The following is a 225,770-nucleotide window of genomic DNA, read 5'->3' on the forward strand; positions in this document are numbered from 1 at the left end:
TGACGATATTACGCTGGAGGTCTACGGCGAATCGATCGAAGAGGTGGAGTTGACTGCAGCCCACTCGATCGCAATTGTGGAGGAGTGGATGAGTTCCAGGAAGTTAGAACTGGCTCACCACAAGACTGAGGTGGTTGTTGTTAACAACCGAAAGTCGGAGCAGCAAGCGGTGATAAGGGCAGGCAACTGCACGGTCACCTCTGAACGCTCCATCAAACTCTTGGGGGTAATGCTCGACAATAAGCTCACCTTTGGTAGCCACGTCAATTACGCCTGCAAGCGTGCCTCCACAGCTATAGTGGCATTGTCCCGGATGATGTCCAATAGCTCTGCCTCGCCCGAGTGTCCGGTGTGCGTAGGTTTAGAGGAAACGGCGGAACACGTGTTGTTCGTGTGCCCGCGTTTTCGCACAATGCGTGACCACATGCTTGCCACATGTGGTCTGGACACTACCCCGGACAACCTAGTCTGGAGGATGTGTAAATATGAAGTTGGCTGGAACGCCGTTTTATCGGCTATCGTCCAAATCGTCTCGGAGCTACACAGAAGGTGGCGCGTGGACTCGAGGAATGGCTAGTTCAGGCGCAAATAAGAGGTGGTCCAAGGGTTCGGAGTCGGCTTCATGGATCATACCGGTGCCCTGTGGTCGAACTCGATCCTTCTATCGAACAAGTGGCCGCGCGAAGAACAACATGGTATCGTCGCTTTCGCGGCGTCGGTCAACCGGGCGGGTTCCGAGCCCGAGGACGGAAAGGGGTCCTCGTCAAGGCTGGGGCAGGCGTAGGCACCGCGTCGGCAAGTCCCTCTGTGTGCTGACGAATAGGCCCTATCGCAGAAAGGTCAATTTGGGGTGCACGCGGCATCATCATTCTTGATACCAGTCGTGCAGAGGGAAGCAGGCGCGAAGTCGACCCTGCCCACCTTCCGAAGACATAGGGCGTGGTAAGGCCACCTGGAAAGCCGGCAATGCGCTGGCACGATACCATGGTGTTCTTCAAAAAAAAGCGAATCACGAAGTTCGATGCTGCAAGGACACGCAGCTAACCTCGAGGGTGCGTTATGCACTGGCCCCCCTTTGAAGCATTACTTTCTGGTTGTACCGAAGGGACGATGGGCTTGGCGGCAATGGAAACGGTTTAGCGGGTCGGGGATGCCTCGTTGCAGGTGACCTAACCCTGCACTTCCTGGTCAACCCAGGATGTCTGTTGAGCAGATTTCCCCTCCATTGCTTAGGAAGAAAAAAAACACACACACACAGGGAGCATGGTGAGGTGAACTTTTACCTCACACAGTTCCTGTCCGGACACGGTTGTTTCCGCCAATATTTGCACCGGTGTGGCCATGCGTCATTGCCATTCTGCCCGGCGTGTATCAACGTAGAGGAGACTCCAGAGCAAGTGATATTCGACTGCCCGAGGTTTGCGGAGGCACGTAGAAGAATGCCTGCCATAAGGGCGGACAACATCGCAGAGCAAATGTGTCGCGATGAAGGTACGTGGCATGCGGTAACCAGAGTCGTGACACAAATAATGTCAGAGCTGCAGCGTCGATGGAGAAGGGACCAGCAAGTAAGCGTCGGTTTGGAGGAAAATCCAGCACAGTGAGCAGTGTTTGGTATAGAGTCGTCGGGGCGCCAGCGAACCGGAAGTCTTCTGCCAACCGGTCATGCCCTGTGGTCGAACTCGATCCTTTTATCGAACAAGTGGTCGCGCGAAGAACAACATGGTATAGTCGCTTTCGCGGCGTCGATCAACCGGGCGGGTTCTGAGCCCGAGGACGGAAATGGGTCTTCGTCAAGGCTGGGGTAGGCGTATGCACTGCGTCGGCAAGTCCCTCTGTGTGTTGGCGAACAGACCCTATCGCAGAGAGTTCCACCCAGGAACGGCTTGGATAGTGACGTGGTGATCACTGTATTAAGACAGGCAAAATATCAGCGATTTCAACCCGCTAATGTGCTGTTCGGCAAGCGTAAACAGTTCTATTGAATCGTGGCATATTTGCAGAGATTGTTGTTGGTACATATTTGTAGAAATCAAGAAGAACAACTGCCTACCGAATTTGCAAAGAATTAATTTTCAAAGACACTGAATGGTACAACGGCAAAAATAAAACTCGGATTTTCTTTCGATAAAATTAAATAAATAACAATTTTGCTGCATTGAGATTAAGATTCGTAATATATCGTGAAATAAATTTATTGGTGTTTACTCGCTAGTTATTGGTTTCCTCTATTACCTCCGTTCACCCTTCCTCACATTCCGACGCAGTTGAAACCTAACCTCCTCGTTCTCACCTGGCAAACAATTTGTTGAGTCCTATTAATGATTAATCAAAATTGAAAACTATTTGCTATTTCATAATCGTTTCTACACACTATTTTACACGCGCCCTCGATTCTCCAGTATTTTCGCTTTGAAGGCAAACTGCTTCCCTCTCCAAATATGGTGGCAATAAGTGTCAGCTACCCGAGCAAAGCTTGAGAGCAAAACGATAACTCGTTTTGATGTTGTGAAATCGCCGAATATGATTACTTAATTTGATATCTTTTTGGTCGTTTTAACGGTTAAAATAACAAAATGTATAGCAGAAAAATCTTACTGTGACATCAAATCGAAAACTATTCCTGCTATCGATGAGAGCAAATCGAAAACTAAATTTGATATTGGTTCCGATAACAAAATAAGTACACAGTTTGATGTCAGATCATACAATTTAGAAATCTACAGCAAAATGAGATCAAAATATGTAATCAATCATGATGATTCATATTTGAAAACAAATTATGATTTCAATTTGATGTCGAATTCAAAATGTGTTTTCTTTGTGCTCTCGTTATGTTTTCAGACTTTGCTCGGGTAATTCGTACCGTATCCTGTCCAGTGTTTCCAAGAATCGGCATTTCTAAACTTGAGCAAACTAAACAAACTTATAATTATGAAATAATATACTTAAACGTTGTGGAGGAAAAAAAACAAAACAGAGCTCCATTTGAGACAGCCCAGTTTGAACGCGGTTTAATCGTTTCGAACAAATATATTTGATTATATTATATGCGCATAACGGTTATATTAGTTTACAATTTGATTTCATCTCCTAGTAAGTGAAACGACAAAAGGTTCAATCTGATTGGAGATTTGTTCCGACTATTACAGTTAAGTTAAACGTAAGCACTAAGCATATAGAGATATCGATAACAATTATAAGTATCACAAAGCAGAGAAATGGTTTCCAGATAGACTTTCAGAAATAGTTGAGTAGTGGTTGAATAGTAATTTGTTTCACTCTTATCTAACGTTATTGAGACTTAGATGCTATCTTATCGATTGTTTAAATAACACATTATGTTTATTATTTCCTGCTCACAGCGACAACAAACGCAGTCTTGTGTTTCAAACACGCACAATAGTTCACACAATCACACACTGTAACAGACAACTCACCAGTCGGATGCACAACACACACATTAATACGTTCTCATTTCATCTTAGGGATAATATTCCCGTTTACAGCGAATCCCGGTGCCATACCCAGGTATGTTTGGTGTGAGCAAATCGGTGCGATAGCCATTGCGACTCCAGCAGGTTGAAACGATCCTCGCTCAGGTAGAGCGGTTTGCCACGCCTGTAAATAGAAGATACGAGAAAAGAATGTATCATAAATTCGTCGTAAGAATTACTTAGTGACCAAGGCGCTGTACGGACGGGCTTTATCTCTTTCTCACTGCAGCCAAATTAGAAAACAACATGTCAAAATTGGCATTTACTGGCCCTGTTTTTTTATAACTATTATGCGGAGCTAAATAGAAAGATATTTGTTTGTGCAGTGTCCTCTAGCAAATCTTCAATGACTGCATTTAGCTCTGAGCATTTATCCAGAGTCAATTATACACTGGATTCTGTTTTTACACGATTTACATTTTCTCAATTTTCCGCTCATCCTAAATGTTATACGTATATCAATTATAGTGTGATTTTTCTTTGATTTATTCTGGATTTTTTGAAACATGTTGCGAAGAGTTTGGTGGCAAACTGAAGTCACACGATCAAAAATACGAGCGAAAAAAAATTGTGTAAAAACAAAATCCTGTGTATATATTTTTTTAAATTTTATTTTATTTTATCGTTGTCAGTTATACTATTACATGTTTTTCTCACTTATTTTTTACTTTTACCGAGACACGGATTACCTTACAACAGTAACATTACTCATGTCGCGCTTGGTACATTTATAGCAAAACAAATTTAGAAAGACCGGGAGAAGGAAAAAAAAATACTAGAAAAACCTTCGAACTTAGTTAGGAGATGGGAGATGTAGAAGGGTCACAGCTTAATAACAGGTATCACAGATTTATATGGCGGCCAATTCACATAGTAAGCGATTTGATGACAAAAGGCAACTTGTGCGAAATTTTAGAACCAGTATTTGGAACCACTACTTGTTCAATCTTGGCGAGACGATGCATGAATTCAGTGGGGTGATAATAGTCTAAATTAAGCCTCATCTTGAGTAGCCGATTCTGGTTAATTTGAATTTTCTTATAATGGGTACGGACACAGTCGTACCATGCACGAAAACCGTACGTGACCGTCGGCCGAAAAACGGTTTTGTACAACAGTAACTTGATGTTGGAGTCTAGGCGTGAGCGACGGTTTACGAGGGGATAGAGTAGCTTCATGAGCTTATCACATTTGGTAATACAGGTTGAAACGTGATTGCCAAAATTAAGCTTCCTACATTAGGTGACCATGGTATATCCTGCTGACAACATTTCACTTGTGTTTGAGGCATCTTTCTTGGACTTCTTCTACGGGTGAAGAAGATAGCCTGGGATTTTCGTGGGTTCACTTTCACTTTCCATCTTTTGTGGTACTTTTCGATACTTTCTTGGGCTTGTTGGAGTTTTCTTTCGACAACTTCAGCATTGCGATGTGAAGTGAGGAATCCGGTGTCGTCCGCGAAGGAATAGTAGTGGACACCATCTATTTTGGTGAGATCAGCGGAAAAGATGTTGTACAGGGTTGGGCTCAGTACAGAACCCTGAGGAACTCCGAAAGGGACTGGCATACGATCAGACGTACATCCATCCACCATAACTTGAAATGTACGATTTTCGGATTTGGAAGTAAATCGGATTCAGCTAAATCAAATTTCAATGACTGACCACGTTACAGGATCTTGGCAGTGCCAAATACCTGGATTATTGAAAATGAGCCCAACTTCCTGTCACCCATGTCAAGTTACTATAGCTGAAGGATGCACTCATACTCGCGGAGACTGTCAGGTAAGTAAATAGAAGCCTATTACTCAATTCAACCGCACTTAGTCAAACCGTAGGATATTTGTCTGATCCAACCGAATCAAGTGCCTTTTACCAGCCACACCAACCCACTCGAAGGTTGGATTTATTACTCTCGTAGGATCCTTCCGGTCAAGTTAAGTCAACACGCTAAACATAAGGCCAATTGTATAATGGAAGCTTATCAGGCTAACATTATTCAATCTATGTAAAGCTTCTGCACTTAGTTAAACCGCAGGATATCTGTCTGATCCAACCGAATCAAGTGCCTCTCACCAGACACACCAACCCACTCGAAGGTTGGATTTATTACTCTCGTAGGATCCTTCCGGTCAAGTTAAGTCAACACGCTAAACATAAGGCCAATTGTATAATGGAAGCTTATCAGGCTAACACTATTCAATCTATGTAAAGCTTCTGCACTTGGTTAAACCGCAGGATATCTGTCTGATCCAACCGAATCAAGTGCCTCTTACCAGACACACCAACCCACTCGAAGGTTGGATTTATTACTTCCGTAGAATCAATAGCTCGTTCCAATAAGGCCGCCATTTTGAAAACATTCAAATTGCACCTAAAAATCGCCATTTGTAAACAATACGCTTTCAATGCAACCATTTTTTTTTAGATTTCCAAATATTGGTTTCTCTTTCATTAGTAATGCGCATTTAAAATAAATTATTATATATAATTATATAATTATTATATATAAACCAGATATTACTGCGCTACCGACGTATTGTCATTTAATACAAATGTAAGTGGAAAGGAATTTTTTCATTATTATTTCTTAGTAGCTTGTTCCAATAAGGCCGCCATTTTAAAAACATTCAAATTGCACATAAAATCGCCATTTGTAAACAATACGCTTTCAATGCAACAATTTTTCTAGATTTCCAAATATTAGTTTCTCTTTCGTTAGTAATGCACATTTAAAATAAATTATATAAACCAGATTTTACTGCGCTACTGACGTATTCCCGAATAAAAAATACAGTAGAATAACAGTACAATTTATTGTAACACTACTATTAATAACATTGAATTGGCGATAGATTATATTGTAAATGAAACCATAGAAATACATTTGAATGCATTGTTATGAACCATTTATTCAAATGTAAATGAAGTTTTCGCAATAGAATGTACGGGTTGTTAAGTATCGTAACTATACAAAATCTGAGATTTTTCCATACATTTTTTTCGTCACACAATAGAGTGTATGGTTAATATATTGTTGAAATATCCGAACAAATCTGTTCAAAATACAATGGATTGTATTGTATTTGTATAGTAAAACAATACGATTTTTAATTTCTCAGTTGTGACAGCTTTACTGTTCAACAATGCAATTTAAAGGGAAAAAATGCATATTTGGCGCTATGAGGCAAATATTGTTAAATAGTTTATATGCAATGTAATGAAACATTTCAAAAGTTATCAATGTATGAATCTTATGTACGAAAACGTTTCAAAAACAATTGCAAGTATTGTTACATTAGAGAAATATGTTGATGTATTGTATCCTCAGTGTTGACACAATCTGTGCAACCATCAAGAAACAATGTATCCTATTGTATACCGTACATGGTTTGGTAATTCAATTGTTTACACTATTGAACCAATAGTACATTTTATCCGGGTTGTCACTTTATTCAAATTTAAGTCAAAAGGAAAAAATTTCATTATTTTTCTGGCATTTCCACATCTGATTAATCAAATAGCACCCTTTTTTTTTTATTAATATTGGAAAAGCGATAATAATAAACTTACTTGGCCGCGGGAGCGTTTTTCGAATCCTTGACTGAGCCATTGTCGGCGGAAGCCATCTTTACTTTTTTCTTTCACTGCCACTCACGACCGTTCGTCACAACTTTCTTCTATAAACTGACTCATGTCGGTTCCACGCCAAGCGGCGCGGCACAATTTTTTTGAATGTATCTTTTGCTCCGTTATTCGAATGTCATTTTCGAACTTCCGCTTTATAATTTCCGTTGAAAGATTTCAAGCTTATAATGAACAGTGTTGGCAGTAATAATAACTTCATTCAATATCGAATCAATTAACCGCTGTTCATTATATCTGTGCAGTGTTTTAATACTATTTATTGCCTAAACAAATAATTCTAAAATTATACGTTACGTTATCTTAATGATATCTACAGTCCCGAATAATTTTCACAATGTAGCTAGGCAAGTTTCCTTGCACCATTTTGTGAAGAACAGCATCATGCCAAACCGAATCGTATGCTTTTTCGAGAAGCACTAACCCTGAGGAATTTCCTAGCTCGAAATTTCGCCTTACCTCCTTGACCAAGCGGACGATCTGATGACTGGTAGAAAGACCTTTACGAAAGATAAACTGTTCATGGGGTATGATACAAGTTGTTTCTAGGTGACGTTCTATGCGATCCAGTATGATACGCTCAAAGATTTTGCAGATCGTTGGGAGCAGACTGATTGGTCTATAGTTCTCCGGCCTCGTCGCATCCTTGTTCCCTTTTGGTATAGCACTAACGCATGTTTCCAACTGCATGGAAAGTATGATAGTTTGAGGCAGGCAGAAAAGATTTTGGCAAGAAAAATTAAGCCTTTCTTTGGGAGCTGTTTTAATAAACAGTTTCTTATCAAGTCATGCCCAGGGGCTTTTTTGATATTTAAGTTCCGGATTATTTTGCCGACTTCTTTTGGTTTGATTAACCAGAAATGTTTGGCATCTAGTGGAAGCTGGTCAATAGTATCGACGGATCTCTTAACTGCTTCGATGATTTCCCTGTCATTCTCCAATTGGTTGTTGTGGGACTGTGCAAAGCTGGCAGCAAGTAGCTTGGCTTTTTCACTCGATGTAGCAAAAAGTATATCTCCATTGTATAGGGGTAGACTATACTTGCATTTTTGTCTCAATGCTTTTGGTTATGCGCCAAATTGAATGGTCTCTACGATCCATTGTCTGCAAAACTTTGGAAAAGTTTCTATATTTAGTTTGAGCGCACTGTTATTATTATTTATTCAGACTAAGGCCGAAGTGGCCTGTGCGGTATATAAGAGTCTTCTCCATCCAGCTCGGTCCATGGCTACACGTCGCCAACCACGCAGTCTACGGAGGGTCCGCAAGTCATCTTCCACCTGATCGATCCACCTTGCCCGCTGCGCACCTCGCCTTCTTGTACCCGTCGGATCGTTGTCGAGAACCATTTTCACCGGGTTATTGTCCGACATTCTGGCTACGTGCCCGGCCCACCGCAGTCGTCCGATTTTCGCGGTGTGAACGATGGATGGTTCTCCCAACAGCTGATGCAACTCGTGGTTCATTCGCCTCCTCCACGTACCGTCCGCCATCTGCACCCCACCATAGATGGTACGCAGCACTTTCCTTTCAAAAACTCCAAGTGCGCGTTAGTCCTCACGAGCATCGTCCAGGTCTCATGTCCGTAGAGGACTACCGGTATAAGAAGCGTTTTGTAGATCGTCAGTTTAGTACGGCGGCGAACTCCATTCGATCGGAGCGTCTTGCGGAGTCCAAAGTATGTACGATTTCCAGCCACTATACGTCTCCGAATTTCTCTGCTGGTATTATGGCAGTCACCAGTGAGCCCAAGTACACAAATTCTTCTACCACCTCGATTTCGTCACCACCGATGCCAACTCGCGGTGGGTGGCTCACATTATCTTCTCTTGAACCTCTTCCTATCATGAACTTCGTCTTCGACGTGTTGATGACAAGTCCGAATCGCTTGGCTTCCCTCTTCAGTCTGATGTTGGCTTCCTCTATCTTCTCAAAGTTACGTGCCATTATATCTATGTCGTCGGCGAAGCCAAATAGCTGGACGGACTTATTGAAAATTGTACCACTCGTGTTAATCCCTGCTCTTCGTATTACCCCTTCCAAAGCGATGTTGAATAGCAGACACGAAAGACCATCACCTTGCCGTAACCCTCTGCGGGTTTCGAAGGAACTCGAGAATGCCCCTGAAACTCGAACTACGCACATCACCCGATCCATCGTCGCTTTGATCAACCGTGTCAGTTTATCCGGAAATCCGTGTTCGTGCATTAGCTGCCATAGCTGGTCCCGATCGATTGTATCATATGCGGCTTTGAAGTCGATGAATAAATTATGTGTGGGCACGTTGTATTCGCGGCATTTCTGCAGTACTTGCCGAGTGGCGAACACCTGGTCCGTGGTGGAGATAACGAACGCCCATAATAACGGTACTGCCCACGAACTCCCTTGCAATTGGTGCTAGTCGACGGCATAAAATTTGGGATAGTACCTTGTAGGCGGCGTTCAGCAGTGTAATTGCGCGGTAGTTGCTACAATCCAGCTTATCGCCCTTTTTGTAGATGGGACACACGACACCTTCCATCCACTCCTGCGGCAAAACTTCCTCCTCCCAAATCTTGGTAATGACCCAGTGGAGCGCTCTAGCCAGTGCCTCACCATTGTGTTTAAATAGCTCGCCTGGTCCTGGTAGTTGGTCAACCCCAGGGGCTTTGTTGTTCTTCAGCCGGTCAATCTCCTCCTGGATTTCCTGGAGATCCGGAGCCGGTAGAATTATGTCCTGCGCGCGTTCCCCCAGGTCCATCACTATACCGCCATCTTCGTCTGCCACATCGCCATTCAGGTGCTCTTCGTAGTGCTGCCGCCACCTTTGGATCACCTCTCGCTCGTTCGTAAGAAGGTTCCCGTTTATGTCCTTACACATATCAGGCTGTGGCACGTGGCCCTTACGTGAACGGTTCAACTTCTCATAGAACTTTCGTGTGTTATTAGCGCGGTACAGTTGCTCCGTCTCTTCACGGTCTCGATCTTCCTGCTGACGCTTTTTCCTCCGGAAAATCGAGTTTTGTCTGTTCCGCGCCTGTTTATATCGTGCCTCGTTTGCCCTCGTGCGGTGTTGCAGCAATCTCGCCCATGCTGCATTCTTCTCTTCTACTAACTGCTCACATTCGCCGTCATACCAGTCGTTTCTCTGATCCGGGGGCACCGTGCTAAGTGCAGCGATTGCGGTGCTACCAATGGCGGATCGAATATCTCTCCAGCCATCTTCAAGAGACGCTGTGCCTAGCTGCTCTTCCGTTGGGAGTGCCACTTCCAGCTGCTGCGCGTATTTTTGGGGTAGTCTACCCTCTTGTAGCCGCCCAATATTAAGCCGCGGCGTCCGACTTCGACGCGTGTTGTACACCGTCGAGAGTTTTGAGCGCAGGCATACTGCAACGAGGTAGTGGTCGGATTCAATATTCGCACTGCGGTAAGTGCGGACGTTCGTGATGTCGGAGAAGAATTTACCGTCGATTAGAACGTGGTCGATTTGGTTTTCCGTTTCTTGGTTAGGTGATCTCCATGTGGCCTTGTGGATATTTTTGCGGGGAAAGAAGGTGCTTCGGACTACCATTTCGCGGGAGGCTGCGAAGTTTATGCATCGTTGGCCGTTGTCATTCGATACGGTGTGCAGACTATCCGGTCCGATGACCGGTCTATACATTTTCTCCCTTCCTACCTGCGCGTTCATGTCACCGATGACGATTTTGACGTCCCGCCGTGGGCATCCATCGTATGTCTGCTCCAGCTGTGCGTAGAACGCTTCTTTCTCGTCGTCGGGTCTCCCTTCGTGTGGACAGTGCACGTTGATGATGCTATAGTTGAAGAAACGGCCTTTAATCCTCAGCTTGCACATCCTTGCGTTGATTGGCTGCCACCCAATCACGCGTTGGCGCATCTTACCCAGCACTATGAAGCCGGTTCCCAGCTCGTTGGTGGTGCCACAGCTTTGGTAGAAGGTAGCCGCTCGATGCCCGCTTTTCCACACTTTCTGTCCTGTCCAGCAAATCTCCTGCAGCGCCACGACGTCGAAGTTGCGGGGATGTAATTCATCGTAGATCATCCTGTCGCAACCTGCGAAACCTAGCGACTTGCAGTTCCATGTTCCAAGCTTCCAATCGTGATCCTTTATTCGTCGCCTAGGTCTTTGCCGATTATATCGAGTCGCATTATCTCTTATATTGTTCGTAATTATTGGTTTTCCAGGCGGCTTATTGGGCCTGCGCAAACCTCCTGTCTCGCCGGAGGGCCATCGTGTCAGGGCTGTTTAGCGTCCCACCCAACACCAGGACTTAAGCTTGTGCGCTTTGAGCGGCACACGGTCGCTTTGGCGGAGCCTACTTGCGGATACATGCAGGTTTTATAGAGGTTTAACAGGGCCCACTGTCAAACCCCACCACATCCTAGGCAGGCGCCACAACTCGCAGATGGCCTGGGGAGGGATCGTCAAGCCCTTGGACATAGTCCCTGCTGCCCTGTTGTTGTATACGATTATTTTGATATAGAAACTGTTCCTCTTTCACTACTGGATCCCGCGTCCTCATCCATTGATGACGACGTCTATTCCGCAGCTGAATTAGAAACTTCGAATCTTCAGAAATACGAGGAACATCGTACGGTCGAGGAGTAATTGCCGGGATGGCTACCGTTTCCGCTTCATGTAGTATATCTTTGAGATGGTCGATTCCAGCTCTGTCTTGGAGGTTCGTTATTACCCGTCTGTTAAGCTGATTTTGTCATTGACCAACCTCCGGGATCCAACCCAGTTGACTCGTTTATAATTTCGAATACTATTAGCAGCTTGCACAGGAATTCACGATGGCATTACCTCGAAAGTAACAGGAAGGTGATCTGAAGACAACTCATTTAGCGATGTGGGTTTCGACATGTTGATCAAGTTGTTCGACAGCACCTGCCGTCGGACGCATAAATGTCACATGTTACAAAACGAGAAAAATGAGAAAAACGCATTTGAAGTTTCAAAATGTATTCATGCTATTATCGCTAAATTTCGCTTTTTTATTCACTTTAACGCAATAAACTATAGAAGAATATTCATATTCGTTGGGCCGGACTCAAACATTGCCAAAAACAACTATTTTTTCACGTTTTTTCAATCAAAACCCGAATGTGACACTTATGCCGCGAAATTCACTGACCAGGCGAAAAATGTACGCATATTTGTCACATCGTGAACTGAGATATAGTTGTTGTTAATTTGTTTTTACATTTGGCGAGCGACGATTGTATTTCTTTGGTGTTATTTTTCGCTGCCAGTAGAAGTGGAACCGGAAATAGAATATTTAAACCAATACGGACAATCCAGTGGCGCGGAATCGGAAGAGGACTTCCTCGGGTTCGATTTAAAAAATGACACAGTTGATTGTTGTTCCAGAGGTTGACCAACCAATTCTTAGCGGCAGTGGCGTAGTTTCCTTGTCAGGGACAAGGACATGCGTAGCATCTTCAACGTCCAAAGGAATTACAACTGTCTTATCGAAATGATGGTGACAAAGTGCTACCAGGTGAAGTAGTTTTTTCTGAGGATTTTCAAAAAGTAAGTTCTCAATTATTTCAAAGTTATGAACTTATTTTCTAGGTCATACGGCTTCCACGGTGGGTGGTGCTTCAAGAGCATTATTTTCTCGTAAAGACTGCTGGTCTTCAATGAGAGCTTTGCGCCTGTTGGCACCTACATACGAGCATTCCCATTGTCTGCGTGCATTTGGTCCGAGTCAGTTAATGGTCGCACAGCCAAAAAAATCCTTAGCTGTTTTTTCAAAGTTATTATAAAGTACGCTGACCTGAAGACAATTATCTTTTCATTGGATAATTGTTGTTCGCAAAATAAGAACTGGAATTTATTCCATCATATTACCCTACTGATAAACAGTAATGAAATTCAGGTCGAGTGCATACTGTTGGAGAACTTTGATTCGGGACATACGTTAATGGCCAATGACTCTTCCCATGTGGCGTTTGATTCCAAAATGCGCCATGAACGTGTCGTCAGTTATGAAAACTTCAAGTCTGTGGTTGGCAATGCAAAGAACAATATTGACGTACTTGATATGAAAGCAACTGACTTCTTCAAAGCTCACCGTTTAGCAGTATACGATAAACCACTGAAGCCACGCCCGTACGTGGACTCCATGCGAAAAGTGGTGTTTGAAAAAGGCCGTCATGAACTTGGATAAGCAAACATCATCAACAGTAAACACCTTAAATACTGCAAGTTGTTTTTCAAGAAGCAATTTAAGTTGGTTGTAAAGGATTCGTCCTCTTTTGATACAAATGTACGTTGGAAAAATGCTCCTCAAGGAATTGAAGAAGAAAAGAAAACTTTTCTAATGAACTAATGGTCTAATGGTTCAACTTGTTGTTACCGAAGAGGAAACATCGCTTTTCAGTGATCTTCCGACGAAGCAAACGAAGCTTCTGATTAATATTTATACTTGTTTCATACTTAGAATACATTTTATCGCCATGTGACATGTTACAATAATTATGAGTTTTACAAAAAAATGGGTTTGCTATGGTTCCTCATCACTTTTTTACGGGCCTTGAATATTTTAATTATGTCACAGTTTCATATCGTCTTCTCCCAAGAGGTCGTTCACGATATACTAGAAGAAGTTTTATACAATATAATACCTTCCCTCTTTTTCCATGAACAACCGTCCATAAAAATTCTGAAAGTAGGGAAAGACCTTGTACACTTACCAACCACCCTTCTAAACTATACACGTGGATTGTAAATGACCCTTAAAGCATGGTACATTTTTTGGACGGCCCTCAGGACACATCACGCAGTGCTAAGTGTCTTTTTGTGTGATAGTTGTATCTCTTTTTTTAGTGTGACAAATATGCGTCCATTTATCCCGGTGTGACAAGTATGCGTCCATTTGTTCGAATGTGACAAACTGACTTAAGATTTTTTTCGAGTTTTCTAGAATAAGCCCTCTGTTTTGACAAAATATTTCTAAAATACGTATCAAATTATGACGATAGACATCAAAACCTCAAAAATGTTAGAATGTAACATGTGACATTTATGCGTCCAACGGCAGACAAGGTCTAGTATAGATGGTTTTCCACGCCCAGTTGAGAAAAATGTAGGAGAATCAGGGTACATAGTTGATGAGGATGCCTGGACGTGGTGCTTCTTCACCTAATAAAGCACCTGCTTTATCGTTTTTTGAACAGTTCCAGTGCCGATGTCTAGCGTTGAAGTCTCCAACTAGATTCGATCTCCTAGAAAGATTCGGTACGATCAAATAATGAACGGATGTCACGACGGAAGAGTGACCAATCAGCGCACCGACGATCTCTAGGAAAATACGCAGCAATAATGTATTTGACCATTTGACGTAGTGATATAAACTCCAATTGATTCGATTACATTGGTAACAATATTGAGCTGGACAAATTGCAAACCCTTACGTACGGCGATAAGAACTCCTCCACCTCTTTCGGTTTGGTCGTTGTGACAGCGATCTAGGCGAACGCATTGGAAGTCAGGGTGAAGGAATGATGAACTCGGACGGAGCCAGGTTTCAGTGACGACTGCTACGTCAATATTGTGCCGTTCGACAAAATCGAAAAACTCCGTTTGTTTGCTGTGAATGGATCGCCCATTCCAATTCACTAAGCGCAGAGTGGAACTGTTACACATTATAGATGTACTTAATAATAAGCTCGGATAAAGCTAGAAATTGTTCTCCTTTTGTTTTGCATCCTTCCAGACGCTGGAATAGCTCATTGGCCAGACCCATGAATGCAGGTAGACTGAATAAATTGGAACTTTTCTCCGTATCAGCTGCATGCGTGCTCGCTCCTTGAAGGACTTGGGAGTAGGAGAACCTGTTTGCAGCGTTTGTCTGGCTATGTATGCCACTATTTGTAGCTAGTGGCTTCGTGTTCCCTTTTTTGGACGAAGAACGAAATCCGGTCATCGTTGATTTTTTGCCCGAACGTTGACGGCTGGATTCGAGTTCGTGTAGATATTTTCTTGCGGGCAGGACAGTCACGAAAATTGGCCGTATGGTTTCCACTGCAATTGGCACATCGGAGCTCCGATCGCAAAGACCGTTTCTCCGTACTGCTGAGATCCTTGAGTGCAGCTTACCCGAATGTCACTGCCCTGAATGTCACTACCTCGAACGCCAGTACCCCGAAAGGTCACTACCCCGAATACCCCACTACCCTGAAAGGCCATTACCCCGATTATTTTTTGTGGTTTAAAATTCAGTTTAGGGGTTGTACACATATTACGTAAGCATTTTTTTCTGAGTTTTTCAATCGCCCCTCCCCCATGTAAGATTTTTTTCATACAAATGATTTTTTATTTATACGGAACGTAAGATATTGACCAACCCCCCTCCCTCCATAACTACTTACGTAATATGTGTACGGCCCCTTATTTGTAGTTCATTTACAATTAAAAGTTATTTACAGTTTTAAAAATTAACGTCCAAATGGAAGACTAACGAGTTTACATCTATATATAGCATCGTTACTTAAATTAACAAAGTTGATGTAATTTGTTAACATTCGTAGAATCTCCACTCGTTTACGTTTGTTCATCCCTGCCAGCGTAGGTATCGCCAACTCTTCGTAAGAGAATCTTCTCCATCCATTCATAAGCCCTGCTATTCTCTGCTGTAGGACCGTCCAAGCTGGGCCGATACGAGGACAAGAGCAAAATTTGCGCTGGAGCGTTTCTTGTAAATAGTTCCCGCAATGGTTGCAGTTGTCGTCTGCTACTCTCTGCATTGTATAAAGCAGCTTCCGATGCTCGGCCTTTCCATTCACAACGGTGTATTGAAGACAGCTGTTTGTATTCAATGTTTTGCCAAACGCGGGGCCAGTCGATCGTCGGACTATTTTGTTCCACTTTAGGCCGTTCTGTTTGCTGCACAAAATGCTGGTGGATTTGATTGGCGGAGGGGTTTTGTTGGATTTGGGATAAGTAGGGTAGAGAACCACTTGGGCAGCACCCCCTATTCCCGTCCGGAACCTTCATTACTCGGTCGCATTACAACCGAATTAATTGTTTTTTTTTTGTGCATGTTTTGTTGTACAAAATCTAGTCGATATCTAGTAATGTACAAAAAATCAAGCCATATGGTTGGAACGTGGTCGAGTTAGTAACGTTGCGGACGGGAATAGGGGGTGTTCCCCAAATGGTCCCGCTCCCTATGATAGGCTTGTTTTGATGTCGGGATGATCTATTGAAATTGCAGGGCGAGGATTAACGTGGAGAAGAAGCGATCTATAGCAGGGAAGGGAGTCGATCTCTTTCAGATGTCTGTTCAAAGCCAGACTGCGACTTTTGAGGGTCGGGATGTGCAGATTTAAACACCCGTGTTCCTTTTTCCGAGCCAATTACATCATCGGCAAGCGGGCGACAATACCTCTCCACAGGAACGTACCCATCGTCGACGTTATCTTCGCTGTATGTAGATTCGGCGAGGTAGCGCCGATGAGAGGTACCATAATTTTGCTGTGCCTGAAGTGTTCAACATAATCACCTTCTGGTGTAAGGTCAGAGTGCGAAAAGCGTGAAGCCACATTTGTTGGGAGAACTTCCCCACCATTGCATTCCAATTCAAGGTCGTCATCAATCGTATCGAGTTCGCGAAGGTGATACCTAGAATTTTGACGACATGTGTTTGCAGCCACAGAATATCGATGATATTACCTTCGCAATAGCCAACATTAATCGACATCGTTTTGCGCCGGCTGCTGCACATACACGGTTAAATATTTCACGGATCATTCCTATCCGTGCTTCTGTTGTGACGATGACGCTGATGTCGTCCGCATATGCCACAAGCAAATCATCCCCAAACGCTTGCTCTAGTCTGCATGGAGATACAGTACAAAGAGATGCATCGACAACGGGTCCCCTTGTCGCACCGACCGAGCGATCTCGAACAGCGATATAGGGCGGTATGCTCGGGCCGTGTTATCACCTCCCTTATTCTTCACCAGCATCATAATACCCTCCGCGAAGACATTGGGGAGATTGCCGGCGAGTGCTTCATTCAGCAGCAGGTTTAATTCGCGGCGAATTACTTCGAACATGCGGAGATAAAGTTCTCTTGGGATCCCGTCGACACCGGGGGATCGTTTGGGTGCGCTTGCGCTGATAGCAGAGAAGATCTCTGCTGTTGTTATCTCCTCCATGCACGCTTCGTTCGACGGATCGTCCTAAGGGATAACGCACTTGCATGCAAAATCGTTCCCATCGCCGTTTTCTGCTGCTTCTTCTGCATAGAGGCTCGAGAAGAAATTAAACAGCTTTATTTCTATCGCCTGAGGATCGGCGATAAATTCGTCCTCTCCCGTCTTACTTACTTACTTATGGATCCTGTACACCTCCGGTGGTGCAATGGGCCGACTTGAAAGATCTCCATCCTGAGCGATGCCCAGCTATCGCTTTAACCTGTTGCCAGGTTACATTTCGATCGACTTCTTTTATTTCTTTATTGAGGCTTCGCCGCCAAGAGCCTCTGGGTCTGCTTCCGCTGCGATGTCTCGCTGGGTTCCAGTCTAGTGTACAAATTTTGTTTCCGCCCCTACGTAGAGTGTGGCCGATCCAGCCCCACTTCCGATCCCGAATTTCTGTTGTTATCGGCCTCTGGTGACAACGACGATGGAGCTCGTTGTTTGAGATCCAGTTGTGAGGCCACCAGGCCCGAATTATATACCGCAGGCATCTGTTAATGAACACCTGCAGCCGTTGAGTGTTCTCCACTGATACACACCATGTTTCGCTAGCGTATAACAGCACAGATTTCACGTTAGAGTTGAAAATTCGTATTTTGGTGCGTTCACTTATCTGCCTGTTTTTCCAGATATTTCTTAAACTCGCAAAGGCAGCCCTTGCTTTCTTTGCTTTCTTGATCCGTGCGCCTATGTCGATCTTGGTACCGCCGTCTGACGCCATTTGGCTACCAAGATATTGGAAGCTTTCAACATTCTCCACTGGTTGCCCGGCTACTGTGAAACTGGAAGGAGTCACCGTGTTTACATCCAACGATTTGGTTTTGTTGACGTTGATGACTAAACCTGCCGAGGAGGAGCGATCGGCAAGGTCGTTGAGCTTACTCTGCATATCAGAGCGCCGTTGCGCGAGTAGTGCAATGTCATCCGCCAATTCGAAGTAGTTTAGGTGTTCCATGGTTATAGGCTGCCATAACAGCCCGCGGTTTGGTTCACGTTCAATCGTACCTTCCAGAATCTCATCGATTACGATGAGGAGCAGTAACAGTGATAGAATACATCCTTGCCTCACACCAGCTACGACCTGGATAGGGTCGGACAGGACTCTATTGTGCAGCACTCTACGAAAAGGCCTCGTACTGTGCTTCGATGAGGCCGATGATTTTCTCAGGGACCCCTTTGCGTCTCAGGGCGCCCCACATATTCTCGTGATTGAGACGGTCGAAAGCTTTTCGTAGTCATTGAATACCAAGTAAAGGGACTCTTGGAATTCGTTGACCTGCTCCAAAATGATGCGGAGCGTGACAATATGGTCTACACAGGATCTTCCGGCACGGAATCCGGCTTGCTGCCGCCGGAGAGTCGCATCGATCTTCTCCTGAATCCGGGCTAGGATAATTTTGCACAGAACTTTGAGAACGGTACACAGCAACATAATGCCTCGCCAGTTATCGCATACAGTCAGGTCACCCTTTTTGGGCACCTTCACTAAGATACCTTGCATCCAGTCGATCGGGAAAGTTGGCTCTCCCGTCTGCAGCTGTGAAATTACGGTTTGGAAGATTGACATTGGTTTGCCGGCCAGATGCGTCTCGTTGATGCGCATAAACATGTGCAAGAAATTACGCAGTAGTGCCAACATTTCTTCTTTCAGCCGATTAATGGCGGTTATCAATTGTGGCTGCTGGTAGTAGCCCTTGTACGTTTGCCGTAATTGCGCATAGAGATGCTGGTGCAGAGAAAAAACAGATCGAGATTTCCACTTAAATAACGATTTGATTTTAGGCTTAGCGTACGACAGCCACCAATCCATACGGTTCCCATAGTTTCTGCGTTGTCGAGTCCAGTATTGCCACCTTTATTGGAACTCGGTGGAACGTTTTCCATCGGTAAGGAGATGCGGTCGAAGGGCCTAGAAACCGCGCCCCGGCTAATATCCCAGTGGAGGGAGACATATTCTGACCGTAAGCGCTTTATGGTCTGTGAAGGCGGACTGCAGTTTGTCGCATAGTCCCCGGCTTTTGTAAATACGGTCGCGTCGAGACCGCGCGTTTCGATTGATGTACGTAAAGCCGGCATCGCGTGGGCACAGCATCTCCCACGCATCGTTGCAGCTGCTGTACGGAGGTTTTAAGGGATGGACTAGTATACGGGCTGGACGAATCGCACGCACGCAGCACACAATTGAAATCGTGGTGGTGGCGGTGGTGTGTGGCGGAAATAGTACGCCAGCGAGCCATTGAAAAATTCTCGCCGCTCGCTGCGCAGAGCCGGAGGGAGCGTAAACGTTGCAGATGGTCGTGTCGTGTATTCTGAGCGCGATCAGTCGGCTGTTCAGACTCTTCTCAACCTGAGTGACCTGGATGAGCTCCTTCACCGCAACAGCTGTGCCTCTTCTCGTGTGGTTCACATTCGCGAAAACGACAAAGCCAGGCAAGAAAAGCTGTTCGTTTTCGACTTCCTGCAGGCACACGATATCAAGACATTGGCTGCTAATAACATTTCGGAGCACGTTCAGCTTCGTGGGGTTGGTGATGGTTCCTATGATTATTGATGCGAGGTTATAGGACGTGAGAGCCATTTAAGGTTATTAGTTCTCGTCCTGCTTATCGTTACCGTCGTCGTATCGTTGCTTCTTGCCGGGCGGGCGATCTCGACTTCGACTACTCCTCGTAGATGTTGACGAGTCATCCGTCTCGTTGCCGGTTGTTCGGATTTGCGATCGAATTGCTCTAATAGGTTTTCTAAAAACATCCACCAAGGCCACTTCGGCGCTCTGTGGGTTCTTCCGCATCGACGACGATGAGCTGCGCTTTTGTGGTGCTTGCAACAACGGGCTGGGGCACACCGTTCGCGCGGTGCTCGCAGCTACCTGGCTTGCTGGTTGGTTGATTAAGCCAAACGGTTCGTTCTAACTCAATGGTGGTGGAGCGACGAAGCGTTGTTCGACCGGTTTGACGATCGGAGGTTTCGCACCGTTCGTCGTCTTCATCGGTTGTCGTGGCCCAGTTTGCTTCGTCACGTTCGCGTAACTCGTTTGAACCAGCAGTTTCTTATTCTGCACACAAGATATGCTAGTATGGGACTGCTCTTTGCAGCGTTTGCAAGAGGCAACCTGGCTCTTGTAGTGGATGTGTGCTTGCTGTCCATCGATCGTGACCCACGAGTCAATGTTTCGCTGAATCAGCATACGAGCCGGCCATATACCGAGCGGGATGCCAGCGAACTCGAAACTATCACCCCACGTTAATTCCCGCAACGAAATCACTTCCCCGAACGCACTGAGAAATTCCACAATCTTCTCTTAGGAAACGTTTTCCGGCAGATTGTGCACTTTCACTCTTCCATTTTCCATCTCCCTAGTTATACGGAGCTTGTGCTTCTTCCCCGCAATATCCACCTCATGCTGTTCGTAGTTTTCGTCCACGATTTTTTGTGCGAGCGTCAGGTCTTTCACCTTGACGGACGCACATTGTTCACCGCGGTGGCACTGAAGTCTCACTACATCGTCTTTCTGCTAGTCCTAGACAAAAGCCATGCACCTTCTCGAAAGACGGCTTCACTGGAAAGCGCGAATAGTCTATTCGGAAAGTGTTTTCTCGCCTCATCGCGAAACACTAAGTCTCGATGCCCACGTAGCGTCATTTCAACGCAGAGTACACGTGGCGTCAAAAAGACGCAGGTGTGCAACGGGAAAAAGCGGTAACGCAGCGTCACCACGCCAATGCACACCAGCGTTATTTTAACGCTGCGTGCACGTGGCGTTGAAAAACCGCTACGTGGGCATCGGCCCTAAAGCGCGCGACGCGGCACGGACAGATGAAAGATAAACCGCCGGATTGAATCGCTTGACTTTTGGAGACCGTAATCAAAAACACGTTTGCTTGTCTCAGAAGTTGAGCGGAAACTGTCATATAAATATATTACGCCCTAATTTGAGTTATTATTTTTGCAATTATTTTAATATTTGAGCCGGGAGTCCGAGCGCTCAAAATGCAAAAGAGTGAATGTCAGAGAGTTCTACAGTCTGGTACTCAGCCTAGGGAGCCAAATCCTCTTCAGCTTCATTTCCTGGCCTCCGCCCTCCTGCGGTCATAGTCATAGCCACGTTAATGACCTCGGTCAGAGATTCGCCATCCATTTGGATCTCGACTGGCGCTTCCTCTACCTTACCACGCACCGTCTACTCCTGACGAGCCATGGGGCGACCGATTAAGGGCACTTCGTCTGGCAAAAAGATTCACCAGATTGTCGGACGCTTCACTTGATTTTTTGTAGTGATAAGGCTTCATATCCTCTTTTAGAAACGTTTTTACAGATAGGGCATGAAAGGCAACCAATTGTTAAATTGAATAAATTGTACTCACTTCAAATCGCGATCCTCCTCATCGTAATCGTCCAAATAAAGCGACCCCCAAAGACACGCCCGCCGTCCTCGGATAATGATGATGTACGTCGATGTCACCACAAGGAAGATACCGGTTCCTCCTCCACAGCTGATGGAATGCTGCAAAAGAATCCATAATGCCATGATTTCTTTCTACTCAATTCATCGTATCACTTATCAATACTCACCCTCACTGCTTCACAACATTCCTGCTCCTTACAACAGGCCTGCTTCAGACAAACGATCGTGCCGCACAGCAAGCATATCGAACTCTCTTTCGGCACATTCTGGCACTTCAGACATGGTTGCTCGTGGTAATGCTGTAAATGTAAACCCAATTGAAATCTACTCAACGCTTTTTACTCGAACCAAATACTTACCGTAAACAACCGCTCGTACTCCCGCGGAAGCCCCAACAACCGAGGCTGCTTCCACTCGATGTGCTGACTGACGATCAGCGATCGAGTCGACTCGTAAGTGGGCCGAATTTCACGCAACTGATCACACCAAAACTTGGGCAGCGCTAGTTCCGTTCCCGGGAGGAAGCACAGCGCCTTACATGCGTTGAATTTGTCCATATCCATGCTAACGGTGACTAGTTCCAGGTAATATACGAGTCTGCTGAACTCCCACTGCGGACCGGGAATTTCCGGAATCTCGGCGTGATAGATGTGGTGCCGGAGAAGTGCCGCCACCCTGAGAAACGGCAGACATAGGTGCTGCAGGTGCTTTTCCAGAACGGCCAAATCCAACTGTGCACCGGAGGAGGACGTCGAAGCGGTGCCGTTCGGCGTGGAAGGTTTGCTGTCGCATTGGTCCATCATCGAGGCGGAATGGTCCGTCATGAGGACACTGTCCGAGCGGATGTACCGGCAGCGCTCCAGGTTATTGAGCACGAACGCCATGGAGGCGCCGATGCTGCGGACACCCTTTTCACGGACTTGCGGTGCCGAGGAGAACTGCTCCACCAGGTACTCGCACTGGTCGTCCGTTAGGTGGGTGCACAGCTGCAGCACGATCTGGTAGTAGAGCAGGTTGTACATCACTTTGACGATGCAGGTGAAGTAAGCTGGGGGGAAATGAACATGTTGATTAAATGAAAGGCAACAGTCATTCTAACCAACAATAAATTCTTATTGTTAAACGCTGGCGTAGATTGGTTGGCACAAACGGATTTCTGAGGTAAATACTACACTTCAAAGAGAAGACAGACTTTATTTTGTAATGGATTAGGTACACTACAGAAATCCATTACAAAATTGCTGCCTTGAAGACAAGTTAATTCCGCCACTTGATGTGTGAACCATTGACCTACTCACCTTGATCCAGATGCAGCGGCGCCAGCAGGATGAACTTCAGCATCAACGCACACGGATCGTTCAACAGGGCCGGAATCGCTTCATTGTTGCTGTAGCCGGGGGCCGATGTCGCTGCCGTTGAGCTGCCATCCTCGGACTCCGGAGCGGAACCGTGCGAGAAACCTAGAGCTGCACCAACGGCGGTTGCCGTGGCTGAACCTTCCGAAGATCCATCGGCGTCCGTATCCGGTTGTCGGGCCAGTGCCAGCCCACAGAGAATCGCCCACGAATGCCACGCGGGCCAGTCTTCACCCGCTTTTAGCCGCACGGGCGAATCGTCATTGATCATCAGTCGAACGTGAAGGGAAAGTACGTGCAACAGCGGTACGATGCAGTCCCGTTTCGGTTTGTAACGGAGTTCTTTCTGCGTGCACAGGGATCCACCCCGCTGAATAACTTCCGATTCTAAGTTGATGCGAGCAATTGAAATCACAAACGAGAACAGACTATGCAGCGTGACGGGATGCTTCTTGATGTTCCGCTGCGTGCAGCTGGTCATGCTCTCCATGGCTCGGCCCATGGCCTCGTAGAATTTGGTGGTGGTCGGAGGGCGTTTATTTTCCTTAATGAGGTTCATTAAATCGTTGACTAGACTAGCGTACGGTGGCGAAGGTGTTCGGATCAACGGAGTCGGTCGATCCAGGCAAGGGCTCAGTGGAAGCACTGAGTTGGCGAGTTGGCGACAAACCGGACAGAAAAACTCTCCCCGTTCAACGTTGAGGTTCTGCGGTCGCGCCGAAGTATGCAACGATTTCAAATACGAATCCTGGCATGTGAGATGTACATGATGTCCGCACGATTGCACATGCACGCCACCTTCCCATCCAATATTATGCGACAGAAACCAGGACGTCGATCCAAATTTCCATTGAAGCAAATCCACCCGTTTCGTGAACTCATTGGACATTTTAACGTTGCGCTCTAACCTCGTTTTGTCGTCCTCGTTTAATGGCAATGGACAACGGTCATGCTCTTTCCTCCGGTGGCCAACAATACTGCTAGATTCGACCAACACAACCAACCCGATCGGATTCGATTCCGTGCTGGGGCCAGTCGTGTTGCAAATAATACAATCGTACTCTTTCTCCCGTGGCATTTCGATCATTTCCTCCTCATCCTCGTCGTCCCCTTCGAAACAATCCATATTGGATGCCGCCGCCTGCTCCATGAACGCCTTTTGCCGACTGGCAAACTCCTCCATCAACTTCTTCTGCCGTTCTTTCGCCCGCTTACTGCGTTCTTCCCGTTCCTTAGCCTCTCGTGCTTTCTGCTCCGCCTGACGTTCTCTTTGGTTCGGCCACAGTGCATGACGAATTTCGTTGATCTTCCGAGCACAACTCGCATCCAATCGTGCGATCCTCCGCAGCAAATTCCCTATGAAGTACGGACCGTCACCGATGCGCGATTCGGACACTTTGATTTTCTGCGCCTGCTGTTGACTAGATGAGCAGGAGTCGTCGTCCTGATCCATTCGTTCGTCTTCGTCTTCAGATGCATCGTCTTCCAACGAGAAACTATCCAACGCCCCACTGAGTTGCGAGTGGAGTTTTAGGAGCAAGGATAGAATGCTTTCCTCTATCAGTACGGTGTCCGCTTCGTGGTTCGCATCGCGAGGAGCTTCGATATTGCGACGTTTATGCCGCGGCCGACTGCCGGCAATTTGATGGACTAGTTGGGAACTGGCTCCACCGGAATTGGTGGATGTAGCGCTAACGGCGTTGACCACGGTACTTGCATTGGCTGGTGCCGGTAACTGGGGCCTACTAGGAACTGTAACAGGTTGAACACGATTGAAGGGTAACATCAGTCCTGGGTTAGAGGGAACCGATGATGAGAACATAGTTGTATCTGGAGTGGTCGTCCGGTTGGTGTCGTTGACTACTGAAGTTTGAGTGGGGGCAACGGAGAAGTCATGCCGAATCACCAACTCCATACTGCTCTCGTTGTAGATTTCACTCGTAACTCGAGGAACTGCCACCGTGCCAGAATTCATGACAGCATCACTGCTTTCGTTATTATTATTGTGGTATTCGGGCAGGGTTAACGCCTGTCGTAGATTCAGTGGTGGGAGCGGTTGATCGACTATCATCTGAGCCATTTCGTCGTCATCTTCGTCGTCTATTCGCCTGGCAAGGGAACTCCCTCTCACCACAGATAAATCCTGCGGAATCGCGACTTCACTACCACTGTTTAAATGCGTTCCGTATTCGTTATCCACACTACCAACCAACATTGGTAGAGTCTCGCTCTCGGACAGTTCCCATTCCACGTCACTGTCGAACGTGGGCGTCCCTGCACTTTGGTTCTGATAATTCGCTGGCATGACTTGTGGTTCACCCGGTAATAGTGATATCCGTTTGATCGTCATCTTTAAATTATCGGTTAGGCAATTGCTTGGATAGCAATTCAATAATTCAGGAATCGATTCTCTGCCCTCCTCAGAGGCTCGTCGTCCGCTATCAGTCCTCGAAGAAACGCCCCGCTCCAATTCGTTCCCACAATCCTTGTTAGTCTCACTATTACTCACAGCCATCTCCAAAAGAAACACCGCCAGTGCCAACATGTGCTCCGAAACGCTATGCGTATGCACAGCCCGGTAGAAGATCGCTAATACTGTCGCATGCAACACCCGCGAGCTCAGAATACTTCTCGGATCACTGTATACCTTCCCACAGGAGCTCGGCAGTCTGAATGGAGGCCATAAACTCCCACTTTTCGGCATCTTACCCTCGTTCTTCACATACCCACTAAACCGATCCATCGAGTTCTGGAAGTCCCTCCTGTGCACCGCCCGCAGCAACACATGCAACGGATCGTAATACTTTTCCCAAACCTCCGCCACCGGCATGAACAAACCCTGCTCCAAGTTTTCCGAATTTACCGGCGGTGGCCGGTAAACCGAGAGATCCTTCAGAAATCGCTCAAAGTTCCTCGTGTGAGCATTCAAGCTTCGCTCCGGCATCAGTTCCAGCAACTGACTGTGCGTCTTGTCCCCAGTCGCCAGCAGCGCGCTTATTTCGATGATGCATTGCGTCGTTTCGTCGTTTCCCAGGTTCACCCGTGAGGTGATCAACGTCGCCAGGAACGTCAGCAGCCCCTCCAGCATCGAGTCCTGTTCCATTTCCTGCGGCGCGCTGAGCACGCCCATCCCCAGCCACTCGGTCACGCCGAAGATCGATATGCAATCGGTGAGGAACAGGTTGGCCGGAAGCTGCGTGGCGCAGATCTGCAGGAAGAACAGATCCATGTCGACCATCGAGTTGCAGAAGTTCGCCTGCAGGTAGGTCATGGCTTGGCCCTTGATTTGGAGCCCGTTGCGCACCCAGATGCCGGACAGGATTTCGTAGAAGAGACTCTGTGGGGAAGAGAAATTGGATGAATTAATTATGGTGCTACATGCAGTAAGTTTCCTTAATAAAGAATGTTGAATTATGTTGGGATGGTTAATATTAGAAACAGTATCGGCCTTATGAGGTGGTCATAATGCTAATTAATATCTTCTTTTGATCCATATAATTTTTCTCAAAAGTGCGCAAACGTTACCTTTAAGTGGTCTTGTTGTGAAGGGGTTATAAAGCCTATGTAGAGAGTAGGAGGTTGAGGGTTCGACTCCCTCCAAGACACGTGGATTTCTTTTACGCAAATTTCATACCAATTTGTCCATTTCGAAACATGTGCTGTCGCTGTGCATATGCACAGCCAAGATATTTAACAAAAAAAAAACGAACGAGTTGTCCAGGATTCAAATTCTGTTCCTTGGTTTTCCATTTCCATCTGGGCTGCAGTCGCTTATGGGAAGTCAAAGATATCGCTCATGCCGAACAGCGTGCCAGTGAAGAAGAGGAATGTGAAAGGCATTTCCAGACGACTCATCGTAGAGCTGCGTCTAAAGGAGTGTGTCAGCGAGTTGGGAGATTCCAGGCCGTTGGCACTACGAAGATTTCACGCACTGGAGCGAAAGCTTTCGCAGCACCCGGATTTGAAGAAACAATATCAGGAGTTTATGAACGAGTACGAAGTTCTTGGTCACTGTGAAGAAGTTGATGTTAGTAAGGGTCAGGCAAATATCATCACCTGGTATTTACCTCACCATGCCGTCCTGCGGCCATCGAATACCACTACTAAGTGTCGTGTGGTGTTTGATGCATCGGCGAAAGTGTCTGGCTGGTCGCTTAACGATGTGATGAAGATTGGTACCATCATTCAAAGTGATCTGCATTCCATCTCTCTTCGGTTCCGTCTCCCACTTTATGTTATGGCTACTGACGTGGCAAAAATGTACAGGCAAGTCCTCGTCGATCGGCGGCATACGTCGCTATCTCTTGTGTTCTGGAGGAAGAATCCTTCCGATCCGCTGCGTGTCTTAAAGCTGACAACGGTCACTTATGGCACAGCTTCCGCCCGTTTTTGGCAACGCGGGCACTTTTGCAACTGGCTATCGACGAAGGTTCCAAGTATCCTGTGGCTGCAGACATCTTGAAGAAGAGTTTCTACGTGGACAACGCATTGTTCGGGTTTGATGACTTGAATGAAGCAAGCGAGGCTCAGGTGCAGTTAATTGGTCTGCTCAATTGAAGGCTCTAAAGAAATAATAAAATCGTTGGGACTAATGTGGAATCCAATTTTGGACGCATTGCAATTCATCTCCATTCGAACAGTGTGTGAAACCAGTACAACCAAGCGACAAATACTGTCGCTCATATCAAGAATGTTCGACCCCTTGGGTCTTGTGGCGCCGGTTATCGTGATCGGTAAACTTTTACTGAAGAGCATCTGGCAGGAAGAGTTGGAATGGGATGAAGAGCTCAAGGGAGAGCTGAAGAAAAGGTGTGACAAATTCCTAAGCGCGTTGAGTGGTGTTACTATGCTTCGGATTCCTCGTCACGTGGTGGCCACTGGGGCCATTGCATTTGAGTTGCATGGATTTGGTGATGCAACATTAGAAGCTTGTGGTCAAGCTGCAGTACTGAAGTTATTGTGCGCAAAGTCGAAGATCGTTCCGAAGACTGTATTGACCATACCAAGAAAGGAACTTCTAGCAGCCCTTTTGCTGCACCGATTGATGCAGCATTAGCGTTGTGCTTTCGAGACATTTTGTTATGGTCGGACAATCAAGTGGTGCTAGCTTGGCTAGCGAAGAACCCGGAGCATTTGGAAGTGTTTGTTCGGAACCGGGTTAGTGAGATTAACTCTACTGGACATCAATTTAAGTGGAAATATGTAAGTACGCTGGAAAATCCAGCCGATGTAGTGTCGCGCGGCCAATCTGCCGACGCTCTTCAAAGGAACGATCTATGGTGGAATGGTCCGTTGTTTTTGCGCAGTGAAGATTATCAGATGGTGGTCCCGAAACCACTATCCGAGGAAGATGTTCCTGAGTTGCGGCAGACCACTGTATCTTCTACGGTGGTGTCATTGGAGAAACTGCCGATGTTCTACAAGTACGAGTCATTCAGGAAGCTGCAGCGAGTTCTGGCATACGTCTTGCGTTTTTGCCAGAATGCCAAGAAGAAGGTGCATAACAGGAGAATCACTGAGCGATTTCCCACCGTTCTGGAAATGCGCCACTCGTTGGAGGTAATCGTCACCCGAGCAAAGCTTGAGAGCAAAACGATAACTCGTTTTGATGTTGTGAAATCGCCGAATATGATTACTTAATTTGATATCTTTTTGGTCGTTTTAACGGTTAAAATAACAAAATGTATAGCAGAAAATTCTTACTGTGACATCAAATCGAAAACTATTCCTGCTATCGATGAGAGCAAATCGAAAACTAAATTTGATATTGGTTCCGATAACAAAATAAGTACACAGTTTGATGTCAGATCATACAATTTAGAAATCTACAGCAAAATGAGATCAAAATATGTAATCAATCATGATGATTCATATTTGAAAACAAATTATGATTTCAATTTGATGTCGAATTCAAAATGTGTTTTCTATATGCTCTCATTATGTTTTCAGACTTTGCTCGGGTTCCCGAGCAAAGCTTGAGAGCAAAACGATAACTCGTTTTGATGTTGTGAAATCGCCGAATATGATTACTTAATTTGATATCTTTTTGGTCGTTTTAACGGTTAAAATAACAAAATGTATAGCAGAAAAATCTTACTGTGACATCAAATCGAAAACTATTCCTGCTATCGATGAGAGCAAATCGAAAACTAAATTTGATATTGGTTCCGATAACAAAATAAGTACACAGTTTGATGTCAGATCATACAATTTAGAAATCTACAGCAAAATGAGATCAAAATATGTAATCAATCATGATGATTCATATTTGAAAACAAATTATGATTTCAATTTGATGTCGAATTCAAAATGTGTTTTCTTTGTGCTCTCGTTATGTTTTCAGACTTTGCTCGGGATTACAGTATTTTGGTAACGAGGTAGCCATCATCAAGTCCGGTGAGTACTGTAAAAGATTCAAAACGTTAAATCCCTTTTTGGACGATGGAATGATTCGTGTCGGTGGATGACTACGACATTCAAGTTTGCCTTATGGTGTAAAGCATCAATGGATCTTACCTAAGAACGATGAAACCGTCCAACGGTTGATTCAAACTGTACATCGAGAGAACCTGCACATAGGACCGTCGGCGCTACTCGCCCAGCTTCGCCGGCAATTTTGGATTCTGGGAGCCCGTTCTGCTGTACGCAAGGTGACACGAAATTGTGTGCGGTGTTTCCGGCTCAACCCTCCGTGTGCCAGTCAATTCATGGGGGATCTTCCAGTCGCAAGGTGCGACCAGGCTTCCTCATTCATAAAGGTTGGAGTTGACATTCTCATTAAACAAAGAGGAAGGAAGATGGCTCCTGTGAAGGGTTACGTGAGTGTTTTTGTTTGTATGGTCACCAAGGGCATTCATTTGGAGGTAGTAGAAGACTTTTCTACAGATGCGTTCATCGCCGCCCTGCAGCGATTCGTCTCTCGTCGTGGTGTCTCGTCGTGGAGCAGATATTTTCCGACAATGGGACAAATTTCATCGGTGCTCGCAACGAGCTTAACGAGCTTTATCGGCTTTTCAAGCAGCAAGCCACCGAACTGAAGATTTTTTGCCAAGATTTTGCCAACCTCGGCAAGATTCAATGGAAGATGATTCCACCGAATTCCCCACACATGGGTGGGATCTGGGAGGCAGCCCGAGCAAAGTCTGAAAACATAACGAGAGCACAAAGAAAACACATTTTGAATTCGACATCAAATTGAAATCATAATTTGTTTTCAAATATGAATCATCATGATTGATTACATATTTTGATCTCATTTTGCTGTAGATTTCTAAATTGTATGATCTGACATCAAACTGTGTACTTATTTTGTTATCGGAACCAATATCAAATTTAGTTTTCGATTTGCTCTCATCGATAGCAGGAATAGTTTTCGATTTGATGTCACAGTAAGATTTTTCTGCTATACATTTTGTTATTTTAACCGTTAAAACGACCAAAAAGATATCAAATTAAGTAATCATATTCGGCGATTTCACAACATCAAAACGAGTTATCGTTTTGCTCTCAAGCTTTGCTCGGGAGGTGTTAAGAGCGTCAAGACCATCCCTAAGAAGAAAATGTCAGTCAAGCCTCCTAACGATGTCCGAGTTTTCGACTCTGCTTTGCCTGATCGAGGCTCAACTCAACTCTCGGCCGTTGTACGCTCCATCTGAAGATCCTTCGGAATTTGAGCCGCTAACTCCGGGGCATTTTTTAATCGATCGTCCTTTGACTGCCATCCCGGAGCCAAGTTATGAAGGAATTCCGGAGAGTCGTCTTTCCAGATGGCAGTATGTCCAGCGCCTGCGTCGAGAATTCTGGAAGCGCTGGTCCGATGAATATCTGCTGGAGTTGCAGGTACGACTCAAGTGGAATAGGAAGAAAGAGAACATTCTACCTGGAACGGTGGTAGTTATTAAAAATGATAATTTACCGCCCCAACAATGGAAGTTGGGTAAAGTCGAGGCAAACTACACTGGATCAGATGGATTGGTCCGTGTGGTGGACGTTCGAACTAAAGCTGGTCTTCTGAAGCGTCCGATCCACAAGCTGGCCCCGCTACCTATACTGGACAACGAGCGCAAAGAACCCGTGGGGGAGGGTGTTCGAGCCATCCGTAACGAATAAAATATTTTGTGAGTGTATCGTTCAACGACAGTCTGCTGCTCTTTGTCTAACAACACGCAGCTGCACGAAGGATGCATCCTTCAACGCAACCACAACGCAGCAGCACGAAATGAGCGCGCAAGGAGCGCACCAAAGAAGAATACGGGCCGATGCCCATGTAGCGGCCCACGTAGCGTTTTTTCAACGCTGCCTGTACGTGGCACGCTATGTTTAAAGGCAACTATTATGCAAAGTGAATGCACCTCGGATGTTAAGCCGTTAGATCATAGTTTTTGACCTCTAGTTTAAGGATCTGTGTCGATTAAAATATTTCATCGGTGAAATTTTGACTTTTTTACTATTTAAGGTAATATTTTTACCCTAAAAACCTTATCTGATTTTTTTAAATTTTTTGAAACAAGTTATATAAAATCCAATCACTACATTTTTTTCCTGATGCTTTAAGAAACATTTTCATATAAAAATATTTTTCATATGATGAAAATAGTAGAAGTTATATTAAAATTACTGCCAGTTTTAAATGAACTTAAGGTTTATTATGAATAGATCTGGAGTCTTCCTTAGCCGTGCGGTAAGATGCACTGCTACACTGCAAGACCATGCTAAAAGTGGCTAGGTTCGATTCCCGGTCTTGTCTAGGAAATTTTCTCGCCTTCCCTGGGCATAAAGTATCATCGTAGCACAAAACATATATGCATCATTGCTTTGAAATGTGGTCCATTTTTGATTTTAGAACACTAGCGAACCTACTGGTGGAAGTCAAGCTTTACTGAACAACGAGTATGAGACAGAATAGCAGCGCATGCTTTGCTGTCGTTTTCTTTCACCTTGGGTATACGGACCTTCCTGTTCCTCGGTTGTTAGTACTGTTGATACACAGTGAGTTGATTTTGAAAACGGTAATTTGTTCTATGTTATCTATCTGTTTTGTGATCGTAGTCTCAAGATATACGAATGCGAAAATGGTAACTTGGGCTAGAAACCTCGAAGTTAATAACCGTGGAAGTGCTAAATGATCACTTAACTCCGAGGCAGCATTTGTCAGTGTGGTTTATGTAATGCCAATAAGAAAAAGTATTATTAAATTTAAGAACATAATATCACTTTTTAACATTTTAAATAAACAAAAAATAAAACCACGAACTAGTTCAAAGTAGTATTTATGTTCTGTATTTCAAACTGTATTTAACCTCAATGGACGTCTGCATTATGTGACCAATTGTATATGCTACCATCGTGGATAACAGTTTACTTGCATTCTGTTCGTGGTTATCTGGCATTTTGTAGTTTGCTAGATAGTATAAAAATTTTGTGAATGACTTCCGTTGTTTGCTCCGTGTACTTTGTAAGGCCTCTCAAGAACATGGAATTTTTAAATATGAATTTTTTCGGAGATTGGTAGCCCGGGTGCTATCCAACTGTCACAAAAAGCTCTTATGGCGTCTGTATAGAAATCCAAAAATGTTACAATAAAACAGCAATCAAATACCTGTGGTAGACTCTCCAATACTTTATAATAACCATTGCATTATTTTCCTTTCAAAACACCCCGTTTAACTAAAAGGCAGTAACGCACAGTGAAACCAAGTTGAGCGTGATGGGTTGAGTTACCCTCTGATGTCCAGACTTTAGATTTGTCTCTGTTTTTTTTTTGTTCCAGGCCACAGGGCCGAAAATTTGGTAGACCAATAACCCCACCAGCCAATGTAGCGCTGGAGTAGGGGTTTTGTCTAAAATTGTGTCATAGGCTCCTCCTTCCAGAAGAAGATTATAAAAACAATTGAAATATAATCGAGCATCTTTCTTGACCTGTCCAGCGTTGAATTCTGTTACTATGGTAATAAGTGGACGGTGCAGGGTTGCTGGTTTTTTAATAGACACGGATGAGATACGCAGTTACACAAGAATTCGCTGTAGAAAAATGAAATATATTTTCGGTGTCAACAGTATTTCTAGTATAACTTCTGCTACTTTCATCATATGAAAAATATTTTTATATGAAAATGTTTCTTAAAGCATCAGGAAAAAAAATTTAGTGGTTGGATTTTATACAACTTGTTTCAAAAAATTTAGAAAAATCAGATAAGGTTTTTAGGGTAAAAATATTACCTTAAATAGTAAAAAAGTCAAAATTTCACCGATGAAATATTTTAATTGACACAGATCCTTAAACTAGAGGTCAAAAACTATGATCTAACGGCTTAACATTCGAGGTGCATTCACTTTGCATAATAGTTGCCTTTAAACATAGCGTGCGTGGCGTTGAAAAAACGCAGGTGTGCATCGGTGCGGCGACGCTGCGTTACCGCTTTTTCCCGATGCACACATGCGTCCTTTTAACGCCGTGTGCACGCAGCGTTGAAAAGACGCTACGTGGACATCGGGCCTACGCGATGGTTTTTTCCACCCGAGAAGGAAGACACCATCACTGTACGCCGTGCCTTCAACTCGTTTAGACGGTTTAGACTTGTTACATATAATAAGCTTGCAGTGAATTCGATAACAAAGATAATGTAATTAGTGTAAATATATTGTTTTAAACTAAGCAAAGGACTTCTTTTATCCGGTATCCGAACTTCGTGGTTGGTTTCCCGGAGAGTTCCGTCGGTCCGCCTATGTCGAGTTTTTTAAATACAGTCCACTCTCGAACAGGGGGGGGCAGTACCAGGCGGGTTTTATGGGCGAACGCTCCACCACGGACCAGGTGTTCGCCATTCGCCAAGTACTGCAGAAATGCCGCGAATACACCGTGCCCACACATCATCTATTCATCGACTTCAAAGCCGCATACCGCCATCGGGGGTGACAATGGGTCTGGGGGGTGAGAATGGGTCATCGTTCTCACCGGCAACCTAAAGGTCGGATAGCAAATTCTTTCAAAAAGGTCTCGTATATTTTAGTCTTCTTGCCCTCAGATACATTCAATCTATTCAACAAGCATTCTAAGTACTTGAAACAGTAACCCATTCTCACCCCCATTTGACCCATTGTCACCCCCGACGACGGTATGATACCAGCTATGGCAGCTAATGCATGAACACGGATTTCCGGATAAACTGACACGGTTGATCAAAGCGACGATGCATCGGGTAATGTGCGTAATTCGAGTTTCAGGGGCATTCTTGAGTACCTTCGGAACGCGCAGAGGGTTACGGCAAGGTGTTTCGTGTCTGCTATTCAATATCGCTTTGTAAGGAGTAATACGAAGGGCAGGGATTAACACGAGTGGTACAATTTTCAATAAGTCCGTCCAGCTATTTGGCTTCGCCGACGACATAGATATTATGGCACGTAACTTTGAGAAGATGGAGGAAGCTTACATCAGACTGAAAAGGGAAGCTAAGCGGATCGGACTAGTCATCAATACGTCGAAGACGAAGTACATGATGGAAAAAGGTTCAATAGAAGACAATGTGAGCCACCCACCTCGAGTTTGCATCGGTGGTGACGAAATCGAGGTGGTAGAAGAATTTGTGTACGAAAATGATACCAGCAGAGAAATTCGGAGACGCATAGTGGCTGGAAATCGTACACCCAAACGCTGGTTGTTAGATTTTCTAACAATTCTGTATAAGAATCTACCAAAACCTGTATAAGAACTGGGCATATGCGAAATTGGTAGATTCTTATACAAAAAATGTAAGCTCACAAACAAATATTGTAAGAAAAGCTATAGCAAAATTGTTAGATTCTTATACAATACTTGTATAAGAATCTAGCAATTTCGCATATGCCCAGTTCTTATACAGGTTTTGGTAGATTCTTATGCAGAATTGTTAGAAAATCTAACATCCGCCGGTTGGGTGTACGTACTTTAGACTCCGTAAGGCGCTCCGATCGAATAGAGTTCGCCGCCGTACCAAACTGACTATCTACAAAACGCTTATAAGACCGGTAGTCCTCTACAGACACGAGACCTGTTTGATGCTCGTGAAGGACCAACGCGCACTTGGAGTTTTCGAAAGAAAAGTGCGTGTGACGAGACTTTCCCCAATGGAAATGAAAATCTCGGTACTGACCCATCGTATGTCTTTACATGAAGAGCTATGCATAGAGTGCCTATAGAATACATGTCTCGTTGTCGGGTCACCCTTCTTGTGGGCTGTTCTCGTTTATGATGTTGTAGTCCAAGAAACGGCCTTTGATACTCAGTGTGCACATTCTTGCGTCAATTGGCTGCCACCCAAACACGTTGGCGCATCTTGCCAAGCTCTATGAAGCACGTTCCTAGCTTGTTGGTGGGCTTTGGTCTAGTGATGGGCAAAACGGTTCATTCCGATGAGTGGCTCTGAACCACGCGTTCACTTAAATGAGCCGACTCATTTAACCCTTTTGTTACCGACAGGGTACCCGGGAACCTTTTTCGTTTTCAAGTGAAATTTTTTAGGGTTCTAAACATCGCAGGAAATTGAAACTCCGTGACATCTTCAAACTCGGCAAAATTAAGGTTTGGGTGGTACGAAAATGAAAATCCAGTAAGGGGGGCTTGGGGAGGGGCTTCTGAATATTTTTACCCCGTTTCGTACCGACAGGGTACCCGGGTACCCACGTTTTGGTATGACCATAACTTCGTCAGTTTTCAACCGATTTGGACGATTCCGTTTGCTATGGATTAAGAAATTCATCCTCTATCCGATCCATGTCACATAGGATCGATCCGGATTACCTGGTTACCGGAGTTCCGGATTTGCTAGACCATGTCTCAAAAATGGAGAAGTTGATCTTATAGAATCCAAATGATGATTTCTTGTACCCTGAGTTACAAGTTTCGCAGAAAATTCGGGATTATGACTTCCCAACGTATTAGGACCACGTGATCATATGGACTCGGAACGGACATCCCGGAATAGGTTCCCGTGGGCCCTAAAGTGGCCGCAAATTCATTCCTGGCAATATGGGTATCAAAATTCTTGAAATTGTTTCGGGAACATGTTATTCATATAGTTGAAACCATAGGATGGATATGAACCGGAACGGTCATTCTGGAACAGGTTCCAGGAGGGCCAGTAGGGGCCAAAAACTCATTTAGAATAAACCCTGGCAATATGGGTATCAAAATTCTTGGAATTGTTCCGGAAACATAATTTCCATGTAGTTGAGACCATAGGATGGATATGAACCGGAACGGTTGTTCTGGAACAGGTTCCCGGGGAGCCCGTAGGGGCCAAACACTCATTTAGAATGAACCCTGGCAATATGGGCATCAAATTTTTTGGAATTGTTCCGCAAACATGTTTTCCATGTACTTGAGAGCATAGATTGGATATGACCCGGAACGGTCGTTCTGAAACAGGCTCTTGGAGGGCCTAAAGTGACCAATAATTCATTTGGTAGAAACCCTAGCAATATGGGTATCAAAATTCTTGGAATTGTTCCGGAAACACGTTCCCATGTAGTTGAGACCATAGGATGGATATCAACAGGAACGGTCATTCTGGAACAAGTTCCCGGAAGGCCAGTAGTGGCCAAAAACTCATTTAATACTCAGTTGACCCTCAGACACCGACTTGATCGGATCGTTGTGATCTTTGCTCTTGTAGCTGACGTGGTTCTTGTGAACATTAATTCCAACTATGGAAAAAGTATCTCCATCAGTGAAACGGATTAAAATATATCCGAAAACGGCAATTGGCCCTTATATAGTGTATGTACGACGAGTGGATTGTCTAATCAATCCGTACGAAATTGCAGATTTTCTGAACTCTACTTATAAATCTGTGAGTGAAACAAAATATCACAACGAAGATAAAATTCAGATTACATTCGATAATCGGAAAGAAGTCAACGATTCCCTGCTATCTGCATCTTTTATACAGTCACCTTTATGCGCCAGCTCATCGTGTAGAAATCGATGGCGTAATTAATAACCAGCACGAGGATCTAGCCGATATTAAACGTGACGATTACGGCATTTACAAAGATAAAAATATACATGTATCGGACGTTGGCTATCTCAACAAGCGATCGACCGATCCCGTTAGAGACCAAGCCTTACCAGTTATTCGAATGACTTTCGCTTCTACTGTTCTACCGGACTACCTACAAGTACGTAATGTATTGCTATCAGTGCGTCTTTTTTACCACAAGCCAATGATGTGTGCTCGGTGCAAGCAATATGGACACACAGCAAAGTATTGTTGTAACAAAATGTGTTGCCTCAAATGTGGAAAGGATCATCCCGATGAAACATGCAGTGTTAAAGCCGCCGAGTGTTTCAAATGTAAAGCGAATCATGAACACCTCGAAGACTGCATGACTCTACAAACTAAACATAAGAAGTTTGAAAAAAAGTTACGGAAAATGCGAAGGATAGAATATGCCAATCTGAAGGAGAAATCGTCGTCTCATCTAGACCATTCACCGGAGCTACAACATAGTGAAACCGTCATCAATAAACCGAAATCAATTAAGCGTTCCGCTGTTAGAAATAAAATCAAGGCGTCTACTTCAAGTTCAACTAAAGTTCAACCAATTTGTTCTTTGTCTCAAATAGTAAAATTGATTTGTGAAAAATGTATTACAAATGATCTTTTTAGGAAAATGATTACAACTTTGAATCCAGCGTTAATTCAAATTTGGAAAAAAGTAATTGTTAAATATCCACCACTGGGATTATTGATAACCGCTGACTAAGATTAAGAATAATAATAATGTTACAAAAATAAAAATTGTAATCTGTGGTATCGGCCCCGTAAAACTTTATAGGTGCCTGGGCCTTAATAAATAAATATTGGTTAAAAAAAAAAATCATTTCGAATAAACCCTGGCAATATGGGTATCAAAATTCTTGGAATTGTTCCTGAAACATGTTATTCATAAAGTTGAAACCATAGGATGGATATCAACCAGAACAGTCATGCTAGAACAAGTTCCCGAAAGGCTTTTAGTGGCCACAAACTCATTTAGAAGACACCCTGACATCAAAATTCTTGAAATATTTTCAGAAACATGTTTTTCCAAGAAGATGGGACTGATGTTGGGTCATCAGGCCGAATGGTTATTGGGTCCAATGAGAGGTGAGGAGCGAATAGTGAGAAGTGAGCAGTGAGAAGTTGAAAGTAAAAAGTGAAAAGTGAAATGAGAGAAATGAGAAGAGAGAAGTGAAAAGTTACAGTGTTGATCCGATTTTGTCACTCCCCGATTTTATCTACCTCCGACTTTATCACATTTTCGACCCGATTTTATCACGTTCCGCTTTTGTCACGTTTTTGACCCATTTTGCATCCACAAAAATTTTGAAAATTTCAGTCGTTCTTTTTATTTTTGTAAATTATAAATTATTTTGTTATTATTCATTACTTATCAGATCATGCTTCCGAAACAATTTCATGAATTTTGATACCCATATTGCCAGGGTTTCTTCAGAATGAGTTTGTGGCCACTTTAGGCCCCACGGGAACCTGTTCCAGGATGACCGGCCCGTTGTCAAACCATCCAATGGTCCAATTACTTATCAGATCATGCTTCCGAAACAATTTCATCAATTTTGATTCCCATATTGCCTGGGTTTCTTCAGAATGAGTTTGTGGCCACTTTAGGCCCCACGGGAACCTGTTCCATGATGACCGGTCCTTTGTCAAACCATCCAATGGTCCAATTACTTATCAGATCATGCTTCCGAAACAATTTCATGAATTGCCTGGGTTTCTTCAAAATGAGTTTGTGGCCACTTTAGGCCCCACGGGAACCTGTTCCAGGACGAGCGGTCCGTTGTCAAATCATCCTATGGTCCAATTACTTATCGGATCATGCTTCCGATACAATTTCATGAATTTTGATACCCACATTGCCAGGGTTTCTTCAAAATGAGTTTGTGGCCACTTTAGGCCCCACGGGAACCTGTTCCAGGATGACCGGCCCGTTGTCAAACCATCCAATGGTCCAATTACTTATCAGATTATATTTCCGAAACAATTTCATCAATTTTGATTCCCGTATTGCCAGGGTTTCTTCAGAATAAGTTTGTGGCCACTTTAGGCCCCACGGGAAGCTGTTCCAGGATGAGCGGTCCTTTGTCAAACCATCCAATGGTTCAATTACTAATCAGATCACGCTTCCGAAACAATTTCATGAATTTTGATACCCATATTGCCAGGGTTTCTTCAGAATGAGTTTGTGGCCACTTTAGGCCCCACGGGAACCTGTTCCAGGATGACCGGTCCGTTGTCAAACCATCCAATGGTCCAATTACTTATCAGATCATGCTTCCGAAACAATTTCATGAATTTTGATACCCATATTGCCAGGGTTTCTTCAGAATAAGTTTGTGGCCACTTTAGGCCCCACGGGAACCTGTTCCAGGATGACCGGTCCGTTGTCAAACCATCCTATGGTCCAATTACTTATCGGATCATGCTTCCGAAACAATTTCATGAATTTTGATACCCATATTGCCAGGGTTTCTTCAGAATAAGTTTGTGGCCACTTTAGGCCCCACGGGAACCTGTTCCAGGATGACCGGTCCGTTGTCAAACCATCCTATGGTCCAATTACTTATCGGATCATGCTTCCGGAACAATTTCATGAATTTTGATACCCATATTGCCAGGGTTTCTTCAGAATGAGTTTGTGGCCACTTTAGGAACCTGTTTCCGGAATAACCGTTCCGGGATTAATTCATAAAATGGTCCTGTAACGTAGTTAAGTTATATTCTTTAAATTTCCAACGAAGTTTATTAGTCATGACGCAAGAAATCTTCATTTGGTTGAATATATATCTTCAATTTATACATACTTTGAGACTTGGCCCAGTAAATCCGGAATTCCGGTAACCAGGTAATTCGAATCGGTTTTATGTAACATGAATCCGTAGCAATCAAAATCGGTGAAAAACTGATAATGTTATGATCATTTTAAGTCCGTAAGTACCCGGGTACCCTGTCGGTAACGTAAGGGTTTTTTTTGTCGGTAACAAAAGGGTTAAACGACTCAGTTCATCAAAAAAAAAAAAAAAAAAAGGAAGTTCCGGTGGTTTGAGCGATACAGCATTAAATTCATCGGAGTTAATTTTTAATTTGAACTTCTAGTAACATAACTCATCATTTGTGGACTTTTTTGCTGTTTTGTTTGATTTCATGCTCCGTGCTCCATTTTAATTTTAACGAATTACAAATTAACGAAGTTCAAATTGAAAAGTGTTCAGATTGGAACGGCAAAATTACTGCAGTAGATATTTCTTTTGAATGAAAAAGCCTAGCCTAGTTTTATATCTGGCGTAATCAACTATATTCAATTCATTAACAAAAACTAATTAAAAGAAATTCAAAATGTCGAGTAGGTGTATTAAAACAACCATGAAATAGCCGTTCATTCTTCGATTTCTTTTTATATCTTTACAAACTTTTTAATGTGAATTATGGCATACATATAATTGAATCATTTGTTTGAGAAACTGTCCATTTTACACAATTTCGAGAAAACAACAAAAAACTGTTTTTGAACAAATTGGCACCGAACCTTTCGATTTCTTCGCCAAAAACTATTGATCTGTAAATAGTTTTTGGCAAAACTCAACACCCTGGTGCAATTCCAGTGCAAAACTGTAAGCAGTACTCCATAATTGCTCTTCAAAGTGCGTGGACATTGGACTGATTCAAATTTTGACTTTTTCGCTCCCCTGTGCTTAAACGATTGCATTTGCTATTTTAACAATCATCCTAAATTTTTAGCTAATTTGGTTGTAATTTGAGTGAGCACGTGCAATATGAAGTTTGTATTAAAATCGATATGAAAACAGTAACTTTTGGGCAAAACGCTCCACAACGCTTCCCAATAAGCTTCAAAAACGTATAAATGCATTGGCTACATAGCAAATTTAGCAAGGAATCAGCTCATCTTACCCGCGAAACGATTTGATGCTTACAAGAAAAGTTATTAAGGAAACACTGAGTCGTGGGAAATTCAATTTAACACATAAAAGAATAACATCAATGTCAATAATGAGCATTTTTGTTTTATACATAACTTTGCTTACAAAAGTCAAATCGCTTCGCAACAACAACTGTCTTTCAGCTTAGAAATTGTTCTATGAAGTCGACGTGTTGCTTATATTCAAATAGTTTATAAGCCACCTCACGGAACGATCTTTTACATCAATGTCGATTTCCATAGTAATTTTCATACAAACTTCAAATGACGTGTGCACAATCAAATTACATCCAAATTAGCTAAAAATTTAGGAGGTTTATTTAAATGGCAAATGCAATCGTTTAAGCATCGGGGTGCAAAAAAGTCAAAATTTGAATCACTCTAGTGGACATATGTAGTTTCTCAAACAAACGAAAAAAAAAATCATACATTCCCGAGCAAAAAATTTTTTTCGTATTTTTTGCTAGAATACGTATTTTTGGAAGAGGGTTCAGAATATATAAAAATCTCATTTTGGCCAAAAATGTTACATATGTAGTTTCTCAAACAAAAGTTTCAATTAGGATAAGGAAAAAAAACATCTCAATAGCACCTATACATGCTTGACTCATTCCAGTTGATGTGTTGTAACTATAACTATTATCGGGTACTAACCAAGTTTACATTACTGATTCTCAACTTTAAACAGATGACAAATCCCTTGGCCATGTCAAGGTAGCCTCACGAAATTACAATAAAGCGCAATACCGAAAGCGAACGCATACCATACTGAAAATCAATAACAAACAAATTTGACACCTCAATTTACTGAAACTTACACCTTTTCTCACATAGTTAGGGTTCAAATGAATTGTGCCGTTATTATTCGCCAAACGCAATCAATTAGACACCAATCATACCGAACATGAATCACACAAATGCCGCTGAGAGCCGTGTGTATCATCCATTTTCATGTTGGATCACCCTACCCGTTTTGATCGTAGTCTCATAATGAACTGGAAAGTTAAAACCCAAGCCACCGTCGAACCGCGTACCCTCGCATAGAGTGAATCATGAAACAAAGCACCCACGGAGAGAGTGAGCAACCGTGCGTCGATGATCTCCCTCCCCCAAGCTTGGCTTCAGGCTTGGAATAATGAAATGGTCAGTCAACAAGAAACACTAAAACCGTAGAGATGTGGTAGTGCCAACTAGCTAGTCGGAACCGTGCGTGACCGTTCATAATTCATGCCCCCGTTGATCGAGTTGTCCAGCGAAGCTTCAGAACATTGCCATTCAAGATTCCTTTCGGTTCGGTTGGATTTATTCGATAGCATCGATTGGCGTAGTTGGATCCAGTGATATTTCGTCAGTAAAGATCTAAGACGTTCAGAAACCGTGCGATCAACGAGAAATCGTAAAAAAATGGACCATAATCATCGGTAGTGCTGCTATCGTAATCAATCGCATCCAGTGTATTAATTCGCACGTGAAGTGAATAGCCCAGTGCTCAATTAAGTTGCGCGAATATAACGGTGGCAAACCGAACGAGCGCGAGTCGACCTTCAGTGAATAACTCTTGGGCGCAAGGAAGTCAGAAAACGTTACCACTCCATCCAAAGGTAAAACAACGAAATTCATAGAAGTAAATGAAGCAAAAACACCGCGGGTTGGATCTGAATCTGACTCATTGTCGGCGGCGGAGAGCAATCTTTCACTCAGCCATGATGAGGGGAAAAGAGCGCGTGCAAATGATCTGGGTTTATTAATTTATGATGTGTCACACAACAAGCCTAGATAGTTTTTCAAGATTGTTAAGTTTCTTGGTACAAGTTTGAGTCAATGCCGAGCGCGATCATTGTGCAAAAGTCGATGCGATGCTGTTTCTTTATCTGCGAATCATCTCAGAGTTGCACAGCTAAAAACTAACGAATGTGGGTTTCTATGAGCTGAAAGCAAAACATTAGTAGAAATGATAGCAAGTTTGTTGCCCGACTGACCCGAGAGCTGATTTCTTTTGAGAATTAGAGATTTGAATGATTTCAAGCAAAAACTCATATCAGTGGAAAGACGTGACACCAGTGATTCCAATTAATTTGTTCATTAACATAAAGCAGTAATAAAATTACTACAAAATGCCTTTTAAATTTATTGGTGATTCGATTCTCGCATTCCTCCGGATTGGCAATCCCACGCTTTTATGCGCAAAACTAATTGTAGGCGCACAAGTATCGAATGATTTTTCATAAAGATTTGTTTCTAGTTTATAGAATGCTCTTATCAATTCTGACACTATACAAGAAATCGAGATTGTTTTTGAATTTCTTCAATCATATACGAAGAAATTCAGTCCCAAAAATTTTCGAGATAACCGATTGAACTTGTTCGAAGCAAAAGGAGTAGATCTCATCTGACTCATCGTTTGTGACGGAGAGCAATCTTCCACTCAAGCATTATCGGTACGAACAAGTGCGAAGAAAGCGTGTGCAAATTATCCGGGTACAATCATCTGGTAAAGCAAACGAAATGGTTAATTATTTATGATATGGCACGTATCGAGCATACATATGTGCTATTGAGAGATTACAATTTCTTGGTACAGGATTGAGTCAGTGAAACTTGATAAAAGTGTGAATAGAAAACAGCACAGTTAATATCCCAGTTTAATCACCCCTGCTTAATTTTGGAGTGATAAAATAGGAAATGTGACAGAATCGGATTTTTTTTATATTCAATTTTTTTTTTAATCAGATTATGCCTTGCAAAGGCAAAATACGTGAACGCAACCGATAATTTCTTGTCGAAAAAGCTTATACCAAATTTTTGACAGGTTTTCAGAAATGATTCATAATAAACTACAGGCGGTGAAAGCTATTTAATGAAAAAAATTGTTTGCAACAGTAAAAAATAAAAATGAGTAGAATTTTCAAATTTTTTGAAGGTGACAAATTGGGTCGAAAACGTGTTATAATCCGGGGTAAATAAAATCGGGTAGTGACAAAATCGTCACAAGTCTCCAGGAAACTTTCCACACGTCTCTGGGAGACTTTCCACAAGTCTCTGGGAGACTTTCCACAAGTCTCTAGGAGACTTTCCACAAATAAATAAAATCGGGGAGTGACAAAATCGTCACAAGTCTCTGGGAGAGTTTCGTCAAGTCTCTGGGAGACTTTCCACAAGTCTCTGGGAGACTTTCCACAAGTCTCTGGGAGACTTTCCAAAAGTCTCTGGGAGACTTTCCAAAAGTCTCTGGGAGACTTTCCAAAAGTCTCTGGGAGACTTTCCAAAAGTCTCTGGGAGACTTTCCAAAAGTCTCTGGGAGACTTTCCAAAAGTCTCTGGGAGACTTTCCAAAAGTCTCTGGGAGACTTTCCAAAAGTCTCTGTGAGACTTTCAAAAGTCTCCGTGAGACTTTCCAAAGTCTCCGTGAGACTTTCCAAAGTCTCCGTGAGACTTTCCAAAGTCTCCGTGAGACTTTCCAAAGTCTCCGTGAGACTTTCCAAAGTCTCCGTGAGACTTTCCAAAGTCTCCGTGAGACTTTCCAAAAGTCTCTGGGAGACTTTCCAAAAGTCTCTGGGAGACTTTCCAAAAGTCTCTGGGAGACTTTCCAAAAGTCTCTGGGAGACTTTCCAAAAGTCTCTGGGAGACTTTCCAAAAGTCTCTGGGAGACTTTCCAAAAGTCTCTGGGAGACTTTCCAAAAGTCTCTGGGAGACTTTCCAAAAGTCTCTGGGAGACTTTCCAAAAGTCTCTGGGAGACTTTTCACAAGTCACTGGGAGACGTTCCGCAAGTATCTGGGAGACTTTCCACAAGTCTCTGGAAGACTTTCCACAAGTCTCTGGAAGACTTTCCACAAGTCTCTGGGAGACTTTCCACAAGTCTCTGGGAGACTTTCCACAAGTCTCTGGGAGACTTTCCACAAGTCTCTGGGAGACTTTCCACAAGTCTCTGGGAGACTTTCCACAAATCTCTGGGAGACTTTCCACAAGTCTCTGGGAGACTTTCCACAAGTCTCTGGGAGACTTTCCACAAGTCTCTGGGAGACTTTCCACAAGTCTCTGGGAGACTTTCCACAAGTCTCTGGGAGACTTTCCACAAGTCTCTGGGAGACTTTCCACAAGTCTCTGGGAGACTTTCCACAAGTCTCTGGGAGACTTTCCACAAGTCTCTGGGAGACTTTCCACAAGTCTCTGGGAGACTTTCCACAAGTCTCTGGGAGACTTTCCACAAGTCTCTGGGAGACTTTCCACAAGTCTCTGGGAGACTTTCCACAAGTCTCTGGGAGACTTTCCACAAGTCTCTGGGAGACTTTCCACAAGTCTCTGGGAGACTTTCCACAAGTCTCTGGGAGACTTTCCACAAGTCTCTGGGAGACTTTCCACAAGTCTCTGGGAGACTTTCCACAAGTCTCTGGGAGACTTTCCACAAGTCTCTGGGAGACTTTCCACAAGTCTCTGGGAGACTTCCCACAAGTCTCTGGGAGACTTTCCACAAGTCTCTGGGAGACTTTCCACAAGTCTCTGGGAGACTTTCCAAAAGTCTCTGGGAGACTTTCCAAAAGTCTCTGGGAGACTTTCCAAAAGTCTCTGGGAGACTTTTCAAAAGATTCTGGGAGACTTTTCAAAAGACTCTGGGAGACTTTCCAAAAGTCCCTGGGAGACTTTCCAAAAATCTCTGGGAGACTTTCCAAAAGTCTCTGGGAGACTTTCCAAAAATTCCTTGGAGACTTTCGGAAAGTCTCTCAGAGCCTTTTGGAAAGCCTCCCAGAGACTTTCGGAAAGTCTTCCAGAGACTTTTGGAAAGTCTCCCAGAGAGTTTTGGAAAGTCTCCCAGAGACGTTTGGAAAGTCTCCCAGAGACTTTCGGAAGGTCTCCGAGAGATTTTCGGAAAATCTTCCAGAGACTTTGGAAAGTCTCCCAGATACTTTGGGAGAGTCTCCCAGAGACTTTTGTAAAGTCTCCCAGAGACTTGTGGAAAGTCTCCCAGAGACTTGTGGAAAGTCTCCCAGAGACTTGTGGAAAGTCTCCCAGAGACTAGTGGAAAGTCTCCCAGAGACTTGTGGAAAGTCTCCCAGAGACTTGTGGAAAGAAGATTTTCCGAAAATCTCTGGGAGACTTTCCGAAAGTCTCTGGGAGACTTTCCAAAAGTCTCTGGGAGACTTTCCAAAAGTCTCTGGGAGACTTTCCAAAAGTCTCTGGGAGACTTTCCAAAAGTTTCTGGGAGACTTTTCAAAAGTCTCTGGGAGACTTTCCAAAAGTTCCTGGAAGGCTTTCCAAAAATCCCTGGGAGACTTTCCAAAAGTCTCTGGGAGACTTTCCAAAAATTCCTTGGAGACTTTCGGAAAGTCTCTCAGAGCCTTTTGGAAAGCCTCCCAGAGACTTTCGGAAAGTCTTCCAGAGACTTTTGGAAAGCCTCTCAGTGAGTTTTGGAAAGTCTCCCAAAGACTTTCGAAAAGTCTCTCAGAGACTTTTGGGAAGTCTCCCAGTGACTTTTGGAAAGTCTCCCAGAGACTTTTGGAAAGTCTCCCAGAGACTTTCGGAAGGTCTCCCAGAGATTTTCGGAAAATCTTCCGGAGACTTTTGAGAATTTTCTTTGGGATACTTTGAGTCTCTGGGAGACTTTCCAAAAGTCTCTGGGAGACTTTCCACAAGTCTCTGGGAGACTTTCCACAAGTCTCTGGGAGACTTTCCAAAAGTCTCTGGGAGACTTTCCAAAAGTCTCTGGGAGACTTTCCAAAAGTCTCTGGGAGACTTTCCAACAGTCTCTGGGAGACTTTCCAACAGTCTCTGGGAGACTTTCCAACAGTCTCTGGGAGACTTTCCAACAGTCTCTGGGAGACTTTCCAACAGTCTCTGGGAGACTTTCCAACAGTCTCTGGGAGACTTTCCAACAGTCTCTGGGAGACTTTCCAACAGTCTCTGGGAGACTTTCCAACAGTCTCTGGGAGACTTTCCAACAGTCTCTGGGAGACTTTCCAACAGTCTCTGGGAGACTTTCCAACAGTCTCTGGGAGACTTTCCAACAGTCTCTGGGAGACTTTCCAACAGTCTCTGGGAGACTTTCCAACAGTCTCTGGGAGACTTTCCAACAGTCTCTGGGAGACTTTCCAACAGTCTCTGGGAGACTTTCCAACAGTCTGTGAGAGACTTTCTAACAGTCTCTGAGAGACTTTCCAACAGTCTCTGGGAGACTTTCCAACAATCTCTGGGAGACTTTCCAACAGTCTCTGGGAGACTTTCCAACTGTCTCTGGGAGACTTTCCAACAGTCTCTGGGAGACTTTCCACAAGTCTCTGGGAGACTTTCCACAAGTCTCTGGGAGACTTTCCACAAGTCTCTGGGAGACTTTCCACAAGTCTCTGGGAGACTTTCCAACAGTCTCTGGGAGACTTTCCAACTGTCTCTGGGAGACTTTCCAACAGTCTCTGGGAGACTTTCCAACAGTCTCTGGGAGACTTTCCAACAGTCTCTGGGAGACTTTCCAACAGTCTCTGGGAGACTTTCCAACAGTCTCTGGGAGACTTTCCTACAGTCTCTGGGAGACTTTCCAACAGTCTCTGGGAGACTTTCCAACAGTCTCTGGGAGACTTTCCAACAGTCTCTGGGAGACTTTCCAACAGTCTTTGGGAAACTTTCCAACAGTCTCTGGGAGACTTTCCAACAGTCTCTGGGAGACTTTCCAACAGTCTCTGGGAGACTTTCCAACAGTCTCTGGGAGACTTTCCAACAGTCTCTGGGAGACTTTCCAACAGTCTCTGGGAGACTTTCCAACAGTCTCTGGGAGACTTTCCAACAGTCTCTGGGAGACTTTCCAACAGTCTCTGGGAGACTTTCACATTAATAAAGCACAAAAAAAAAAATCTGGGAGATTTTCCAACAGTCTCTAGGAGACTTTCCAAAAGTCTCTGGGAGACTTTCCAAAAGTCTTTGGAAGACTTTCCGAAAGTCTTTGGAAGACTTTCCGAAAGTCTTTGGAAGACATTCCAAAAGCTTCTGGGATACTTTCCGCAAATAACTAAATATTCGTGCGAATCACTTCAAGATGCGAATTCTTCGACTACTCATGATACTGTAATGTAATAATCTGCGGCATTAATCTTGAAGGTTCTAATTATGAAAGATATCGCCAGAAACCAATCATAAACCAGACATTCAACATTGGTATCTTAAAAATGCAAGAATCCGAGAGAGGATGAGGCACGATTAGAATTTTATTAGAATAAACATTTTTGAGACAAAAGTCGTCTGCTGGTGCACATCATTAATAAACATTCATATCAGCATAGTGAGCATAGCAGAGAATTTAAAAGGGAAACCTGATTTCTACAACTCATAAACATAACTGCTCTGGTTTGACAAATGTCCCCTGCTGCACCCCGATCAGTGTGCAACGGTCATGCGGTGCAGCGAGTTCGTATTCCAAATCAAAGTTTAAATAATACAAACCGAGAACACGGACAGCCTGCAGACCGGAGAGACGGCCGGCTTGTTAAGTACGTTTCCTGTGCTGCTGCTGACTACGCAGATATCCGAATGCGGGTGAGATTTCTGAAATTACATCCAATCAACTACTTAGACAATGGTGGAAATGACGCCTCCGAAACAAGTGTTTGTTTGCTTGAACGGGACAAACCATCTCTATTATAAGCCAGTCGATAGTTGGAAGCACAAATAGCTTACATACTTTTCGTTCGATTTCTATCTGATCTACAGCATCAATCGGAACTATAAAACAAGAATTATGCAATTTCCCTGCTAATCAATTCCTAGTAATTCAGGAAAAAAAAACAAACATCTCTCTGCATCGTCGATGAGAGATAACAGAAATCATATCGCGAGATACGATTGCCATTGCACTCGACTGAGCCGATGCGTGGGAATAAATGCTTTAATCAGCATTGCATACAACACCGATCACATCGTTATCAATCTTTGTTCCGTTTCAGTTGAATCCACTCCTCCAGCATCGCATTTACCATCACCACTCTAATAGGCTATGTCAGTCCAGTCATCACGATGAAGCTCCTCTCGCCGAAGCAATACTCACCACCTCCCGTCAGAGTCGGGAAAAGGTTAGCACTGGGACTGCTGGTCGGTTCCTGTTTGCTGGCGGTATGCCTTCTACCGCAACCAGTAAGCTCGCAGGTAACCGTTGCGAGCGTCATTTCCGTGCTCCAGCTGAGCAAGGAGGTCATTCACAGTATCATCGAAACGTGGGACCTGGTGGAGGAAGTGGGCGATATCCATCTTCCGTTCAAGCGCAATAAGGACGAGAAGATCCTACAGCGAATGCACGATCTGAGTTTACAGATCCTGCAGGGAGAGCAACGGGTAGGAAAGATATTTGCTTTCATAGAGCGCTGGTTAACGAGATCAATTCTATTTCGTTCTTCAGATTCTATCAACGATGGAGTTCTCGATAGACAGTCTGGTGAAGCAACTGTCGATCAAGTTACAACTGGAGACCCAAATGCGTGACCTGGCCGATCTGATGAATCGGGTAAGCAATCGCGAGAAGTGGATGCGTTCGTACCTGGAGTCGGACGAGACTATCGAAACGCACACGCTGGAGGACTTCGCCAGCAGCACGGTGGCGCAGGATACGAGCAGCGTGTCCAGTTTGTTGTCCCGGATCGACCTGCTGGTGGCAGGATCGACGGATCTCCCGTTTCGACAGCCGGGGGTGCTGGAGATGTTGCTACAAGCTACGCAGGTAAGTGCGCGAAGTGATTTTGTTAGTTCATACGGCAGTGAAGTGGCACAGCGAATCGGTCAATGACACAAACCTGGCGGAACCAGTCTGCTTGGCCAGGTGGTGATCGATGGATTGCGAAACAGTGTGAAAAATTGTGCAACGCGAGAATGTGCTGACAAATTGGGATCATAGCCAAAAAAAACTTGTTATAGAAACACGTTTTTCATAACGCTAACTAATTTCGAAAGCAAAACAAAACTGCATATCCAGAGGGCACAATACAATATTGAACAGAACCTAATGGCGCCGCCAATTAGATAATACAATGAGTGTTGTTGCACAGGCATACTGAATCAGCACTCATCGAATATGTTTATACGATGTTGAATCTTTAGTTGATCTCAATTTTCTATTCTAGTTGGTACATAAATCTTCTATATATAAAAATGAATTTACTCTTCCTTTGAGGCAATATAACTCATGAACGGATGGATCTATTTTATCACTAATTGTTTCGTCTTGCAATGAGCTATGTTCATATGTAGAAAAAGAAAGATATTTTTGATGGTTTAGTTTGAAAACCATGAAAATGTATAAAGTTGGTGAGTTGTGAAGACATTCAAACAATCAAGTCAAAATCGATCTAGAGTGCGGCGCTGCTAACAATCTTGCATATGACATTTGAAAAACAACTGACAGCAACTGACCAACCCGGGTAAGGCAGGGTCTGATCAGCTAGTAGTGCATATGGTCGGGGTTCAGCCAAACCGCACCAAGCGGCTTTTCGACTGACTTGTGATATTTTGTTCGTACAAGGACAACGGAAATAGTTTCATATCATTTTAAGCATACATTTGCAGTAGGATATCCTCAGTTATAGGATATTCGATACAATTTACGATCAATTAATTCTGCTGAACGAAAATTTGAGCAGAAAAAACGGTAATTTTTCCTTGGCGCTTGGTGTGATTTGGTTGAACCCCGACATAATAGTAAAATATTCCGCGAGTATTAAACACTTTTACTAAGATATTGACAAACAATTCTTTGCTTTTAATTCTGATCTTCATCGTACTTTAAATAAATGTTCCCTTTAACTTTGAGCTTAGGTAGTAGGGGAAGATGTCCCAAAATATGAAAAATTGACCTGAAAACTAACTAAATATATGGCTCTCCAAGAGGTTGTCTGAAAATTTCGTTGCTTCGTGAACGAGTATTCATCAAACTTCCTTCAAGACTTTAAAGATTTTTGGAGGCTTCCAAGCCTGAAGGTAGGATTCCGAGCCTCTTGATAGGAGGCCTCCGAGTCTATTCCGATACGCTTAATAGGAGGCTTTCAAGTCTCATGGAAAAAGGCTTTTGAGCTTCCCAAAAGAAAGCTTTTAAGCCTCTTGAAAGAAACATTCCAAGCCTCTTAAAAAGAAACTTCCGGCTTTCCAGTCTCTTGAAAGGAGGCTTCCGAGCCTCTTGAAAGGAGGCTTCCGAGCCTCTTGAAAGGAGGCTTCCGAGCCTCTTGAAAGGAGGCTTCCGAGCCTCTTGAAAGGAGGCTTCCGAGCCTCTTGAAAGGAGGCTTCCAAGGCTCATGAAAGGAGGCTTGCAGAGCCTCTTGAAAGGAGGCTTGCAGGCCTCTTGAAAGGAGGCTTGCAGGCTTCTTGAAAGGAGGCTTCCAGGCCTCTTGAAAGGAGGCTTCCAGCCTCTTGAAAGGAGGCTTCCAGAGCCTCTTGAAAGGAGGCTTCAGGCCTCTTGAAAGGAGGCTTCCGAGCCTCTTGAAAGGAGGCTTCTGAGCCTCTTGAAAGGAGGCTTCGAGCCTCTTAAAAGAAGGCTTCCGAGGCCTCGTGAAATGAGTCTTCCAGTGCCTCTTGGAATGAAGCGTCCGAGGCCTCTTGAAAGGAGGCTTCCGAGCCTCTTGAAATGAGGCTTCTGAGCCTCTCAAAAGAAGGCTTCCTGAGCCTCTTGAAAGGGGGCTTCTGAGCCTCTTGAAAGGGGCTTCCAGAACCTCTTGAAAGGAGGCTTCTGAGCCTCTTGAAAGGAGGCTGCCGAGGCCTCTTGAAAGGAGGCTTCTGAGCCTCTTGAAAGGAGGCTTCTGAGCCTCTTGAAAGGAGGCTTCCAGGCCTCTTGAAAGGAGGCTTCTGAGCCTCTTGAAAGGGGGCTTCCTGAGCCTCTTGAAAGGAGGCTTCCGAGCCTCTTGAAATGAGGCTTCCAGGCCTCTTGAAAGGAGGCTTCCAGGCCTCTTGAAGGGGGCTTCCAGGCCTCTTGAAAGGGGGCTTCCAGAACCTCTTGAAAGGAGGCTTCCAGGCCTCTTGAAAGGAGGCTTCCTGAGCCTCTTGAAAGGGGGCTTCCAGGCCTCTTGAAGGGGGCTTCCAGACCTCTTGAAAGGAGGCTTCCGGGCCTCTTGAAAGGAGGCTGCCGAGCCTCTTGAAAGGAGGCTTCCGGGCCTCTTGAAAGGAGGCTTCCGAGCCTCTTGAAAGGAGGCTTCCAAGCCTCTTGAAAGGAGGCTTCCGAGCCTCTTGAAAGGAGGCTTCCGAGCCTCTTGAAAGGAGGCTGCCGAGCCTCTTGAAAGGAGGCTGCCGAGCCTCTTGAAAGGAGGCTGCCGAGCATCTTGAAAGGAGGCTTCCGAGCCTCTTGAAAGGAGGCTTCCGAGCCTCTTGAAAGGAGGCTTCCGAGCCTCTTGAAAGGAGGCTTCCGAGCCTCTTGAAAGGAGGCTTCCGAGCCTCTTGAAAGGAGGCTTCCGAGCCTCTTGAAAGGAGGCTTCCGGACCTCTTGAAAGGAGGCTTTGAGCCTCTTGAAAGGAGGCTTCTGAGCCTCTTGAAAGGAGGCTTCTGAGCCTCTTGAAAGGAGGCTTCCAGGCCTCTTGAAAGGAGGCTTCCTGAGCCTCTTGAAAGGAGGCTCTGAGCCTCTTGAAAGGAGGCTTGAGGCCTCTTGAAAGGAGGCTTCTGAGCCTCTTGAAAGGAGGCTTCCAGGCCTCTTGAAAGGGGCTCTGAGCCTCTTGAAAGGGGCTCCGAGCCTCTTGAAAGGAGGCTTCCGAGCCTCTTGAAAGGGGGCTTCCGAGCCTCTTGAAAGGGGGCTTCCGAGCCTCTTGAAAGGGGGCTCCCGAGCCTCTTGAAAGGAGGCTTCCGAGCCTCTTGAAAGGAGGCTTCCGAGCCTCTTGAAAGGAGGCTTCCGAGCCTCTTGAAAGGAGGCTTCCGAGCCTCTTGAAAGGGGCTTCCGAGCCTCTTGAAAGGAGGCTTCCGAGCCTCTTGAAAGGAGGCTTCCGAGCCTCTTGAAAGGAGGCTTCCGAGCCTCTTGAAAGGAGGCTTCCGAGCCTCTTGAAAGGAGGCTTCCGAGCCTCTTGAAAGGAGGCTTCCGAGCCTCTTGAAAGGAGGCTGAGCCTCTTGAAAGGAGGCTTCCAGCCTCTTGAAAGGAGGCTGCCGAGCCTCTTGAAAGGAGGCTGCCAGGCATCTTTAAAGGAGGCTTCTGAGCCTCTTGAAAGGAGGCTTCCTGAGCCTCTTGAAAGGAGGCTTCCAGGCCTCTTGAAAGGATGTTTCTGAGCCTCTTGAAAGGAGGCTTCTGAGCCTCTTGAAAGGAGGCTTCTGAGCCTCTTGAAAGGAGGCTGCCGAGCCTCTTGAAAGGAGGCTTGAGCCTCTTGAAAGGAGGCTTCCAGGCCTCTTGAAAGGAGGCTGCCGAGCCTCTTGAAAGGAGGCTGCCGGAGCCTCTTGAAAGGAGGCTGCCGAGCCTCTTGAAAGGAGGCTGCCGAGCATCTTTAAAGGAGGCTTCTGAGCCTCTTGAAAGGGGCTTCAGACCTCTTGAAAGGAGGCTTCCAGCCTCTTGAAAGGAGGCTTCCTGAGCCTCTTGAAAGGAGGCTTCCAGGCCTCTTGAAAGGAGGCTGCTGAGCCTCTTGAAAGGAGGCTTCCGGAGCCTCTTGAAAGGAGGCTGCTGAGCCTCTTGAAAAGAGGCTTCCGAGCCTCTTGAGAGGAGGCTTCCGAGCCTCTTGAGAGAAGGCTTCCGAGCCTCTTGAAAGGAGACTTCCGAGCCTCTTGAAAGGAGGCTTCCGAACCTCTTGAGAGTAGGTTTCCGAGCCTCTTCAAAGGAGGCTTCCTAATCTCTTGAAAGGAGGCTTCTGAACTACTTGAAATGAGGCTTCCGAGCATCTTGAAAGGAGGCTTCCGAGCCTCTTGAGAGAAAGTATCCGAGCCTCTTCAAAGGATGCTTCAGAGCCTCTCGAGAGGAGGCTTCCGAGCCTCTTGAGAGGAGGCTTCCGAGCTTCTTGAGAAGAGGCTTCCGAGCCTCTTAAAAAGAGGCTTCCGAGTCTCTTGAAAAGAGGCTTCCGAGCCTCTTGAGAGGAGGCTTCCGAGCCTCTTGAGAGGAGGCTTCCGAGCCTCTTGAAAGGAGACTTCCGAGCCTCTTGAAAGGGGGCTTCCGAGCCTCTTGAAAGGAGGCTTCCGAGCCTCTTGAAAGGGGGCTTCCGAGCCTCTTGAAAGGAGGCTTCCAAGCCTCTTGAAAAGAGGCTTCCGAGCCTCTTGAAAGAAGGCCTCCCAGCATCTTGAAGGGAGGCCTCCCATCCTTTTGAAATTAGGCCTCCCAGCCTCTTAAAAGGAGCCTTTTGGAAGGAGGCTTACGATATGCTTGGAATGATGCTTCTGAGACACATAGAAAAGGCCTACAGGCTGCTTGCAACGAAGCTACTGAGCTTTTCGTTAAAGTCCTTCATGTCTCTTAAATAGAGGATTCTAAACCATTAAATCACAGATTTTAGTTCAGAAACATATTTTTCATCATATTATTAAACATTTTGACTCAATCAGGTGGACTACATTGAAGGTTTTTTTTTTAATTTCTACATTCGACGTTTTGTCCTTTTGTTCTTTTGTCCCACATCTCTTCATACTGTGCTGGTTGTGGTGGACAGGGCTCGAAAGTTACAAAGTTTTATAAAAAATACGAAACTTTATCAATAAGTTTTTATTGGAATTGACCTTTCCCATCATATTTTTTTATTCGCTCAATCGATTCTTTACTACATTTAAGGTCAACTTTCCAAAAAAAAACATATTCTTGACGCCTCTAAATATTTTTAAAATTTAAAACAAAATATCGGAAAAGTGCTGTTCCTCAAGATTGGCCTAACATCCTTCCGATTTTGAACGAACATTGAGACCGGTTCACACGTGCAGTACTTTTTTGTACCAAATACTAGTTCTGTTAACTAAAAGCGGCTCTAAAAAAGTACGACAAACGCTGCTGGATGCAAACGGGAGAAGTGGGTGGACTCCCCGGTCGGCGATGGGAGGAAAGCCGCAACAACCGGCGATAATCGCATCCTCTACGATATTTCAACATGTCTGATTGGAACAAGGACAAACCTGTGGATGCCAAGGAAAGACGCGACAAGTCAGTCATTTACCGATTCAACTGATCAGTTGAAACGTTGCTCGACCACTTAGAACAATTCAAGTTTTGACGACTTATCCTAATTCGATCCGATCCGGATGATTATTCGAGACCCATACTACCATGCTTTGCATCATCCTCTCGAACCACGTGGTTTTTTTTATACGAAAAACTTTTGGTGATAACAATAGCGGTGTAAAAAATACAAATCATTAAAATTTAATGATTTAATCAATAAACGCAAAGCGCATCTTAGGGCCGATGCCCATGTAGCGTCTTTTCAACTCAGCGTTGAAATGACGTAGGTGTGCATCGAGAAAAACCGGTAACGCAGCGTCAGTCGTAACGCCGATGCATATCTGCGTTATTTTACCATCTTAGCCTTAGATCCTTTTTCCATAAAAAAATAAACGAAAAAACATGTTGCGATTCAGTCTCAATTCCCACAAAAAAAATTGGAAACGAAAAATGGAAAAATATTTTAAAAAAAACGCCGCGGATGGTTTTTGGCATCACGCCGCCGACACTTTTACATCAGCGTATGCAGCTACAATTTTGAAAAATGTTCATGTTTTTACAATAATCCAAGAAAAAAACTTCAAAAGAATTTCTTGTGGATATTTAGGAAAAATCCAGTAATGAAATTTCATGTAAAAACTTTGACATTACTTTATACAATCCTGATAAAGTGCTCGCATTCGGAATGATTTTTGAACAATTCTCTCTGATAAATTTTGCTTGGAAATTTTGCTACAAATTGTTAACGAAAAAAAAAACAAAACATCTCCAGTGTAAATTCCGAAAAATTTTCCCTAAAACTTCGAAAAAAATTCCATGTGAATTCTGTCTGAAAATTCAAAACAGTCCCATGAGAAATACATATAATTTTCGGTGGAAAAAAATGTTCATATTTTCATTTTTTTTTACATTCTAATGAATTTCTTCGACAAGTTCTTTCGAATCTTCACCAGAAATTCTTCTGCATTTCCAAAAGAAGTTTTTCGAACATTTTAAGGAGTACACTTCGACATGTTCAGTCTCAAGTTAGCCTTGCGAGCAAAGGCGTAGGATTGCCCATCTGGAGATGGCGAGTTCGATTCTCGTTCCTGTCTAGGATGTTTTCGGGTGGGAAACATTCTCGACACCCTAGGTATAGTGTATCCATCGTACTTGAAACACAAGATATATAATCGTGCAATGGCTGGCATATAAAAGCTTTCAATTTATAACCGAGGAAATGCTAATAGAATATACTAAGTTGAAAAGCAGACCAACTTCCAGTTGGAATATGGAGCCATAGAAAAAGGAGAAGACTTCTAAATTTTTCAAGAAAAAATCTTCTGAATTTCCGAAAGATATTAAACAGCCAATGCCACATGAAACACTTTGATATTTCCGTTAATTTTTTGTTTTTGTTTTTTTTTTCAAATTTGGAATTTTGAAATGAAATTTTTTCGGAATACTTTTTTACGCTCTTTGTGAATTCTATCACATTTTTTTTTATTTTCCAAGTATTTTTTTATTCGAGGCATTATTTAGAATTTCCACGGAAGAGTCTATGGATTATCTTCAAAAAATTCTTTGGATTTTCATTAAATCTTTAGAATTTTCAAGGTTTATGTTTTTTTAATTTGCACCATAAATTATTCCAAAATTTCATCGGGAATTCATTCTTCTTCGGGAAGTCATTTTGATTTCTTTGTAGGTTCAGCTAAACATTGCTTTAAATCTTTACCATGCAAAGATGCACAGGAAATGGTTTAATAATTTTAAGGAATTTTCACATCAGAAAATCTTTAAAACTTTGATATAATTTTTTAAGGAATTCCTACTGGAAATGCTTCAAAAGTACAACCTTTACAAGTACCTACTACAAAAGTACTGTAAATGTCTAAGAATTTCTTTTGGAAAACGAAAAAAAATTCCATTGGAAATTTTGTAGAATTTCCTTTGAAGATTCATTGAAGTTGCCCAGGACTTTGAAAAAAATCTTTAGAAATTCTGTAAAAAGGTAAGCTGGATTTTTTTCTAATTTATACTGGAAATTCTTCGGAATTTGATGTTTATTGGAAGTTTCATCGTAAATATGCATTTCGGATCCTTCTATGGATTCTTATAGTTCTTCAAAATTTCTATCGAACGTTTTCGGAACTCTTCCATAGAATTTCGGAAAAGAATGTCGTTGAAATTCTAAAGATTTTTTCGTGGAGACTCCGGAGAATTTCTTGTCAATATTCCGAAGGATTTCCCTTGCAACTCCAGAATAATTATTCTTGAAAATTAAGAAGATTTTGGAATTTAAAATTAATCCAAGCAATAAATATAGGCACTAATTTAGGCTTAAGAAGCCTAGTTTTAATGATATTGAATAATTAGGATAATTGATCGAAAAATTTAATAATGCACCTAAATGTTCTAAATGCACAAAATTCTAGTAGTGCGTATGAAATAGGTTATGACATAGAGAAGCTTGCATTTAAAAAATCAACATGAAATTCTATATAAAATGCTTTTTAAATTCATAAAAGGGTCTTAGAACTAAGGAGATTCCTGCGATATGAAAAAAAGTGGCAGTGTTCCAGCAAAAAAAAACACTCCAATTCCTAAAACATTAAAACAAATCACAAAAGAGAGCTAGGCCACCATTTTCTTAAGTAAAATTGTTCATCTAGATATTGGCTTTACAGAAAAAAATATGGGAGCTAAAATTTTACTGACCCTGAAAACTCAGATATCCAAAACCTTGGGAAGATTTCGATTCTAAGAGCATACGAATGAAGTTGAAATGGTTGAATCATTCTGAACACTCAGATAAGATGGGTCGTCCTGAATGTTGAGCCAGTGATTAATATTCAGGAATACGAGATGCTCAAGGTACTCTAAAATGCTCTCAAGTTCAGCCCCAATATACCCAATCCGATGAAATAAGCATATGATCCTAATTTCCATTAACATGAGATCCAAGAAACAAGGTACCCGAAATTATTTTGAGTCAACATCAAGTTGCAAACATTACAACTTCCAGGACGTTTTGTATAACCTAAAAAGTCTGTAGTAGCTTGTATAAATAATAATTGAAGTCATATCAACCCAATGGACCTACTGGGATATTATATAATACATCATTCTTAAGTTGGTTAATTGGATAAATCAAATGATCCAAACTCAAAAATAATAATTGGTCTATAATACAATCATTCCTCTATGAGTCGCTTATAAAAGGACCATTGACTGAAGCATATTCGAGATGTGGAATAGAAATTCCTTGAAAAATTATTCGAAAGAACCATCTGAGGGACCAAGAAATCTTCAAAAATATGACCACGTGGTTTCTGGATTGCCCCTAAGTCAGAAGTAAAAATGTTATACAAAATGGGCCCCAGTATGCTGCCTTGGGGAACACCAGCTCTTACAGGTAATCTATCAGATTTAGAATTCTGATAGTTTACCTGCAGTGAGCGATCTGATAAATAATTTTGGATCAGTTTAATAATGTACAGAGGAAAATTAAAATTCATCAATTTTACAATCAAACCTTCATGCCAAACACTGTCAAATGCTTTCTCTATATCAAGAAGAGCAACTCCAGTCGAATATCCTTCAGATTTGTTGAGCCAAATTAAGTTCGTAACTCTTAATAACTGATGAGTGGTTGAATGCCCATGGCGAAAACCAAATTGCTCATCAGCAAAAATAGAATTGTCATTAATATGAACCATCATTCTATTTAAAATAATCTTTTCAAACAGTTTGCTTATTGAAGAATCACGATAACTAGAAGCCTCAGCTGGATTTTTGTCCGGCTTCAAAATTGGAACAACTTTGGCGTTTTTCCATTTATCTGGGAAGTATGCCAATTGGAAACATTTGTTAAATAAATTAACCAAAAAGGATAAAGAGCTCTCAGGAAGTTTTTTGATAAGTATGTAGAAAATACCATCATCACCCGGGGCTTTCATATTTTTAAATTTTCTAGTAATAGATCTCACTTCATCCAAATTAGTTCCCAACGAAGGGTCAAAAACATTCTCTTGATTGAGAATGTCTTCGAAGCTCCGTGTAACCTGATCCTCAATTGGACTAGTGAGACCTAGACTAAAATTATGACACTCTCGAACTGCTGAGCAAGTTTTTGAGCCTTTTCGCCATTTGTTAATAAAATTTTATTTCCCTCTTTAAGCGCTGGAATTGGCTTTTGAGGTTTTTTTTTAAGATAATTATTCCGTAATTTCCAAAATGGTTTCGAACTGGGATCCAACTTCGAGACATTATTCTCAAAGTTGGTATTTCTCAGAATAGCGAAACGTTTTTTAATTTCATTTTGCAAATCTCGCCAAATAACTTTCAACGCGGGATCGCGAGTTCTTTGGTATTGCCTTCGCCTCACATTTTTAAGACGGATCAGTAGCTGAAGATCGTCGTCAATAATAATGGAGTTGAATTTAATTTCACATTTAGGAATTGCAATGCCTCTGGCTTCGACAATTAAATTTGTCAAAGATACGAGCGCATTATTAATATCACTTTTGGTATCGAGAGGAATATCAACATCAAAATTCCTATCGATATACGTTTTATATAAATCCCAATCAGCTCTATGATAATTAAAAGTAGAGCTGATTGGATCATAAATGGCTTCTTGTGAGATTTCAAACATCACAGGAAGGTGATCAGAGTCAAAGTCAGCATGAGTTACCAATTGGCCACACAGCTGACTTGAATCCATTGAAACTAAATCAATTGTAGAAGGATTTCGACTGGAAGAAAAACAAGTTGGTCCATTGGGATATTGAATAGTATAATAGCAGGGAGCGGGAGCAGAACAATCTTCAAATAAAATTTTACCATTGGAATTGCTTTGAGCATTATTCCATGAACGGTGTTTGGCATTGAAGTCACCAATAACGAAGAATTTTGATTTGTTGCGAGTCAGAATTTGAAGATCAGCTTTCAATAAATTCTTTTGCTGCCCATTGCATTGAAAAGGCAAGTAGGCTGCAATGAAGGAAAATTGTCCAAAATTTGTTTCAACAGAAACTCCCAAGGTTTCAAAAACTTTGGTTTCGAACGAAGAAAATAATTTATGTTTGATACGTCTATTGATGACAATGGCGACCCCACCACAGGCGCTGTCAAGACGATCATTTCTGTAGATAGAATAATTTGAATCTCTTTTAATGGAGAACCCTGGTTTTAAATAAGTTTCTGTTATAATAGCAATATGCACATTATGAACTGTTAGGAAGTTGAATAATTCATCTTCCTTACCCTTAAGAGAGCGGGCATTCCAATTTAGAACTTTCACACAATTATTTGGATCCATTGAAACGGAGTCCGATAACAATTTTTTGTGTGTACTTTACACCAACCTAAACAGTAGAGTGGGGAGCAGTTGTATGGAAAAACGCAAACTTCGTCCGATCAAGTGAGATCAAGGTTTTTCTGAATCGTTTTGGGACCCCAATCAATTGTGCAAAATATGGGCTCGATTGGTTGCGACCTCGCATGCCGCATCGCGTTTTAATTTTACATGGAGATTAGTATGGGAAAACGTACTTTTTAACATTTTTGCTCTTAGCGGCTTCAATTTATCGTCAATGACGGGACTCAATACGTCAGAATATAATCTTAAAGATGCCGAAAGACTTTGCTGAAGAAGGTACGCAGCTGGAAGGCATACAAAAAATGTTATTACGCTTAGAAAATTGATTGTTCAAACCATATGCAAGAAAACAATGTTTCTGTCGACACTACCGGACAACCTGTAATTGTCAGAGGGCAACCCCCATTTTCCTTCTAGTCGGAATTTTTACATCGTGAAATCATTCTGAATATCTCTCATTAGCTCCAAAGTCCTATAAGATCAATAATTTTGAAATAACACACAGTTAAATTATTGCTCAACGTAGTTCGGCAGTGCTGGCAGAATAAATGATTTTTTGCATATGGTTTGAACACTCAATCTTCTAAGCGTTATAACTTTTTTCGTGGACGTTCCAGCAACGTGCCTTCTTCAGCAAAGTTTTTCGGCATCCTTTGGGTTATACTTTAACGTAATGTGCCACTTCGTTTGCGATGAATTGAAACCTCTAGTAGTAGAAATGCAAAAATATGCGTTCTCCCATACTAATTTCCATACAAACTTCAAACGCAATGCGGAAAGCAAGGAAGCAACCAATCGGTCCCAAATTCTGCACAGTTGTTCAGGACCCAGAATGGCTTCAAAAAACCATTGATTTGAAAAAATGACCATGACGCCCCACTCTACTAAACAGCTTCAGGAATGGTATTTGCTTTGAACATTGCATCAATCATGTGATGCAATAGTTCAGTTAAAAACTGAAGAGAAATTTTGTCTACCAGCAGCGATGTTTGCATACATAGGTACATTGGAAAAATTGGAATTTACTGAAGTGCTTGCTACCCGTTGACGAGCGGCAAAATTTGTTTGTGAATTGTGGTGGGTATGAATGGCTCGACCGGTAACTGGTTTCGAAATTTGAGCGTTTGAAAAATTTCTACCCGTCGAATCTGGGATCCGATTGGAATTTCCCGTCATCAATTTTGCACGGGAATTCAAAACTTTTTTGCGTGAAGGGCATTCCCAGAAATTGGATTTATGATTGCCCCCACAATTTGCGCACTTAAATTTATTGGAATCTTCTCTCACAGGACATGCGTCCTTGGCGTGAGAGGTTCCACCACAAATCATGCATTTAGCATCCATGTGGCAATGTTTGGTTCCGTGACCCCACTTTTGGCACTTTCGGCACTGAGTGGGGCTTTGGAAATTTCCTCAGGCCTGCGGAAATGTTCCCATGTAACACGGACATGGGACATAATACAGGCCTTTTCCAAACTTTTCATATTATTTAGTTCACTTTTGAACTAAATAAAATTCTTGAGAAATGCCCCTCTGGGAAGTACCAGAGTGGGATTTCTTTTTCATCTTAATTACTTGGACTGGTGAAAATCCAAGTAATTGAGAAATTTCAATTTTAATCTCATCCAGTGATTTGTCATCACTGGGGAGACCTTTCAAGACGACTTTGAACAATCGCTCAGTTTTGATAAGAAGGTTAAATGACTATTATTCTTCCATTTACTTCCACTATTAACTTTTTTATGTATCAACAAGCAGATACGCATTTCGTTTCCTACTTGGAAACTTCTTCAGTGTTTGTTATCGACGACACTGAAGAAGTTTCCAAGTAGGAAACGAAATGCGTATCTGCTTGTTGATACATAAAAAAGTTAATAGTGGAAGTAAATGGAAGAATAATAGTCTTTTAACCTTGTAGCATTTCTAAGACGCTCTAAAATAATTAATCATTTGATAAGAAAATTATTTTATTATTTATGACAGGCGCTCAGTTTTGTCGTCGTATGTGAAGAATTTATGGCGCTTCTCAGTTAAATACTGAAGAAGACGTTTGCGATCGTCAAAGGATCCCGGCAAAACGCGGCAGTCACCCTTCCTAGCAATCTGCAATGAAACCTTGATCCCCTGAAGGTTACTCAAAATCTCATTCCGAAAGCCAGAAAACTCGGCAACAGATACCACAATTGGCGGAATCCTTTGTTTCTTCGCATGAATCGAATCACCTGGGCTAAAGGTAGATTCGATTTGCTCAATTTCATCATTAACCCTTTTGTTACCGACAGGGTACTCAGGTACCCACGGACTTAAAATGATCATAACATTGTCAGTTTTTCACCGATTTTGACGATTTTGGTTGCTACGGATGCAGGAACGTTCCAGAGAACCGATTCGGATTACCTGGTAACCGGAATTCCGGATTAACTGGGCCAAGTCCCAAAGTTTGTGTAAATTGAAGATATATATTCAACCAAATGAAGATTTCTTGCGTCATGACTAATAAACTTCGTTGGAAATTTAAAGAATATAACTTAACTACGTTACAGGACCATCTTATGAATTAACCCCGGAACGGTTATTTCGGAAACAGGTTCCCGTGGGGCCTTAAGTGGCCACAAACTTATTCTGAAGAAACCCTGGCAATATGGGTATCAAATTTCATGAAATTGTTTCGAAAGCATGATCTGATAAGTAATTGGACTATTGGATGGTTTGACAACGGGCCGGTCATCCTGGAATAGATTCCCGTGGGGCCTAAAGTGGCCACAAACTTATTCTGAAGAAACCCTGGCAATATGGGTATCAAAATTCATGAAATTGTTTCGGAAGCATGATCTGATAAGTAATTGGACCATTGGATGTTTTGACAATGGATGGGTATCAAAATTCATGAAATTGTCTCGGAAGCATGATCTTTTGGGTTATTAGGCCATAAGATGGTTTGACAATGGACCGGTCATTCTCAAACAGGTTTCCGAGGTGACCCTCATTTAGAAGAAACATTGCTATCTTCTTTTTCCGTTATTTCTTGTCAAAAAGACTTAAAAATTCTTGACAGGTACTCAGAAATGATTTATAATGAACCACAGGCGCTGTAAGTATCATTGGTGTTTGCTGAATAATTTACAAAATTAAAAAAACGACTAAAATTTTTAAAATGTTTGTGGTGACAATATGGGTCAACAAAAACGTGACAAAAGCGGTACGTGATAAAGTCAGGTCGAAAATGTGATAAAGTCGGAGGTAGATAAAATCGGGGAGTGACAAAATCGGGTAAACACTGTGTAACTTTTCTCATTCCACTTTTCACTTTTTACTTTCCACTTATCACTGCTCACTTCTCATTCGACCCAATAACCATTCGGCCTAACAGCCATTCAGCCAACATCAGTCCCATTTTCTTGGAAAAACATGTTTCCGAAAATATGCCAAGAATTTTGATGCTAGGGTGTCTTTCAAATGAGATTGTGGCCACTAAAGGCCTTTCGGAAACTTGTTCTAGGATGACTGTTCTGGTAGATATCCATCCTATGGTTTCAAATTTATGGATAACATATTTCCGAAACAATTCCAAGAGTCTTGATACCCATATTGCCAGGATTTATTTTAAATGAGTTTTTGGCCCCTACGAGCCCTCTGGGAACCTGTTCCAGAATGACCGTTCCGGTTCATATCCATCCTATGGTCTCAACTACATGAATAACATGTTTCCGGAAAAAATCCAATAATTTTGATACTTATATTGCTAGGGTTTATTCTAAATGAATTTTTGTCCCCTACGGACCCTCCGGGAACCTGTTCCAGAATGACCGTTCCGGTTCATATCCATCCTATGGTCTCTACTGCATGGAAATTATGTTTCCGGAACAATTCCAAGAATTTTGATACCCATATTGCTAGGGTTTATTCTAAATGAGTTTTTGGCCACTTCGGGCCCTCCGGGAACCTGTTCCAGAATGACCGTTCCGGTTCATATCCATCCTATGGTTTCAACTATATGAATAACATGTTCCCGAAACAATTTCAAGAATTTTGATACCCATATTTCCAGGAATGAATTTGCGGCCACTGTAGGGCCCACGGGAACCTATTCCGGGACGTCAGTTCCGAGTCCATATGATCACGTGGTCCTAATACGTTGGGAAGTCATAATCCTCGAATTTTCTGCGAAACTGGTAACTCAGGATACAAGAAATCATCATTTGGATTCTATGAGATCAACTTCTCTATTTTTGAGACATGGTCTAGCAAATCCGGAACTCCGGTAACCAGGTAATCCAGATCACTCCTATGTGCCATGGATCGGATAGAGGGTGAATTTCTTAATCCATAGCAAACGGAATCGTCCAAATCGGTTGAAAACTGACGGAGTTATGGTCATACCAAAACGTGGGTACCCGGGTACCCTGTCGGTACGTTACGGGGTAAAAATATTCAGAAGCCCCTCCCCAAGCCCCCCCTTACTGGATTTTCATTTTCGTACCACCCAAACCGTAATTTTACCGAGTTTGAAGATGTCACGGAGTTTCAATTTCCTGCGATGTTTAGAACCCTAAAAAAAATTCACTTGAAAACGAAAAAGGTACCCGGGTATTCTGTCGGTAACAAAAGGGTTAATCAAATCGAACTGATTGCTCAGTTCGATAGGAGAAGAAACAATGTCAACATTAGATTTAGAAGGAATATCTGAAGTCTCCAGCTTCCTTCTATTTTTTCCGCGCTTGGGCAGGACGGTCTTGAAACCTTGTTTCTTTGAAGGAAGTGGAGAATTCAGAGACTCCCCCTTCCTCTTGTTTTTATTAATGCTCATTGCTGAGCGTGGAGACGTGACCTTCTAAGAGGTTTTTCCCAGAACGGTGTCCCTGCAGGATTACCACCGCTTGTCGGAATTTTACTTCCGCAAACGGGTCCAACGTAAAACGAAAGCACGGGTCCTGGCAAAGATCGTAACGGGATCAGTGGGTACAAATAGCGCTGATAAGCACTGTTGAAATTAAAATAGCTTCGGGTAGTATTAAAAACTTCCTTCCGCAAAGAGAGGAAGAACCGCACAACACGACAGCACGATGCGGTCTGAATCTTGTCGCTTCTTTTTGCTAACATGCGTGCTCACTGCTGTAAAAAATCACAAAAATAAAAAACAAATCAAATTCCTTTTCATTGCTTTGTTTTCGATGGGAGAGAAATGGGAGCTATGAGATGAAGTGCCGAACCGTTCCCCTAATATCAATCCAAACCGGCTAGCTTACTATTGGTTTTGACACTAACCAGCAAAAACGACGATGAATGTCCACAATATCACATTTAAACCAGCGAAAGTCTCGAGCGAAATGGACAAAATGTTGGCCCATCGTCTCCCAAAACGGCTATCAGGGTGATGTTTTTCCAGCCCATTTGAGACGAGTGATTGTTGATTTTGAACATACGAAAGATAAAGATGGGCTGCATACGACCCTACGACAGATTTTCCAAATCATCTAGGGGAACTGGGGGTAGGACGCCCACGTTAAGGAAAATGCCATTTTTATCAATGAAAACCACCATTTCAGCCAGTTTTCATCAGCGCATACTGAAGAACAGCATATCTGCGACTGACTACCGATAACAGATATCTAATAAGGGACCGACTGTTTACTTCGATGACATTTACTTCCAGGGTGCAGCAGCCGTAAAAAGTGTAGACAACAACCTTCCGTGCACCATGTTTACGGTACTCGCCACTGAGTGGCGATACCGGCGTTTCTATCTGTGTTGTTAAGCCTGCTACTCTATGTTCTGAGATTTTCACAATTTTCACCATGAGCTCATGGAAGAATGGTAGTTGGAAATCGATAAAATGTATGGGAAAATCAAGTATTTTGCAAATTTATGGAAAATGGTGGTGTTTTAGAAGAAAGTAGTGAAAAGGAATGAAGTATGAGGTGAAAAGATTATCTCCTGCACTTAGTTTGCACTGATTAGTAGTCTAATAGTGATGAAATTTCAATTTTACTACCATTGAAAAAACGCCATCTCTTGCATTAATCGTTTTGACTGGTACCTTATTGTCCATTTTATTGCACAGAAATTTGATTTTTAAAAAGCACCCGAAAAAACATGATTTTGAAACCATGCAGGGTGAGATGCGCCAGTGGATGGGTTAAAACGCGCATGTGCTTATCGTACTGATTTTCATTTTAATTGCCTACATTAAGGCAATTAACCGAATGTTTCAGCTGTTTCGGTCATACGAAATGAGCATGGGCGTAATACCCACACCGACCTCAGAAGTTTGAAGGCCCATAAAATCGTTTTAAAACCATTTTTGACGACGATTTCGTGTGGAACATAAAGAACACGAGTAAGCAGCATGGCTCATGGCTCAATTATTAATTTATCAATGTATAACAGCGACAGAAAGACTAAATTCCACCGAGCTAGAATTGCATCAAAACACGCAAAAATCGTTTTTTCGAGTTTTTCATGTATAACTAGAGAAAAATCATGAAATATATGTATCCAATGGCAATAAATTAATGATTTCGTGTGTGTTACTTCTACGTGAAGTTAAACGATTTACAATGATATGGAAATGCTAATATCATCTTCCAAACTTGGACGTACATGTTCATGATAGCATTAGAGGCGAAAGTATAGAATTGATAGTTCCGTTAGGATACGGCAGGCATGAAGAATGAATATTTTTCATTGCTTTATCGTATTGACTATTGAAAATAATCAAAATGGGGATATTTAACCTTATTCAGGGGTGGCGCGTTTTAACCCCTATGGGCGTGCTACCCCTACTTCCCCTACGCTTGGCTTAGTACATAAATAGTATGTTTTAGCAGCCAATTACGTTAAGGAAATTATTTTCAGAGTTGATGTCCAGATGTCGCATCGGGTGTTAATCGATTGGCTGACTGGAGACGATTGAAGCAAAACACCTTCAAAGAATTCTCTCAAACGAGAGATCGACATTTTCATTCATCAACCATGAAACGAGTCTGAATGAATTTCGTTCATTCGCATCGCTAATCCTGTCGGAGTTCAAACAAATAATATTGGTGGTCATTGGTCAGACAGGACAACGAATGATGCCGCAAAAACGACCACGACCGGTGTGACTGAAACGGAGAGTGAAAACACAAAGGCATCGAAAGCGTATGCGAGAGAGCATGAATAATTCATTCAAAGCAAAGTACCCTGGAACCGAGCAGCGTTTATTCCATCATCATCATTTCATTCCGCGAGTGCAACCCGGTCCGGTCAAACGTGTTTTGCTCGCTGTGCTGCGAACCGTGAAAGAACCGTCGTGTGTGCGTGTGCCGCCGTTCTCTCAGCTTCGAATAGTGGTTGAGGAAACTGCCCCGTAGCCTACTTCATTGCATCGCATTTGGCATCGATTTTGCTTGCAGTGCAATTTGTGCGAATTTCAAACAGACCCCCCAGTCATCGGGGGTTACAATCGTGAGATTTGAAACGATTATCTCCGGTGAAACAATAGGACAATACCAGGGAGGTTCGCGAAAGTAATTTACGCCAAAACATCGAGAAAGTGAGTTTCCATCTAGCTTGCAAAGAATCTGCGAATTCGTTGGAAACCCGAATAAAAAAACGATTGGTGCCCAGATTTATGAATCTAGGGTACGGAACATCGTAATTCTGTTTGTTCCACAGGCCATAAATAAATCATCCTATAAATATGTAATCATTCTGTGCTCAATCCAGTCTAATAACGCGAAGTGATAGTGGTCCCCATCAAGGTCACGTAAGAATCGACAACCACAACAAAAACAAAGGAACGTTTCTGTTTCGATTGCGATCGAATCGCAAAGTAGGAGGAGTTGACTGTGTATGTGATGCAAAGAAAATATTCTCGTTGGGGTGTGAGGCGGGGGATCATGACGTCTGTCTGATTGAATGGAATTGTAAACAAAGAGTATGCTGTAACCGTCCTCATCAACGTCGTCGTCGATACAAAGAGGAGGCCCCCGTGCACACAGCATGACCTGCGCGCAAAGTAGCCAGAAACATCTGGTTCTGTGCGTCGGAGGGGTACCAACCGGGGAGAGAGGGTGAAGTGTTTCATTCACCCCTAACAGCCGGTGACAGGGGTTCAAATCAAAGACGCACCTGGTCAATGCCCAGTAGGAAAGTAGGAATGAACGGTCTATCGGACGCTTTGGTCTGTGCGACTACGCAGGGATGTCCAAGTTTGACGGGAGCTACGGTTTCTGCTGATGTCACCAGCCTGAACAATAATAATATCATGTGTGAAAGTGGGCATCAGTCAGTATAGAGGGGCTGCGACATCGCAGTTTTAGCACGTTTGCAAGCTTGTTAAACATTGGGTGACAAACAACGGAGCGGAATGAGAGGCGGATTTAAAAAACGCAGAAGCTTTGCCGGCAAACAGCTAAATAGGAGTGAATTGGCTACTAAGTGGCAGCCCGTGTCAAGAGTCGGCAAGCGGAACTCGGAGCGCTGCTGTTTACACATTGTTATTCCTGACTCGGTACTGTAAAAACGGTGAATCATGGCAAAAAAAGCATCATTCTTTTTTTTCATCAATTTTAATAAATTTATGACATGGATGCCACGAATGTCACGAATACATATTGTACATATCAGGATGGACTGACCTTGATTAAGGTTGATTCGCCAAAGCATTTTATTAACCTTTCATTAAAAATCGAATTACACCTATGTAGCATCGAGCAAAGATTTTTTTAATGACGCCTAGAACTGTTATTGAAATGTTTTGGATAAAACATAAAATTCTCAGAACAGAATCACTAACGAGTAAAAACTTAAAAAAATTACTCACAATTGAATTCGAAAAAGAATAACAATTTCCACCTTATGATACTTCAACAAGATTTAAATTTCATGCACGCAGAAAACGAAACATACCGTGGTTTTGTGACGATATGTTTGATTTAGCAGTAACTTGCTTTCTAATTTTGTGTTCGCCTTCCTTAGCCGTGCGGATTGATGCGCAGCTACAAAGCAAGACCATACTGAAGGTGGCTGGGTTCGATTGCCGGTCCGGTCTAGGAACTTTTCGGGTTGGATATTTTCTGGGCATAAGAGTTTCATCGTGTTAGCCTCATTACTAATGCAATGGGATGTAATGCAAATAAGGCTTCTTTTCCATACCCTGTAGTAGAGTAGCAGAATTTCGCCAAATGAGACACCCGTTAGTAAGCGTCGGAATCACAATATCAGGGGTAATGAGACAGAACGCTCGTTGAAAATGTTTTCCTGTGTGAACTTAAGCTTCCGCAGCAGTATCATGACCATTTTACAGCGGAATAAAGCTTCACAGTACTCTAATTTTCCTGATTTTTTTTACTTTGCAAGTCACTGAGCCGACCAGAAATAGTTTTTTGAGCGAAGTGGGACACTTAAAAGTGTGTCGAAATACTTCATCTCTGGCAAGTTGCAACACCCATTAGAATGCGTCGGACATATGTATTCTTCCGAAACATGATGAGACGTCCATAAAATATGGAAAATGTTTTTCAGTATAGAGATGAGACGTCCACGGAAGTAACGCAAGATTCAGACAAAAAATAAGGAGCTCGTTTCTCAGTCTTAAAATCTATTTGAAGTGGATATTTTTTAGAGTCCTTGGAGTCCCTGAGGATGGTCCAGAAGGGACCATTTACAAAGAACGACACGTTTTTAGGGTGGATAGGGAGTTTCGAGGAGTGAGATGATCCATAAAATATTGTATTATGAAATTGATGCAAAAAAGGGTTACAAAATTTGGCAAAATTCACAGAAAGTGTTCAAAAATCTCCTAGTAACGTTTGGAAAGTCTTCCAGAGACTTGTTGAAAGTCTCCCAGAAACATGTGGAAAACAACATATGGGGAAAGTCTCCTAAAGTCTTGGGAAAAGCTTCCCAGAGACTTGCGGAAAGTCTCTTAAAGTCTTGTGAAAAGTTTCCCAGAGATTTGTGGAAAGTCTTCCAGAGTACTGTGGAAAGTCTCCCAGAGACTTGTGAAAAGTCTCCCAGAGACATGTGAAAAGCCAGAGCATTGTGGAAATTCTCCTAACGTATTGTGAAAAGTCTCCCAGAGACTTGTAGAAAGTCTCCCAGACACTTGTGAAAAGTCTCCCAGAGACTTGTGGGAAGTTCCCTAGAGACTTGTGGGAAGTCTCCCAGAGACTTGCGGAAATTCTAACAGTGACTTGTGGAAAGTCTTCCAGTAACTTGTGGAAAGTCTGCCAGAGACATGTGGAGTCTCCCAGAGACTTTTAGAAAGTATCCAAGAGACTTGTGGAAAGTCTCCCAGAGACTTGTAGAAAGTCTCCCAGAGACTTGTGAAAAGTCTCCCAGAGACTTGTGGAAAGTCTCCCAGAGACTTGTGGAAAGTCTCCCAGAGACTTGTGAAAAGTCTCCCAGAGACTTGTGGAAAGTCTCCCAGAGACTTGTGAAAAGTCTCCCAGAGACTTGTGAAAAGTCTCCCAGAGACTTGTGAAAAGTCTCCCAGAGACTTGTGAAAAGTCTCCCAGAGACTTGTGAAAAGTCTCCCAGAGACTTGTGAAAAGTCTCCAAGAGACTTGTGAAAAGTCTCCCAGAGACTTGTGGAAAGTCTCCCAGAGACTTGTGAAAAGTCTCCCAGAGACTTGTGAAAAGTCTCCCAGAGACTTGTAAAAAGTCTCCCAGAGACTTGTGAAAAGTCTCCCAGAGACTTGTAAAAAGTCTCCCAGAGACTTGTGAAAAGTCTCCCAGAGACTTGTGAAAAGTCTCCCAGAGACTTGTGAAAAGTCTCCCAGAGACTTGTGAAAAGTCTCCCAGAGACTTGTGAAAAGTCTCCCAGAGACTTGTGAAAAGTCTCCCAGAGACTTGTGAACCAGAGACTTGTGAAAAGTCTCCCAGAGACTTGTGAAAAGTCTCCCAGAGACTTTTTTCACACAATTTCTGAAGTCTCCCAGAAACTTGTGAAAAGTCTCCCAGAAACTTGTGTGAAATCTCCCAGAGACTTGTGTGGAATCTCCCATAGACTTGTGAAAAGTCTCCCAAAGGCTTGTGGAAAGGCTCTAGAGACCCTTGGAAAGTCTCCCAGAGACTTGTGGAAAGTCTCCCAGAGACTTGTGGAAAGTCTCCCAGAGACTTGTGGAAAGTCTGTGGAAAGACTTGACTTGTGGAAAGTTTTCCATGGATTTATGAAAAGTCTCTCAGAGACTTGTGGAAAGTCTCTCAGAGACTTGTGGAAAGCCTCCCAGAGACTTGTGGAAAATATCTCAAAGACTTGTGGAAAGTCTCCCAGAGACTTGTGGAAAGTCTCTCAGAGACTTGTGGAAAGTCTCCCAGAGATTTGTGGAAAGTCTCCCAGAGACTTGTGGAAAGTCTCCCAGAGACTTGTGGAAAGTCTCCCAGAGACTTGTGGAAAGTCTCCCAGAGACTTGTGGAAAGTCTCCCAGAGACTTGTGGAAAGTCTCCCAGAGACTTGTGGAAAGCCTCCCAGAGACTTGTGGAAAGTCTCCCAGAGACTTGTGGAAAGTCTCCCAGAGACTTGTGGAAAGTCTCCCAGAGACTTGTGGAAAGTCTCCCAGAGACTTGTGGAAAGTCTCCCAGAGACTTGTGGAAAGTCTCCCAGAAACTTGTGGAAAGTCTCCCAGAGACTTGTGGAAAGTCTCCCAGAGACTTGTGGAAAGTCTCCCAGAGACTTGTGGAAAGTCTCCCAGAGACTTGTGGAAAGTCTCCCAGAGACTTGTGGAAAGTCTCCCAGAGACTTGTGGAAAGTCTCCCAGAAACTTGTGGAAAGTCTCCCAGATACTTGTGGAAAGTCTCCCAGAGACTTGTGGAAAGTCTCCCAGAGACTTGTGGAAAGTCTCCCAGAGACTTGTGGAAAGCCTCCCAGAGACTTGTGGAAAGTCTCCCAGAGACTTGTGGAAAGTCTCCCAGAGACTTGTGGAAAGTCTCCCAGAGACTTGTGGAAAGTCTCCCAGAGACTTGTGGAAAGTCTCCCAGAGACTTGTGGAAAGTCTCCCAGAGACTTGTGGAAAGTCTCCCAGAGACTTGTGGAAAGTCTCCCAGAAACTTGTGGAAAGTCTCCCAGAGACTTGTGGAAAGTCTCCCAGAGACTTGTGGAAAGTCTCCCAGAGACTTGTGAAGTCTCCCAGAGACTTGTGGAAAGTCTCCCAGAGACTTGTGGAAAGTCTCCCAGAGACTTGTGGAAAGTCTCCCAGAGACTTGTGGAAAGTCTCCCAGAGACTTGTGGAAAGTCTCCCAGAGACTTGTGGAAAGTCTCCCAGAGACTTGTGGAAAGTCTCCCAGAGACTTGTGGAAAGTCTCCCAGAGACTTGTGGAAAGTCTCCCAGAGACTTGTGGAAAGTCTCCCAGAGACTTGTGGAAAGTCTCCCAGAGACTTGTGGAAAGTCTCCCAGAGACTTGTGGAAAGTCTCCCAGAGACTTGTGGAAAGTATCCCAGAGACTTGTGGAAAGTCTCCCAGAGACTTGTGGAAAGTCTCCCAGAGACTTGTGGAAAGTCTCCCAGAGACTTGTGGAAAGTCTCCCAGAGACTTGTGGAAAGTCTCCCAGAGACTTGTGAAAAGTCTCCCAGAGACTTCTGGAAAGTCTCCCAGAGACTTCTGGAAAGTCTCCCAGAGACTTCTGGAAAGTCTCCCAGAGACTTCTGGAAAGTCTCCCAGAGACTTCTGGAAAGTCTCCCAGAGACTTCTGGAAAGTCTCCCAGAGACTTCTGGAAAGTCTCCCAGAGACTTCTGGCCCAGAGACTTGTGGAAAGTCTCTGAGAGACTTGTGGAAAGTATCTGAGAGACTTGTGGAAAGTATCTGAGAGACTTGTGGAAAGTATCTGAGAGACTTGTGGAAAGTATCTGAGAGACTTGTGGAAAGTCTCCCAGAGACTTGTGGAAAGTCTCCCAGAGACTTGTGGAAAGTCTCCCAGAGACTTGTGGAAAGTCTCCCAGAGACTTGTGGAAAGTCTCCCAGAGACTTGTGGAAAGTCTCCCAGAGACTTGTGGAAAGTCTCCCAGAGACTTGTGGAAAGTCTCCCAGAGACTTGTGGAAAGTCTCCCAGAGACTTGTGGAAAGTCTCCCAGAGACTTGTGGAAAGTCTCCCAGAGACTTGTGGAAAGTCTCCCAGAGACTTGTGGAAAGTCTCCCAGAGACTTGTGGAAAGTCTCCCAGAGACTTGTGGAAAGTCTCCCAGAGAATTGTGGAAAGTCTCCCAGAGAATTGTGGAAAGTCTCCCAGAGACTTGTGGAAAGTCTCCCAGAGACTTGTGGAAAGTCTCCCAGAGACTTGTGGAAAGTCTCCCAGAGACTTGTGGAAAGTCTCCCAGAGACTTGTGGAAAGTCTCCCAGAGACTTGTGGAAAGTCTCCCAGAGACTTGTGGAAAGTCTCCCAGAGACTTGTGGAAAGTCTCCCAGAGACTTGTGGAAAGTCTCCCAGAGACTTGTGGAAAGTCTCCCAGAGACTTGTGGAAAGTCTCCCAGAGACTTGTGGAAAGTCTCCCAGAGACTTGTGGAAAGTCTCCCAGAGACTTGTGGAAAGTCTCCCAGAGACTTGTGGAAAGTCTCCCAGAGACTTGTGGAAAGTCTCCCAGAGACTTGTGGAAAGTCTCCCAGAGACTTGTGGAAAGTCTCCCAGAGACTTGTGGAAAGTCTCCCAGAGACTTGTGGAAAGTCTCCCAGAGACTTGTGGAAAGTCTCCCAGAGACTTGTGGAAAGTCTCCCAGAGACTTGTGGAAAGTCTCCCAGAGACTTGTGGAAAGTCTCCCAGAGACTTGTGGAAAGTCTCCCAGAGACTTGTGGAAAGTCTCCCAGAGACTTGTGGAAAGTCTCCTAGAGACTTGTGGAAAGTCTCCCAGAGACTTGCGGAAAGTCTCCCAGAGACTTGTGGAAAGTCTCCCAGAGACTTGTGGAAAGTCTCCCAGAGACTTGTGGAAAGACTCCCAGAGACTTGTGGAAAGTCTCCCAGAGACTTGTGGAAAGACTCCCAGAGACTTGTGGAAAGACTCCCAGAGACTTGTGGAAAGTCTCCCAGAGACTTGTGGAAAGTCTCCCAGAGACTTGTGGAAAGTCTCCCAGAGACTTGTGGAAAGTCTCCCAGAGACTTTTGGAAAGTCTCCTAGAGACTTGTGGAGTCTCCTAGAAACTTGTGGAAAGTCTCCCAGAGAGACCTGTGGAAAGTCTCCCAGAGAGACCTGTAGAAAGTCTCCCAGAGAAACTTGTGGAAAGTCTCCCAGAGAGACCTGTGGAAAGTCTCCCAGAGAGACCTGTGGAAAATCTTGCCAGAAACTTGTAAAAAGTCTTCTCATTTTTCATTGATGTTTTTGAATGAATCATTCATAAGTTCAAATCTAATTCAAGTATTTAATAAAACGTAGATATATACGTATTACCTAGAATAAATGTATAATAACGAGAATTCCTTAATCATGGCATTCATCAAGTAACCGCGTTCAAATCCACAAAGAATGAATCTCAACGGTTAATATAAATAGCTTGATCAAATAACCGGCATCGATAAAATTGGCGCATTTTTCAATAGTTTGGATTTTATCACGATCCGTCGTTGTGCAGTTGAGCAAATAATCCGCATTGACTCGGATCGGAACCGTAACGACGAAAAACGACATACACGCCCCTATCGCGGGAGGCAATGTTTATTGTTTGTATACGTCCGCTGAATTCTTGAAATGGTAAATATCTACACATGAAGCAAACATTATTCGACGATTGCCGCGCGATCGAGTTCGTGTTTGACGTATTTCTAGGAAAAAGAACGACATCGATGCAATGTTTGGATTAGTTCATGGTGTCCCGTGTGAAGATGCGTCTCAGGTTTCAAAAAGCTCAGTTCACGATTGAGTGATTGGGAATCAAAGATTCCATTTTTCAATGAATCTAGAGGAATGGAATTCAATTTTCAATCCAGGGAAACGAATGACAAATTGACTCAAAAAGTACCCATTTTGTAGTACACCACTGTTCGGGGCTCTTAATCGAAGTTGACTTCGCGAAAGAAGAAGAATGAAGAATGATTGTCGTTTTTCGATCGTCGTTTTTATTTTCTCAGGCCGCAAATCGCATTCAATTCGAACGTCGAGCGTGTGGAGTTCCCACTCTATGCGGCACAATCATTCTATCTACCTCCATCAACATATGATTCCACTCGAGCTCTCGTTATCGTATATTACATGGAGTTAATACTACGTTCGGACGGCGGAGTGAATAACATGTTGTTCAAATTATCGACAAGAGAAATGCCATCAAGATAACTCAATAATATGTTACAAGCCCATGGTCTGATCACAGTATGAGAGCGCTATCCATGTGTTATTTATTGTTGGCATTATTCAACAGCCTTGCTTCAACAGTCGGTGGGTTTCGTCTTTCGTCACTGCCGGCAACTGCCGTGTCAGTGTGTTGATTTGTGTTTTGACACCATCGTAGTAGGTAGGAGCCAGGCAACCGAGAAGAACGAGCGCGCAGTATCCAGTTGGAATCGATCGTTGTGTGCGGATGGACGCGAAATGAACTAACGAAACGCGATGAAGTGTTTATTGTCAAAAGTGATCGTGGCGGTGATCGCGATCGTCCTGCTGAGCGGGACATCGGACGCCGCCCGGAAGCTAAAGGGATCGACAGATGTCGACACTCTTCGGCATCGGTACCTTGAGATGGAGAAGCGAGCCTGGACGATCGTGAATCAGATCGACAAGGTCGACAACCAGAAGGAGGAAGATCGACGGCTGCAGCGGAACATTATTCTGAAGGAGCTGCTCGACATCTATTCCGGATTTGCGAATAATGATCTCGGGTCGGATAGTACCTATAACGAGGATGATTACTTTATACTGAAGAGGTTCTACGAGTGGCAACTGCTGGAGCAGGATCTGATCAACGTGCACAAGCTGTTCGATGCGATCCGACAATTTATGCGGAACAAGGACCATCGTCCTGGGGATGACGCAGATCTCGAGTTGGCCATCATGGATATCACGGATACGGTGCTGAGCGATCCCCACTTCCCGGTGAACTCAACGCTGGACGAGATCGATCGAATCATGATCCGCCAGGGGATGTACTACAAGGCGCAACTGGTAACGTATAAGATTCGCTGTGTCACTTTATTGCCATTGATTCGTTGAATGTGTGCGTGCCGTTTTTGATAACCGTCTAATTTATGTGCCACTTTCATTCAAAACAGGAAGCCAAATCGACGATCTGCAGTTTTGGATTGTCAGCACAACAGGTTCTCTACCAACTATACAATGCGATCTCGATCACCGAATTGAAGGGATATTCCATGATGCAGTTCTCGTGGATGCTGTTGAAAACGTATGGGAAAGGTAAGCATTTATCTCGGTTTCAATCATAATGCAGTTTTAAGCATGACAGCAACAAATCACAAGCAACGACCGGTACGTAAATTATAGCCCGATGTGAGTAACGATCGCGTACAAACGAGCCCTCACAAAAGCAACACGCTTGACCGTAGCTCGATCTCGATTCGTTGATTCACTGCACTGTTGATGATGTTATTGCTGTCGTCGTCGAAGCTATGTACCGGAACAAAGAACTTTGAATCGATCTCAAAGTCCGATGCGATCGTAGATGAGAAGCGGAGGTAGCGAGCTACAATCGTAAGCGGATTAACGACGGCTAGTGAGAGGAGGTAGAACACAGAAGCACGTGCTTTTGCTGTATTCCATTTTTGAAATTCTTTGCATTTATCGTTGGATGACCTTTCTTCGGTGTCCGATGAATGGAAAGGAATAGAGAGAAAGAGAGCGAGAGTTCATTGAATCCGTCCAACGGTGTTATACAGTGCTAGATAGACGGAAAAGGGAGACACGGAAATCGCTACACCTCTATGGAATGTTGTTTGTTAGTTGCGCGGGGTTCATGACTAGAACAAGTACTTAGAATAACAGATTTCGTCAGAAGATAGCGGGACATTACTGTTGTATGTAGGTTCTACGATAGACATTAAGTATCGTATTTAGAATGTCGAATCTAATCAGTTTCTAGCAGTATAATATTTAAAAAGGTTAGTTGTGCAAAGGTACTTCAAATAACTTCGTTATGACCACAAATATTCCGTTTATAACCCACATATTTATTATAAACATGGTCAACGATTTCCGGTAACTTTCCAAAAGTTCAAGAACTTAAAGCCCCTTTTTAAATGACTTTTAAGCATTAAAGTCCAGAAGCATTTCAAAAACTTTTTACCAGCAAATAGATTTAAAAAAAATCTATTCTTTGTTGTTCACAGGCATTTTGAAAAGCTATCAAACGTTATTCAAATACTTTTATGAAGCTTTTTCTAGAAGAATTCAAATTGTTTTAAAGCATCTTAAATGCAGTTTAAAACATTTTATTTTATTTATTTACATTTTATTATTATTGCGTCAATCAAAGATGTTTTACGATTTGACAGCATTATAAAAGATTCTGAAGCATTTTATTGGTGGTCAGACGCAATTCAAATACTTTTATAAACACAGTCAAATGATTCAAAAAGGAATGCAAAAGTTGTTTCGAAACATTTCAAATGGTCATAAGCATTCGTTATAAAAAAGTGATTTTTTTCGGGAACAATCGCAATGTTTCCTTAAAACAATTAAATAGGATGTTTTTCTGTGGCATTTCGAATCCAAATCTGACTAACAACTTCCTATTTATAAAACATCCGACAGGAAATTTCACCGCGGAGGCCAAACTGATGCGTAACCGCTTCGAGGAGCGCACCAACCGGACGCAGAACCTACTGCAGCGGGTCATGACCCAAGCGGACCGCGAATACTGGCGGTGCGATCCCTCCTACGGCAAGCACAAGGAGGGCGAAACGTACGTCCAGCTGACGCGGCTGCTCCAGGGCTACATCGAGAACGAGGTGGACATGAACACGGAGAACACCTGCAAGGAAAACTGCGCCTACTACAATTGGGGCGTCCGGCAGGAGCAGTGCTACAAGGATCTGTACTGCTCGAAGCAGTCCAAGTGCGCCGGCAAGATGTACAACTGCGAGTACATTGACTCGGATATGTGGATCTGTCCGGCAGCCAGCAGCAGCAACCGGCGGTACGAATACGTCCAGTACGAGAACGGCATGGTGTTCGGTCAGCAGAAGCACTGCACCCGGGGAACCACCAAGGTTGACTCCTGGTGGCGCTGGCTCTTCTGGCACTGCAGCTACTGCTTCTGTGTGTGCGACGACGCTGGATCCAAGTCCGATCGGTACATCAACATGCGGCAATCGGTTTCGGATGTTATGAACAACAAGTAAGCGAGATAATCAAAGCATAACAATTTTAGTTTACCAAAAATGTTTTAAATTTCAGAGTCGTCACTGGTCTGCGCTTTGTTAAGAAAAATCGAATAATATTCCTGATTGTTCAACAAGGAAAGCTGCTTCCCGGAGGACAGATCGAGAACAGCACCTTACAATGGGTTGAACCGGAAGAGTACAACATCCTTTCACCAAATATCAGAACCAAGGTGGACTACAATACGTTGAACTACGATAATCGTGCTATGGACTTGGACGACATTATCCTGAAGCCGTCGTACGTGGTCACGGGAGTCCGCTTCCGTATGTTGGGTACGCACATGAATTTGGAAGTCCGAATGACCGAAATGGATTTCGGAACCGGCAAGCTGGTGGATCCAGACAAGAGCATTTGGATCGGCAGCGATAAGACAGAACACAGTGAAGATAAGAGGTTAGTATTGATTTGACAATAAAAAAAATCTCTCAAGTAAACCCTATTTTCTATCCCATTTTGTAGAACCGAAATGAAGTTGGATAAACCGCACATCCCGATCCTGAGCCCGAGTAAGTCGGTGCCGGATTCGCAGCCGAACCAGTTCATCCGGTTCCGCGAGAGCGACCGCGGCATGGACGCCGCCCAAACTACGGTGCCGTTTTTCGACGCTCAACCCGTGGTCCCGATTAAGCAAACCCCCCTCGGAGGTGTTGGTCTGTTCCACAAGGGACAGTCCAAGTTCGGTGGATTCATGGCCCCGAAGGTGTTTACCTACGACATTGGGCCGCATGTGCAGCATCCGTTGGAGCAGGTGGTCGAAGAGGAAAAACGACGCTCCACGGAACTTTGATCGGGTAGAATTTTAGAATGTGTGTAAAACGATAGACTTCAGGCATACAATGAATCCAGTTTGAGAGGCGAATTAGAATCAAAATTGTCATTCAATTTATCTTTACTTGTAGTGTTACGCTGTAGTAGTAGACATGAGAAGCTGTGCTTATAAATTACTCCCAACATGATTCTATTGATCGATTTCAATGTATATATTTGAAAGAAACGACCACTTACCTGAACCCGCAGAGGGTGCATCATCAACTTCGGGAGTAGCTCTGCCGATGGGAGGATATCGCTCAGCGACATGCCCATCTTTTTCACGCCCTGGCAAATAAATGCCGCCAGGTAGCGATGCAGCGGATAGTGAAAAGATGCCCGGTAGAGCTCCTCCTGCAATGCCAGAGAAATAGTTCAATTACTCAGATGACGGAAACGTAAAACGGGTAGGTCAACACTCACCTTGTTAAACTTGGGATGCTGGTAGAAGTTGACGGCATCGAGCCAGTCCTGCAGGTAGTTGACGCAGAACAGCATTATTTTCTTGGCCAGCGGGGCGTGCGAGGGATCCTTGAGGTGCGAGATAATCGACCACATCGGGTAAGCGCTGGCTTCCAGCTCACAGCTGAAGGCAGCGTAGTAGGAACTTGGTTCGAATTCGACGTGGCTACCGGTTTCGCGGATGTTGACGTTCATGCCTGCGGAAAATGATAAAAAAAGAATAGATTCAGATTTCGGTAGTGCTAGGGTAAATTGCCAAATGTCTAAAATTTTCGCACAAACATTTTCGTTAAACAGCCATAAAGAATGCACGTGCGTTCAACAACAGTCGAGGATTTCAGCCGTTCAAATTCGGCGAATTGCCTAAATAGCCATTTTTAGATACAGAGGCGTAGATTAATATAGGGGAACTTTTCCGTTTTCCATCTCACTGAACATATGTTCATCTCATCGCAAAACAAAGCCGAACCGTTCTCCTAATATTCGAACTACGACAGCCATGGGAAGTAAAGTGGGAGCTTATAGCAGTCGAAAACTTACAAGAGCGTGCATCGTAAGGGGGTGTGTTAGAACAGTTCTTGTCCATGAGACGCACAACAAAAAAAGAGAAGAATCAATACAACATGGAAACAAATAACTTTAACTCAGTGCATAACTTTCGAGAGGAATTCAATACGCATTTCTATCGTGCGAAATGTTGAAATGGAGCACCTAAATGACTTCGAATTGGACTATGACGTTGCACTCCTCGCTCAAAGGCGCTCTGATATGCAGAGTAAGCTCAACGACGTTGCCTCGACGTTGTCGACGCTCCTCTTCGACAGGTTTATTTATCAACGTCAATAAAACCAAATCATTTGACGTAAACACGGCGACCCCTGCCAGTTTCACAGTACCCGAGCAAAGCTTGAGAGCATTTCGATAACTTGTTTTGATGTTGTGAAATCGCCGAATATGATTACCGTCAACTGGGGGGAAGATGATCATTTTTAAGACAAAACATGCAATAACAATGTGTGTTTACATTTTAAATCGAAACAAATATTTTCAAAACATGTACTGCTATACGTTGCAATAATCAACAACTTTAGTTTTCTGAAATGCGTTCGCATTTATTAAAATAAATTAAATTATCACACATTTTTGAGTAATCTGGTTTGGGGTGAAGTTGATCAAGACAGCTGTACTAAAATTATTATGACCTAGTAGTCAAAATACACTAGGTTATTTGTATGAATGTTGAATTTACTACGTAAAGAAGTCAACGAAGTCAATATTTGAAACGAAAATAGCGTCATTTATGACTATTTCTCTCTTTCTTCCACAAAATACATTTTCATGATTATAATCGAAAAACTCGGATTTCTACCTGGCGGTAACATTACATGAACGGAGAATATTGTTGACTACCGTTTCATAAAAAAATTTGGCACTTTTGACTGAAACATCAAATGATCATCTTCACCTCGATGATCATCTTCCCCCCAGTTGACGGTACTTAATTTTATATCTTTTTGGTCGTTTTAACGGTTAAAATAACAAAATGTATAGCAGAAAAATCTTACTGTGACATCAAATCGAAAACTATTCCTGCTATCGATGAGAGCAAATCGAAAACTTATTTTGATATTGGTTTCGATAACAAAATAAGTACTCAGTTTGATGTCAGATCATACAATTTAGATATCTACAGCAAAATGAGATCAAAATATGTAATCAATCATGCTGATTCATATTGGAAAACAAATTATGATTTCAATTTGCTGTCACTATCAAAATATGTTTTCTACATGCTCTCATTATGTTTTCAGACTTTGCTCGGGCTGTGTTCCCTCCCGAGCAAAGTCTGAAAACATAAAGAGAGCATATAGAAAACATATTTTGATATAGATATCAAATTGAAATCATAATTTGTTTTCAAATATGAATCATCATGACTGATTATATATTTTGATCTCATTTTGCTGTTGATTTCTAAATAGTATGATCTGAAATCAAACTGTGTACTTATTTTGTTATCGGAACCAATATCAAAATTAGTTTTCGATTTGCTCTCATCGATAGCAGGAATAGTTTTCGATTTGATGTCACAGTAAGATGTTTCTGCTGTACATTTTGATCTTTTAACCGTTTAAACGACCAAAAGGATATCATCCTGAGTTATCAAAATTAGACGATTTAGCAACAACAAAATTAGTTATCGATTTGCTCTCAAGCTTTGCTCGGGAAGCAATCAGTGGAGATTGTTGAAACTTTCACTAAGAGTTACGTCTGTTTGTCTGTGTTACCAGTAGCAGTAAAATCTGTCTTCAACGTCATCATGAAGTGGCGCTTCTATGGGCGTCGACCTACCGATGCTGTGCAATGTCATCGTTGCCAGCGTTGCCAGCGTTTCGGACATGATATGTGGAATTGTAACCTTCGCCCACTATGCGTCAAGTGGGGCGAAATACATCTTTCAGCTGAATACCAACTTCCAAGGAAAGCGAATGTGGAGCGTATTGACTGCAAACTTTTGAGGCTGCCCAACTCGCAAGAACTATGTTGGAAAATTGACGCAAATGCGAGCCGAGCGCAGAAAGAAACGCTGCCCACCCACCTGAATCACCACCACGTGCCCACTAAGACCGCCCTAATAGTAGTTCGACGACTGCTCCCTCGACGAGTATCCCATCTGCTACGAGGCCAAATCAACAACAGCAATCTATTTTGAATGTAAGAATTTCTGATCCTGGTGAGAAACATGTCTGACCGTCTTGCCAACTGCCAAACAAAGTAGCAACAACTTCTAGCTCTATTCGAGCTTCCAACCAAGTATGTCTACAATGTCTAGAGTGGACTGGAACGGATGCTCCGTTCATGAAAGAAATTTGAATTCTTCGCATTCTTGGAACGCCACAATGTGGATGTAAGAATTGTGACTTGTCTCTCCCAAGGACATTGCGATCCATTACGAAACAGCTTTTGCGTTTCCCAAAACGTGCAGATCGCCCGACAGTTGGCCCCTGGTGCTTTCCCTGGTTCCGAAGGCCTGTGTAACAACAAGAAAAAGATGAATAGATAGACTTGCAGGCCCCCCGCTACCGTGGACAATCGATCGCCAGTGAAAGAATCGAGGTACCTCCGAAACTCGTCTTGAAACACGAACCAAGAAGTCTATTTTGCGCCCGAGCTAATGGTCGTGTCTTCTTGAGCACCAAAGGCACAGAAAACATTACTGTATGTGGAAAGTCGTGTTTTCTTTTCACTAGTGACATTTTAGAAAACTTCCGAAAATTCTTTTTTTTTCTTGTTGGTGCCCATTGAAAAATGACAAATGTGTTCGATTCGTGAAGTAAGATCCTGACAGCGATGGGACCCAAATTTATGCTGCAACCAGCTGCGGCTTTTGGGAAAGTCTCCGGTGCAATACTGGTTTGATCAAGGTAATATTATAGCATCCGAGCACATGAGAAGATTGTTTCTTTTGCCGTCTTTTCTGGAGGATCTTGAATGTCAACGGAAATATCCGGTGAGTTAGTTCCTTTATTCAGTTTGGTATATATTAGGATTTCGGTTGGTGGGATAATGTGAGTATTCAAGTTTGATGGAATAGAAACACTATATATTTCATTACATCGAACACGTTTATCATATTCCTACCAATTGGTTCAACACCCTATGACCGATTTTTTTATGCAAAATCGGATCGCGATTGAGAATTTTTTTTGAATAGCTCATCTCTTCTAATGTTTGCTCATGGAGGATTTTACAACGTTTTATGGCTTTATACAGGCAACATTCAAGAAAGCAAAACCTACCATAGAGAAACATATTTTAGTGATACTGTGCACTTTTTAATAACTAAATTTTATTTTTTGATCAAAATCATTAGCATATCAGGGGAAGGGAATTTAATTTCTCTTTGCTCTTTTTTCGTTTCAGAGAGCGAGCAAAGGCGCTTAAACCTAGGCTATTAGCCAGGGCAAGGCTAATACCTTCGCCCCATCCGAGGAAAATCATCGGCAAGGATAATGGAGTGACATAAATTTCTTAGCAAAGTCACTCCCAACGTATTTCCACAAATTTTCTATCATTTGCTTATGATGATATTCCTAAACTATATTCCCTACCCACCATCCAATTCCTTGACATCTATGAGGGCGTCGGTGAGTCGCTGGCCTCTCGTTAAGTAGATGTCATATCATCATTTCCTTCCCTTTCCTAGTAACGGAGAAGATGGGCGTGGCCGGCAATGATAGCTTTCATGTTTTATCATTTTGGACCCCCAATTGGATTTCCATTGAATCCCAAATGGAAATCCATAAGCAATTGGGGTAAGAAAGGTAAAGAATATACATGACAACTATCAGTATGCAATCTACGAAATACTCCGTTACAACGCAACGCAACGCAACCAAAGGCACAGAAAACATTACTTACCAAACTTGTGCGAGATTACGGGCGCGGCTCTCTGTACATCCCTCCATCCCCGGGTGTTGTAACCGGCATGCTGGGCCGGTTGGTTGCGCGCTCGCGCATACACCGCCTCGGCACCGTGCCACAACATACCGCGAGTGCGCAGGATGTGACCCGAAAGATGGTGAACCTGATGCCTGATCAGGTTGAAATCAGGGAAACCCTGATGGAGGACCGAAGCAGTTAGCCCTTAAAATAGATGGCGCTTAAGTCATTTGCCTGTACATTACTGCTAACGTACCCGACCGGTCGCGCCCTTTGAGACGTCAGCGAGTAGGAGGGCTTGGCGATGTGCGTTGAAGTGCCTGCCGAAAGCCGACATGGAGCCGCCACTACCACAGTTCTTGGTGGTAGTAGCAAATATTCGAATGAGATCTTGGATGACTGAAGTGGAGGAGAGTTTCGTGTCAACAGCAGTTGAATACGAGGTAGCCAATCCTAAGCTCTATGGGAAACCTGATATATATTAAGCATTTAACCAAATACAACACGTCGTTGCTGATGCACCCTACCGAAGATAAATATTGAACGAACGCAAGGGAATCCGGTTACAATTCCGGAGCATGTTGGGTATACGTTCGCATTGGCGTCCCATACCAACGCTTTTGTAATCATGGCAACATGAATCTCTTAAGGTAGCCAAATGCCTCGTCTCTAATTAGTGACGCGCATGAATGCCCTTATCTACTATCTAGCGAAAGCACAGCCAAGGGAACGGGTTTGGAAACACTAGCGGGGAAAGAAGGCCCTTTTGAGCTTGACTCTAGTCCGGCATTGTGGGCTGCGAAATGGTGAGTTGACATCTGGGTAGGAGCGACCAACACAGCTCTGGTCCTCACAAGTTCCATTATCACGCTTCCACGATCTTCCGATGACAATCGACCGCCAGCTAAGGGTTTTGTACTTTGCTGGTAGTGCAGCCTGGGCACTGTTGTCCTTCTGACATCAACTAGAGTGAGGGGGACCATCGTCCCTAACCCCTAGTCCCAAGGCGTTAAGCGACCCGTGCCGAGGGGATGCATGGCCAGGGGGGTGAAATAATGAGCTAGGCCTCTAACGGAGCCTGTGGGGTACCTGGGCACCCTCCACAGTAATTGTCCCTTACCGCGTCATGCTGGGCTCTGGTGTGGTGGACCTCTTTTCCCGAGCAACTCGTGGGACCAAAATGGAAAACCAAGTCAATTCTTCAATTAGTGGTAGTAGTGTAGGCGACAACCCCTTCGAAAGAGGTAGGTTGTTCAGGTCTCCGCCTAGGAGGCCAGAGGCAATAGTCGGCAGCTCAGTGCGCAGCGCCAGCGTTGGTCACTTAACCGTCATCTCGGCTAAAAAAAACGCCGGTAGAGGTTATTGACAGCCCATGGCTTATGGAGGCGATGAACCACAAACGCGATGGGCTTTCGGCCTTCGAGGTGGCGACGGAACAGCTGGACGCCATAATCGACTTTGCGTCATCGAAGCATAATATCAGTAAGGACCTCAAGAGGAGCTTGCAGGGCTGGTAGCGATAAATGCCGTTTAAAATAGTGACTTAGTGACCAACGATGACGAAAAAAGTGACCAAATCAAGACAAAATTTTCAAAACGACTTATCTGCTTTTGTAAACAAAGATTCAAACGACGATTTGACGAATCTGATAGCTCTCCCTCGCAAACCAACACCATCAACAGGTAGCGAAAACATCCAGCTACCCATTGATGGTATTAGTTTGCGTGGGAGAGCTATCATATTCGTCAAATCGTCGTTTGAATCTTTGTTTACAAAAGCAGATAAGTCGTTTTGAAAATTTTGTCTTGAAATAGTGACCTTCAGATGCAGAAAAAGTGACCAAATAGTGACTTTTGTATGAAGTATTAACTAGGTAGTGAGCTGAGTTGCATTTGCATTGTCACTGTGTAACTCGTAGTAGATTGTAAACTAGTGATATCATGTTTTTCTTTTGAAATGCTTATCTAGAATGCTATCAGAAATCAAGAAAAGACAAAAATTACAAAAGCATGAGCATTACTACTGCTGGCCGTGCCCATCTTCACCGTAACTAGGGAGAGGATGGAGCTTAGCAAGAGGCAACCGACTTGGCAACACCCTCATAGTATCACAAAGTTGGATATTTAGGAAGGTATCTATTGGGTTAACTAGAAGCTACCAATATGACCATGGTAAACCTTATTCCGTGAATCACCACTTAATGGTATTTACCCAGGGTTACCCTGGGTTGCGCCACGGCTAAAATGATTAATGATTCAATGTGCATTTGTGTTTTTGTTGATTAAAAATAAAAATAAAATCCAAACTGCTTGATTTATTAAAAACAAAAACAATAGTGTCCAACTAGGAAATTTGCTCCGTCGAATGAAGCCAGTTGCACTCGAATCTGTCAGGCCCTTCTATATGAAACGCGTTTAAGAAATAAAATATTTATGGGCTACACACATACACACTTTTGGAGTGAAATTATAGCCTTTTGGTACAACTTTGTTGTACGAGAAAGGCAAAAAGCAATAAAATGATCTAATTCATTACTAGACAAAGAATTATTTGAATCACAAAGTTTATTAATCTTTATCAGCACAAATTGTTTAAAAAAACGTTAAGAATTCAGACATTTTTTAAATACAATTTTTAATAATTATTAATAAAATTTTAAATAATAACAAATTGAAATGCATACAGTGCCCATTTGTCATTTTTTGAGCTTCTGGTCTCGGTTGCGCGTGAACCGATTTGACTAAATATTTAACCAGAACTCAGATATAACATGAATTTTACCATACCTAAGTTTCGACCGGCGCGAAAGGATTCGCGGACTCGGGCAAGGTCGAATCGACCGAGGGCGAGCCAGCGAAGACGGTGGTCAAGTATTCGCGGGCACGTCGGGGTTGACTGCTGCAACGGAGCAGACACAAAAACGGGGGAGACAGTCTCCAGGGGATGAGCTCACTGGGGGCCGCTCCAAAACGCGGAGGGTTACTACCCCGAATAAGGGTAGTGGAGCTGGGATGCTGAACCCCGGCCAGGTACCTCCAAAACCGGGGGAGGAAGGACCTGGAAAGGTCCGTCCACCCAGGAAAGACGGTGGTATGGGGTTACGGCAGGCTGAGAGCTCTCAGCCGCCCCAGACCAGGGAAAGAGTGGAATGACGCCTCCTGGACCCTGGTCAAGAACAAGAGGAAACCGAAGACGTCAAGGGCCGTAGCGAAGGCGAATGGGGGCGATGCCCTAGTCATCACGGCGGACGAGGCTAAGTACTCGGACGTCTTGAAGGCGATGAGGAGTGACGTCAAGCTCGGTGAACTCGGCGCCGACGTACGTCGAATAAGACGTACCCGGATGGGCGAGATGATCCTCGAGCTGAAGCGGAGCGTCTCGCTAAAGGGCGCCGCCTACAAGAAGTTGGCGGAGGAAGTCCTAGGCGAGACGTTAAAGGTGAGGGCACTCACGACGGAGGTGAATCTAAGGGGTAAAGACCTGGACGAGATCACCGAAGTCGAAGAGCTCGTCACGGCACTGCGACGACAGTGTGACGTGGAGACGCCCACCGCAGCCGTTCGGCTACGGAAAGGTCCGGCAGGGACGCAGGTAGCATTGGTTCGGCTATCTGCAGCGGACGCCTCCAAGGTAGTCAAGTTAGGGAGCGTCAAGGTGGGAAGGTCGGTGTGCCCTGTGGGCATATACGAGCAACCCGAAGTTTGCTTCAAGTGCCTGGAACCGGGGCACAAGCAATAGGACTGCTTGTGCGATACCATGGTGTTCTTCTAAAAAAGCGAGTCACGATGTTCGGTGCTGCAAGGACACGCAGCTAACCTCGAGGGTGCGTTGTGCATTGGCCCCCCTTTAAAGCATTACTTTCTGGTTGTACCGAAGGGACTATGGGCTTGGCGGCAATGGAAACGGTTTTTTTTTTTTTACAAGGGAGAATGCAATTAGTGTGTACTAACCCAGTACACGTGCATTGTAGTTGCCAAACTACCACACGGAAGTGTACTGGAGTGTCGGACTCGACCATACCGGTAATACCGACTAAACTCCCTTGGGCTCCACCATCGTTTCCCACCATCGTTACGGCAGTACTAAGCGTACTCACTCATTATCGCTCACACAGGCACTCGTCCCACGCGAGACTGACTTGGGTGCTCGCACCCCATTCACTCCATTTGAGTCTTACTTGGATGCTCTTCCGGACGCTCCGCTGCCATGCCTCGAGGTGTCAATAGCGGTAACTGCCTGGGCCTACAGATATTGCGCTACGACACTCTGCCTCAGCACGAGCAGATCAATCACACCACTGCCGAAGCAGACCATACGCTACCCTGCCGAAGCAGGGACACTCCCCATGCACCACATGTGCACAACTGTAGGTGTGTGGGTACAACCCACTGCTACCCTGCCGCCGAAGCAGCTTCTCCAAAGACCATTCGCTCCATGTGACCCTTTTCGGGTGCTCACTCTAACACTCCACTGCAATGCCTCGAGGTGTCGATGGGATACCTCGACTCCTGCCTCAGCATGTGCAGTCCATACTCAGACTTCTGCTGCGCTTCGAGGTGACAATAGCGGCAACACGCTATTACACTCCTGCCTCAGCACAACCAGATCACTCACTCCCTGCCGAAGCAGCTCACGCGCTACCCTACCGAAGTAGGTACACTCCACAACTTATTCTAACACTCCACTGCCATGCCTCGAGGTGTCGATAGCGGTATGTGGGGACTAATCAACGATACTACGCTACGACACTCTTACCTTAGCATGTGCAGTCCATACTCAGACTTCTGCTGCGCTTCGAGGTGACCATAGCGGCGGCGACACGCTATGACACTCCTGCCTCAGCACAAACAGATCACTCACTCCCTGCCGAAGCAGCTCACGCACTACCCTACCGAAGTAGGGACACTCCACATGCCAATTGGCACTCCCTCCCTGGGCTTGTGCTTTTGAAGCGGCACACAGTCGCTTTGATAGAGTCCGCTTACGGGCACTTGTGGTTTTTTGGGAGGGATTTTAACAGAGCCCACTGCTAAATCCCACCACGCCCTAGGCAGTTCTCCCTGACTCGCAGACAGCTGGGGAGGGGTCGTCAAGCCCTTGGACATCATGCTGTTCCTGCTGTCCCTGCTGCCCCAGGGCAATGGAAATGGTTTAGCGGGTCGGGGATGTAGTCCTGCCTCCCTCGTATGCTGTTGGAGGTGGTCCCTAACCCCGCACTTCCTGGACAACCCAGGATGTCTGTTGAGCAGATTCCCCCTCCATTGCTTAGGAAGAAAAAAAAATCCGGCATTGTAAGGCGATATAGGTGCAGTATAGGTGGAAGCCGGAGTAACACATTACCTTCACTTGCACCAATGATATTACCACTCTTACTGTTGCCTTACTTACATGATCAGGTGGAACAAGTGCCAAGGTTATGCAACTTCCTGGCATAATGATTCTTGTTCAGCGTTCAGTCATGTCGTCATTCCTGGCCATAATGCAGAAGACCAAGCCTGCGGTCATTGCCTTCTTTAAATGCTTGCATTTGCCCGGGTATTGGCCCTAAAGCGGGTTATTGCGAAGTAGTACTAACTCAAGTTCTATCTGGTAAAAAGAACGTCGCAAGATTTGGATTCTTTGTCAACTTCCCCTCTTTTGAATAAAAGTGACAAGCAGAAGATTTCCTGGCGGTTTATCAGCTCAGAATGCAAGTTTTCATTGTTCAATAAACCGCGAAAAAAAAATCTGCTTGTCACTTTTATTTAAAAGGGGCAGTGGCGTCTGGTCGGCCGTTCAATCTCTTCATTGCACAGGTAGGCAAACTAATGAAGATTATATTTTGATTGAACTTTATTTATGAACTATTTCACACATTTGAAACATGCACCTGGTCTGCACATCTCGCTCGCTGCGCTCCACGTCGTCTCGTACCTGCCGGATCGGAAGCAAACACCATCTTTGCAGGGTTGCTGTCCGGCATTCTTGCAACATGCCCTGCCCATCGTACCCTTCCGGCTTTAGCTACCTTCTGGATACTGGGTTCACCGAATAGTTGGGCGAGCTCATGGTTCATTCTTCGCCGCCACACACCGTTATCTTGAACGCCTCCAAAGATGGTCCTAAGCACCCGTCTCTCGAATACTCCGAGTGCTTGCAAGTCCTCCTCGAGCATTGTCCATATTTCATGTCCGTAGAGGACAACCGGTCTTATAAGCGTCTTGTACATGACACATTTGGTGCGGTGGCGAATCTTATTTGACCGCAGTTTCTTCTGGATCCCTTAGTAGGCCCGACTTCCACAGATGATGCGCCTTCGTATTTCACGACTGACATTGTTAGCAGCCATTAGCAAGGATCCGAGGTAGACGAATTCCTCGACCACCTCGAAGGTATCCCCGTCTATCGTAATACTGCTTCCCAGGCGGGCCTTGTCGCGCTCGGTTCCGCCCATAAGCATGTACTTTGCTTTTGAGGCATTCACCGTTTCAGGCGGGTGTACAGTTCTGCCACCTTTGAAAATGTTCGGCCGACAATGCCCATGTCATCCGCGAAACAAATAAATTGACTAGATCTGTTAAAAATCGTACCCCGGCTGTTACACCCGGCTCTCCGCATGACACCTTCTAGCGCAATGTTGAACAACAGGTACGAAAGTCCATCATTTGATCAGTCTGGTAAACTTCCCAGGGAGGCTATTCTCGTCCATAATTGTCCATAGCTCAACGCGGTCTATACTGTCGTATGCCGCCTTGAAATCAACGAACAGTTGGTGCGTTGGGACCTGGTATTCACGGCATTTTTGAAGGATTTGCCGTACAGTAAAGATGTGCTCCGTTGTTGAGCGGCCGTCAACGAAGCCGGTGTATTAGCTTCCCACGAACTCATTCACTAATGGTGACAGACGACAAAAGTTGATCTGGGATATCACTTTGTAGGCGGCATTAAGGATGGTGATCGCTCACACTCCAGCTTGTCGCCTTTCTTGTAGATGGGGCATATAACCCCTTCCTTCCACTCCTCCGGTAGCTGTTCAGTTTCCCAGATTCTGACTATCAATTTGTGCAGGCAAGTGGCTAGCTTTTTCGAGCCCATCTTAATGAGCTCAGCTCCGATACCATCCTTACCAGCTGATTTATTGGTCTTTACCTGTTGGATGGCATCCTTAACTTCCCTCAAGGTGGGGGCTGGTTGGCTTCCATCGTCCGCTGAACTGACGTAGTCATCTCCTCCGCTGCCTTGACTTTCACTTCCTGTACTCTCAGCGCCATTCAAATGTTCCTCGTAGTGCTGTTTCCACCTTTCGATCACCACACGTTCGTCCTTCAAGATGCTCCCATCTTTATCCCGGCACATTTCGGCTCGCGGCACGAAGCCTTTGCGGGATGCGTTGAGCTTCTGGTAGACATGCGTGTTTATTGAGAACGGCACAGCTGTTCCATCTCATCGCACTCCGCTTCTTCCAGGCGGCGTTTCTTCTCCTGAAAAAAGGCGGGTCTGCTGTCTCCGCTTCCGTCTATAACGTTCCACGTTCTGCCGAATACCTTGCTGCAGCGCGACCGCCAGCGCTGCTTCCTTCTCCTCCAGAATCTGTCTGCACTCTTCGTCGAACCAATCGTTCCGTCGACGTCGTCCCATATACCCAACGTTGTTCTCCGCTGCGTCGTTAATGGCTGCTTTGACTGTATTCCAGCAGTGCTCAAGATGGGGTCCATCAAGCTCACCCTCTTCCGGCAACGCTGCCTCGAGATACTGCGCGTATGCAGTGGCGACATCAGGTTGCTTCAGTCGCTCTAGGTCGTACCGCGGCGGTCGTCGGTACCGAACATTGTTGATGACGCATAGTTTTGGGTGATGATGAATCACCAGATAGTGGTCAGAGTCGATGTTAGCGCCACTATATGTCCTGATGTCGATAATGTCAGAGAAGTGCCGTCCATCAATCAGGACGTGGTCGATTTGTGATTCTGTCTGCAGTGGTGATCTCCAGGTGTACCGATACGGGAGGCTGTGTTGGAAGTAGGTGCTGCGAATGGCCATATTCTTGGAGGCGGCGAAATCAATTAGTCGTAGACCGTTTTCGTTCGTTAATCGGTGAGCGCTGAACTTTCCAATAGTCGGTCTAAACTCCTCCGCTTGGCCAACCAAATCTCCTATGATGATTTTGACGTCGTGGCTTGGTCAGCTGTTGTACTCACGTTCCAGCTGCGCGTAGAATGCGTCCTTATCATCATCAGTGCTTCCGGATTGTGGGCTATGGACGTTGATTATGCTGAAGTTGAAGAACCGGCCTTTGATCCTCAACCTGCACATTCTCTCGTTGATCGGCCACCACCCGATCATGCGCCTTTGCATATCGCCCATCACTATGAAAGCTGTTCCCAGCTCGTGTGTGTTGCTTTGGTAGACGGTATGATTACCTCTATACGTTTGCACCATTGATCTCTTCCAACAAACAGCCTGCAGCGCTACGAATCCACGGTCCTTGAACACATCGGTTAGTATGCGTGTGCTCCCGATGAAGTTGAGATTTGCAGTTCCATGAACCGAGTTTCCAATCGCTAGTCCATTTTCGTCGCAGTGCTTCGCCGATGGTTCCGGTCCGTTCTCTCTTATTGATTGTTCGTTGCATATGTATTTTTCAAGGCTGGCTTGCAGGGCCTGACACCAAACCTCCTAAATTTCCGTAGGACCATTCCTCCTTATTCCCGGTGGACCATGGTGCATCGTTTCACTTAGAGTCCCTCGCTGGCACTCGGACGATGATCAGCCGCCCCTAACAAGGAGAACAGACGCTGTTGTGAGACTCTACTAATCTGGAGAACAACCGCTCAGTAAGATTTGCACTTCCGGAGAGGAGCAAACCCCCCTTTTCCCTGTCAGCCTACGACCATAGTTCCCACCGGGGTTGGTTACCCGATCTTCCCTAAGGTTGATCTTATCCCGGCCAGCATCCCGGGGAGGTAGGGATAAGAGTTGCTGGGTAAGAGGCTAAGGACCGCGAGATGGGGTCTATTTTATTCCTTCAGTTACGCGTACCTGATGGTATGCTTTACCCAGCATTTGCCGTCCCTGAAATTAATTCTATCTTGTTCAATATTCTGGAATACTGTGGCCTAAATATAGCTGAAATGATGCATAACCTGACTTTTTCAATGAAAACTTATTCGTTATCAGAGGGTCGCATGATGCTTTTCCCTTGCTAACGTACAGAAACGAAAAGTTGTTGTCATATTTTTTGTAGGGTACCACTTTGTGCAAGAACGTTGCCTTTGACAACAAAGCGTGCTTGCGACGAGTGGTGCCCCACCTCTTATTGTATAATTGTATTCCCTAACCTCGACCAAACCGCGAGTCTTTCGGTTCCCCAAAACTAACATTAGTGCATAAGAATAATGAAAAACTGTATTCAAAAACATGATTCCGGCTCCGTAATGAGCCTTCCAAATAAACGATAGTTAAAAAAAAGTATGCTAAACGGCCCTTAATTTGACACCGCGTACAAATTATGCCAACCGCCCCTAATGTCAAATGTGCATTATGCCAAACGGGGTACCGCCATATTATCACCTATATTCGACTGAGGAAGCGCAGCTACAAACCACGAGATTCGCAGAGGCACGATCCTATAAAATAGCAGGTGAATCAGTAGCCGTTACCGCGATGAACGAGTCCATCGCATTCATCGACCAGCCACAGCTGACCGACGCCCATCCTTGGCTAATTCGTCCGAAGGAAGTTGCTTAAGTCCTGGCTTAAGTCCAAAAAGTCTCCAGGTCAAGATAACATCCGAAACTGTGTGCTCAAAAAGCTGCCCCAAGAGGCGCACATTTAGCTCGCAAAAACCTTCTCCGCTTGCATCAAACTTGGGTACTTTTCGAACAATTGGGAACATGCTGTGGCTGTTGTAGTTGTGTTGTAGTTGCCATTCATAAATCAAACAAGGATTCCACGAACGCGTCCAACTATAGGCCAGTAAGTCTGTTGCCCACATTCAGCAAACTGCTCGAAACAGCGCTTCTAAAACGTATCGAACAACACCTGGAAAACAACCGCATTATTCTTGACCTGACAGTTCGGCTTTAAATCTTTCCCGTCCACGACTTTTTTCGAAGATTTCAATGGGAAGGAATCAATAGTTTATTAACTGTTTTCAATAGCTTAATTATTTTTACTCCAAACTGATTATATTTGCAGTCTAATGGAATCATAAGGAAGTGCCAAATATTGCTTTTTGTCGTTGGAACAATTCGATGAAGGCTGGAAGGTGCAAAATTTGATGGTTGGCCAAATTGCGTCAGACGGCGGTGCCAAGATGGACATAGGCGCACGGATCAAGAAAGCAAGTTCTGATGATGATGATGATGATGATGGTCCCGCCACATTCCACTACAAAGGTTTGAGCTGGACGAGTTATCGTTAAGATATTTAATTAAGATCAATTTAATCAGATTTACAAAAAAAACGATCCGATTATTTTACAGATATAAATTCCTAAAAAATGTCCATTACTATACAGCAAAAACATAATTGAAAAAAATGAGCCGTTGATTTCAACTTCGAACTTTCGTAAACATCAGTAGAGATACTTACAGTTTAACAAGAATGTAAAACTTGTGATACCTCTCGCACAGATTTCAAAAGTTTCACCATGACACGCGCTTCATAAAGTCATAATACAAGCAGTAGATAATAACTCGTAAGTATCTTTCAGAGTTAAATTTAATGTACGACAACACAGAAGCCAAATCTTGTGTTACCGCTCCGTCGATATCAGAAGTTTCGGCAATAGACGCGAATACAAAACAATCTACCAGAATGCTTACTACTTATCCAATGAATCATTCAATCGGCTCGAAACAAGCAATATTGATTATAAATTTGAAATCATTTATACCTGTATTCCGCGCGCGAGACTCAAACTTTTGTAGACTACACAAAAAAAGGTTCAAACTAACATTACGTCAAAAAATAAAATCCATCATCATCATCGAGGCGAAAGTTATAGTTTATATGTGCCCCAATAAATAGAAAATAAACATTTGGTCATACTAAATCATCCGTCGTAAAAACTTCGTCAAAATATACGTGTATATAAACTAAAAAAAATGATCAGGTAGCTGTTCAAAAAGCAGCTTTGACGTGTGAAATACATTGTCTCTTAAATTGCGTAAGTGTTGTTGCACGTTTTATATGTGTAGGCATCGAATTGAAAACATTTATTCCTTTGAAAAAGTTTTGCAAAGCTCCGTTCAAAAATAGGGTGTTTTTAATTCTCCCGCGTTTCTAGTGTTATAGCTATGAATATCACTTCCTCTTTCAATTCGATCACACAAATATCGAGGCAGCAAACCGTTAACTACTTTAAAAATGAACACCATTGCCAAATATACTATTCTCTGCTTCACGGACAGCCACTGCAGGGCACTTAATAAAAACGTAGAAGAAGTGAATCTATTACATCTTAAAATCAAACGCATTACTTTATTTTGTAAACGCTGTAATCTCGATATTTGCGTTTCATTAGCTAGGAACAAGATAGAAGAGCAAAAGTCCAAATGAGGAGAGATGATCGATTTATACAATTGTATTTTGCTAGCAATAGTTAAGTCGTTTTCAATCGGCAGAGAATTCCATACTTCTTGGCAATTTTCTTGATAACATTGTCAATATGTGTGTCAAATTTGAGCTTGTCATCAATAATCACGCCAAGATATTTAATCTCGCATACGCGATCAATTGTCTCATCATTGATTTTTACAGAGACATCTACATCTATACGGTTTCACGAAATCAACATAAATTTAGTTTTACTTATATTCAATTTTAATTGTTTGTACTTCAACCATCTACTTAAAGAACGCAAATCTTCATTTAAGCGCGAAACGGCTTCATCTAGGTTCTTAGCTGCAATGAATATTACGGTATCATCAGCAAAAAGGTTAACATCACAAAATCGTAAAACTCGTCGCATATCATTTATGTACATAATAAATAGAATGGGCCCTAATACACTCCCCTGTGGCACTCCGAGTGTGTTCTCCACGGGGCTCGACACAAAATCATTAAAAACAGTCCTTTGGGTTCTATCAGACAAATAGCTTTCAAACCATTTATATGCAGAACCCGAAATTCCAAAGCGCTTGATTGTTCTCAACAACAAGGGCCTAGAAATTGTTTCGAAAGCGCGTTTTAGATCCAAAACACAGCAACAATCGTATCTTTACGCTCCATGGTTTCTTTCCACTTCGCCAATACCAAATTCAATGCTGTTTCACAAGAATGGCCTTCTCTGGCCTATCCTGATTGTTCTGGTATCAGCAAGCTTTTATTATTCAAGTAAGTTATCAGCTGGCCTTTAGCAACATATTCTAAAATTTTCTCTACTGTTTGCAACATATTGATGGGACGAAACTCTTCGGCTTTAATCGTCCCAGCAACTTTTGAATAGGAATCACTAATGATTCCTTCCAAACGCGTGGCACGTGCCCCGTTTGCAATGATTAATTAATCAGGTCCAGCAGGTTGTTTCCGATGACATCGAAGCAATCTTGTATCACTTTTGCATTTACGTTATCTACGCCAGCCGTTTTTCCCATAGAAAAGCAAATAATTCTAAGTTCTTCCAACGTTATAGGGCGAAAGCCATAAAAAAGCAATTAACATTAATCGGCTGTTTTATTTCGTCAGGTTCATCAACCAATTCAATTGATTGATTAATTGATGAAACGCTGTTAACAAAATATTCATTAAACTTATCTGCAACTCTTTGTTCTGATTGTTCTAATGTGCCATCAAAAGTTATGGACCGCGGTTTACTTGTACTAGGTTTCAAAAGTGATTTCAAAATTTTCCATAACTCTTTGCTGTTGTTTTGGTGCTGATCAATTCTCCTCTGTATATATTCGCAACGCGTACGCTTTAAAGATTGCGAATATTTGTTCCGCGCAACCTGATACTTATTCCAATGATTTTGATTATTGCTTCTACAAAATTTCTTATACAATTTATCTCTTTTACGTTTGAGACGCAGAAGATCTAAATTGTACCAGCTGTTTGAATTATTTACATGCACACATTTTTGTTCTACTAATTGATTGGTACAGGTTTTCAAAACGTCGGTTAAAACAGCTGATTTATGTTCTAATGTCCCGGAACTAGTTTGAAAATCCACGTTTCTTTCAACAAGATTTGTAATTGCTTGTTTTGAGTATTTCCTCCAGCACTTCAATTTTACTAAATCGCAATCGCTACTACTATTATCATCAACATTGATTACTATTGTTTCATGATCGGTTATTTTCAAGTCAATATGAGTTCTAGTACTAACTGTATCAAAGTTGGAATAAACATGATCAATTAACGTTCTACTGTGTCGGGAAATACGTGTATAATCAAGCACTTTTTGTTTTAAATTTAAGAAATCAGCAAGTCTTTTCAAATGATTCGAATTATGGTCGTCACACCAATTTATATTAAAATCTCCAGCAAGTATATTTAATTTACTATTATCTATAAATATCTCCATCCAGTTTTCTAAAATTTCAATAAATCGCTGGTCACTTGAACTGGGAGAATGATACAAAACACCATAATTGCCCATCGTCATGCCACATACAACTGTAATGCCCAAAAACCAATTCCCATCACAAACTTCGTTCATTTGAAGCTTGTATTGAACCGATTCTTTGACATAAATAGCAACACCGCCAGTGTGTCTCGAATGTGATAAACAAGCAGCTACACTATATCCCGGGATGCTATATTGATCAAATGCTTCTATGTCAACAATATGAGTTTCTGATAAAAATACTAAAAATGGACGTTTATTTTCTACAATCTCACGTAGTGCAATGTAATTAGTAGATAAACCAGCAATATTGAAATATAGAATATCAAAATTGTTTACATTACTTCTGGAACTTGGTTGCTATTCATTGAAATGTAAGCTGCTTTTTTTCGATCATACTATCTTTTATAAACTTTACATTCAGTGCTAAACGCTCCATGGTTAACGTCCAAGTCCATTTTAAAACAAGTTCTGCTTTTGCGAGTTTAAAACATAACTGGAAAAAGAGGCAGAAAAGTGAACGCCCTCCTTAGCCGTGCGGTAAGACGCGCGGCTACAAAGCAAGACCATGCTGAGGGTGGCTGGGTTCGATTCCCGGTGCCGGTCTAGGCAATTTTCGGATTGGAAATTGTCTCGACTTCCCTGGGCATAAAAGTATCATCGTGCTAGCCTCATGATATACGAATGCAAAAGTGGTAACCTGGCTTAGAAACCTCGCAGTTAATAACTGTGGAAGTGCTTAATGAACACTAAGCTGTGAGGCGGCTCTGTCCCAGTGTGGGGATGTGATGCCAATAAGAAGAAGAAGAAGTGAACGCACTAAAATTCGATTTTTTTTTCTTCCTAACGTAAAATCTGTGCTGCTATATGCCAGCGAAACATGGTGTGAGAACACAGCGGAGAACAGCGGAGAACACTCGACACTTGTTCGTCGACGAAGAAAACTGCACTCACCTTGCAACATCGACAGAAACTGGAACCACATATCGATCAGGTTGTCATCCTTGAGGAACACCAGCGCGACCGACTCGTGCGACAGCACATTGTTGAAATCGGACGCCAGCGGCCAGTAGCAGTGATCCTTCATCACCCGCTTGGCACAGTCGATCACGTAGTGAAAATTCCGAGCCGGATCTAAAAATCAACGAAAATTAGTATTTTTTCCAAGCAAGTTCCAAGCCAGGTAACATACCATGCAACGTATTCGGAATCAAAATTTTCGACATCATCTGCTTGAGGCTGATGATCATCACGTGCAGCAAGCTCAGTTCTTCGACCATCTTGAGGGCGAGGCTTTCGTTCGAGAAGAGCTGCACACTCATGTGCACCACCCGATTACTCAGTGTGTCCGGATCGTTGGACATTTCCAGCACGCTCGGTATCCGACAGTAGTGCATCACAAAGGTGCGGGTCAAGTGTTCCTGCGGAAAGGAAACAGTAAATTAGTTCAAATTTGTTCGGGCTTAGGTTTATTACAACTCAAACCTTATAGTCCTGATCGGGAAGCATATTTAGCAGGAAGCAAACAATGTTCTGCGGGAACTCGTACTTAAACGTCCAAAAGATAAATTCTTCGAGGAGGGTTTTGTGAACAATCGTTTGGCCGAGTGCCGGCAGATGTTTGTATTCGTCGGGTGGTTCCGGGGATGGAAATAACCGAACCGCTTCCTCGTACTTTCGTCGTCCGTATTCGAGAAAATTTCCGTACGAGTTTTGGGGAAACGGCGGTTCCACCAGCTTCCTGTACGTCCGTTCGTCTATCAGCGCTTTGGTCATGACCCGTCGCATCAGTTCGCCCATGTTGTTGAACTCCATCAGCATACTACAGTAATCATCACAGTACTTGGCCGTCCGGCTGTAAACCGTCGAGTTGTGGTTTTTGGCATTGTTGTCGCGGAAATGCAGCAGCAGCCGCAGTAGCAATCGTGGCATCATGGCTTCCGCCACCACCATGAGGTCGTCCGGCACGGGTGATTTGTTCTGACAGTTGTTGATCCCATGATCGCTGCAGAACCCTTCCGCCTTCATCACGGAGGTGTCACCGCAGTCGCAGGCTCCGCCGGCCAACGAGAGGAACATGTTGAAATCGTGATCCGTGTGGTTGCCCCGCTTGAAGCAATCCCGACAGATGGACATGCATGGCGAGATGCCACACGTTCGACACCGATAGGCGACGACGTGCGGAATCCAGACCAGACCGCACTTGGCATGGTTGTCGTAATTGCGCACTGCGAATAGAGAAGGAAACAAGAAAAAAAGGGGATTAGACTCTCAAGGATTACAACTAACCGTTCTACGCAAGCCCACAATTACACAATTGTTCGTTCGCTAACAAACAGCAATAACAACAACAAAAAATGCTAACGATCAATTAGAATTCAATTAAAATTCCATTTTCGATTCACGCCCGTAGCGTGTCTGATCTCATGACATCGACGCGGAACGAGTGACATCATTCGCCGCGGATGATTTGACTGGACATGAGCTGTCAGCCTGCGCTTTCAACAGTTTTACGATCCACCTACGACCGAACGAACTCGGCCTGGAAGTTCATGTCCTCCTCAGGTGTTTGGGGAGAAACTTGTTTGTTGATGATGCTACCGGTCCAGCAAGTGATCAGACATACGGCATGCGATAGACAAGCTCTAGCCAGACCCTGACCTGGGTTGGCCGAACGATATCTCAATTATTTACTATTAGCACACAATGACGACAAAGGCGTGAGTAAAATTAGTTTTTCATCATGGGTGGTAAGATGTGAGTCATTCGGTTGAATAAATACAAAACTATTCTTCTATAGATGTATGAATTCTGGAAGACTTCCAAGAAAATTCCTAACTTAGTTCTTAAAAGAAACTGTAGGAAAAACTCCAAGGCGGCTTATTCAAGTTTAGTTACAAATGTCTACCTAAAGTTTACAAATAAAACCTCAAATAAAAAAAATTTCTTCGAAGCATTTTGAAGTTCAGAAAGAATGTAACTGTCAAAAAAAACTTTGGACAACTTTTATTGCAATTCTCAGAGTTCGTTTTGAAAATATGTTTGAAATACAACTGAAAAACTTAAAAAAACTTATCTACAAAAACTTCGTATTGGATAACTCGCCAATGAATTCCAGAAAAAGGCATTGCATTTCCTTTTAAACATCGTTTCCAACGAGCACACGAACAGACTCTATTCAGATTGATACAGACCACTTAAACTCCAACATATGAAAGCCTTCTTGATTTATTTCATTTCCACCTTTTCTAGCCCACGTAGTTATATGTCAATGTTTACTATTTCAAGAAGAATATAAATCACAATTCGAATTCATCATGCTATCAACCGAATCCACAATAAAACTACCTATAATCGCGAATGAACAATCAAAGATGTGATAAGAAAATCATAAATCCAAACGCCAATTGACGGACCGGTTCCATCCAACGAAGGGGCGCCAAATATTGTAAATTATATTGCAAGCTCAAAAATTTTGCACTTGTGTCACGGTTCACCGCCGGTCGGTCGGCCTTTGATGACTCATTTGGGAGCTACTTAAGTAGCAAAGCACGATAACCATCAAATTGCTTGCATTCTCGTCTAGTTAGTCGGCGAAAGGTGTAACTAGGTGGAGAAAAAGATGCCGCCCTGTGCCTGTGAAGTCGTCCCAAGCGGCACCGATACGAACCCGATAAGCTTATTAGCGTAACGCGACGATACGATGGTTGCGGAGAGCTTTGTGGTGATGATGATGATGATGACGGCGCTGGGAATGGGATTACACACATGGCGGCACGTGTCGCCAACCGTTTCAATCGACTTGGATAAGGTCATCGGATCTGCTTGAAGCAGTAGTAGCAGCAGCAGCAGCTTACAAACTAGAGCGGCATTAGAGCTGGAGCAGCATGAAACGTGAGTGCAGTGCTGCTGCAGTAGTGGGTTGTTAAGTCGTTGACGGGCTTGTGCTGTTGAACTTGACGCACGGTTTCACGGACTGTTGGTTCTATCAGTCCGCAGGGAGTAGGCTTCCTGTATTTGGAGCGAAAAGTGTTGAAACTTGTGTCATTTGTTGTAACCGATTGTGGGTGTAGCGACTTTATAATTTAATTAGTCCGCCAGGAGCCAGTAGATGCTTTTTGATTGATTGATTGGAAACTAGTTAGGGCGATGACAGCTCTATCATTAATCATTTCGCTAATCAGAAAATGGTGAATGAATTTAGTTCTGGCTCTGGTTTAGGAATGCTATTTACGCAACACTCATGTTAGCCTTCATGTACACAAGGCTTTTCAATATGTAGGAGTTTTAGACTTTTCATGTGTGTGTAAGTCTTAAGCTTTATGCTTAGTTCTATGTTACTGTAGGATTGCTTTAAAGTAGATTTAAGCATATCAAACTTGCTATGAAAACAAAAACAAACATTAACACGAGATTTTACAATAATCTTACATTGGGGAAAAGCAGGGATTGAATCTAAAAGAGAATGAAAAAGTCTCTCACTTATCATCTTACACTGAGAGAGAAAAGCCAGCTGAATGACTGATCGTTTATTGACCACATCTTCTTCATCATGTGTGTGGAAACCGTGGAAACTCAACAAATCTAGGTGACATTCCATATTTGAAATTGTGACGTCATGATCGTTTGGAGACACGTTTGACAGTTCGTTTGTAGACAGAAGATTTTTCTTCGCTCATCTATATATTTCACTATCTATAGCAGTGACTGGTTCGCGGTGACTTTAGGATGAAGATAAACAAAACGAGTTGCCTTCTCTCTCGATCTTACATATACAATATGTAGCATACCGTGAGATACTTTTTTCGCAAGACCTCGTGATAAATTTCTTTTAAAAGCTCCAAATCACTGGTTCTGATGATGCATTTCTCAACTTGTTCTACAAAGCTGTGCGGTCCTTAATACAAAATGAGTGATAACAAAGCGAAACCATCACTTCTCTGTGGGGGCTACCTAACCGATTCTATTTTTTCGCAGTTGTATACAAGTTTGATAAATTTGTTATCATGGCTTGTTATGACTCGGAACAGTTTTTGCCTTTCTTTTATCGTTGTTTGTTATCTATTCAGAGCGATTTCAACAAACCGGGCCGTTTGACATAATACCGTTCGGACGAATGGAATTTGGCCAAAGTAGGACGAAAGTTGTTTGGCCGAATATTCCATTTGTCCGAATAGGCCATTAGGCCGAGGGTCATAGAGCCGAATATGCCACTTGGGCGAATAGGACATTTGGCCGAATGTGTAATTTGACGTCTCACATCTCACTTCTCACTGTGAAAAGTGAGAAACAAGAAGTTAGAAATTATGAGTAAGAAGAGAGGCGTCTTCCTTCTCACTTTGCTCTTCTCACTTTTTACAGAAAGAAGTGAGAAATAAGAAATGACGGCTGCAAAGTGAGACGTCTCACTAGTCACTCCTCATCTCATACCTCTCATGTCGTTTTCGGTTATTGCTGGGTCGAACCTAGTTCTGCCCCGGATCCGCTCCAACAGCTGTCAAAACGTTCGGTTATTCGTTCAGGTTGGATGGTTGGATCGCGATCCGCACCAGATCCGACTTAAAATGAATGAGGTTCGATTTATCGAGATCCAACCTAGGTTCAGCAATACATTCGAACACAAACTGTCAAACTGGTGTTTAAGTTTACGCTAAAGGAAAATAAAAACGCAAAAGACACGGATGAGACACGTTTCTGTTTCATTTGTTAAATTCATCAATTTTGTTGCCGTCTTTCAAGCAAAAATGGTTTATTTTTATGGTGTACTGTATCCAAGTTTCTCTGATGGTGAATCGGATTCAGATACCGACATATTTTTCGCCATTATAAACAAAATGAGGCCTGAATTTTTTTTTGAAAATGTGATCGATAAATGCAGTGGCGAGAAGGTAGCTGCTATTTATTCACTATTACGTTGTGTATTCAAATGTCAATTTGGGAACAGTTTTTATACAAATTGTGCGTAATTTTCGAGTGGAAGAAGGATTTTTTGTTGTAATTCGTCAAAATAAACGATAGACATATTTTATCCCATTGATATTTATTATGTTGAATCTCCTGTTTAGATTGGTTCTATACTATTCCTCAGAATGTACCATTCTCCAGAATACCGAATATATAGATAAACATGATTTCATTTCCTTGTTTTCTTACAAACATCATTTCAAGATCATAATTAAAATCATTTGTCTTGATGAGTTGGATGTGCAATGGCCATTGTGGTAATTATTAGAAACTATCGTTTGGCTTGTACGGCCATAACAGGTGCAATGCATAGTACACCATCGAGAGCATTAGAAGCAGCTCTTTATAAGCTACCATTGCATCAATACGTGAGAATGGAAGCTGAAAAATGTGCACTAAGATTACGAAGATGTAACGAGTTTTTAGATGGCAATCTTTTAGGACATCTTAGTATACTGAGAGCTTTTCCTATTAATCCAATCGTAGAAAAGAGGCTGAACCTAGATATACCATACAAAGTAGTTCAAACAGACCGCCAAATATGGGAATTAGGGGAACCAAATATTCCACCAGGATCGATTAAGTTCTACACAGATGGATCAAAAATGAATGACAGTACTGGAGCAGGAATCACAGGCCCAGGACTAAACTTATCAATACCAATGGGAAAGTGGACTACTGTTTTCCTTGCAGAAATATATGCAATCTTAGAATGCACATTCGTATGCTTGCAAAGAAAATACAGACATGCCCGGATTTGTATATTTTCAGATAGCCAGGCCGCTCTAAATGCATTAAAATCATTCAAATGCCAATCTAAATTGGTTTGGGAATGCATAAAATTGTTGAAACAACTAGCTATTTCAAACCAAGTGCATCTGTACTGGGTGCCGGGACATTGTGGCATCGAAGGAAATGAAAAAGCGGATTTACTCGCAAGACAAGGTTCAAATGTCCAGTTCATAGGACCCGAACCTTTCTGCGGAGTCTCTACATGTGTTATACAAATGGAGATTAAAAACTGGGAAGATAATACTATACAGTCGAGCTGGATTGCTTCGAAAGCCTTAAGACAGGCTAAACAGTTCATCACTCCAAACAAGAAAATGTCGAATAAATTGTTGAGCCTGAAAAAGTTCTCTGAGAATAATTATTGGTTTGCTTACAGGTCATTGTCCGGCAAGATATCATTTGAAAAAGATAAACAGAAGTCAAACTGATATCTGTCGCTTCTGTGATTGTGAGATTGAGACCTCTCAACATCTGCTGTGTGATTGTTCAGCACTATTCGTGCGAAGAAAGAAGTACTTTGAGAAGGGCATATTAAGTCCTATCGATATCTGGACAGCAAACCCCAATGTGGTAGTGAAGTTTATAGAAACGGTTGTACCAGATTGGGATTCTTCGCATCGACAGACAATGGCGGTAACCCTAAATGGTAACTAGCTATTTTGAGTAGATGCAACACTAAAAAGGGGTATACCACAATAGATCAACGTAATGGTCGCAGTGGTTAAAATCCCAACAAAAAAAAAAAAAATAGTTTCAAATACAATGTGCCTTTTGGTATAATGACCATAAGGTGCCCGCCAGAGTAAACTTCCAGCCGTAGTAAACGCGCCTACGCGAAGTCGCGCGAAAATTGCACACAAAGGAATAACAATCAATAATAAGGAGCTGTCAAATCGTATGGATGCTTCGCTTCGCATTGCATTTCGCATCACTCTGGCCGCACCCTAACCGCGATGTGCGATTCGACGCGACGGACTCACGCAATAGAATAACAATTATTATCAATGAACTGTCAAACAGCACTGTCGCGTCACGTATATTCTGGCTTAGCGTAGCACATGGTCATGTCTATTCTGACTTCACCCCAAAACAGAAAAAAAAATCTTCCTATTTTGAAGCATGCATGACTGATTTAGGCTTATACCGGGTGGCAACTAAAACATTGGAATGACTTCAATACTTTTCCATCACAATAATAATGCTTTCACCGAAATATTACTTTATGTGAATGAATTCTTACAACATGCCGTCGAAACAGGAAGTATTGTGGCGCGCATTGTACACTTTATCAAGTGAACCAAGACCATGGGAAAAGTACACGGTCGAACATTTTAAGCGTGAAAATGTTTCGAAAACTGTCATAGCTTTTTTTGGTCAACTAAGCTCTATTGTATGCAAAGGTAATTGTAAGGCCAAAATCACAAAGCAACTCATAAGCAGGATCAGAAGCAGTGTTTCGAAATTCGATGTGGCAGAGCCTTCCAGCGGTCATGTCATACCAGCAAAACTAAGCTGCGCCGCATGGCGAACCATGGATCATATGCAAATACAGTCCCTTCCCGATTTTGGAAACACGACCGGATTTTAATGTTGCCAAAATGGGGATGTTGCCAAAAACGGGAAAAAAATTTCATGCAAAATTTCAATTTTTTTGTTTGTTTGTTTGATTTAAATACTTAGAATATGCACTACAAAGTATGTGGAGTGTGTTTAAGAGATGCACGTGCATCATAATTGACATTTTTGCGATATTATGCATAACTCGGAGATTGTAGTTTACACAAAATTGAAACAATCTCTAATTTCAATTTCATATTTCGTCAATTTCATAATACAAATTGAATAATAAATAATATTTGAAATTAACAATAGCGTCGGCCACGTCCTTACAAAAATTTATGGTGATAAAAAAACGTTTCTATTGTAGGCGAACTTTTTTGTGGTCGGTGTGATTAAGAGTAAAGTTCTGTGCACAATTTTCGCTGACATTATGGAAAAAATGAACGCAAGGCATAACACATTCCATTGTTTAAGAAAATGGTAACAGAAATCTGCATTCTGCACATTGGTCAAGCGTATCCAATGTAGATGAGAGAATCCTACATCAGACTGAAGAGGGAAGCAAAGCAGATCGGACTAGTCATTAACACGTTGAAGACGAAGTAGGCTCCAGAGAAGACAACGGCCATTCACCACAAGCTTGTAACAATAGCGACAAAAGAATTCGCATACTTGGGCTCACTTGTCCTCCGATAACTATACCAGCAGACAAATTCGGAGACGCAACGTGGCAGAAAAGCGTACGTACTTTGGACTCCAAAAAACACTCCGATCGAATAGAGTTCGCCGCCGTACCAAACAGACTCCCTCATTAAACCGGTGGCGGTAGTCCTCCTCCTCTCAACGCGCATTTGGAGTAAAAATGGTTCTCTACAACGATCCGACAGGCACAAGAAGACGAGGTGTGCAGCGAACAAGGTGGATCGATCAGGTTGAAGACGATTTACGGGCCCTCCGTAGACTGCTTGACTGAGGCCACTCCAGCCTTAGGCTGAATAAATAATAATAAAACCACATCTAACGCATCATCGAAGCAGCTAGAATTACACCAGCGATCTCATGGGAACTTCACAGGAGGTACTCCACTTCTGATACTTCACAAACAGAACACTCGAGAGCAGCCATTGGAAGTGTGAGTGAGCATTGAGCTATTGTAATCGTAGCATCCATAGCCAATGAGTGAACTGCCTCGCTCAGATGGATGCCAAACAACGAGTAGGAGCGATCGTTGCTGTGATAAACAATGAGCAACACCGTCTAACAAGCCAAGCCATGTAACAATGTAAGCTACGATTTTTGTATGCGTATCCCGCTAGCTCTAGTACAATCACGTCAAGCAATCAAACCACATCATGCGTTCTGCTTTATTCGCTCTTCATTCGAGGTGATAAGATAGTCGAGAGAAAGTATCAACGCCTCCCATTCAGTGTGCTAGAGTTCTAGACTCTTAAAGGTCTTCATATTTCGAATGCTTGAATGTCTTCTTCTAATAGCGCACCGTATCGACGCTCATTGTTGTGTTAGCAAGTGATTCGCTTCACTCAATAGGCTCCCATTGGGCACTGCACGGACTGCTTTGTATCTTTTGCATCTTTGTATCTTTGTATCTGCTGCAAAGAAATCTGAAAACAACAAGGCCAGTAAACGTCAAATTTCATGAAGAACGAAAGAGAAAGAGATTCTTCCGTGCAGTGCTATATTGGTGAGCGTTGAAGATAATTAAGGACAAGCATCATAGAATCCAAATTTAAAAGTACTCGCGTTTTCAAGGGCACACCACTTAATACGGAAGCAACGCACAACTGTCATTTTCATTATTTCAGCTTTGCTGCGACTTTTGTGCGTTGTCCTTAAACGGTGAATCATCGAACGTCCAATTTCAAAGATCTTAGGAAGCTCATAACTTGCCCCGCGGCAGAGCATCAAGTTGGCTTAGATTAACCCGATTTTCCTCATATTCTGACTTTTTTCAATGCCTGCTTGAGAACCTTACGGTTATATGTTACCAAACTCTTACCATTACTGTTGAACTGTTGTAAACATGCTGGAATCAAAAGGCTCTTTATGCAAATGACACATCAGGAAACAGCCAACAGAGTTCTGATATTAATCGCTAAACAATTTTGCGTCAATTTTAAACAATAAGACTCTTTGAAATAAAATTGTTGCTTATTATCTATACGGGAATCCAGCAGAAATACGGGTAAAATGATAAAATGACAGTTTCTCGGCTGATATTGGAAAAGAGGCGCATAATGAGCAAAACGACTTGATGGCTATATAGCGTATTTAGAAATTCGAATGTGCTAATCACTAGCAATTAAACCTACTGGGGGAATGCTTGCCCCTGGATCACTCATGTAGTATCGGTTGCATTGTGATGTAAACAGCGGGCTTTGTTAATAGGTGTTGTACTATGTACAACGGTGTAAGTCAGCTGGTCGACGATAAAATCAGTGAGAATCCCAAAAAACGACATCCTACGGTGGGCTGGTTATATTAGGGTAGTGTGAATAGGGACGTGGAAAACTTGAATAAAAAGAGCAGAAAAGTTTCAATAGAAATTGTTTGCAATGAGCGGTGATACAAGTGGTGATTCATTATCTCATTGAAAGTGCCCACTATTCGTACAGAGCCCATAATACGCATATAAACCTTAATGATATTCACTTTTGGTTTTGTTTATCCTATTACATATTAATAAAAAAGTTTTAGCTCTAAAAAGTATTAAAAAAAATATTTTCGAGGTTGTTGCCAAAATCGGGAAGAAAATGTTGCCAAAAACGGGTGTTGCCAAAATCGGGGGTAGACAAAAACGGGTGTTGCCAAAATCGGGATAGGACTGTATTCATTAGTCTAAGTTTGAAGACTAAGGGCATCTCTTTGTATAACACACACAATCTATTATATCGGATTGAACTGTACTTCTTTGTAGTTTTTGCCCGAGCCGTTCTTTTTATTCCAGTTTTTTAGTTGCCAAAACCTTTTTTCTTTATTGCAGGAATCTTTTTAAAGGTATGAAAAAAAAAATCTGGGATATGGTGCATTCTGGGGAATGGTTTTCTGGGGAACGGTTCATTCTGGGAAATGGTTTTCTGGGGAACGATTTTCTGGGGAATGTTATAGAATCGTTTAGATTATGTAGCGAAAAATTATTTGACTTTCTTGTATATTTGGTTTTTGCAGTTTGACGAAATCGTGGTTATCCAAAAGGGTCCCCGCTTGAGGGAAAAATGCAAATAGGCAAAAGAGAGTGCTAGTCAACTCTTGTGGCATTTGATTTTATGTTTTAAAATAACAGGCCCCAAATCCTATTTTTTACAAAGTGTTCCCTTATTTTTTTTGTACTGTTCCATTTGTAAGACATTTGATAATTCAAATCTACTGTAACAAAATTAGTGTTACTCAGAACGCCACATTGAACCAGCATAATATGTAGTTTATTAGAAAACACGGATTGACATAGCTACCGGCAATGTTCCGGAGCGCCAAAATTCCTTCACGGCAATCCACATAAAATAAACAATTAACAGAAGAAAAATCTGACTTTCCCTATAATTCATAAAACAAGAAAATTAACTCATAGCAAAATTCAATAGATAAAATATGTCTGTTTTTGCCAGCTGATAAAAGTGCGAACTGAAAACAAAACAGATGATATGGCTTGAGTTCTCACTAACACCATCATACTGACTCAACCCCGATTGGTTTTTCGTTCGGTTATTCAGAGTCGGGGTCGGACCTGACCCAGGTTTAAAACCGAAAACGACATCACTGTACCGAATATGAATATGTTTAGAAATGAAGTGACAAAAAAGCCCGATGGACTTCATAAAACATAATCGATTATTTAAAGCTCTGCTTTTTACTGTAAAAAGTGACAAGCACGGGCTTGGTAGTCATATGGCTACTGCTTCTGCCTCATACGCAGGAGCTCGTGGGTTCAATCCCAGGTTCGCTCCTTTCTCCTACTTTGTATCTTTATCTATATTTCTCATGTTCTAGCAATCACTAAAACAGGAAATGGACTTCTATACCGTTTCCATTTCTTCCCTATACCTTCAACTTGATTATTCTAGCAGTAGATGCTAGAATTGGAAATGAACTAAAAGCTCGTTTCCTACATCCAATTAGAAATTCCATCAGTTGCTTTCTTCTATAACATTGGCAGCTCGTTACCCAAGACGAACCTCTGCCTCTCCAACCAAAAATTCCAATAAAATCTGTATGATCTCGTGGTAATTACGTATGATATGTTGATTCTCTGTGCAAGAACAGCTGATATGGTCATAATGAGGTAACAACTACTCAAGCTAAAAATTGACAAGCACGAAGTGACTAGTGAGACGTCTCACTTCACACTTTTCACCCGTCATTTCTTATTTCTCACTTCTCACTGTAAAAAGTGAGAAAAGCAAAGTGAGAAGGGAGACGCCTCTCTGACGCCTCTGAGAAGTACGAAGTCTCGCTACTCACTGCATGCTTGTCACGTCTCACTACTCACTTCTCACTGTAAAATGTAATGTCGTTTTCGTTTATTCGCACCGCTTGCACCGCTGTAAGCAAACTTGCACTGGAATCGTTCGTTTTTAAAAACGGTGCAGTTCCGTTTTGCACCTTTTTGCCACCGGTGCAGAAAAATCTACACCCTACCCGAAGCGAGTGTAGCGGGTAGGCACCGCGTGGTACCAATACTTATGCGATGCGGAGCTGTCATAAGTTTCCTACTGCGTTTCTTATTAGGTTCTTCGGGTGGCTTTGTTTTTATTTTATTATCTGCTGATATCTATTCATCATTGATATTATATTTAATAATGTGTATCAATGTTGTTGAAGTAGAATCAAAAGCTGCAAAGAATCATTATCCAAAGTTTCTATAAATGTACAATTTGTTATAATATTAATGAATTATTCTAATTATTAGTTATTTTTTAATTACCATTAAATAAATATATCAAAATCAACAAAAGAGAGACAAATCTTTCTATATTTAATTCAATCTAACAAATTTATATATGTATGTTCAATTCATATGAAATTATTGAAGTAAAGGAAAAAATGTCAAGTTTCCAAAGACCAGCTTTGGAGTAAATCCGTAACGTAACGTATTAGATTTTTTTTTAAATCAATCACGTAGAGATGTGAAAATTTATGTTGAAGTCCATAAACTCGTATGGCATTATTTTCTGGTAAAACTTAAAATCTATTGATCATTTTGATACCGGCATTGGGGGTGACAAAGAATCAAATGGGGTTGAAAATATGTCATTGTCAACAACTTAAAATGTTTTTAGTAGCAAGAAAACTAATTAACAATAAGAGTCGTTTTCCAACGATTTTGTTATCGACCTCTTGGCTGCCAATAACAGCGATGACTCATTTTTAACTCATCGTCACCCCCGATGGCGGTAGTTGAATCGATCTTCGTTTTGATTAGTTTTCAAATAAATATAAACGGCTAGATTTCATGAATTTCTTACATTCACAATTTATCAAATTCTACAAGGGCTTTTTTTTTTTGAATATTTTTCTACATTTAAATATGTTACAAAACAAAACGCATAAGAAACTACTTTATACGTTTTCAATTTGCAAAATTAAATTACAAAATTTGTGTAACGCTTTGTGTAATATAAAGTAGATATTTAAAAAAAAACATTAAAAACAAGACAAAAATATTACATAATCCGATTACATCCTTACAAATATTACATGCTTACATAAATCTCAATAATATTTACTCGCTATATGATATTTGATAAATTTGATTGACGACATCACCAACACCATCAAAAAGATGTGTTGGCAGTCAAAAAGCTCAAAAAGTTGCACCCAAACCGTTCGTATTTGCGGTGGCAAATGTTGCACCGCCGGTGTACACCGTTCGGAATAAACGAAAACGACATAACAAGTTGTGGGAAGTGAGAAGTGGGAAATAAGTAATGAGAGGTGAGACAACTCATTTTTCACACCTCATTTCTCAATTTTCAAATGACTAATTTGGCCAAATGTCCTATTCGGCCAAATGACCCGTTCAGCCAAATTACTTTCGACCAGATGGGTTTCGACCTATTGGGTTGTTCGGCCTAGTGGCGTTCGGTGAAATGGCTTTCGACCGAATAGGTTTCGCCCAAACGACCCTTCCCCGTCCGTCTGGTAAATTTTGGGGTGATAAAATAAGGAATGTGACAAAATCGATTTTCAATTTTTTAATTCATTTCACAAATATTAATCAGTTTATGCCTTGGAAAGGTAAAATACGTGATTGGTACCCGTTATTTCTTGTCGAAAAGGCTTAAAAATCTTTGAAATATTATTGAGTTATTATACTACTATTACAGTTGATATGATCAGGGTTTGGATGTTTCCCTTTTTATCATTGCTCGTAATCTTCATTCATATAATGGTTAGTTCATCGGTTAGTTCTAAGTTATTTAATATTGAGGTTCGAGGTCTCTGCAAACAATAAATATACTACCAGCTTTATGTAAGTTACTAACCATGTAAAATATCTAATCCGCCCAATAATAGCCAATAAATTTGTAACTTTACATCCTTAATCGCCGTGAGAAGTGATTAGCGAGGCGTAGCACATAGGAGTACGCAGTGTAAAAGCGTGGTCAAAACTATGTCAATCATTCTGCCATCAGTAAATGCATTCAATAAACAGCAAAGCGTATTTTTTGCTGGGTTTGTGTTCTTTGTATTGATCTAGTAGTGAAGTTTGACCACTGGCGATGTCAGTTATTGTTATTGGGTAGAGCATCACTTGGCGTAAGAACGCTGCCTTTGGAAACTACAGCGTGCTTGCGACGAATGGTCATTCTTTAATAATCACTTCTCTATATAAATCAGGGCTGCCCAACGTACAGCCCGCGGGCCGGATGCGGCCCTCGGCTCCATTTTTGTGGCCCGCGGCGCGTAAGACAAATAAACTCAGATTCGGCCCGTCAGTTTTTCTAGCTGGCTCGGGAAGCTCTTTTTTATTATACATTATTTAATACGTAAGTTTTAAATCAAATCTTGAAACGTTTCCAATAAAGATTGGCATGAGTAGTTTACGTTCACGTTGAAAAAAGGAAGACTGGTTTGCTCAATTCGTTCAGAAAGTTTGGCTATATTGAAAGAATAAAATCTGAATCCAAGCATTCTATGAAATATGATATTTGAAACTCTCAAATTTGAAGGCTCAGGTACGAAACAAAAATTAGTAGAACTTCAAAGGTAGGGCGCTCAATCAATTTAAATTTACATTCATTGATTTAAATTATTGGTACAATGGATTAAAGAAACAACAATTCTTTTCACTCAAGAAAATACGAAGTCAGAAAATGCAGTACGGGCCAGTTTTGCTGTTAGTAGGATTTTGTTTGTTAAGGAAAGCATTTCGGTTCTGGTTCAGACCACCGTAAGTCTCAGGGAATTAGCCTCCTTCAGAAGCATTAGTTTGCGTGGAACACGGTGAAGAGTAAAAGTTCTCAGGGAGTTGCAGGGATCAACTAGCGGGAAACCCTGAGGGCTGATAAGACCTGTGCGAAGGAAATATTTTTCTCCTTGGAAAACTTAAGTGACCTTACGATTGATGCAGCACCAGCAATCAATGACAGAAAATAACAATGACGTTGTGACAATTCTAAGCATGGAAAAGCAATCACAAAGATATGGCGATATTCCCTGCCATACAGCATATTCACCAATAGAATCGATATGCGAAAACGATCAATACTCCTCAAGTAATGACGTTTTTTATGAAGACAATCAACTTTATCAACGTTAGGGATCTCAACCACCACCAATTATAAATGATGTTGACGGAAATGACGAATACGAAGACTTCCTGTATTATTGCGAAGTTCATTAACTACGCCTTGGTACTATGCTTGAAAGATTTTTTTTCGAAAAGAAAATGGAACTATTTTTACAAGCTGAAGGAAAACCACTTCTCGAGCTGAATGATCCTTGGCTTGGCTTTTCTAGCAGATATCGCCAAACATCTCAATGACTTGAACATGAAGCACTTTGGCACAGTGGGTTGCTGAAATCTGGTACATTTCTCTCATCCCGTTGAAAACAGTTCATGCAAATATGCTGGTAAAGTAACGAATTTCCCATTTTATCAACACCGTTTACCGATTTGAATAATTTACCTGAAATGTTTCAAATGGATTCCTCATGCAACGATCGAGTTTAGTTTTTTTTAGATAATGAAAAAAAAAACACTGATAATTTTGAAAATTTTAAAAAGTTATGTACCGAATATTTTCTGGCCCGCCAGCAAGTGTGAATTCTAAAAATTGGCCCGTGGCGTGAAAAGGTTGGGCAGGCCTGATATAAATGGTAAAGTCCTTGGGTAATGTATGTAGGTTTAAGGGACCACGGACTTGAACTACCAAAACTTCTAGACTAGAAAGGTAAAGAGAAACAACTTCAACTTATAGTTTGCATGAGCGGCTATCTTCAACCACATGCTGATAGATACTGTTTTATTAGCTTTTATTTCATACAGTTCAATACAGATTCATAAAACTAGGGATGCTCCAAAATAATTCCAACATTCGGCCATACTGACCATCATTCGGCCCGGATGATAATTAACGAAGTCCAATAGTACTCTTTAATTTTACTGCGTTTCCTGAATCGCCTTCCTGACTTTATTACAGCGTGTTGTTCTCGCCTCTTTTCGTCGTTATTTGTGCAATAGGAAAGCTTGAATAGAATGTTTCGTACATCTGCAAATCGGGTAGATTTTGGCTGTTTACACTTGAAGTTGTATACGAGCCCATTTCTTGTTTGTTTTGGCACAACTGAATTCTGCATTTCTTCATCCACTTCTCGAATCTCAGTTTTATATTCACAGTTGCCTACAGGAACTAATTCCATGCTTCTTACTTTGTCCGCGTGAATTTGTTTGCACTCCACATCGCTTGTTGATGTAACGGCGACAGTATCAATCATATACTCTCGTTGTGGTTCAAGTTCACAAGAGGCATGTGTCGCTAGTTGATTTGGAGCGGCCTTTGTTTCGTGACACCACTCCAGGTTTAGCACAATATTCTTATTATTAGAAGCCATCTCGTACATATCACTTCTTATTTCTGCTACATGTTGTGTAATTGAATTTAATGCACGGTCCAGATTCGACAAATAATCCGATATGACGGTGCATAATTTCTGTTCTTCATCGTACGTTAATTGATTCACAGGGTAGTGATAATCATACAAATCCATTGTGCTATCGTCGAGATTTACTTATTGTTCAGTACTCGATACAAACTATAGTTCTTTTTTCACCACATTCTCGCAAAAGTATACGCACTTACTACTCGAGAATCATCTCATTTACACAAACTATCTTCTTCACCGTGGTGCCCGGACGAGCCCCCAAATTTGTAGTTTAAGGGACCACGGACTTGAACTACCAAAACTTCTAGACTAGAAAGGTAAAGAGAAACAACTTCAACTTATAGTTTGCATGAGCGGCTATCTTCAACCACATGCTGATAGATACTGTTTTATTAGCTTTTATTTCATACAGTTCAATATAGATTCATAAAACTAGGGATGCTCCAAATTAATTCCAACATGTATTGATATTACAATTAATGGAGCAGATCAGACGTTGCACTTTAACCGCTTTATTTCTTAACAACCTTTTACATACGAAAAATGCATATGCTTTTCATCAATGTCCAGCTCTTCTTTGAAAGCGAACCATTTATGTGATAATCATAAATATTTATTTTTTTCGTTTAGCTTTTCTTAGCAAACTTAACTATATTAAAATAAAAATAATTCACGATTGCGTAAGGATGCGTGAAATGTTTTTCGTGGAGCTTATTAAGGAAACTCCAATCTTTCCAACGCTGACAAATTTGTTGCTTGATTGTGTTTGGAACCTAATCAAAAGTTTAATTTTGTAAAACATTATTATAAAAACCCAGATCAATCCACCTAGCGTTGGTGGTGCCTTTCTCGCGCATTAAAATAATAAGAAAAACAAATAAGAGAGGTTGACATAGCACTTCAGGGGGATAGATTTAACTTTTTCCATCAATTCATATGTATTTGCGGTCATTTGAATGCATTGCTGAAATCCTTAAAAAAAATTTTTTTTTCGTTTTTTGAAATTTTGTTTCCCAAGGGGGGACCCTTGGCAGAAAATCAATGTTTTTTCAATAACTTTGGAACGCAATGACCGATCGGGCCAATTTTCAATAGGAAACAACTAGACCGCAATCCGCGTCGACTGCAACTTGTTGCGAGCAAATCTAATAATGCTAAGTACCAAAAAGTGTGTCTCACATTTTTGTACACACACACACACATACAGACATCACCTCAATTCGTCGAACTGAGTCGATTGGTATATAACACTATGGGTCTCCGAGCCTTCTATCAAAAGTTCGGTTTTGGAGTGATTCTATAGCCTTTACGTATACTTTGCATACTAGAAAGGCAAAAAGGTAAAAAAAGCTAGCAATGGCAAATTAGTACATATAACTATTTGAGAGTACAAAAACGAAAAAATAATATGGAAATGTCTAAAAATATTGTTTTTGACTTTTGGCCAGGATTTGGGCTGAAATGACCGTTGCATCGGTGAGCAGAATAAATATTAAGGGCGATGGACAACCTGTGGAGTCGCCTACACTTGATGAGGTTAAAAAAAGCTGTTAAAGAGCTGAAAAACAATAAGGCTGCGGAGAAGGCCCAGCTCCCGGCTTAACTTCTCAAACATGGCAGTAGCTTTATGAAGTTCTGCACCATATTATGGAGAAAATGCCTGCTAGCTAGTTGGACGGCCTCATTTGCGCTATCTGTAAGAAAGTGCACAGACTGGAATGCGCCAATTACCGAGGAATAACCCTCCTTAATTTGGCGTACAAAATTATGTCCCGTATTCTGTTCAACAGATTGAGACCGCTTGAAGAGTCCTTCGTCGGCGCATACCAAGCAGGTTTTCGTGAGGGCCGATCAACGCCGGCTCCGATGCTTCCCCTGAGACAAATCCTTGATAAATTCCGGGAGTACAACTTGCAGACACATCATCTGTTTACTGATTTCAAGGCGGCGTACGATTCAGTGAAACGGAATGAATTATGGCAAATTATGCTTGAACATGGTTTTCCGGCGAAACTGATACGGCTGATTCGTATAACGTTAGACGGATCGAAATCAAATGTAAGGGTTGCGGATGAAATATTGACATCATTTGTTACCTTAGATGGATTAAAACGAATCTACTGTTTAATATAGTGCTCGAGGGAGGGATTAGGAGAGCTGATGTGCAAATAAGCGATACCATTATCACAATATCGCCTATGCTCCTGGGATTTGCGTACGATATCAGCGAGGATTGGACTCACGATCAATATCAGCAAAACGAAGTACATGGTCGCTGGCAATCAACGTGGGTTCAGTAGTGGTGGTGGTAGTGAAATAGTGCTGGATGGTGAAAAATTTGAAGTGGTGGAAGATATTGTGTATCTTGGAACATTAGTGACGTGCGATAATGATGTTACCCGCGAGGTGAAAAGGGGTATTGCTGCTGCAAATAGGGCTTATTACGGACTTCGAAGCCAGCTTAAGTCCCGTAGTCTGCAAATGAAGAGAAAATTCGCGCTGTATACTGCTCTGATTCTTCCGGCGGTTTTATACGGCCATGAAACATGGACGTTAAGAAGGCTGATCGGAGAGCTTTCGGAGTTTTTGAGCGTAAGGTGCTGCGGACAATACTCTGCGGTAAACAGGAGAACGGTATCTGGCGGCGTCGCATGAATCACGAATTGTACCAGGTGTATAAAGGGTATTAAGCTTATACAACACGACATGCTACGATAGGCTGAACACGTTGTTCGTATGCCGGAAGAACGTCATGCAAAGATAATATTTAGTAGAGAACCCGGAAGAGGCCGCAGGCTTCGTGGAAGGCCGCGTACACGATGGCTTTTTGCAGTTCAAGAGGACCTGAGGGCGCTCAATGTTCAGGGCGACTGGAAGCGATTGGCCCAGGATAGAGTCCAGTGGAGAAGGATACTCCATTCGGCATAGGTTCATCGAGGAAGAGCTGTAGACCATCAAGTAAATAAAAGCGTTATTAAAATTGATTTTCTTTAAAAAAAAAAGTGGAAAACATCAAAATCTACATATAACCATCATTTGGAGCTGATTTCATGATGTATCATGAAGAATTATTCACTTGTTTGAGCGTTTAATATTATAATCTCTTGTAAAAAATGTAAACATTCGAAATGTGCGTACACTCTTGAAAAATATAACAGTATTGAAGTTATTTGACACTGGGGGATAAATTAATCCCCCAAATAAGAATATTACTCAGTAGTCTACCATCATTTAACAAAATCTTAAAAAGATTTAATTAAAAATTCTTTAACTAGTTAAAAACTTGAGGCCCAGATTCTTTTAGCACCCGACTTTTTTTAACTGCTTCTGAAAATAAGTTCAAAATTTTACCAAACAGATCTTAAGAAATCTCTGATAAATTAATTATGTACTTCTGGGCCGTGCAGGGAGTGTGGGTTCGATTCCCGCCTCGGCAAGGAGGAAACTTTTCGTAATCGAAAAATTCTCCACTGGCCCACTGGGTGTTGTGTCCTCTCCGTTGTCTTATGCTAGGTGTCAAGTGTTCAATCTGTACGACTTGGTCGAAGACGGTGTTCCTGTCTTTATTTTACAAAACAATACAGGGTGGACAAAAATGACTTTACACGCTTAGTTTTTATTTCTCGGCAAAAATCCGCACAGCCGTGCATCAGCAAAATTAATATTTTGATATAACTGGTATTCCGGCAAAAATAACGTTTGTTAGCTGATTTTCCGCAAATTATTTGCTGATTTTCGGCAGCTTTGACAGAAATCTCGGCAAAAACAATTTTTGCTGGGACACGGCTGTGCGAATCTCGGTAAAAAAATATGATTTTGCTGAAATCCCGGTAAAAAAAAGTTTGAAAGGTCTGCAAAATGGTCGTGTGCTGCCGACGATGTGAAGAATTGAAGCAGAGGGGTATGCAGGACTTGCACTAATCTGCTTCAAATGAACAAACAAGTACACCCAACCAGCGAATGGCAGATTTTAATACAGTTCTGCATAAGAACATTACAGAAACTGTATAATAATTGGGCATATACAATTTCGGAAGATTGTAATACAATTATTGTATTGAAATAATACAGATTTGTATTATTTTAATACAATATTTGTATAAAAAGCTTACAGAATTGTATATGCCCAGATTTTATACAATAATTGTCAGATTTGTTTTTTGGGTGTAGCAGATCGGAGGGATTGCGTCGTCTATTGACTACCATCATGACCATCGTGAGCAGTAAATTGTCGAAGGAGACAGGTCCAACCGTGCAATCTTCCATTGACAACATTTACTTAAATAGAACCTAATAATAACATTTTACAACATAATACTAATACTTCAAAATTTGAGTAAAACAGTTAATGAGTAAAACTGATTGACGAATGAAAACTATGACAGGCAACATTCATAAAGTCATCCCATTCCAGGAAGCATAGTACGATGAAATTCAAAAATATATTGGTGTCCAAGATTTGTTTCCTGAAAAAATAAGAGTGCACTGCTCTCCGGAGTTGCTTGAGCTGGCTTGAGGCATTGAAAATATCCCAGAAGTCACAAACTAACCCTTTGGTCATGAAATTTGCGTTCGGAAGTCAATTCTGAGACTGTTTGGATAAATCCGATAATAGTCTCCGAAGTGCCTGCCCTGATCACTGGAGGACGGGGACTTACTCTCGAGATCTATCACAGGATGCCCATTATGCCATTTGGGTTACATTTGTTTGTATAGGCCCCTATCTTTTAAGAAACATCCCGTAAGTATGTCTAGGAACCTGATATTCGAAGCATCGACAGGCAAAATGTTCCACGAACATCACAGACGTTGCAAGTTGTACGGAAGCTCACCGAAGCTATACGAGGGTCGAGTGTGTCCAGAATGGCAGAAACGTTTTAAATAGAAAAAATAGTTGACTAATCTATGATGGGAATTAGGTTATACCAGGAGGACGATTTGCGGACCCTCCGCAGACTGCGTGGTTGGCGAAGTGCAGCCATGGACCGAGCTGAATGGAGAAGACTTTTATGTGCAGCACATGCCACTCCGGCCTTAGTCTGATAATAAATAAATAGGTTATACCATTACAAAGGACTAAATAACGACTAGTTAGAATGATCAATGCATGGATCATGGAGAGTAAAAGAGTCGTTCCCCAAAACGTAATAATAATCCTCGATTTTGTTAGAACTTTTGTAGGAACCACTGTAAAACATATTGGAGACGTAGATTAAGTTCTAAACACAATCCAATCAATTTTCCCGACAGCATTTAAAGGAACCGCGATTGTCGCGAAGACTGGAGGAGCAGATCCGTGACAAATCTGTGAAATTCACGAATAAGGCGAAAATCACGAAATCCTCGACTGTTGTAACAGCCCTGCATTTGCCCCTTCAGAATACTTCATCGTCTTTCTCGAGAAAGAGGTTTCCTGTTTCCAATCGCAGAGCAAACGTCAAAACTTAAATTGTGAATACAAAACATGTTTCTGCTAACTAATTGATTTTGACAAAGTTCAACATCGTCAGCTAGTTCAATAATAAAATCCTATGATAATTCAAAGAGAATTTCTCGTAAAACTACAAATAAATTTTCCGTGGCAATAAAAAAAATTCTCATGTTTTCTCAAACAGTATCTAAAGTAAAAGCTGCATTTTGACGTAGGGTAAACTTTCGGGATTCAAAGCATTTTTTAAACTACCTCGTATTAGTTTAAATAAATAATTGAAGTCACACTAGTTGCAGATCAAATGCAACGTGCAAAGAATCAATATAAGTATCGCAAAAAAAACATTCAAATTCCTTATCAATGAACTGTTTTCTTTAGGTAACCAACCACGCCCACTTACCACTTCACCGCATGAGTTGGTTGATCAAACTACCATTCAACAACCCTTAACTACCACGCATGATCGCTCGCGTGCACAACATCCGGATAACACTATCTGGCCCAACAACAAAACGAACAACGGTCCACAGCGCGCCTGGTTCCTTGACCTCTCCAACGCTTGCAGCCTGCCTGCCTGCCTGCCTGCAATGCCCAGAGCATCGAACAAGATCGAATGACCGACCCACCAACATCAACGAGCCACCTGGCGTTTTGCTTGCAATCTTCCCACTAACTGTGCAGCCACGAACCCAACGGAACCACCGCCACTGTTCGCTCGACGTTTAGTGCATTGCACTTGACTTCTCCATTTGCGTATTGGACCTAGTCATTATCGCGGAGGCATTTCCCGCTATGTGCGACTCCTTTTGTGAATAAAAAAATCGATCGATTCATCTAGTGGTGATGCTATGCTGACTTATACACCAGTTGTGTTAGAACTTTAGAATGTCGAACTTTAGGACGGACAAAACCATGTTGTTTGTAATATTTAATTTTTTAGACAATAACTGTTAGGAACATACGCACATTCGAAGAATTGAGTGAATTGTTAATCTGTATCTAATGCTACAAGGATTCGGTGAAAAAAAGCCACTGAAATGGTACCCTTTCATAATAGCTAATTTTTGCACAAGAAAAAATAAGGGTGGAGAGCAGCGCGTGGCAAGGCGCAATGCATTGCAAGGTGCGATTGTGCGTCGCAGAGCGTTAACGACTTCAAGGTCGCTCGATTGCTACCTGATGGAACGCGATCGGTAGTGTTGCAGCAGCAACAACAACATGCCGCGCGGTCAACCCCATCCATTGAGGTCGATGATCTCCTGCACTGCAGCAAAGAAAAAAAAAAGGGAACCGCGGTAAACTTCGATCGAGAGGGACCACCTCCACGATCACGGACACCGCAGTGCCGATCGATGATGCAACCTAGTTCTTGGGTAATCCGCCGCTCATCGTAACGCGCAAGGGGAACGAATGTGGATTATCAATGAAAAATGCTCGAGTGCTATGTACGCACTCGGGAATTCAATTGTGTCTGTATGCGTTGCGCAAAACTTCCTTCTACATACATTTTGCCCAGAACCCAGTACTAAGCAGTAGTGACCAACAGAGGCGCACGATCGTGTGCCGGTGGTGTTGTTCGATATTGGTGCGGTGTGCGATCGCTTGCTATAAAACCGTGATGGAACGCACACCACAGAAGCGATCCGCTATAGCGGACGCACGTCGTAGTTGCCATAAAGAAAATGCTTTCAATGTCAATGAACCAATGAATCAATGAGCGAGGCCGCCGCCGGAGAGGAAAATATTCACGCTAAAAGTGAGCTACACGGTAATTAGATACTCAGCGTGAGAGTCACGTACACACCAAAATCAATTTCAGATGCGATCATGGGTCTACACAGGCTTTACTGCAATCGATGTGAGTTGAAATACAAACAATAACTGCAAAACCTCTGTGAAGTTTAATTTTAGCATATCTGCGGTTCAGGACTAAACAACTAAAAGTGAGATCAGTGAGAGTGATCGAGAGAGATAGAGTTTACATCGTGTTAAATGCTCAGCGGTTGATGAGTTTGCATGATAACGTAATTGCGATTGCCTATCAATGCGTCATAAAATTATGAAAATTGATGGTTTTTGTTAAGGTTTTTATTTCTATTCAAGTTAGTGAAACAAATTCATATGAAACTAGCTGACCCAGCGAACAACGGGTGATACTATTGCCACCTCCGAGTAACATTTAAATTGAGGATATTATTCTGATAGTGTTTATACAAGTTATGTTATAATGAGTAGAAATATTAATCTAAGAGCTTCCCTTGTTTTGATGCGGTTAAAGAAGTAGTTTAGAGAATTGTACCTATCTCTATATCTCCTACCAATTGCAGTGATGTCTGGTATTACAAATTTTAATAGTCAAACAGTAAGTTTAGTTCTAAATTCGTCTAATATTGTGGGCTTCGTGGCCGTGCGGTTAGCGACGTCAATCGTCTAGACGCATGTGCTATGGAGTGTGGGTTCGATTCCCGCCCCGGTAAGGAAGAAACTTTTCGTGATCGAAAAATTCTCCACTACTGGTCCATTGGGTGTATTGTCCGTTATCTCATGCTAGGTGTTAAGTGTTCAGTCTGTACGACCTCTGGTCGAAGACGGTGTTCCTGTCTTTTAATATTTCTTAAAATGCCATTTTGTTTTAACTTGTTTAATTCACCTATCACATTGTCTTTCTTCGTTTTTTGTGTTCTATACGTAATTCAGTTTAAGTCGATACTCATTGTAGATTATGTTGCGTCGTTCCTTCATTTTATTTATCTAATTTGACCAATCTCCCAGTTAGTGAAACGTTTGCGCATAGATGAAAAACCTAGTTTAAAAGTATGAAAGCTTTAAAGTTGAGCGAAGATAATGAAATTGTTCCCACCGTTTCTAATCGTCCTTACAAGCAAGTGTAAAATAACTGTCATTGTATAAATCGTGGTTAGCTATAGGATTCACTTTTCGGTGGCAAAATAAAGCTTCATCACGCCTATTCCCTATCTGTTAATAACATTTATCTAGAATGAAGCTATTATTAGATTGTTTGTGTACCATAGTTGTCATGTGTGGTATTTTATATTATGCCTCTTTAATTTGAGACATAACAAAATAAGAGAGGCGCCACGCTCCTAGTTTTGAAAAAACTTCTACTCAGCGAATGTCAATTTCCTATTAATGTCGATAAAGTTAATTACATTTTCCCTACATATATACATAAATACATATCTAGCTAGATTTAAGCGTAGCAACGACTCATCATCATCAGGGAACACGTCAGATCTCACTTCATTATTGCTGAGGAAAGAGGTCCACCTCACTGCATTACCATTCCAAGCTCCAAGACAAGTCGTCCGTTAGTTCACGTTGGTTCACGTTTTTCCAAAATTTGATTTGTTTTGGCATTTTTGCCTTTTTTGTGCAACAAAATTGTACAAAATTGTAGGATTACTCCAAAAAAAGAAGTTTTGATAGAAGGCCCGGAGACCCATAGTGATATATATCGATCGAATCAGCTCGACGAACCGAGAAGATGTCTGTATGTGTGTATGTGTATACATTTTGTAGACACACTTTTGGAATTTGGCATTGCCCGATTTGCTCGTAACAAGTTGCATTCGACGGAGAATGCGGTCCCATTGTTCGCTATTGAAAATTGGCCTGATCGGACATTGCATTTCGGAATTATTGAAAAATCATTGTTTCTACCCAAGGACCCCCCTCACCTAGGGAAAAAAAATCAAGAATGGTGATAATGTAGAGTAAGCAGGGTTTCGACTTTTCATTTCAATGAGACCAAAGCAAGCGGTTTTCGGGCCAAGGGAAAATCTTTTTTCGTTGTTTATGTTGAGAATCATCTTTCACCCATCAATCTTTCTTTAGACTTAGCCTTGGAAGATAAACGAAAATCTTGCATATTAAATGAAAATCCTTTTTCGTTTCATCACTTTTCACCTCTCACTCACTTTTCGCGAGAATTATCGCAGAACAATTACAAAATTGTTTGGCTGCGCCGGGATTCGAACCCAGAATAGTAACAATAATAGCTGTGGGAATGCGCCTACTCTAGCCACATCACCACGCTATCTGTATAAAAGCGTTAAGTTATTTGTTCCACATAAGCTACTACCATTTGCATTTATGATGCCACGAAAAGACTCGAATATAAAAGAAAAAGAGCAAACCAACGTTTGGCGGCAATCGAAGTGAGCGAAAAATTGTTATCACTCTCCAGGCTGTTTTTCTTTCCCGAAAAGCGATTTCTCCCCGAAAATGTTCGTGAGGGAGCATCATGTGCTCCTGAGATTGAGTGAGCATTACGAACCCTGACAGTAATTACTGCAAAAACATGCAAAATGATAGAAAAAATGGGATCTATTCTCCTAAAGCGCTTTTATGACTTTTCTTATGTGATTTTTTCAGTACATTTTACGATGCACGAGAAAGGCATCATCGCCGCTAGGTGGATTAATCCGGGGTTTTTAATTTGGCAGCATAACTTTTGAATTGAAATAATATTTGATTACAGTATCTACGATACTTTTAATTCACGATTCCGAACGGATTTCACCCAGAATACCAAAAGGTTGTCACTCGGAAACGCAAAAAAAAACCACTCGAAATGCCAAAACAATTCATTCAGAAACCCAAACGGTTCCCACTTGAAATCTGAATGCGTTCCACTCGTAAGCCCAAATAAACTCCACTCGAAATGCCAAACAGATTCCACTCAGAATCCCAAACAGATTCCACTAGGAATCTCGAAAGGATCCCACTCGGAATCCCAAACTGAATCAACTTATTAATTCCACTATAATCCCAAACTCGGATTCCTAAATGGTTTCAATGCGGAATATCGAACTGGTTCTACTCGGCATCCCAAACGAATTCCAATAGGAATCTGAAACGGTTTTTACTCGGAATCGCAAAAAAATCCACTTAGAATAATTCTACACGAAACCCCAAAAACAAATTCCACTCGGAATCCCAAAAGGTTTTCACTCGTAATCCCAAATGGTTTCCACTTGGAATCATGAACGGGTTCCACACGTTATCCTAAAATTATTCCACACGAAATCCCAAACGAATTCCACTAGGAATCTCAAACGGTTTCCACTCTGAATCGCAAAAAAAATCCAATCGAAATTTGAACCGAATTCTACTCGAAATCCCAGAAAAAAAACACTTTGAATCCCAAACGGTTTCAGCTCGAAAAAACGAACAGATTCCACTCGTAATCTAAAATAAATTACATTCAAAATCGCAAACGGATTCTACCCAAAATACCAAACGGTTTCCATTCGCAATCGCAAAAAAAAAAATCTACTCTAAATCTTGAACGAGTTCTACACGAAATCCAAAAAAAAATCCGCTCGGAATCTCAAACGGATTCTAGTCGTAATCCCAAATAAATTCCACTAGGAATTTCAAACTGAATCCAATCGGATTTTCAATATTCGAGTCGGAATCCTAAAAGCATTCCAGTCGAAATTCCAAATTAACTCCACTCAGAATCCCAAAAGGATTCCACTCTGAATTCCATACGGTTTTAACACGGAATCTCGAATTTGTTCCACTTGTAAACTCAAATGAATTCTACTCGAACGGATTGCACTCGAAATCCCAAACGATTTCCCCTCGGAATCGCAAAATTATTCCACTAGAAATCTCACAAGGAATACACTCGGAACCCCAAATAAATTCTACTCATAATCCTAAACGGTTTCCACTACGTTTCGCAAAAGGATTCCACTAGGAATCTAAAAACAGATTCCACTCGGAATCCCAAAAGGTTTCGACACGGAATCCCGAGTGGATTCCACTCGGAATATCAAACGGATTCCATTTGACATCCCAAACTGATTCCACTCGGAATCCCAAAAAAATCACTCGTAATCTCGAACGGATTCTACTCGCAATCCCAAATGATTCTATTCAGAATCCCAACGGATTCCACTCGGAATTCCGAAAAGTTTCCAATCAGAATCCCAAAATTCCTAAACGATTTCCACTCGGAATCGCAGAAAAATCACTCGAAACCTCAAATGAATTATACTCCAAATCAAAAAAAGTCCACTCGGAAACTCAAACGTTTTTACGTTTTTTATTCCACTCTGAATTCCATACGGTTTTAACACGGAATCTCGAATTTGTTCCACTTGTAACCTCAAATGAATTCTACTCGAACGGATTGCACTCGAAATCCCAAACGATTAAAATTATTCCACTAGAAATCTCACAAGGAGTACACTCTGAAACCCAAATAAATTCTGCTCATAATCCTAAACGGTTTCCACTACAAATCGCGAAAGGATTCTCGAAATCTAAAAACAGATTCCACTCGGAATCCCAAAAGGTTTCGACACGGAATCCCGAGTGGATTCCACTCGGAATCGCAAACGGATTCCATTTGACATCCCAAACTGATTCCACTCGGAATCCCAAAAAAATCACTCGGAATATCGAACGGATTCTACTCGCAATCCCAAATGATTCTATTCAGAATCCCAACGGATTCCACTCGGAATTCCGAAAAGTTTCCAATCAGAATCCCAAAATCCCTAAACGGTTTCCACTCGGAATCGCAGAAAAATCACTCGAAACCTCAAATGAATTATACTCCAAATCAAAAAAAGTCCACTCGGAAACTCAAACGTTTTTACTCGGAATCTCGAACGGGTTCCACTCGAAATCCTAAAAAAATTCACTCGAAATTCCAAATTGATTCCACATATCATCCCAAATGGATTCCACTTGGAATCCCAAATTAACTCCACAAGAAATCTCAAACGGATGGTTCCACTCGTAATCCCAAATGAATTCCACTCGAACGAATTCCATTCGAAATCCCAAGTGGTTCCCACTCGAAATCTCAAACGGATTCCACTCGGAATCCCGAATAAATTCTACTCGAAATCCTTAACGAATTCCACCCGGAATCCCAAATGGATTCCACCCGGAATCCCAAACGATTTCCACTACGAATCCCAAACGGATTCCACTCGGAATCCCAAACGGATTCTATTCGGAATCTGAAGCGAATTCTACTCGGAGAATCCCAAACTCACTACACTCGGAATCTCAACGATTTTTTTTTTGAATTCCAAACGGACTCCACCCTAAACCCCAAACTTATTCAGCTCGTAATCCTAAAAAGATTCCACTCGGAATCTTTAAAGATTCCACTCGAGTTCCCTAACAGATTTCACACAAAATCACAAACAAAATCTCTCGGAATCTAAAACAGATAACATTCGAATCCCAAACGCATTCCACTGGGAATCCCGAATCGATTCCACTAGGAATCCCAAACCGATTCTATTCGGAATCCCAAATGACTTCCACTCTGAATTCCAAACGGATTCCACTTGGAATCCCAAACGGATTCCACTCGGAATCCCAAACGACTTCCACTCGGAATCCCAAACGGATTCCACTCGGGATCTTATACGGATGCCACTCGGAATCCCAAACGGATTCTACTCGGAATCCCAAACCGATTCCACTCGAAATCCAAAACTAACTCCACTCGGAATCCCAAACGAATTCCACTCGGAATCTCAATTGAATTCTACTCGGGATCCTAAACGGATTCCACTCAGAATCCCAAACGGATTCCACTCGGAATCCCAAACCGATTCCACTCGGAATCCCAAACGATTTTCACTCGGAGAATCCCAAACTAATTCCACTCGGAATCCCAAACGATTTTCACTCGGAGAATCCCAAACTAACTCCACTCGGAATCTCAACGATTTTTTTTTTAAATTCCAAACGGACTCCACCCTAAACCCCAAACTTATTCCACTCGTAATCCTGAAAAGATTCCACTTGGAATCCTTAATATATTCCACTCGAGTTCCCTATCAGATTTCACACAAAATCACAAACAAAATCTTCTTGAGATCCAAAACAGATTCCCCTCGGAACCTAAAACAGATTACATTCGAATCCCAAACGGATTCCACTGGGAATCCTAAATCGATTCTACTCGGAATCCATAACCGATTTCATTCGGAATCCCAAACGATTTCCACTCGGAACCTTAAACGAATTCCACTCCGAATCCCCAACTAACTCCACTCGGAATCCCAAACGACTTCCACTCGGAATCTTAAACGTATGCCACTCGGAATCCCAAACAATTTCCACTCGGAATCCCAATTGGATTCCACTCAAAATCCCAAACGGATGCTACTCGGGATCCCAAACGGATTCCACTCAGAATCCCAAACTTCTTCCACTCGGAATCCCAAACCGATTCCACTCGGAATCTCCAACGATTTCCGCTCATAATCCCAGACGGATTCCACTCGGAATCCCAAACGATTTCCACTCGGAGAATCCCAAACTATCTCCACTCGGAATCTCAACGATTTTTTTTTTTCAATTCCAAACGGACTCCACCCTAAACCCCAAACTTATTCCACTCGTAATCCTGAAAAGATTCCACTTGGAATCCTTAATGGATTCCACTCGAGTTCCCTATCAGATTTCACACAAAATCACAAACAAAATCTTCTTGAGATCCCAAACAGATTCCCCTCGGAACCTAAAACAGATTACATTCGAATCCCAAACGGATTCCACTCGGAATCCATAACCGATTCCAATCGGAATCCCAAACCGATTTCATTCGGAATCCAAAACGATTTCCAATCGGAATCCCAAACTAACTCCACTCGGAATCCCAAACGACTTCCACTCGGAATCTTAAACGGATGCCACTCGGAATCCCAATTGGATTCCACTCAAAATCCCAAACGGATTCCACTCGGAATCCCAAACGGATTCTACTCGGAATCCCAAACCGATTCCACTCGGAATCCAAAACTAACTCCACTCGGAATCTTAAACGGATTCCACTCGGAATCCCAAATGGATTCCACTCGGAATCCCAAACGGATTCTACTCGGAATCCCAAACCGATTCCACTCGGAATCCAAAACTAACTCCACTCGGAATCCCAAACGATTTCTACTCCGAATCCCAAACGGATTCCACTCGGAATAAAAAACGGATGCCACTCGAAATCCCAAACGGATTCCACTCGGAATCCCAAATGGATTCCACTCAAAATCCCAAACGGATTCCACTCGGAATCCCAAACGGATTCCACTCGGAATCTCAAACGAATTCCACTCGGAGAATCCCAAACTAACTCCACTCGGAATCTCAAACGATTTTTTTTTAAATTCCAAACGGACTCCACCCTAAACCCCAAACTTATTCAGCTCGTAATCCTGAAAAGATTCCACTTGGAATCCTTAATGGATTCAGCTCGAGTTCCCTAACAGATTTCACACAAAATCACAAACAAAATCTTCTTGAGATCCCAAACAATTCCACTCGGAACCTAAAACAGATTACATTCGAATCCCAAACGGATTCCACTGGGAATCCCAAATCGATTCCACTAGGAATCCCAAACCGATTTCAATCGGAATCCCAAACCGATTCCATTCGGAATCCCAAACGACTTCCACTCGGAATCCCAAACGGATTCCACTCGGAATCTTAAACGGATGCCACTCGGAATCCCAAACAGATTCCACTCGGAATCCCAATTGGATTCCACTCAAAATCCCAAACGGATTCCACTCGGAATCCCAAACGGATTCTACTCGGAATCCCAAACCGATTCCACTCGGAATCCAAAACTAACTCCACTCGGAATCCCAAACGAATTCCACTCGGAATCCCAAACGAATTCTACTCAAAATCCCAAACGGATTCTACTCGGGATCCCAAACGGATTCCACTCAGAATCCCAAACGGATTCCACTCGGAATCCCAAACCGATTCCACTCGGAATCTCCAACGATTTCCGCTCATAATCCCAAACGGATTCCACTCGGAATCCCAAACGATTTCCACTCGGAGAATCCCAAACTAACTCCACTCGGAATCCCAACGATTTTTTATTCGGAATTCCAAACGGACTCCACCCTAAACCCCAAACTTATTCCACTCGTAATCCTGAAAAGATTCCACTTGGAATCCTTAATGGATTCCACTCGAGTTCCCTATCAGATTTCACACAAAATCACAAACAAAATCTTCTTGAGATCCCAAACAGATTCCCCTCGGAACCTAAAACAGATTACATTCGAATCCCAAACGGATTCCACTGGGAATCCCAAATCGATTCTACTCGGAATCCATAACCGATTCCAATCGGAATCCCAAACCGATTTCATTCGGAATCCCAAACGATTTCCAATCGGAATCCCAAACGAATTCCACTCGGAATCCCAAACTAACTCCACTCGGAATCCCAAACGACTTCCACTCGGAATCTTAAACGGATTCCACTCGGAATCCCAAACAGATTCCACTCGGAATCCCAATTGGATTCCACTCAAAATCCCAAACGGATTCTACTCGGGATCCCAAACGGATTCCTCTCGGAATCCCAAACCGATTCCACTCGGAATCTCCAACGAATTCTACTCGGAGAATCCCAAACTAACTCCACTCGGAATCTCAACGATTTTTGCCTTTCTCGTACAACTAAGTTGTACCGAAAGGCTATCATTTCACTCCAAATTCGAACTTTTGATAGAAGTCCCGGAGACCCATAGTGTTATATACCATTCGACTCAGCTCGATGAGCTGAACAAATGTCTGTCTGTCCGTGTGTGCGTGTGTGTGTATGTGTGTGCGTGTGTGTGTGCATAAAATGCCATAAAAAACATTAGCCAAATTTTCACATAGAAACTCTTAACCGATTTTCTTGCAACCAGTTGCATCCGACAGTGACTAAAACGCTGTTGATCACTATTGAATTTCATAATAATCACGAATTGCAAAAAATAGATAATATTGAAATAGTGATGTGACATAGTTACATAGAAAAATAATGTGTTATGAAAAATGCCTGGCATCTATGAATATTTTTAAAGTTTATCCGTGGCGTGCTCTAATTTAGAGTTTCATCGTACTATAAAGATGCTCGTGTTGCCCGCATTTAGGCGTAAGTATGCTCTTCGTTCAGTTTCATAGTACTGTGAAATTGGCCGAAAGTCAAAATTCGAACATAGGAAATTCGAGAAACTTTTGGCAGCGCCATCTGTCGTCTTCTAGTGTAAATTTTCTATCATAACATTAGACGGTGTAACTGTTTTGCCTTTCTTGTACATCATCGAGGTGTAAGCGTAAAGGCTACATTTATTACCTTTTTGCGCGAGAAAGGCACCATAACCGCTAGGTGGATTAATCTGGGTTTTTTTTACAATTCCAAACGGACTCCACCCTAAACCCCAAACTTATTCAGCTCGTAATCCTGAAAAGATTCCACTTGGAATCCTTAATGGATTCAGCTCGAGTTCCCTAACAGATTTCACACAAAATCACAAACAAAATTTTCTTGAGATCCCAAACAGATTCCACTCGGAACCTAAAACAGATTACATTCGAATCCCAAACGGATTCCACTGGGAATCCCAAATCGATTTCACTAGGAATCCCAAACCGATTCCAATCGGAATCCCAAACCGATTCCATTCGGAATCCCAAACGACTTCCACTCGGAATCCCAAACGGATTCCACTCGGAATCTTAAACGGATGCCACTCGGAATCCCAAATAGATACCACTCGGAATCCCAATTGGATTCCACTCAAAATCCCAAACGGATTCCACTCAGAATCCCAAATGGATTCTAATCGGAATCCCAAACCGATCCCACTCGGAATCCAAAACTAACTCCACTCGAATTCCCAAACGAATTCCACTCGGAATCCCAAATGGATTCCACTCAAAATCCCAAACGGATTCTACTCGGGATCCCAAACGGATTCTACTCGGAATCCCAAACGGATTCCACTCAGAATCCCAAACGGATTCCACTCGGAATCCCAAACCGATTCCACTCGGAATCTCCAATGATTTCCGCTCATAATCCCAAACGGATTCCCAAACAGATTTCACTCGGAATCCCAAACGAATTCCAAATAGATTCCACTCGAATCTCAAAGAATTTCACTCGAAATACCAAACGGATTCCCTTCCATATACCAAACGGATTTCATTAGAAATCCCATAAAAAAATCCACTCGAAATCCCAAACAGCTTTCCCTAGGAATCTTCAATGGATTGCACTTGGAATCTAAAATGGATTCCATTCGGAATCTTAAACAGATTCCACTTGTAATTTCAAACGGATTTCTCTAGACATCCCAAGCGGTTTCTACTCGAAATCCCGAACAGATTCCACTCGGAATCCCAAACGCATTCCACTGTGGATCTTTAACGGATTCCACTCGGTATTATAAACGGATTCCACTCGCAATCTCAATTGCGCTAGGAATCCCAAACGGATTCCATTCGGAATGCCAAACTAAATTGACTCGGAAGCGGTTTCTACTCGGAATCACACACAGATTCCACTCGGAAACCCAAAAGGTTTTCACTCGTAATCTCAACCGGTTTCAACTTGGAATATCAAACAGATTCCACATGGAATCTCAAATGGATTACAATCGCAAACGGATTCCACTAAGAATCTCAAACTGTTTGCCACAACAGTTTCCACTCGGAATTGCAAAAGGATTCCACTCAAAGTCTCAAACGGATTCCACTTGGAGTCCCAAAAAGTTTCCACTTGGAATTCTGAATAGATTCTACTTGGAATCCTTAACGGATTCCACTCGGAATCCCAAAGTAACTCCACTCAGCATCCCAACGAATTTTATTCGGAATTCCACGGAAATATTTCACACAAAACCACAAACAAAATCTTCTTTAGATCCCAAACAGATTGCATTCGAGTCTCAAACGGATTCCACTCGTAATCCTGAACGTATTCCACTCGTAATCTCGACGTTGTTTGTTCGAAATCACAACACATTCCGCTCGGAATTCCAACGAATTCAGTCTGTTCAGAAACCCCGCCTGTCTTCCAGTCAGTGCCCTTAACTTTTCATATAACTCGTCGGCCTTATTTTTAGATTCTATAAAGTACACGAACACCTGGCGACTGGCATCGTCAACAAAAGTCACGACGTAACGGATGATTTCACCAAATCGATTTTGAAGGACTAGACATGGATAAACTTCTTGCGTGCTGACCTTGAATGCATAGAACGAAGATAGTCGCTATAGAAGGTCCTCAATTAGTTCTTTATTCGACTTATTTTTGTATAATTGTACATCCCATTCTCTTGAATCAAGTATCGGGCTTGGTGGTCATATGGCTACCGCTTCTGCCTCATACGCAGGAGGTCGTGGGTTCAATCCCAGGCCCGTTCCATTTCTCCTACTTTGTATCTTTTCATATATTTCTCATGTTCTAGCAATCGCTAGAACTGGAAATGGGCTTTCATACCGTTTCCATCTTCTATCCCTATACCTACAACTTGATTAGTTCTAGCAGGTTACTGTTAGAATTCGAAATGAGCGAAAAAGTTCGTTTCGGCATCCAATTAGAATACTACACCACCCTTTCATAACTATCACATTGGCAACCCGTTAACCAAGACGAACCTCTGCCATAAAACCTTAACCCCAAGATTCCAATAAAATTCCGCAGGAGCTCGTGGCGAGTGCAGAGGTGTTCTCGGCTTGCAGTGGGCGAGTGACTGCATCATCAATTCCTTCCCATCCCCGATGACCGTGAGGACGTGGCCAGCGCCGTTATCGACTATCCAAAATACTAGAGCTCTCGGACTGTGCACATTGAGGTTGGAGAGCAAATCCCATGCTTCCATCCATTGGTTCCCTGTGCAATTGCGATTGTTCTGGTCGATCACGGAGTAGCAACTACGAAATGCACGGTCATCATGATAAAAAAAAAAAAAAAAATTGTACATCCCATTCTCTTGAATCAAGTGCTCACCGCGAACTTTACAACCCTTTTTTTAAGGAATGTTTTTCGCACAAAACTCGTGAAACATCTTCCACTTCTCTTGGCCCTTCTTGAAACTCCAAATTGACAATACCCTTTGTCATCAGCTTGATTCATTCTTTGACTGCTGGTCAGGCATCGAATCCAAAGGAGAATGAAAAAATCGACAGGTAGCATACCGGGAGAGACGTTTTTCGCAAGCTGTTACGATAATGAACTGATTAGGAAGTGGGTCTATACTTCATGATGAATTCCTTTAAAAAATCACCAATTATGGGGGTCACCAGTTTTGATAATGCATTACAACTTGTTTTACACAGCTGTGTGGAAAAATATGATCAACATAAAATGAGCGAGAACGAAGCGTTTTGTCAAAGCCTCCCGGTGGGGGCAGCCTATTCGAATTTGTTTTTTTCGCACTTGTATACAAGTTCGACTAACTTGTTTTCATGGCTTGTGATGATTTGAAAAGGTTTTTGCCTCTATTGTATTGTTGTTCGTTATCTATTGAGATCGATTTCTGCAAACCCTGCTGCTGGTATTATCAGTCGAGTGTGCCCAGCGCCGTAGCGTGGGGTTGGCCGGGTTGGCCCCCGCCAAGGGCGCCAGCCCTCAGGGGACGCCAGAATCAAGAATCACGGTATGGGAAACAGAACAATTTTATTCGTTACATGGCCAAATAATAACAAACCGACCAAAAAGTCTAAAGGTCTATGGCGGAGAAATTTCAAGAAATCTAATCTTTCTTCTATCTCAAATAAACAAGTCGAATGATTTGATCTTAACTTTGACTGCCCTTTCGGTTTCTTTGAGCCTTTTGGAACCATCTACAAGGGGCCAAGTTATTTGAAAATTGTAGATCGGGTTGTTGCCATTTTCGGGCACAATCTGCCACAGGTGTTGACCAAAATTGTAAAAGACCTTTTGCGCTAATGACTTATATCGGGATGAGGTAAAGGTAAGGATGGTGTAGATTTAAGACAACTCTCATTTCATTCAGAAAAACTTACGATAAGCAGTGATAATGTGCCTTGATTAAATGACTACTGATTATGGATCGACTGTGCGTTGAACGGCTACATAGTCTTGCAATTATTACAACGAGTTTTTTTTAATTTACACGACGTTTCAACACGGGGATTGTGTCTTTTACAAGGGACAAACAACAAAAATATTTTCCCCTTGAAAAAGATACAATTCCCGTGTCGAAACGTCGGGTAAATAAAAAAAACTCATTGTAATAATTGCAAGACTGAGTAGCAATAATATAATTAAATTACTTCTTTGGTTATCATTTATCAAAGCTCTCATTGATTAGCAAAATTTATCTGCAATACATACAACATGTGCCAAGGCATGTGCTATCTAAGCATTCATAGCCTCATTTCCTCACTTCCTGGCCCTCCTGCTTCCGATGTCGATTTCGACTACTTCAAAGTTGGATGTTATTGACCCAACATCCATATCCATATCCTAAATCCGATAGCGATTTCGATCATCGATCGATCCACTTCAGAGTTGGATTTTCTTGTTCCAACCATTGGACATTAGTATATGATTTGTCATGATTTTCAAATCTCTTTTCTCTGCTATGTATTTGCAAGTACGTCAGTTCCTTCCACCAAGAGCAAGAAATAGCCGTTAGGACACTATGAGCTGTAAGTAAAATAACTTTCAGCAATTTTAATGATCTTTCAGCCTGGATGTTCCAACAGATTTCATACGAGGATCCAGAATTGTCCACGACTCTACCAAGTTCTTACCATATTTTGCAAATTAGTGTAAAAGGTCACAAAATTTAAAAACTTTCCAGGGACATACCGCCTAATAAAGCCTGTCCACGTTAAATTTCGGACACCCATCATCCAACGCGATTTTTAAACATTTTTACCAACCACTGAGACGAACTATTTACATGACAGCTCAATCTCTTCGCTTAACCGCTGCTTTCAGCATGTTTTAGCTCTCGTCCAAACTGATGAAATGGCGACAAATGAATTGAACATTATCTGACTGTCCGAAATTTAACGTGGACAGGCTTTATATTGCTTGTTATATGAAGCATCTTCAATCTACTAAACTTTTTAATCTTATTGTTCTACAAGATGAGCCAACATAGTGAAGAAAATCTCGTTAATAAAAATTTATAAAACTTTAAGGTGAGATTCAAAATGTTATTGGATTGTGAAACATTGCACATTTTTCCTTAATACGAGAGGGGCGCCCTAAAAAGATTTCGCCAAGGGCGCCGGGAGTCCACGCTACGGCTCTTTTTTTTTTTAAACTGGGAATACAATTACTGGGTCCTCAGATACTTCTACGAATATTGCATAGAAAATATGTTAAATGTTACTAACGTATATAAGAACCTGACATTTTGATGCATGCCTACTAACTTAACAGGTTTCATAAGTTCATTATACTTCCTTATAATGACACAGCTTATAGAACTATACTGCCCACAAAAACATATCTGTCCCATATGAATAAGAAATTCAGCAAAGATGGGACTGATTTCAAGACAATCTACGAAGTTAACTCAAAATCGATATAAACTTGAAATGTTAAAAATATGCAATCATGGACAGTATTCTGAATCAAGATCACATTCGGCGGTATTGATTTTTGCCATGATCATGGCCGCGACTACGGAAGTCTCTGCAAAGTTCATCGAAATCTCGACGGACAAATCCGAAATCTCAGCTGTTGAATATCCGGAAATCGCATAATATTTGCAACTTAAGTGTTTATACTCTTTTTATTGGTATGAGAAAAAATTAAATACCACCACGGATGTTGCACTATTCAAAGGTCCAATATTCTAAGTAATATGGGTGATGTGCTCTCCTGTTCAAGTTCATGCCCCAACACAACGAACCCGCGATTGGTATGGGTGATATCCAGAGCAAACGCTGACCGGTTTGTTTTTCCGCTATAATGAACTTCATTGGATTGGATGGAGATCAACGTGAGTCGCCGCATATATTCGGTTTCTGGTTTCAATCGCGGAATGCTGCCATACTCCCAATCAAGCCGATCTCAAATCGATATTTGAATGTTCATAAAAATATCTCGCCATCGCAACTTGATTCACAGTCGAAAGTCGATACGCAACCGAGAAAGACTCACACCACCGACTGACACGAACCTCATGAATATTAATGAGCACCTTCGGAGGCATGTTGTTTTGATGGCCTCGGAGTAGAACTGCGTTGCGTTGTTGTTTACATGCCATAACCCATTCTCCACCAACGTCGTCATCGCGGCGATCGTTGTCGATCGAACGCGTGGAGCACAATACACCACAAGTCCCAAAAAATGAAACGACTCGATCGTGCTGCTTGCTCGACTCGCTCCTCACCGCTGTTGTTGGTGTCAATGATCTCCGTCTCTCCGTCTGCTACTCGATCACGATGACGACGACGACGACGTATGGGCGTTTGAGTTCTTGCTTTTCGGGCTGCCGTTTGGTTCCCCCCTTTCGTGAAACAACGCGATCGATTCATGGATCTATGCGTGGTGCCGGATTGCGTGCAAGTGCTAGATCAAAAAACCAACCGGGGAATTCTCCCGTCCACCCGTTCATTCCGCTTGCGGCCGACCCTACAAGTAGAAGGCAACGCGATCGAATCAGACCACGTGAAACCGCTCACGGTCTGCGAGCTCTCCGTCTCGGGTTGTTGTTATGCCGTGCCGAGCGCAAGTTCCCCGATCCGTAAGATTGTTGATCCATCGGTGCAAGTTCAATGACTTTGGTCGATCATCGGTCGGTCGGTCGGTCGGTTCGAAGCGCTGCTGGAACTGGAATGGAAGCCTCCCCGACGACCGACACAGCCCAGCCGAGCAACAGCAGATGGAAACTGGTTCTTGCTCGGGTGGAACTGGAAGTGTCCGTCCAGTTGCTGCGCGTTGATTAGAGGCCTATGGAAGCGCGCGTACTTGAGGCACTTGACGCTCAATTTGTTTGTCATTGGTCAAGGGCCACTTTTTGGCGGGAATCACGCGCTTCTCAGGCACAGTCAGTCAGTGGCGAGATCATAGATAAGATTGGGAGTTGCTTTTATTTGATTCAACATTTTTTTGAACTTATTCACTCGCGTACATGATCGTGCACGCGAGATCTCATAATTGCTGAGCAAACAGCGAGAAACGAACCTCTCGCGTAAAGTTGAGCTATTTCATGCGAAAAATTGAATTCTTTTCAGCTTCATCGCCGTCATTATTGACGTCATCGGGGCCGTGATCATGATTTTTGCTATCCGATCAAGTTCATATTGGTCTTTTTTGTTAGCGCGAATAACGACGCTACTGTAATAGGAAAGAGTTCGCGAAACTGAATGACCTTGGCAATGGCATTTGCAACAACGATCGGTCAAACCGAGTGCGGTGAACCGTCTCTTATATGGAAGAAGACGATCAGTGAAAGCAGTTTGCTGAATAGAACACCTAAACATGCAAACACATGTTACATTTTATGGATAGTTAAAAGAAGTACGGGGCGTCAATTAGACCAATAAACTAATAAGATGTTAATGTGAAGGTCTGACTTCTTCCCAACTTAATAGTAAGTGCAAAAAGAAACAAGCTGGAAAAGACGGATTAGATTGGATATTGATTTAATTGGGATTGGTTTAGAATTAAAATGAGATTTCAATTGGATGAGGATTGGATGTGAATTTTGATGCGAAATCCATTCCATTCCAAATCCATTTCCAATACTATCCACATCCAAATAGTATGTGAAATAGATTAGGATTCTACTTAAATTTGGACAGTTGAGTTGTAATTGAATTCAATTTGGATTGGTAGTGCTCCTATTGAAATTGAACTGAAATTGGATTGAAATTTGATTGTCGTATGACTAAATTTAAATTTGAATTGAATTGGATTTGAAGGAGATTTGGATTAGATTTTGATTGGATTGGATTTGGATTAGATTTGGTTTGGATTTGCAACGGATTTGATCAGAATCGGTATTTTGATTGGAATTAAATTGAAATAGAATTGGATATGAATTGTATATGAATTTGAAATAGATGGAATATCGATTGGATTTGGATTAGATTGAGGGTAAATTACTTTTGAATTGGATTGGATTTAAATTGGGTTTGAATTGGATTTGCGTTGGATTTGTATTGGATTTGAATTTAATTTTTATTGAAATTTGGCTGGAATTTGGATAGGGTTTGGATTAGATTTGAAATGGACTTGGATTATATTTTGATTAAATTTGGATCGGATTTGGTTTAGGTTTGGATTTAGTTTAGATTGGACTTGACTTGAATTTAGATTGGATTTTAAATGAATTTGGATAGGATTTGGATTACGTTTTGATTGAATTTGAGATGGATTGGATTTTGATTGGGTAGGATTTGGATTGGATTTGAATTATTTAAATGAATCTGAATTGGATTTTAATAGGATTTGGATTACATTTGGAATGGATTTGGATAAGATTTGGATAAAATTTGGATTAGATTGAAATTAGATTTGGATATTATTTGATATGGATTGGATTTGTATCTGATTTGGAATAAATCTGGATTGGATTTGAATTAGATTTGGATTGGATTTAGACTAGTTTTAGACTGAATCTGGATTGGATTTGAATTGGATTTGAATTGGATTGGGATTGGATTTGGATTGGATTTGGATTAGATTTGAAATGGATTTGGATTGGATTTGGATTGGATTTGGATTGGATTTGGATTGGATTTGGATTGGTTGGATTGGTTGGATTGGTTTGGATTGGATTTGGCTTGGTTTGGCTTGGTTTGGATTGGTTTGGATTAGATAGCATTCGGATTGGATTTAGACTAGTTTTAGATTGAATCTGGATTGGATTTGTATTTTGATTTGGATTTTGATTTGGATTCTGATTCGGATTTGGATTGGGATTTGGATTGGTTGGATTGGTTTGGATTGGTTTGGATTGGTTTGGATTGGTTTGAATTGGTTTGGATTGGATTGGTTTGGATTGGTTTGGATTGGTTTGGATTGGTTTGGATTGGTTGGATTGGTTTTAATTTGATTTGGATTTGATTTGGATTGGTTGGATTGGATTGGTTTGGATTTGATTTGGATTTGATTTGGATTGATTTGGATTGTGTTTGGATTGTGTTTGGATTGGTTTGGATTGGTTTGGATTGGTTTGGATTGGTTTGGATTGGTTGGATTGGTTTGGATTGGAATTGGTTGGTTTGGATTGGTTTGGTTGGTTTGGATTGGTTTGGATTGGTTTGGATTGGTTTGGATTGGTTTGGATTGGTTTGGATTGGTTTGGATTGGTTTGGTTCGATTTGGATTCGATTTGGATTGGTTTGGATTGGTTTGGTTGGTTTGGTTGGATTGGTTTGGTTTGGATTGGTTTGGATTGGATTGGTTGGTTTGGATTGGTTTGGTTTGGATTGGTTTGGATTGGTTTGGATTGGTTTGGATTGGTTTGGTTGGTTTGGTTGGTTTGGATTGGTTTGGATTGGTTTGGTTTGATTTGGATTGGGTTGGTTGGAATTGGATTGGTTTGGATTGCGTTTGGTTGGTTTGGATTGGTTTGGATTGGTTTGGTTGGTTTGGATTGGTTTGGATTGGTTTGGATTGGTTTGGATTGGTTTGGATTGGTTTGGATTGGTTTGGTTGGTTTGGATTGGTTTGGTTGGTTTGGATTGGTTTGGATTGGTTTGGTTGGTTTGGATTGGTTTGGATTGGTTTGGTTGGTTTGGTTGGTTTGGATTGGTTTGGATTGGTTTGGATTGGTTTGGATTGGTTTGGTTGGTTTGGATTGGTTTTAATTTGGTTTGGTTTGGTTTGGATTGGTTTCGATTTGATTTGGATTGCGTTTGGATTGGTTTGGTTGATGTGGATTTGATTTGGATTGGTTCGATTTGATTTGGATTGTGTTTGGATTGGTTTGGATTGGAATTGGATTGGATTGGTTTGGATTGGTTTGGTTGGTTTGGATTGGTTTGGATTGGTTTGGATTGGTTTGGTTGGTTTGGATTGGTTGGATTGGTTTGGATTGGTTTGGATTGGTTTGGTTGGTTTGGATTGGTTGGTTTGGTTTGGATTGGATTGGTTTGGATTGGATTGGATTGGTTTGGATTGTTTTTGGTTTGGATTGTTTTGGTTTGGATTGGTTTGGTTGGATTGGATTGGAATTGGATTGGTTTGGATTGGTTTGGATTGGTTTGGATTGGTTTGGATTGGTTTGGATTGGTTTGGATTGGTTTGGATTGGTTTGGATTGGTTTGGTTGGTTTGGATTGGTTTGGTTGGTTTGGATTGGTTTGGATTGGTTTGGATTGGTTTGGTTGGTTTGGATTGGTTTGGATTGGTTTGGATTGGTTTGGATTGGTTTGGATTGGTTTGGATTGGTTTGGATTGGTTTGGATTGGTTTGGATTGGTTTGGATTGGTTTGGTTGGTTTAATTTGATTTGGATTTGATTTGGATTGGATTTCGATTTGATTTAGATTGCATTTGGATTGGATTTGAATTTGATTTGGATTTGATTTGGATTTGATTTAGATTTGATTTGGATTGTATTTGGATTGGATTTGGATTGGAATTGGATTGGATTGGGTTTGGATTGGATTTGGATTGGATTTGGATTTGATTTGGATTGGAATTGGATTGGTTTTTGATTGGAATTGGATTGCATTTGGATTGGTTTGGATTGGTTTGGATTGGTTTGGATTGGTTTGGATTGGTTTGGTTGGTTTGGATTGGTTTGGATTGGTTTGGATTGGTTTGGATTGGTTTGGTTGGTTTGGATTGGTTTGGTTTGGATTGGTTTGGATTGGTTTGGATTGGTTTGGATTGGTTTGGATTGGTTTGGATTGGTTTGGATTGGTTTGGATTGGTTTGGTTGGTTTGGATTGGTTTGGATTGGTTTGGATTGGTTTGGTTGGTTTGGATTGGTTTGGATTGGTTTGGATTGGTTTGGATTGGTTTAATTTGGTTTGGTTTGATTTGGATTGGTTCGGTTTGATTTGGTTGCGTTTGGATTGGTTTGGTTTGGTTTGGTTTGATTTGGATTGGTTTCGATTTGATTTGGATTGTGTTTGGATTGGTTTGGATTGGATTGGATTGGATTGGTTTGGATTGGTTTGGATTGGTTTGGATTGGTTTGGATTGGTTTGGATTGGTTTGGTTTGATTTGGATTGGAATTGGTTGGAATTGGATTGGGTTTGGTTGCGTTTGGATTGGTTTGGATTGGTTTGGATTGGATTTGGATTGGTTTGGATTGGTTTGGATTGGTTTGGATTGGTTTGGATTGGTTTGGATTGGTTTGGATTGGTTTGGTTCGATTTGGATTGGTTTGGATTGGTTTGGATTGGTTTGGTTGGATTGGTTTGGTTTGGATTGGATTGGTTTGGATTGGATTGGATTGGTTTGGTTGTTTTGGTTTGGATTGGTTTGGATTGGTTTGGGTTGGTTTGGTTGGGAATTGGTTGGTTTGGTTGGTTTGGATTGGTTTGGATTGGTTGGTTTGGATTGGTTTGGATTGGTTTGGTTGGTTTGGTTGGTTTGGATTGGTTTGGATTGGTTTGGATTGGTTTGGATTGGTTTGGTTGGTTTGGATTGGTTTGGATTGGTTTGGATTGGTTTGGTTGGTTTGGATTGGTTTGGATTGGTTTGGATTGGTTTGGTTGGTTTGGATTGGTTTGGATTGGTTTGGATTGGTTTGGATTGGTTTGGATTGGTTTGGATTGGTTTGGATTGGTTTGGATTGGTTTGGATTGGTTTGGTTGGTTTGGATTGGTTTGGTTGGTTTGGATTGGTTTGGATTGGATGGCATTCGGTTGGTTTGGACTGGTTTTAGATTGAATCTGGATTGGTTTGGATTGGGTTTGGATTGGTTTGGATTGGTTTGGATTGGTTTGGATTGGTTTGGATTGGTTTGGATTGGGTTTGGATTGGATTGGATTTGGATTGGTTTGGTTGGTTTGGATTGGTTTGGATTGGTTTGGATTGGGTTGGATTGGTTTGGATTGGTTTGGATTGGTTTGGATGGTTTGGATGGTTTGGATTGGTTTGGATTGGATTTGGTTGGTTTGGTTGGTTTGGATTGGATTTGGATTGGATTTGGATTGAATTTGGATTGGATTTGGATTGGATTTGGATTGGATTCGTATTTGATTTGGATTTGATTTGGGTTGTATTTGGATTGGATTTGAATTTGATTTGGATTTGATTTGGAATGGATTTCGATTTGATTTGGATTGTATTTGGATTGGATTTGGATTGGATCCATTTGTGGTAATATTTGGATTAGATTTAAATTAGATTTGGATTTGAATTGGATTGGATTTGATTTGCATTTGATTTGTATCTGATTTGAAATAAATTTGGATTGGATTTGGATTGGATCCATTTGTGGTAAGATTTGGATTAGATTTAAATTAGATTTGGATTTGAATTGGATTAGGATTTGATTTGCATTTGATTTGTATCTGATTTGGAATTAATTTGGATTGGATTGGATTCGGATTGGATTTGGATTGGATTTGGATTGGATTTGAATTGGATTTGGAATGGATTTAAATTGGATTTGGATTTGGGTTGGATTTGGATTGAATTTGGATTGGATTTGGATTGGATTCGGATTGGACTTGGATTCGGATTGGATTTGGATTGGATTCAGATTGGATTTGGATTGAATTTGGATTGGATTTGGATTGGATTTGAATTGGATTTGGATTGGATTTGGAATGGATTTGGATTGAATTTGGATTTGGGTTGGATTTGGATTGAATTTGGATTGGATTTTGATTGGATTTGGATTGGATTTGGATTGGATTTGGATTGGATTTGGATTGGATTTGGATTGGATTTGGATTGGATTTGGATTGGACTTGGATTTGGATTGGATTTGGATTTGAATTGTATTTGGATTGGATTTGGATTGGATAGCATTCGGATTGGATTTAGACTAGTTTTAGATTGAATCTGGATTGGATTTGGATTGGGATTTGGATTGGATTTGGATTGGATTTGGATTGGATTTGGATTGGATTTGGATTGGATTTGGATTGGATTTGGATTGGATTTGGATTGGATTTGGATTGGATTTGGATTGGATTTGGATTGGATTTGGATTGGATTTGGATTGGTTTGGATTGGTTTGGATTGGTTTGGATTGGTTTGGTTGGTTTGGATTGGTTTGGATTGGTTTGGATTGGTTTGGTTGGGTTTGGATTGGTTTGGATTGGTTTGGATTGGTTTGGATTGGTTTGGTTGGTTTGGATTGGTTTGGATTGGTTTGGATTGGTTTGGATTGGTTTGGATTGGATTTGGATTGGATTTGGATTGGATTTGGATTGGATTTGGATTGGATTTGGATTGGATTTGGATTGGATTTGGATTGGATTTGGATTGGATTTGGATTGGATTTGGATTGGATTTGGATTGGATTTGGATTGGGTTTGAAATGGATTTGTATAGGATTTGGATTAGATTTTGATTGAATTTGGATTGGATAGGATTTTGATTGGATTTAAATTCGTTTTTAATATGATTTGTATAGGATCTGGATTAGCTTTTGATTGAATTTGGATTTGAAATTGATTTGGATTAGATTTGGATTGTATTTGGATTATATTTGAAATGGATTTGGATTATAATTTGATTGAATTTTTAACGTACTTGAATTGGGTTTGGATTTGAATTGGATTGCGTATAAATAGGACTTGAATTGAATTTAGATTGGGTTTGAAATGGATTTGGATAGGATTTTGATAGGATTTTAATTAGATTTGAAATAGATCTGGATTGAATTTGGATCTGAAATGGATTTGGATTAGTTTTGGATTGATGCTGGGTCATTAGGTCGAATGAGAAGTGGGAGTGAGAAGTGATTAGATCGAAGTGAGAAAGAAATAGAAAAGAAGAAGAAAGAAATAGAAAAGAAGAAAGAAGGAAAAAGGAGGAAGAAGTAAGAAGGAAGAAGTAAGAAGGAAGAAGTTAAAAAGAAGAAGTAAGAAGTTAAAAAGAAGAAGGAAGAAGGAGGCGGAGAGGAAGAGTAAGAAGGAATAAAAAAAGAAAGAAGATGGGAAACGGAAGAAAAAGGGAAAAAAGAAGAAAGAAGGAAAAAAGAAGAAAGAAAGTAGAAGGAAGAAGGAAGTAGAAAGAAGGAAGAAAGCAGAAGGAAAAAAGAAGAAAGAAGAAGGAAAAAGAAAGAAAGTAGAAGGAAGAAGAAAAATGGAAGAAATAAGAAGGAAAGAAGAAGGAAGAAGATGGAATGAAGAAGGCTGAGGGAAGGAATAAAGAATAAGGAAGAAAGAAGGAAGGAAAACGAAGGATGAAGGAAGAAGAGAGAAAGAAGAAGAAAGAAGGAAGACGGAAGAAAGAAGAAAGAAAAAGGAAGAAATAAGAAAAAAGAAAAAAGAAGGAAGAAAAAAGATGGAAGAAAGAAGGAAAACGGAAGAAAGGAGAAATAACTTTTTCTTTCTTCTTTCTTCCGTTTTCCTTATTTCTAAGAAATAAGAAAGAAAAAGAAAGAAAAACCCTGATTAATCCACCTAGCGGTGATGGTGCATTTCTCGTGCATTATAAAAATAGTATTTTGGCCATTACTCTTGAGCCCATAGTCCGATCTGGCCAATTTTCAATAGGAAACAATGGGAGAGTATTCTTCGTCGAATACAACTTGTTGCGAGTAAATCGGTTAAGGCTAAGTGCCTGAAAAATGAGTGACATTTTTTTTGGGTGGGTGCGCACAGACACACACACATACACACAGACATCACCTCAATTCGTCGAGCTGAGTCGATCGGTATATAACACTATGGGTCTCCGGGCCTTCTATAAAAAGTTTGTTTTTGGAGCGATCATATAGCCTTTACCGTATACTTAGTTTAGTATACGAGAAAGGCAAAAAGAAGGAAAAAGAAAGAAGAAAGAAGGAAGAAGGGAAGAAGAAGGAAAAAAAGACAGATAGAAGAAGGAAAGTGCAAGAAGGGAGAAGGAAGAAAGGGTAAGGTGAAGGAAGAACTTATCATTTTTCACTTCTTTCTCTTTCGGCCTAATGACCGTTCGGTCTAGTGACCATTCGACCTAATGACCTTCGGCCAAAAAACCTGACACCACTTGGATTCTATTTGGATTGGATTTCTATTAGATTTGGATTGGATTTGAATTATATTTTAAATGGTTTTAGATTATAATTTGATTGAATTTGGATTAGGTTTGGATTTGAATTGGATTGAGTTTAGATTGGACTTGAATTGAATTCGGATTGGGTTTGAATTGGATTTGGATAGGATTTGGATAAAATTGTGATTGAATTTTGAATGGATTTGAATTTTTTTTTTTTTTTTTTTTTTTTTTTTCGAGAGTTGACCAGTTGTAGTCTTAATAGACTGGTATCTCGGCTGGGCTCTCCATGTGATACACAATACTAGCAGACGACTCAAGCTATGTTGCTCACTAGGTCACTGCGGCCTGGGTTTGTATTGTGATCATACCGATACATTATTCTTTCTATCTACAGTCTGTCAATTATAAACCGAACAAATAATGGAAGCTCAACATGTACATAGATGTTTTCTGAATAAGTAGTTAACATGTAAATTTAATTATTAGTTACTTGGAGCCGACATTCAATACCTAATAGTAGTCTATGTTGACAACGGGTGGTACTGTTGCCATTTCCAAGTAACAATTTCGAATAAAGATGTAATGATATCATTCTGGTAGGGTAGTTTCAAAATAGATTAATTTAAGTACTATTGTAATAAATGGACACATTGAAGAGCTTCCCTTATTTTAACACGGTTGAGTATCGGATGTTTGTCAATACGTCGTCGAGATAATTGTATCACAGTAATGTCATATGTTAAAGTTTCAGTAGTCTAATAGTGATCATTATACAAAATTTCTCTCCAGTTGTTCCGTAATTGCTTTTTGTTGGTCAAGTTCTATTCCCTTTTCTAATATTCAAACCTTTATTATTTATTAAAATAATGAGGTCTAAAATTCAGTTATTCAGATTCAGGGTATACAATATTCAATATAATAGCGGATGAACGCATCATATGGTCTATCCTCATTTCCGTAAGTGGTCAAGTTATTAGTCTTGTAGCAATAATAATGGGACTAGTTGTTCTCTATCTTGTGAGTGCAATGGTCTCAATTAACTATTCTAAACAGAGCTCTGGCTCTTGTCTTTCTGTCCACCGATGGTCATGTATTCATTTTCGTTTTTATTATTTATTTGATATCTTTAAATTTCAGTCATTTTTTACTATCGGTCATTTATTTTATTATAAGGTAAAGGTCAGCGAATTTGTCTTAATACGAGAAACACTAAGTCATGTCCCCTATATATCCGCTAATTTTTCTAACTAACCTAATAGAAGGAAGAGAGAAACAGTTTTTTGCGTTGATCCATGCAGCTAGAGAGACTAAAATAAAAAGATTATCGAGAAGATATAATAGATACATTCACTATCTCCAATGCCAAATTAGTAAATCTACAAATTCTACTTTTCACTACTAAAGTTTTACGTCAGCTATAGGGGTACAAAAGGAATTATTGTTAGCTACTACTACAAGTATAAATAGATGTATGCTATTTGGATAAGCGTTTGTTTCAGGGTCTTGTTAGTATTAGAGTTATGTTAGTTAGACCCTACTGAGCCCTGCCGGCACCTCCAAATTTACCAATAGGCAGTTGTTGTTAGATCGTGCGACACTAACCATTAGTTAACTTGGAGGCATGGTACCTCAAGTGTTTGGTATAACTGTTGACCTTATTTAAGTAAGATGTGATAAAAGTTTCTCTACGGAGCTTATTTTCAAACCATTACCATTAAAATAACGATATTCTTGTGAAGGAGATATAAAAATGGAAAAATATCTCTATTTTTTTATTTAGTGTTGAACTTAACCTTTGTTTGAAAAAAGCACTCTATCAAACAACAAAAATAAAAATAAAATAAAAATCTTTTTAAGACACTTGAAATATCAACGTCAAGCCCCTTATCCATGGACAGGGTAAATTTTGAATGGATTTGAATTTAGATTGAAATTAGATTGAATTTTGGTTGGATTGAATCTTGATTGGTTAGGATTTGGATTGGAATTCAATAAGATTTGTATAGCATTTGAATGCATTTGGATTTGAATGGATTTGGATTGGATTTGGATTGGATTTGGATAAGATTTGTATTTGATTTGCATTGGATTTTTATCTTAATAAATGAATTTGGATTGGATTTGGAATAGATTTGGATTGAATTTTAACTGGTTTTGTGTTTGGATTGGCTGGGATTTGGATTGTATTTGAATTAGATTTGAAATGGAATTGTATTGGATTTGGATAAGATTACGATTGGATTTGAATTGGATTTGGAACAGAATTAGATTAGATTTTGATTGGAATTGGATTTACATTGGATTCGGGTCGAATTTGGAATGGATTTAGATTGAATTTGAATTAAAATTGGTTTTGGATTTGAATTGGATTGGACTTGAAATGGATTTAGATTGGATTTGAATTGGACTTGGATTGAATTTAAAATGGATTTGGATTGGATTTGAATTAGATTTGGACTAGATTTGGTTTAGATTTGAATAATGACATGAGTGTATTGCCTCTGCGTCTAAATCCTATCTAAACCAAATAAAAATTTAATCCAAATTCAGCCCAATTGAATTCAGCCTAATCCAATTCAAATTCAATCGTAATCCAATTCAATGTTTCATTACAATATGAATCGAATTCCAACCAAACAAAAATTTAATCAAAATCCAATTTCAAATCCTTTCCCTTTGCAATTCAAATTCAATTCAATACAACCCCATTCAATCTGAACCCAGCCTCAATAAAATTTAAAACCAATCCGTATTCAATCCAAATCCAGTACCGATCTTGTTTAAATCCAATCAGTCCAAATCCAAACCCAAATCAATTTAAATACAATGAAATAGTGCCTTTCTCACGTCTCTGGGTCTTCTATCGGAAGTTCGGTTTTGGAGTGATCGTACGTACACTCAAATAGTGTATGAGAAGAACAAAATCTCTAATCAAAAACAAATCATTCTAAATCCAATTTAAGTTCAATTGAAATCCAATCTAAAGTCAATTCAGATTTAATTCAAGTCCATTACATATCTAACCAAACCAAACAATTATGGTTCAAAAATAGTCCAATGCAAAACAAATTCTAATCCAGTTCCAATATACATAAATCGCATTAATTCGTGATTCAAAACCAAGATGTAAATCCGATGATTCCGTGATTCAAACCGATGTTATTCGAATAAAATCTGAATCCTTCTCAATTGAAATTAATCAAATCAAAATCGCCAAGTCATCATGAATGCTGCCCAAACAAAGTCACTGAAAGTTATATGACTAAGTATGGGGTTTCAGTCGTCGACGTAAGATTGCGAAATAGGTAAAAGACGACGAGCCTCTGCCTCTGCGGTACACCCTTCAAGCAACCAAAGGCGTCGTCGCATCGCGCAACACCTGACCCATAGGAACCATCCGACGAATCCACACAATCATTTCTCGCTTCTATCCCGCAGCATTCTAGCAGCTCGACCACCACACCACGGCGCGACCGAGATGTTGTTGACGACGACAACCAGCAACGGCCCTGGCCGAGTCTTGACTTGAGGTGTAAATAAACCGCGCACAAGAGTTCAATGCACGTTGCTTCGCGGCGTGACACCGAGGGAAAACGTTGTGACCGGTTTCACCAGTTTCGGTTGCGATGCACGAAACAACGTGACAAATTTCTCGGGGTGTCAGCAGCGCGTGAAGCACTTCCTCACGAGGACTCTCGTTCGTTCGTTCGTCCGTCCATCCGTCCGGTTAACGCACACCGAGACCAGGGTGGTAAAAAGCTCGAAACTAGTTCCAGAGTGGACTCGCATACCGACGATCCGGTCCGCCGCCACTGGAAGCGAACTCGACAGAATCAAACGTGGCTGTATCGGTTTGCCCCTAAGCTGATGCCACACACAGTCACAAGACTACCTACCGGCTGCTGATGGTAGGAAGGTACCTGTTTTCCTCGTAGCTTCTGTTGGTGGTGGTTGGATGGGGTTACTCTTGCCGTTTGCGATGATCATTGTGTGAGGTTCCGCTGGGGGGCTTTCAGCGCTCGCACCGCTGGCACTGCACTGCTAGGAAGCAAACAAACCAACCGCGTGTGGCCTCCGTTCTGGTGGGCCGAACGCGGTTAGTGGTGTGGTGCGGACATTGGAACGCCTGGCGTGACGTCATCCACAGCTGGCTTTGCGGAGAACCGGGCAGGAAACTTTTGCGTTGCAGGTCGCTGTTGTTTTGTTTTTCGCAACAGCAGTTGTTTGTTCTGGTTGGGAACGCAGCTGGACGAAATTCTATGTGGATTCTTCAGGGCTTGACTTGGGGAGCGGAAAGTGTGTCACCCGCTGTACAGAGGCAGAGTTTGTCGAGTATCGATTACTGACGACGCGGTGAGTCAAACCGAAAAAAGGCAACAAATTATGCAACTTTTATGGATTTTGTGTGCTTTTATTGACAACAACATGAATATTAGAATCGAACTAATCAACATTTTCAGATTAGATAACGTGTTTTATTTGTTATTGTTACTTTATGAGGCGATGATTGTCGAAATATTCCTACGCTAGACAAATGAATTCGTTGTTTATTTGTTTTCGGATTAATCAGAATTTAAATGTGGGTCATACCGAGACATTTGCATTAAGCAAACCGTTCAATTTAGTATCAGTTTACAATAAACAGAAAATCGAATCTAATATTTGCTACATAAACAAAATAAACATAACCATGATATGTCACAAGCTGTTTTGATCACATTGTTGAATCAATTAACTTTATCGTTTGAAAGGCGATCCAGTGTGATGTGATGTTCTAAATTTAACTCACATAAAAGGGTTCCGGGAATTTTTGAAGCACTTTATGGGACTGCAATAGTTGTTTAGAAAACTATCAACCGTAGATTTTTTTTTTAATCATATTGGATTTTTCGTGTACCGAAGTGCATTGAACGGCATATATTTATCAGTGCCTAGGAACAAGCCAATCATCAAAATCTTTAATCTTGCCAGAGATGATCAAAAATTATTAATAACAGTTGTACATTTGTTGTTACTATCATTTAAATTATGTTTCACTCTTGTGACTCAAATGCAGCACAAACTTAAATGTCCAAAGCAAAACTAACTCAAGTTCAATAAAAACATTCCTCCTCCCAAGCAACTTTTCTCACGTCCCGGATACTCCAATCGCGTTGACCTCAGCCTTGCCCCTAACGGTTCCGCCCCGTTGCTGCTGTTGCGGTGTCGCCATTTCAATGTCGAGGACGCTGTGTCCGGCTTTTATCGCACATTGCTACCTCATGTGCATAACTTCAAAGAGTAGAAGATAACGACGACGACGACGCCGTCGTCTTAGTCCAAACCGGTACTCATTAATGGCAAGTCGAAACGAAACGACAACGGGCCGGCGACAAGTAGGTACCAATCTTCCAAATGCCGCAGCATGACGACCGACGATGGACCGCGGACGATGAGAGCCGAGTGCGTATCCTGCTGGTAACTAATACGACTTTGCCAGCAAGCGCCTTGCCCGGAGAAAAGTGAGGTCTTCTGCTGACGACGGAAGAGGTACCAGAGCGCATCGTTCGGATCACTCACCTCAGCCGGAGAGGGTTCAAGGGACGGAACGTGGACCAAGTTGCTAACTTGCCTTGCTGAGGTTTCTGTAATGTTTTGTTTCTTCTACCTCTCACACATTAGCCTTCGTCTTTTCTTGTCTTTTTCTTCGTCTATCGGTGCTCTATCTATTCCATACTCTTCTCTACTTTATGCCAGACCTACCTATTATTAGCACCGAAGCTTTGGTTTTATGTTGTGTGCAATTTTACTTTTTCGCTCTTCGTTTATCGAACCCATTCGCGCTGCTATTATTATTGTTAATAGAAGGCTTTAATGGTTTCACCAACACCTTCCATCCGACTTTGGTCGAGTCTAGCTGCCAGCCCGTTTAAAGGTGCAGTGCAGTCAACGATCGACGAAAACGCCAATGAACTTTTGTCTGAATGCCTTTGATCAAAGAGAGGCAACTTTTCATTTAGCGTAGATCTAATTAACAGCCGAGACCTCGTTCAATGATTCTGATTGATTGCTTGGAGCGAGATAAATTTGTCAGTGTTGGGAAGAGTCATCCACCTCCTGGTATGAATGACCCTTGCCGAGGCATAAGAAATAATTCACGCCCAGTCAATTAGGGCGATTCCCACCCTCTTAGTCGCATAATCATCCCAAATTTACCTTTAAGCAGACAATAACCCTTAACCCTGAATCGACTCACCTATGGAGGCAAATTCGCCCGGAGTTCGGCCACCGGCAATCAACCACTTGCACCACTCGATGCTGTCGGCGTCGGCAATCGGTCGTATCGGCGACAGGAATTCATCCAACAGCAGTTCCAGAGCTTCCGATTGCCCCGTGACGGCTAGTTCGCGCTGCACGTGAGCGGACGCTAGCTTTTTGCCCTTCTCTTTGAGCCGTTCGAGTGTTATGTGGCTGCTGCTGCTGCTGCTGCCGCCGGCACTGCTGCCCTGCTGATCTCCGGAGGACGACGGTCTTCGACCACCACCACCGCTACCACCAGTGGCTCCTCTCGACGAAGAGGGCGATGACGATGCGTAAAATGATTCCATTTTTCAGCGCTTCACGTTTCAGATTAATATACGCTTTCTGAAGGAGAGACCGTTTGAAACTTCACTTCGTTTTCTCGTTTCCTGGCACAGGAATTTCACGACACTGAACGCAATTATTGAACGACGATTTTTAGAAAGCGTCACTTTACGCTACACTTGAAACACACGAATTGACACCTGAGGGGTCACTTTCGATACCGATTTTATATTTAAATATTAGCTTCGATTCGGAAAAGCTTCTTCATTTGCAGTAGTGGGACGGTGGCTACCGGTGGCAACGACCGGTATGCCAAAGTGATCCGATTTCTTCAGCTTTCGCATGGTATTTTTAGACGTCACTTCACCATTTACACAAACACAGGGCACTTAACGCTGGAGAATATCTGCAAATGAAAGAGAAACAAAATGTTAACATCGTTTGTTCAATGCGATATGGTTAAAAAAAAGATGTTTTTAGTGTAGATCTAATTAACAGTCGAAACCTCGTTCAATGATTCTGTCTGATTGATTGCTTGGAGCGAGACAAATTTGTCAGTGTCGGGAAAAGTCTTCCACCTACTGGTATGAATGACCCTTGCCGAGGCATAAGGGCGATTTCCACCCTCATGATCATTCCAAATTTACTAGCGGGCCCAGAATCAAACATGATAGAACTATTAGAAAAAAAAAACAAAAAAAAAATTTGCGCATTTGTTATAAAAAGGTTTATGGCTTAATGATGAAAACTTTCACTTTGTAGCAATCGATACAAAAATTAAACTAGGAGATATCATTAAGAATATTCCACCCCTTTTCTAAGAGGCTTGGAAGTCCTCTTCTATAGAGCTTGGAAGTCCTCTTCCAAAGGGCTTGAAAGTCCCCTTTCAAGGAGCAAGAAAGTCCCTTCCAAGGAGCATGGAAGATCTCTTTTATTAGGCTTGGAAGTCCTTTTCCAAGAGGCTAGGAATTCCCCTTCTAAAAGCCTTGTAAGTCCCCTTCTAAGTAGCATGGAAGTCCCTTCCAAGGAGCATGAAAGATCTCTTTTAGGAGGCTTGGAAGTCCCTTTCCAAAAGGCTTAGAAGTCCCTTTCCAAGTGGCTTGGAAATCCCCTTCTAAAAACCTTGTAAGTCCCCTTCCAAAGGCTTGGCAGTTCCTTCCAAGAGGCTTGGAAGTCCCCTTCAAAAACGATGAGAAGTCCCCTTCCAAGAGGCTCCACTTCCAAAAGGCTTGGAAGTCCCCTTCCAAGAGACTTGGAAGTCCCATCCCAAGAGACTTGGAAGTCCCATTCCAAGAGGCTTGGAATTCCCTTTTCAAGAGGTTTAGAAGTCGCTTTCTAAGATTCTTGGAAGTCCCCTTCCAAAAGGCTGAGAAGTCCCCTCTCAAGAGGCTTGGAAGTTCCTTTCCAAAAGACTTGGAAGTTCCCTTGCAATAGGCTTTGAAGTTCCCTTCCAATAGTCTTGGAAGTTCCCTTCCAATAGTCTTGGAAGTTCCTTCCAAGACACTTGGAAGTCCTTTTCTAAGAGATTAGAAAGTCTCCTTCCAATAGACTTGGAAGTCCTCTTCCAAGATGCAAAGAAGTCCACTTCCAACAAAATGCTTGGAAGTTCCTTTCGAAGAGGCTTGGAAGTTCCCTTCCAAGAGCCTTGGAAGTTCTCTTCAAAGAGGCTTGGAAGTTCCCTTCAAAGAGGCTTGGAAGTTCCCTTCCAAGAGACTTGAAAGTTCCCTTCCAAGAGGCTTGGAAGATCCCTTCCAAGAGGCTTGGAAGTCCCTTTCCAAAAGGCTTACAAGTTTCCTTGCAAAAGGCTTAGAAGCTCCCTTCCAAGAGGCTGAGAATTCCCATTCCAAGAGGCTTGGAAGACCCCTTCCAAAAGCATGAGAAGTCCTCTTCCAAGAAGCTTGGAAGTTCCCTTCTAAGAGGCTTGGAAGTCCCTTTCCGAGAGGCTTAGAAGTTTTCTTCCAAAAGGTTTGAAAGATTTCTTCCAAAAGGCTTGGAAGTTCCCTTCCAAGAGGCTTGGAAGTTCCCTTCCAAGAGGCTTGGAAGTTCCCTTCCAAGAGGCTTGGAAGTTCCCTACCAAGAGGCTTGGATGTTCCATTCCAAGAGGTTTGGAAGTTCCATTCCAAGAGTGTTGGAAGTTCCCTTCTAAGAAGCTTGGAAGATCCTTTCAAAGAGGCTTGGAAGTTCCCTTCCAAGGGACTTGGAAGTTCCTTTCCAAGAGACTTGGAAGTTCCCTTCCAAGAGGCTTGGAAGACCCCTTCCAAAAGTATGAGAAGTCCTCTTCCAAGAGGCTTGGAAGTTCCCTTCCAAAAGGCTTGGAAGTTCCCTTCCAAGAGGCTTGGAAGTCCCTTTCCAAGAGGCTTGGAAGTTTTCTTTCAAGAGGCTTGGAAGTTCCCTTCCAAGAGGCTTGGATGTTTCCTTCTAAGAGGCTTGGAAGTCCCTTCCAAGAGGCTTAGAAGATCCCTTCCAAGAGGCTTGGAAGTTCCCTTCCAAGAGGCTTGAAAGTTCCCTTGCAAGAGGCTTGGAAGTTCCCTTCCAAGAGGCTTGGAAGTTCCCTTCCAAGAGGCTTGGAAGTTCCATTCCAAGAGGTTTGGAAGTTCCATTCCAAGAGTTTTGGAAGTTCCCTTCGAAGAGGCTTGGAAGCTACCTTTCAAGAGTCTTGGAAGTTCCCTTCTAAGAAGCTTGGAAGATCCTTTCCAAGAGGCTTGGAAGTTCCCTTCCAAGAGACTTGGAAGTTTCCTTCCAAGAGACTTGGAAGTTCCATTCCAAGACACTTGGAAGTTCCCTTCCAAGAGTATTGGAAGTTTCCTTCTAAGAAGCTTGGAAGATCCCTTCAAAGAGGCTTGGAAGTTCTCTTCCAAGGGACTTGGAAGTTCCTTTCTAAGAGACTTGGAAGTTCCTTTCCAAGAGACTTGGAACTTCCCTTCCAAGGAACTTGGAAGACCCCTTCCAAAAGTATGAGAAGTCCTCTTCCAATAGGCTTGGAAGTTCCCTTCCAAAAGGCTTGGAAGTTCCCTTCCAAAAGGCCTTGGAAGTTCCCTTCCAAGAGGCTTGAAAGTTCCCTTCCAAGAGGCTTGGAAGTTCCCTTCCAAGAGGCTTGGAAGTTGCCTTCCAAGAAGCTCGGAAGTTCCCTTCCAAGAGGCTTGGAAGTTCCCTTCCAAGAGGCTTGGAAGACCCCTTCCAAAAGGCTTGGAAGTTCCCTTCCAAGAGGCTTGGAAGTTCCCTTCCAAGAGGTTTGAAAGTTTCGTTCCAAGAGGTTTGGAAGTTCCCTTCTAAGAGGCTTGGAAGTTCCCTTTCAAGAGGCTTGGAAGTTCCCTTCCAAGAGGCTTGGAAGTTCCCTTCCAAGAGGCTTGGAAGTTCCCTTCCAAGAGGCTTGGAAGTTCCCTTCCAAGAGGCTTGGAAGTTCCCTTCCAAGAGGCTTGGAAGTTCCCTTCCAAGAGGCTTGGAAGTTCCCTTCCAAGAGGCTTGGAAGTTCCCTTCCAAGAGGCTTGGAAGTTCCCTTCCAAGAGGCTTGGAAGTTCCTTTCCAAGAGGCTTGGAAGGCTTGGAAGTTTCCTTCCAAGAGGCTCGGAAGGCTTGGAAGTTCCCTTCTAAGAGGCTTGGAAGTTCCGTTCCATGAGATTTGGAAGTCTCGTTCCAAGAAACTTGGAAGTTCCCTTCCAAGAGGCTTAAAAGCTCCCTCCTAGGAGGCTTAGAAGTTCCCTTCCAAGAGGCTTAGAAGTTCCCTTCCAAGAGGCTTGGGAGTTCCCTTCCAAGAGGCTTGGGAGTTCCCTTCCAAGAGGTTTGGAAGTTCCTTTCCAAGAGGGTTGGAAGTTCCCTTCCAAAAGGCTTGAAAGTTCCCTTCCAAGAGGCTTGGAAGTTCCCTCTCAAGAGGCTTGGAAGTTCCCTTCCAAGAGGCTTGGAAATCCCCTTCCAAGAGGCTTGGAAATCCCCTTCCAAGAGGCCTGGAGGTTCATTTCCAATAGGCTTGGAAGTTCCTTTCCAAAAGGCTTGGAAGTTCCCTTCCAAGAGGCTTGTAAGTTCCCTCTCAAGAGGCTTGGAAGTTCCCTTCCAAGTGGCTTGGAAATCCCCTTCCAAGAGGCTTGGAAATCCCCTTCCAAGAGGCTTGGAGGTTCATTTCCAAGAGGCTTGGAAGTTCCTTTCCAAAAGGCTTGGAAGTTCCTTTCCAAGAGGCTTGGAAGTTCCCCTCCAAGAGGGTTGGAAGTTCCCTCCCAAGAGGGTTGGAAGTTCCCTTCCAAGAGGGTTGGAAGTTCCCTTCCAAGAGGCTTGGAAGTTCCCTTCCAAGAGGCTTGGAAGTTCCCTTCCAAGAGGCTTGGAAGTTCCCTTCCAAGTGGCTTGGAAATCCCCTTCCAAGAGGCTAGGAAGTTCCCTTCCAAGAGGCTTGGAAGTTCCCTTCCAAGAGGCTTGGAAGTTCCCTTCCAAGAGGCTTGGAAGTTCCCTTCCAAGAGGCTTGGAAGTTCCCTTCCAAGAGGCTTGGAAGTTCCCTTCCAAGAGGCTTGGAAGTTCCCTTCCAAGAGGCTTAGAAGTTCCCTTCCAAGAGGCTTGGAAGTTCCCTTCCAAGAGGCTTGGAAGTTCCCTTCCAAGAGGCTTGGAAGTTCCCTTCCAAGTGACGTGGAAGTTCCCTTCCAAGAGGCTTGGAAGTTCCCTTCCAAGAGGCTTGGAAGTTCCGTTCCATGAGATTTGGAAGTCTCGTTCCAAGAGACTTGGAAGTTCCCTTCCAAGAGGCTTAAAAGCTCCCTCCTAGAAGGCTTAGAAGTTCCCTTCCAAGAGGCTTGGGAGTTCCCTTCCAAGAGGCTTGGGAGTTCCCTTCCAAGACGCTTGGGAGTTCCCTTCCAAGAGGCTTGGGAATTCCCTTCCAAGAGGGTTGGAAGTTTCCTTCCAAGAGGCTTGAAAGTTCCCTTCCAAGAGGCTTGGAAGTTTCCTTCCAAGAGGCTTGGAAGTTTCCTTCCAAGAGGCTTGGAAGTTCCTTCCAAGAGGCTTGGAAGTTCCTTCCAAGAGGCTTGGAAAGGTCCTTCCAAGAGGCTTGGAAATTCCTTCCAAGAGGCTTGGAAGTTCCCTTCCAAAAGGCTTCGAAGTCCCCTTCCAATAGACTTGAAAGCCTCCTTCCAAGAGGCTTGGAAATCCCCTTCCAAGAGACTTGGAAGTTCCTTTCTAAGAGGCTTGAAAGTTCCCTTCCAAGAGGCTTGGAAGTTCCCTTCCAAGAGGCTTGGAAGTTCCCTTCCAAGAGGCTTGGAAGTTCCCTTCCAAGAGGCTTGGAAGTTCCTTTCCAAGAGGCTTGGAAGTTCCCTTCCAAGAGACTTGGAAGTTCCCTTCCAAGAGGCTTAAAAGCTCCCTCCTAGGAGGTTATGAAGTTCCCTTCCAAGAGGCTTGGAAGTTCCCTCCTCAGAGGCTTGGAAGTTCCCTTCCAAGAGACGTGAAAGTTCCCTTCCAAGAGACTTGGAAGTTCCCTTCCAAGAGGCTTGGAAGTTCCCTTCCAAGAGGCTTGGAAGTTCCCTTCCAAGAGGCTTGTAAGTCCTTTTCCAAGAGACTTGGAAGTCCTCTTCCAAGAGGCTGAGAATTCCCCTTCCAAGAATCTGAGTAGTCCCCTTCCTAGGCTTGGAAGTCTTCTTCCAAGAGGCTTGGAAGTCCTCTTCCAAGAGGCTTAGAAGTCTCCTTTCAAGAGGCTTGGAAGCCTCCTTGTAAGAGGCTTGTTAGTCCCAGTTCTCTTGGAGATCCCCTTCCAAAACGCTTGGAAGTCCACTTCCAAGAGACTTGGAAGTCTCCTTCCAAGAGGCTTGTTAGTCCCATTTCAAGAGGATTGTGAGTCCCATTTCAAGATGCTTGGAGGTTCGCTTCTAAGAGACTTGGAAGTTTATTTCCAAAAGGCTTCCTTGGAAAGAGGCTTGGAACTCCCATTCCAAAAGACTTGGTTGTCCCCTTCCAAGAGGTTTTGAAGTTCCCTTCCAAAAGGCTTGGAAGTCCCCTTTCAAAGTGGTTTGGAAGACTCCTTACAAGAGACTTGGAAGTCACCTGTTAAGGTGCCTGGAAGTCCCCTCCCAAGAGGCTTGGAAGACCCCAGAGAGGCTTGAATGTCCCCTTCCAAGATGCTTGAAAGTCCTCTTCCAAGAGGATCATCTCTTCTCCTTCTTTTTCTTTCCAATGGCTCTTTATTCCAACTGGAGCTTGGCCTGCTTTTCAACTTAAGTCTTCTATTCGCATTTCCTCAGTTATTAATTGAAAGCTTTTCTATCCCCGCCATCGCATGAGTATTTATCTTGAGCGGCAAAACTATGCCCAGGGAGTCGAGAATGTTTCCAACTTGAAAACATCGAGATCACCATCTCCGGGTTGGCAATCTTACGCCTTTGCTCGCAAGGGTGCTGGAGACCCCATCTAGGATTTTTTCATTATTTAGAAATGAATTTTTATAAACCAACAACAATACATTTCTAAATTTCGAAAAAGCCGTAAATCATCAAGCATGTTCAATATCTCCAACGAACTACAATCGATCTTTTTCAATTACCAAACGCGTTTACCCCCTCGACTTGTTTTTCACTCAAAGTACACTTTTTAAATTTAGACTATCTTCCACACTACATAATTCCCGACCAGATATGGTTCACATGACACGGCGAAAAGAAGGAAGACCACGCGACCATACACGGCTCGAACCGTGGCGTCTCGATCGCGTCCAATGTGGGTGTGTAAAATTCTGACATCGCTCGACAACGCCGCAATCCATCATCCTACATTTTCAGCACGGCGACGGTTGTCGAAAATGGCCGGGTAAAGTTATTAATTGTTTGATAGTTGAGTAGTTTTTAACACAAATATAATCACCTCCGCTATCGATGTACGAGAATCTGAAGAAAAAACTTATTTAACAAAACCGATTTCCTTTTCTTGCCATTATTTTGCGGCGTGGTTTCGTTTTTCTTCCCTGACCATGGGAAGGCGGTGAAGCTATCGCGTTCGCTCGATCGCACCTACCTATTTCTCGGGAATGCGAGCAGCCTCATCGACTTTGCGCAGCCAACGAAAACGACGACTACGACGACGTGAAAATCTAATTACCAGCCGGCGAATTGAGAATAAGGTAAGCAGTAGAAAAACTTTGAGTTTCTCGTTGAATGATACGGCGGTTGAAGAACTTCAGTACAAAACGGATATCAAATTTGCAACGTGAACAACTTCCTCAGCTGCTGTGCAACATCTCCGATCGGTAAGCTACAATTTGGTGTTCAGTGCGATTTAATCGATAAGTAATAACAACCGCGGCATGTTACGAAAGTAATCTCAGAACTAACACAGCTTTCAGAGTTGTTAGTTCACCTGATTGATGATGGAAATGACAAACAATGTCTGACTGAGCAGCAACAACCGAGCGATATGACTAATCCGTGGAAGTGCACATGCAGAACGAAAAATCCCAGCCTGGCAGCAAAACGTAGATAGAGAGTCAAATTGGAACTCATTGCGCTTGAGGAATCGTTTTGGTCTTCCAGTTCCAGCTACAGAAGGCGGCAGTGCAACGCCAAATCAGCACATTGCTGCCAGTGCAAGTACCTTTGCCTATGTATATGCACTTCTTGCGTTCTGTTTTCCACAGTCCGTCCGTCCACCGTCGCCACCGCCGTGTCGGTCAACCGCCACTTACCCAATTTCGCAAATGTTGGATCAGGTTGGATTGAGCAAACACAAAATCAGCAGACGGTAGAAAAAGGCCGGATCTATCTACCTAGGTAGTGATGGTGCCTATTGCGATAGGTCCAACCAAAAACACTTTTGACACAAGTTCATAAGAACCTAGGCGTAGCGTAACAAATTCGACGAACAATTTCCTCAAAGTCTGTCCATAATTAGAATCAACGATTCCATTCCCTTTCTGTACGAATCGGGCACCTCATATGTCGGTAGATATCGGAACGCGAAAGGGGCTACGTGTACCATTTTTCGGTACTCTTCTTCTTTGGGGCACCACCTTCCTCCGCTAGCGAATTCCCTGAAAAATAGCTTCGACTTCGGAGAAGGTCCACACGCGCCCCGCAATCGCACACCGTCGGAAAATACAGAATGGATGATCGAATGTGGAGCAGTGGAAGCAGCAACAGCAGCGCCGGTTTCCGTTCAACCGCGAGTCGATTTTCAGTCTTAGTTTAGAACAATAAACGTGCGAGTTTGTCTCATTAGTTCGTATCTTGCCTTGAAGTCTCGTCAACGTCGTCGTCGTCGTGGTCGTCGGTTTGGAATACTATCAATGCTATCGACTAATGGGGCTGGGATATACACATTCATAGGGTAAGTATCGACCGACACACACAATCGCAACGAGAAGTCAGTTGGTCGGTGCTAGACCGGTTGTACTTCGAGGCGAATAATGGTTTGGCATTGCATTGCGATGCAGTTCCTACGTCGACGGGATAGCCGGGCTAGGAGTTTCGCTGCGACGGACCAGACTTCAAGTCGTGCTGGCAGGAACTTGAAAAGCTGACGACTGCGGAGCGCGGTAATGCAGTTTACTGCTGGGGTAAGCTTTTTCCTGCAATGTTTGATTTTGGATCGATTACAGCGCAAAAAAAAGTTCATTGCATTGAGATACATTGACTCTGAAATATAAATCGATTAGCTCAAAAGCAGTCACGTACCCTGACCTTACCACTGGAGTAAATGCCCGGTAGTTCGAGTTTGATGCGATGGGAATTATATATTCAGCAATTTAATCACAAATTTAATCGGAATTCAGTTCCAAAAAAAGTCAATCCGGCTGCAAAAAAAAATAATACGTTTTTAATCCGTTTCCGCTAGAAATTGAAATTGAAATAAATGGACTGGGTTTATTTTTCGCGATTCCTGCAATTCAGGGAAGAAATTCAATCATGTCTATGTTTAGGTCGAATTAATTTACGATAGGTCAAGACAGCGGAAGAGATGAATACGTCAGCCCAACGTATGAACCAGTCTCACTTATAGGGAAGTTAAGGATGCCATCTAACAACTGAAGTAGGGATCCTATATTCAGAGATATGCGAAAGCGGCCATCTTAAGCCAATCGAGCGTTGAGAACTGTCAGAATCTAAGTCAAACGAACATTGTTATTGTTCATTGCAGATTGAAAGGTATTGGGATAGTAATGAAAAAGATTTTATGAAAAGTTTTATCGAATGTTTATTCGAAATCATAAGACTTTTTTCACACGGATTTTCAAATTAAAAAAAAATTACCTCGGGTGTGAATCTGGTGTAGAAGTAGTTTAGTTTATGCATTGTATTATGCTCGTTCGTAATGCTCTTGATTTTAAGTAAAAATGCACTACTGAAGGGTAGATAAAATAATCCAAATATGTCATCAAATGTGAAGTCTTGACAAACTCCAACATTTAACACTGTGGCCAGTGCAGGCAGCGTTTTTAACTAAAGCAACAGCATTGCTAAATCGTCTGGAAAAGTATAGGATCCCTAAAATGAAGCACAATAACAGTGTTGCAACTTGTTCGCTTGTTAGCCATACTTTGATTTTTCCATTCTAATTTTAATTGAATTTTCTTTGAAATTGTACAATTCGCCGAATTAAAAATTTCTCCAAAAACTACATTTTCACGAAAAAACTTTACACCAAAAATAATAATTTGCCTGAGAAAACAAATAGCGTGAAGTTACGAAATTACATCACAACACAATATTGCAATGTTATATGTATTCGAAAAATATCATTTTCCGAAAAAAACATTGAGTTGCGTTGAAACGGAGTAATTCGCCCATGCCCATTTTCTCTGCTACTAAGGAAGGTGAGGAACTGATAACCAGCGAATCACAGACGCCCTCATAGATTCTCAATTATCGAATCGAATCGAATTTCGTAGTTGTACTCCGTGATTGATCGAACAATGGCAATTGCACAGGGAACCAATGGATGGAAGCATGGGATTTACTCTTTAACCTCAATGTGCACAGTCCAAGAGCTCTAGTATTTTGAATGGTTGATAACGGCGCTGGCCACGTCCTCACGGGCTATCGGGGGTGGGAAGGAATTGATGATCACTAGCCCACTGCAAGCCGAGAACACCTCTGCACTCGCCACGAGTTCATGCGGAATTTTATTGGAATCTGGGGGTTAGGTTCTATGGCAGAGGTTCGTCTTGGTTAACGGATTGCCAATGTAATAGTAATGAAAGGATGGTATGTACAAATTGAATGTCGAAACGAGCTTTTTCGCTCATTTACAATTCTAACAGTTGCCTGCTAGAACTACTAATCAAGTTGTAGATATAGGGATAGAAGATGGAAACGGTATGAAAGCCCATTTCCAGGTTCTAGCGATTGCTAGAACATGAGAAATATATGAAAGATACCAGTCGGCCTTCCGAAAAATCCGGAACGTCCGTAAAAATTGCCATTTTTTGAAATTCGTCCTAGAGCAGAGCAATTTTTTCTAAACCATTCCTGATGGTGATTTTGGAGATATTCCACAGTTCTTACTCTGCTATAACCATATGTGGCCATCAGACGGCCTTCCATATAATCTGGAACGTCCGTAAAAATGGTCATTCTGGAAAGTTCATCCGTGAGCAACGCAATTTTTTCTAACCCATTTCTGATGGGGATATTTGAGCTAAAACACATTTCTCACACTGCTATGACCGCAGATGGAAACCAGGCGGCTTTCCGGAAAATCCGGAACATCCGTCAAAATGGTCATTTTATGAAGTTCGTTCTAGAGCAGCTTAATTTTTCTAAACCATTTCTGATGGGGATGTTTGAGCATTAGTCAATGTTAGTCAATGCTCTTTACCATCAAATATTGTATAGAGTTTTCCACCTTCGCCAAAGGCATAATAATAGCCCAAAAATATATGTACTACGCAAACAAATGAATAATGAATTCTATCATAATAATACCTATATAGTAGTCATTGATAATTAGAAATTCGAGATATAAAAAACTTTGTTGGAATGTGATAGGAACGCAAAATACGGAATTCTAATTGTATGTAAGAAATAATACTAACAGTTACTGTTAGACTAGTCAAGTTGAAGGTAAAGGATTGAAAAGGAAACGCTACGGAAATCCATTTCCTGTTCTAGCGATTGCTGTAGCATGAGAAGTATACAAAAAGATACAAAGTAGGCGAATTAAATGGACCTTAGATCGAACCAAAGGCATCCTGTGTATGAGGCAGAAACGGTAGTTATACGACACACTTTTCTGAACACATTGGTTTCCAAAAGCCAAATAACTGTAAATGACGACACTTTTAAATATCCTGCGACATCTAACAAAACTGGTTAAACCATATATCACCACCCAGCGGATGTAATCCAAACAGTTTTTCAGAAGACGACCACTCTCTAATATAACAGATCCGAGGTTATATAATCAAACTGGTGGTCTCACGTGTGCTATCAGTACTCTACTGATGAATTTTAAACTTCACAATACTTCAATATATTGGTTTCCAATCCCCGAACAACTTTGTAGAAAACGGCAATTTTCTAAATCCCCCAGATCCCAAGATATCGAAGAACTGATATCTCATATGCAGTAGCACCTCCTTGCTGGTGAATTTTAAATCATTCTGTTTTTCAACATATTGGTTTCAAGTCCTCGAACAATTTTGTTGAAGACGGCAATTTTCTAAATTTCACAGATTCCAAAATATCGAACTAAACTGATCTCTCATATACACTAGCGTTGCCTTATGGCTTGATTCTGAACTTAACAGTTTCTCAACATATTGGTTTCCAATGCTCAAACAACTTTATAGAATATAGAAGATAGCAACTTTCCAAAACCAATAGATCCCGAAATATCGAACCAAACTGATCTCTCATATACAGTAGCGCCACCTTGCGAATGAATTCTAAACTAATTAGACTCTCAACATATTGATTTAAAATCCTCGAACAACTTTGTAGAAGACGGCAACTTTCTAAATCCCACAGATCCCGAGATATCGAAGAACTGATCTCTCATATACAGTAACGCCTCCTTGCGGTTGAATTATAAATTATTCAGTTTCTCAACATATTGGCTCTCTGTACTCGAACAACGTTGTAGAAAACGGCAATTTACTAAATCCCACAGATCGCGAGATATCGAGCTAAACTGATCTCTCATATACACTAGCGCCGCCTTACGGATCAATTCTGAACTAAACAGTGTCTCAACATATGGGTTTCCAATGCAAACAACTTTATAGAAAATGGCAACTTTCCAAAACCAATAGATTCTGAGATATCAAACCAAACTGATGAATTTCAAACTAATTAGCTTCTCAACATATTGGATTCAAATCCTCGAACAACTTTGTAGAAGATGGTGCCTTTCTAATTCCCACAGATTCCGAGACTCATAGGGCCGCATGGGATTATAGATGAACTTAGATTTTTTTCAGAGTTTTTAGAGTTTCTAGAATTCTAATAAGAAACGATGCGCCATTTATTGTGAAGATGGGCTTTTTTCACCGGTGTTCCGTTGGTTCCGGATCTTCAGGAGGACCAGCAGAAGATCTATTGGACTTAAAAAATATGAGAGAATATATCCCCTTTATTATTTTCCCGAAAAAATCACATTAATATCATTTGAATTGGCTTCATTATACAGTCAAACCTCCATGAGTCGATACTGAAGGGACCATCGACTCATGGAAATATCGAGATGTGGAAGAGAAAATCCTTGGAGAGCTGTTTGAAGGGGCCATCACAGTAACCCGGAAAATATGTTTTAACATGGCATAATTTGCTTCCATGAGTCGATATCGAGTCATAGAACATCGACTCATGGAGGTTTGACTGTAACGGATTTTAGTACATACTGTTGTACTTTTTACAACACGCGAGTTCTCGTGTTATGAAAGCTGAAGCGAGTTGCTGAAGGTTAAGAAAAGGGGGAAACCATAACCCTAGTAATTAACTAATATTTACCCAGCGTGTATGACTCGCTATAAATCATGTGCATCCGCCGAAATGTAGGCAATTATTTTTGGTAGGCGAGGAGGTTCGGTTGTGGGCACCCTTTTTTGTTTGGTCCATAACTTTGGCCCTGGTTGATCTTGTGCCGACATTTGTATAGCAATGGAAAGCTAAACGTATAACCTTACTACTAGCAAAGAAATTAGTATGATTTCATCGATTTGGGAAAAAATATTGGCAATTTAGAAAATTTGACATTTTTGAACATTTTCATTTTGTGGTTCGGTTGTGGGCACCCTTGAAAACTTGGCTAAAAATAAAGAAGCATGAATAAAAACCACCCAGATTTAAAGACAAGGAATAGTTTATTTATTCTAAAATCCAGAAAACACTAAAAACTCAAATCAATTCACCTAGCAGTGATAATACAGGGGATGGACAAAATAATAAGGATAGGCAAATTTTGGGTAAAATTAGATGTGTAGTTATCATCCGATTTTGACAATTCAGGCATGCCTGAACTAGAAAATTAATGCAGTTTCACGGTATGTCAATGGAACCGACTATGGTCACCGCATTCCGGAGATATTCCTGGTTTTCAGAGGTAGGTTCAAAACCGTAAATTTGAGGTGGATATTAGGATAAGTTGTGGTTAAAAATTGAATAATATTAGTAACCACAAATGAAGTAGGGCTCTTGCTGATTGGAACCATATATTGAGATTTAGAATCGGACCAGAATCAAGTGAGATATGGCCATTTCTTTATAATCGGTTCCGATCGATACTTATCAAAGAAGTCAGGCCACAACTTCATTTGAATCTCGCTTTTGATAGATGGTCCACTATGATTTTATTCTAGAAGGCCTCTCATGTGTCAAGAATGAAAAACCAATTGAATAAACGGATCCTGGAGTCGCTGGGATGTCCCCGGGGAACCTGTGAATGGGGACATTTAAGTTTTAGCACCAAAACCAGTCGTTCGACGGCTCTTTTTTCATGGTTTTCGATCAGGAAGCGAAGCATAAATATAAAATGGTCAATTTACGGTTCTGACCGCTTTCAGGACCTACGGATTGGCCCCGGGGGACCTGTGGAAGGGGACATTTTAGTTTAACCACCAAAACCAGTCGTTCGACGGCTCTTTTTTCAAGGTTTTCGATCAGGAAGCGAAGTATGAATAAAAAATGGTCCATTGTCGGCTCTGACCGCTTCCAGGATCTACGGATTGGCCCCGAGGAACCTGTGGAAGGGGACATTTTAGTTTTAGCACTAAAACCATCCATTCGACAGCTCTTTATTCATGGTTATCGATCAGGAAGCGAAGTACGAAAATAAAATGGATCATTGACGGCTCTAACCGCTTCCAGGACCCAAGGATTATCCCCGGGGAACCTGTGGAAGGGAACATATAAGTTTAAGCACCGCTTCCAGGACCTACTGGTTGCCCCCGAGGAACCTGTATAAGGGGACATTTTAGTTTTTACACCAAAATCAATCATTCGACAGCTCTTCTTTAATATAAGCAAAGTATGAATATAAAATTGACCATTGATTACTCTGACCGCTCTCAGGACCTACAGATTCCCCCCTGAAAACCAGTGGAAAGGAACATTTAAGTTGCAGCACTAAAACCAATAACTTTTTTTCGTGATTTTTGATCAGAAAGCGAAGTATGAGTATAAATTGGACCATTAATGGATCTAACCGCTTCCAGGACTTACGGATTGCCCCCGGGGAACTGTGGAAGGGGACATTTTAGTTTTAACACAAAAAACAATCATTGGACGGCTCTTTTTTCATTTATATATCAATCAGAATGTGAAGTATGAACAAGAAATGGACCATTGACGGCTCTGACCGTTTTCTGGACCTACGGATAGCTCACGGGGAAGCTGCCTACTTCTTACTTTGCTTCCTGGTCCAAAGCCATGACAAAAGAGCCGTTGTATGACTAGTTTTGGTGCTAAAACTAAAATGTCCCCTTCCACAGGTTTCCTGGGTCAATCTGTAGGTACAGAAAGCGGTCAGACCCCTCAATGGTCCCTTTTATATTCTTTTCTCGATTCCTAATCGAAACCACTAAAAAAAAAACAGATTAATCCACCTAGCGGCGATGATGATCGTAAAATGTACTGAAAAAACCACATATTAATGGTCAAAAAAGCACTTTAGGAGAATAAATCGCATATTTTCTATCATTTTGCATGTTTTTGCATTAATTACTATGAATTGCAACAATTCTAAAAAAAAACATTTTTTTTCGATTTTGAAATTTTTTTTTTCGAGGGGAACCTTTGGAAAAAACAATGATTTTTAAATAATTCCGAAACGCAATGTCCGATCGGGCCAATTTTCAATAGCAAACATTCCCCGTCGAATGCAACTTGTTGCGAGTAAATCGGATAATGCTAAGTTCCAAAAAGTGTGTCTACAAATTTTGTACACATACACACATACACACACACACACATACATACATACACACAAACAGACATCACCTCAATTCGTCGAGCTGAGTCGATTGGTATATAACACTATGGGTCTCCGAGCCTTCAATCAAAAGTTTGGTTTTGGAGTGAAATTATAGCCTTTACGTATACTTAGTATACGAGAAAGGCAAAACGTCGAATGACTGGTTATGATGCTTAAAATAAAATGTCCCCTTACACAGATTGTCCAGGAGCAATGCGTGGGTCTTGGAAGCGGTCAGAGCCGTCAATGGACCATTTTATATTCATACTTCGCATCCTGATCGAAAATCGAATGACTGGTTTTAGTGCTAAAACTAAAATGTCCTCATTCACAGGTTCCACGGGGGCAATCAGTAGGTCCTGGAATTTTTAATTCATATTTCGCTTCCTGATCGAAAACCATGAAAAAAGTGCCGTCGAATGACTAGTTTTGGTGCTAAAACTAAATTGTCCCCTTCCACAGGTTCCCCGGGACCAATCCGTAAACCCTGGAAAAGGTCAGGACCGACAATGGACCATTTTATATTCATACTTTGCTTCCTGATCGAAAACCATGGAAAAAGGGCCGTCGAATGATTGGTTTTGGTACTAAAAATAAAATGCCCTCTTCCACAGGTTCCACGGAGGCAACCAGTAGGTCCTGGGAGCGGTCAGAGCCGTCAATGGACCATTTTATATTCATACTTCGCTTCCTGATCGAAAACCATGAAAAAAGAGCCGTCGAACGACTGGTTTTGGTGCTAAAACTTAAATGTTCCCTTCCACAGGTTCCCCGGGGCCAATCCGTAGATCCTGGAAGTGGTCAGAGCCAAGATGAATACACAGCTAGGTGTTTCAATCTTCCCAATTTATGGACGAGAAGAAGGCGGTGAAAAATTCATTTTCGGTGCAAAACATAAACAACGGCTGGCTCTCTCATACTAAAATCCAAGATGGCTGAATCGTGAATTTGGCAGTTTGGAACACCTAGTGGTGTATTCATCTTGGTCAGAGCCGTCAATGGTTCCCCGGGTCCAATCCGTAGGTCCTGGAAGCGGTCAGAACAGTAAATTGACCATTTTAGATTAATACTTCGCTTCCTGATCGAAAACCATGAAAAAAGAGCCGTCGAATGACTGATTTTGGTGCTAAAACTTAAATGTCCCCATTCACAGGTTCCCCGGGGACTTCCCAGCGTCTCCAGGATCCGTTTATTCAATTGGTTTTTCATTCTTGACACTTTAGAGGCCTTCTAGAATAAAATCATAGTGGAGCATTTATCAAAAAGCGAGATTCAAATGAAGTTGTGGCCTGACCCCTTTGATAAGTATCGATCGGAACCGATTATAAAGAAATGGCCATATCTCACTTGATTCTGGCCCGATTCCAAATCTCAATATATGGTTTCATTCAGCAAGAGCCCTACTTCATTTGTGGTTACTAATATTACTCAATTTTCAACCACAACTTCTCCTAATATCCACCTCAAATTTACGGTTTTGAACCTACCTCCGAAAAACCCGGAATATCTCCGGAATCCGGTGACCATAGTCATGGAATTGACATACCGTCAAACTGCATTAATTTCCTAGTTCAGGCATACCTGAATTGTCAAAATCGGATGATAAATAAGGTAGTTGCATCACATCTAATTTTACCCAAAATTTGCCTATCCTAATTATTTTGTCCATCCCCTGTATCTCCCTCGGTGCATTAAAAAGGATGTTGAAAAAAAAATCACATAAGAAAGGTCTTAAATAGCACTTCAGGTGACGTTTTTACGTTTTATTGGTATGCATCTCAGTCAAAAAAATCCTGATTAATCACCCTAGCGGCAATAGTGCCTTTCTCGTTCATTACAAAAAATAATATTTTGGCCATAAACTTTGATCCCATAGTCCGATCTGATAATTTTTAATAGGAAACAATGGGAAAGCATTCCCCGTCGAATTCAACTTGTTGCAAGCAAATCGGTCAACGCTTTGTTCCAAAAAGTGTGTGTATAATAACTAGACATGCCCAAAGAACAAAAATATTAAATAAACTCATTATTTCGATCAATTATGTCAAATAATTGCATAAAAACGTTATTGAAAATAAGCTGAGGGACAACTAAAACGATATTGGATGATTTATCAATAAAATGAGGGTGCCCATAACCGAAACAAAAATGGTGCCCACAACCGAATTTCGCAGCCTTTTTAGAATGTGAAGAAAAAAAATCGCTCTAAAATTTTGATGGCAATCGACATTGGGGCTCAAAATAGATGAAATTTACTGTGTAAATACGCATTGGAACTCACTTTTTGAATTAAATCACTTCAAATTACAGTCGCCTCTCCACATCTCGATATTGAAGGGACCATCGATATAGGGAGAGATCGAGAAATGGAAGGAAAATTGAAATGGGCACTAGATCCGAAAAAGCTTGTTGTTATGAAAAACGACAACAAAACAAATGTCATTTCTTATTGTTGATGTGTTTGTTATTGTCCAGAAATGGTCTATAGCTGGGTGGTGCGGATAGAATCGATTTGGTTGTCAAACTGAAGCCAAAATTTTCTATTGTGCCGGAGCCAAACATTGAAGATTGTGGTTATGTTCGTTTCTGAACTAATATTGTGAAGTATTGTTATTATGTTGGGAAAAATAAAATAAACTTTGTTTGAGTTTTGTATTCTTTGTAACAAATATTCTCACATTATATTTCGAGTGGAAAATTAGTGGGAATGCAACTAAAAAGCACTCGTTACGAAATTTCACGAGATTCAGCAGCTGATTGGAGCATGAATGTATGTAAACAATCGTAAAGTCATGTAGAGTCTAGCGCATTTGTGCGCCCTCATGCAAGGTTGGAAGAGAAATTCAAAGAGCGGGAAATGTTTGACAGCCAAATAACTGCAAAATAATTTTGTTCATGGGAGTGATTTCAAAATATCCCTCTGCTCGCTTGAGCGCAGAAAAGCGACTCTATCCGCAGCACCCAGGTCTATAGTAGCCTAAAAATTTTAACATATCGACATACGGAGAGTGAATTCAGAACAAAATATACTCAGAACACATCGAGATAGAGAGATATCGAGATAGGGAGGTTATCGAGATGTAGAATGCCCGAATGTATGTAGTTTGAAGGGACCGAACAAACCATCGACATAGGGAGAGATATCGAGATATAGAACATCGAGATGTAGAAAGTCGACTGTATGACACTTTGAAAAAGGCAAAAAAAACTTTCGTGTTGTTTTTCCAGTACAAAAAAAATATTTGTACCTAGTTCAAAGTAGAGATGCCCATCCAGTTTGATATTGAGCACAAAACAGCATGCTATTATAGCAAACAAATGACGGTTGTCAGAATGACAGCATCTCTTATCTGTCAAAAGATACATAGGGGTGCCCATCACCGAACGGTGCCTACAACCGAACCTCCTCCCCTGCCTACGTATTACACTGCCTATGATCGCATATTTGTAACACTCGCTTTTTTGTTCATTTTGCAAAAAGCCTGTGAATCGTCAAGAAAGTTAAATTTACTGCTTCTAATCCCACAACAGTAAAATAGGTTTTACCATCTTGCTTATCTTTGGTAAGCTGGAAATGATTGAGTTTGTGGGGTAGGATTGACAAACGATTTACAAAATCAACCAAAATGCAAATGTTACAAATATGCGATCATGGGCAGTACACCGAGGTGAAAAAAGCGTTTTGCATCGAGAAAGCCACCATCACCGCTGGGTGATAAATATGTTTTTTCATCATACTTCACATTTCTACACGTATTGTGACACTGTGACACTTCTTTACGCAGATTTTTAAATCTTGACATTTTTCTTGGAAAATTCCTTTAACGCGATTTTTTTACTCTGGTTTTGATATCTGAGCAGTTTTTTGAGAGTAAAATGAGTTCTACCCGGTTTATAAACAATTTCAAAAATTAAAAATGGATAAAAATTGTATTGTCAAAATTGAATGTACACTCAAACTTAATTGCCTGTATTCCGGGTATTAGCCACCCAGAGTGAAAATTGATTACTATGCCTGAAACTCGATTTGTGCAATTGCACAACATGTGGAAGATTTAATTTGAAAAATGTTTGGGTTTGATCTCAGGAAACCCAGTAAGCTTTTGTAAAAGCCTTACAGTAGGCAATTAATGTTGGAATGTATCACACTAAGGCAAAATAAAACATATCCAGAAAGGCATCATCACCGCTCAAGATGCATTTGAGCTTTTATTCCAACATAAGCCAAACAACTCTACATCATAATGTTGTTACTAGAGCCTTATTATTATCATTTTCAATCGCTACTGAATTAAAATGATTAAATCTAGATCAACATTTGAAAAGGGCGTAACAGCCAAAATTTATTCCTTCTGATTCTTCGTCCACATATATAGCTATATATGTAGACGAAGAATCAGAAGGAATAAATTTTGGCTGTTACGCCCTTTTCAAATGTTGGTCAAGAAATTAAAACGATTCTTTCTTCTTATTGGCATTACATCCCCACACTGGGACAGAGCCGCTTCGCAGCTTAGTGTTCATTAAGCACTTCCACAGTTATTAACTGCGAGGTTTCTAAACCAGGTTACCATTTTTGCAATCGTATTATCATGAGGCTAGCACGATGATACTTTTATGCCCAGGGAAGTCTAGACAATTTCCAATCCAAAAATTGCCTAGACCGGCACCGGGAATCGAACCCAGCTACCCTGTGGCATGCCGCAAATGGTCTTCCAGCTTCCACATAGTGTGGCTATATCACTCGTCGTGCGAGGTGTACATAATGCGCATGGATCAATCATTGCCGCCTGAAATACTCCTGGGTTGAGTGCTAGGAGACCGACTAGTGCAAAGGGATTTGGTTTTAGTGAGTCGAGTGTAGTTAACCCATACACACACTAAGTTGGATACGCTTGACCAATGTGCAGAATAGAGATTTCCGATACCATTTTCTAAAACAATGGAACGTCCTATGCCTTGCGTTCGTTTTTTCCATAATGTCAGCGAAAATTGTGCACAGAACTTTACTCTTAATCACACCGACCACAAAAAAGTTTGCCTCCATAAAAATCCATTATAGGGGAACGGTTCGCCACTTCATCTCATAGTTCCAGGCGCTATAGTATTTGCGCAAATAGCCAGCATGAGATAACCGCTAGAAATTTGTATGGCGAAAGACATCTAATGCGAGTTTTCTCAAAATTAGGAACTTTTCACAGAGGCGTCGCGTGGTCAATTCTTCAACCTGTGCACTATTTTAATATTTCGAGAAAAACACATAAAAGGTACCTGAAATGATAAACGAGTTATTTCCCAGCGCGTTTCTCAATAAGTTTTGCTTATTTTGTTGCATCTAACTGGTTCTAGATACTTGATAGTGATAGCTTAAAAGTGATAGTTCGTAAAATTAAAAATTACTATCACCAGAATCGTTTTCAATGTGACAAATAAGACATACATCTATTCGGAAATTATTGAGCTGGCACTTTCAATTCTAATTTGAGTTATTTCGTAAAATAAGACAAAGTTTTAAATAGAGAAAAGGAAAAGGACTATATCAATCATGCAAAGTTACTAATAATAACTTGAATTAGCATGTCACATCAGAAAAAAAGTCTATACAATAAACAATGAAGTTCATAGCCTTAACTCTTCTCAATTAATAATTATTCTATTTACAATTTATTTCTTTGATCAATATTCTGGACTGGACAGAACAATTTTCCGTCCATTTCCTCATAAAAAATTCTTAAATTTGTGTGGACCATTGACATTTGACGTACCCCCCTCCTTAACTATATATATTGGATTTCTGATTTTCATCAGAAGATGAAATGTCTGCTTACATTATGTTAATATTGTCGGATACTTCAATGTCGAATATAATAAGCGTATTTGTAAACAGGCTTTACTGCAAACGCTTATTAGAGATGAAAATTTCTGTTTAAATTGAGCTAATGTCGCGCTAGTATTATCGGACAGTACATTGTCGCCAGGATTAGTGGATATGTAAACTGGCCATCGCATTCAATATCAAATATCAAAAGCGCTTTTGCTTCGCGGTGCTTATTCAACGCGGAACTTTCGTTATGGAACGCTTTGAGGGAGCAGAAATGCGCGCGCTTTAAGGTTCCCCCAAACACACGCGACGCGACAGTCGCGACGCGATTCTATCGCTTGGCGACAGCGATTCTGTCGCCATTGGTATGGAAGCGTAGATAGAAAATTGCCTGCAGCGACCCAACGTTAGAATCGCGGCGACTAGTTGTCGCCGTCGCGGCGATGAAATCGCTTAGGTCTGGGGGAGCCTTTACTCTTCTCTTTCGATTTTGTTCCGATTGCGCTCTCTTCACCGAATCGCGCATGCGCTGTTTGAAGGGGTTCTCGATAGGCACCAAACCGTGCACTGCAAGCGAAGAACGCTTTGACTACCTATACATCGCCGATTGCGGTTACAGCAGATGATCCACACATACAAAATAATGCGTGTATGATGCATGACAAAGCGTTTTCGGCTGAAAGTTCCGTGTTGAATCAACATGTGGTGTGGGGGGGTGGGTTCGATATCGTACAGAAAAATATAACGCGCCCCCATCGCAGCATTTAGTTGCCTCACATTACATGCCGCCTATAAAAAGCACGCATATTTTCCGTTTATGTATCTAATAGTCAAATTTGCATGAAACATCTATTAAATGCACATAATTCAAATATATGTTTGGATTAGAAAGACAAGAAATCTATCGAGAGTTTAAATGTTGGGGATAGAATTGCCACATGTGCAGTGCACAGGTTGCACATGCGGACGCGACGCCTCTGACTTTTCATGAAAAAATATTTGTTACCGGATATGAAGGATGGTGTCCGCTACTACGCCTACCAAATATTTTTTCGATTGAGGTGCTTAATTTTGAGAAATCAAACCTTAGGTGCCTTTCGCCATACTGATTTCAGAAAGTTAACTCTTAGTGTGCCGCTGTAAGCATGCCCAAAGCAGGCGATTCATTTGTAGCAATTTAGTCATTTTGTATCCGTCGGATCGCTATTTGATTTAGGGGAAAAGACGGCTTTGGCAGGTTTTGTTCTATTATTGGCAGGGGGTTTTTAGGCTCAAATTTGGCCTAAACATTCTTTGCATATCAAAGAATATTGTGGCCAAATTTCATAAAATTTGGTCGACAAAAACCCCCCTGCCAATAATAGAACAAAACCTGCCAAAGTCGTCTTTCCCCCTATATAGTGAATTATGATAAAAACAAGCATTTTCGGTGGACTAAAACTTATATGAGATGTCAGATTGAAGTCAGCACTTCAATGGACTACTATAGAAACGTTTTTTATTACTACAATTTTTGTAAGGACATGACCGACGCTATTGTTAGTTTCAAATATTATTTATTATTAAATTTGTATTATGAAATTGGCTAATTAGTTACATTATGTTTTGATTACCATTCTTAAGTTTGTTTCAATTTTGTTCGAGCTACAATCTCCGTGTTATGAATAATATCGCAAAAATGACAATTATGATGCACGTGCATCACTTAAACACACTCCACATACTTTGTAGTAACATCCCCATTTTGGCAACATTAAAATCCGGTCATGTTGCCGAAATCGGGAAGAGACTGTATTTGATCGTTTAAATAATAAATTTATTACTGGCCTGCGATGCAAGTTCTTTGAACACTTCTATATCACGAGCTACTCAATACTTAAAATCATTTTTAAAGCTCGTGTCCCTTTCCAAATGAGGATCATGCTCTACAAAAAAAAAGTAACTAGATCCTCAACCATCGGCATGTATTCATTGCAAACAAATTTCTGTTTCGGGTTCATCATCGACACCTTCGCCTTCTCGGACGTCACTAATAATGTCAACTAAGAGCTCCTTTGATTGTCGCATTCTGGAACCCTTCTCCTCTGACATTTTTTTCCACTGTCAATTTCTTGACTTGCTTTACAGTTGTTTACACTTGCCGGCCTTAGCTGTTTCCAACAATTCTTCATGGATTTTTTTTCAGGGCGTCGATAACATTGAAAGACGAGCTTTCTTCAATTTGCTGAAGTATGTAACATCGAACGTTGACTTAATGTAATATTGTTAAGCGTAAGAATTATACCCTGATCTAGAGGTTGTATAACTAAGGCCGTGTTAGGTGCCAGCAAAAACCATCTTGACGTGTGGGTATATAAAATCCATCTGCCCAGTTGCATTTATAATGAGAAGCATCTGGAACTCTAATCCCATCGAATCGATGTAAGATTTTACCTTCGGCACAAAAAGGCTCTCAAGCCACTGTTTGAAAATAACCTTTGCCACTTATGCTTTTGGATTGCTCATCCAGAGAACAGGAAGGTTCTCAAAGTTATCACTATTCATATATTGTGGTCGCTTCCAATAAAGACGACAAATAATTTCGAGTTGGCATCTTCTTCCAAAACAGCCCGGTCTTATCGGCGATGAAAATCAATCTGCTGTGCATGCTACCTCGTTGATAATGTTCTCAAGACTATTTGGGTAATCCGTTTCAGCTTCCAAGTCAGCCAAAGCGGTTTCTCCCTGTATCTTAAGATGCTTTTCATGGATAAAAACTTAGAATCAACCTTTGCTGGCAATAAATTCCATTGTGTTTCTTGTGATTGTCTAAAGATCCTAAAGATCTAGGTTGGCCCCAGGGGGTACATCGGACAAAAATTCGTAATGGTGGATGTTTTTTTGAAATTTTTTCAATTAAGTCTGGATAATTGTTTAATTTTTGATTCTAAGGCTTCGTATTGTACATAATATCAATAGCGATCAGTAAATCAAAGCCTAATCAATATTGACTACCACAACCAGCTAAGTGTATGAAAGGCTGAAGGACAATAGGTAAAAACAAACAAAACGGCGAAAGAACAAATTTTGAAAATCCTTAATGTAACCGATCTGATTAAGACAAAAGCATGTTGAATGATATGTTTGTAATATGCTTCTGAACTAAAATCTAGAATCTGAAGGTTCGGAAACGCCCATTTAAGAGGCTCAAAAGCAATCCTCACGCAATCCAAATTTAAAAGTACTTGCAAGACACTCAAAAGCCTACTTTTAAATTGCCTTTTAAGACGCTCGGAAGCCTCCTTTCAAGAGGCTCGGAAGCCTCCTTCCAAGGGATTCGAAAACCCGTTTCAAGAGGCTCAATAACAGAATTAAGTATTATTGAAATAATTTCTCCTGCTCGGATTGATTTGGAAAGTTCCTCGGAATAACGAAAATTACTAACAACTTTTTGGATTGGAACCATGTGGATAATGGAGAGCATGGCCGGACTTTGGCAAGAGCCCGGGGCTGACAGTTTTCGGGGGCCGGGGTTTCTGGTCCGTTTTTCATATAATATCTTGTTAGTTACGCTAATTTTCATTACGGCGGTAAAAATCGGGGGTACCTTAATGAATGAATTCTTGCTTAACTTTTCAAAAGGACCTAAGTAACATTTTTTCATGATTTAATTTGAATACTGCAATCAATAGCGTTCATGTTGTTATGTTGATTGCGCATTCAAATTAATTCATGAAAAAAATGTTACTTAGGTCCTTTTGAAAAGTTAAGCGAGAATTAGTTCGACGGAATACCTCTCAAGAAAAAAGTTGGAAACCGCTGATATAGGGGAACGGTTCGATACTTCATCCCATAGCTCCCATTTCCATCCCATCAAAAACAAAGCAATGAAAAGGAATTTGGTTTGTCATTTATTTTTGTGATTTGTGAGCACGCGTGTTAGCAAAAAAAAGCAACGAGATTGGTGCTGAAAACGGAACAGTTCCCCTACTACTTGACACTTCTAGCAATAACTGTTAGAATTCGAAGTGAACGAAACTCGTTACTGCAGTCAATTAGAATGCCATTTCTCTTCATTGTTATCTAATTGACAATCCGTTAACCAAGATGAACCTCCGCCATAGAACATAAGCCCCCAAATGACACGTAAACTCGTGGCAGTGGGCGACTCATCAATTCCAAGGACGTGATCAGAGCCGTTATTGATCATTTAGGAATTCCAGAACTCTTGGACTGTGCACATTGAGGTTGTAAGGCAAAATCGTATGCTTCACGATGCAACTACGAAATTTGCGGTTATTTTGCTTATGCCCAATGTACATATCACGCAAAAGGAGTCCAAAAATGTTCGGCCGAAAGCGCAAAATAAATTTTAATGCACCCTTTTCCTAATAGTAATGAACTTCCTCGATTTTCTGATATTTCTCTTTTCGATAACATTTCCCATCTTCTTACCTTGGTATAATCTGCACACTTATCCAAATCCACCTGCCTAAGTGTTCCGAAAAAAATAATCCATCGATCGTTTACCACAGCGAAAGTAAATAATCCTCTAGTTTTTGCCCGGGTCTTCAGAACATATCGTCGATGGATAATGTTTTCTTCTTCAACAATCAATGAATCACCAACACATTCTCACGCGATTTTTGACCATCGTCCGTCTTCAACAACACAACAACAACACCGCCAGAACAGAACGGACGATTCACCGCAACCAGCAGGGAAAAAACCTTATCCAACACACACTTGTTCACACCTCACCGCACACCGGCCAGCAGAATCTCCCGGCCGGACGAAACTCGAAAGTCCAATTTTGCTTATGCCTGTTTGCTCTTCTTTTATTCACCTCTTTGCTTCGGATGGTCCTTCTTCTCCTCAATCATCATCACCATCATCATCCACACACCGTCGTCGGTGAAGAAGCTCTTCTTCTTATGACAGCGGCAGCAAATCCACTCTGATTACGGACGGCACTTTTCCCGATTTTCGGTTCTTGAACCAACCGCACAGCGCAACCTGCATCGGCAACTTCCGGGCGGAAAATCCTCCTGCTCCGAGCACACACTTGTCACACTGGTCACGAGAGCCCGAATCGCGTGAAAAACTTCCTTTTTCTGTCAAAAAATGGCTTCCACACACCTGAAAATTCGAAGACCTTGAGAACACACCACTCTCGAAAATAATTCAAACCAAAAAAAACTACCCAAGAGCCCCGAACTGGCACATCACAGCTCGCAAGCGAATGAAAAAATACTGAAACGTGTGAAACAAGAACCAGCAGCAGCAGCTCGCCTCGCAGTGCTCAGCAGCAGCGCTGCAACAGCGTGAATGGCAGGGATGCCAAATGGAATTCTGTTTTGCTTGATTATCTTTTCTCGTGGCTGTATGGGAAATTTTACACCACCTTGCCACTTGTCAAATTGACGAAGTTTACAATCAAAGCATAGATTACATAAGAAAATTATTTTGAGCTTCACTTGTCATAAGACGAGTGTGTACCTTCCCATTTAATTCCACCACTTGATTGTACCTTGACAGATACGTATTTCGACCTCAACAGTAAGATCATCTTCAGTGTCCCGTACTTGATTCGACTTCACGACTTCAAGTCGAGTCAAGTACGAGACACTGAAGACGCCCTTACTGTTGAGGTCGAAATACGTATCTGTCAAGGTACAATAAAGTGGTGGAATTAAATGGGAAGGTACAAACTCGTCTTATGACAAGCATAGATTATTGTATAATGACGTAGTTTGACAGATCACAGGGACTTAGTCTCTAGAGCAGCTTCCGGAAAAACTGTTTTGCGATTTATCAAGAATGTTGATGTCTAGTGTGATTGATTTATGGTAAGAAGCAAAGCAAAATAATCACTGGAATATTCGGATCAAAATGACTTTGAATGGAAATTAAAAAAATATATATTCGGTTTATCGATTTTAATTCAACAAGCTCTATGAAATGTCAAAAAAGTGAGGCAAATGATTGTATCAGTCAATAAAGTATGTATGCTCTTGTGGTTGTTGATGCGTTAATGTTAACTTCCGTAGGTAATAGTTCAAATGAGTAAATAATACCGCAAACAACAATGATTTTTATGAAATAACTTTTATCACCTGTGGTTTATTATGAACGACTTCTAAGTAACTGTGAAGGATTCTGTAAGCATTTCAAAAAATAAATAACGGGTACCGTTCGCGCATTTTGCCTATCCAAGCCATAAACTTATTCATATTAGTGAAATTAATTAAAAAATTAAATGAAATATTTTTTCTGATTTTGTAACAGCCCCTATTTTATCACCCCAAAACTCACCAGGGGAAGAATAAAATCAAGATATTACTGGATTTACGTTAGAAATATTTTTCTAGAATTTCTAGAAAAATCGCCTTTTAGCCTATTCAGATTAAGTCATTTATGAGTAACTTGATGCCAATCCCCAATACATTCAATTTTATTTCTAATATTTAACTCGATAATTATTTTAATAAATGATCTATTACGCCCTTTAAGGTTCAATTTTATATACATGACTGATGACTGACATGCAGGGATTGCAGAAATTGCTCTAAATAGATAACGAACAACGATAAAAAAGAGGCAAAAACCTCTTCGAATCATAACAAGCTATATGAAAACAAAACTATCGCACTTGTATACTGCCTTTATTCGCATATCTTTCCCATCTTAGATGGTTTTCCTATTCATATGGGACAAATATGCGATTCACGGCAGTATACAAGTTGAAAAAAAACTAATTCGGATAGCCGGCCCCCACCGAGCGGGTTTGATAAAACGCTTTGTTCTCGCTCATTTTTTCGCACAGCTGTGTAAAACAAGTTGAAATGCATCATCAGAACCGGTGCCTTCCGAAATTGGGGTTTATTAAAAGAAATTTATTATGGGTTGTAGCCCCCCGAATCAGTTCATTATCGTAACAGCTACCGAAAACCGTCTCTCACGGTATGCTACCTATCGAGAGTGTATACAGACATGATAAGTGAGAGATTTTCTCATTCTCTTTTGGATTCAAACTCTGCTGACATGACAATAATGTTAAAAGCATGCCTCTAGTCAAAACTAACTTATAATTCCTCAGAATTCCTCCTTCTTTATTTCATAAGCGTTTTCATTAGTGTTTGATCGATCGTTCACTTGTAGAACGCGTCGATTCTGTTCAAATAAGTCTGATTCTTCACAAGCCACTGGAATGTACTGAAGTCGGTTTTCACGCGGAGGATACGTTCCGTGTAAATCGAAACCGCGTGAATCTTCAAAAACTACGCAAATTCCGAAAACCGCATAAAAAACTATTTCATTAACAATAGTTTTGTCGTAGTTTCCGTATATTTCCGGATTTTTATTAAAAACCGCGTAGAGACTCATTAAAATAATCCGCGTAAAAATTGTCGCCTATAAAACGACACGCATAAAAATTAGCATTAGCATTAGCATTGTTACGGTGTAATTCGTAGATTGGACACTAGTGATACTCATGTTTTACTTTTGAGATCCTTATCTAGAATGCTATCAGAAATCAAGAAGGGGAGTGGTCCTTGATTTCAGTCTTAAACAAAAATAACAAAAGCATGAAGATTACTACTCCTGGCCACGCCCATCTTCACCGTAACTAGAGAGGGGAAGGAAATGTTGATGTGGTACTTACTTAACGAGAGGCCACCGACTTAGCGACACCCTCATAAATACCACGGAGTTGGATAATGAGGAAGGTATTCGTTGGGTCAGGATTTGCCTGTAGCTGGCAATGTAACCGTGGTAGATCTTACCCCGTAACACACCACGTAAAGGTGTCTACTATAAAACGACTCGCATTGCTACTTCGCGTACCTGAAGGAATAAAATAGACACCATTTTGCGGTCCTTAGCCTCTTACTCAGAAACTCTTATCTCTACCTCCTCGTGGCGCTGGGATACTAGCAACCTTAGGTAAGATCGGGTAACCAACCCCGGTGGAAACTATGGTCGTATGCTGACAGGGAAGGGAGGATTTGCTCCTCTCCGGAGGTGCAAATTTGATCGAGCGTCTGTTCCCCATGTTAGGGGCGGCTGATCATCGTCCGAGTGCCAGCGAGTCGGATCTTGGAACGTGAGAACTTTGAATGAACCAGCACGTGTTGGGCTCCTGGCTCGTGAGCTGCAGAAGGTCGGCGTGAGTGTGGCAGCAATCCAGGAAATACGGTGGCCCAGAACTGGAGAACGTAAATTCCGGGCGGTGGATCCCATAGCAAACACTTCATTCAAGTACCACATCTACTATAGCGGCGGTGACAGAGCAGAACGAGGAGTTATCGTGTTATCCGGTAGAAGCCGATAAGTGACCGCATTTGCGTGTTGAAAATGAAGGGCAAATTCTTCAATTATAGCCTGACCAGCAGCTATGCCCCAACAAACGATAAGCCTGATGACGTGAAGGATGAGTTCTATGAGATCCTTGATAAGGCCTACGGAGAGTGCCCAACACACGATGTAAAGATTGTCATCGGGTATGCAAATGCGCAGATCGGAAGAGAAAGTTTCTTCCGCCCTGTCATTGGTACGGAAAGCCTTCATTCCGCTACCAACGATAATGGTCTGCGACTTGTAACCTTTGCTGCTGCTAGAGGGTGGCAATAAGCAGTACCTACTTGGCACGTAAGAATATCCGCTAACACATTTGGCAACATCCGAGTGGAGACACTTGCTCACAGATAGACCACGTGCTGGTCAACGGACGACATTTCTCGGATGCTATAGATGTAAGGTCCTTCAGAGGTCCGAACATCGACTCGGATAACTATCTTGAATTCACGAAACAACAGAACTATGCGTTTCAATATCCAACGCTTGTCAGTTGAAGGAGTTGCTGAACAGTACCACCAGACGCTGGACGAGCGGATAGGAGATGCCACCGGATCTGGCGACGTCAACAGATTGTGGGAAAATATCCACGAAGCTGTGACTACAACAGCGCAGGAAGTGTTAGGCACTGCACAGCGACTCAATGGTTGGTTCGATAAGGAGTGCCAGCGAGTAACGGACGAGAAAAATGTAGCTAGGAGTCAAATGATAGTGGCTCGTACCCGTTTCAACAGAGAACGGTACAGTGTAGCAAGGGCAGAAGAGAAACGAATGCACCGTAGAACAAAAAGGCAACACGAAGAGAGTGTGATAGCTGAAGCGCAGGAGAACATGGATAGAAACGATATGCGAAGGTTTTACGCAACTGTCAATGGCGCGCGGCATAAGACTTCCCGCCAAGTGCAATGACCAAGAGCCAGGTGGAAGGAGCACTTCAAAGATTTGTTGAACGGTGAAAATGAAAGTGTATTAAGGAGCGACGGACAAGCTGTGGAACCACCAACGCTGGACGAGGTTAAGAAACGAGCTGAAAAACAGTAAAGATCGAGCTTCTCAAACACGGAAGTGAGCAGCTGCATCAATCAATCCACATATAAGAAAGGGCACAGACTAGAGTGTGCCAATTACAGAGGGATCACCCTTCTGAACTCGGCGTACAAAATCCTGTCGCGTATCCTGTTTAACAGACTGAGACCGCTTGAGGAGTCCTTCGTCGGCGAATACCAGGCAGGTTTTTGTGAGGGCCGATCAACGACGGATCAGATGTTTAGCCTACGGATGATCCTTGATAAATTCTGGGAGTACAACTTGCATAGTCACCATCTGTTCATTGATTTCAAAGCAGCGTACGATTCAGTGAAACAAAATGAGCTGTGGCAAATAATGTCCAAACATGGTTTTCCGGCGAAACTGATTAGACTGATACGTGCAACGCTGGATGGCTCGAAATCAAGTAATAAACTATAGAGGAAGATTGTCGCTGCCGTCACTGGCGAAACATCTTTTGCTGGTGAGGATAGGGCACTAAATGTCAATGAAGGAAAATCAGTACGTTTTGACAGATAGGTACCCAACTTGTTTGGAGACGATAACAAAGGGAACCGCAGCGACAATCGTCCTCTATAGTTTACTACCTCTATTGGACGACCTTATTGGAATCGATCGCAGAGCAGTAGTGGAAGCTTTTGTCTCACTGAAGAGGGAGGCGGCGAGGATAGGCTTAACCATTAACTCTACCAAGACAAAGTACATGGTGGCAGGTAGAGATAGAGGACGACCTAGTGGTGTTGGTGCTGAGGTAGTGCTTGATGGGGATGTGTTTGAAGTTGTTGAAGAATTTGTTTACCTTAGAACGCTTGTGACATGTGACATGCTGCTGCGAATAGGGACTTTTACGGATTACGTAACCAGCTTAGGTCCCTCAACATGCAGACAGAAACGAAATTTGCTCTATACAAAACTCTGATTCTACCAGTGGTCCTTTATAGACATGAAGCATGGACAGGGGATCAATTTTTCTTGGATGCACATGTAAAACAAGCGACAAAAGAGAACCAACGACAAAGCTTTGTTTTTGTCGGAGATAATAATGACAAAGATCCGAAAAGTTTTGTCAGCAACAAAAAAGAAAACAATTTTGTTGCTAACTTTTCATTCCGTTATTTTTCATTATCTCTCAATTTTCGGTTTTATGCTATCGTAGCTTTTGCTTTTATGGAAATATTTGATAATCTAACTGTAATAACAAAAATAGCTTTGTATTTTCGGAAAGATCAAAGCATGCAAGGCAAATGATTCTTGTCATATTGTGTTCGGGTTCTAATAAAGGCTTGTTGTGAGGTGCGTTTGTCAGTAACAAACTCTGTTGATGACAAAGGGTGTATTGTTAGGCGTTGCTCGAATATTGATTCCCTGAGCATGGACATTAAAAGAGGCGGACCGGAGAGCTTTCGGGGTTTTCGAGCGAAAAGTGCTGCGTACAATACTCGGAGGGAAACTAGAAAATAGAGTGTGGCGCAGACGCATGAATCATGAGCTGTATCAAGTATACAAAGAAGAAAATATTGTGAATCGTATAAAATACGGCAGACTTCAGTGGGCTGGTCACTTAGTGTGAATGTCGGAAGAAAGAATAGCGAAAACAATATTCAACAGAGAATTAGATAGGGGCCGGCGACTTCGTGGAAGGCCACGAACACGCTGGCTGCACGCGGTAGAATCGGACCTGGAGACCCTGAACGTTCGGGGAAACTGGAGGAACATCGCCCAAGACCGACGATTATGGAGCTCTACAATACGCCAGACATAGGTGTATCGACGCTGTAGCCAACCAGGTATCCAGGTAGGTACCATTCCTCTTATAGCAATAATCGTCGAATGAATTTTCGTCTCATTATCCTGCATTGACCATCGTTTGGATTTAAAGAGCCACTAGCAACTACGAAATGTACAATCATGCTAATAGAAAAAGCAATATTCGTTTTGATAATCGATGGAAATTTCATAAATTATGTGGACATTCTGTTGAGAAGTCCAAATATCATTAATTTATGTAAAACGTACTTCGATGTCGGTTGTGACGTGGATGCGCTTCTGAATAGGACGAAATATTTTTGACAAAACCTGTCCAACGTAGCTACTGTTTGAGGGTTTTTGGGAAAGAGAGAACAATTTTTAAATTTTCAATCGATAGGTAATTATGTATGTCAGAATAAATCACAGTTGTCTCATGTTTGCTTAGAAACTCAGGCATTTCTATAAAGCTTCAATGTTTTGAATTTGATAAAATTTATGAATACGATTTTATTTGAACGTGGGGCAATAAGAAGCATTCAAAATTAGGATCGACATATAAAAACGTCTAACCGTCGATTTAAAGTTTTTAGACAAATTTCAAAATTACATTTTCACAAACCCAACTAATTTTAGGACCACACTTTATACGGAAACAAAAATTTTCTATTCAATTCTTTTTTAACTTTTTTGTGTATGTCCAAATGATATAAATTTCGACTATTTGTTCCACCAACAAGGAATGTAAAACTGAACCATTGCCAATGACAACAATATTGTCCTGTTTTGTAAGTGTCAGAACAAACTCAACTCGCAATAAGCGTTTGTCCCAATTTTTTTTTGCAGTGCATTTAACATGTTTTCCCCAAAGCAGCCTACCATATTTCGAATGAAATGCAACACCGAAGAAGGATTTGCTCAATCAACTTCAATGGGTTCTAAAAGCCTCTTGATGAAGACCTTTCGTCTTGTCTTGTTTAAAAAAAAGTGCCGGACAACGTCATAACAAATGTTCGGAATTTTCTTTTACTATGTCACAGAAGCGACTCCTATCATTTTGAATTTTTCCTATGATGAGCTTTAAATGATATCGACCCTGACCTGTAAAGAGACGTCGTATACGCGCTTCGGCCTCCGGTCATGTTATGAAACGGTCAGTGATGAAACGAAGTGATGAACATTGGCCGCTATTTCCATGAATTTCGAACCATACAAGGTTGGTACACCTAATGTATATGTTTTGCCATAAGATTCGTAAGGTACGCAAATACTTTTGGTATCACGCTTAAACAAAATCAAACGATTGTGTCGCGAAAGGCTAAGGGGATAAATCTGAGGTTTCAATTTGAAAAAAAATCATTGTTTCTCTACTCGTTCATACTTTGCAAGCGACAATTTTTTAACGCTCGGAGACCTTAATGTTAACAATTTAAATTATTTTTCTATGACTTTTTGACAGTAAGCTCACTGTTTGAATGCTTACCCTTTGTAAAATCAAGATAGGAATGTTCCATAATCAAAAATGTTAAGTTTTTCGAAATCTATTTAAGAGAAGATGAAATTACATGAAGGGAAAAAATCACAAAAATGAAGCTTAGCAATAAAAATCTATTTGAAATACTTGACGAGTACCAATATCCGTAAAATTTTAGATTTAGCCTCAGGTTTTATAACAGAATGAAGATATCAAGCAAAATTTTTCATAACGACGTATGTAACAAAAAGTAAACAAAACGGGGTTTTTAATACAACGTGACAATCACACGCGGCTTTAAATAATACGCATCGATTTTACTGATTTTAGATCTTAAAATTCTTTAATTCGATCTTTTGCGAATCGACGTATGTAAAAATTTCTATTTTGAAGTCTCACTGTTACATACGTCGCTTTAACATATGGGAACTGAGAGCGACCTATGTAACAAAAAAAGCAAAACAAAACAAAACTGCAGTTGCGTCAATCGTGCAACTATGGAAAACCGACCAATGTACACCGACGTACGTGTAGCATACCGGTGTATGTATAATTTTATCGTTTTTCACAGTGAATTTGAATGAACTGAGCTTTGCTGTGAAGCACGCTTATTACGTGTCATGTAATGATGCATGCCAGCGGAAAAAGTATTGAAAAAAGATTTAGTTTTAAAACAGTTTTAGAAAAGTTTTGCCAACTTTCTGCAAAGGATTTCTCGAATCCTCATAATTGTTACATACGTCGTTATGAAAAATTATGCTTGATATGATCTAATGTTAATACTCCTGGAATTCCTGAATGAGTTTTAGGAGTACATATCGAGATTATTATCTGTCCTGGATTATTAATCAAACTGATGCTACATCTTAAATTTTCTAAATTTTGGCGCCCGGGAACTACTACTCATTCGGAAATACTAATGCATACCAAACAGCTTAAATATATAGCATTCATAAATTAAAAAAAATATATATATATAAATTTTGGAATGTATGTGGCTAATGCAATGTATAAGTTTTTTTATATAAGTAATACTTTTTCAAATAAGTTTTAGAATAATTAAAAATAACATTCAATTTACGTGTAGATTTTACTATGGGACAAGCTGTCAAAGTGAGTTATTTGTCAGAGAAATTTATAAAAAAAAATGCATGTTATTATTAGTTTACATTAGAAATTACGGCTTTGGCAGGTTTTGTTCTATAGACTATCCAAGTAAAAACAAGAAGAAGACACACGACGGTGTTAACTTTGACCTTTGACATTACATATTTAATATGTAATTCAGAACTATTTCCGTATCGTACATCAATCAGATTTCAATTGCAATTTGTCTAGAATTTATTATAAGCATTTTAAAATTATCTTCCTATGCTGTGCTGTAGGATCTGTCAAAGTTAACACCGTCGTGTGTCTTCTTCTTATTTTTACTTGGATTCGTCTATTATTGTCAGGGGGTTTTTGTTAATCAAATTTTATGAAACTTGACCACAATATTCTTTGATATGCAAAGAATGTTTTGGCCAAGTTTCAGTATAATTAGTTATAGAATAATAGAAGAAAACTTGCCAAAGCCGTCATTTCCCCTATATTGTCGCTCAGAAAAATAAATGAATAGAAAATCAACATATTTTTCGAAATTGAAAAAACGCATTTACAAATTTGCCAATCATTCAGTGGTCGCGAATTGTTTTACATTTGGCATCCCTGTCTAGAGAGCGGTGTCACTCTCTCTCTCTTTGCTTACTGCTTCTTTTCGGCCCTCCTCGACGAACGGAACGGGTCTCCTCTTCTTCACGCGAATCAATTTCACACAAAAATTCCCAACACGCAAGGGTTTCTTCTCGAAGTCGTCTCGTCGTCGACACACTGCACACTTTACTACTTGATTGATTGGCTGGAAAATCTGATTATCACTTGGAATCAATCGAACTGGAAATTTTCAGTTTTCACCGTTCTTCTGCACACCGCTTTTCAGCCCTGTATTTTCGTCACCACACAGAAAAGAAAACCGCTGCTGACCTCCGAACACACACCGAAATGATTTTTCGCGACCGCGCGTCAAATAAAACGAAGCGTTTTGGTTCAAGTCTCGCACTGGTCTGAGAAAGGAAAACGGAATTTTTCACGCGAGTTCGAGACGTTCGAGAGCGATCAGCGAAGACGGAAGAAAGAAGAGAGAACAAGTGTTGCCAAAAACGTGCGATGTATCTCTTCTCACAGTTCGATGTTTTAACTGTCATTATTGATGACACTCCGAGAAAAATTAAGGAATAATTCAAGGTGAATCAAGAGCCAAGCCCACAGTTTGTCATATTGACAAATATTTCTCGGGTACTTATTCAAAAGGACGTATGTGTTTTTGTAAATAAAGATTGAAACGTCGATTTATCGAATCTGATGGCACTCCCATGCAAACCAACACCACCAACAGGTAGCCGAAGGCTTCCCCTACCTGTATGTGGTGATGGTTAAGGCTGCCTTACACCTCGGGAAAATTTTCCGCCGGATTTTGATCCCCGTGCATTTTAAATGGGGCCGGGATTTTGATTTTCCGTGCCCAAATCCCGAAAACATCGCATATGCAAAAATGCATGGGGAAAAAATCCGCGGACCAAATTCCCGAGGTGTAAGGTAACTTAAAACTGCCTCACACCTCAGGAAAATTTTCCAGCGGATTTTGAGCCCAGTATTTTAAATGGGGCCAGGATTTTGATTTTCCGTGTCCAAATTCCGAAAACATCGCATATGCAAAAATGCATGGGGAAAAAATCCATGAACCAAATTCCCGAGGTGTGAGGCTACCTTTAAGGTAGCCTCACACCTCGGGAATTCGGTTCACGGATTTTTTCCCTACCCGGTAAAAATCGTTTACTCATTAATGGGTACTTTTTGTCTGCTATCTCTTTCTCTCTGCTGAAAAATTTACCCATTTTGGGAGAATAAGTGGATTTACTCATTTAAATGAGTAGATCCACTTATTCTCTCAAAATGGGTAAATTTTTCAGCAGAGGGAAAGAGATAGCAAAAAAAAGTACCCATTAATGAGTAAACGTGTTTCTCCGTGTATGTATTTTTGCATATGCGATGTTTTCGGGATTTGGGCACGGAAAATTAAAATCCCGGCCCCATTTAAAATGCACGGGGACCAAAATCCGGCGGAAAATTTTCCCGAGGTGTAAGGCAGCCTTTAGCGTGGGAGTCCTATCAGATTGGACAAATCGACGTTTGAATCTTTGTTTATAAAATCACATACGTCCTTTTGAATAAGTACCCGAGATTTGTCAAGTTCAAGACAAAATTTTCAAAAAGACTTATCTGCTTTTGTAAACAAAGATTCAAACGACGATTTGGCGAATCTGATAGCTCTCCCACGCAAACCAACACCATCAACAGGTAGCGGAAACCTTCATCTACCTATTGATGGTGTTGGTTTGCGTGAGAAAGCTATCAGATTCGTCAAATCGTCGTTTGAATCTTTGTTTACAAAAGCAGATAAGTCGTTTTGAAAATTTTGTCTAGTATTGATATCTGTTTCTAACCGTTCACATCTCTAAACGCTTAGTTCAGTTCACCCAAATATGGGTGAAGAGTACCTAAAATCGCCAAAAAGTGCACATACCTAGATTTGGGTGAATCGACTAGTACCTATATATGGGTAACCTAATGCTACCCATATATAGGTACTTGAAGAAGTGAGAATTATTGGTAAATTTCACCCATATTTGGGTGATTCTCCTGTCTTTTTGTTCGGTATATTTCAAAGGTTTTTTTTCATTTATAAAATAAATAATTATTTAAATATATATGATCTTCTGTATACAGATTCTATATTTCTATAAAAAAAATAACAAATCATCCAAATTTGTTAAAATAGTATTAATAAGCAATCTGAAAATTCATTGGTGGCTAATTAAAAATAATCGGGTTCCCCTCGGAACCGTGAACAGTAGAAGCCGATCCTGGTTGAGTACCATAATTGTACCGCCTTTGTTGCTCTGGATCATATGCGACCGAGGGCCTAAACATGCCTACAGGGATTAGCTGGATGGTCCGCTGCTACTGGAGATTTATGGACGTACTCTGCACAGTACAGCACAGAATTACATGACCTTCCCTTCCTCCGGCTGTGGGAGAGATGAAATTTCTGTTAAATATAAAAAGACGAATAAACTATATTTACTTACGATAAGGTGTCCCCCATCCTTCAGGATTGAATGCGATTTTAGGCAACGGCTAAGGTAGTTTTGGAATCCGGATGAGAATGCGAAAGTCCTACACTCAGCGAACTGGACTATCGAAATTCATAACTGGCGCCTTATAAATGTTCGACTGATTATTCCACTATCAGTGCTTCTTATACGCAGTTACCTCTTCGAATACCCAAGCGTCGATGGGCTGTGTGGTTTACATATTGGCCTCCCGACCTCGACGTCCATGGTTCGAATCCAGTCTGCCGCACTTCCCTTTTTTCAAATGAAAATCATCGTTCATAAGGCAACATAGGGAGCGTCCACAAATTACGTAACGCTTTGAGGGGGGGGGGGTTGGCCAAAGTGTGACGATCCATACAAAATTTTTAGATGTTTCTTACAAAACGTGTGACATAGGGGGGAGGGGGGGTTGAAAATGCCCATTTTTGCGTTACGTAATTAATGGATCTTCCCATATTGAAATTCATACCGATTCCTTGTGGCAAATTTCCATAAAGCTTTTTATTGAAAACCGTACGTCCATTTGCCTCAGTCTATGGTACCAGGTGCTTCCGTTGGTGTAATTGGATCCGCCCCTGGTGCTTTTTACGTGTTGTTTCAACGAATGGAGAAGTTCGCCCTGTAAATGTGAAAACAAAAAAATACACTATGATGGGCATCTTCTCCTAATCAATAACATAATGTAACTTACCGTTTTGTTAATTCATGTCATCTAGTTTTCTCTGACGAAATTTGAAGTTGACCAAGAGTTGACCAGTTCTTCATGATCCGGAAGCCTGCCTGACGAATTTCGACTCCGATACCAGCAAGTAACAGTCCGAATGAAACCTGTGTCATTTTCTCCGGCGTCCGAGATTTTTCGTTTGCACTTGCACTATGATGGCGGGAAGCGATCACGATGGCCAAGGCGATAAGAAGCGATGGTGTATTTCGTTGGTTTGTTGGATTAGCGACCAGTAAGTGAGCGTAATCAGGCGATAAACTTCGGATCGGATCGTACGCAATTTACCCATAATGTACATAATGACACAATATGTTTTCCTTGGACAAATTGATGACGGGATGATCCGGGATGAGAGGAAACGAGGCACGTTCGGGAGCTTCGGGAACGTTTTCGCTAGCTGCTTTGCCATGGACGAGGCCAGTAGCGAATTGGCTGTTTTGCTGCTTCTGGTCAGAACTTTGATTATCGTCTAGAAGTTCCAACATAAAAGAAATGTATCGATAACTCATATTAATAAAATATAACAAAAAACTACAACACAATTACCTTATTTCACGAACCACGACATTGTTTGCAACCGTGACTGCATCAGGAAAGATTCGACAAATAGAACTTTTAATTTTCGATTATTGCGCGGCGGCCATCAATCTGGATTTGTTGATGTTTATTTTTTCAACCAAATATGGGTAAATTAAATTACTCAAATATGGGTAAAGCCAAGGGGTGGGTCGCTGAGCACAGTTAAATTTGTGTTCATCACATTTCTTGTGACTCTGTGTGCCATAAATTGTGCCTCACCTTAAGTATGACACATTGTCATGATGACAGTCAGAAATATCTGGCAACACTAGCGACTAGACATCAGCAGAGTGAAACGGCTGTCATAAGACGTGATACCACGCGATACAATGGCACTCCTCCCAACATCGTTTTTGTGGATGTTTTTGCTTAGCATCAAGCTGACTCTTGCCGTGATGGGAAAAATCGGAGTGCAATGCAGTTCATTAGCATCGGGTGCAGTATATCCGCAGACAAAGTAAATCCGCATGATTCGGTGGTAACAAAAATAGAGTAGATTGTTCAAAAGAAGACAATAGAGGTTGCTGGCGTTTGAGCATCCCTCTCTTCCAAGCGCAAAGGAAAGATAGGATTTGTTTTCATCGGGAAACGTTTCCCGATGAAAACAAATCCTATCCTTGCCACGCGCTTGAAAGAGAAAGATGATCAAACGTCAGCAACCCTTATTCTTAAATCAAGGGCTACTTCACACATTTTGCTTCCTATTGGGGAAGATCCACAAAGTACGTCACGTGATCGGCGATTTTCAACGCCCCCATCCTCTTTCTTCACACTTTTTGTATTGAACCTCTGAATTTTTTGAATGAATCATCACGCTGCTCGGAGCCCTTCCTCCTGAAATCGTGACGTACTTTGTGGATGGCCGTTTGTTCAGCAAAAGCAAAGAAATTTAGACAAACAACAATTTTCTTTTAAAAAAATCAATGATTTGCATGATCGACTAGCTATAACTGCCTCAACGAGAAACACATAAAGATCTGCACTATCTTTTACTTCTTTATTTCTTTAATTATTTTGTTCCCAAAACTCCATAGAAAAATATAAACATTGCCCCCACGTGAATCCACTCGGATTTATACGCGGTCGGAAACATGTAAATATTGTCCTAATATGATGTCAGATGACGTCACGCTGCATTCGTTCATAAGTCGAAACAAAATTTAGCAAGGTTGCCGGTATTTTTTATTCTGATCACTAAAATGTCAAAAGTGTGCCGCAGAGTGTGCCACACTTGTGAATAAAATCCTTAAAATGTGTGCTTGGAATATTGTGCTCAGCGTCCCACCCCTTGGTAAAGCCAGCTTTTGAAAAAAAAATAGTAAATTTGATTGATTTTCTAGGTTTTTTTTACTAATAATATGGGTGAAATAATATGGGACCCTCCTTGGCCGTGCGGTAAGACGCGCGGCTACAAAGCAAGACCATGCTGAGGGTGGCTGGGTTCGATTCCCGGTGCCGGTCTAGGCAATTTTCGGATTGAGAATTGTCTCGACTTCCCTGGGCATAAAGTATCATCGTGTTAGCCTCATGATATACGAATGCAAAAATGGTAACCTGGCTTAGAAACCTCGCAGTTAATAACTGTGGAAGTGCTTAATGAACACTAAGCTGCGAGGCGGCTCTGTCCCAGTGTGGGGATGTAATGCCAATAAGATGAAGATGATGATGATGATGGGTGAAATAACATTTACCCATATTTGAGTGAATGAAGTACCCATAAATAGGTAAATCAATCTAAGCGTGTAGATATTTCTTTTAAGAATATGTCAAAATTTGGCAAGTCAACACAGATGTGACAAGGCAAAACGATGTGATGAAACGACAAATAAAAGAGATACACAAAAACAAACAAACAAATTGCAAACGGAAGTTTGCAATCAGCCACCTGATAAGATTCCCCCAGGACCGCAATTAAGCAATACATCAGGGGGGACTATCGAGAACGTTCATACTTATGCTAACGCAAAGTATTTAACGCACAACATCGACTAGGAGGTGGCAACCATCACCACCCGTCGATCGCAAGCCGTGAAAGTGATCTATCACTAACTCATGTTGGGAAAAGCACCCCGGTAACAACCACCGCGGATGAACTGCAATATTTGCATACCTCATCCCGGCACATCCTCACAGTGAGTTTGTCCTGGGTCGTGATAATGTCGCATACCCGAGAGCATACCATTGTGCTCAATTTTGAGCAAACAAGACTGTTGCGCCAGCCAACAGTACAGGAACCGGGACAGGAATAGCTATCATTGATATCAGATCATTCTTTCACAAATTATTTCATTCCTATTTCAGTTGCTGTACCGTAGGAAGCTTCTAGATACTGCACAAAATGTTGCTGACGTCGGTACCTAGTATGCATTAAATTTTTTTGTCCAAAAATCTATAGAGGTTATTGTTTAGAATAATTCCAAAATAAAATCAAAGATATTATTTCCCTTTGTTGTCGTATGTAATTATTATTTCCTTTTTCTGTTTGTCATTCTGACAGTATCTTGACAGTATGCCACACGGAAATATCTTTAAGGGTCTGTCTCAATTGGATAATTAAACTGAAATTAAACTTAAAAGTGACATTTCAATAATTATCAAATAACCCTGCTCGCAGAGCAAGATTACTTTTGACAGATATCGAATCATTTTCCATCGATGTCCTATTGGAATTGCTGGGTAGCACCAGCCATTCTTATAACGGGGTGATTTTTTTAATTTTTGAACTGTCACTTTTAAGTTTAATTCTCCAAATGAGACAGACCCTAAATATCCGTTTCTAAGCTTCTCTAATCTCCTGAAAGACAATCCGGAACAAAATATTACAAAAAATCCGATAAAAAGTATGGGTATTTTTTAAGAATTGTCTTGTGTCGTCCCCTTGGGTAAATGATAGAAATATCATCTCATGTCGACCCAAGTGGTCGACATCCCTGCGTGCACAGGCTAATGGGATTGTTTGCAACCACGAACCTGCGTTCGTGTTGGTGAGAAATGTCGGCGAGACCCTAAAGCCCCAAACGCAATACAACGGAACGGCGACGGAAACGGCAAATTTGACAGAAAATATATGGGCTAACTGTTAAATTTTCCGTTTCCGTCGCCGTTCCGTTGTATTGCGTTTGGGGCTTAATTCATTTTTGCATATGCGATTTTTTTGGAATTCGGACACGGAAAATCAAAATCCCGACCCCATTTAAAATGCACGGGGTTCAAAATCCGGCGGAAAATTTTCCCGAGGTGTAAGGTACACTCAGAAATGAAAAAAATCATCGATAGTATGAAATCTAAACATTTCTATCATTTTTGAGATTTATTGAATGCTTGTATTCAAATGTATACTATACTAGCATAGAAATTATTCTGTGACCGATTTGCGCGAAAGTATTTTCTTCAGTATATTCGGTGATGACAACTCGCTTCCAGTTAGCTGAAACCACAGGATTTCAAGAAGAAAACAGAAAAAGTGTGGAAAATACAAATAAATTTAGGAACTATGATATGTAAGGTTTAATAGTGAATTCCGAGCAGTTTCACGATTATCACATCGCCTCGGCAGAAGTTCACTATAAATATCTATATAGGGACACGGCAGGTATTTCCGTCCGTATGAGTTTTACAAAAAAGCGTCTCTTTTATTGGTTTTCGAGACTATGACCAACAGACGAAAATACCTGCCGTGTCCCTACGGTGAGTAATCCTGCACACGTTTGTTCAGACAAATAACCAACAGTTGTATTTTCCTTAACAGCTGAAAAGCGTACCGATTTACCGTGACGATCTAGTGGATCCAGTCAGTATTCCAGCAAAATGTCTTATAATGGCATTCCCGGAACCATTCGATGTTGCAACAGACGTTTGCGATCACGAATCATCATCATCCTTCATTTTCGGAGCCATCGGGAAGTGGGAAGCAAATGTTGACCAGAATATCAAGATTACTTCAATTATAAAATGGTACAGTCGGAATTCGCTGGTTGGGATCTTAATACTTGGGTCACTTTTTAGTTGGGCCTCCGCTGGTTGGGCCATGGCCCAACTAAAAAGCAACCGAACGTCAAAATTCAATGTAAACACGGAAAACGGGATTGAGCGTCACTGGACATCATTTGTGATGTTCAAGTCGAAATACACGTGTTCAAATGATTGTCAGTTGACCCAACTAAAAAATCGAATTCGTTACTTGAGTCGCGGTTGTGGCTCAACCAGCGAATCGCGACTGTAGTGTTAAGTAATTCGAATGTGATATAAATATTATGTTTGGATGGTTGGTTTGTTTTTATTAATTAATTCCCCTTCGTTCTGAGTAAACAAACCAAAACTGGTGCAGAATCCACCTACATTCCTAGATTATATTGTGAACAAAACTATACTAAATACGTTTAAACCAAAGTTATACTAAGCGCCGTATTATTGATTGTTAATCTATTTTGGGGTCAACCAGGCGAATAGTGATTTAGCGCTGGGTGCTGCGGATAGAGCCGTTTTTGTGCTCTCAAGCGAGTAGGGGGATATTTTGAAATCAATCCCATAGGCAAAATTATTTTGCAGTTACTTGACTGTCAAACATTTCCCGCTCTTCGAATTTCTCTTTCCATGCTGCATGAAGGCACACAAATGCGCGAGACTCTACATGACTTTACGATGGTTTACGTACATTCCGGCTCCAATCAGCTGTTGTATTTCGTGAAATCTCGTAACGAGTGCATTTCAGTTGCATTCTTACTATTTTTCCACTCGAAATATAATGTGAATATATTTGTTTAAAAAAATGCAAAACTCAAACTAAGTTTATTTTTATTTTTTCCTCAAATGATAACAATACTTCTCAATATAAGATTCAAAACGAACATAACCACAATCTTCAATGTTTGGCTCCGGCACAATAGAAAATTTTGGCTTCACTTTGACAACCAAATCGATTCTATCCGCACCACCCAGATTTAGCGTAACTTCAAATCTAAATAGTATAAATTTATTTCTGAGTGTAGCCTTAAGAGCTGATTAAAATATATTTTCAAAATTACACATTTTTTTAAATACAGTCGCGTTTCGCTGGTTGAGCCACAACCTCGGCCAACTGACAGCCATTTGAACACGTGTATTTCGACTTGAACATCACAAATCTAGATTGCTTTGAGAATAGGTCGTATGTGCAAAAAAGAGTTTCTCTCTTTCGCTAAAATTTCGGCTAGTTTTGCATGTTTTGCTACATTTCCACTTCAGCATGATAGACGAAGCTATCGTCTTTGGATATCTGCCAAGAAATTCGAAGTAAACTTTTGTATAGTTTCGTAATAATCGAAAGAGAATAGATCCAAAGAGAGACTCTCTTTTGCACATACGACCTATTCTCAAAGCAATCTAGAAATGATGTCCAGTGACGCTCAATCCGTTTTCTATGTTTACATTGAATTTTGACGTTCGGTTGCTTTTAGTTGGGCCATGGCCCAACCAGCGAAGACCCAACTAAAAGTGACCCAAGTATTAAGATCCCAACCAGCGAATTCCGCCTGTATTGGAAAATGCGTAATTTTTTATTCCTTATTCGTGTTTTTGTCAGTGCCCTTTGAAGAGTGAAATATTTGAAGGTTAATATTTTTTCACAACTAACTTATTACAATAGAAGGTGATTGATGACAACATAGGTGAATTTTTCTGTAACTTCTTACACGGAAAATAAAAATTAAGCCCATAAATTTTAAAATTTCCATAACTCTTGAATTTTGTCACAAGGTTTTTCTTACATGTCCCGTTTTGCAGGTAGGTACGTTTGTCCCGTTTTTTCACCAAAATGATCTAGTCAGTCTACCCATAAGAATCAAGTAAACGGGGTGCAGAAAGCGCGGCGGTACCTTTCATGAAGGGTTCGCCGCGTGCAATTTTGAGAAAATCAGGCAATACAGAATCGTATAAAAATCAATACATTTTCTTGTGGCGAAATTTCAAAAGAGTATCTTATGATGTTCTTACGGCCAGTATCCTCAGTTTATAAAATGGTAGTTTCTACTATAATTTTTTTCTCAGTGTATATAAGGAAACAGATACGTCTAGCATCTTTTCCCAAGCACCTATTTCATCGCGCGCTACCAAATTTAACTGGTAACGCGATTTGTCAAATTTGCTACCATCCGCGATCGCGAGTCCAGCAAAACGTCAAAAAAGTGAAAACCAAAATAAATTGCACTGTAGTGGAAAAAATCCAATCTGGAAATAATAGGTACCTAGCTCTAATTTATATTTTTTGAAAGGAATATAGCAATATTTCCAACAGAGTGGTCCCGATTTAGTTTTGAGTGATATTTCAACCAAAATAGCAATTTCCAAGAACTGTAAATAAACGAATCTTATTTCTGACTGTATTGTGTACGTGAAAAAAAAAGTGGAGATGGTTAGCAGTTTATTGTCTGCTGGAGAAAACTGCTTCCATCGTTCGTCGTAACAAAGGTTTGTGTGAGATTTAGGAGTACAATAGAAAAGCTGGTAAAAAAAATGCTGGAACCAAAAACCGATTCCCAGCAGGACGAGCTGGATAAAAATCTGGGCAATGAGGTTCCAGCCAAAACCGTCACTAGTGACGGTGGCACGGTGGAAACGGAGAGGACTCGCGAGTTGCAGCTAGAACTGAAACGGATACGTGACGAGTTCAACCAGCAGCGGGCCAAGATGAAGGAATTGTACCTGGCGAAGGAAGGTAAGATCGGTCCGAAATGATAATCCTATTTAGGTTATTAAACGCGTTGAATTCATTTCGTGTGTAGGGGAGTGCAAGCGATTTGCGAAAGAAGCGGCTGCAATGCGGAAGGAATTAGAGGAGGCCAAGTCGCAAATCATGGTGATGGAATTCAATCGGGAGAAGGATCTGGAAGACCAGAACAGACGGGCGCAGGAAGAAATTCAGACGCTGCAACAGTTGGTCCAGGAAACGGTGGATGAATCGACTTACAGTCACGCGGAGATTCGTCGACTGGCCGAGGAGAATGAACGTCTGAGGACGGAACAACAGGAACTGAAGGAAGCGCTTGCTGTCGCGCAACAGGTGAGTTTTAAATGTTTGGGAAAATTACATTATATAATAATCAAATCAATTAATTTTTCAGGATTCTCCGAGCCTGGCACCGGTGCTAAACCAGGCGAAGAAGATTATTCGCAAGCTCGGAGCAGCCGATTCCAACAGCCATGACAATCTGGAGGATTCCATGCGGAAGGTAAACAAATATGTACGTACCAGCGCGAAATTGCGATTTATGTCCTTCTATTTGGTTGTATTTGATTGGTTGCTTTTTGGAAAATTATTCGCATGAGTAGATACTGTGGCTTACGAAATTCGAGACGATCTTTCATATGTTGTTAATTAAACAGGCTCAGGAAGATGCGGAGGTGCTACGATCGCTAGTAGTTCCACTGGAAGAAGAGATAAAGACTCTGAAAGAGAAGCTTCGGAACGCATATGAAGAGCTGGAAAAGCATCGAGGAGATGAGGCGCGGAAGCCTCCGGAGTCGGCTTTGGTTGGAATGCTGAAGGAAGCAGAACATAAAGATCCGTCTCCATTGGCGGAAAAGGATCATCCGAAGGATGACACACCTTCGGCTTGTGAGATGTGTCCTAATTACGAAACAAAATTGGTGAAATGCCAGGAACAGATCAACGATGAGAAGCAAAAGGCCCAGCAGCTGGAGAAGAGTGTTGAGCGGATGAAAGAAGAACTGGCCAAGGAAGGGGCTATGCGAGCCGACTTGGAGTCCCAGTGGCAGCAGAAACGCGAAGAACATAAAGCCGAGGTGCAGCAACTGAACGAACAAACGGCCAAAGCGGAGCAGGAACTTGGTGCTCTTAGGAAGGATTACGATCAATTTAAACAAACTGTAAACGATGAGTTACAAAATCTGACCGAAGAAAGAGAAAAGGTAACCGAAAGTGGCGGGAGAAGGGGATTTCTGTTCAAATATCGTAAAATTCTGGGTTAGATTATAATTAAATTGTAAAATATTTATACTACAACGACCTGAACTTTGACTTTGACCACTGACTAAACCGAAACGACTTCTTTGTTAGATTCTTCCCATAGAGACTCACCGTAGTCTCCGTCCTATTTCAGGTCTACCGGCATTTGGATGTCTTGGAGAAGGACAACAACTTCCTCTCGGGAAAGTACCTTGAAAACTCCGAGAAGCTAAAGGATCAAGAAATTAACCTTCCGCAGAGCATAGACGAGCTCCACGAGCTTGTTCTGACCTTGCACGAGAACCTTATTGTCACCAAAGCGGGCTGTGAATTCGCTGAACGGAAAACGCTCAGCATGCAGGATGAAGTCAGTATTCTGCGAGGGGTCCAACAGTCTCGCGAGCGAGACGTTCGTCTTGCCGAGAAAAACTACTCCAACAAAATCAATCAACTGGAGGACCAACTTCGGCAGCAGTATCAGCACTATCAACGCTTGGCCGCGCACAAAGAGGAACTGGAGCGGGCTGACGCCGACAATAAGCGGCAAATATCCGAACTTCGAATGCAAATCATAGAGCTGCAGGCCAATAACGAAAAACTGGACAAACAGAATCAGGACGTAAGAAACAAAATGAGCGTTCTCCAGGAAGACTTGGCCAACAACGAGGCCGTCCAGAAGGACTTTGTCAAGCTGTCCCAATCACTTCAGATGCAGCTGGAAAAAATTCGATCGGCGGATACGCAGGTCCGCTGGCAGGAAGAGGAAGACGTCGACCAGTGCCCCAACTGTCGGAAGGAGTTCACGGTGACGAGGCGGAAGCAGCACTGCCGCCACTGCGGAACGATCTACTGTCAGACGTGTCTCACCAAAACGGTCCCGACCGGACCGAATCGGCGCCAGGCTCGGGTTTGCGATGTGTGCCACACGCTCCTGGTCCAGGACACGGCACCCTACTTCAGTCGGGAACCACCGCAATCGCCCTGAGGTCAACAAAGGGAAAGCTTCTACTAGTTAGCGTTCTTGTACTTGTAATGTAAATGGAGTTCTATGATTAGCGTCATTTTGCTGTAGCCAGTTCTGTTCGGTTTGGGAATGGCCACCAGGCACGGTACCCCCAAGCGGAAGAAGAGTCCAAAGCTCTCGATTGACAACTTCGGAAAACGAGACAAAGCGAATGGGTGCGGGTAGGCAGGGAACGTTTTATTATTATTCTAATTCAAATTTTAGTGTACATTTATCTATTTCGCTTTTTCGTATACCGGACATTAAAGAAAGAAGACACTACTTACAAGAAAAAATGGCAAAATATAGAAATCGTTAATAAATGAGTGAGTTCTGTCCATAATTATTTCCGAAAATCAAAAGTATGTGCATCAGATAAAGCGACAAAATTGCATATTTTTTGTCAAAAACTGAAAAAGTAGAAAAAAATGCAAAGCAAAGTTTTGAAACCTGTCCGACCTGCTAAAAAAGTGCCTCGATCCTCCGAACTTCTACTAAACTTCCGGCCCTTAGCTTAGGCTAGTTCGCCGACTGGCTGATCCACTGTTCTACTGTTACGTTGTCTCGATCCCTCGAATCCTCCTAATTCCCTCTGGGTGGTCCACCGTCGTACATGACGTTCCATAACACCAGACCCAGTATGGAACTTTGCGGAACCCCTGAGGTTATGTCAACGCACTTCCGCCCTGCCTATGTATCGTATACCAGTACTCGATTCTGGAAGTAGCTTTCGAGAATCTTGTACAGGTACTCTGGAATTCCAAGACGCAGGAGCGCATCTGCAATAGCTGCCCAACTGGCCCTATTGAATGCATTCCTCACGTCAAGAGTCACTACTGCACAATAGCGAACTTCCCTCCTCTTGCGCTGGATAGCTATCTCCGCGGATTTGTTAACCGCCAAGATAGCGTCTACGGTCGACTTACCCTTTCGGAAGCCAAACTGGTTACTCGATAGACCATCAACACCCTCCGTGCGTATCAACAACCTATTGAGGATGATCTTCTCGAGCACCTTCTCCGCCGTATCAAGCAGGCATATTGGTCTATATGTCGATGGATCCCCCGGTGGTTTTCCCGCCTTTGGCAATAGGACCAAGCTTTGCCTTTTCCATGCTTCAGGGAAGACTCCCTCGTCCAGGCATCTCTGCATGATAGATCTGAACATCTCGGGAGCCTCAGCAATGGCCGCTTTGATGGCCAGGTTCGGAATACCATCCGGTCCTGGCGCCTTACCTACACTAAGGGACTGTGCAATCCCCGCAAGTTCCGCCACAGTTACTCTTTCCTCGTCGGCCACCCTGGCCCTTGGCAGCTCCACAAAGTGAGGCCAGGGAGTTGGGTCGTGACGTGGGAAGAGCCCCGCGATGATCCTCTCCAGCATCTCTGGAGACCGCTCTGTAGGGGCCATCGCCCCACGTGTCTTGTCCATTACGACCCTATAGGCGTCACCCCATGGATTTGCGTTGGCACTTTGATACAGGCCCTCGAAGCAGGCTTTTTTGCTTGATCTAATCTCAGTCTTTAGAGCGGCTCTAGCAGCCATGAACGCCACCCGTCGTTCAACACGCTCCGCTTCTGTGCGTGCTCGCTGCATCCGCCTCCGCGCCCGTAGGCAGGAGCGGCGCAGGTTCGCAATTGCTTGAGTCCACTAGTAAGCTGGTGGCCTCCCATTCCTAGGGTGGACTTTCTTAGGCATGGTGGCATCGCATGCACGCGAGAGTACTGATACCAGCTGCTCGCCGCTCAGACTTGCTTCTGTCAGGGCTTTTGCAGTCCCATTGCTTGTGCCCCGGTTCCAGGCACTTGAAGCAAATTTCGGGTTGCTCGTAGATGCCCACAGGGCACACCGACCATCCCACCTTGACGCTCCTTAACTTGACTACCTTGGAGGCATCCGCTGCAGATAACCGAACCAATGCTACCTGTGTCCCTGCTGGACCTTTGCGTAGCCGAACGGCTGCGGTGGGCGTCTCCACTTCACACTGTCGCCGCAGTACCGTGACGAGCTCTTCGACTTCGGTGATCTCGTCCAGGTCTTTAACCCTTAGATTCACCTCCGTCGTGAGTGCCCTCACCTTGACTGTCTCGCCTACGACTTCCTCCGCCAACTTCTTGTAGGCGGCGCCCTTTTGCGAGACGCCCCGCTTCAGCTCGAGGATCATCTCGCCCGTACGGGCACGTCTTATTCGACGTACGTCGGCGCCGAGTTCACCGAGCTTAACGTCACTCCTCATCGCCTTCAAGACGTCCGAGTACTTAGCCTCGTCCGTCTTGATGACTAGGGCATCGCCCCTGGAGCTATTGGCGCCTACTCTAGCCTTCTTGCTACCCTCATTCGCCTGGGCCTTCTTTTCGGCCCTTGACGTCTTCGGTTTCCTCTTGTTCTTGACCAGGGCCCAGGAGGCGTCATCCCCCTCTATTTCCCTGGTCTGGTGCGGCTGAGAACTCTCAGCCTGCCGTAACCCCTTACCACCGTCTTTCCTGGGTGGACGGACCATTCCACGTCCTTCCTCCCCCGGTTTTGGAGGTACCTGGCCGGGGTTTAGCTTCCCAGCCCCACTACCCTTGTTCGGGGTAGTAACCCTCCGCGTTTTGGAGCAGCCCCCAGGGAGCTCATCTCCTGGAGACTGTCTCCCCCAGTTTTGTGTCTGCTCCGTTGGAGCAGTCACCCCCGACGTGTCCGCGAATACTTGAGCCTCAGTCTGGGTAGACTTTGGCACCACCGTCTTCGCTGGCACGCCTTCGACCTTGCCTGAGTCCACGAATCCTTGGGCCTCAGTCTGGGTAGACCTCGACTCCACGGATTTCACGGGTTTACACTTGGCCGTCCCGACCGCCCTCTCCAGCTTGGCGTCCAACATCGACTTTCGAAGTTTCAACAAGCTCCTCCCCAAGTAACCGTAAGCATTAATTTAAGGCTTTAAATCGGCATTAAAGGTGCTTCAAAGCTTTATAACAGCCCTGCAAATGCAATGAAGTTCTCATCTAGCATTATATCTGCATCGTTAATGCTGCAAAATCAAATGTTTATTGACATTAAATTAGCATTACGTGAGCATTATATGCGTAATAAAAGCAGTGTTTAATGCAATCAAATATTTTGGTAGAAAAACCGGTTGGAATTTCTGTATGTAGTAGTGAGAACTTCCTCGGGTGAATGTGTCACAACCACTACTACAATTTCTATCGATAAAAAAGAGGCAATGGTTTAAATATGCCTTTCAGCAGAAAGATATGACATCGCATACGTGGCCAAAAGAGCAAGGAAGGACAACTTTGAGAGACCCGTGTCATGCTTCCAGGTTCGAGACCCATATAAGGACATTCTACGACGAAAAATTAGCAAAACACAACCCAGGTAACCATTAGCACTTTATTTCGCCTTTTCGGCTATACAGGGCTATTATAGAGCCAGTATGAAATTTGTTAGCTCTGTGGTAGCCTTATAGTCGCACGTACGGCTTATTTGAATGCTTATGGTTACCTGGGAATATCATCGGTAAACTTGCTAAGTAATATTGTCGGCGTAGCACCAAGTTAGAATTCGGAAGTCGGGACTTCCGAACCGAACTTTCTTCCGAAGTTTTATTTGTCAAACTAATTGATGCGTTGTTTAGCGCATCTTTAGGCGAATCCAGCGCACTACTTCCGAAGTTGGGAAAGTTGCCTGTATCTGGAGAAAAATCCAACTTCGGTCGAAGGTACGGTGTCGCCACCTACTTTAGTTAGGAATGTGCGTGACGAAAAAGTAAACAAACAAAGTTATTTTCGTAGCGTTTGAATTTGGTTTATTTTCAGTAAATTCAACTCGATCTAGTGGATCTTTTAGGTGATATCGATTATCTGAATAGTAAATTTACTGCCGGTAAGTAGAAACTTGTTCTATTTATTCGATTTGTGCATAGAAAAACCTTTCCAATTTGGGTATGTTTCAGTACCACAAAAAACTGTCTACTTTAGATAAAGCATTTTTTATTCTATTATCGATGATACGTTATGTTTAATAACTCTAGTGATAGAATTGGACTGAAAGAATAAATACCATAATCATTTTTTCGTTTGTACCTATTACAGAGGCCAAAATGAGCACTGAAAAGGCGAGTGTTTTTCCTGGAAATTTGGAGGTTAACAGTGTAGATGCCGGGAAAGCGAAGCACACTCAAGAAACAGCACCAGTTTTTCGTAACCGGACAATTTGCTGTGTTCCGGGTTGCAAGCAGCGATACAAGCCGGGAATATCTTTTCATGCTTTTCCCCCGAAAAGTGATGAAAAGCGATATCGCGTTTGGACGAAGAACCTCAGTTTGAAGTATGAACCGACTAAGACGACTCGTGTTTGCAGTCTTCATTTCAGCATTAAAAACTTTATTTCGCCAAGTAAGTATAATGTTTAAAATCAGCCTAATATAACATGAAATATATTCATTTTCATCCTTCTTTATTATAGCCGTTAATCGACAAACCGACCGCCTGATACTGAAACCATCTGCTGTTCCAGATTCGAGTTTACCCCACGTATCAGCTTCCAAGGAAGCAAGCATAAAGCGTCGCGCCGAGAGGGCTGAAAATCGATCGCTCCAAAAGGATTGTCACAAGAAGGATTTCGAAAATATTGAGACGTTCCAGTATTCCGTGCCCACTTTTATGGATGCCGGGATTCAGGTTGATACAACCGACATCGAGAAACGTCAAATGAAACGGTCATGTGCCATCTCTTTTGATGAGGATGAAGATGAACTGGTTGCTTGGACAGGATTGCAATCGAAGTCCATGTTGCATTTCATCGGCACTGTTATAAGTACATTGAAGGACTTTAAACGAAAAAGAATTCTACATTGACAATTGAAGAAGAAATTCTCATTGTATTTGTTAAGCTTAAAACTAATTTATCTTTTCGGTGTATATCGGTGCTGTTTCGTATCCATGTACAAACCGTATCTGCTTGCTTTCACCGTACGGTTCCAATTTTGTCCGCAGCCTTGAAGGCTTTGATATACTGGCCTACTACAGAACAAATTGCAAAAAACATTCCTCATTACTTCAAGCCAAAATTCGAAGATGTGGTTGTAGTACTTGATTGCACCGAACTGCCAATCACGAAGCCCAAATGCTTGCATTGTCGCATAAATACTTACTCTCATTACAAGTCACGTGAAACAGCTAAATATTTGATTGGTGTTACGCCCGGTGGAAGTATTTCGTACGTAAGTTCTGGATATGGAGGAAAATCCTCTGATAAGCAGATCGTCGTAGAAGAAGAAGTGTTGGATCGCTTAGCTCCAGGCGAAGCAGTGATGACCGACAAAGGATTCATGATAGATGAAGAATGTAAACGACGAAATGTGAAATTGGTACGTCCTCCATTCCTGAGAGCACCCCAGACACAGCTAAGCAAAGTGGAAGCAGCACAAAATGTACCTATTGCTGCAGCTCGAGTCCACGTCGAAAGAGCTATTCAACGAATTCGAATTCGTTCTTCAACAATAAAATTGATATTCTTTTTTTGCTGATTCTCGACGATCTTATGATCATCGCTTGTGCCATTGTGAATATGTCCAGTCCAATTATTGCCAATAATGAATTTTAATCAAAAGCAAAAAATTTAAAAAAAATGAATTTCGAAAGTACTTCAATTCCAAATCACAGATCATATTCTCGAGATTATCACAGAAGTTGAAAACAAGGGTCCTTAATTATAAAAAAATATATATTTTAAATTACAGAATAACAAGATAGATTTATTTCCAAAATGTCCTCAGTTTTAAGTGTATACAGGTATTTCAAGTAAATGTTGAAATAAACTTCTTTGAGAGCGTTCAAAAGTTCGTACACGTACTCTTCTTCCAAATCAATCGTTGATATAAAACATTTATCCTCAAACTCTGAATATATGATGAAATCGGCTTTGGTACACTGAAGCACAAACATATTTATTTGTATTTGTGCAAAATACTGGTGTCTTCTTCGGAGTTGCTTAGATGATTTGGTCAGATACGGTAAATCCCCCAAGAAATCGTCGGTACTAGATGTTTTCCCTGCCAATGGACATTTCACTTCGATGATTTTTCGTTCGCTAATTATCACACCATCAGGAGAACATCCAATCCATGGTATTTGTGGTGGAATAACAAATCCACATCGCTCTACAGAGTATCCGGTTTGAGCTATGTAGGATTCGATCGCCATTTGCTCGCAGCGTCGTCCATGTTCAATGGCTGCTGTCTTAAGGTTTTCTGGCATTATCATCCTCACAACTTTGCGTTTCCAATCTTTAGACTTCTCCTTTTCGGTCGCATAGTAAGTGAAGAGTGAGTATGCGTTTGAAGCCGTTATGCGCAAACTGCGTTCCTCAAGCCATTCATCCGAGTTTTGTGAAACCGTCCTTAAGCAAATGTCGGTGGATTCTTTCGCGGAAACGCATATTTTCATTTCATAATAAGTTGAAAGGTTTGTTTCCAAAGGACCAACAAAATATTTATAGGTAAGATCAAATTCAGGCCGAAATAGCTCTTGAACGAATAGTTTCAGAGTTTGCATAGAAAAATCTTCGAACGATATGATTGAGCATGACGAATTTAAAGACAACTTGCGTGTTGAAACTTCAATACATTGTAAATCAATGTTTGTTTCCGTTTCTGGGTTGATATCGTCTTGAACTGAAGGTCTGCCACAGAGTTCATATCCCAGTGCACTGTTCGGAAAACCTGTAACAAACGTGAAAATAACATACCGTTTATAGTTGATACTACTCTATATTTCAATAAGTGCTTAATTTTACACTTAGCACTTACTTTTTACAAATTGTTGCAGAATTTGCGATTGTTCTGTTTCCGACACCATGTATTGCTGATACTTGGTGTTTTTGATCGGTTTGCTGTTTTCAAATGGTTCTTCAACTTCAGATACGTTTAAACTATCCTGCATTGCTGAGCCCGATCTTTCACTGAAACACAGATCTTTCAGCCGCTTAGCTCTATACATGTCCGATGCGGTTTGAGCGGCAATTTTGCCCCATTTTTGTTGTAAATCGGTTACTGTAAGCAGAGGAACTGTTGCATCCCTTTTTGACGAAAAATCGAATTATTATATACATAAAATACAAATTGGATGAATACTCACTTCAACAAATGGTATAGTACGGCCATTTGATGTTTGCACTTTCCTTTCCCGGCTTTACAAGTACAAGAAAAAGTCCATTGCACTTGCGATTCATTTGTCCGGATCTTGATCACGTGTGGTGCAGAGCTAGGTGAAGATGACTGCAAACATGTTGCAAAAATGCTTACTCCATCCTCGTATATTTGTTCCACTCCAACAATCAATAAATGGCCAGCGTTATACACTCTTTCCCCCTCATGGACTAGGCGACTTCCGCCAGCAGCAAAATCGAAAATGTGAGTTAGCTGCACGGGTACCTCATATGTTCCGCAGTCGAGGTTTGACTCCTACAATCAATGAATAAAAACGATACAGTTTCTTCTCGATTCATAACAATTTTTCACCAAACAACTTTCACACCATATACAACTGATGTAAGGGAGATGTTCTATGCTTCAATAGATTATTTTCAATTAATTTTTCATTAATAATTTATCGTCACAAAAACGGTTACATTTGAGGTAAAAAAAAGTGGTACATTTTGTTGTGACGAAAAATCTATTTCACACTATTTCTATGGTTGATATGATGCAATATTTTGATAATTTATGAAATATTCTTGCACTCACTACTTACCATTGTTGATTAAAAACTCGTAAAATAACAAAATTGATTGAATCAAAAACTGTTTTTTTTCTTACGTTTGTTTACTTTTCCGTTCACGCACACAAGCTGTCAAAATTTGCTTCGTAGTCGCGAATAAAAAGCGGTATAAATTTAATCCGGATACACAATACCTATTTATAAATAACTTGAATCACCAACAAATAATGGTGGCAAAAATATATTTTTGTTTTGCTTCAATTCCTCTTATTCGTGGTGATTCGGAAGTTGCTCATTATAGGCAGCTGATCAGCTGACCGCAAAAGCTTTTTAAAAGTGCGCGAAAAATTCGCTCGAAATAATGAGCGAAAAAATCTGACGTTTCTCTCTTAACCCTATATTAGCATCACTAATGCAGCAATTGAGCTTTCGTCTGTGCATTATAGTAGCATGCTAATTCGCCTTTTCCGGCATTATATCAGCATTGTATCTGCACTCAAAGCTGATAAACATTAAACGGGTAGCATTACGTGCAGTTATACCCAGGTAACCATAAGCATTAAAATAAGCCATACGTGCGACTATAAGGCTACCACAAAGCTAACAAACTTCATACTGGCTCTATAATAGCCCTATATAGCCGAAAAGGCGAAATAAAGTGCTAATGGTTACCTGGGTGGCTGCTTTTATTCAAATATTGTACAGCCAAAGGCTAGAAGTTGAAGCTTTTAGCACCAAAATTGTTAGTTGGGTATACCCAGGTAACCATTAGCACTTTATTTCGCCTTTTCGGCTATATAGGGCTATTATAGAGCCAGTATGAAGTTTGTTAGCTTTGTGGTAGCCTTATAGTCGCACGTATGGCTTATTTTAATGCTTATGGTTACCTGGGCAATGCTGAATAAAAGAAAAGCCTCCGCAAATAATCCCTTGAACTTCAACTCAACTATTACCCAAATATCTATCAGCTAGTCAGTTTATGTCGAATATATTTAATCTTTTATCGTTTATGCAGCTTTCATATAGTCATAAAACAGCTCTGTCTGAATTAGCAATCCAGCGTATCGATTAAGAGCTCATGTATCCAATTGTGTTGCTTGTTAGCAACTTCCCATATTACGGTGAGTAGCATTCACAATGAAAACGTTTTCGCTGTTGTTATAGCACTAACAATATAGCGTAATGGCGCTATAAATGAACTAACGAAGCTTTTAGGCAACTTCTGTATCTTTGAAGATTACACAACGTTTAAGTAAACCTTATACTGCTTCTTTTAATAGCTTATCAGTATGGAACGTCAAAACCGCAATGTTTACATTTGATTTTTGTTGCTGTGTATGAGCTATTGATTTCTGTAATTCAGCTACAAAGGTATTCACCTGCTCTTATAGCAACTGACAAAGCGCTGTCATTAATGCTAGCAGATAGTGTAAGAAAACAAGCCATTTAAAAGCGATATTTCTGTTTACGGCTACTGTTAAACGATTAGCAGCAGAGTAGCATCTATACAGATCGAGAAAATGTTGCCTAAAAATAATTTCAGCGATTGATGATGCATAAAAGTTAGCCAACAGAACATGCTGACAGATGTTTGAATAATGGTTGAAATAATGCTGAAGGCATTATTTTTAAGCTTATGTGCTAAAAGCAGCATGTAGGCCTCTTTCTAACGTTTATACAGCATGAATCCGAAAATAGCGTTAGCAAAATAACCTATAGGGTATGCGAAGAAGCACATCCATAATTTTCTTTGTTATTTACATATGTCAAAGTGACGGTGATAACAGAGCAGCGGCCATTGAATCAGGAGATCAGGAGTTCTAATCTAGGTAGCAACAAAATTGATATTTCAGTATTCACAAAAAAAAAATAAACTCCGAAATTTACTCTCCGCTCAAATAATATTTAATCAAATTGAATTCAGTGGCTGTATAAAACTTATTTAACAGATTCAAAAAATCTGAATAAGCGCCATTGTAGCGAATTATATTACTAAATGGTTTAGAAAAGATTGAGAAAAACATGTGTAACATGCTGTAAAGTTGTTGTGCAGGCACGTCAAAAACAGCTGAATAGATTCGCCAGATTTGCTGGTAAAAGCATTGAATAGAAGTTCTTGATCATATGTGCAGTAGCCGTTCGATAAATGCAAAATGTTTACTTTTCAGTTAACCGATAACTGTTCGATTGCAGTTCGATAACTGCAACGCATTCTAGCTCTAGACGTCAAACGGTTGTCAATCGACGTCAGATGCAATAAAAGTGCATCTAAATGTGCAGCGCAATGCAGCTGTCATTGAGTCAGACATCAGTTTGAAATTTAGCGGTCCGATAACTGCAAAACTGTTGCAACTATCGAATTGCAGTTAAAAAGCATTGCAGTTAAATGACTTGCAGTTATCGAACGTCTACTGTATAGCACACATATTCAGCTTGAAGCCGTATAGACGAGTTGAAATAACATTTACATTGACATTAAATGTTAGTTGGGTAGCTGAATTAAAGCAGCATTATAATGTTTACGGTTACTTGGGTCTTAAGGTCCTTACTGATATTATGCTTCGATGACGCAAAGTCGATGATGTCGTCCAGCTGTTCCGTCGCCACCTCGAAGGCCGAAAGCCCATCGCGTTTGCGGTTCATCGCCTCCCCAAGCCATGGGCCGTCCATAACCTCTACCGGCGTAGCCGGAGACCTGAACAACCCACCTCTTGCGAAGGGGTTGTCGCCTACACTACTATCAATAATTGAAGAATTGGGTTGTTTAGGGGTATATATGTTTTTACATATTCTGAATCTGCATTAAAAACTGAGCCTAACCCCAATTTTTCAGAATTTTTGGAGCACCGGAACCATTTTTAATTTACTTTTTAAATTTATATGGGACTAAAAATTTGTTCTTATGCTGCATGGGCCAACTGTCATTCTATGAATGTTAGTGTCACTCTATCGATTAAAATGGTTTATTGTTTGCTGTATAAAAACGTGAATAAAGGGTTTACAAACAAAATAAAAATATGTTGGAGATTGGAAAAGCATGCTCTTTATGTTAAACTATAAAAAACCTCATATTTTTCTTTGCTAAACAACCCAATTGACTTGGTTTTTCATTTTGGTCCCACGAGATGCTCGAGAAAAGAGGTCCACCACGCCAGAGCCCAGCATAACGCGGTTAGGGACAATTACTGTGGAGGGTGCCCAGGTACCCCACAAGCTCCGTTAAATGCCCAGGTACCCCACAGGCTCCGTGCCCTAGCTTAGGCTAGTTCGCCGACTGGCTTGCTGAGATCTACTGCTACGTTGTCTCGATCCCTCGGAGGTCGTGCCGCAAACTTCCTCACTCGAATCCTCCTGACTTCCCCCGGCGTCGAGGGTGGTCCACCAGTTCCGGTGAAGGAAACTTCCGCACTGATGGTGCCCCGAGTACCGGCGGCTATCGCAGGGGACGCTTTCGCGCATTGCGCCGACTTCGTCTTCGGGTTGCAGAGGTGGTCCGACAGTTCCGGTGGTGGATGACGTCCGCACTGGCAGTGCCCTACATACCCGAAGCACTTCCTTCTTCTTTATTCTTTCTTCAGCAGGTTGGCTGATCGAGTGCCGAAGTCGGTCCGACGATTCCGGTTGGCAGAAGACTTCCGGTTCGCTGGCGCCCCGACGACCTGAGGCCAAACACTGCTCACTGCGCTGGATATTCCACCGAGACTACGCTTACCCAAGTAGCACACGCAACATCTTCCAAAAAGCACTTTGTTTCTATTCAGTTTCATTGAAGACATTGGAAAAACATCAAAGCGCGAAAAAGTTGCATCAAGATGTCAAAAGCGTTCGAATTGTGATCAATGTGTAACCGTTTGGTTACAAATTGTGGATTTTTGTTTTGTCATTATGTTGTTGTGTCAGAAGCTTCACGTTTCTTGTGCAATAACAGTAGATGCTACCACAGAAACGTTAGGGATTGTACCGCTGTAATTACATGAGGAAGCTACCAAAATCCAACATGGCATCATGATGTGCAAATGTCATGTTGGGTGAAACAGAAATGAAAATAGCGGGAAAATATGGAGGGAATTTCTTTTAAAAGAGGAGCCATTGCCCAAATTCGGCCTCTTTAATATCAGGCGTCCGTGTGCTGAAGAAGTGTTTTTTTTTAAAGTGCAGTTGAAACAGTGTGTGAAAACTCCCCCCCTTCCTAGCAGGAGCTAGATTTCATCATTGAAGAAACCTGTTCAGGTAAAGCGACGCTGTGCACTGGAAAACCCGGTTTTAATACCAATCGGTCCTTTAGGACCTCTTTTGTTTCTTCCTCTACCTTTTGTGGTAGATTCCGCTCAGCACACGGCTCGGCCCGCGAAGCCAATCGGCTTCCGCGCCTAACCGTAAAAGATCGTGGATCCTCAAAGGAGGACCTTTATCTCGGGCCGTAGGCCCTAACCGAAAAGGAGATTTCCCCTCTCGGCCGTCCAAGGTGGCTAAGCCACGGCCGGCCGATCGCGCCTACGAGGGAAGACGCCTGCCCACCATCGTCCAGCAACGCCCGCTGGTCCCGTCGGACGACGATCGTCCGCATAGCCGCTCGCCTCGCTATTCCGGCGAGATTTCTGGCCGCACAGCTGGACAGGAGTCGCTGTGCCGGCTATTTCGGCCCCGTCATCAACAGCAGCAGCGGTATGTACCGGTACGATCGATAGAATTAGGATACACTTAACAAATTAACACACAATTTGATTACACAGAACAACACGCACACGCCACAATTAGGAACCAATAAAATTATATGAGTAAAGTGAAAGTTCCCGGTGTTAGTTTTTGTTTACCGCGAAAAACCCTTGATTACCCAGTAGTTAGCCGACCCTGGGATTGCCGGAGAGTCTCTTGTGTCCTGGTCTGGCCTGGCTATTGATTGTTGACGATTCAGGAAACTCTAGTTTCAAATGTTTCATCAACATTGCAATATAGTATGCGTTTGACATTTGGAAACAAACAAACAAAGAATACTGTAATGCATGTTGCAAACACGAAACAAAATCAACAAGTTGCATATTTTTTACCATGTGACTTCAATGCGTCTTTCAAAATTAAATTGTTTGTTTAAATTAAGTTACAAATAAGTTGAGTGTATCTTCATGTTTGACTTAGCATCGTTCATCGTTTTGACAACTTACAATTTATTCCGTTGATGGTGCAATCAAGTTACGGGGAACCCGAGTGCGAAACTTCAGAATCGTATGGTTTTTATGCTGAGTCAACATGCAGTCCCTTCGAAGTGTTGAATGGTGATGTGGTAGAGTGAAGGACTATCAATCACAAAATCCATAAATCGAATCCAGTTTTATATTTTTATTTTATTCATTTTTTTCGCTGTAGTATTTTGCAACATTATTGCAATTTTACTGCAATCGAAGGATGTTTCCGTAAGCACCCCTTGTGTTTTTTGATTGCAAAAGAGTTATATTTGATGGCACATACGCAAGTAAGTAAAGTAAAAGCACATACGCAACGATAGTTTTTTTTTCCGAATAGTTGCAACACAGTGAAGTTCAGTAGTGAAACAAGTTGTGCTGCTTGGGTATTCGCTGGTCACTTCTCCATCTACACTGCAGCTCTGACAGTATTTGCGTCACGACTCTGCTGCCTACATTCCACGTGCCTTCTTCGTGACACATTTGCTCCGTGATGTTGCCCGCCCGTAGAGCAGGCATTCCTCTACGTACTTCCGCAAACCTTGGGCAATCGAATACCAAGTGGTCTGGAGTCTCTTCAACATTCTCACACTCTGGACATAACGGTGAATTAGTATGTCCAAACCGATGTAAGTACTTCCGGAAGCATCCGTTACCCGACAGAAACTGCGTCAGGTGAAAGTTTACTTCACCATGCTTTCTGTTCATCCACACCGACATGTTTGGAATGAGCCAGTGGGTCCACCTCCCTTTCTCCGTACTGTCCCACTCTTGTTGCCATCTCGCCATCGAATGGATTCTCACCTCCTTCCTTACGTTTCTGGCGTCTCTTCGCCGATAGCACTCGATGTCTTCCTCCAGGGTTATACAGATGGGTTGCATCCCAGCAATAACGCATACAGCCTCCGACGATATCGTTCTATATGCGCTCGCGACTCGAATGGCCATCAGCCGGAACACAGTTTTCAGCTTTTCCCAGTTCCGCTTGGTTTGCAGTGTAGGAACCCCATACCGCAGTATCGATAAAGAGACACTAGCTAGCATACGCCTCGTGCTGCTTCTTGGTCCGCTTTGATCCTCGTTTGGCATGATCCTCGCTATTGCGTTCATTGCCTTCGCCGACTTTTCACAGGCGTAGTCAACGTGGCTGTTGAAATTTAGCCGATCGTCGATCATCACACCTGGGTGCTTCAGTGATCGCTTCGAAGCTATCGCATGGCCTCCGACGACGATCTCCATCCACTGGATCGCTTTGCAATTGGTGATTAATAGCACCTCCGAACACAGAATTAGCGCGGCAAATTGAGCTCTGGAACAACCACACAACGTGTGTTGGTTTGGCGCAAGCATCGAGATTCCGGGGGGCCAGACATCCAGCACCAGTGTCGATTACCACACGATCGAACGACAGGGGGAGCGCACTGAGGGGTAAGAAACTTGCTATTGGAATGGAAACTTGGAATGGTTTCTAATGGTGGACTTGATGCAGGATCTCGCACGGCGTCGTTCTTTCCGGACACGGTCCACATCCGACCAACAGAAGTGCTGTCCCAGGAAGCTAAAGTGAACACACATTGTTGGCGATCGGAGAAGCAAACCGACGGGTAAGAAAACTTGTCATGATGGTCAGAAAGTGTTTTAATAGTGCATTTAATGCATTTGAGCATTTGAGCAACAGAAGAGCCTTCACAGGAAGTACGAATGAACGGGCATTTTTAGCCGCACTCGTTCTAACCAGAAATTTGCCTCAGGGCTCTTTCTTTTGTATTTTCTGCAGCTAGACACGCTGAACAAGAGCCACGGCTCCCCGAACGAGAAGCAAAGAGCGACGACGATTGTGGTGAAGGACTACCGAGGGTCAGATCCGAGGGATCCGAGTAAGAACCACACTGCGTGAGGGGTAGGAGGCGAAAGGCGTTCGAGTGGAGTAAACCAGCTCATTCGAGAGGCGGTGTGCACGGATCACACTCGGTCAGCTCCTAGCAGCGGTGGCGAGGCAAATCTAATTCTTCTCCGGCCGACATAGCGCCTCAGCTGCGAGGTGCCCGCGGCTCGCCCAGCCCTTGATACAGGCAGGGGTCCCCAACTCACCTTCGGCGGACAGCAGGTCTGGCTGATGACAGGTATGCGGAAGGACGGAGGAAGCGACAGATGCAGCGGACGTGAGTGTTATGTTTAAGACGTGAAGAAGATGAAAAGAAAGAAGCATGCACAGTGAGCAGGAGAGTAGGGCCGCAGAAAGAAGCATGAAGGGTATGAAGCACATTAATAAAATGTTTGCACACTAAGTCTTGTTTTGTGGCGTTTGTAGTTGACTAGCCCAGCCGACTAATCCCCTTTTATCACGGAGAGGTCGTTTCTCAACAAGATTTCGTCAGTCTATTGAGGATGATTCTTTCCAGGAGCTTCCCGAGCGTGTCTAACAGGCATATAGGGCTGTACGCGGCCGGATTGCCGGATGACTTTCCTGGCTGAGGCAGCAACACCAGCTTCTGGATTTCCACATTTCTGGAAAATGGCCTTCATCCAGGCACGGGAAAAGACACTCCACAATTGCCTTCAGCTTGTCCGGGAACATTTCAGCTGGCGTCGATGGGCCTTTGATCTTTGCCATCACGACCCGATACGTGTCCCCCAGAGGTTGGCGTCTGCTTCTCGGCACAGCTCCTTGTAGCAGTCTGACTTGCTAAGTTGGATAGCCCGTTTCAATGCGGTCCTAGCTTCCCTTGCGTTCCTCTCTCGCTGGTTCCGTCCTTGCTCTCTGTGCCCGCAACCGAGCTTTGAGACAAGCAGCGCGTAGCGTACTTAGCCTGTCGTTCCACCAGTAAGCTGGACGCCGTTTGCTTCTCGGTTCTAGTTTTCGTGGCATTGTAGCGTCGCAAGCCCTTACCATCACTCTTGTTCAGAGTTGGTCATTTCTCACTCTTTGCCTTGAAATGTGTGGAGCTCTTACCTATAAAGAGAAGTGTATCGATTCACACTTGCGAGCGCTTACACTTGCGTGTATATCAAGCCGGGAGAAACATGATCGATAAAGAGTGAGAACTTTTTCAGTCGCGTGTGTTTTGCTGTTGTATATAAAAAAGGTCTATGTTCAGGCGCTTAAAACGTTAATTTCCATTGAAGATTTAGGACTCAGCCTAAATGTATGCCTTATTGACTGTTTACAATTGACATTTTTCTGTATTCTTTACACTTGTGCGTTTGTGTGATAAAGAGTGGATATGACACACGCTCTTCCATATAAAGAGAAAGGGTATTCCTGCACAATTCTCTTGAAAAACGAATTGAGAAAGAGAAATTTTTACACTTACACTTTGATTTCTCCTCAGAGCGAACCAACCCTGCTCTTGTTAGCTCGGCCGCATCAATGATCTCGGTACTGCTGTCCGGTCGAAGTGCCTCAACGAATAGGTTTTTGTTGAAGGCTTTCATTTTCCACCTCCGTTCACTGGTTATCCTTCTTCGTGTGGCACCAGGTTTTCGTTGGCCAATACGGTGGCCAATCGAATCGCTTGGTGGTCGCTGTGGGTGTACTCCTCGCTAACTCTCCAGTCCATACTTGCCGTTAACGAAGAACTGCAGAACGTGATGTCGATGATAGACTCCCTCCCATCTCTCCGAAATGTACTCACCGAGCCTTCATTACAATCGTACATCTAGCTTCGCTAGAGCTTCCTGCAGGATATATCCTCTTGTGTTGGTCACTCGACTGCCCCACTCCACTCTTCAGGCATAGAAGTCACCTCCTATGACTACCGACCTTCGTCCGATCAACTTATTGGTTAACTGATCCAATATCTGGCTGAACTGCTCCACGGTCCACCTTGGAGGTGCATAGCAGCTGCATAAAAAGACGTCGTTGATTTTGGCAATCACGAAGCCTTCGCATGAACTCTCCATCACTTCTTGAATAGCCCATAACTTGTATCGCAGCCAACCCCGTACTATTTATCACCCAGTTGCCGTTATCAGGGGGAACTCGATACGGCTCTGCAATTATCGCGACATCGCACATCGTTTCTGCTGTAGACTGCCATAACAGTTGCTGTGTGATATCACAATGATTCAGATTAATCTGAATTATCTTCACTACTGCTGGCTTGCGATCGTCCTCTTGTAGGCTGGGCATCTGTAGCCACCCGTCTGATGGTCATTTCCGTCCTCTGATGTGCAAAGCATACACTTCGGTCTTTGCGTGCAGTCTCTCACAAGATTACCTGTTTCCCCACATTTCCAACACATGTTTGATCTGTCTGGACCTTTACAAGCTCCTGCCCGGTGTCCAAATCCCAAACACTTGAAGCACCTTTCCGCAGATTTGCTCACTTTTGGGGCGGATTTCAATGGGCATTTCGACCATCCAACCGTAAGTTTGCCTACTTCCAGTGCCTTATGAGCAGCGGTTACTGGCAGACGAATCATCGCTGTCTGTGTGCCTCCGTACGCCTTCCTAATCCGGATCGACATTTGTACCTCGCCTAGATTGCACTGCGCCTGTAGTGCACCCCGCAGCTCTTCTTCCGACGTGATCTCGTCTAGGTCTCTGCACAAAATCACCATCTCTGGAGTTAAGGCTTTGACTTCCGCCTCTGAGCCCAATGATTTCGCAATGCGCTTCTGCATAACCCAGCTATGAACCGCAGAGTCCTTCTTTAACTCGAAGAGCATCTCTCCGGTTTGTGTGCGCTAGCTCACTAGCACAGCTTCCCCCTTTGGCGTCTTTTTACGAGGTGAAGGCTTTTTTTTCCCGTTCTGCTCCATTTTCCTTGCCTCTATTCGCTTCAGCTGTTTCTTTCTCTTCTCCTTCTGACCTACTACGGTACAGTATGGCCCATAAATAAATGCGAAAATGTTTTTGCCTTTCTCGTATACTAAGGGTCTGTCTCATTTGGAGAATTAAACTGAAATTAAACTTAAAAGTGACATTTCAATAATTATCGAATAACCCTGCTCGCAGAGCAAGATTACTTTTGACAGATATCGAATCATTTTGTATCGATGTCTTATTGGAATTGCTGGGTAGCACCAGCCATTCTTATGGCCGGGTTATTTGCTAATTTTCGAACTGTCACTTTTAAGTTTAATTCTCCAAATGAGACAGACCCTAAGTATACGGTAAAGGCTATATGATCGCTCCAAAAACAAACTTTCATAGAAGTCCCGGAGACCCATAGTGTTATATACCGAGCGACTCAGCTCGACGAATTGTGGTGATGTGTGTGTGTGTGTGTGTGTGTGTGTGTGTGTGTGTGTGTGTGTGTGTGTGTGTGTGTGTGTGTGTGTGTGTGTGTGTGTGTATGTGTGTGCGTCTGTGCGCACCCACCTAAAAAAAATGTCACTCATTTTTCAGGTAGTTATCCTTAACCGATTTACTCGCAACAAGTTGTATTCGACGCAGGACACTCTGCCATTGTTTCCTATTGAAAATTGGTCAGATCGGACTATGGGCTCGAAAGTTATGGCCTAAATACCACTTTTTTATAGAAAAATTGAGTAAAAAATGTCACTCATTTTTCAGGCACATATCCTTAGTCGATTTACTCGCAACAAATTGCATTCGACGCAAGATACTCTACCATTGCTTCCTATTGAAAATTGGGCAGATCGGACTATGGGCTCAAGAGTAATGACCAAAATACTATTTTTATAATGCACGAAAAATGCACCATTACCGCTAGGTGGATTAATCAGAATTTTTAACTTAAGTTTTTGTACATTAAAGGGTTATTTCTACTATTCATATAAATGTGTGTAAGCAAACGTACCATGAAAAAAAAACATTTGTGTCTAGTAAATGCATTCATGAAAATAATTGTAACTATGTAACATAGTCGCTCAACTATGTATCTACGTAACTATAATTTTGATATTTTTCTTATTGGCATTACATCCCCACTCTGGGACAGAGCCGCCTCGCAGCTTAGTGTTCATTAAGCACTTCTATAGTTATTGACTGCGAGTTTTCTAAGATAATTTACCATTTTTCATTTGTATATCAAACGGCAGCTGGATTGCGGACAAGTCCGGTATGGTGGGAATCTGGACTTGTGGGCGCTACCCCATCCAGAAGATAATATCTTCGCCTAACGATGAGGGTTTCGTCATAGCAAAGGTAAACGGTGTTTACTTTTGTAGCTGCTACTGTCCTCCTAGATGGAGTATAGAGCAGTACACTAGGGTAGTTGATACTCTTGCGGCGAAGCTAACTGGCCTTAAACCAGTAGTTGTAGCAGGTGACTTCAATGCGTGGGCAGTGGACTGGGGTTCCCGGTTTACTAACGCTAGAGGTCATATTCTGTTAGAGTCACTAGCGGTATTGAACGTAGTTCTGCTGAACGAAGGTCAAGTGCCAACGTTCAGAGGACCGAGCGGTGATTCATGTATCGATGTCACCTTCTGCAGCGCAGGATGGACTGAAGAACCGAGATGGATGGTCCACGAGGGCCATACTTCTAGCGACCATCAGGAAGTACGTTTTATGGTCGAGTATACCCGGAGAACTACGACGAGAAGAGGTGGTGCAACGGATCCCGGATGGCGCACGTCACAGTTCAATCAAGAGCTGTTGGTGGAGGCGCTGCGCTGGGAGAGTAGGACTACAGGACTAAGCGGTAACGACCTGACGGAAGTACTTACACGTGCTTGCGACGTGGCGATGCCAAGGAAGACCCAGCCCCCAGGAAATCGTCAACCAGTGTACTGGTGGTCTGACACGATTGCAGATCTTCGTAGAACCTGTCTTAAAGCTAAAAGAAGGTTGCGACGTGCTAGAACAGACGCTGAGCGACTCGATAGACGAGGGGTATTCCGGACAGCGAGCAGAGCCCTGAACTACGAGATTAAATGTAGCAAGCGAGCCTGCTTCGAACAGCTGTGCAGGATGGCGAATGACACCCCGTGGGGCGTTGCATACAGGATAGTGATGTCTAGGACCAATAGCACACCTCCTGAAAGATCCCCAGAGCTGTTAGCCAGTATAGTAGAGGGACTGTTTCCGATACATGAACCATCGGACTGGCCCGCTACACCGTACGAGTCAGTTGACGTGGTACCGTTAGTGACTAACGAAGAGCTTATCGTAGCAGCAAGAAAACTTAAGCTCAATAAGGCGCCAGGCCCGGATGGTATTCCAAACCTGGCCCTTAAACACGCCATTCTTGCCAATCCAGATATGTTCAGGAGCTGCCTCCAGAGATGCATGGACGAAGGAAACTTCCCAGATCGATGGAAACGGCAGAAATTGGTGCTATTACCGAAGCCTGGCAAACAGCCGGGGGATCCTTCGGCATACAGACCAATTTGCCTACTCGACACAGCTGGAAAGCTGGCAGAGAGGGTCATTCTGAATAGATTGTCGGCCTATACAGAGTGTGCTGGTGGCTTATCTAGCAACCAGTATGGCTTCCGTAAGGGCCGTTCTACCATCGAAGCAATTCGAGCGGTAACGGATACGGCCAAGATAGCGAGAGGTCTAAACAGAAGAGGTATTAGGTACTGCGCGTTGATTACACTCGATGTAAAAAACGCGTTCAACAATGCTAGCTGGGCAGCAATTGCTGACTCCTGCACCGATTGAGAGTTCCGGATTACCTGTGCAGGATACTGAAAGCTATTTTCAGAATAGGGTGCTGTTATACAACACTGATGCCGGTCAAAAGTCGATCGTAGTGTCCGCGGGTGTTCCACAGGGATCGATCCTCGGACCGGTTCTGTGGAATATTATGTACGATGGAGTATTACGCCTAAGTCTTCCGGCCGGAGTGAAGATAGAAGGCTTCGCGGATGACGTAATGCTAGAAGTAGCAGGTGACACTCTCGACGAAGTCGAACTGAAGGCTTCATACGCGATTGGCAGAGTGGAGGAATGGCTCAACTCGAGGCGGTTGTCCCTTGCACATCACAAGACAGAAGTTGTGGTAGTGCATAACCGTCATGGGCTGCAACAGGCGAGGATAAGAGTAGGGACCTGCACAGTTAACTCCGTGAGGTCTCTCAAGCATCTGGGCGTGATGATCGATGATAAGCTCAATTTTACGAGCCACGTCGATTATGCATGTCAGCGGGCTTCATTGGCGATAAAATCTTTATCACGAATGATGTCCAACAGATCGGCGGTGCATAGTCAAGTGCGTAGGCTGATAGCTGGCGTAGCATTGTCTATCATCCGTTATGGCGTGCCGGCATGGGCCGTAGCACTAAAAGCCGAGTACAATGTAAAGAAATTGATCAGAGTACACCGGCTGATGTGCTTACGTGTCGCGAGCGCATATCGCACCATATCATATGAGGCGGTGTGCGTTATAGCTGGAATGATGCCGATAGACACACTCCTAGAGGAGGATGTGGAGTGCTACAACGAAAGGGACTCGGTGCAAGTGCGACGTGTCAAGAGAGCAGCTTCGTTGCTCAAATGGCAAAGAGCATGGGACACCGCAGTCAAAGGTCGTTGGACCCACAGACTGATTCCAGATGTGTCCAACTGGGTTGATAGGAAGCATGGTCAAGTCAACTTCCACCTAACACAGGTATTGTCTGAACATGGCTGCTTTAAGAAATTCCTACACAGGTTTGGCTTCGCAGATTCTGCGGAGTGTCCTGAATGTGTAGGTGAGGTAGAATCGGCAGAGCATGTGATGTTCGCATGTCCGCGATTCGAGGTAGAACGCAATACCATGCTGCTCATTAGTGGTATGGATACAACCCCGGACAACCTCGTCGAGAGGATGTGCCGGGAAGAAGCTATATGGAATGCGGTGAACACAGCATCTCAACAGATTATGTCGAAACTGCAGCGGTGGTGGCGTCTTGAACAAAACCAACGAGTGCAGTAAGGGCACCTGTGATGCAGTGAACACTTTGCTCACCCCGACAACCAACATGTCGCGGGTGGGCTGCGGGGACCTCAGTATGTAGATATAGAGGTCATTGCGGTTCGCGCGCGGTGGTTGTTGTCGGGGTGCTCGTCTCCAACGTGAGATTATGATACGGACCGCTAGGTTACTATCATAGCTTGCGATCGACGGGTGGTGAGGTAGCCACCCTTGAAGTCGATGTTGTGTGTATTGACGTCAAGTGCGTTAGCATAGGCGTGAGCGTTCTCAATAGTCCCCCCCTGATGTATTGCTTAATTGCGGGCCGCGAGTACGGACTGGCGAAAGGGTTTTGGTTTTAGTGGGTCGGGTAAGAGTTACATGACATACCCATCCCCACACTACCTGAGTACCTCCTCAGGTGTCTGGTTGCAGATTTCCGTTTACCCTTGCTCAAGAAAAAAAAAAAAAAAAAAAAAATATCATGAGGCTAACACGATGATACTTTTATGCCCAGGGAAGTCGAGACAATTTCCAATCCGAAAATTGCCTAGACCGGCACAGGGAATCGAACCCAACCACCCTCAGCATGGTCTTGCTTTGTAGCCGCGCATCTTACCGCACGGCTAAGGAGGGCCTACTAGTTATCTAATTTTGATGTGTTCGCATTATGGACCATATCGTACTCCATCCTTCTCCCTATGGAGTAGCGTCAGCGTCTGTCCCTTCGACGGCGACAGCGTCTGCCCGTGTCTGCCTCTTGAGTCCGCCTGGCCTGTCATCTCCCGGTGAGGTTCTTGGCCTTTTCGGAGTCATGGAGGCTGGTGTACTCTCCACCTTAAGCAGTTTCCCTTTCCCCTGCTTCTTAGGATATAACGGGAATGTCTCGATACATCATGTGCCTTAGTTTGTGCCAATGCGCGCTCCGTTACATTGGCTCTCAGTGCTGCTGTATCGAATTCGTTTACTGTCGATAATAACGCCTTACGGATCCTGTGAATCATGTCCTTAATCTCCTTATGGACATTGTTCCTCCCATTCACGAAATTGTGAATTTTCGGCTTTTGTGGGGGCTTGTCCAACTCGCTCTGCCCTGGCCGTTGTTCCTGCAGCTGCAGTTGTTCCTGCTTCTTCTGCTGCTGTTGTTGCTGTAGCACTACTGCTACTGAGGGCGGTGATCTCACCAACCCACTACTGGCGAAAGGGTTCGCCACTCCTGCATCTGCTTCTGCGTGATTTGTTGAATTGATCATTCTATAGGGTCCCCCTCCAAACCGTTATCTCCACCCGTCGTACGTAGTCGCTTATGATCCATGGATTATCTTTGCAAGCAGTGAGGTCCACGCGAGGGTTGACACGGACGCACTTATATGGCCGTGTTCAGAGCCAATCGCGCAATCGGGAAAATCTCAACCGAGCCTACTACTCACCAAGAAACTTGGTGGACGAGTATTGAACGTATTCGGAGGACTGCTAGTTTTTTACCGGGACGGAGGCGGCCGTACTGTTGGCCCACTCGCCATTTCAAGCCGGTGTCACCCTTCCTTACTCAGGGAGTAGAACAGTACGACCGTCCGCCCAATGTCGTCGTTTCCAATTCACTATCCAGATTCTATCCGTTGTTGTAAGCCGTGACCAGTGTATCGTAATTAGGACCTTACTGGTATCGATCCTTATGTGCCGGTTGGCACTCCTGTTGATGGGGCTGAAGTGCTTTGGAAGCGGCACGGGTCGCTTGTACAGAGCTGCTTAAAGACCTGTGTTTCTTTGTAGAGATTCAACAGAGCCCATCGTTAAACCTCCGCCACGTCCCCTAGGCCGATTCCGCTTAGGCTGGCTGGGAACCAGTGAACTGGTACCAGCGCCCGGTCATCTCCCGAGGGTAATGCCAATGAAAAACCACCAATTGGCGTGTGTGTGTCGTGTTAGGAGGAGGCGGTTGCAGCCGAATTAGCCGTCTCCAGCTGCTGCTCGATCCGCAGCAGCCCAGAAGCATCAGCTCTTCCCGCGAAATACATTACAAAGCTGAAGGCTAGTTCCGTAAATCTCTCACTCTCACAAGTGGTACTCATGACGGATGCCCTCTTTTTCAATCTTTATACTTTACCATACCCGTCTCAATCGATACAGTTACGATGGGCATGAAAACAATATGAGGGTCTGATACAAAGGTTTTAATCGGATATGAAGTCGAGAAAATCAAATAAAATGGGCGTAATCAAGTTTAGCGGAAATATCGCACCAATCGGATGAGTGTCGTCTCCCTCACAGCAAAGATGGTGTTCGTTTCCGACCCGACAGGTACAAGAAGGCGTGGAGCGCAGCGAGCGAGGTGAGCTTACCAGGAGCAGAACGATTTAGCGAGTGTGAGGCGCACTCGAGAATGGATCTTAAACCATGTATTGTTGCGTCA

At 42.2% G+C, this 225,770-nt stretch overlaps 5 protein-coding genes across 15 annotated transcripts; 3 read left to right on the forward strand and 2 right to left on the reverse strand.

The window, feature by feature from the left end:
- Positions 1–2,164: 2,164 nt before the first annotated feature.
- LOC134207769 (E3 ubiquitin-protein ligase Ubr3) lies at positions 2,165–189,317 on the reverse strand. Of its 5 annotated transcripts, none has more exons than XM_062683643.1 (13): positions 188,947–189,317; positions 179,030–179,713; positions 153,087–153,821; positions 99,553–100,295; positions 99,260–99,488; positions 99,022–99,201; positions 80,036–80,271; positions 79,811–79,966; positions 23,054–26,447; positions 22,115–22,803; positions 21,923–22,054; positions 21,715–21,854; positions 2,165–3,621 (listed from the first exon to the last, which is right to left on the reverse strand). In XM_062683643.1, exons 3-13 carry the CDS (start codon positions 153,436–153,438, stop codon positions 3,504–3,506), a joined length of 6,369 nt encoding a protein of 2,122 aa, XP_062539627.1. In that variant the 5' UTR covers positions 153,439–153,821; positions 179,030–179,713; positions 188,947–189,317; the 3' UTR covers positions 2,165–3,503. The 5 variants fall into 5 exon arrangements, with proteins under 5 accessions (XP_062539627.1, XP_062539630.1, XP_062539629.1 ...); XM_062683646.1 differs by having other exon boundaries at positions 179,421–179,713; positions 188,947–189,315; XM_062683645.1 differs by having other exon boundaries at positions 179,030–179,729; positions 188,947–189,315.
- LOC134207771 (uncharacterized) lies at positions 42,256–79,761 on the forward strand. Of its 6 annotated transcripts, XM_062683648.1 has the most exons (7): positions 42,256–42,687; positions 49,009–49,393; positions 49,458–49,775; positions 76,678–76,819; positions 78,173–78,758; positions 78,818–79,198; positions 79,265–79,761. In XM_062683648.1, exons 2-7 carry the CDS (start codon positions 49,079–49,081, stop codon positions 79,590–79,592), a joined length of 2,070 nt encoding a protein of 689 aa, XP_062539632.1. In that variant the 5' UTR covers positions 42,256–42,687; positions 49,009–49,078; the 3' UTR covers positions 79,593–79,761. The 6 variants fall into 6 exon arrangements, with proteins under 6 accessions (XP_062539632.1, XP_062539634.1, XP_062539636.1 ...); XM_062683650.1 differs by lacking the exons at positions 42,256–42,687; positions 49,009–49,393; positions 49,458–49,775 and adding exons at positions 67,718–68,041; positions 75,831–76,570; XM_062683652.1 differs by lacking the exons at positions 42,256–42,687; positions 49,009–49,393; positions 49,458–49,775 and adding exons at positions 67,718–68,041; positions 75,921–76,570.
- Positions 189,318–198,858: 9,541 nt separating the features above from the next.
- LOC134207772 (rab GTPase-binding effector protein 1) lies at positions 198,859–201,987 on the forward strand. Of its 2 annotated transcripts, none has more exons than XM_062683655.1 (5): positions 198,859–199,407; positions 199,475–199,752; positions 199,814–199,933; positions 200,076–200,621; positions 200,813–201,987. In XM_062683655.1, the coding sequence occupies exons 1-5, from the start codon at positions 199,206–199,208 to the stop codon at positions 201,641–201,643; spliced, it is 1,977 nt and encodes a 658-aa protein (XP_062539639.1). In that variant the 5' UTR covers positions 198,859–199,205; the 3' UTR covers positions 201,644–201,987. The 2 variants fall into 2 exon arrangements, with proteins under 2 accessions (XP_062539639.1, XP_062539640.1); XM_062683656.1 differs by having other exon boundaries at positions 199,814–199,921.
- Positions 201,988–205,745: 3,758 nt separating this feature from the next.
- LOC134207486 (uncharacterized) lies at positions 205,746–206,502 on the forward strand. Its single transcript, XM_062683199.1, has 2 exons — positions 205,746–206,040; positions 206,111–206,502. The coding sequence occupies exons 1-2, from the start codon at positions 205,746–205,748 to the stop codon at positions 206,500–206,502; spliced, it is 687 nt and encodes a 228-aa protein (XP_062539183.1).
- An 873-nt stretch (positions 206,503–207,375) lies between these two features.
- LOC134207487 (uncharacterized) lies at positions 207,376–209,171 on the reverse strand. The gene is made up of 3 exons (XM_062683200.1): positions 208,783–209,171; positions 208,455–208,723; positions 207,376–208,367 (listed from the first exon to the last, which is right to left on the reverse strand). Exons 1-3 carry the CDS (start codon positions 208,806–208,808, stop codon positions 207,376–207,378), a joined length of 1,287 nt encoding a protein of 428 aa, XP_062539184.1. The 5' UTR covers positions 208,809–209,171.
- Positions 209,172–225,770: the final 16,599 nt, after the last annotated feature.

This window comes from Armigeres subalbatus, chromosome 1, assembly GCF_024139115.2.
Source record: "Armigeres subalbatus isolate Guangzhou_Male chromosome 1, GZ_Asu_2, whole genome shotgun sequence".
In the NCBI taxonomy this organism is placed as follows: Eukaryota; Metazoa; Arthropoda; class Insecta; order Diptera; family Culicidae; genus Armigeres; species Armigeres subalbatus.

What these genes read in the sequence shown, in the direction of transcription:
- LOC134207486 (XM_062683199.1), top strand. Translation starts at nt 205,746, where the DNA reads ATGAGCACTGAAAAGGCGAGTGTTTTTCCTGGAAATTTGGAGGTTAAC. An exon ending in TAAAAACTTTATTTCGCCAA is followed by an intron (nt 206,041 to 206,110) that starts GTAAGTATAATG and finishes TCTTTATTATAG; the next exon opens with CCGTTAATCGACAAACCGAC.
- LOC134207771 (XM_062683648.1), top strand. Translation starts at nt 49,079, where the DNA reads ATGAAGCTCCTCTCGCCGAAGCAATACTCACCACCTCCCGTCAGAGTC. An exon ending in GTTGAAAACGTATGGGAAAG is followed by an intron (nt 76,820 to 78,172) that starts GTAAGCATTTAT and finishes AACATCCGACAG; the next exon opens with GAAATTTCACCGCGGAGGCC. An exon ending in GAACACAGTGAAGATAAGAG is followed by an intron (nt 79,199 to 79,264) that starts GTTAGTATTGAT and finishes CCCATTTTGTAG; the next exon opens with AACCGAAATGAAGTTGGATA.
- LOC134207769 (XM_062683643.1), bottom strand. Translation starts at nt 153,438, where the DNA reads ATGGAATCATTTTACGCATCGTCATCGCCCTCTTCGTCGAGAGGAGCC. An exon ending in GTTTCTGTCGATGTTGCAAG is followed by an intron (nt 80,272 to 99,021) that starts GTGAGTGCAGTT and finishes CATTTTCCGCAG; the next exon opens with GCATGAACGTCAACATCCGC. An exon ending in GCCGCTGCATCTGGATCAAG is followed by an intron (nt 22,804 to 23,053) that starts GTGAGTAGGTCA and finishes ATTTCCCCCCAG; the next exon opens with CTTACTTCACCTGCATCGTC.
- LOC134207487 (XM_062683200.1), bottom strand. Translation starts at nt 208,808, where the DNA reads ATGGCCGTACTATACCATTTGTTGAA. An exon ending in GTACTATACCATTTGTTGAA is followed by an intron (nt 208,724 to 208,782) that starts GTGAGTATTCAT and finishes TTCGTCAAAAAG; the next exon opens with GGATGCAACAGTTCCTCTGC. An exon ending in TCTGCAACAATTTGTAAAAA is followed by an intron (nt 208,368 to 208,454) that starts GTAAGTGCTAAG and finishes CGTTTGTTACAG; the next exon opens with GTTTTCCGAACAGTGCACTG.
- LOC134207772 (XM_062683655.1), top strand. Translation starts at nt 199,206, where the DNA reads ATGCTGGAACCAAAAACCGATTCCCAGCAGGACGAGCTGGATAAAAAT. An exon ending in CGCTTGCTGTCGCGCAACAG is followed by an intron (nt 199,753 to 199,813) that starts GTGAGTTTTAAA and finishes TTAATTTTTCAG; the next exon opens with GATTCTCCGAGCCTGGCACC. An exon ending in TGCGGAAGGTAAACAAATAT is followed by an intron (nt 199,934 to 200,075) that starts GTACGTACCAGC and finishes TTAATTAAACAG; the next exon opens with GCTCAGGAAGATGCGGAGGT.